At 44.2% G+C, this 218,348-nt stretch overlaps 2 protein-coding genes across 2 annotated transcripts in view; one reads left to right on the forward strand and one right to left on the reverse strand.

Moving 5' to 3' along the window:
* Nucleotides 1–619: 619 nt before the first annotated feature.
* Nucleotides 620–117,495, reverse strand: LOC147693320 (extracellular calcium-sensing receptor-like). The gene is made up of 4 exons (XM_086935927.1): nucleotides 116,791–117,495; nucleotides 60,877–61,104; nucleotides 24,014–24,137; nucleotides 620–1,527 (listed from the first exon to the last, which is right to left on the reverse strand). Exons 1-4 carry the CDS (start codon nucleotides 117,493–117,495, stop codon nucleotides 620–622), a joined length of 1,965 nt encoding a protein of 654 aa, XP_086792053.1.
* A 100,332-nt stretch (nucleotides 117,496–217,827) lies between these two features.
* Nucleotides 217,828–218,348, forward strand: part of LOC147693321 (extracellular calcium-sensing receptor-like) — an 18,451-nt gene continuing 17,930 nt past the window's right edge. Inside the window, exon 1 of the mRNA XM_086935928.1 lies at nucleotides 217,828–218,098. Coding sequence (XP_086792054.1) covers nucleotides 217,828–218,098 — 271 coding nt within the window. The remainder of the gene's footprint in view (nucleotides 218,099–218,348) is intronic.

The raw sequence follows: 218,348 nt of genomic DNA on the forward strand, positions 1-218,348 counted from the left end.
CAATATATTTTTTCCAATATTTTTGTACTTACCTTGTTGTAGCTAGGATGTCGATATTCTTGACATCGATATTTTTGTTACGATGTTTTTGTAGGTCGATTTTTTTACCTTCGATATTTAGTCAGTGATTTATGCATACTATCTATCCACTTTCCTTTCTACACTTCTCTCTTTTCATTCTTACCATTATAATTATTTAGCATCTATGACCATTATCATTTTCATCCTTTAGTGGCAGAGAGGGCCTGATTCACAAACTGGAAAATGTGGTATGTTTGTATTACTACAGAAGTATTGCAAAATGTACAACAAAGTGCTAACCACAAACTGCACTTCTGTAGCAACTTACACTTTCCAGTAAATTTACTAAATTTAGAATTCACAAACTGCACATTTGTAGTTACCTAACGTTTGTAGAAAGTACCCATCTCCATTACTTTCTGTAGGAATGCGTTGCAGTACCAGATATTGGCCTTGTGTAGTGCTGGATGTACTACAACACTCTAAGGTTACTACAAAATTGAAAGTTACTACAACAATGCAGTTTGTGTATACCAAAAAAGTTGCACACTTACTTAACAGTGTAATATTCCTCAAAAGTGTAAGTTACCTGTGTGAATCAGGCCCTGTGTGTTTTCCTAATTAGATGTTGTCTGGTATTTATGTCTGGTCTCACTAGAATGATATAGCACTTGGGTACAAATATGCAAACGAGTAGTCCAGCACTGGAGCTCAGGATGGCAAACACCTCCACCGCCACCATGTACTTCCCTCGTGTGCTCAGGTATGCCGGGATGAAGGAGATCCACACACTGACAAACACCAGCATACTGAAGGTGATCAGCTTGGCCTCGTTGAAGCTTCCAGGCAGGTTCCTTGACAGAAAGGCCACAATAAAGCTGACTGCAGCCAAGAGGCCCATGTATCCCAGCATGCAGTAGAAGAAGATGGTGTCTCCTTCATTGCATTCAAAAATTAATTTCTCATTGTATGATTTCAGGTTCAGGTCCGGAAATGGAGGAGACTTAACAACCCACACAGCACAGATTACCATTTGCACTAAGAAAGAAAAGAAAGCAATACCAAATGGAGTCTTTGAGCCTAACCTTTTCATCGCAGAGCTGTTGGGATGTGTTGCCTGAAAGGCAATGAAAACAATGATAGATTTTGCCAGAACAGAGGAAACCCTGACGGAAAACACAGTCCCAAAGGCAATCTGCCGCAGCATGCAGGTGAGCTTCTTAGGACGACCGATGAATATGAATGAGCAGAGGAAGCAGAGCATGAGAGAAATCAGGAGAAAGTAACTGAGATTACGGTTGTTGGCTTGCACGATGGGAGTGTCTCGGTACCTGATGAAGACACAGAGGACAGAAGTAGTAAGAACTGTCATGAAGGCTGATGAAAAGGTGAGTGTGAGGCCCAGTGGCTCACCATAACTCAGGAACTCAACTTCTTTTTGGATGCACTGATCATGCCTTTCATTTGGCCACTCATTATCAGGACATTTGAAGCATTTGACTGTGTCTGAAAAAAGACAGAAAGCTGTTGAGCAGGTGCAAGGTTACACACCCTCACTAGAGAAATTGGAAGGACAACATTCTAGAAAATGGTTTATAAAGCATAGCTAGCAGAAATTATTAATCATCTCTTGATTTAGGTACATGAAGACATAAAAAGAAACATCAGCAAGATTTAAAAAACTCTAGCTTTGCTGTCAGAAACAAAATTTCCAACTAATCTTCCAGGAAAATGATAAAGCGAGACGTGGTCCCAAAGGCAGGAATGGACATCCTCTCTCACTGTGGGTCACAGGCACAAGAGGTTTAAGCATTCACAAACCCTCTGGATAAGTAATCCAGAGGGTTTTCAAACAGTAAGGCCACCGTAATACAGCTTCACACAATGAATAGTTGTCACATCAATTTATTGTCACCATCACAAGTTCCAGGCAGAAGGTAAGTGACAGTTGGAACCTTCAAAGGACACTGGTATAATTACATCATTAGTTACTAGAAATCTACTAAAGGAGCAAAGGAAAGATTCAATGATGGTTGCAAAATTCTGTACAAATTTTTAATAAAACCCTGAAAGTCCTAGAAACAATGCGAGCTCCTCTTTATTAGTGTGGGCTATCTTTATAGTTTCCGTTAGGTCCCACTTAGGTTTGATACCCTCTTGGGATATAATGTGGCTGAGGTCTTCTACAGTTTGTACTTCAACGCAACATTTGACTTTTTTAATGGGTAGACCTGTCTCTCTTTTTCAAGATGGAATCATGTGTATTTTAATTGGTACTGTAAATCAAGATACTGTTTTGGAAGCACATTGTGTGATGGACACCTTTTAGCAGATGTTTCATGATTCTCTGAAAAGCAGCGGCTGCTGACTCAAGACCAAAGGACGTGCGTTTATATTTCAATGCCCCCAGTGGTGTGATGAATGATGAAAGGTGTTTTGATGGAGAATCTAACTCTAATAGATGATATGCAGGCAATAGGTCTAAAACACTAAGGACCTTGTTATGAGTTTGGGGTTCCTCCTTTTGGACCACCACTACCGCTTTGACAGGAGGACAGGGCCAAGCCTGATTTGCATATGGCCATGTCTGAACTGGGGTGGCTTGGTGAGCAAAATAACGATGGATTAAACTCAGATCTGTGACTGGGGGTGAATGTTTAGCCATTGTAAAACATTCCTTCCATCATCTTGTGTATTTTGCTGTTCACCCTTTGTGGGAAGGATATGCCCAGACGTGGGTCCCGTGCTCACTACGCTACTGGAGTCAAGCTATCCTGGCTGAAGATGGTTGATAGCCAGAAACGGTCCTAGGATACTTGATTCTGGTCCAGGGAAGACATGGCTTGGCAGTTCGGTCTGGACTGTTCCCATGAGGCATAGGGTCAAGACAGATTTGCATATGGCCATGTCTGAACTGGGGTGGCTTGGTGAGCAAAATAACGATGGATTAAACCCAGATCTGTGACTGGGGGTGAATGTTCAGCCATTGTGCAACATACCATCCATCATCTTGTGTGTTTTGCTGTTCACCCTATGTGGGAAGGGTATGCCCAGACGTGGGTCCCGTGCTCACTAGGCCACTGGAGTCAAGCTATCCTGACTAAAGACGGCTGATAGCCAGAAACCGGTCCTAGGATGCTTGATTCCGGTCCAGGGAAGACATGGCTTTGCAGTTCGGTCTGGACTGTTCCCATGAGGCACAGGGTCAAGACTGATTTGCATATGGCCATGTCTGAACTGGGGTGGCTTGGTTAGCAAAATAACGATGGATTAAACCCAGATTCGTGACTGGGGATGAATGTTTAGCCATTGTGCAACATTCCGTCCATCATCTTGTGTGTTTTGCTGTTCACCGTATGTGGGAAGGGTAAGCCCAGATGTGGGTCCCATGCTCACTACTCCACTGGAGTCAAGCTACCCTTGCTGAAGACGGCTGATAGCCAGAAACCGGTCCTAGGATGCTTGATTCCGGTCCAGGGAAGACATGGCTTGGCAGTTCAGTCTGGACTGTTCCCATGAGGCACAGGGTCAAGACTGATTTGCATATGGCCATGTCTGAACTGGAGTGGCTTGGTGAGCAAAATAACGATGGATTAAACCCAGATCTGTGACTGGGGTAAATGTTTAGCCATTGTGCAACATTCCGTCCATCTACTTGTGTGTTATGTTGTTCACCCTATGTGGGAAGGGTATGCCCAGACGTTGGTCCCATGCTCACTACCGTACTGGAGTCAAGCTATCCTGGCTGAAGACGGCTAATAGCCAGAAAATGGTCCTAGGATGCTTGATTCTGCTCCAGGGAAGACATGGCTTGGCAGTTGGGACTGGCAGTTTGGAAGAGGGAAATTATACCGGTAGTGACTATATACAGTGTGGTCACATACATAGTACTGTATACATTATTACATCACCTGAAATGTTTACATATACACTGACATTTCCCTATTCTCTTCCTTAGCTGCAGGAAACATATATGGATACTTCAGACAAGGAGTCGGGCAATTTGCTTTCTGACCAACATCTTAATGAGGCCCATAGTGTGTGTTTCATATGGTAAGAAAGAAACATGAAACCACACCTAAAAGTATTTTATAGCCTGCTTTAAAAGAAAGGCCAAAAAATACTCTGGATTTACTAACTGGAAGAGTGGCTACAATAACCTCTTGTAAAGACACAAGATTAAAAAAAATAACACAAAAAGGTTTACAGGGCTCTATGTCATCAAAACTATATCTTCCGTACTGCAACAACTAATATGTTCTCTTTTAGGTCCTTAAAGCCAGTACCTGGTAAGAAAGGGATCTCCAAATGCCAAGAGTACCAATCAGATATGTGTATATGCAATACTATTTATAATGTAAGCTTGTTCTCACTTTAATGGGTAAAGCTGATTCTTTAAAACATTTTTAGCTTTTTTTTTATATGCAGGAATCCAAGGAATGATGTCCAGGAATGCACAGCCAAGGACGCCAACACCAAAACGAAGACCTAGTGGAGCCGCCGCACAGCATCCCACCGGGATTCCCAAGCACAGTGGACCTGGAAGCAAAGAGTTAGTGTTCCGAGGGCGAAGAACATATGCGTCAGCAATTATTATTATTATTATTATTATTGGGACATTTATTGAGCGCTGCGCTTACGCACACCGGCGTGTCCACGCGCTAAAAGTGGGAGTAGGCAGATGACAGGGAGCACAAAAACAGCACGGGCCATTATTTGCTATAAAGATAGGTTTTTAGTTTTGCCCGAAATCTGGCCTCATCAGGTTCCAAACGCAGGTCCTTTGGCAGTTTGTTCCAGTTGGTTGCCACCAAGTGTCTGAAAGACCTGCCTCCCATGCGGGCCTTCTTAATTCTTGGGGTCTTCAATAGGCCACCCCCTGTTGATCTCAGCGCCCGTGTTGGTATGTACGCTTTGATCAAATTCGTCAGGGGGGCGGGTGCCCTGCCATTCAAAATACGATGACAGGTACAGAGAGCTTTGTACTCCACTCTTCTCCTTACGGGGAGCCAGTGTAGCTGCTGGAGGGCCGCCTTGGAAGGCGCCCTTTTTGGCAGCCTGAGTATCAAACGTGCTGCCGCATTCTGCAGCACTTGCAGCCGGGCCATGCTTTTTTCTGGCGCCCCCAGGTATAACAGGTTCCCATAGTCCGCCCTAGCTGTTACCAGGGCATGAACCAGGGTTTGGCGTGCTGCCAGTGGGAGTAAGTCCAGGACCTTTCTCAGCTTCTTCAGGATCCCGAAACAGACTCCCACCACCCGATTAATCTGGGGGCCGAAAGTAAGCCCTACGTCAAACCACACCCCCAAATTGCGCGCCTCTAGGCACGGAGTGGGGGTGGGGCCAAGGCAGGAGGGCCACCATGCCGGCGACCAGGCAGACTGGGCTCTCCCTACCACCAGCACCTCCGTCTTGCTGCCGTTCAGCTTCAAGCAATTATTGGCCAGCAAGAATGGGAAGCGCTCTTCCGCACGAGCAGGCCCGCTTTTTTCTGACATTGCTTTGCCCCCACCACAGACCAGGTCAGAAGCGGAGAAAGGGTGGCAGTCTCTTCCTTAGGAGGTACTTGCAATAATAAGGGTAGAGGTCTGACTTTATGTGCTAAAGGTTTGACTTTGACTAGGACGCGCAAACCACAGGTTATACCCAGACATTCTCCCCTACAAGCAGTTTATAGGCTTGTATGATCTGGCAATACATTTCTGTCCTGATGATGATCCCTTATTATTTGTAGGATCGAAACGCCATCGACAGACTATGTAGTGACACATAAATTGCTATTGTATAAACCTAAATGTGTATACTACATGAGGTTAGCTAGAGAAATTTCTACTTGTAACTAGCTCCTCCCTTTACCAATTGCCTGCAACTTCTTACCCCATGTTGTGTTGTATATCTTGTATGTACCGGATACAGGACTGTATCCCACTGTATTACTGTTCACTTAATTTTTTCTGTATACGTTTACATTGATTAAATCAGTGTCCGGCTGGACACTTTTTTCCTATAGTACAGATTGTTGTCTATAATTTGCATCGTTTTGTTTGATCTCTATACATTAAGGACCGTTGTTGTTTGTAAAAGGTTTGACTTTGGGCTTGAGATGAATGTAGCATAACACATTAATTTTTTTTCAAAATGCTGTTTAAAGTTTGTTCAAAGTAATCTGCTACACATTGAACTGTGGGCAGCATTTAAAAGGGTGTTGCACCACCCGAATGGTACTTTTTCAGATGTTCCAGTGGTGCAATGCCCTGCTCAATATTTACAAAGTGGCATTAAGACATGTTGCATGGCTTAACATTGCTTTGTAAATATTGTCCCATTTCATGCAGGTATCTGAGTCAAAGGGGCGTGCGATTAGTGCTGCTGTTGGTGCTCCCCAGTGACACCCATTGCTTTATGATGCTGCCCCAGATTTACAAGGATACATACATTTGAGGCAGCGCAAAAACTAACCCCACTGAATTTCAGGCGTCAGAATGGCACACTTAGGAGAAATACTTATGTGTCTTCTTTGAATTCCTAGATTGTTTATGTGCAAGATGTGCACATAAACAATCATTCCCTGCAATAGACTCCCTTGCACCATGGTGCAAGGGCGCCATCATTGCAGGGATGATTCCCTGCAACGCAGGCGCCATTGCACCATGGTGCAAGGGTGCCATCATTGCAGGGATGATTCCCTGCAACGCAGGCGCCATTGCACCATGGTGCAAGGGTGCCATCATTGCAGGGATGATTCCCTGCAACGCAGGCGCCTTTGCACAATGGTGTAAGGGTGCCTACATGGCAGGGCATCATCCCTGCAATGGAGGAACACTTGCACTATGGAGGAACACTTGCACTATGTTCAAGTATGTCTGTGTTGGCCCTAGGCAGCTTTTGTTAGTGCCAGCACAAGGGAAAACACGGGGGTGGACAGTTTTCTTGTAAATATGGACCATCCCTGCATTTTTTAAGTGACACAGCACTGCTAAAGTGCATGCAGCGCCGTGTTGCGCCCTTCTCTAGTAATTATCCCCCTGTGATTCTGGTCAGCATCATAAATTCTAGTCAGAGAAAAATGACAGTCGGAAGCTTCATGGGACACTAATACAATTACATCACTAGTTACTAGAACGTTACCAAGGGAGGAAGTGAATGGAGGTTAAGAGAGGAAGACAAGTCCAAGGAAGAGATTATTTACAAAAGCATTTTATCAATACACTAAATACATTTTTCCTATGAAAAGGTGTTTCCCAATCACTACATGTGTTTAGAAATGGATTCAGATTTGGTAGTTTTAAGGGGCACCTTATATCTCTATTTTGCAACCGGAATCTGGTTGCAAAACTTTGATATTTACTCCTACCTCACAGGAGGAAAACTCTCTATTCTTAAACAAACAAAAAACAATGACACTTTTCTTTCAAAATGAAGTCCTTTTTGCTTCAAGGAAAATGGGCTGCATTAAAGCAAGTTTTTTTTCTCAAAAAGCAATCACAGACATAGCCGTTTGCTGACCCCAGCAGTCAACCAACCATGTGATGGAAGTTAATCATAGGGGGGTGAGCAATATTCAACCTCCCTAATTCATAATCCTGTGGTAGATTAAATTGCAACCCACTACTATTTTATAAATGTCCTATTAGTATATACGTTGATTCGCAAAATACCACTCTGGCCACAAAGATTGTGGCTAGTATTCAAGCACTGGTGTTCAGTGCATCTGACCCCTCTTAATCCTCATTTACATGATGGGACCAATAGCAGGGAATGATCCGCTGAGTGAAGTGTACAGCCCAGCATGCCCCGTGGCGCTCACCACAGGATACCTGAGAATATTGTGCAAGTGAGATGTAATCCAATTTACGAAATCCAAAAAGTTTGGTAGCGGGCTTTTGGGTTTATAGGGAAATAGGGAGAGATGCTACTTAACTTATAATTGATTTAAATGTTATGGTAATTATTTTTAGTGTAAATCATTATATTGCTCAATAAATATGTAAATTGTTTAATTGTTCTATTCTCTTCTGTTGCTTAGACTGGAGTGAGAATAGTTAATCTTACCCTTCAAATGTCCACCACTTTCCCTTACTGTTGCCTATACAGGAGTGGGACTAGTTAATCTAAGCCTTCCAAAGTATAAACCTTTACCTACGGTTGTGTAGACTGGAATAGGAATAATAAAACTAACCCCTCCAAAGTCCAGCGCTTTCCCTACTGTTTCTTAGACTGGAATGGGAATAGTAAATGTAACCCCTAAGATATCCAACTGTTGGACCTGTCAGCCTCAGGGTGGTCTTCCCCCAAACATTTTGCCTACTTAAATTCATATATATATATATGCCATGTTTGGTACCTATGGAATTATAATGATAACCTCCACTTTAATGGCAAAGTTGTATTTTATCAACAATTTTGAAAAGGCCTCTTTTACCTTATACTATAATAGAAAGTCGGCATCACTCTTCCCTTATCTCTTTGGGCCTGCATCCTAACTTGGATCACATGACTGGGTGTAGCTGACAGTTAGACTTTATGAATTCCTCCAAGACAGACACACAATAGAAAGATTAGGTGTGTCTCAATGGGCCATCACTGGCAGGATGGGTGTTTTGGAGCTGAGTACTGCCCCACTTACAACTGAATAGGCTGAGTACTTTCTCTACACAAAAGGCATAATGACCATGAATTATCACTGCAGCCAGCTTTGAGATAGGACAGGGAAGTCAGGAAGTTCCCTGCTATTCAAAGAACCTTTTCAGAAGTGTCTTCTACCTGGTATGGGAAGGGCACAAGGGTATAAAAATAGAACCATCAGACCCACTCTTCAGTTTACTACTGGACCTTAAGAAGGACTCTCAGAGGACTGCCTACTGCTGAGACATGTTGTGCACTCTGCTAGACTGCTGCTGTACATGAAAGGACTGCTTTACTGCCTGGAGCCGTCAAACCATCAGAGGCTAGCCCTGCATTTTTACCTGCACCCAGAAGTGACTCCAGGGGCTTGGTGGCTGGCCTCCTGTTAAGAGTCACAGAGACATAAAAGGTTCCCACCATCTTGAACCCACACCTGGATCAAGCCTGAGAGTGCCACTGCGAACTGAACCTGCACTATATATCAGATTTTATTGCCTCTAGACAGGCAATGTTTTGGCTCGCTATCTGGAAGAATAACTTGGCTAGCCTAACCCATGACATTATAAGAGACTGCCTTAACTGCGAAAAAGGGATGTTAATCCCCTGGCTTTCTGGAGTTTTAAAAAAATTGAGTAGCGTAGGCAAAGGACACCTCTTCCTTGACCCTAGAAAAATTGAGCTTAAAGACAAAAATAATCTAAAATCTGCACCGTACGCACTTTATAGCGAAGAAAGATTTGCAAGGGAATGAACTAAACCAACAATCCAGGCCTATGTGAATAAAGATCTGTACACACAACCAATCGCATTGTACCTTACGCTGCCAATGGCAAATTGGGAAAGACCTTTACTCTTTCGCCTCAGGGCAGGCACCGTCAGATTTTTATTATGTTTCCCATTAGGCTACTCTTTCTTAAAATCTGGAAATAATTTGTGCCCATGTGATGATATGAGCTTGCAAACTGACTTACACTTCTTCTTCTTTGCAAATGTTATCAAAAATATTTTAAATGGTTTTTAGCACCGTATTTTAAAAAGCACAGACCACTTTCTCTGGAGGAATCAAATTTGATGTTGTTAACTTTGAACAATGAAGAGCTGATATTCCACACTAGCACTTTTCTAAGAGTTATTACTCATGTCCGGAAAACAATGGAGCATCCTTAGCAAATTTCGGAACCTTATTGATAATTGATTTGTATCTAATATTGTGCTGCTTTTAAACATATTTGTAATTATGGTCATTTAATTTGGGATTGTATTTTGTATTGCTTTTATGAATTTGCAAAATTCGAATAAAGATTTTGAATCGAATCGAATCGAGTGAGTCCTGAACACCAAAGACGTGTCCCACCAGTCCTGGACCCTTGGTTGTAGTGCTAAAGGTGCCCAAATAGTACATTTCCAAAACTGAGGACTTAGACCAAATCGGGACAAAAGTGCTCTGAGACCCAGGAAGAGACCGGGGCTAACTTGCTCGCCCATCCACCCTAGGTGCATCCCCGGTCGGATTGACTTTGCGAATTCTCCAGCCATGCTCTTCTCCACAGCAGCAAATCTGTTTCATCAGTCCTTCGTCAAAGGGAGATGAGACCTCACGGAAATGTCTTCATCTACAGCCCTCTGCCTTGTCCCACTGAAGACTTTCCACTTCCATTTTGCAACTAAGGGGTCTATTAGGATGGGGGTCGGAAATTCACCCCGACCGCCATGGTAGCGGGTAAAGACCGCCCGCAAGGACTGCAGCATAACCGCCAGTCCAATTAGTATGCTCCGCAGTCGAAATCTGAACACAGCGGTACGATCGCGGGTATGAACATTGAGGTGGTTGCTGCTGCCTGCAGCACCACCGCGATGTCAAAAGGAGCCTGTCCTGCATTTCCCTGCACTGTGTGGCAGGCATTGCACAGTGCCTACCACCTGGTACAGGGACATGGGGGGTAGTGCACCCACACTCCCCCAACATATTGGGGGCCCACTATGCACCCCGGAACCTGTCTCTGCCAGCCGTTCCATGGCACTTCCAACGCAGCAGAAAGGCTGGCTTTTGCCAGCATCATTATCATGTTGGCGGAGCCTGGCCGTGCACCGGTCCTATTTTAGCAGTCCAGCTCCACCGGCTAGGCAAGCGTGAGGACTGCTACCGGCTGAAAAGTGGTGGACTGGATTTCTCACTGCTGCGGTCATCACCGCCATGCTAATGTGACCGGCAGTTTTCAGGGTTTCGATCGCGGATGGATTGCAGCCACCGGCCCGGCGGTTGCCACCGGCCCGGGGCCAGCCATCCATCTGCCATCCTAACAGACCCCTAAGTCTAAAGGTAAAAATCTTCATTGTGACTTCGCTCTATGGCCATTCAACAATAACACTCCTGAGACAATGATACTCCTGAGACACTATTACAGCCTGGCCCCACTGAACTACCTTATCAGACATTTTTCCTTCAAGAATTTTTCTTAATCCCATGCAGTGCTGCATCGTTATCGGCCTTAATTTTCAACTTTGATCTGGTTTTGCACGTTTTGATAGGTAGATTTAATTTATTAAAATATACTCTACTTATCTAAACGTGTTTAGAAATGTTCTTGTGTTGTGTTTTTACTTTATTACTGTTTGTGTCCTGCACAAATACTTCACGGGGAACATCGTTTACAACGAAACTTTTACCATTACAACGCAGGATTTACAACGAAAATCGTTACAACGACTTTCGCTGGAGGGCGCTGTTGGATAGGGAATAGTTTAATTTCTATCCAACACCTTCCCTACTATCCCTACTATCCACAGGGACTGGAGTTGGAATAGAAAATTAAACTATTCCACTATTCAGCACCCTCCAACGCAAGTCGTTGTAACGACTTGCGTTGTAATACCTGCGTTGTAAAGGCATGAGTGTTAAAAGCATGCGTTGAAACGTCATACATCCATACTTCACACATTGCCTCTAAGTTAAGTCTGACTATTTTTGTGCCATCTACCTAGGGTTAAGTACAGGTTCATTTAGTAACTTTTTGTGGTTCACCCTGTAACGAATTGAGGCTGTTGCTTGACCCGGGCTCACACCCCAGTCAACCAACAACCTAATTTTGCACACCAGTGCTTTCCCTATTGTTGCTAAAACTCAAGTGTGAATAATACATTTTACCATTCTAAAATGCAAAACCGTTCCTACTAGTGTTTCCTACTGCATGGGATATGGATACATGTAACTTCTCCAAAATCCAGCTCTTTGCCTGCTGTTGCTTAGGCTGGAGTGGGAACACTAAATATAACTCTTCTGAAGGCTAATACTTGACTGGAGTGGGAATAGTAAATTGAACCAATCCGAGGTACAAGACTCTCGTACTTTTGCTTAGACTGGAGTGAGAACAGTATATCTAAACCATCTGACGTCTAAGACTTTCCCTACTTTTGCATTAGACTGCAGTGGGAATAGTAAATATAAAACCTCTGAAATTCAAACCTTTTGCTATTTATGCTCAGTCTGGAATAGGAATAGTACATCTTACCACTTTGAAGTTGAATATTTTTCTTACTGCTGCTTACCAGAAGTGGGAATAGTAAATGTAACCCCCCCTCCCTAAAATCCAACACTTTCCTTAGTTCTGTTCTAGAAGTGTAATAATAACTTTAACCGCTCCGTATTTCAACGTTTTACTTATAGTTGATTAGAGCGGTTTTTATCATTTTGTTGTATATTGCTAATAATTCTTATACATATTTTGTGTTTAAAAATGTTTACATTATTTGTAGAGAAATGTTTTTGTTACAATATCTTTACTTCATTAATGTTTTATTTACATTTGAATTGTATTATTACAAATATTATTTTGAACATTTGTAAAATATAAACATATTCTTCATTTATGGTTCATACATTGATTGATTTCTAAATCTAGTATACATTACAAACAGAAGATATATGTTAATATTTGTATTTGAATATTTTAACATGATTGTTCATTTTTATGAGTATTTTTAAAATAAAATAAACTATTATAAATAATGGTTTTTTTATTGCCAATTTGTTGGTTGTTTTTATTCATGTGTGGGTGTAATAGTATATGCAGACAAGATCAATTCGGAGAAGAGACCAGGGAACACAGCGGGAAAAATCAAGGTGCCCCTTTATTCACAGTTGCAAGGCATAATGCATTTAGGCGTGGGCCTTCCTCAGATGCTTTCGCACTGGGTTACACTTGCTTCCTCCTTTCAATCTTCCAAGGCCCTCCGGTTGGCTGGAGTATTGCTGTTTCCGCTCACTATTGATTGTAGCTGCAGCCTGATGATAGTGACTGCATATCCCAGCATACATCTCATCGGTGAGTAATGATATATATTCATAAATATATATAACACATAAATGTGATAAAAAATACTTACAATTATTAAATAAACAAAATATTATTTTTAAATAATAATCTGTTTTAAATACACTAAAGTAACATTGAAATGTATTCAGTAACACATTTTTTTATTTTGCTAGTTAATATTCTTATGAATGCCATTTTTAACACAATATTTTTGTAGTTTAGTATAGGGACACAATATTTTTGCTATGAATAGTTTTGACTCAATGTCAGTGGTACTTGATATTTATAATCATGATATTCAGTCAGTGATCCTGTCATATACCTAAACTGGTATTTTAGCTTTTGTAAGCTGGTCTAAGGGCATCAAAGCAGATTCATAGAGAAAACTACTGAATTGCCACAGATAATGATACTGAGCCTAATTTAGGGTGGAGCATGCAGCCATCATTTTTGGTGATATGGAAACTTTTGTACTAATGAGCCTAAGAGAATTATGAATCACTTTTCTTAATTTCAAAACATGTGCAGCAAGCCTGAGTTAAGGTAAACATTTTGATAATCAAGACTGGTGAACGTGGTTGGGTAACATGATTCCTGAGAAAGACTAATACAATTTGTTTCAAATTAAAACATCCTATTTTTCAGTGGATAACTGTGGGACTGTTCTGTGAAGTGATAATTCAAAAAACCTTGCCACAAGTTGTGCACCAACATTTTGTGGCCTGTCCCTCATTTTGCAATGTGAAATGTGTACCAATAGGTCACGTAGCAACATCTCCAGTCACAGGGGACAGCAGAAAGACCTGCTGTCGTTGTTTGCAACCTTCTCCCATTGGCTGGTAACATAGAGATCGTGACCTGCAAGAACAGTAGACCATCATCCTTGTGCTTGCGTTTCTAAATGGGAAGCCTTTTTTGCTAAGCTGTCCATGTTATTTAATGGAACTGGTGCACCTTAAAAAAACATATTTCCCATTTGGTGGTATATCACAGGAGTGGCTGTGGTACCCTGTACACCTGCCTGCGATCACCCAATATGATTCTCAAAGTGGAAAGGGTCGCTAACAGACCTGTTTCAATTTGCAAGTCACTTCTCACCTAAATTAAGGTGTCAGAAACTGATCAATGGTTTGTGGCCGGAAATGTGGCATCTGCCCAATAGTACATGCCATAGCGAGTAGCAGTTAGGAAGGACGCCCCTTTTATAATCCTTTCACAGTGAGGTCTGTTGTGGGTCATGAAACACATTTTGCAAGAAATTAAAGCTTTTTTGACTCTAAAATGGATTTTGTAATCAGGATATAGCCATTGCAAAAGTGCCTCATGAATTTGGCCCTTGGCATTTTATTAAAGCCCGGTCTGAATTTCCTCATTTACTATAAAGCATAGGCCTCCAGGGATCAATTCTCTGCACCCGCTCCTTCCTTATGGCAAGAACCCAAAGGATCAGATTGCCAACCTTTACATCAGAGACCTAGAAACTGATCTGCTGAGTCACCCAGGGATCATCCTTTAGCCCCACTGTCTAATTGACAACGCTTGCCAATATCATCAGATTCAAGATATCCCCATCTTCTCCTATGCCAATAGCACCCAACTCATCTTCTCCTTGATGGACAACACACCCACCATCAGAACCAAGTTGTCCAACTGCTTGACAATGGTATCAGAGTAGATGAGAACCAACAACGTGAAGCTAAATTCTGACAAGATGGAAATATGGTTCTTTAGAAGTAAGACCTCCCAATGGAACTCCACCTGGTTGTCATCAGAGTTAGGACCAACACCCACTGTCCACTCAAGAAATCTGGGGTTCATCTTAGTCAACAAGTTCAACATGATGGCACAAGTCTACGCAGTGAGTATTTGATACTTCTACATCCTTCACTTGCTGTGAAATACCTTTAAGTGGCTGTCAGAGAACATCAGACAGATAGTAATCACAATGTCCAAAAGGCACAGTATTTTGAGTAGTTGAGATTTAGAATGGGTCATAAACTCATTTTGCAAGGCAATTAGTACATCCGGTCTCTTGTACCCATTGCTGTATGAAAGTCCACCACCTAGTTCATGGTGGTCTATTACACAATAAACTCTGCCAAAGATCAGCGAGCACCAAAATCTGCATTTGGTAGAAGGTCACAAAATGCCAGACTTGATGGTGAAGATATAACGTCTTTGCTGGCAGGACATCATCTTGGCAGAGGCAACCACAAATACAATGATTCAATCATGGTTGGTGCGAAAGGAGAGTCTGTATCTTTTCGGCATAACTCTGCTTCAAAATCTGTTGGCCTGTTTTGAAGCAAAGTTATCAATGTTAGGGGCAATGTGTCAAGAAAATGTGAATTGTGCCCTAAGATTCATGGAGGGCGAATAATATGTTGGATGAGAAGTATTCATGGGTGGGATACTGCTCCACTCAATTATAACTGGGCTGATATTTCTTGGGTGTGGGGATAAAAACCATTTCGGCCAGAAAACTGCTCCACTAACATTGCTTAGTTAATGTTAGTGTCTGGTGGAGCTCACTGGACCAAGGACAGCTGACCACCTTGTGTAGTATTTCCCTTGCTGCGGTGGGAGTTTGTGGTCCTGGCAGCATTGTTTCGGAAGGGTAATAGCAACCAGCACCGAGATTTCAAGCAGGTATGCTTCCTTCAGCAATAGTGTCCTCGGGGTAAGGTGTGTACCAACTCCAGGGGAAGTGAATATTCATGGGAAGTTATGTCTGTAGGAGTGGCATAGAGGGGTCTCTTCCACCAAGACTGGTCATTCCATGAAACCATACAGAAGGTATGCACTCCCATATGAAAGACACACAAGATACCCGCTCAACGTATTGTCCACACAGTACCAAAAGTCACAACTTAAATGTTAGCAGTGATTTGCATGTGCCCATGGGACACATATAACTTAATGGATCCAGCAATTCCTAAGATTACATGATCGTATGAATGGGTAAGAATTTCTTTTATTTTACATAACCAAGTAATTGGGGTTCACAGAAGTTTGCACACATGTGGAAAAAAATATGAACATCCCTAATCAAATGTAGGAAGCATATTCATCATCATCAAATTAACTTTATTTCGGTTGTTTAAGAACCATAAAAGTACATCAAGTAGTGAAAAATACATTTACAATAATAAAATAATACACATTTAAATCTCATTTTGAATAAAAGCAGTTAGCATGTGGTTTTTAGGGTGATGAAAAAAAGCACTGAAGCAAGAAAATGCATTGATTGACTATTCATAACACAGTAGAAGCATAGTCTTACTGAATTAGAGTAACTTAGTACTACCGAATCAATCTCCGTCTGATTAACCACATTGAAAACAAGAATTTAGCAGTAGCAATAACTATTAGTGTATTAGTATCAGATTTTAAAATTCTAAAAAACTCTACATGGTTCCTGACTCCTAGGTTCACACATAGCTGTATAATCCATTTTTTCCTGCTAACAGAATGAGCAGGACAAAACAATGTCACATGGATTAGGGATTCATTTGGATCATTGCAGCCTGGGCAAGGGCGAACTGGACCCGCTTTCCATTTATCAGTGTAAGAGTGGAGGGGTAGTGTGCCATATCTAAACTGTAGATACAGTTTTTTTGCTAAGACAGGTTCTATAGTGTCTAATTCCTTCTCAAAGCTGTAGACATTTTTAAAATCCAGAAAGCTGTCAGTGAGACTAGAAGACCTGGCTGATCGAAGGACCTCTTCTAAGTTGTAATATTTTATAGACTCAGCCAGGGTTTTCTTTGAGATAGATTTGCATGTGTCCTCCTGGTTGGACCAGAGGTTCTCCATGCCAATCCTAGACGCCTGCTCCCTTATAAAGGATAACCACTTTATCCTCCCTACACTCGGGCGTGCCATCACGATCTTCAATTCTTCTCTATAGCACTCAAGCTCCGGGACGCTCCACAGTCTGCGCCAATAAAGAAGCGGGCGTGAGGCAATAACTTCTGCAATGGGCCTCAAATTTAAATCCAACCTTAAAGGAACTAGAGGAGTGTTTTTTGGTAAGGAGAGCAGATGTCTAATAAAGTTATTCTCTGTTATACTAATCTCACTCGCTGAACAGTGGCCCCAGAGTTCAGCTCCGTAAAGAGTGGCTGATCTAGTTTGGACTTTGTATATTTCCAGTGGAACACTGACTACTTTATGGACACAGGACTTCTGCACCTTGAGAATCCCACCTGTGGACTGAGAAAGGGTTAAATTAGCCTTAGTCATTTGGGTTACCCAACTCATTTTATCATTTAAGGTCAGACCTAAGTAAGTGAAATTATTTACCCTTTCCAGGGGTCGTCCATCCATTAACGGGCGTGGACAATTTATTGTATTGGCATTGAACACCATATGCTTTGTTTTGTCTATATTAATCACCAAATTCCTGTTCCTACAGAATTTGGTGAATTGGTCTAACACCCGCTGCATCCCCATAGGTGTTTTTGAGAGCAGCAGGGTGTCATCCGCAAACATAAGTGCAGGGAATTTGCCACCAGCTAGATTAGGGGCGTCAATGTTATGAACACTATTTAGGTCGTCGACAAGGCCATTTAAAAAAAGGGAAAATAAAGGAGGGGCAAGTACGCATCCCTGCCTAACTCCCTTCTCAATAGGGAAAGCTCTCGTCAGCTGGCCATATTTGCCATAACGTACCTTTGCATAGGTTCCTTCGTGGAGTCTTTTAAATTGGTGACATAAGTAGGGTGGGATGCCCATTGTTGTTAATATACTCCTGCCGCGGCCCTCACCACCTCGAACCATCTGCGTAGCCTGCTGGCGCTGCCGCAGCCCATCTTTGCGAACCCTCAAGCTCAAGGATTGTGAGCTCCATCTATTGCTGTTCCAGTACCGGCCCGGTACTAAGACTGTCCCGCTACCCCTTTTCCCCAAAGAGACTAGAATTGGCAGAATCCTCGTATCCTGGTCCCACTGTATTGTATCACCTTGCCTCAAGATTCGTATATAAAGTCTGTTGAACTCATCCTTGTGTGGTGTCCATCTGTGGGGGGGAAGTTACTTGTCTGTACGATCACCGGAGACGGCCCTCACCGGAGGCCTCTCCCCCTGTACTCGGCCGACCCTCCAGGTCTCCGTCTAACATTGGTGGCAGCGGCGGGATCCGAGCCGACGCATAATCGTACAGAGAGTAACTCACCCCACGACACACAGCCACCATGACGACAAAGGAGAGTGGAACAACGGAAAAATTCCTGATGGAAAAACTAGAAGAATATAGCCACAAAGAACTAAAACAATTCTGCATCGAACTGGGCATTGCTACCACAGGACTGAGCACGAAAGATGACCTCAAACGTGCCTTGGAATCTTGGGCGGAGACGGGTACGGCCGTACCTCAAGACCAAAGCCTCGAGACCACCGAAACAAGCACCGCTCCTACAGAAGAAAGAAGACCGGGCCTCTCACCGGAGGAGGCCCAAGAACGGCAGAAGAGCTGGCTCCACGAATTAGAACTGGCTCGACTTCGCTTAGATGGAGAACTCAAATTGGCAGAACAAAAAATAACTTTAGAACACTTACGGCTCCGAGAGGAGCGAGAGAAGAAACAGAGGCAGAGAGAGCTGGAAGAGAAAAAACTAACCTACGAGCATGAGTGCAACTTGAAGGAACTAGAGATTCTAAGGCAGAACAAAGACCTCGGAGTCCCCGGGCACCAGAGCCCCCCTGTCACTACGGACCCCAAGGTCCACATCCCCAAGGATGTCGTCAGAGAATATTACCGGAACGATGATATCCAACAATGGTTCAAAGCCTACGAAGTAGCAATGACCTCCCACCGGATCCCACGGAGCGACTGGGGAGCCGGGCTATGGGGAAGGTTTATCAACAAAGGGCGAGAAGCCCTGCTGCAACTCCCGGACCATCAGATGACGTCCTACGACCACATGAAAGCCGCCCTCCTCACTCGATACGGACTCACGCCCGAGATGTACCGCCAGAGGTTCCGCGACTGCAAACGGATCCCGGGTACAACTTGGGTGGAGTGCGTGAACTTCTTTAGCCGAGCCTTCGAGTGGTGGATCAAGGGCAGCAAGGTGATCACTTACGAGCAGCTCTTTGACCTCATTGTATGGGAGCACCTCTCTAATAACTGCTTCGTCGGGCTCAGGCAGCACCTCCTTGACAGTAAACTGACTGAACCTCGGCAACTCGCCATCGAGGCAGACCGATGGGAGAGCACCCGAGTTTCCTGAAACTGGCCCAGCGAACAAAACCGAGCCTCCCAAGGGCCCCATCGCCCCCGAGGGGGAGGAGGAGGCCAGGGTCGGGGCAGAGACACCGTCCCGGTGCCCACCACCAGCAACACCCCGCCCCTGGCCGGAAGAGGAAGCCCGCCGACGCGACCAGGATTCCGCGCCAACGTTACCTGCCACCGATGCCAACAACCCGGCCACTACGCCAATGATCCCAACTGCCCGAAAAACCAGAGTCCCATGCCCCGCCAGGTCGCTGCCGCCGCCCTGGGGGAAGAACAAGCCCAAGAAAACACCGAAGAGTATGAGCCAGAGCCATCCGAGTGGGAACCAGCCGCCATGTCCCTGGTCTGCCTAGGGGAAAGAGACCTGATTCCGCGGGCACCCCTTCCCGCCAACACGCAGAAGTACAGCCAGTGGGTCAACATTAATGGGCACCGGGCTGAAGCCCTCCGCGACACAGGGGCCAGTGTGACCGCAGTCCGCTGCCACCTGGTGACCCCGGACCAGATCCTACCGAACATCCTCTGCCCAGTACGGTCGGCCGATAACTCCGAGAGCCTGTGTCGGATGGCATGCGTCCCCTTCGAGTGGGGAGGGGTATCCGGCATGCTAAAAGTGACTGTCCGCGACGATGCCCCCGTGGACTGCCTCCTGGGGAACGACCTTGAAAGTTCTCCCTGGTCAGCCGTTGAGCGAAGAGAACACCTGGGGATGCTGGGCCTCCCGGAATAGGTCTGCGTGATGACCCGGTCAATGGCCGCCCGCGCCATCCCCAGTCCCGAAGAACCAGAATGGCCGGAACCCCCTCCACTGATCGTCCAAGAAGGAGCGACCCTGGAATCCAGTTCCCCGGAGTCCAGCGAAGAGGGACTTGATCGGCTCCAGGACCTTCCCGAACTGGCCCAGTGGCGTCAAGAGGGTGGCCCCACTCAGGAACAATTTCGACAGGAACAGAGAACATGTCCCTCCCTCGAGGGACTCCGACAGCAAGCCCTCGCCCAGAGCGCAGGAGACACCTCGGGGGCCCACTGGATTTATTGGGACAATGACCTGCTCTACAGTGAGCAAAAGATTGCTGAGCTGGGGGCCAGCCGGGTGCTGGTGGTCCCCCTCCGCTTCAGAGACTTCCTCTTGAACCTAGCACACGATGTGCCTCTTGCCGGGCACCTGGGGCAAGACAAAACGTACAGCCGCCTGGTGACCCACTTCTACTGGCCCAAGATGTGGAATGATGTAACAAACCACTGCCGGGCCTGCCCAACCTGCCAGGCCAGTGGGAAGAGTGGCCGAAAACTCAAAGCACCCTTGCAGCCTTTTCCCATCGTCACCACCCCATTTGAACGGGTGGGAATAGACATTGTGGGTCCCCTGGAGCCCAGAACGGTACAAGGACACCGGTTTATCCTGGTCCTGGTGGACCATGCCACCCGCTATCCCGAGGCCATTCCTCTTCGGACCGTGACGGCGCCCGTGGTAGGCCGAGCCCTGATGGGGATTTTCTCACGGGTGGGCTTCCCCCGGGAAGTCGTCAGCGATAGGGGCACGAACTTTATCTCTAGATACATGAAGTCCCTCTGGCAACAGTGCGGGGTCACCTACAAATTCACGACCCCCTATCACCCAGAAGGAAATGGACTGGTCGAGCGGTTTAATCGCACCCTCAAGGGGATGATCATGGGTCTGGAAGAACCCCTACGTCGCCAATGGGATGTGCTGCTCCCGTGCCTCCTGTTCGCATACCGAGAAGTCCCCCAGAAATCCCTGGGCTTCAGCCCATTTGAGCTACTGTATGGACACCCCGTCCGAGGTCCCCTCAGCCTAGTCAAAGAGGGATGGGAGGTGGCCCCTCAGAAGACTCCACCGGATGTATACAAGTATCTCCTGACCCTCTGTAACCAGACCCGGCGATTCAGGGAACTCGCCAAGGCCAACCTTGAAGCCAGTCAGGAGGACATGAAGCAATGGTATGATCAGCATGCCTCCTCCATCGAGTTCGAGCCGGGACAGCAGGTCTGGGTGATGTCCCCGGTTGAACCCTGCGCCCTACAGGACAAATGGACGGGGCCCTTCAAGGTGGTAGAGCGCAAGGGTCCAGTCACCTACCTGATCGACATGGAGTCACCCCGGAACCCCCTGCGGGTCCTCCACGCCAACAGACTCAAACCCCACTTCGTGCGCTCGGAACTCAGCCTCATGATGGCTACCGATAGTGGGACGGAAGAAGACTCCGAGCCCCTTCCCGACCTGCTGAGAACGCTCGAAAAGGACGGCTCCGTGGAAGGGGTCAGACTCTCCGATGCCTTATCCTCAGAGCAACGCCAAGACTGTCGAGACCTTCTGCTCCAATTCGCCGACCTGTTCTCCCTCATCCCCGGGGTCACCCCCTGGTGCCTTCACGACGTGGATACCGGGGATAGCCCCTCTATTCGACACAGGGCCTACCGAGTGCCGGATCGAGTGCGCGCCTGCATCCAGACAGAAGTCTTCAAAATGCTGGCTCTGGGAGTGATCGAGCCATCTGACAGCCCCTGGGCCAGCCCAGTCGTGCTGGTCCCCAAGGCTGCCGCCCCGGGCGTCGCCCCCGAGCTTAGATTCTGTGTGGACTATCGGGTCTGAACGCCGTTACCAGAACCGACGCTCACCCCATCCCTCGGACGGATGAGCTGGTTAACCGCATGGGGGCCGCCCGCTACCTGAGCATCTTCGATCTAACAGCGGGCTACTGGCAGATCGGCCTCACCCCCGGGGCCCAAGAGCGATCCGCCTTCTCTACCCCGGATGGCCACTACCACTTCAAGGTGATGCCATTTGGCATGAAAAACGCCCCAGCTACCTTCCAGAGACTCGTGAACCAGGTACTGGCGGGCCTCGAGGAATTCAGCGCCGCCTATCTGGACAATATTGCTGTGTACAGTCGCCACTGGGCAGAACACCTCCAACACCTCCGGGAGGTCCTGAACGCCCTCCGGCAGGCCGGGCTCACCATCAAAGCCAGCAAATGTCAGGTCGGCCAAGGGTCCGTGACCTACCTGGGACACCAAGTGGGGAGCGGTCTGGTGGCCCCCTTCCAGCTCAAGATCGCTGCCATCCAGGCCTGGGAACCTCCGGTCACCCAAACAGAGGTCCGAGCCTTCCTGGGGCTCACCGGGTACTACCGGCGGTTTGTAAAAGACTATGGCAGCATTGTGGGGCCCCTCACGGAACTCACATCCAAGAAAAACCCCAAAACAGTCAAATGAACTCCGGAATGTCAGGCGGCCTTTGAGAAATTGAAGTCCGCCATGTGCACCACCCCCGTGCTCCAGGCCCCCGACTACAGCCGGGAGTTCATAGTACAGACGGACGCCTCAGATCATGGCGTTGGGGCCGTCCTCTCCCAACTCAACTCCGAGGGAGTCGATCAGCCAGTGGCCTTCATCAGCCAACGCCTGCTGGCCCGAGAACAGCGCTGGAGCACCATCGAGCGGGAGGCCTTCGCCGTAGTGTGGGCCCTCAAGAAGTTCCGGCCCTATCTCTTCGGTACCCACTTCCGGGTGCAAACAGATCACTGACCCCTGCAATGGCTGATGCTCCCTATTTTTCATGTGAACCTTCATGGCAAATTAGTTTACTCTGAACTGCTTTATAATATGATGTAATAAAACCCTGTAAATTGCCCCTGATCTAGAACTTAGTTATTGAGTGGGTCCCATTACTTATTTGTCCCTCAGCTAAACTGATGTTGGGTTTGATGTTGAGGATGGTGCCTTTTAGCACAAATTCCACTATGAAGCAGCAGCGCCTAAGGTAAATATTGGGTGATCTGAATATGGGGTGTTCTAAATTTTGGGGGTAGGGGTTCTGGTTCCACACTAGTAAGGTTAAATCTTCTACTCCAAACATAAACCCTGCTTTGAATCTATGCACATGTTTGGATAAGACAGAAAACTTGAATGAATGACTTCCTCAACAAAGACACATCCCAAATAAAAGCTTTTGCAGGCTGCGAGTCCTCTTTAATCAGGAACCTACACCATTGGTGTGTCTGTTGAAAACAATATTGGCCACTTTGTAAAGGTTTCTGATGTCTTAATCCTGTTGATTCACTTTTTTAAGTCATCCGAGATGGCATCTTCTGGGAGATTCCTCACAAGTCTAACAGTAAACAGGAGTGGCTTTAATCGTTATACCAATGTCTTCATCACACATCCAGGCTACGTACTGGCAACAGTAGAAAAACCGGCTAAGGAAAGCCTCAGATCCAGATCCTCAGATCCAGATTTACATTGAAGTCATGCAACACAGGGTAGCAATTAAAACTACTGTAATACATTGCTTGAATTGGAGAGAGCAGACCTGCACCATATCTACTACGATGTGGTGCTGTTCTGCTCACATTCTGCACTGACACACTTTTGGCAGCTTTTGTGATTGGTGCTAACACTTTGTTATAATTTATTTTCCCTCCTAGTATGTGTGTTGCACAATGCAGCACACATGCAGAGAGGGATAAGAAAAGAGAAAGGAAACATTAAAACATTGCTCCTTATTATGAGAAGACGCAGGATATTTGCACACATCCCTGTCTACAGAGCTGGTCAACTATCACTCTTAGGTTTTCTTGATTTCTAGAATAAATCATGTTGAATTGATTCAAATCATGAGATATCACTATTTGTTGGCAGTGAGAGTCCAATTCAAATTCACACACATTGAGTCAAGATAAAAACACACTCAATGTTTGTGTTCATTCAACTATTAAGTCAGGGGTGACTTGTCAATGCAGAACTTTTCTTTTCTTTCTTTAGAACATAAAAAGTTTATTTAAAGCAAACCCACCTGTGACATTGCTAATTTCTCCCAAAGAACAAGGGACACAGTTGAAGCAGCATGTGGGCTCCCCCTCGCGATATGCCTTCCTGTACCCAGGGGGGCAGCTCTCACTGCAGACAGAGCCAGGGACCTGCATGGGGGGCAGAGATATTACAGTCAGCCAACATCACAGTGTGGAGGACTGTACATGACACACAGTGGGGGTGCAGCAAAGGTATGTGACGTAAGCATTGAATGACCGGGAGTGCATTAAGGAAAGAAATCACAGCCCAACAGTGAGTGAAAAAAGATGAAAGGAAAGACAAACTCAAAGCACAATAAACCACAGAGAGGTCCTAGCAGGCAAAGCAGGTGTCTTTCTTACCTCAACGCCTACAGAGTATTTTTTTAAAATTCATAGAGCGATATGACTTAAAATACATGGGGTTTCCCCAATAAGAAGGGCCACTTTATATTATTTTTATAAACATTTTTACTATCCTCAAACAACAAGAATCAGAAGTGATAATTTCCTAAAAAAAAGCAATGCAGAATGCAAAATTTACATTTCATAGGGTAACCCAATTCTGAATGTTGAAGTGAAAAAACTGCTTCACCAATATTATTGATCTGGGTTGACACAGTTCAAACTGGACTGTTCTCTCTGTCTAAAGCAAAGTGGACAAAAATTATGTATTCAAACGCGATTCCCCTGAGATTGCCAGTACCTACGAATGTGTGTTTTCCTCTGTGCGATGCCTAGAGTGCAATGGGTATGTCCTCAGGGAGGTATGTGTTTGCTGTGACACAGGACACAAACTACACCTCAGTGAGGCCTACATAGGCCGAATCTGGTCTTGGGTTCCTTAGTTCCCAACTGGACTCTTCCAACTGGAGCAGGTCTAATGCTGATTTGTATTTGGCTGGCCTCTTTCTAGAATGAAATATACTTTTTCAAGCATTCCACCCTTCATCTTTGTATTTCCCTCTGTGTTAGGTGGAAGAATGAATTTGGAGCAGGTTCGCTCGTGTCAACCATGTGCACATCATGCATTTGCAATCTAGGGCCTGATTCACAAAGGGTCTCCACATGTCACGGAGGCCCCGCAGACGTGGGGAAGTCTCTGCAATCAGGGCAAAATTTCTCCACTGGGAATTCTCATTGCTTAGATTCAGCCCTGAGTGTGAAGACTCCTCCACGACTCCGGAGCCTACAGTTTTGCCCGGAGTGCAGAGACCCCCACATACCTGTGAGTCCTCCGCGACAAGTGTGGAGACCCTTTGTGAATCAGGCCCTACAATGGAGACAACTAAACCACTGGGAAACGCTCAGAAGCCACTGAGGTGTCTTTTAAGGGAATTATTATGGATAGCCAGAGGTCACATCTACTAGTACTTTCTAACCTCTGGTCCTCTTGGCAGTGCTTTAATGTTCTCTGATTTATAAGTGATGGGACAATGCTAAAAGAAAGGTATAAGCAGGGATTTCTAAGAGTGATGCTTTTGGTCTGTACTTCCAGACACTAATCATATCTTAAATCACAAGAAGCATCCATTTAGCAGTTGGTGTTTCTGGGGATGCTCATTTTAAGCACTGGTCTTAGAAGCATAAGCAAGTGGCAGGGAGAGAGGAGCTGCATTGCTTTGCATCCTTTCCCCACTGCTGCTACCGCCGCTATGGGGTGGAGAGGGTCCACCCATTTGTTTCCACAGTCCCATGAATCCTGCACCATAGTGAAGGCACAAGACTGCGGTGCAAGTGATTCACAATAGCCAGTGACAATAAGCCACTGAAGTTGGTCCAACCCCATAGTAGTGCCCTAAGGTAACAAGACACTGTGGTGAGTAAGTGTGGAATGGAGGGGTGTGGGGCTTTACTGAGCACATAGGTGTGGGCATGTAACTCTATATTGGCATATGAATCTGTGCCTGGGTTGGTGAATGTGTACTGCGTCCCTGACACTGTTTTGTGGCATGAGGCTATAATTTTACTTTCCCTGTTCATGGCATGGTTGGCTCTACTGGCATATTAAAGCTTTCTTCAAGGTGTATTGTTGTAGCTGCAAAAAAGGAAGTGCGCTTTCAGAAACAGTGGTTCCTATAGAATGATACTATCTATCTTGATATTAATAATTTGCGTAATAGCAATGTGAAAGACAGTTTAAGGTGTTGTCAGAAGACAAAGAAATCACAAATACCAATGATTAAGTATATCACAGTTCATCTTTTAATATACAAAAAGAAGGAAGGCGTATATACAATGAGAAACAATTGTGCGTAGCGTCCCCAGTGAAAACAGTAACCTCAAATATTGTTCAAGCTGACTCACGCAGCTTTGCAGTCCGTGCGGTGGACTGTCCCGCGTATAGGATGTAAATGTCTTTTTTAGGATTGCGTTTCTTTCTAAGATGTATTGTAAATGGTTTTAAGTAACTGTGCAATATAAATAAAAACACTCCTGAGATATAGGATGAACTCTGATTTTTAAACGACCCGTTTTCTGAAAATATTAGCAACACTGATAGGGGTACCCTGAATGAAAAATACGATTAGGGTACTCAAATGAAGAAATAAAATACTCTTCTCCACAACTGATGACACAGGAGCCTTATAGGCCCATTCACATCGCAATTCAGAGTTCTCCTTCACACTATTAGCCCACTCACGCTATAGTGTACCATCTCTTTCATCGTAATGCTGTGCTATCCTTGACGAGCAACCCCATATCTTCTCTGACACATTGGCTACCTGGCTGGGTCCCATTGTGAGTATCTCTTTTCTTTTCTTTCACTCATGTGTGGCACACACTCCTCACGCGGCTGTGTGGCCTTATCAGCAGATGTCCTTACATCTCTAGGTCCTGCTGAGACCCCACACTGCACATAGGGTCAAAACGTTGTTGATACAAAGCAAAAGCAAACCATTAACAAGGGCATATCATTGTATATAGCTGCTGTTCACTCTGTACATATTTAATGATCGACTTTAAAAGAATTGTGGAAACCTTGTAAAAATACTGTCACAAAATTAGCACCAATATTTGAGGTTCCTGTTTTCACTGGGGACACTACTCACAATTGTTTCTCATTGTGTTTCATCTTTTGACATTGTATATACTCCTTCCTTCTTTTTGTATATTAAAAAACTCTATTGTGATATACTTAATCATTGGTATCGGTGGTTTCTTTGCCTTCTGACAACACCTTAACCCTTCAGATTGCTATTACGCTAATTATTAATATCAAGATAGATAGATCATTACACAGGAACCACTGTTTCTGAAAGCACTTTATCTACCCTTCCTTAGTTAGTAGGGCATGCATATTTGAAGTCCTGAAGATGATCCCTGTATTGGTCTCTAGGATCGAAACGTCGTTGACACCCAAAACTGCTCATACATATGCTTTTGATGTCACTATTTGTTTATGTACAGTCGCTCCTTGCGATTTGTTTGTTTAATTACCTACTTGTTTAGAAAACAAACCATGAGCATTGCCAGAAATCCCCCCTCTCGTCTCTCTTTTATGCTTCCCAAACTGTATGTCCTAAATGTCTCTGTAGTAGGACACAGTCTTGTGTCCCACTTTTAGTATCCGTGTGTGCTGAATCCTTAAAACTGTCTCCTAATTAAACATTGAACCTCTGTCCAGCTGGACAAGTTTTTACCAATACAGCACTGATCGGGTCTGAATTCATTTCTTCCTTGTTTATTATCTATTCTTCAGTAGGGACCACGGACTCCCAAGGTCCCTAGCCGACTTTAATTGGGTTACCCTTGTTGTTAAAACAGAAGTATAGCACAACCGCTGGGTTGCAAGGGACTTGAAATTGAATTTCCCCTCTCTGAAGTGGGCCATTTTACTTACTTTTTGCCTCTCTTACCCCGCCCTCACTTATTTTTCACCTCTTTATTTTTTTCAACTGTGCCTCCAATTGCTATGTCTGACAACGAACCCTTGTATTCAGATGACTACATCAAAAAAATCTTAGAAGGGCCTTCACTATTCACTAGCTCTGATGAAACCCTGTCCAGCTCCAATACCACTCTCACCGAAGAACTAGAGAAACACAAAAGGAAATTTATACGCCTTGAGTTAATGATACGCATGCTAACGGAGTATCTAAAAGCAAATATAATTCCCGTAGGCCTACAAGTTAAAAATATCCCTGGGGTATTCACTGACAACCACAAATATATCACCAACTTCAGTTACGTTAATACCACGTGCTCGAGGCACTGGATGTTGCTAGGCATCAATATCGCCAGTAAGGAACTTAAGAAACTTACTGAAGTCATTAGTGACCTTGAAAAACAAATAAAAGATAATAACATACCTGATGGCAAGAAACTACTAGAACAGATCCAAAAAACTGTCGACGAGTTCCATAGGATAGAACAAAATAAAAAAAACAATAAAGTCAAGAAAGACATTAAATCTTTTTCTCAAGAACGAGCCTATCCATACCTGAACAAAGACTTTTATACCAATAGGGCATTCAACAACCCCCAGAACTCAAGACCTTGGGGATGCTTTAACCGCAGAAACAACTTAGTCGGATTCTCCGACAGCTCAGATGAATCCTCAGACAATTCTGACACTGCGAGGGCCAGAGAACTAACACTAGAAACCCTAGCACCCATTTTTTAGGCCGGGGCCAATCAGAACCACAGAAAAGAGGCAGTGTCAAACAACAGCCTCACTGGAACAACCCACCAGGGGAACGCCAGAGACAGCAGAAATGTTACCAATGGTAACTCACAATATGGAACCCTCCAATTCAAACAATAATCTCACAATCCCCATTTTCAACCTCTCGACACTCCATCTTTCGGATAAAGAAATGTCTATACTAAGTAAAGGACTATCATTTGTCCCCACCACCTATCCTAACTTCCTTGACTTGTAGACAGAGCTACTACGTTTCTTCCGTAAGATACGCTTACATAGCTACTTCTTACAAAATCCTAGCCCTACAAGCACAGCAAATCAACCCTTACGTCCACCTTCCACATTTTCAACCTTCTCTAACATGATTCCAAGTGAGATCCTCACTTTTTGAAAAACTGGTCTTGAATGATATTGCCAAACTTGAAACCACTCACCAATACATTCCCTACAACATTACCAAAGCGGAGAAAACTGCCATCTCCACCCTATTTCGCAACGAAAATCTCTTGATCAAATCAGACGATAAGGGCGGAGGCATAGTACTCCAAGAGGTTAACACATATAAGGATGAAATCAACCGTCAACTCTCCAATACAGATCATTATTGTAGATTACCTACTAACCCTACAAATGAACTCCAAACACTGATTCTACAGATTATCAACGAGGGCCTTGGGCAGGGTTTCCCTAGCAAACACGAACATCGCTATCTCAACATCAAACTACCAAGGACCCCGGTTATATACACTTTACCTAAAGTGCATAAAAACATGGACAAACCTCCGGGCCGCCCTATTGTCTCAGGGTGCAGCTCGATCCTGGAGTCCCTGGGACAATATGTTGACTTTTTCATTAGGGACTTCCTGACACACACCGACTGCTATATATGTGATAGTATGTCAATGATTAAAATGGTTGAAAACTATCCCTTCGACCCCACCACTGAAACTCTCGGCACATTGGACGTTGAATTCTTATACACGAATATTCCCCAGACTGACTCACTACTTGTGATGGAAAACGCCCTCAACAAACGCCCTCACCCTCACTCTGTCCCCACTAAATGTATACTACAAATCCTTGAGATATGTTTAACTAGGAATTTCTTCGTATTCATAAGGACAATTCAACCAGCAAGTCAAGGGTACTTCAATGGGGGCAGTTTTTGCCCCCAATCTAGCCATTCTGTGCATGGATTACCTAAAAACTAACTACATTCTATCTATAACAAATTCCTTCCACAATGGCATCAAACAATGGAAGAAATATATAGATGACATTTTCATGATCTGGAAGGACAACAAGCTTAATCTAGCATCTTTTTTCCATTGGCTCAACAATAATTGTGGTGGCCTCCAATTCACATTGTCAAAGGACAAAGCAGCAATTTCATTTCTTGACCTCAACATTTTACATAGGGAGGGCATTCTCATCACTAGCTTGTTCCGTAAACCAACTGAGCGGAACACCTTACTGCGTTATGATAGCCACCAGCCGTGGGCACTCAGCGACTCTTTACCGTATTACCCGTTCCTTCATATCAGGAGGAACTGGTCCTTGCAGGAAGACTACTTTCACGAGCCGAAACTACTACATATCAAACTAACAAGCAGACTGTACCCTCGAAGACTTGTATGAAATGCCATGAAAAGAGCTTGGTTCTGCGCACGTGAAGCCCTTTTGGAGGTCAAATCGAAACTGTCACAAAACCGGCTGGTTTGTGTGACAACCTTCTCCCCAATCTCCAACACTGTACGTAAATCTATATTAAAAAAATTGAATGTCCTTAATGTTGGCAGTCTGCATCTTGAGCGCTCCATGTTTGCTTTTAAACAGAACAAAAACATCAAAGACCACCTTGTGAGTGCAGCCCTACCCACAAAATCCCAACCCATCACTTTAATTAACCAGTGGGGGATTCCTCCTCTTACTGGCCATGAAAAATGTGGCAACTGCAGCATCTGTGATTTGACAATTGAGGGCAAAGAGTTCTGCTTTGAAAATATACGAGTAGAATGCAAAACATTCACCGACTGTAACACTTGCAATGTTGTGTACGCTATTTTATGTCCCTGCATTAGGATATTTATTAGCCAAACTACCCAGAAAATACAACTACGCATCTGCCAGCACCAGAGTGGAGTGAGATGCAAGACACAGAATGCTCCACTGGTTGACAACTACACTGCAACTGGACACTGCAAGGACTACATGCGTTGGACAGTCATGAGTGTGGTCAAATTCCCACCCAAGAGGGGGCGACCTATCCAAAATTTTGAACCAGGAGGAATTAAAATAGATTTTGAAAACCAGTAGCCTTCACTCTGGACTCAATTGCATTGAAGGTTGGGCAACCTTTATCTAACATTACAATTGAACTATAACCTGGACTTCTGCACACCTTGCTAAATTTCTGCCCTTCTGAGTTTCACTTACGGAATATGTTTGTTTGTATGGATATTATTGTTCATTTCTTTCGTCGTCCTCCAAATCATTCTTTACATATTTCACCAGTTTTATTCACTAACCACCTTCTCCCCAGTTGCAGTCCCCTCCCCCTATAAATCTTGTACAACACAAGTACCACCTTCCCTTCCAATATGGCCCCGCTCATACAATTTAGTCCTGCAACTCTTTCCCTTGAGCCACGCGTTCACGTGACTCTATGCCGTCCAATCACTGTGTGGCACCTTCCACTTGAATCCCCGGGTGGCTGACTTCCTTCTCCCACATCGAGGAAGCAGACCCCCGCAGAAACACACCGCATTTTCAGCGGAAGGTAAGCCAGACACTCTCTTCCGAGAGCCTCTGTTCCACCCTCCCCTTGTGGCCCACAATTGACCACTTGTCCTTTCCCTTAGGCGACCCCGCCGCAAGGAGCACACGGCTGTGGCTCCCTTCGCTTTGGACGACTATCTCTCGCCCAAGCAAACCAGGATCTGTCAGTTCCCCTCTGCGCTGCACCACGAGAACCTGCACCTTCCCCTCCCCCATACCTCACAATGTTGCCTTGTTTTAGGTTACCAGCCTGGACACAAGCTGGCCTCGTGGCTAACACCCCGCTAACTTTGGCAGAGATCTCCACCACCCCACCAATCGCAGCACCTCCCGGCTTTGACACGGCACACAACCAATTTACTGGTAAGATTCCAATGCCTTCACGTCCTACCCGCCTCCTGCCCCTCTGTACAGCTTTTACTCATACTGGATCCCTCTTCTCCACCAGGCAGTTCTCGCACTGTCCCCTGCCTCCTGCGGCTCCACCCTGTTGCACCGGCTACCTTCCCATATCAGTTAGCAACGCTACCTGCTCTACACGCTGCAGACTGCACGCGCCCAGAAATTGCCTGTGGCGGCTCAACCCTGTAGCATCGGCTACCTCCCTATTTCAGTAAGCAATGTTTCCTGCCTGGACAGTGCTCTCAGTCCAACTCTGCACCCTGCTGATCACCATTTTAAACACTTAGGGCCAGATGTAGGTAGCCTAATACCGGTTGGTAAGGCCAGAAATAACGAATTTCGTCCGTTACCAACCGATATTTGGCTACTGAGATGTAGGAGCCCAAAAAAGACCGATTCAGTAAATACAAGTCGGTAGTTTACCGATTCGGAATTTACCGATTCGGAATTTACCAAATCTGTATTTTCCGAATCGGTATTTACCGAAACGGTATGTTCCGAATCAGTTTTTACCAAATTGGTATATTCAAAATCGGTAAATAAGAAATGCCAAACAATGACTATCTAAAATACTGAATTTTGGGCTAGATGTAGGTAAAAAGTTTTACCGATTCTAAAATACCGAATTTGACTGATTCGGTATTTTAGAATCGGTAAAACCTATGTAGGTAATTATTCGGCATTTTTTACCGAATCGTTAAAATTCGGTAATTATCGAATCGGTATTTACCAATTTGGTAATTGCAATTCATTCCTATGGGCCTGGAGGCCCATAGGAATGAATGTCAATTACCGAATCGGTAAATAACGATTCAGTAAAATTATGAAATAGTCAAGGGTGGCAGGGTGTCACTTTGACACCCTGTTGCACCCCTGATTAGTGCTTGTGTGCCATGTGGCACACATACATGCCCTAAGGGCCCTATGGGCATGTGTGTGTGCCACATACATGCCCTAAGGGAATGTATGTGTGCCACATGGCACAGGTGTAAATGCACATAATTGCATTTACATAGGAATTTGTTATTTACCACCAACTAACAGTTGGTGGCAAATAACGAATCCTTAAAGCCCTGTAGCACTGTTAACAGTGCTACCTACATTTCAAAGTACAGATTCAGTAATTTTACCGAATCAGTCATTTTACCGAATCGGTAAATTTACCGAATCGGTAAAATTACCGAATTTGTATTTTTTAATGCTCTACATCTCAGTATCCAAATACCGGTCTGTAACGGTTGAAAATCGGTATTTTCGGCCATTACAGACTGATATTTGGATACCTACATCTGGCCCTCCATGAAATTCTGTATTTAAGAGCCAGATATTACCATGGATTGAAAGCAGGTGGTAACCAGGTGCAGGCTATAAAAAAGGACCCAAAATGCAACAGTGTGGCCAGAATGGCGGCATTCTACGTCATTGCAAGGCGGCTACGGCTACAGGAAGCAGGAGAGAGGGTCTGGAGAAGGGAGGAGCAAGTCTACAGGCAGAGGATAACGCTCTTCCAACTCACTGAGCCAGAGATCTTGCAAAGGTACAGGCTAGACCCCCAAACCCTCCTGGACTTGATCAGGGACCTGCACCCACTCCTGGAGCACCCACCACCAAGGGCGCACGCCATCCCACCCCATGTGCAGGTGCTTTGCAGCCTACACCTGCTTGCATCTGGAAGTTACCAGGGGTGATTGCTGCGGTAGGTGGGGTGTCCCAGAGCTGCCTGTCCTGTTTCTTCTGCAAGTTCCTAGAAGCCATGATGCAGAGAATGCATCATTATATCAGCTTCCCTGACACACATGCGGAACTGCTAAAGACAAAGACTGACTTTTATCAAATGGCACACTTCCCACACGTCATCGGCTGTATTGATGGCACCCACATCCCAATCTGTGCACCTGCTGCCACAGAGTACATTTACTGCAACAGGAAGTCAACACATCTTTCAGAACAATGGAATGTACACACGCCTGACAGCGGAGGAATTCAGAGAAGGATACCTGCTAGGTAAAATACTGTGACCCACCATGATAGATATTGTAGATGTATGTGTTGTTGTGCATGTGAATATTATGTTCCAATAGGTGACAGTGCATTTGCCGTCTGCTCGTTTATCCTGACACCCTACCTGAACCTATATACGCCAAGCCAGAGACGATACAACGTGGAACACAAATCCACTAGGAATGTTGTTGAGTGCACCTTTGGGCTCCTAAAAAGCAGGTTCCGCTGCCTTCACAAATGAGGAGGCGCACAGCTGTTTTCACCACTCATCTGCTGGAAGATCATTCCTACTTGTGCAATGTTGCACAACCTTGCTACAAAGAAGGGCACAGAGGTGGAATTGTGCCAAAACCAGGACCATGATGATGAACATGCACTGCCAGACCCCAACACAGCAGGAATCGCAACAGCTACAGATGGCAGACAGAGATGGGCAGAGATCACACGCAACTATTTTTGAGTAAGTAAGGAGACAAAGACAGGTGGAGTATGTACCAAACGTAGTTTAATTGGTGGCACTACGCAGGTACTCAAAGGCACAAATGTGCAACACAAATGGTATCCATGTATATTGGTAGTCCTGGCTCACTTCCCCATTAAAAGTCATGGAGTGTGGGCAGCATAAGTCATTTTCAGCCACGCCTACCGGTGCCAGGTGTAATTGGCTGGCTGTCCTCACTAGGTGTGTGGGAAGTTTTAGCACCATGGAGCCTGCTGCTCCTCCGTGTCTCAGTAACAGGGAGGTTTGTCATGCTGCTCCTACTAGTGCTTTCCTCACTTTCAGGAACATCCAGTGCAGCAGTATGTGCTGACTGTGCAGTACAAAAGGGGGTGGTGATGGACGGAGCATCTGAACCAATCAAACACTCATACCCAGTCAACAGATCTGGGTTTAATCCATCACCGTTCTTTAGCCTACTCTACCACCCCAGTTCAGACATGGCCATATGCAAATCAGTCTGACCCTGTGCCTCATGGGGTCTAACATGGTCTCAGTGACATTGAAGTAACTAAAAGTGTGTAGCTTACTGTTTTAACATCTCACATGCATGAAGCACTCACTGAACTGAATCCAGCTACAGCAAGCCATATAGGATTTAGTTTGACTTTTGTATGCTCATGACCTAGGCCCACCAAAACACAGCACAGTTCCTGCCAGCATGCACCATAATTAATGTGCTGTCTGAGCCTGGCAGTGGCAGCATTACAGGGAGTAACTGGGGAGCACTTGGCAGGCCAAGCTGAGCTTCAGATGCCCCCCTGACTTGTTTGAAGTGCAGAGAAGATTAGAGCACGACAGTGACCTGCTATGATTAGCCACATCACAACACATTGTGTATGCTGCGCAGTGTGGGCCGCTGCTTGGTCTTCAGGGTGGGGCAGGGTGGATGTGTGACTGTATTCAGTCAGCTTCAGGTCATTGGTGAGACGAGTGGTAGTACTACTACTATTGACTGTCAGTGTAATATATCAATCACTTCTTGTTCTCTCCTGTGGGGCTGCGCTGCTGTATTCAGGGACGAGGGACCTGGGGTTGTGGAAAACTTGAGCCACCATCCTCTGACTCATAGATTTTGATGGGTCACCTTAGCACTGCCACTTTTCAGCTGACAAGAGGTAATCGTTAGTTTTGAAGTAAATGTGTGTAATTCATCATCTAAGACTGCTAGAAAGACAGCTCATTGTGTTACTGGCTTCCACCAATAATTGTGTCCAACTTGAGGATCAAAGTTTCATATTTTTCTTGAGAGGGCATCAAGCCTTTCATGTTCCAGACACTGATAAAGTGAGAGTGACTGAGTGAAGTAATTGGAACATAGTTTACCAGCACAGAGTTTCTTCCATTTATTTATTAACCATGATATTTCAAATCTGAAAGTTCACATAAAAACTCTAGGGATTAAATTTTAGATACTCCGTTAGTTTCATCTAGTCAAGCACTGGTGGCGCAAGTACCGTGACTCAGCAGTCCACCAGCCTCAGGTACAAGAGACACCTATTAAGCAAAAGACTGTGGCAGCAATCTTTGACAAAAGGCGAACCGTGAAGACAAAAGAGCCCATAGTGGCTACAACAGTGCCATTAAGTGAAGCCAATGGTCTTTCACAGTCAGGAACGAGGCTGGAACTGGCTATCTTGTGTATTGACAAAGCTGTCGAACTGGAATCTGATGGGAAATTTTACTCTATGTCTGACTTAACGACCTTGTCTGACAAGGAGCATGAGTTGGATAGCTCCAGCAACTTGGGGGACTGGGGGGATCTACCTGATGACTTAGTAGGAGAAGAGTTTGACCAGTCTGCTTCACTGTCTACAGTGAGGAAAACAACGGATCCCACGGAGGGAGTGCAGCAGGATCAAATCCAGCAGGTTACGCAGCTAAACCTGGATGAGGAGCTGGAAGAGGGCTCAATCACTCTTGGCTTAATCTACAAGACTATCATGGCTCATCGAACCGAGACGAAAGTGGAGGGCTAACGCACGCAAGGAGCAGTAAGGAAACTCTGGAATACTGTGAGACGGCTGGTCAAAACCTGCGCTGAAGTAACCACGAGGGTGGTCGAAGTCGAGGAGAGAGTTTCATCGGTTGAAGATACCTTAGTGAAGCAACAGAGGGCTGTGGAGTCCTTACAAAGATCAGAGTCTGATGTAGAATGGAAGCTTACGGACTAAGAGAATCGGGCACGCCGCAATAATCTACGCGTGCTAGGAATAGCAGAATCAAAGGAGGGGGCAGACCCTCGCAAATTCGTTATACAGCTGTTCAAGCAAGCCTTCCCAGAATTAAGTGCTTGGAATTGGGAAGTTGAAGTAATTCGTGCCCATAGATTTCCTTTTGTGCTGAGACATCATGGTAAAGAAGGACAAAGTGGTCAGAATCTCTACCCAAGGGCGATATTGATTTGCTGGAATAATTTCTTGCTGCGCGAAGCCCTGAATGATTTAGCAAGGCCGGAGAAGAAAAGATCTGCTATGGGATGTGAGTTCTTCGTTCACCCAGACTTTTGCCCAACGACTGTTAAAGAACGCTGGCAAATGTGGGAGCCCAGGTGTTCCTGCTTAACCCTTCAAAGTTAAAAGTCATTATGAATGGGAAAGCGTGGTTCTTTACATCCTGCAGTGCAGCACAGGACTACTTAAAGGAGTTGGTTGAGCATACCAAAAGATAGACACTGTCATATACAGCGCTTGTTCCGTTTAGAGGGAATCTTCTTTGCTGACTAGGTTGGGTTTGCCTGTATATTGCTAGTTGGATTTGGTTGGGGTGATCATCGCTTAGAATTTGTTGTTGTTGTTGTATATTAATAAGTGCCTATCTTTTTTCCCGAGAACTTTGTTCTCAAAATTTGTATACTCAAATGTTTAGTTCTGATATAACCGAGTACCCCAGAATTACTATCTTCACGACTAAGGCCTTAGTCGGGGCAATGAGGTTTATTGCAATGATTAGTCTATGAAGCTTAATAGTGTGTAATTGTGTGTTTTTTTTTTCTTCAGGTCTGTCTGTGGTACCTATAACTTAGTTAGATGTCCTAGGAAAGGAAACATGGTGTAAGGAGTAGAGGGGAAAAGGAATGGCACAAGTGTTGGTAGGGGAGCTGATGGGGGGGGCACGGTTATAGCATCGCAACATCACTGCAGACATGGTCCTTAAGCCTCACTGTGGGTGGCGGGGTGTGGGGGGGAAGGGAAGGGAGGTGGGGGGGAGGGTAAAAGGGGGGGACGGGGTAAAAAAAACAAAAAGAGTGTTGGATTGCATTGCAGAAATGGTATTACAGTTTGAGTATATGCACATTATGTACTTACGTTTGAATCTTTTTTTTATTCTGATGGGGCAGGATAAATTGGCTGTATGTACATGGAACGTATGCAGCCTTAATGATGGTAAAAAGCAGGCTCTCTTTGCTAAAATTGTTCATTTGCTGCGGGTAGACATCCTTTGTATACAGGAGACTCATGTACCGTGGGGGAAGCGGGATTCTCGTAGGCTGGCTGGCTATGAGCTCCTTATTTGTTCCAAACAGACCTCTATGATTAGAGGGGTCACTATATTTATGAAGCGGCGTTTAGGTTCTTGCAAAAGGGCATTGGGGGATAGAATGGGCAGGTGGGCCATAGTCGAAGCTTGTATAGGTGGTAAACATCTAACGATTTGCAATGTTTACGGGTCGAATTGAGACAATCCGGAGGTGGTGCAACAGCTGGATGTGGAATTGGAAGGCTGGCCTACTCCACTTCTGGTGTGTGGCGATATGAACATTAATACTCGAAGTAATTTCGATTTAGCTAGAGATCCAAATTATGTGGGCAGAAAGCCAAAAGTATTTAAAGCGCTCCAGGCTCTTCTACAGGAGCATGGTTTGGTAGATCTATGGTTCCTACATAATAAAATGGAAGATGGGTTCACGCATCACTCTATTCCCCATAACAAAAATGTTAGGTTAGACTATGTTTTCCTTACAGAGCAGGTGGCAATTGCTTCTTCTATTTCTTGTTTTCCACGACTTATATCGGACCATAATCCATTGATAGCAGAGTGTGATTGGCCTCAAATCAGGAAACCCCCTAGGGAGTGGACGTTCGAAAGGAAGCTGTTATGTGAAGATGAGTATCGGGCCCATATTAAAAAGTGGATAGCACAGTTTCTAAATATAAACATTGGGTCGGCATCTGATCAAGTGGTATGGGACACGCTGAAAGCCGGACTACGGGGGGAGACCAAAAGTTTTACTTCATATAGGTGGAAGTCTGAACAAGAGCAGATGCGAAGTCGGGTTAAGGAGCTAAGGGAGGCAGAGATGGAACTTACTTTGAATATTAAGAATGGCTTCGAAACTCTGTTGAGACAACAAAAAGTAGCAATTTTGAAAGCCCAATTATCGGAATCATTAGGAAAAGATCTCGCATCGAAGTACTTGCAATATTGTACAGAGATGTTTGAGTTCGGGACAAATTCTGGTAGGGTTCTATCCAAGAGACTTCGCCAGCGCAGTATACAGAACCAGGTTGTAAAAATCCAAGATCAATATGGAACAATACATGATACTCAGGAGGCAAATAATAGAGTTTTCTTGAATTTTTACTCCTCTTTGTATTGGCAAGATATTCCTAGGCTGGATATCGAGAGGGCCATGGAGGAGTTTTTAATTGATATGGAGAAAATTAAAATTTCTCAAGAACAGGCTGAATTTTTGGGGTCACCTATTCAAATGGAGGAATTGGAGCTGGCTGTTAAATCTTTAGCCAATGGCAAGGCCTGTGGCCCAGATGCTGTTCCACTGGAATTCTATAAAATCTTTTTAGATGATATTAAATTGTTTTTTCTTGAGGCCCTTAGAGCAGCGCAGAAGGGCATAGTGCCAGAATCATGGCAAAATGCAACTATAGTTTTGTTTAGGAAAAAAGGGAAACCCGAGCTGCTCCCATCATCATTTAGGCCGATATCACTAATTAATGGCGATTCGAAAGTTTATTAAAAAATATTGGCTTGTCGACTTGCGCAAGTGATTACTCCGTTGGTCTCCATATATCAGCATGGATTTATTCCAGGCAGGGACACAGCGGATCATGTCAGGCGCTCCATAGCATTGCTAGACTGGGCCCATGTCACGAAATCTCCCCTTGGGCTGATCCTGTTGGATGCAGAGAAGGCTTTCAACAGGGTCTCCTGGGGGTTCTTGTGGATGGTACTCAGATGGAAGGGGTCTCCAGATGAATTTGTACATGCAGTCTCAGCTATGTATCTTTCCCCAAGAGCTCAATTGCGCATCTCAGGGCAGCAGACCAGCTTTTTCCTATTACTAGGGGCGCACAGCAGGGGTGTCCCTGTTCACCCCTGTTGTTCGCCCTACACATAGATCCGCTTCTCTCTAAGAACGTGGCTAATCAGGCTATAGTTCCAATAAGGGCTGGTGATATCTCCCACAATCTGCTAGCCTACCCAGATGATATAGTTGTTATAACATCTGATGTTCCATCTGCATTCCCTGCACTGAAGGAACTAGCAAAACAGTTCGGAGCAGTGTCGGGTTATAAGCTCAATGTTTCAAAAGCGCAGGTGGTTCAGACTCCTGATATGCCTATATCCGACGCTCCTGTTGTCCCGGAAGCTATGTATTTAAGGGTGCGGATAAGTCCCACAGTGGATAGGATCCCGGACTTAAATATCCTCCCAATGATAGAAGCAGTCAACACTAAATTGGAGAGTCTCGATAATTTACACCTATCCTTGTATGGTTGCTGTAGCGTCCTTAAAATGATAGTCCTCCCGAAATTTTTATATTTGTTTAGAACCATTCGTTTGTTATTCTCTCAAAATAGCTTGATCAAGGCAGAGAGGGTTTGTGGTAGGTTTTTGTGGGGCTATAGGCGCCCGCAACGAGCAGCTAAGTGGATGTACCTTCCTCGAGATCGGGGGGGCTGGGCGGTCCCCAGCCTTGTTATGTACTATTGGGCAGCAAAGATACAAGTTATGGGAGTGCTGATATGTGGAGATAGGGCGAATGTACCGAGGTCCAACCAACCTACTATCTATGAGATAGGGATGGGTGAAGCTGCCAAGGGTATATTGTTGGAGGTTTTGGAGCCTAGTTATTATAAAAGGACACGCTTCAAAGTTTTGATCGCTGCATGTACTATCTGGCGGAAAATTAGGAAGAAATTAGCCATTCCAAATTTGAATCTCTATACGCCATTTAAAAGCAGCAGAGTGTTTCCGAGTGTCTTTCAAGATTATGTAATGCTTGGCTGGCAAAGGCAGGGTGCCTATATGTTGGGTGACCTAGTAGAGGATGGGTAAATTCTAGTATACAGTGATATTAGGAATAAATATAAATTACCCCCGAGTGATTTTTTTTAAATATTTGCAAATACAAAGCTTTGTGTATAAACAATTGAAGACTTCACCAGGTATACTGGATAAGATACCAATCATTGAGATGATTAGGAAAAGAAGTAGAATAGGGTACTCTATCAATATTAAGGGCCATATGTATCAACACATTTCCCCATAGACACAGAATGGGCAAAACCCTTTGATACATCTGGCCCATAGTATCAACCTTCCCGGATGATTTGTCAGCTCAAAGTGCTAAGTGGGAATCTAAATTAGGAAGGACAGGTATTGACCTAGCCCCGGTAATGGACTTTGCCAGCAATGAGGTTCCGTGACAATTGTAAGTGGTGTTTTCGACTCGCACGAATATGGTCGAGTCTGGTATCTATGAACCGCAAATGACGAGTTTAGTAAGTGTGCGCAGTTTCGCTGTGCTAACTTAAACCGTTCGTTTGCTACGTGGGTTTTTCATCTGTACCCACGGGTTCCATCTTAGATACGGCATCCATTTTGTCTCTTGCCCTCAAGTAGCCAGCGAACGGACGTTGTCCGCTTCGCGACCCTGGGACTCCCAAGATATTTGCGGAAGACACATGTTCTTTGTAAGTGTCTTTATGACAAGGGGGATGATACTGTAAGGCAGATGGCCCCGCTCGAGGCTCATCTTGCCGTGCCGGTTTATTGTCTTAGCCGTGCATCTCATTAGGCACGTCCCTTTGATGCCTGTATCTCGTGTTTCCCGATACCTCCCCTTTTACACCCTTTCCGATCTCCCCACTGTCTCCATCTTCCTCTGCACCTGTCTTTGTTCCTATTTCGATCTGTTTTACTGCCGATTGGAATGCACTAATGGTGGGAAGATGGGTTTTTACAGTTGGGAACCGCCAAATGTTTCCGCACTTATGTTCCGGACCTTGTGTGTATCAAAGTGACCAAAGCGACCCCTCTGGGGGATAATTGTGGGAACCGGGTTGTAAACCTTTGTGTATCATGTTGTCCTATGGGTAAATTCTGTATAAAAGGAGCGATCCACAGAACCAATTTGAAGCAGTCTCCCCAAGTTGCACGTGTTGTACTTGTCGTGACTTCTGTGTTCCCTGCAGTAAATAAACCTTGAATCTTTGACGCCGAAGGAAGTGTCCAGTGTCTCTGTCATTCGTACGCCGGAGCAGGTTACCCACGAAGGTTTCAGGTGTTGTGCCCTGGCACCGCTGGGTCTTAAAGAGCCCAGTCCTTCAGTTGGCGCCCAACGTGGGGCTGCATCAGTGGTACCGGTCCAAGCCCGACGATCGTGAGGAACTTCGTGTGAAATCTCCGAGGGAAGGTGCACTCCGCTTCATCGATCCTGTTGTCGAAATAAGTGGCCCGAAGACTTTTCCCGCGAAGATTCCCGCCTCCTGACGGCTGCGACGGACTGCTGCCCTGACTGTAGACCTGTTTTGGCGCCTGGCGTAGACCTTGGTATGGATCTATGACAGAATTTCGACAGACAGAATTTCGACCTACACAAATATCGGCGTAATTATATCAATAGCAAAAATATCGACGCCCTATGTACAACATGGTAAGTACCAAAATATCGAAAAATTAATATCGATGTAAAAAATATCGTTGTTAAATATATCGATTTTTTTTAAATTTAAAATAACATAAAAAAACTGTAAATAATACATAATAATTACTTAAACATATTTAAATATATGTAATAATTGTTAAAAAAAATAATAATACATATTTAATTAAAAAAAATATATATATATAATATATCATTACTTAACAATAATTACTATTCCCACTCCAGTGGGTGCAACAGTAGGGAAAACTGACCCTGAACACTAAAAATACCCCTTTACCCAAAAACCTAAAACTGACCCTGAACCCTAAAAATACCCCTTTACCCATAAACTGAAAACTGACCCTGAACCCTAAAAACACCCCTTTACCAAAGAACTGAAAACTGACCCTGAACCCAAAAAATACCCATTTACCCAAAAATTGAAAACTGACCCTGAACCCTAAAAATACCCCTTTACCCAAAAACTGAAAACTGACCCTGAACCCTAAAAATACCCCTTTACCAAAGAACTGAAAACTGACCCTGAACCCAAAAAATACCCATTTACCCAAAAACTGAAAACTGACCCTGAACCCTAAAAATACCCCTTTACCCAAAAACCTAAAACTGACCCTGAACCCTAAAAATACCCCTTTACCCATAAACTGAAAACTGACCCTGAACCCTAAAAACACCCCTTTACCAAAGAACTGAAAACTGACCCTGAACCCAAAAAATACCCATTTACCCAAAAATTGAAAACTGACCCTGAACCCTAAAAATACCCCTTTACCCAAAAACTGAAAACTGACCCTGAACCCTAAAAATACCCCTTTACCAAAGAACTGAAAACTGACCCTGAACCCAAAAAATACCCATTTACCCAAAATCTGAAAACTGACCCTGAACCCTAAAAATACCCCTTTACCCAAAAACTGAAAACTGACCCTGAACCCTAAAAATACCCCTTTACCAAAGAACTGAAAACTGACCCTGAACTCAAAAAATACCCCTTTACCCAAAAACAGAAAACGGACCCTGAACCCTAAAAATACCCCTTTACCCATAAACTGAAAACTGACCCTGAACCCTAAAAATACCCCTTTACCAAAGAACTGAAAACTGACCCTGAACCCTAAAAATACCCCTTTACCCAAAAACTGAAAACTGACCCTGAACCCTAAAAATACCCCTTTACCAAAGAACTGAAAACTGACCCTGAACTCAAAAAATACCCCTTTACCCAAAAACTGAAAACTGACCCTGAACCCTAAAAATACCCCTTTACCCAAAAACTGAAAACTGACCCTAATCCCTAAAAATACCCCTTTACCCATAAACTGAAAACTGACCCTGAACCCTAAAAATACCCCTTTAGCAAAGAACTGAAAACTGACCCTGAACCCTAAAAATACCCCTTTACCAAAGAACTGAAAACTGACCCTGAACCCTAAAAATACCCCTTTACCAAAGAACTGAAAACTGACCCTGAACCCAAAAAATACCCCTTTACCCAAAAACTGAAAACTGACCCTGAACCCTAAAAAAAACCCTTTACCCAAAAACTGAAAACTGACCCTGAACCCTAAAAATACCCCTTTACCCAAAATTAATTAATATTACAAATAAATTACTTCCCACCCTATTCCCCTATAAACCCACAACCCGCTCCAGTAGTAAAACATATAATTTAGTTAAAAATACACATAAATTATCAATTAATTAATCAATTAATCAATTAAAATAAATAATTGCCAATTAATATTTAATTGCAAAATAAATTAATCATTGAAAAATAATTATTTAATTACAAATAAATTACTTCCCACCCTATTCCCCTATAAACCCACAACCCGCTGTGGTAGTAAAACATAATTTAGTTAAAAATATACATAAATTATCAATTAATTAATCAATTAATCAATTAAAATAAATAATTGCCAATTAATATTTAATTGCAAAATAAATTAATCATTGGAAAATAATTATTTAATTACAAATAAATTACTTCCCACCCTATTCCCCTATAAACCCACAACCCGCTGTGGTAGTAAAACATAATTTAGTTAAAAATATACATAAATTATCAATTAATTAATCAATTAATCAATTAAAATAAATAATTGCCAATTAATATTTAATTGCAAAATAAATTAATCATTGAAAAATAATTATTTAATTACAAATAAATTACTTCCCACCCTATTCCCCTATAAACCCACAACCCGCTGTGGTAGTAAAACATATTATTTACTCTTATATATTTTTAAATTATAAAAACATATTAAACACATATTATAACAATTAATTTAAATACTTAACTTATATTTCTAACACATATTAGTAAATCGAAATTACTTACATCGATATATATGCTATCGATATTAGTAATTTCGATATTTATGCTATCGATATTAGTAATTTCGATATTACTTACCTTAGGGTCGATATTCTGGCCATCGATATTCTGGACATCGATATTCTGTCCCATCGATATTAGCAACTCGATATTAGTGTAGGTCGAAATTAAGAACTCGATATTTTGACTGTTTACCCCTTGGTATAGCGAGACGATTGACGGGCCTTCCTGGTGACGCCATCGATCTTTGAGTTAAGTATTTGTGGGTCGCTCCCAGAGTCCTTAGTTGTTGACACTTTAGCGAGTGTTTTTGTTGTTGACGCTGTGTGAGTGTTTTTGTCGGTGACACTTTGCTAGCGTACTTTGTTGTGTTATTTGACGACTGCAGCCGCCAAAAACCGAGGGTTTTTGCTCTTTGCTGGGACTTGGTAAATCCCGTAACCCTTGAAGTTTGTGAAACTCGGCTAGTGTGCAAGATGCCTGGTCGTAGTACTTTGTTTAGTTGTTTCAGACCTTGTGGTGCGGATTCCCGACTGGAGTACTCGTGTCCGATACCTCCGGTTGGAACTCCGACTTATGAACTGTACAGTAAACATGGGCTAGGCCCGATTACCTTTAACGATTACTGGATTCGCTATACAAAGAAGGATGGTGTCCTTAGTTGGCCACCTCATGGTAGCTTTGAGACCCCGATTTTAGATAACCTAGAGGCTAAATTGTTCGAGAAAAAGTCAAGGCCGGCCATGTTTGATGCCTTTCGGTTGTGGCGTAAAGAAGCCCGACAGAAAGAAATCAGACAGACTAAACGAAATCAGAGAGATAGTGTTGCTGCCATTGTGAAGAAAGCGGAGCAATTCCAGCATGATAAGGAGGTTAAGGAAAAGGAAGTGTTTGATAGATTACAGCGTATGACCATAGATAAATGCTATCCTACTTTGCCTACGGAGTCGGAAAGGAAGGAAGAAGCAGTTGAGGATCCTTTAATGTCCTATCTTATGAAATCGCCACCTCGTATGTACAGGGTGTCGCAGCTCCTGTGATTCCCCCTGTACCTGTTCCTGTACCTATTCTCCCTTTGCCTGTTCCTCAACCTGCACCCGTTCTTCCGACTGTTCCTGCTCCTTTGCCTGTTGCTATCCCTACTGCTCCTCCGCTTCCACATACTCCTGCTCCCGCTGCTGCTCCTGCTCTGTTAACTCCTGCTGTTGCTTCTGTTTCTACTCCTTCACTTGTTAGTCCTGTGTCCTATACTTCTCCCTCTACTCGTAGTCGTAATTCTCCTCTTGCGGCTAGTTTCTTTCATTCGCTCGGACCTGTTCTTGGGTCCGCTGGTTCAGATGGTCCTCAGAGACGTAGTCAGCTTCCTGGTAACAGGGAACGCGCTTCGCTATACAATATGGCGATGGGTTGGATGACGCATCCCCTTAGAAATCCACCACGTATTGTACTCGACACGTTTTGTCAATTCAATATACCAACCCAGAGATTTGTGTTCGAGGAAATGTGTAAGGTCCTTCGTGATCAGATATCGGCCGACGCACCTGACGAGGTGCTGACCGCTTTGTCTGATCTACAGCTTCAGTTCTCGACTGGACTGATAGTGGATACCAATGTTCGACGTGCTGTTGAACGGTTGCTATCTTTTCGTCCCACTCCTATACCTCAAGCCTTGTTTGTTGAGGATATTGAAAGACAACCAGATGAGTCTGGTCAGTTTCCTATGCGAGAAGTTCCACCAGTGTGGATGCCAGGTAATCCTAACGCTGCTCCGCCGATCTTGCCGTTCTTTCAGAGAGTATGGATACATCTCCCATGGAAAAGATCAGAAGTGTTGCAGGTGAAACAATCCTTGCCTGACCCTCGCAAAAATCCTGCAGGGTATTATAAAGAATTGTCGCAGCTCGTAGACGCTACGGTAATGAATCTAGCCGATATTGACATGCTGTTTGGCAATGTCGTACCGCAACCGGTATGGGCTAAGATTCGTCAGGAAAATCATCCGAATGAATTAGGTGGTGCTTGGGCTGCCATAGTAGCGGCGGATGCCCGACAAACTGGTGGTGCTAAACCCGACCAGCTGATTGCCGATCTTCCTCAAAGAATAATAACGTTAATGAAAACTCTTATGCCAGCTATGAGGGTAAATTGGGACAAATTGTCAGCTTGTAAACAGAAGAAGGACGAGAGTGTCTCCGACTTCTTTACGAGGTTCGAAGAGGCATTCATTGATCATAGTGGACAGGATATGAGCACTGAGGGTGGTCAAAGGTTGTTCGTGGATAAATTTGTTTCGAACTTATTGCCCGATTTGAGCAATAAATTGAAGAATTCAGAAAGTGCGTGGGCCGTTTCTACTTCAGCTCAGATATTGGCCACGGCACAATATTATGAGAATAGAGAGAAAGAAGAGAACGACCGCGCTGATAAAAAAACGAAGGAGCTTAAAACTAAAGTGTTGCTTCAGCAAGCGTATCCTCCACGTTCGAATCAGAATGCTTCGCAACAAAATAGATCGCAGCCGCAATCGAACCGATCACAATCTCGTAATGACTCCTCTTCCCAAAGATCCTCGTTAGGGTACAATCAATGTGCCTATTGTAGACAGGAGGGTCATATCAAATTCAATTGTCCTGTTCTAAACGAACGTAATAGTGGTAACTCATCTAGAGGAGGTCGTGGTGGTTCGCAGCAGGCACCACGTGGTAGAGGTCGTGGTGCTCAGAATGATCGCTCAGATAACTCATCAAATTCCGATAATTGTTTTGATCAACGTGGATCGTCGCAAGGACGATCTGCGCAGTACAATGTAGACGATTATTACGTCGATCAGGGACCTGACGACAGTAATTACTAGGACAGCCGAAGACAAGGAGAGGGAGTGGTATCAGTTCCGGTTGATCAGAGAGGGCCTTACGTCGCAGTTGCTACATCGGGCGTCGTTGAGCCTTTTCTGTTGGACACTGGTGCAGCGAAAAGTTCCATTAAGCATTCGAAACTCCCTGGCGCACCTTTGTCTGGCTTAACAAATGTTTCCGTTGGATTCTCTGGCGCCCCCGTTAGCAATCCAGTTTCGCGCCCTTTGCCCCTTACAATTGGGCCTCGTGAGCTAGAAGCTCCGTTGATTTTAACCACGGGTTGTGGTGAAAATCTTTTGGGTCTGGATTTGCTTAAACGTATGTATGCAACTTTGTATTGTTCTCCTGCGGGTGTAAAGCTTACGTTGGGAGAGAGGGTTGTCTCTCCCATGTACTTGTCTCTCGATAAGCTTCCACCGGAATTAAGTTCTCTTCCTGCATCTTTGTGGGCAACAGGTCCCAATGATGTGGACCTGCTTGACATCTCCCCTTATGTTGTCCAGTTGAAATCTAATGTGCGATTGCCACGTATTCCCCAGTATCGTGTCTCTCTTGATGGTGAACGAGCATTGTTAGCGATCATCTATGATTTGATCGAGAAAGACGTTATTGAGGAAACACGGGGAAACGTGTGCAACAGCCCTGTACTGCCCATTCTTAAACGTACTGATCCTTCGAAACCACCTGTTTATCGTTTTGTTATCGATTTACGGGAGGTGAATAAAATTGTGATTCCTCAGTTCCCTGTTGTGCCTGACATCACGGCACTATTGACTCTGATTCCAGCTTCTGCATCGTGGTTTTCGGTGATTGACTTGAAGAATGCGTTCTTCAGCATTCCCATTGCAGAGGAGAGTAGAGACCTCTTCGGTTTCTCTCTTGGTGGACGCAGCTTCTGGTTTAAACGCGCTCCTCAGGGCTACTGTGAAAGTCCATCGATTTACAGTCAAGCCTTGAAGGGTCAACTGGATGCGTTTAGGTTGCCGGCTGGTGCGGCCTTAATCCAATACGTCGATGACCTATTGGTGGCTGCTGATACTCAGGACATTTGCAAAATTGCTACGGTGTCGTTGCTGCAACATCTCTGCGAGTTAAATCACAAGGTGTCACCTTCTAAACTCCAATATTGTTGTCAAGAAGTAACCTATTTAGGTCACTTATTGTCAAAGGAGGGAAGACGGTTGACCCCAGAGAGAATTGCAGCGATTGCGCGAATGGCTGTGCCAACCACCCAAAGAGATGTGCGTGCCTTTTTAGGTATTACGTCGTACTGCAGGCAATGGATTCCTAATTTTTCATTGCTAGCGAAACCATTAGTGGCTCTTACGTGCAAGGATGTTTCGACTTCTTTAACCATGGACAGAAGAATGTCAGAATAGTTTTTCTGAATTGCGTTATTCATTGTGTTCGGCTCCTGTGTAAGGTACTCCTGACTATAGCAAGCCGTTTACATTATATGTTCACGAGAGGGAAGGTTGTGCGTTGAGTGTCTTAACGCAACCTTCTGGTGGTAAGCAACGTCCATGTGCATATTTTTCCTCGACCTTGGACCCGGTAGCTAGAGCATTGCCGAGTTGTTTACGAGCAACGGCGGCAGCCGCGGTCTCCATCCGACAATCAGCAGGATTGGTCATGGATAATATGCTTACGGTGATGGTTCCGCATGCAGTCGACACTCTTTTGAATCGTACGAAAACTCAGCACTTGACGAGTGCGAGGTTGTCTGGGTACGAGTTGACGCTGTTGGCAAGCCACATTCAAATAAAACGTTGTAATGTTCTGAACCCGGCAACCTTGTTACCAATTAGCTCAGAGTCAGATGAAATAACAGAACACAATTGTTATTTGAGGACAGAGGAGGAAACAAAAGGTCGAGTGGACCTTAAAAACACCCCATTGGAAGACCCAGATGGAACACTGTATGTGGATGGTTCATGTTTCAAGTTGCCGAATGGCGATGTGACTACTGCTTATGCTGTTGTAACATTGAATACTGTTGTTGAGACTGCGAGATTAAATCAGAATTCTGCCCAAGCCGCAGAGCTGATCGCTCTCACTAGAGCGTGTGTGTTAGCGAAAGGGAAACGTGTGAATGTGTTTACCGACAGCCAATATGCCTTTGGCGTCGCACATAATTTTGGACGGTTGTGGAGAGAGAGAGGTTTTCTAACATCGCATGTTACGAAGATTCAGCATGGCCAGCTTGTGAATGATCTTTTGGATGCACTTACGTTGCCTAAGCAAGTGGCGATTGTCAAATGTAGTGCGCATCGTAAGGTGACGGATGATGTTGGTCGTGGTAATGCTTTTGCGGATGAGACTGCTAAGGAGACTGCACGAAACCTTAGCACTCGAATGTATGTGACGAGTTCGGTTAGGTGGCCTACAGAATCGAGTATGTGTGAGGACACTATCGAGAGTGTGAAAGCAATTCAGAATGAGGCCACCGAGACTGAAAAGACGAAGTGGAAAGAAAGTACGGGAAAGTTGGATGCGAATGATTGTTGGATTGACTTATCGGATCAGAAAAGATGGATGTTGCCTGATGCGTATGTGCTAGCTGTTGTGACTATGGCGCATGGGTTAGCACATATTAGCACGAAAGGTATTTGTAAGTTGCTGTCTCCTGTGTGGAAGAATGATGGTATTACGAAATGTGCTGAACGATTGGTCAAGAATTGTATGGTGTGTATGTTGTACAATCCTGGTAAGGGAACCCCAACTCCTCCTGGCAGTTTTGCTCCCCCTTCATGTCCCTTTGAGGTGATCCAATTAGACTTCATCCATATGGAGCGATGCAATAACCTGAAATACGTTTTAGTTGTGGTTTGCGCATTCTCCCGATGGATCGAGGCCTATCCTCTCAAAGACAATACTGCTTTGTCCACTGCGAAAATCCTACTGAAGGAATATTTTCCTTGGTACGGAATGCCTAGAGTTGTGTGGTCAGATAACGGAAGTGAGTTTGTGGGGAGTGTGATGAAGAGTGTGTGTAAGGGCCTTGGAATTAATCAGAAATTCCATAGCGCCAACCATCCCCAGTCAGCTGGTTTGGTTGAAGGGTATAACGGCACCCTTAAACTAAAGCTAGCAAAGATTCAGGCTACGACTGGTCTCTCGTGGCCTGACGCTTTACCCTTAGCACTACTGTCAACTAGGGCGACTGTACACTCCCGAGTGGGGCTTAGCCCCTACGAAATAGTGTTCGGTCGTCCTGCGAATGTTTGGGGGGTTCCTAGGCCAGGTGCGTTCTGTGATCTTGAGTATCCAATGTTGATCGATTATCTTCATGACTTGACTGCTAAACTGAGGTTAATTCACCAACAGGTTCACGAAGCATTGCCGACGCAGACGGAGGGTCCAGGCCACCAGCTCCAGCCCGGAGATTGGGTGGTAACGCGAAACTTTTCGCGCAAGAACAATTTGGATCCCAGGTTCACTGGACCCTACCAGGTCCTCCTTGCCACGAGAACTGCAGTTCGTCTTGAGGGACGGAAGAATTGGGTGCACGCCACCCACACCAAAAAGGTCCCTATTCCGTTGCCGGCAGACTCGTGGGTGAGGAGAGGCATTGCATCAACTGAAACTGAAGGATTGCCGGCGTTTGTACCTTTCAGTGACGCACAACCTGTCGGAGAATCCTCAGTGCAGCAGAAAGACACTGTTGAACATTTGTCATCAAAAGACTCAAGACCAGAACATTCAGCTGATCAACAGGACGCTGTCCCTTCGACGAATCCTTTGTTTGACGAACAGACACGTCCTGGGAAAACCCGATACTTTTTGCGATCTAGCACCAGAGACTAATAAAAGATCCTGTTCTGTCCCTTGACAATTGCATTATCCCGTTTTCCACGATCAGTTTGAACACTCATATCACTGTAATTATTTTTGTATATATTCATTGAGTTCCATTCCTTACACTTTTTGCTTCCACAGCTGAGAAACATTGTTTTCGCATATATATATTTGTGAAATAAAGACCGTAGGGCCGCGCGCGTACTTCCTTCTGGTTAGTAGGTCTTGACACTAGGTTAAAGACCGTCGGTTCCTGGGAACTCCTAGGGATTGACTAGTGCTACACAGAACGAAGTGCGTCAAGAAACGTTGCGGACGGTCGTAGGGGATGGCATTTTCGAAGCTGATGGACTTGGAAGGAGCTCAAGCGCAAAGATTCAAGCTGCAGCAACTCAGTCGTACCAAATGTTTTATGTTCCAAATATTCGTATTGTTTTTGACTGTTTCTGCATTATTGGCGGGTGGGGTGTATTACACGATGTCTTACTTCCTACCTTCTGCCATACCTACCCCTGACCCTAAACTCACCTCCACTGTTTCTCCTCATTCTTTTCATATCTTACCTGAACACGAGCAGGCTAGACGTGCAGAATTCCGCAATAATTCCTTTATTCAGCTCCTTCACCAGCATCAGTTAGTGGTTAACACTACTAATTGTTGGGTGTGTGGGTTGATGCCACATACTACGGATAAGGGAATTCCATATCTGGTGTTACCGTATAGTTCCCAAGGGTCTGCTCGAGCATTTCAAACAATGTTTCGAAGCGCACTGGGTTTCCACCCCATTCGAGAACCACGTTCCCCCTACTCTGGTCCTACCTCGTACCAGAAACCTTTGTCTATAGCAATTGAAGACTTAGATAGCGATATCTATGATCCCTCGCTTATTCCTGAAGAAGAGGTACAAGCCTATCGGGTCCTAAGTAGAGGCGAATATAGTGTGTTCACTAGTGAAAAACAGCTTAAAAGCTCGCCTCCGATATGGGTCGTACCCCACATTGGTAATTTTTGTCTAATAGGTCGTGGCCGAAGATCGAAAGCCCGACTTGGAGAGAGTGCTTGCACTGAAAATTACATTCTGCCGATGGTCTCGTCCCCTGTGTTTTTGGCTGCCAAGGGTACATACTTTATCTGTCATGATCGTGCGTATGCATGGTTGCCCTCTGACTTCATGGGCTCATGTTTTATCGCAAACTTGTTGCCTCCGACGTTTACTGTAGATGCAGATAATCACAAGACTAGAGTTGTGAGAGGCGTAATTAGCGAAGAGGATACTGCCGGTCAAGAGGCAGGAGACTTTTTCAAGGGTTTCCTCCCGTTTTGGGGACCTATGGTTAATAGTAGGAACCTGAGACAGTTGACTCGAGTGGTAGAATCAACAGCTAATATTACTGCCGGTGCCCTTGGTAATATCACCACTGAACTTCAGGCGGATAGACTTATGACGTTACAAAACCGTATGGTTTTAGACGTGATCTTAGCAGATCGAGGTGGGGTATGTAAGGTGATCCATTCGAGCTGCTGTATTTTCATTCCTGATAATGCTCCGACTGTCTATCAAGCCATCTCGAAGTTGCATAAAATCTCCGAATCCATACACGTGGATGTAGGGGATTGGACGCTACTTGGATGGTTTTGGGGCCTGATGTCGACTTGGGGTTGGAAGATTCTGATGATCATCGGAGTCGTTGTGGCGTTCCTGTTCACGTGTTGCCTTTGTGTGCAGTGCGGTCCTGCCTTATGTGGCCTCTGTGCTACAACGTGTATGAGACAGCCACCTGTTACCAAGGGGACTCGGTTGGACAGAGCTATGCTACAGCAACATCTAGATGGTCTGATGAATATCGAGTATGATTCCGACTAGTGCTTGCCTACATGAGGGCAAAAGGAGCGTCTGAGGTTCCGTGACAATTGTAAGTGGTGTTTTCGACTCGCACGAATATGGTCGAGTCTGGTATCTATGAACCGCAAATGACGAGTTTAGTAAGTGTGCGCAGTTTCGCTGTGCTAACTTAAACCGTTCGTTTGCTACGTGGGTTTTTCATCTGTACCCACGGGTTCCATCTTAGATACGGCATCCATTTTGTCTCTTGCCCTCAAGTAGCCAGCGAACGGACGTTGTCCGCTTCGCGACCCTGGGACTCCCAAGATATTTGTGGAAGACACATGTTCTTTGTAAGTGTCTTTATGACGAGGGGGATGATACTGTAAGGCAGATGGCCCCGCTCGAGGCTCATCTTGCCGTGCCGGTTTATTGTCTTAGCCGTGCATCTCATTAGGCACGTCCCTTTGATGCCTGTATCTCGTGTTTCCCGATACCTCCCCTTTTACACCCTTTCCGATCTCCCCACTGTCTCCATCTTCCTCTGCACCTGTCTTTGTTCCTATTTCGATCTGTTTTACTGCCGATTGGAATGCACTAATGGTGGGAAGATGGGTTTTTACAGTTGGGAACCGCCAAATGTTTCCGCACTTATGTTCCGGACCTTGTGTGTATCAAAGTGACCAAAGCGACCCCTCTGGGGGATAATTGTGGGAACCGGGTTGTAAACCTTTGTGTATCATGTTGTCCTATGGGTAAATTCTGTATAAAAGGAGCGATCCACAGAACCAATTTGAAGCAGTCTCCCCAAGTTGCACGTGTTGTACTTGTCGTGACTTCTGTGTTCCCTGCAGTAAATAAACCTTGAATCTTTGACGCCGAAGGAAGTGTCCCGTGTCTCTGTCATTCGTACGCCGGAGCAGGTTACCCACGAAGGTTTCAGGTGTTGTGCCCTGGCACCGCTGGGTCTTAAAGAGCCCAGTCCTTCAGCAAGGTCATTGTTTCAGGTTTGTTGAAGACTCAAAGCTATATGGCAATGTTAGATCTTTATTACTCGCCAATGAAAATCACAAAATGGGGTGCTAGGAAGGGTAATACTTGTGCTCGCTGTGATTCACTGACGGGGGATATAATACATATGCTTTACGCTTGTCCAGTACTAGTAGGGTTTTTCGATGACATCGAGCACTTTATCAATTCCGCACTCAAGATAAGCTGTTTATTGACTCCAGCACTAGTGATATTTGGGGTTGACGTGGGTAATAGTTTAGCTGGTACTCACTCCTTTTACAAATCAGCTTTTCTATTTATCGCTATGTCCCAGGCACGTCTGTGCATTACATCTCAATGGTTATCTGCGGAAGCCCCAACTTTCGCACAATGGCGAGCAAGACTGTTAGCTCTCCATAGGTTAGAATTCTCTGTTTTTTCTCGTAAAGGGGGGAGGAGTCGACAATTGGCAACTAGGATCTTGGCGCCGGTGTCGGAATGGGTTGACTAAAGACTTACTGTGTTACGGGGTACTGATTGATCTGTTTTTTTTGCTTTGATTGTTGCCTATTCTGTCTTTGCCGCTATTGATTTCTATTTTGTTAACTGCTCCACAAGTGCCTATCATTAGATTATTTACATTGATGTGCAATGTTATCTTGTTGCAATCTTTTCTGGGTCTAAAAACCAATTCTGCAGTGTGTATCGTAATGTATTTTCACAAATTAAAAATATATATATTTTTTTTAAATGTACATTTTAGATGAACCACAGGGAAAGTTAGGCATCACCTTTATTGCTTTATTGCTTACCTGTCTGGTGATCACTGTCACTTTAAATCCCATTATCATTAAACCAGAGCCATTCATTTCTGGATGTCTGCCTTATAAAGACCTCCCAAATTGACAAAAGCACAGGAGCCACTAAGGTAACCTGTCTGACATGGTCACTAATAGTAGTAGGTGGGGAGGATTTTTATTGGAGAAAAGTAGCTCTTATTACAGAAAACATTGGAGATCCAAGGTTTAGTGGCTTAACAGGTTTAGGGGCATACACATGTGAGGCGTGGACAATAAAATGGCATATGGTTTATCTGTTTAACCATGGCAGACACACTGCAGGCTGGTGCCTGGAGCTTAAGCTGTGAAGACAAGGCTGCCACTGCTCTGAGTGTTGGGGAAAGAAGGCGTGAAGACAAAGCCGTCGCTCCTCTGGGTGTCAGAGAGCTCTAAAGTTTGTCAGTTAGTGCACTTAGTATATTAGAGAGGTGAACAGAGCTTAATTTGAGCCAGTGGTTGTAGGTGAGGAGCAATGGCTCTCATTCAAAACAGAAAAGAGTGAAAGAAACAGGAAGATGAAAATGGAAGAACAGTGACAGGGAGAAAGCAGGACAGGATGTCTGGTGGTAGAATTCAGACTACAAAACTTTGGTATTCAATACCTCCGATAATTGCAGCATAGGCTGCGGGCCACTCAACAAATCTATGGATCCAACATTTAGGGCCCCATTAACAAAGATAAACTTAGACCTGCAGAGAGAGCGACATGTGGAGTGCTTAGATTCTGCCACAAGTCCAGAAATTAAATGGCTCCACATGTACCCAAGGGTTTCTAGGCGCTGCTTCAGACTAGAAGATTAAAAATATTACGTTGAACTCACCCTTTACAAAAGCCAAGTTTTCAGTCCTTTCCTGAATTCAAACTGTTGGGTTTCTCTTTTCAATGTAATGGGTAAGGTATTCCAGAGTTTAGTAGTGGTATGGGTGAAGCTTTTGCCTCTCCATTTTATTTTCCATACTCTGGGAACCTTAGTGGTCTGGCTGGGATGTACGGTTTGAAATGTTGAGACATTTTGATGGAGCAAGACCATGTAGAGCTTTAAAGGTTATTCACAAGGCCTTAAACTGAATAAGCGGTAAACAGTCATAATATCGATTCCAAAATATAGAATGGACATAATATCGAAGTAAAAATATAGAATGGACAAAATATCGAATGGACACAATATAGTGGTTAAAAATATCGAATTTAAGGTAAGTAATATCGATTTTCAAAATATAGAAGTCAAAATATCGAAGTATACAATATAGGCAATAAATATATGGATTTTTTAATAATATAAATTTTTTTAAAGTGTTTTGTATGTTAGTATATGTGTGAAAAGTGTATATTAATTTTTGTAATGTATGTTTAATGTATTTTAAGTAATGAATTTTATGTTATTTAATTTTTGCGTAATTTAATTCTGTAGCGGGTTGTGGGTTTATAGGGGAATAGGGTGGGAAGTAATTTAATTATATTAAATTAAATATTATTTTTTAGCAATTATTATTAATTTTTAAATAAATGTTGCTTTTTAGTTCTGTAGCGGCTTGTGAGTTTATAGGGGAATAGGGTGGGAAGTAATTTAATTGTAATTAATTAAATATTTTTATTTATTTATTGGTATTCATTTTGAATTTATTGTTATTTTTTAATTGGTAATTAATTTTTATTAATTGCCAATTCATTTGTATTAATTGATTAATTGTTAATTATGTTAATTTTCTAAATTTATTTTCTGTAGCGGGTTGTGGGTTTATAGGGGAATAGGGTGGGAAGTAATTTAATTGTAATTAAGTAAATATTTTTTTTCATTCATTGGTATTGATTTTAAATTTATTGTTAATTAATTTTTAATTGGTAATTAATTTCTATTAATTGGCAATTAATTTTTATTAATTGGTAATTATTTTGTATTAATTAAATATTTGATAATTATGATAATTGTATTAATGTATTTTCTGTAGTGGGATGTGGGTTTATAGGGGAATAGGGTGGGAAGTAATGTAATTGTAATTAATTACATGTTAAAAATACTTTTTGATAATTAATTTACTGTTAATTTTTAATTGGTATTAATTTGTATTATTAATTAGTTTTTGTTATTGAAAAATAATTAGTTGTTAAATATTTATGAATAGGTTATTAATTTTTAATAACGAATATGTAGTTGTATTTCTAATTAATTATTATATAATATTAAATTGGTTATTAATTTCAATTAATGTTTTATTGGGATTGATATTTAATTTATTTTTAAATATATATTAAATCATTACTTTCCCTACTGTTAAACTCACTGGAGTGGAAATAGTAATTTTCACCCTCCCGCTATCCAACGCTTTCCCTACTGGTGCACTCTCTGGAGTGGGAATAGTATTTTTTACCCCTACGCTATCCAACCCTTTCCCTACTGTTGCACTCTCTGGAGTGGGAATAGTAATTTTTACCCCTACGCTATCCAAAGCTTTCCCTACTGTTGCACTTTCTGGAGTGGGAATAGTAATTTTCACCCTCCCGCTATCCAACGCTTTCCCAACTGGTGCACTCTCTGGAGTGGGAATAGTATTTTTTACCCCTACGCTATCCAACCCTTTCCCTACTGTTGCACTCTCTGGAGTGGGAATAGTAATTTTTACCCCTACGCTATCCAAAGCTTTCCCTACTGTTGCACTTTCTGGAGTGGGAATAGTAATTTTTACCCTTATGCTATCCAACGCTTTCCTTACTGTTGCACTCACTGGAGTGGGAATAGTATTTTTTACCCCCACGCTATTCAACGCTTTCCCTACTGTTGCACTCTCTGGAGTGGGAATAGTAATTTTTACCCTTACGCTATCCAACGCTTTCCCTACTGGTGCACTCTCTGGAGTGGGAATAGTATTTTTTACCCCTACGCTATCCAACCCTTTCCCTACTGTTGCACTCTCTGGAGTGGGAATAGTAATTTTTACCCCTACGCTATCCAATGCTTTCCCTACTGTTGCACTTTCTGGAGTGGGAATAGTAATTTTTACCCTTATGCTATCCAACGCTTTCCTTACTGTTGCACTCACTGGAGTGGGAATAGTATTTTTTACCCCCACGCTATCCAACGCTTTCCCTACTGTTGCACTCTCTGGAGTGGGAATATTAATTTTTACCCCTACGCTATTCAACGCTTTCTCTACTGTTGCACTCACTGGAATGGGAATAGTATTTTTTACCCTCCCGCTATCCAACGCTTTCCCTACTGTTGCACTCTCTGGAGTGGGAATAGTAATTTTTACCCTTACGCTATCCAACGCTTTCCCTACTGTTGCACTCACTGGAGTGGGAATAGTATTTTTTACCCCTACGCTATCCAACGCTTTCCCTACTGTTGCACTCTCTTGAGTGGGAATAGTAATTTTTACCCCTACGCTATCCAACGCTTTCCCTACTGTTGCACTCTCTGGAGTGGGAATAGTATTTTTTACCCCTACGCTATCCAACGCTTTCCCTACTGTTGCACTCACTGGAGTGGGAATAGTATTTTTTACCCCTACGCTATCCAACACTTTCCCTACTGTTCCACTCACTGGAGTGGTAATATTAAATGTTACCCTCCTGCTATCCTACGGTAAAATATTGTACATTTTTTATTAATAACTTAAATTAATTATATCTTAATTTTAAGGTTATTTGAGTATTTTTAAGTATGTTTTACTTAATTATATTTATTATTTCATTAATTTTAAATTATTTTTAAGACATTTAAAAAAAATCGATATTTTGACTGACTATATTTTTTACAGACTATATTTTGGATTCGATATTTTTGTACTTACCTGTTTGTAGATAGGAATTCGATATTTTGGCATTCTATATTTTGGTGACTATATTTTGGTAAGTCTATATTTTGTCATTCTATATTATGTCAGTGATCCTGAATAAGCTTCTCGATTGGCAGCCAGTGCAAATGTATTTGAGCCTTAGAAACCGAATCATAACGTGTGAGCCCTAACAGGACTTTTGCTGCTGCATTCTGTGCTGTCTGGAGTTTACAAATGCTGTGCTTGCTCACACTGGTGAATAGTGCATTGCAGTAGTCAGGCCTAGATGCAATAAGTGCAGCGACCACTGTTTTCCTCAGCTCAAAAGGGATGAAAAGAAGCACCTTTTTAGTACTTTTAGAATGAAAAAGCATGTGGATGTGATGTGCTTAATCTGGGTTTCACATGATAGATTAGTATCAAAGAAAACACCAAGATTTTTAACTGTGTTTGAGGGGACTGGTAAAGGACCCATTAGATTGTGTCACCAACTGTCTGTCCATACTGTCTTACAGCCAGTTTCCTATATGGCACATACAGTCTTCAAATCGCACTGCAGTTTCAGCAGGTGAACTGCTGATTGACACAATAATCTGCGTGTCATGCACATACGAAACCAGGGTAAAGCCATAACTGTGGATTAATTTGGCCAAGGGAATGACATACAGATTAAATAGGGTAGGAGCCAATGGGGACTCCGCAGAGGAGAGAGAAGGGGAGAGAAAAAATCTCCAGATGCCACAACATGAGAGTGATCTGACAGAAAAGAGCTTAGCAGGGAGAGCACTTTGTCCCAGATCCCCGATAGATGGTCAACCAGCACTTTGTGTTTGACCATGTCAAAAGCCACTGACAGAAGTAGTAGGATCCGGGCTGTGTTACCCCCGCTGTCAGTGGCCGTAATCATGGCCAGTTCGGTGCTATGATGGGATTGAACTCCATATTTTGAAGGATCAAGAATGCTATTTTCAGTGATGAAGGTGGATAGTTCTTGATTGATAATCCTTTCAACTATTTTTGCTGGAAAAGCTAATGGTGAGATTGTCCTTTAGTTCAGGGGGTTCTTAGCATCTGAAGGAAATGCCCTGAAGTAATCATAAGATTAAAAATTGCAAGCAATATGCTGCAAAGATCTCTGGGGCTAAGTGAGGATTGTCGGCGGACACGGGTCCATGGGGGATCCTGACTTGACTATTGAGATTGTTTTAATAATCTGATCCAATGATACAATGGAAAATGATGAAAGGGTCTGCATTGTTGGACTTCCTGGTGTGAATTGTACAAGAGATCTGTGGGTGGGATGAAGAGAAGATTGGACTGGATGATTATCCCAGGGCAAAAAGGCATTGAAGACCAATTTAACATACTGCTGATAAGGGACAGCTAGAGCATCACAGACATGTTGGCTTGCTTCGTGATCTAGAGGATCCGGAAGCTTTGAATGCTTTTGGATTGTGGAAAATAATACTTTTGAGCAGCCATTGGCTGCTTCAATTTTTTCTTTGAAGTAAGATGCTTTTTCCTTCCATTAGATTTTTATAGACTTGAATGGCTAATCTGTAATCTCATTTTGCCTAAGAGTTGTCATCTAATCTTCATTTTCTTTCCAGCCGATGACAGATTTGTTTTTTAGCTCTCATGAGTCCAGGGTTCCGATGGTGATTGCCTGGAGTGGCAGTGGTCAGTGGGGCCTGCTGGGGCCAGCTGCTGGGCTGCAAAATCAATCCAGGAGTGTTAGTTCTTCACATCAAGACCTAAATAAAAAGGAGTTTTCTGTAAAGATTGAGTTACGGGCACGATCCAGGCGCAGATGGGCTTGCCTTTGGCGGAAGCGCTAGAGGACCGACTTTGTAGACCGGCATCTGTGGTTAGGATTGGGTGTTTGAGGGGGCATGGAAGCAGGTGCTGAAAGCATGAGGGCAGAGACTCAGCCACAAGAGCAGAGACGTGGTACTTTACTTCACCTAAGTCCCTTTGTGGATTGGGACCTAAAACTTCAGGTCTAAAGATAGACTTCAGGTCTAAGTTTCAACTTGTGAATCGGGCTCTTATTATTTTACACATGAAACTCCTGAGGTGGGGATTATGTCAGACTTTAAGATTCGTACCAAGGGATTGTACGCACAGGCATAATCTGTTCAAACAGCTTTTTCAATTGGCACCACCTCCCCAATGACTGCATGTAAAAGCATCCAGGACATGTTTGCACCTGAGAGGTTCCGGTACTCCACAATATGGCCCTGGTGTTGATGGTAATGTCTTTGCCCCCTTGTGCTGTCGGGTCTAGTTTTCCCACTTTAACCAGCTGGAAATCTTCTGCCTCGGATATCTGCACATTCAGGATCTCATAGGCCACCGGGCCATCTCCGTTTTCATCAAAGAATATTTCATCGCCGGTGTGAGTCTTAAAGCGCACATTTTTTAGATAGTGAAGAATCTGAAGATTGAGAAAAGATTACAACACACAATTAGGTCTAAAGGTATGTACTGCTGTGCACACTGTGATAAATTTTATCAGGATTTTCCTGAAGCTGTATACACCCTCTTACAAATTTCAGACTCTGTCTTATTTGTCCATTCTACTTCAACAGTGTTATTCCACATTTTTGCTTAAAATACTTTACCCATAGTCTTTGGCCAATGAGATACTTGGAACATATTTCTTGTCCACCATATTAGGATGCCTTTGAATTTAATACACTTGTAATAAGGTGGATGGGATATCCGTTACATTTGTGACAGAGCATCCTATCCACCTAACTGAAAATTAGGCCTGAAGATCCCGAATGGGCATTGTCTTTTCACATTTAAAAAAAACTTGCATTGGTGCACTGTTCCCAGTGGCAGCTCCTCCACTAAGGCAGAGGAGTGCCACTCCACTCAATAAAATGATAACACTACATTATTATCCTTTTATTTTCCCTTTGTCATGCAGCTTTATGGGGCGGGGCTTAGCTCTTGTCACAGCAGCAAGCAAGGGGAGGAATGGTGGGCACTTAATTGAGCATGAGGGTTTGGCTGGCCCTCTTGGTCTGGCCAAAGAGTTCTGTGCACTTTGCATTTTACCCACCAGGCAGCATTACATAGCCTGGTGGGGAACATGCACAGGATCCCTGTCCCCGTCTGAGTGCCGATCCATGGCGCTAAGACTAATCACAATGCTGCATTGCCATGTTTTGATTGACTAAGGAGAGCCTGTGCTTCCTGCTTCAGAGGACAAGGTGGCAGTCTGACAGCAATGTAAGTCGCATTTTAATTAATTTTTCAATCCACCCTTGCCCCTACCCCAGGGGGCAGCCACCACCGGCTGTTCCACTCCACTAGGCAATGCGTCCTTGTTGGTGTTTCTTAGAGGTTGAACACAAGAAAACCAATAACCGGATATTACAAGCACACGAAAAATACTAATAATAATGGTCTTTTTCTCATTAATATTCTGACTCACCTAACCACCTCAATCACGGGCAGCTGTGAATTAATCAAAATTATTAACATGGTCCTTTTTTAACTGAAAATATTCTCTTTTCACTGAAATATTATTTTTTCACTAGAATCTTCTGTTTTCACTGGAATTTTCATTTCACCATCTAAACATAACTTTCCCACTTGGAAATCCTGATGATAATAATTATTTCTGAATTTTGATTGAGGATTCCCTATAATATCACTCCTTTAGGATTTTTTCACCCGTGACAAACCCTGAACATCCCAACTAGATACTATACCAGTAATCGCTATAATATTGTTTACTGATATGACTCACTTAACCTTATTCTCCACGTTATAAATTTGAAATACCCTAATTAAAAGGATGGTCTTTTTTCATTTATCTCTGCGCTAGCCTTACTTCACATAAATAATGGTTATTGGAAAAACCATCCGTAGTTAGAGGCTCCCCGACCACGTTCTGGGCCGTAGTAATAGTAACTCTTCCTTTTTTTGCCATCGATCTCTACCTGAGCAGTCTAGCTTTTCACGCGACTGGCGCATTTAAAAGGGGCGGGAACAACTACTTTTGTTGTTCCCGCACTTGGAGACCGAAGCTATACAAGCTGATTCACGGGCTGAACACGGGTAAGAGTTCTGATGATCTCCGCGGAGATAACTTTTCATTGTGAACATATTCACAATGTAAGACCCCCACCCTTGCTACCCTTATCTCCCATTTTCCTTTGATTCCAGCCTGAATACAGTTAGAGACATTTACTCGCTGTGAAACTTCAAATCCGAAAGTTTGCTGACGGCACCCGGAAATACCGATTGGTGCCATGACCTATTACACAACAAAACCACCCGATAAGGACCGGGTTGGAACTATCACCGGCTCCCCGGTGAGTTCATTTAATTAGAGTACCATGAACTTTGTTGGTGCCCATTTGGGTGTCGAATTAAGACACCAACAATCCCTTTATTTTCCCTTTTACAGACCACGTGCCTCGATCAATAAGATCAGGTAATTACCCAAATTTCGTCAATTGTAGTCTGTCTTTCGCAGTTGCCTCCACAATTATGATTCATTATGAAGTGTCGAACTGAATGGAATGGTCCGGTTGGAATTTCAGTTACCATTAATGATTGTAGTTATTGACACGGCGTTATGTTTCGTTTTCACCATATGACTAAGCTGAGCGGTACCCCTTTGGCGTACATGTGAAGGGAGATGTTGAAAATGTTGGCTTAAGTTGAGGCTGGGAACTGATAATCACTTGGTTAGATGTACACGGTGCACGTTATTTTTCAAGGACTACCTGAGTATTTACGCAAACAAGGTGTGTGTGACAACGAAGAATTTTGTGACTCAGCTCATTTTAAACCCTCTATAAATCAATGATAGTTATATGTATTCTCAAAAAACAGTTTCCATATTGATAGTTTCGGTGTTGATAAAAAGCATTGATAGTCCCAATGTAAGTAGAAGTGGCTCAAACAACCCTTGGATTACCTTTAGATTACGTTGAACCATGTTTTGTAAACTTCTTAAAAAAATGTGCTTTGGCTATTTTGAGCGTTATTAGAAACCACTTTACAATATTCTACACATAATTTTGGTACTAAATTATTTATACTCTGAGTAGCATTCAAGAAGAAATTGTGTTTTTTCTAGTAAAGACATTCTATAGTATGACAATCAATTTTGGTAATTCACCTCACAGCATACTGTTTATTTAAGATAGGAGCATATGCGCCGTATGTCACGACACATTACTCTATTGCACAGATTTAGATTAATTAACAAACATGCGAAAATGTTCTTTTTAATTACAGTGCAAAAGTCACCATTATTATTTTTTTATTCCCGCCCCTCCTGTGTTGGTTTCCACTTCACTGGTGTCCTTCTGGTCACACGTATTTTCGTGTGCTTGTAATATCCGTTTATGTGTTTCATTATATTTCATTATATCCTTTATATAGCCCTGAAGAGTCACAGCCACATGCTGTGATGAAACACGTGTAGGCTTAAGTGACAGGTACAGTGATTCCCGAGAAGTGGACACTGTTGATGAATAAAATCTTTTGAAAATTTCCATTTGGTGTGATCTATCCCGAATGAATGAACACTTGATGATGAGAATATCATTTGAATACGTATAGTGTGCTCTGGTTCCCTGCCAAATCGAAATAAGAGGGGGGTTGCTGTACCTCTTCTCTTCACAGAGGTTAAGGTTTTCCTCTGACCAAGAAGCACCTACCTTGATACCACAACAAGCTAATACTTTACGTAAGAAGTTGAGCGCCTAATTTCTGAACACTTAAAAAACCTACCCACAGACTTAAACAAGAAAACCAACATTGTGCAGACCCCCCAGGATATAGCGGCATGGATTAGCAAATTTAGCGGCACAAAAATGGAAATTTAGCGGCACAAATATGGAAATTTAGCGGCAATTTTGCGGCATTTTATGTGGCCATTTTTCCTACAACAAACACAGATATCTAAGTTTTTTTAGTTATTTAACAACATGAAGCTATGTATATTTGGTTTCTTTACAATGTAGACACTTTGGGGCAGATTTACAAGCCCCTTGCGCTGCTTTTACACCGCCGTTGCGTCACTTTTGTATGGTATTTATAGCGTGACGCATCTCCCAGATGCGTCACGTTGCAAAGCCCTGCGCCAGAAGAGGCGTACCATTGCAGGTCAGTTTGTGTCTTGCAATAGCCTTAGAGCTTGGTGCCACTGTACCTGCTGCACTAATGATGGCTATACCTATCGCCCCTTTACAGTGTATTTTGAACACGACCTGATATCCCACCGGATGCCCGTTCGACAGATCTAAACACTAGAGAAAGAGCAGTCAAAACCGCCAAGTGGTCACTTGTTAAACAGTAGCGAACTGCATGTTGGTACTTGTAGTTTCGTTGCAAAATGTCAGCCTGCAAATCGTCTCCGATTTAAAAGCGGGGACTGGTTGAAGTTGACACCCATGACATGGGGCCACTTGACGCCCGTGTTAAATTTCTCGCCTCTAGGATTTTTCCCATGGCTCACTCCCAGGGGGAAATGGTCTGCAATAGGTGAGCTCAACCCTCTGACTTCATCCCTTGTCCAGCGCGCCTCTGCAGATACCCCGTCCCGTGTGCACCTCAGCTCTCTCGGCTGAGTGGTTCTGTCTGTTTATCTTGAGGGACAGACATCTCTGCAAGGCGCTCCGTCTCCAAGCCCGCGAATAGGGTGACCAACTGGCATTGGTGCAAATTCAGGACGGTGAGTGTACAAATTCAGGACAAAGGGTCAAAATTCAGGACACAAATTCAGAACAGGAGGTCAAAATTCAGGACAAAACTTCAGGACAATAGGTACGTTTTAACACATCAGAGGTCGCGCAATAGTATGTAAGTAAGCCCAGCCATTTCCAAACATATTCAACCGTTTGCAAACCTATCCATCATGTATCCTTCCATCTATCATTTCACTCATCCATCCCTTCATCCATCCCCTCATCCATCCTTTCACTCATCTCCATTATCCATCCACCCTTTTACCCTATCCATCTGTACACTTATCCATCCACTCCTCATCCCATCCATCCATTCACTCATCCATTCAGCCATTTACCCTTTCACCAATCCAGCCATCCTTTCACTTACTAATCCTTCCACCCATCCACTATTTTAGTCATCCATCCATCCTCCCCTTCTCTCTCCATCGACCCTTTCACTTAGCCATCCTTCCTTCCATCCATCCTTTCACCCACCCATCATCCATCCATCCATCTGTCCTTCCCCTCATCATCCATCCTTCCCCTTATCACCCATCCATCCTTTTCCCTCATCATCCATCCATCCTTTTCCCTCATCATCCATCCATCCTTCTACCCACCCACCCACTCTTCATGCATCCATCCTTCCCCTCATCATCCATCCATCCTTCCCCTCATCATTCATCGATCCATCCATCCTTTCACCCACCCCCTCATCATCCATCCATTCCCTCATCATCCATCCATCCATCCATCCATCCTTTCACCCACACCCTCATCATCCATCCATCCATCCATCCACCCTTCCCCTCTTCATCCATCCATCCACCCTTCCCCTCATCATCCATCCTTCCCCTCATCCATCCATCCTTCCCCTCCATCCATCCATCCTTCCCCTCATCCATCATCCTTCCCCTCATCCATCCATCCTTCCCCTCATCCATCCATCCTTCCCCTCCATCCATCCATCCATCCTTCTCCTCATCCATCATGCATTCCCCTCATCCATCTTTCCCCTCATCCATCATCCAGCTACCCTTCCACCCATACATCCAGCTATTTACATTTTCTCTCCATCCGTCCCCTCTCATCAATCCATCCACCCTCTCTCATTATCCATTTATTCAATCTTTCATTCATCCATTCACCCTTTCACTAATTCATCCAGCCATTCACCCATCCCTTCACTTACTTACTCACCGACCTTTCCATATTAATCTTGAGCTGAGCCCTTTTGAGAAGAGGCCCATCAAGAACTTCACCCTCGCTGCAGGGGCCGTTCCAGGACTGGGACGGAAGCCACCCAGGGCGGAGACAGGATCCACCACAGGGGGGGACAAGAGCCACCACAGGTATAGGTGGACTGGAGCCACAACATGGGGGGACAGGAGCCATCACAGGCGGGGGGTGGACTGGAGCCACCACATGGGGGGACAGGAGCCATCACTGAGGGGAGGGCAGGAGCCATCACAGGAGAGGGAACAGGATCCACCAGGGTGGGCACAGGGGTGGGCATGCAGTATTCTAGTATCATCTTGGGCTCCTCTGCCCCTCCTGCACAAGACAACGAGAAGACAGGCTCTCTGTCCAAAATGCCACCCCCCACTGTGATGTACAGTACTTACAGGAGATACTCTAAGAGAACTGATTGAACTGATTGTCCTCCATACTTTGTTAATCAGTGTGGGTGCGATTGTGCCATTTCTTTATTTTCTTACATTATAGACTGCATGTTGAAGAACCGAGGTTTGCTTACAATTTAGTGACAGTAATTACGCTCTGTGAAGAGAACCACGTGCTGCCTCGGTGTAATCAGGGGTGTAATCTGGCCGAGTCTCGGATGTTTGGGGCCCTGGGTAGAAATGGAATGTGCGAGCCCCCTCCAAATAGCAGAGACATGATGCATTCAGGGCTGTTTGCATGTGAATAGATGTCGCTGCTCCTGAGCCTGCAGCCCCTCCCTCTCAGTCACCTTCGCAGCGCCTCTTAACAGGTCAGCAAGGGCTGGAGGTGTCAGGGCTGCCCCCCCCCTCCTCTCAGTCACCTTCGAAGCACCTCTTAACAGGTCATCAAGGGCTGGAGGTGTGAGGGTTGCCACCCCGCTGTGCCTCTTCAATGCTGCTGAGTATCTTGGCTGCTAGCCCAATTCACAGGCAATAGCCACAGAAAGCAGACCCCCCAGCATATAGCGAAAAATGCCGCGATTTTTACAAAAAGTGCCGATTTTGCGGGCATTTTTGTAAAAATCGCGGCATTTTTTAAAAAGTGCCGATTTCGCGGCAAATCGCGAAATCGCGATATCCTGGAGGGTCTGATTGTGGTAAAACTCTAAGAAACACCAACAAAGACCCATTGGGTAAGATTTACCTAATTCGCAAGCAAAAGAGTGCAGCAGCCAAACATACTGTGCTAATTAACAACGGAAAGAGAGCACCATATTTGCAGATATATCTGATACTCTCCTCCCCTCTCCCTAGCGCGGGCACAAAATGTTGCTGCTGAGGGTCACGTACAAACCTTTGCGCCATAATGCAATTGTGTGTGTGTGAGTCTAGCATAGGTTTTGTCCTGAAAGGCTTCCCTTCCTGAACAAAATATTATGCCTAGACAACTTAAACTTCTCCTACTTGGTATGTTTATTGCGCAGTGCAGCACACATGCATAGTCAGAGAATAAAAAAGAAATGAAAACATCTCTCCTTTTAATGACTGTTGTCAAGTGCAGTTAATTTTTGATGCAAAATTGGGGTTCACATTTTTCTAAGCAGGGATTTGCGTCAAAAAGCATGGAAGGTTGCATGGAAATGCCCATGTATCAACAATGTAATGCCCTATTGATGCTCAGTAATGCAAAGCAACTAGTAAATAACAAAGAATTCTTTTGTCACTTTTGTGATGCAAACACAGCCCATAATGCATGTAAATCTGGTCCATTGTTTATTGAGAAGGAATAGTGTATACCTGGGACATTGAGTCAGACTGCGTACTGAAGTTGCAGCTTGCGAACAATGAATAAACTAACAAACCTTATTAAAGTCATAAATATATTTTCGCTGCTTAAAAAATGCAGTGGCATAGAAAGGGCTTATGGAGTACTAATAGGTTTTGTAGTTATAAGTGGGATTTCCTTAGAATGAATTGTTTGGTTTATTTGTCAGTAAGTGAAGTTTTCACAGTACTTTTCTCCCTCTGCCTGATCTGGATGGATGTAGATGATAAAGCACTTTACAAATACACATAACATAACATACCATAACAAGGTACTGTGAGAGGGACGACAGAGGTTAAGGCCGATTTTAGCGGGGATAGAAGTTAAATCAATTCTTTATTGGAAACGCATATTGGCCACACCTGAGATTCGCTCCTACTGAGCGGGACTGAAGGAAGTACTAGGGGCCTCATTTATTAGGCTGTGCGTCACTTTTACGTTGTCGATGCGTCACTTTTTGTGACGCACCAGTGGCGTAAAAAATGCCCCTCGTTGCACCATATTTACAAAGTGACACATCTAGGTAGATGCGTCACTTTGTAAACCTCTGCGCCACATTATACCTGCGCCTGGTATAATGTATGCAAGGGGGGCGAATTGACGCAAGGAAGGGTCGTAGTAGTGAGGCAGTGAAATCAAGAGATTTCACTGCATCACTTTTTGGACGCCGTTGCGTCAAAATCTTGCGCCTGCCTCACAGCAGGCGTAAGACTGACGCAGGCCCTTTCACATGGGGCTTGCCCCATGTGAAAGGACGCATTGCTGGAGTTGCGTCACTTTTGTGACACACTCCAGCAATGCGTCACTTTTGCGCTTACAGATACGTCAGAAATAATGACGTTACATATCTGTAACTCCTTGCGACATGATGCGTCATATATTAAATATGACGCATCAGGACTGTCGCAAGGAGTGCGCACTGAGAAGTGACGCATCGCTGCTTTCACGCAGCGATGCGTCATTTCTCATAAGTGAGGCCCATGGAATTCCCGGTGCAGGAAGGATATCCGGGATTACGTATAAGAAAGATACATTCAGAAAAATAGGTTGTGGAGACCTATAGAAGAATCTGAAAAGGGTACTTTAAAGGGGAACTTCACTCAGTATAAGACAAGCCTTTTGCATGCACAATCCTCCTTTGGTATCTTGGCCGCTACTTTTCTTTTGACAAAAGATTGAGTTTAAATTTTAGCACTTTCTAGAGTTTGACCGAGCCTCCACTAGCACGGAAGCTATACCTACAGTTCAGGTACAGCACATTACCGCTCTGCACGTTTACCGCCAATTGGGCTAGCGTGATTAGGCCAGCCAGGACAGCCTGCCCCTTTCTGGGTCAACTGGGGTACATGGACCTCCATGACTTGTACTCACTCACTGTAACCTACTCTGAATGGTCAAAGAGAAATGTGTGCACTCATCCCATAGACATGACATCATTTTGTATTATTCAGGTAGAGATTAATTTTAACCACTTGTGTTATATACTCTATGTATACACTGACCTATGAATTCGTATTAATAATTTAGATACAGATTTTAGATTGACTGTTTTAATGTATCATGTATTCTTTCGATGCCCTTGTTTTAATATTTTAATTGGATTTTAATTTGTTGTGCTTTTATGGCAGACAGCTGAAATAAAGATTTATGAGAAAGATAGTGATGACAGGCAGTGATTTTCTTAAAATACCTAAAAGTTGAATCTGATGCCCAAAGGCACTCTGCTAGGAGTGTAGAAGGGGAAAGGAGGATGTGGAGGGGTGCAGCAACAGGATGGGCCCCTCTCACACTCATGAACAGGCCCTCTGTGGCCAATCATCAACACTGCTGTGTTTAGCAGGACATTCTGCCCTGAGGTTAGAAGACAGCTCTTCTCCTCATCTTCTTTTTTTGGGAACAGAGAACGAGGGGGTGCCATCCATTCCAGGGAGAAATACAAACATGCAGGAAAACATAATATTTGTAGGATTAGATGATATACCCATCTATAATCAATTCAGGAAAGGACTAAAAACCTGGTTGTACCAGAACTGTTCTCAGTGCCAAGACACCTCCGGGTATTCGTGCGCTTTATAAATCCTGTTAACATTAACATTAACAATAGACACTCTGAGAGTCAGAATTATTCCTAATGACTAAAGGATTGACCCTGTCTCATTGAAGGTAGAAATTGTACAATGTTTTTAGACAAATCCGATTGTATATCTATTTTTTTAAATGATCTAATTTTACCCCCTCACCCCTGCAGGTGACGACCTTCGAAAAACCATCTTACAAGATGTAAATTCATTGCATCAGAGACACCACTTCTCTCTTTTTCGCCCTGTATAGTCACGCACACAATGAGTTTCTGTTTGTGTAAATATATATGTGCAGTTTTATTTAATGCCCTGCCTGACATAGGGTTATTTTTATGTTTTGTAAGTTAACCACATGGCTGCTAGGCGTTTTCCCGTCCTGCGCTGAAATATGCAGGATGCCACTATTCATGACGTGATCGTACCAGGGGAAACCCAATAAACCCTTGTAGGCTTGGGCAATGATTATTTCAGGTCAAAGGAATGCTACAAGGGATTTGTTTATATAATATTTAGGATCAGTTGGGAGCCGTATCAATAGTATCAAACTCCAGTGTAACAAGTATCACATATTTACTGAAATAGAAACCAATCTATGGAAGGCAAAGGAAACACGGAGAGGTTATGAAATCTGTTCTTCAAAAAGTTTTATATAGATTCAATAAAGTGAATTTCAACTCAAAGTATGGGGAGACATACATAAAAAGCAAAAAAGAAGTGAAAAGGGGTATATATCACTTCACCGCATCAATTCACAACTTAAACATCAACTCCAATCAATTTATAACAACAACCAAAAGAAATCAATTAGTGATGGTTGTATGCCTGTGCACAAGCAACAGAGAAGGAGATGATGTAGCTGTCGACGTTTAGGTCTTATATTGCTGCCGTCGTCAAGACCATCATCAGGACCATGAAGTTCATTGCAGGTAAAATAAACCCCCTGAAAATTCCAGTTATATTATTCTCATATGGAATTCTGTGTATTAAAAACGATTCTCATACGAAGCGTATGTGGTCTCAGCGATGATGTAAATTCTACCACTGAGGTGCAAGGCCAGTGCATGAAATTTTTGATTCGAAAAGGATGGCAGGATGTCTCTGGGTCACGTCGCGAACGGTCTGTGACCCAGAGACATCCTGCCATCCTTTTCGAATCAAAAATTTCATGCACTGGCCTTGCACCTCAGTGGTAGAATTTACATCATCGCTGAGACCACATACGCTTCGTATGAGAATCGTTTTTAATACACAGAATTCCATATGAGAATAATATAACTGGAATTTTCAGAGGGTTTATTTTACCTGCAATGAACTTCATGGTCCTGATGATGGTCTTGACGACGGCAGCAATATAAGACCTAAACGTCGACAGCTACATCATCTCCTTCTCTGTTGCTTGTGCACAGGCATACAACCATCACTAATTGATTTCTTTTGGTTGTTGTTATAAATTGATTGGAGTTGATGTTTAAGTTGTGAATTGATGCGGTGAAGTGATATATACCCCTTTTCACTTCTTTTTTGCTTTTTATGTATGTCTCCCCATACTTTGAGTTGAAATTCACTTTATTGAATCTATATAAAACTTTTTGAAGAACAGATTTCATAACCTCTCCGTGTTTCCTTTGCCTTCCATAGATTGGTTTCTATTTCAGTAAATATGTGATACTTGTTACACTGGAGTTTGATACTATTGATACGGCTCCCAACTATTCATGACGAGCTGGCCTTGTCATCCGCCCACGGCAGGTAAGCGCCATGACGAGCCCAGCTCGTCATTAGCTTCGAAGGGGTTAAAGATTCACAGTTCTTATATGAAGTTACCTGACTGAAACGCGTTTACTTTCTTTAGAAAAACAAGCCAACCACAATCTGAAAAGTTCACTGATACAAGGATCAAATTCATTGTGGGACATTTGAAAATTAAGCAATTGGTTTAATGGACCACCTTGGAGACGGACCCAAAGCAAAAAGTGTAACATCGAGCCATATGTGTTTGAGAAATGTCTATATAAGGACATGGTGTATTGCATGACATTTGTATTAAGTATGGAATTTATGTAAAGGAATGAATATAATCAATAAAATTAACGGAGACCAAGCCACATCCTAGCAGTGTTTAAAACTGCTAATATGATGAAACGCAAATGTTGGAAAATGTTATGATAATCTAATATTAATTGAGGTATTATTGTTGGTACAAGAAAACGTGTAATTTACCCCTCATAAGTCAGATTGTTGTATGTCACTGGAGGCTAGAAGGAAACAAGACTTTTTATTGGGTAATATTTGCACTAGCATAGTCACAAAAAATATTGTTCCCCTTCACTAACCATATAAAATGAGCCTTTGTCAGAAATATTGATAATCAACAGTAATTATTTATGCAGAGATAGTCAACTCCAACTATTTTAGGGTGTCTCAGGAGATCCCACTCAATGCCTCTGTAGCAGTTATCATTGTTTGCACTTGGAAGATGTGAAAGGCTGCTTTGGCTTTGCCAGCAGTTGTACTTTGTAGATCACAACAAATGTCAGCATTGAGAGTGGGTAACCTGCTGTGTTATTTTGCTGATTGGAAGACAGTGTCAAGGCAAAGGCCCTTTGCACTTTTAAGAACCCCCTAAACCTGCACCCTTTCAGGTCTGGACAATATGGCGAACTTCACTAGGGCAATTCTATTTTCTCTAAAGGAACTCACCGGCAGAAGAAATTCTGATATTTGCAGAGCATTTGCCTCTGCAAGAAACTTAAAGATGGTTTTGCCATGCCAGCCCTCTTGGTTCACCCACCATCATCAGCACACTCACATCTGCTGGGTTTTCATTTGCTAACCCTCATGCTGGTGCACCTAGGATAGGACGGAGCTGTGTACCTGCCGTCTGTTATACACAACGTAACTGTTGTCTGATATGTGGGTGCTATTTATGTTGTTTTCCTGTGTCTGCATTGTAAATGGTGTTATGTTATGTAATATGTACCACTCTCTGCCGTGTTGTGTAGCCACTATTCCTGTATATATATGCTGAACATGGTATGCAAATTTACACACAGCACTTTCCATACTGCTTATTAGTTGCAGCTGCTACTGGATTCGGGTGGTGGGACGTAGGAAGGGAGGGCAGAGACAGGGGACGAGGATGAAAAAAATATATAAAATAAACCACTTACCTGAAACACCCAGCAGCCACCTCTCCTCCGTTCTCTTCCTGTCCCGGCCAGCAGCAGTAAGCACCCGGCTCCCAAGTTCCCCTGAGCCAATCACAACACTGCAATGCAACGTTGTGATTCTTCTGAGCACCATGGATCGGCGCTCAGATGGGGAATGCGAGGCTTTGCATGGGAAAGATGCAAAGTGCGCATGACTTGCCCACTTACGGAGTGCAACTCACTCCTCTCCCCTGCTGTGCCCAGCCATGCCTAGCCCCGCACTGAGAGCACTGATTGCAACGGAAAACTAAAATGATAATAACGATAGTTAGGTCCTCCTTATTGTCCACGGGTCTCGGGACTATATTAGATAGTTAGATTTTCTCAATTGTTGCCCCTACACTCTACCCCTCCATGCATGCAAAAACCCTCCAGCTGCCATTTACTGTACCTTAAAGCCCTGGCAAACGCGGCATTGCCTGGCATTATGCAGATTCTCACTGAGCTTCCCAGTGTCTGAAGCGGAAACAGTAAAATCTGAAAGTCGTGGCACACCAGAAACAGGAGCTGGGCCGGCTCAGTGCCACAAAGGGATCCCACGGCCTCAAACTAAAGCGAGCTAAATAGGTACAATACATGGTGGCTGTACGCAGCAACGGGTGGAAAGAAAAGTGGCTCCAACCACAGCCAGGCCGCGATTGGACCGGCTCAGTACTGCAAAGGGATCTTGCGGCCTTGCTCCACAGCAAGATAATTAGATAGCCGCGCATAACAAAATAAATGTGTGGCCTCCATATTAGATGATGCAGGTCAGCATGCAGGGCTGCAGCAATTGTGAAAAGAGTTCTCCTCAACAACACATGAAACCACCAAAGTGGATGAAAACTGTAGTTGTGCGCTGCTGCTTCCTGAAAAAACAGAAGTGACATTCTGCTGCATCAACGATTTAGAAAGCAGCTAAGAAGTGTGACACAGCATTAAACCAATGAGAGAGCAGCATGCAGGAGCAGTCCTTTTACCGACTACTACAGGTCTTGCAGAAAGCACATGCGCTGCCTAGGCTCGACCTAAAAAGGCTTGGAGCCTGCCTGTTGCTTACAATTTGTCTGCTTCAGCGTAAACCTTTTACAGCCCTGTTAATTGGGCAGTGCGGCCGAAACATTACTTACTGTGGAACAGGGACCAAGCACAGATTGATTCAACTTAATCAGTGCCTGTATGTTGCTCCTAATGTGGTTCAAGTACTATTGCTTACCCCCCATCCCTCTCCATAGCCTTCGTTATTTCTGTTTTAATTTGGTGTTTGCAGCATACCTCCCCCATGGCATCCTCCGTTGCTCCCCGAAGCTTCCCCGTCAATAAAGAAAATGCTTTCATTTCAGTTAGTGGGCCAGTCAGCTCCCCCCGGCTTTGTTGATCCCTCAACTCCTCCCCCCCCCCCCCCCCCTGTTGCTTCAGTCTCCAAAGCCACTGCTTTCCCACATTTGCTATTGGGCTCATCCGCATTGCATACACTCTTTCGGGTAATAAGAACAACCTCGTCCAAAATGGCGTAAAAGGCCGCTTTATTAAACAGGTAAGCAGTTTCATCAAAATATTTCCAAGAATAAAATACAGACCTCACTAATACATAATCCAAACTATCACTCCCGACCCGTAAGAGTTTCCCACATCACAACTTCCCCAATGTTGATCTGCCTAATCCTCCTCCCAAAACCCCTATCTACATCTCCTGCCTACCGCTTGCCTCCAACTTCCCTCCCCTGTTTCCCTTTGTCCGCAGCTATTCCTAATGCCCCCCAACCCTTCCTGCCTGTCTTGATCTCATCCAACTCTTCCACCTGTCCAAACGACAACTACCCAATTTGTGAGTGTCTATTGACAAAAAATACCTGACTAACTAAAAACTATTTGAAAAAGGGAGTGGGTGGGTGAACGGGCCCAAATTTTGTTCCCTACCTCACGCACCTCCTTTGAAATTATGTGCGACGGGTAATTTTCGCCCTCTGCCCCTCGCTCTGACTGACAGGCAATCAGGACTGCCCCCTGTCCTGGGTTGTACTAACTGCGGGAAGCTACCGGGGGGGGGGGGTGGACAATCTGTGATTGCCACCCCCAGGAGCCCTCATTGCACCTATGAAAATAGTTCTTTTATCTGCTGTTTGCCACCTCCGATCGGTCCATAAAGAAAAGGATTGGTGCCTCCGTCATTTCTTCAGTGGCGGCTGGTTATAACGGGTGAAAGGGGCGTTGCCCTACCTAGCATCCGAGAGGAAAGAGAGAATTAATGTACAACAGGAAGGCGCTTTAAATAGAGTGCTCTCTGCTTCGTATTAACTGTAACACAGATTCTGTTGCTTTATTAATGAAAGTACTGAGGAGCGAGGCATGTCCTCATGCGCATGTGCTGGCTGGGGGGATGGCTATCGGGCGCAGGAAGATTCCACATTAGGCCTTAATTTAGTGCTTTACCATGGGCTGCTGACCACATGAGTCAAATGTGAGCAAGGGTACAGTCAGTAGAAGCCGAGGCCTGGCCATACACCAGCACCAAATGTTTTAGTTTTGCATGCACGCACCTCGTCAGAGCAGAGGCCGCAGGGGCCTGCTTTACACCCTTGAAGACCCTAACTATCACACAAGAGAGAAAAGGAAATTTGTCGTCATTATGAGTTAAATAATGCTTGACATCATAGCAAAGACGCCCTCTATCTTTCACATGAATGCCAAACAATTAAAAAATTTATGGAGAACGAAGGACTTTGTAATGTGTGTATGATAAATTTAAATGAGGCAGATTAAAAATCTATAGCCATAGTTTGCGGCTAGAAATGCTTACGGTATATCACATCAGTCAAGGCTGCTTTAGAATTCCACGCACCGAGCCTGTCTCAAAGCCTCTGGAATTGGTCCGTGCTTGAATAAATACACAATACTGCGCGGTGTTAGTTGGAGGGTTAGCAGATTAACTCTGCATGCATAATCCGAGTGGGAGGTATTCACAATTAATCTTGCGACGTGGCTAACTGGGGGATGAGGTAAAATTGAAATAAACAATATTTACACAATTATTTACGCAGAAAACGTACTTGACATTAGATTACATTTCATGTAGACAGATATCAAATGGCTAACCTTAACATACTTCTAATGCAAAGAATTTCCTATCCAAAACTAATATATGAATCATAATCACACATTAATAACTTTTCTGCATATCCTATTTGGGCCTACAGGAAGGTTGCTAACTGGTGTCAGATCCTTATCAATTAGCCGCGCCCTCCCGTGGTAGTGCGCATGCGCAGAGGGCCCGTTTATCAAGAGGGTACTTCCCCCCCCCCGGTTACCCCCGTACACTCCATGAACCCCATTTACAAGGGGGCTTGCACTTGGTGCCGTTTAGTGACATCCTTATGCCCGTGCTGGGTGACCAACCAGCTTAAAGAAAGCGTGACTCCCCTCTTCCCCGCACCCATCCAGCAAACCAGATGTACTGCCCCTGAGTTCTAGGAGAGACCACTTGTCCCTCCCCCTGGGCGACCACATTCAAGAATGGAGCCACCCCTAAGGACCTTAAATTGACTGCTCACCAATCATGACCTTACCGCCACAGGCCAGCGTAGTTGCCCGACTATCTGGCCTCCCCCCTATCTTCCTACACTGAAAGATCATGCCCTGCCCTGCCACCCCCTAGCCAAGCCATAATGTTTTCCAATAAGATTTCATGACCTAATCTTGTCAGTTTAACCCCGTCTTTTAAGAAGCATGGTTCCCCCCTGACACACTCATGGACTATGTTTTGCAGCTGAGGTGACCTGAACAATTTTATTGTTGATCCTCTTTACCGAGTGATTCAAAGCTTTTACCGAATCGCCTCCCCTCCATTTGAATCTGGGTATCATCTAGGACCAAACTGTGGTGCAGCCCTGGCATGTATTAGCTAACCAGCCTACTTCAGAGATTATCTCCTCCATCATGACCCTTCTCCCCAGATTTACCAGATTGTTCCCGCTCAACTGCAAGATGACGACTGTGGGTGGCGGACTGTGTCTATTCAACAGATCTGTAACAAACCCCCTAAACTGACTGAGGCAGAGACCCCCTTTACCATGGAAAGAAACCTTGAAACCATCCTGCTCTGCTCTCTGTCTGTAGTTACCTGCAAGAAAAACAGATTTAACACGCCGTACATAAGAATAACCAATGACCCATACAACATGTGCACCCTTGTCCTGAGAATGTGCCCGCCGTTGTGAAGAATCTTGCTGGTGATGTGCTGACAGCAGTTTCCCCCCTGCGTGACAGGTTCGAGAAACTGAAATATAAGCAAACAAACAGGACAGGCATCAGTCTACAATTGTCTTGCCACCTTCACAACATGTGCAGCCGCACATAACGCTTGTAACAATTAGAAGACCATCTTACAATTATTTTCACACTGTTGCTGTGCAACCCTCTAGCTGTTGCCTCTGTGGCTGCCCCTATTCGGAATGAATGTGTCCCAAATTCCTTCGAATCCAAACCAGTCCTGTCAATCGCCATGGCCAATACCCTTTTAAATTAGAACCTGGTAAGAGGGGTACCGTCAGCATGCATTAATAGTGTCCGCCCACTGCACCAACCCTTTGGCAGAGGTAGGCCTCTAGGTGCATCACTGGGCAGCATGGGTTTTCTTGCGCCCAATGAAGTACCAACTCTTCACCACAGGCTTCTTGATCAGTTTTCGATTTTTTTATTGTAATTAACAGTGATTCGCCCTGTATCCTTGGGTGCTCGAGCTGGAGCCCACCTAGCACATCCTGTTTATTGCTTGCCACCAGGTCCCCCACCCTAAATGTCCCATAGGAAGCTAGTGCAAAGGCAGCTCCAAACAGTAATGCCTCTCCTGGTGTACTGCAAATGCCACCCAGGGCAGTTAATAGTGATGCCAGCTGCTCTAAACCTATTGGTTGTCTTGTGTCTGGGGCGGTCCCCTGGAGGCGCCGCCACCCCTTTAGAGCCTTCCTCACAATGAAAATATTTGTGGGGTCCCTGGTGTCCCGGATCTGCGCAAAGAAAGAAACTGCTGCCACATGTCGCCTGGCTTTCGCCGCAGAACGCCCCTCTTTATTCAAAGTGTCTAAGTACTTTCCCTGACTTATTCCAGTTCTCTGCCCAATCTGGCCCCAAAAAAGCACAGTAAGACCAAAACGCCCCTTCATAAGCCCTCCTGGTCCAGGGCGTTAGGCTTGGTGCCACGAGGTTCTGTATCTGGGGTCACCAATCTGCCAGAGTGCTTCCGGGAAGTGTGTTGGCGTCACCTCTGCAGATGGTAGATGTTCCCTGAAAACCTGCATCTTGAAGCGAGAGAGTGCGTCAGCTGCATTATTTAGCACCCCCGGGACATGTTTAGCCTTCAACTGTATGTTCAGCTTCATACACAACAGCACTATCTCTTTCAACAGGAGGAGTATAATTTTACACCAGGCTGCCTGTTGATTGATATATTCTACTACTGTCATGTTGTCTGACCAGAAAATCACTGATTGATTACGCAACTGATAAGGCCAAACAGACAGTGCAATCCAGATTGAAAATAGTTCCAGGAAACCTATATTGGCTGTCAGACCACTCTCACCCCACCAAGCCGGCCAATGCTGAGCCACCCATTCGTTCCTGAGTATGGCATCAAATCCCACACTGCCCGCAGCGCCAGTCCATAAACCTAACTCCGCAGAAGTAGTGGGGGGACCGGGCCACTTTACACTGCCGTTGAAACTCTCCAGAAATGCCATCCAAATCTGCATGTCCTGGCGAACCTCAGATAACAATCTTGTGTGATGGTGCTTCTCCTGCAGACCTGTCATGGCCTGTGAGATGGAGCGGGAGAATGGTCATGCCATGAGTATTACCCTTAGTGCGAAGTTCAACTGGCCCACTGTCTGTTGTAGCTGATGTAGAGTTACTTTGTCTTTTGCCAAACATTGCTGGAGTGCTGCTCTAAATTTCAATATTTTTTCTTTAGGTAACCTAAAACAACCCTCTACTGAGTCCAACTCAATGCCTACGAATTCTATTGTTGTTGCTGGACCCACCGTCTTTCCTGGCGCCAGAGCGACCCCAAAAGCCCGCATGAGCGCACAAAATTCCTGCAATGCCCATGCGCACTCCCGGGAGTCCGCCGACCACAGAAAGAGAAAGTCATCCAGATAGTGCATGACATATTGGTGCCCCGTTGCCTGTCTCAAAACCCATTCCAAAAATGAACTGAATTTCTTAAGTAAGCGCAGGAAACAGAACTACCCATGGGCATGCACATATCCATGTAGAATTTGACCTGGAATGAAAAATCTAGAAGGTGGTGATCTAGAGGATGTACAGGCAGTAGCCGGAAGGCAGATTCAATATCTGATTTGGCCAGCAAGGCCCCTGCTCCCAGAACCCTTAGCATATCCACTGCCTGGTCAAAAGAGGCTTATTTCACCCTACAGATTTCTTCGTTGATGGCGTCATTTAGTGAAGCACCTCTAGGTGCTGACAGATTATGAATCAGCCTGAACTCCCCTTCCTCTTTCTTCGGGACCACCCCCATGGGTGAGCAAACAAAGTTGTGCACCGGAATGTGATCAAAAGGACCCGCTATTCTGCCCAGGCGCAGTTCTTTTGCAATTTTGGCTTCTGCTACCCCCGGATTGGTCCTAACAGACAGTTGATTTCTACACTCTGGCGTCCCTGTGTAGACAACAGCTGGAATCCAAAAACCATACAAAAAACCTTCTTGTAACATCGTAGCAGTGGCATGGTCTGGGTACTTGTTTAGCCAAGGAGTCATAGCCAGATGGTCAATGGGTGAATGTGACACCATGTGTATTTTCTCCTTATTCCTGTTTCTTCCTCCCCCTATTTCCTGAGAACGTGTTACCTTTTGTGAAGCATTTTGTTTCTGGATGGGAAGGTTGATTACATATGGAGCATGTGTGTCTGAATTTACACGCTCCTTGTGTCCTGGTGCATGACCGTTTATTAAAATCCCTGCAGACCCCTTTCCATCCCCCACTGCTCCCTGGACTAGGAGCCGTGCCCCCGACATGTGCCGGCCGAAAGGGCTAAGGTGCTTTGGAAGTGTTCCAGCTTTGCATTGGATTACCAGGCTGTCCTGGGTTAAACTGATCAAACCACGATATTGAGTCAACCTGGTCCCAGGTAAGTGATGGGTCAAATTCTTTAGCTTTCCTGAAATTTATGTCATAATCCTTCCATCCTACGCCTCTATATTTATCATGCATCATTGTGACCCTGCTCTGGTAACACGCCATTTCTGCTTGCAGGTTAGGCGTACACTTGGCTACAATAGCCATAAATACAGAGAAGGCCCTAATCCAGTTGTTTAAAGTCTCTTCTACCCTAAATCTCGCCATTTCAACACACCCTTCACTAGTAAGCATCCAATCCTTCTGCTTCCTGGCATACTCCATTTCCCTGTTATCCACAAGCAAAGAAAACATATTGACATAAGCACCCAACCAAATCAATTCCTTTACTTCCCGTGTTACATGCCTTGCCAAATGCTACCTCCTAGAGGGTAGTGAACCCGTGCCTAGCAATGGCAATGTCACCGCCTTACCGATTTCCCCAGCTCCCGCTGGCTCCGCATCTAGTCTTTTCCAGTGTTGCTCTCTTGTTGCGCTGCTTGGGGTAGACTGGGAGCACTTGGCTCTGGGCCTGGCACCCCGCTTGGGGCAGCCATAATCTTTGCCACCATTCTATATGCCTCTGCTAAAGGGTCCTCCCCTACTTTTTTTGCGACCACTGAAGATGGTAACATTTCCCCCTTTCCTAGCCAAGGGAGAACTGCCGCTATCTGAGATGCTAACTCTAGCGGGACCTGACTAACCTCTGTTGGTGCCAAGACCAGGGTGGGGGTGCCACTGAGTCTGGCACAGGAATCCCCAGGAATGGCGTGGGACTAGGTGGGGGCACCACAGGGATTACCATCGGGACCACCGGGATTGATGTTGAAGGCACCGGACTTGGTGTAGGCACAGGCGTGGGAGGCGCCGGGATCAATGGTACACTTGCCCGTGTCTGAGGTAAAGGTACAGGGCCCACTGTGTAGAAAAAGGTAGGGCTAGGACCTTTCTCAAGATTTGCCCGGCGCTAACCGCCCTTGTACCATTCTAGTTTATCAAGCAATGAGGCAGGCGCCGGAGACCAGAAGGCAGGAAACAGAAGTTTATTCCGACGGAGCAGAACACATCAGATCAGACAACAAGGTATCATGTCGAGGTGCTCTAACAGCCTCTCGGAGGCCTGGCCTCTTATACACTGGTTTATGACATGTGACCTTCTTTTGATACAATCAGATCCTTGTGAGGCAAGAAAAGGACATCCCCGTAATCCTAGTGTCAATCCCACCCCCATATACCTTCACAATAGAGTTTCTCAACCTGCTGATAAGAGGAGGGGATCATCACGCGGCTGAGTGTTCCGTCGAGTCTTAGGATGTGTGCGCCTGATCATATCACAGGGGGTGGGGAGCCTGGACCAATAGAGGGTCCTTTGAAGGAGAGCGACCTCATACAATAAAGGGCAGTAAATGATATCTCCCGGCTTAGGCAATGGCCTCGGACCTGTGTGGACAGTCGGACACGGGGTGAGGGGCTATCAATGGAGTGGTATTCATGCAGCGTGGACAATCCAGCGCAGGAGGGAGGTTTGTCAACAGAGGGGCATTCATGGGAGGAGAGGAGGTGTTGGTCAGGCGCTAGCGTGACTCCCAGGGACAGGGTCATGCAGAAGGGTCCTGCTCGTAAGGAGGAGGAGGGAGGGGGGAGCCAGGGTGCGCGGAGGATGCTTGCTGGGTCAGAGGGACGTGCTGGCGATCGATCGTGGACAGGGAGACCATGGTACCTAAAATGGCTGCCATGCACGTAATACATAGGTGACCTAGAATAGCTGCCGTGCATGTAGTACATAGGTGACAAGCTGGCGCAGATGATGTTTAGATCGCAAGTCAAAATTCCACAGTCCTCCCTTTTAACATATCTCGCCAACTTGTCAGTTTGAATTTATCCCCATAAGGCCACGTATTTCTACTTCATAGAGGGGGCTCATGTGCTCATTTCGGAAGTCCAAAGTCTTTGGGCACATACAGTTAGAGACAAGGCCGCACAAAGGTGGCAGACATTGGATACCTAAACAACACCCACATAAGATCACAACAGGTATCAACACAAAGGAAAACAACTTCCAACCCCAATTCTTCAAAGTGTCCCAAAACCAGTTCCCAAGCGACCATCCTTCTTGTTCTTGGTGAACCTCTGAGGAAAGTCTGTGGAGGTGTTCAATGGCTTTGTAGACTGAAGGCGAGTTGTCAGGCACGTATGTGCAGCAGCTGGATCCGATGATGCGGCATGCTCCTCCTCGGTCGGCTAGGACCACGTCTAGGACAAGTCTATTTTGGAGGGTCACGAGGCGGACCGCCTGAAGTTCCGCAGTGTTGTTGGCGAGGATACCGGCAGTGATGTTGATCGTTGTTTCTACTGCCTGGGTCAGGTGCCGGATAGCACGGCTGTTTGCCATTGGGCCCCACAGAGGAACAAGTCCCTTTGCTGCATCTAGGAACTGTGCTCCGGTGGAGTCGGCTTGCCCAAGGTCGTCTGCACGCCTCTGCCTGTGATGGTTGGCAGGGGCTACATATGTGGGTGGGAGAACGAAGGCAATGTAACAGGTACCCTTCCAACCCTTCGGGAGCCAGGTGTAGGCCTTGGTGCCACACACAAAGTACATGTTTGGAGAAGCAACAAAGGAAGGAGGGTCAGCTGAGTCCAATGTTCTGGTGGTCTGGCAGGCGCTGTGACCCACCAGCTGCGTTCCATGGCCTTCGAGACACACAAGACCTGTGACATTGATGACAGACAGAGCCACAGTCAGTGTCGCGGTAGTTTGTTTTTGTAGATGAGAAAAGGTGGTCCTGGCTGGATTGTGGAGCACCTGTACTTCGACTCGTTCTTTGGCTGGAATGTTTTTGATGAAGGTGGCGCCTGTGAGTGCAGGACACAGGGCAGCAGGAGTCTTTCCGGTTCTGTTCAGCCAGAACTCAGAGTAGAAATGTGACACTGTCCGGCCAGAGGTGGCGTTATCCTTGTGGCTCTCTTGCATGAGGATCAGCCAGGCGAGGCAAGAGCCGTGAACTGAGAAGGGTGAAGGGATGAAGGGGATAGAGTGTCCGGTGGCATGCGGGAGCAACCCGCAGATCCAACAGTTCGTAGCATTGGCAGCAATGTTGTGTTGGTGCAACAGTTGCACAAAGGAATTGTTCCAGAATTCCCTGCGCCTTTCTCGGAGCTGAGGCGACAGAGAGATTAGGTGATGCTCCTTCAGGGGGGTTGGCTGCACAGTAGGTAGCAATGCCTCATGAGCCGGTGTGCTTTCTTCCAGAATCCAGAAGGAGGTCATGAGGAGGAGGCAGAAGAGGAAGACAATGAAGAGTGCGATTGTCTTTGATTTGTGCAAGTTGTCAGTCTTTGGATTTCTATACTGGGTATTTCCTGTTGCTTCCATCATCTTCTTATCTGGCGCTTCCATCATCTTCTTATCTGGCGCTTCCATCACCTTTAAGGGAGCTTGGTAGCGGGCAGAACCACAGACTTCGTTTAGCTTCTCTCCCGGCAACCTTTGATTGTGTTTAGGTCACCGTTCTGAGATTTAACTTAGTCCGTGGCCTACTTAGCCGAAACTCCCCCCTTTCGACGCAGGAAATACCCTTCTCTGGACGGCACAGTGGGATCGGAGAATTTTGCAAGTTCGAGTGCCCCAGTATCGGGATAACAGTCCAATATCGGTCGGTCTTTGCTCAGGAGCTCTTCTTGGGTGCTGACGTTTTCTGTCGTGGCCAGGTTTGCAGAGACTTTTCGGCAATGGTGCGCATGCAGCCAATGCCTCTTCCCCTCCACTCGGAGCGCCGTTCGGGTGGTGATCAGCACTTGCCAGGGGCCCGTCCACCGAGGTTCCAGACTCTTGGTTCGCTGGAAATTTCGTATCAGCACGAAATCTCCCGGTTGGATGTCATGGCCGGGGCCCCTGGAAGCATCGGGGATAGCCTGCTGCACCTGTTGATGGATGACAGACAACGTTTTAGTTAACTTGCACAAATAATCAGATAGTAGGACGTCCGGGACGTCATGAATGGAGGTCGGTTTGGGAGCAGTCCAGAGATTCATCGGACGCCCAAACACGACCTCGTAGGGGGTCAAATGGTGCTTGGTGGGAGTGGAGCGCATTGATAACAAGGCCAGTGGGAGGGCATCCGGCCAGTTAAGTCCAGTGGTGGCCACTATTTTTGCCAGTTTCAGCTTCAGGGTGGCATTATGGCGTTCCACTAGACCAGCGGATTGGGGGTGGAAGACCGCATGAAATCGTTGCTTCACCCCCAACCCTTTCAGGATTAATTGGATAACCTCAGCTATGAAATGGGGGCCATTGTCGCTCCATAAAATCCGACAAAGGCCATAGCGAGGGAAGAATTCCTTCAGTAGTACTTTGGCAGTAGTCATGGCAGTGTTGTCACGGGTTGGATAGGCTTCCACCCATTTGCTGAAGGCACACACAATGACTAGTACATACTTCAGGTTTTGGCATCTCTCTAGTTGGATGTAATCCATCTGAAGGACCTCAAAGGGGTGATTGGGGGTCCCGAACCCTCCCCGGGGTACTACAGTCCCTTTCCCGGGGTTGTGTTGCAGACAGATGAGGCACTGCTGAACTAGGCGTCTGGCTGAGTCGGGGATTTTGTCGTTATGCCAGACCTTGGAAATGAGTTCGATCATGGGTGCAGATCCTATGTGTGCGGGGGAGTGAGCCATTGTCAGTATGGGAATCAGATATGAGTCGGGCAGCAACCATTTGTTTGCATCTTTTGTTCGCCAGCAACCCTCTTCATCCTTCAAACCCACCCTTGCCCATTTAGTCAATTCGTGAGGGGTGCTGGCCGACTGTATGTCTCTGATCATTTCCCTTGTGTCACTCCATTTTTCTGCTTGTGACCTAGTCACATATATGCGTGTCACTGTCCTATTCTCAGCTGTGGTTCGTGCAGTGATGTCGGCTAATGCATTCCCTTGTCCGACTAAGTCTGTCACTCTTTTGTGTGCCTGACATTTGATCACCGCTAATCGTTTGGGGAGGAGAACTGCCTCAATCAGAGCGGACACTAAATCTCCGTGGAGGATTGGGGTGCCGTGGGACGTCAGGAATCCCCTCTCCCTCCACAGGAGCCCAAAATGGTGGACCACCCCGAAGGCATACTGGCTGTCCGTATATACGTTCGCGGTGGTCCCTGCGGCTATGATGCATGCTCGGGTGAGGGCTATCAGCTCCGCTGCCTGGGCAGATCGTTGTGTGATGCAGGCTGTCTCAACTACTGTTTGGGCTGTCGTTACTGCATAGGCAGCTGAAGTGGTGCCATCTGGGAGTTTGATGCATGAGCCGTCTACCCATAGCTCTCCATCGGGGTCAGGAAAAGCAGTGTCTCGGAGGTCAACCCTACTCCTAGTCTGTTCGTCTGTGAGGGTCACACAGTCGTGTATGGGAGGAACGTCGGGGTCGTTTTCAGGCAGGGGTAACAATGTGGCAGGATTCAAAGTCGTGCATCTCTTAAGTGTGATGTGGGGTGCAAGCAGAGTCAACTCGCACCCTGTCAGTCGTGCGCTAGTCAGGTGTTGGGTCTTTGTCTGGTTCAAAAGGGTGTCAACTGCATGGGGCACTAATACAGTGAGGGAGTTGGAAAGTACGATTCCCTCGCTCTGACGGATGGAGACAGCAGCAGCAGCTACTGCTCGAAGGCAGGCAGGTAAGGCTCTGGCTACAGGATCAAGAGTGGCGGAGAAGTAGGCACAAGGGCGCTGCTTAGGGCCAATCGATTGAGTCAGGACAGACAATGCGCATCCCTCCCTTTCGTGGGTGAAGAGGGAGAAGGGTTTGGAGTAATCCGGTGTTCCAAGGACGGGTGCTGAGCAGAGTGCATCCCGTAATTCCTTAAAGGAGGCTTGACACTCAGTGGTCCAAGGAAGCGGGGAGGGGACATCTTTGGTCAGCAGGGCAAGTAATGATTTCACAATGAGGCTGTAATTAGGCAACCACTGTCTGCAAAAAGAGGTTAGGCCAACCAAGGAGCGGACCTGCTTTTGCGTTTTTGGGATGGGGGTGTCTAGGATAGTTTGGATTCGGTCAGGGGTAAGTTTCCTCCCTTCCTTGGACAGAAGATGGCCTAGGTAAGTTACTTGTGGCTGGCAGAACTGTAGTTTCTTTTTGGAGACTTTATGGCCATTTTCTGCAAGGAAGTGTAGGAGTTGGACGGTGGCTGTCGTTGCAAGCGGGGTGGTGTCGGCCGCCAAAAGGATATCATCGACATATTGGATCAACACCACTCCCTCTGGTAGCTGGAAAGCATCCAGCTGTCTTTTGAGGGCCTGGCTGTAAATGCTGGGGCTTTCAGTGTACCCCTGGGGAGCTCTACAGAATCGGTACGAGCGAGATTTTAGAGCGAAGCCGAAAAGATAACGGCTGTCTGGATGGATGGGGATAGAGAAAAATGCGTTTTTAAGGTCGATAACAGAGAAGGTGGTGGCAGTGGACGGGATGAGGGTCAGAATGGTGGTGATATCAGAGACCACAGGATATTGGGGTACAACCACTTTGTTAATCTCTCGTAAGTCGATGATGAAGCGGTACGCTTTCTCATCTCCTTCACCTTGCTTCTTAACAATAGGTAGGATTGGGCTGTTGCAGACGTTGCTAACCACTTCTTCAACCACTCCTGCATCTACCAGAGACTGAATGATCGCTACCAGTGCCTTCTCACCCTCTGGGGATATCCGATATTGCGGGAGTTTCGGGAGCATAGCGTCCTGTCTTACAGTTATATGAACAGGGTCAATCATCATTCGTCCCACATCAGAGTCATTTTTGGCCCACAGGTACGGAGGCAGGGTGTCAAGCAAGGACATGTCAGCGTCAGTTATGCAGCACATGTGTCGTGGGGGACGGGATCTGGCCATGTCTGGGTTGTCGTACAGGATGACTCGTATTCCATCTGGGGAACACCTAATGGTAGCTCGAAAATGCTTCAGTAAGTCAATGCCCATAATGGCGTCAGGGGAGTTGGAGGAGAGTAGAAATGTCGCATCAGTAGTGTTGCTTTCCAGGTCAAAGGTAATAGGTACGGACAGGGGGTTAGTGGAGGGCGTCTCATCGAAACCTATCGACGTTATGTGTGAGCCAGACAAGGGTGCCCTTGGAATCAGTCGTTTTGATAACACACTACGTGTCGCCCCAGTGTCTACCAAGAATGGAGACTCTGTACCCAAGACCTTAGCGGTGACATAAGGACCTTGCTGGTCAACACAGAGCTCGACTGGATCCCTCCCTTGCCCCTGGCAGTCCTAATCAAAATCGGGGGCATTTTCACCTTCGGATAGCTGATATTGATTCTGTCGGGGACGGTCAAATGTATTCAGTCTTCCTGATCTGTCATTGTTAGTGTCGTTGGAGTTCCCTCGTCCCTGTACTCTATTCCTCGGACCACCTGCCACATCCCTGGAATCCCTATTTCTATTCATCTCTAGCAAAACCGGACACTGGAATTTCCAATGGCCGAGCCCTTTGCAGAAAGCGCATTGGTCATTGCTAACGTCTCTCCGTCCAGGGTGGGATGTCGGGGTGTGATCCTTAGGAGGTAGATCTCTGGGGCGTTTGATTGGTAGTTCCCCCTTTGATGTTCCCGTCCCAGAGCTATACCCTGTATCTGGGCTATCATTACCCTTTCCTTCAAATCTTTCTTCTTTTTCTCGGACGCCCTATCATTCTCATTCTTTTGGTGCTCGTAATACTGAGCCATCTGAAGGATAGCTGCGGGTTTGGAGGCCCCCCAACTACTCTCACTTGTCTGTAGTTTTTGGGAGACTTCTTGAGTTAGTCCTTTTACATAATTTTGCACAAATAGGTGCTGTCCGGTTGCGGTGGTCATGTCCTGGCCACTGTAGTCGGAGAACACTGTCTCAAATCGGGAGAAGTATTCTGACACATCTTCCTGGGGTTTCTGCCGACAGGCCGTGACTATCGACCAGTCTACTTTTCTTTCCGGGACCAGTGTTTTTAGTTTCTGAACTATTTTATCTGGGAGTTCCAGTATGTCCTTCACTGGTTTACTCCCTGGCTCTCGCTGTCTGTCTAGTTTACCGAGTTGGTCCCAGGTATGTCCAAACAGATCCGTGTGGTCAGCCTTCCGAATTTGCTTCCACACGTCGGCTGGCAGACATAGCCCAAAGAACAAGTCAATATCTGCTAAAGTCATTATTGTCGAACCCAAGGCTGTGCCTAATTCGGTATAAAATGCTGTCGGGTTCTTTCTTAAGTCGGGCAGGGTTTGCTTAAAGGTTAGGATATCTTGTCGGTCCCATGGTTGATATACCCAATTGTACACAACCCTTCCCTTTGCATTTTCATTATTAATATCATCGCTCGTTCCCTGGCCCCGTGGCGGGATCCAGTAAGGAGCCGCTTCTCTGATAGGCATCATAGTATTGGCTACTTCTGCCGAGGTTGTTTCAGGGACCGTAACCTTGGCTTCTGGTTTCTGTTCTGTGAGGTGGCGGAAGACCTCAAGCATTTGCATGAAGAGCTCCGTCACCTCACGTTCAGTCCCATCTCCAACATCAATCTTCCTATACAGCGTTGTTAATTTAGCGGGACCCTTGCTCTGATACCTATCTTCATACGCGTTCAGGGTGTGGTAGCTGAATCGCAAGATGAAATGCCGTCTGTGGCTGTCGGCATGTGAATTATATATGTTCATTGTGTACTCTTTGCTCTCCCTTCGTTCTACTAAGGTCTTTGCTATTTTGTCGATCCCATCCCGCTCATCTTTGCTTAATCTATTTAATCTGGCCGATGATTGTTTGCTAGACTCGGGGTCGTCTGATGAGGTTGTTAATGTGGCTGGTGCAAAGGCCGTGAGGGCTGGTGCACTAGCGCTGAGATCGCTTTCGCTCACACTCGGAGCGTGGAAGCTTTGTCGGCAGGGGGCATATGGAGGGGGCATGTAGATGGTTGGGGGACCTAGTAGTAGCTCATCGTTCGCCCGTTGTTTGGAGGGCAATTCAGGGTAGAGCGCAGAGGGGGTCCTAACAGGACATTGGCCTGTCGACCCTGATTCTTGGTTTTGCATAGTTTCCTTTCTTTCTTTTATTTCTTCTTCTAGTTGCTTTGCGGCTAGGTGGGCTGCCTTTCGTAATTCTTTCCCTATTTTTGCTTCTTCTCTTTTCTTTCGTTGTTCCGTTTCTTTACGCCACATGCCGATACTGTCGAGCATAGTGGGCGTGGTCTTATTCTTCTGGAGCGCTATTTCTAATGTTTTTATTTTATTTTCGTCAAAGGAACCTATCAGTGGCCACTGACTTTCAAGGTTCTTTTTCGTATATTTATGCCATAGTTTAGTGTAAGCTATAGCGACTAGTCCATACTTAGTGAACATGTCCTTATTAGGGGTGCCCTCCAGTGGAGCTGGATGGTTCATCTCTAATAAGCGGTCCGGGCTAAACAGGCTACCAACCAGTGGGGAGAAGGCAGGCATGACGGATTACAACGGGGACAAAGGTCTGCACTACCTATCTTATCACGGCGGACAAAGACTAGACAGAATATTTCTATTCTACGTTGTTTGGAGGGCGTGAATACCTCAAAAGAACCAATACCGAATAATCGGCCAATCAAACAATCCAGTGGGGAGAATAAGTGGGCACGAAAAATTATCGTTACCCACTCTTTCTCTACCTGCAAAGAGAGGCCTTGTTCTCCCCTGTTTGCAGACAAAGAATCTCCAGACAATAATCCACGAACGATAGTTCGGGAAACAGTGGGGGAGGAAGATAGGCACGACGGATTACAATGGGGACAAAAGTCTGCGTTACCTATCCTTCACTGCTTGCAAAGAGAGAGCCTGTTTGCTTTTCCCCGTTTGCAGACAGTGAATCTCCAGAGGGTTTCAACAAAGCGTAATACTAGTATTATCCAAAAACAATTTCCTCAATTCGTCGTGTTTACACGACCTTACCCGGACCACATGGATGGTTTCCTGTCCTCTGGATCCAGCGCCCGATCGTCCTCTCTCCTTCGTGTTGTTCGCGGCACTCCTGATGGTTCCCAGTCAGGACCGTAGATCACTCGAGAGAGGTCTGTTCAGAACTAGTGAAGGTCGGATGATCGGCTGTCAGACGAGGGTCTATCGGACACGAGCTCTTCCCGATCGTTGCAGTCGTTCACTCTGTCATCGGGACCTCTCCCACTGGATCCACGTGTCGCTGATGGGCCCCACGTTGGGCGCCAATTTGTAGAAAAAGGTAGGGCTAGGACCTTTCTCAAGATTTGCCCGGCGCTAACCGCCCTTGTACCATTCTAGTTTATCAAGCAATGAGGCAGGCGCCGGAGACCAGAAGGCAGGAAACAGAAGTTTATTCCGACGGAGCAGAACACATCAGATCAGACAACAAGGTATCATGTCGAGGTGCTCTAACAGCCTCTCGGAGGCCTGGCCTCTTATACACTGGTTTATGACATGTGACCTTCTTTTGATACAATCAGATCCTTGTGAGGCAAGAAAAGGACATCCCCGTAATCCTAGTGTCAATCCCACCCCCATATACCTTCACAATAGAGTTTCTCAACCTGCTGATAAGAGGAGGGGATCATCACGCGGCTGAGTGTTCCGTCGAGTCTTAGGATGTGTGCGCCTGATCATATCACAGGGGGTGGGGAGCCTGGACCAATAGAGGGTCCTTTGAAGGAGAGCGACCTCATACAATAAAGGGCAGTAAATGATATCTCCCGGCTTAGGCAATGGCCTCGGACCTGTGTGGACAGTCGGACACGGGGTGAGGGGCTATCAATGGAGTGGTATTCATGCAGCGTGGACAATCCAGCGCAGGAGGGAGGTTTGTCAACAGAGGGGCATTCATGGGAGGAGAGGAGGTGTTGGTCAGGCGCTAGCGTGACTCCCAGGGACAGGGTCATGCAGAAGGGTCCTGCTCGTAAGGAGGAGGAGGGAGGGGGGAGCCAGGGTGCGCGGAGGATGCTTGCTGGGTCAGAGGGACGTGCTGGCGATCGATCGTGGACAGGGAGACCATGGTACCTAAAATGGCTGCCATGCACGTAATACATAGGTGACCTAGAATAGCTGCCGTGCATGTAGTACATAGGTGACAAGCTGGCGCAGATGATGTTTAGATCGCAAGTCAAAATTCCACAGTTGGTGTCACTGGGATCCCTGAGGGACCCACCCCTGAAGGACTCTCCGCCAAAGACTGCCTTGGTGTGGGATCTTGAATCTTCCCCTTCCTGGCTCTAGGCCGCTTGGGGAGTGGGTCCAATTCCCCTCTGGGTTGTGGGGGCACTATTGTTCACTTGGGCCTGACTGCTGGGCTGTTCTGCTCATCCAACCTTTGCCTGAGCTCCGCAACGCTCTGCCCTATTTGTTCTACTTTTCCTCATCTCCTATCCATTGTCGCCATCCTACGCATCATTGTTTCCCACATATGTTCCATGCGGGAACGCCTTGCACCACGTTTACTAGCCATATTCTTTAAGCCAGCAATTGCAAGGTAACACACACCCTGATCTGTAATAACACCGTGAGCAGAATGTTATTTGCTACCTAGAAGGGGACCTATCCAGGTCTTTACCTGAGCATGTTGGGGGGTACACAAACTGGCCGTAAGCACCATGCAACTAGGACAGCGCCACACCAGCTAGCCTGGGTGTTGGGCGGCCCTCAGAAACAGTGAAGTGCAGGCCTGCCTGTGTCCCCCTTGAGCGATGTCCACTGCCTCACCCCTTGTTGGTCCAGTATGCAGAGCAGCCTCAGTGTATTCCTATGATGAAAGCAAGATTAGCGTTTGTTGTGGACACAAAACAGTAGAACCTGTTCAAATCCTGCAGTTCCGGTATTACCAAATCAACTCCTAGGTGCCACCCACATTTACCTTGCCAAATGATCTTACCCTAATGACCACTTAAATGCCCCCTGGCAGTGAGGAAGATGCAATGATTTGCTCAGAATCACAGTATGCTAGCGTTGTTGCCACCAAATGAAACTTGCTCTACCTAGTTCTTTCTTCTTCCTGCACACACAGATTATTATAGTCCTGGACTGTTGTATCGATTTGCCCAAAAACCCAACAAATCTTGAATCTTGCCTGTTTCCAACAACTGTTTTTGTTTTATAAATCTTTTAGCCTGCAACCCGGGACAAGAACTCTGGTCTCCCTTTTACTAAAACAACCGCTTGTATGTCATAAATCTTTGTCCCGCAAACCGAGGAACAGAACCGTGGCCTGCGGATGTCAGATGTCGAGTTCCGCCGATGTGAACCACTGAACACAATAAATGCACACTAAAACGGCATTGCACTCTGTTCCAACACAATTTGCACACAAATAAACTCTATAAATCACCAGCGCTTCACGCTGTTCCCTGAGATTGTTTCACAAAAGTCTGGACTGAGCGCTAAGCCATCCGTGCTACTACGAGGAGCTTAATAAATACCAGCACAGGAGGGTCCTGAACACCAAGCTTGAGTACACACAGCACCGGGGGCAGAGACTCTATGGCGGAGCTGTGCGAGGTGAGTGAAAAACGCCCGTTGCACCGCGCGTCTACGTAGCTTCCGCGGAGGGCTCCTGCCCCCCACCTGCCACAACCCGCTCGCGCTCCCAATACCTTAGAAAGGAGCATGTGCGCGCCTTACTGCAATCGTAGCAGCACCGCTGGCAGCCGACTCTCGACCCGCACGATAACGCAAGCTCGACCCGAAGATACCGACACCAGCTCCCGTTCTCGCATTCTCGGCCACCTGAACCGGACCTGCAGAGGGGTACAACAAAGAAATCCACCCGAATGTCAAAATCCAGCGACACCGTTGCACTGCCAGTCGCGTGGCCTCTTGAGCCGTCGAATCCTGCAGTAACAAAAAAAAAGTAAAAAAGATTACAGCCTCCGAAAAGACTGGGGTACGGCAGGCCTGGGAGCACGGGAACAAGGGAACGTCTCTCGCGCTCCCCGACCTTTCAAACCCCCTGTACTGAAGCCTGATCTCTGCTCCCCCTTGACCCGGAAGCGATCCAATCGCTTCCGGGTCACTTGGGAGCCCTTTGAACCAATTGATGGTGAGGCCCGCTCACCGTGTTACATGGGATGGCTGGCAAGGGGGAAGGGGGGCCGGTGCCCCGCCATACCCGCGGCAGGGCCAATGACGGCCCCCGCCTTTCTCTTAACCTTCTTGCTTTCTCAAATGGACATAAAAGTGCACCATTTGCCCACTCTTCCTACAAATGTTTGTACGTGGAGAACTCCCCCCCACAACCTCGCCATATACCCAGTGGTCGAAGTGGGAAATAAAAAGTAGGGGAACTGTGGGTGGAGAATCAGGGGGCAGGAATAACCAAAGATTGAAACAGTGGGCGGAGTCAGGGGTGTGGCTAGAAATAGCAAAACATACCAATTTTTAGTACCTTTAGCATTTCACTGACCAGTTACAGCTTATAACGTTATTTAATTAAAACAATGGATAAACATGTTTATTTCAGGTTTAATTCAGGAAAAGGAAACACTTATAGGGAATACAGGTTTATGTAAAGCGTGTGAAATATAAGCAGGAACAACATGTTACTTTAACCCTTTTGTTGCTGCAGTCGGCACACAAGGTGCCCCATGCATAGCCCGGTTCAAACCAGTTACTGGGGCACTCCAGCCCCAGCTGTGGTGCGAAACTGGACAAAGGGAAAGGGGTGTAACCAGGGCCGGTTCTAGGATTTACGAGACCCTGGGCTAAAATGGAATGTGCGAGGCCCCTCTAATGTAGATAAGTGGCCCCTTTAAGGAGACCAATCACAGACACTGTGAGAGGTCCATTGTCCAGCATTTTGCCCCCCCCCCCCCCACAGTCATTTCTAACACCTTCAGTCTGACAGGTGTGAGTATTGCTTGTGGGCTAAAAGTTAAAACTAAGGGGGTGCCAAAATGCTGGACAATGGGCCTCCCACGGTGTCTTTGAATGGGTCTCTTTGCAATTGAAGGGGGCGTCTCCCTCCCCTATGCCTCAATACACCATCCCTGGGGGGCCCCTCTGAAGGACCTTAAATGCAAGGCGACACCTTTCTCTGAAATGGATCGCCAGGGAAACAACAGGACACACCACCAGTGCATGGCCCCATGCTGGTGGGCTGAGTGCGAGGCCCTGGGCAGCTGCCCACACTGCCCTTGCCTAGCGCCGGCCCTGAGTGTAACCACCCCCTTCCCAGGTTCCACTCATAGGAGGGACCTAGCAGGTAATCCAGCCCCTTAGTTTTGTATAAAGTTAGGAGCTGTGTATAGAGACTTTAGATTTATCCTGGAAAGAAACTCTGAAACTAAACTCTTGGACCTTCGACGTTCCATATCGACTGGAAGACTGAAGATATCTCCCTTGTGGTCAAGGAGTGACCACCCTGTGCAAACAGGCACCAACAGTAACTTGCCAGATTGCTTTGTCGACGCTCCCGCTGGAACCCGAAGACTTAGCAATGCAGGAACTGGACTTCCAGACTTCTGACTCCGACTCACATCCACAGCAAAGCTGAGACCCGTGGCGGACACGAGAGACGTGGGACCGGACATCCTGGACTACCTGATTTTTGCTACCTGTGCAGCTTCTGAGGTACCCTTGAAGTTGTGCATTGGGGTTTGAGAGGCCCCAGACCTGAGCAGCATTTGCACCGAAGCTCAGCCCTCCACACTCTACGAGTGCTGCGTGGGGCCTGCGCCTGCATTTCCACTCAATACGTCTTTGCGGTTGCTAGCCCGTTGGCTTATAGGCCCTCTGAAGACATCTTTGTAAAACTACACCGCTTTCCTGGTTGCTCTGGGCTTGCTCCAGCTTCTCTGTGAAGGAGAAGCTCCCCAGACTTGCTGGTCTGAACTAAAGCCAATCTTCCCATCCTGCGTGGATTGCATTTGCCAAGGGTTGTTGGGCCCAATCCGGATACCGACACCGCCAACAACTAGATCCGTCATGGGACAGCTCGACTCCTGCACCTGGTCACTGGCTAGTGACCCAGACTCCGTCCCCACTGCTTTCAGGTTTTTCTCGACTGTGATCCCGCCTTGGATCCACCCGGACACTTTTCTCCTGGTCGCCTGCAGCACTTTCTTGCAGCTCTCCATAGGAGACAGCGACGAAACCCGACACGAAAGAACACCTATGCACCCGGCTTCCCTGGGTGAGGTAACTTGAGTAATCCGGTTCTCCAGTGGGTATTAACTATCCAAGTGTCCTAGTTTAACATGGTTTTCCCGTAGTCCTTCCGGAAGGTCCCACATCTACTACTTCATAACTTTTACGTTCCCATTGAAACTCTATGGTAACCTGCATATGTGTTTAGACACTGCACACGCGTCCTGTGGGCCTCCTACTTCCAATCCCTTGGTTGCTCAGTGTAGCCCCAGCAAATTCCTAGGCCCTAGGCCTACTCACCTTTCCTGAAGTGCTTCTTATACCACTTATTCAGTATATGGTTGGTGAGGCCCCTAGAGCAGAATTGTATTTGTGCAACTTATAGTATGGTTATTGAGCAACTTGTGCTGTATCTCGAACTGTGACCTCATAAAGAGTGCAGAGGGGTTGTGTTAGTGATAAATACATATATATTTGATATATACCTTGTGTGGTGTCCTTTCATTTGGTATTATATATGGTAAAACAGCTGGCTTCATATGCTCTCTGAAGTTTAAGCCTAAGACTGCCTTGTCCATGCTACCACTAGGATAGCTGGGCCCACCGATCCCCCTCCACTTCTACCACTGCATATACCCCATTATGACACACGGGACGCTCACTGAGTTCGATCGCAACATGATGCTCATCCCAAACTTTTACGCCTCACCACTTTCAAACGGCACCAGTCGCCCCTGCATTTCCCAGGTGCTCACGTGCGTGGTGATTGTCCACCAGCTGCGGTTCCTTTTTATCGCCAAAAAATAAAATCATTGACAAAGCCAGCAAATCAACAAGGCGAGATCTTATTGGCTTTGCCAATGATTATTTTCAGTGGTGGTAACTTGCTGCCAGCCACCTGTGACCCCAGCAGTCATCATGCTCGAAGCAGTAAGTCAGGGCTATGGGACATTTTCCAGCCAGGTTACATAATACCCAAATAATAAGAAAAGTGCAGGTACATTTAAATATCACTGGGGCGATTGCACCATCTAGTGGCCTTGTTGAGATTTGCTTTCATTGCTCTTAAATGTATGATACGTGTTGCAAAAAGCCCTTAAAATAAATTGGAGACAGGTGTGTAATGATCTGGAATCGCCTTATCGATCAGCAGCAGTGCAGGCAACAGGAGGTTCTCATTGGGAACTTTGATCATTCCTTTGCGCACAAACGACCCTCTAAGTTGGGATGCCAACTTTTACAAAGTCTCAGGTAATCATTCCAAAGTATTTGATTGTGCATACATCACGTCTTACTTCATAGGCCCTTCAGGGGAATATGCAGCAACTTAATAATGCTATTTTGCCCTGGTCTTTCTGCCTTCATTGATTGATGGCCATGCGCCAAGTAAAGCCCCTAACCTGCGCGCGCATCTCTGCTCCCAGCATGGTGCCCGGATACACGTCACCACGCTGGGAGGGAGCAGGGTCAGACTGGACACCCAAAGCAGTCCTGGCAATCTTTGTGAGACCAGCCCCTGTACGGTACACAGCGAGTGAACCTGAGGGAAGAAGGGGGGAGGGGTTCTCCCAAAACTATTTGGGAAAATATGGTGTATTGTACAACACATTTGGTGTTATATATTCAATTGTATTAGTTTTTAAAGCATAGAAAATGATGATTCTAAAGTGCACCAGGATTCACCAATCTTTGCTGGGGCCCTTCAGTGATTCCCTCACTATCACCCTCCCCCCAACAGTCCCTCTCATCTCTCCATAGCCCCTCTCTCAGATGTATTTCATTTGTTTTATAGCTCCTCTCATACCAGTGTCGGGTGTCAGAGCACTTTACATCACACACTCATACAGAGACAATGAACCATACCTGTATAAATTGGTGTATATTAAATGTTGACAGAGGGGACTATAAGGTAGGATTCACATGTCATCCAGACTGGCACTTTTTAGGAGTCCTTGGTCGGGGGAAGCACAAACTCAGGATTCAGAACATAACACAGTAGTTAGGGTTGACTTAATAATAAAGAATTTATTTCTACCCAACAAATCTAGCAACATCAGGATAATGAAAGACCGGGAAAAAACATAACTTTCTAATCTGTACCATGCAGCTCTTTGATGGCAGTTCATAAATCACTGTACTAGATTACGATTGTAATTTATGAATTGCACTACTAACAAACGCATCTCTGTGACAAATGCAGTAACCCACTGAGCTATGCACATAAAATATTGCTCTTTGATATGCATGGTAGATGTTCTTGGCAGCAGACATAATAATAACCCTCTGCGCTACTTTAGATGAGTCAAAACAGGTACATTAATCACCAGAGTTATATTGACACTTTGATTGTTGCCCAAAAATTGCTGAATATACATGGAACTCTGCATTATTTTTTAAACTGCTGCACTGCTACAGAACCGGTCCCACTAACAAAACCCACCCTTCCAGGTGAAATGCCTGGTGCCTGGTACGCCAGTCTGGCTGTGGGGGAGAGGACACCCGAGGCTGAGAAAGAGGATACCAGGCAGAGATAGAGCGCACACAAAATGACAAGTTTGCACACTTATACATCATTAAGGTGTCTGAACAGTTGGTTCAGTTCTGCCCACTAGGCCCTCCTGCTGCTTGGCAAGGCACACTTTTTTTGGCCTGTACCCGCCCTGACTTGCCTCAACTAGTGAGCATGAGTAGTTTGAGAAAGCACATGGAGGGCAGCCTGTTTCTGCTGGAAGCCGCTATAAGCTCCTTTGAAAGGAGGATGCATTTGCACTTGTATATAGCGCAAACTAGACCCACAGATATTGGGTATCAGAGCGCTTTATATGAGCACCGGTTTGGTTACACAAGGACACCATTTTTTTTGTTAGGCACGGGGAGATTAAGTGATTTGCCAAGAATCACAGGAGGTTGATTGTCGTTGCCGAGACTTGAATCCGGTTCCCCAGCTTCAACGTCGACCGCTCTAGCCATATGGCTACATCCTCTACCCTGCATTCTGCAAGGAGTGGTCTTGTATGCTTGATCAGCTGATGCTGCCACTCATTGTGCATGCTTGAGGCTGACAACACCAGTTATGTTATGTTACATGTATTTGTAAAGAGTATTATTACTCAAGGGGGGTATCCTGGCGGTTCTGGTGGCGTTCTAGCATGACCTGGGGCTGGCAGGTGGCGTATTTGGAGAGCCAGGTCTTTAGAATTAAAAAAATGAAGACTTGGCTTTGATGAGTGATAACAAGTCATTCAGGCTGTAAGAGTGTTATATTCTTAGTATTAAAGTGTAGTCATGTGTTGTCTCTTACATGACATTCCAGTTCTATTAGAATGCTACATCAGATTCCAATCTTCCAGGCAGTCAGTTGTTCTCTGACAGGTAAGCCTGAGGCCGGTGTTGCTGTGCTGCAATATTGTATAATAAAATTCTTTAATTTAATCCTGACTATGGAGATCTTTTAATGGCAACGAGGTTGGATTAATCCTGACTATGGAGATCTTTTAATGGCGAGAAGGGGAGGAAGAAGACTCTCAACACTCAAGAGGCAGCACAGAAGAGTATTTTTTTTCCTGAACCCAAGACACAAGTTGAAGGACTATATTTCGGAGGTATTTAAGGAGAAAAGGGATTGGAAACAGTTGTTGAGGGAAAGATTGTGGATGTATAGGATTACACCACACTATACCACGGAGGTTAGTCCTTTTCGTCTTTTGAAAGGTAGGGATCCCGCTTCAAGAATTTGTCCCTGGTAGCTCAACGATAGGTGTAAGGGTAATATTGAGAATGATTATAACAAAATGGATACCACCTTAAGAATAAAGGAGAAACAGAGTAAGTAAAAAGAATGGTTTGACAAAACAACATAATTTTAAGGTTGGAGAATGGGTGAGGGTAAAAAAAACAGGTATACAAAGTAAGTGTTCCAGCAAGTTTTATAGACCTATTAAGATCACCAAAGTTTTCAAAAATTCGATTATAACTCAAGATGGCAAGTTGTGGAATATCAGACGGGTACTAAATGCCCTAAAAATTATAGAACTAGGTTTACATCTTACCATCTTGGTCAGGGTAACTCGGACCCTGATTTATGTGTTCCGGGTACTTCTCACAACATTCAACCTCAGGTATATCTCATGAGTCTATTGCTAATAGGGTCAAGGGCTCTACACGCTTGAGATCTTTTCCTACAAAATTGCTAGACTATGTTAGATAAAATGTTCACATTTATTTCACTTGTATATGTTTTCAGTTCTTCATATAAGGGAGCTATGTTATATTCTTAGTATGAAAGTGTAGTCATGTGTTGTCTCTTACATGACATTCCAGTTCTATTAGAATGCTACATCAGATTCCAATCTTCCAGGCATTCAGTTGTTCTCTGACTCTGTAAGCCTGAGGTCGGTGTTGCTGTGCTGCAATATTGAATAATAAACTTCTTTAATTTAATCCTGACTATGGAGATCTTTTAAAGAGCTATGTAGGAGAAGGCCCAGTAGCCGGTTCTGATTCTGTAAACACGTGGGATGGGCGCAAGAAGGAGTCCGGTCGAGCAAAGGCGTCTGGTTGGTTTGTAAAAATTAATTTGTCTGGTGGGAGGGCTGGGCGCATACACTGGAGAGGTCTAAATGTGTGTGTGTGGAGTTTGAACTGGGCTTGATTTTATATTGTTAGCCAGTGGAGCTCCCTGTGGTGTGGTAAGATGTGCGTTCGACATGGAAGGTTGAGTGTGATCCAAGAAGCCATGTTGTCTGATGAGTTGTTTGCTGATCCCGGTATAAAGGGTGCTTGTAGTATGACATTTCTAACTGCTATATTACCAAACTACTCCTTACCTCTACACTCAAGTGCTTTCTCAAATGGACATAAAAGTGCACCATTTGCCCACTCTTCCTACAAATGTTTGTACGTGGAGAACTCCCCCCCACAACCTCGCCATATACCCCATTATGACACACGGGACGCTCGCTGCGTTCGATCGCAACATGATGCTCATCCCAAACTTTTACGCCTCACCACTTTCAAACGGCACCAGTCGCCCCTGCATTTCCCAGGTGCTCACGTGCGTGGTGATTGTCCACCAGCTGCGGTTCCTTTTTATCGCCAAAAAATAAAATCATTGACAAAGCCAGCAAATCAACAAGGCGAGATCTTATTGGCTTTGCCAATGATTATTTTCAGTGGTGGTAACTTGCTGCCAGCCACCTGTGACCCCAGCAGTCATCATGCTCGAAGCAGTAAGTCAGGGCTATGGGACATTTTCCAGCCAGGTTACATAATACCCAAATAATAAGAAAAGTGCAGGTACATTTAAATATCACTGGGGCGATTGCACCATCTAGTGGCCTTGTTGAGATTTGCTTTCATTGCTCTTAAATGTATGATACGTGTTGCAAAAAGCCCTTAAAATAAATTGGAGACAGGTGTGTAATGATCTGGAATCGCCTTATCGATCAGCAGCAGTGCAGGCAACAGGAGGTTCTCATTGGGAACTTTGATCATTCCTTTGCGCACAAACGACCCTCTAAGTTGGGATGCCAACTTTTACAAAGTCTCAGGTAATCATTCCAAAGTATTTGATTGTGCATACATCACGTCTTACTTCATAGGCCCTTCAGGGGAATATGCAGCAACTTAATAATGCTATTTTGCCCTGGTCTTTCTGCCTTCATTGATTGATGGCCATGCGCCAAGTAAAGCCCCTAACCTGCGCGCGCATCTCTGCTCCCAGCATGGTGCCCGGATACACGTCACCACGCTGGGAGGGAGCAGGGTCAGACTGGACACCCAAAGCAGTCCTGGCAATCTTTGTGAGACCAGCCCCTGTACGGTACACAGCGAGTGAACCTGAGGGAAGAAGGGGGGAGGGGTTCTCCCAAAACTATTTGGGAAAATATGGTGTATTGTACAACACATTTGGTGTTATATATTCAATTGTATTAGTTTTTAAAGCATAGAAAATTATGATTCTAAAGTGCACCAGGATTCACCAATCTTTGCTGGGGCCCTTCAGTGATTCCCTCACTATCACCCTCCCCCCAACAGTCCCTCTCATCTCTCCATAGCCCCTCTCTCAGATGTATTTCATTTGTTTTATAGCTCCTCTCATACCAGTGTCGGGTGTCAGAGCACTTTACATCACACACTCATACAGAGACAATGAACCATACCTGTATAAATTGGTGTATATTAAATGTTGACAGAGGGGACTATAAGGTAGGATTCACATGTCATCCAGACTGGCACTTTTTAGGAGTCCTTGGTCGGGGGAAGCACAAACTCAGGATTCAGAACATAACACAGTAGTTAGGGTTGACTTAATAATAAAGAATTTATTTCTACCCAACAAATCTAGCAACATCAGGATAATGAAAGACCTGGAAAAAACATAACTTTCTAATCTGTACCATGCAGCTCTTTGATGGCAGTTCATAAATCACTGTACTAGATTACGATTGTAATTTATGAATTGCACTACTAACAAACGCATCTCTGTGACAAATGCAGTAACCCACTGAGCTATGCACATAAAATATTGCTCTTTGATATGCATGGTAGATGTTCTTGGCAGCAGACATAATAATAACCCTCTGCGCTACTTTAGATGAGTCAAAACAGGTACATTAATCACCAGAGTTATATTGACACTTTGATTGTTGCCCAAAAATTGCTGAATATACATGGAACTCTGCATTATTTTTTAAACTGCTGCACTGCTACAGAACCGGTCCCACTAACAAAACCCACCCTTCCAGGTGAAATGCCTGGTGCCTGGTACGCCAGTCTGGCTGTGGGGGAGAGGACACCCGAGGCTGAGAAAGAGGATACCAGGCAGAGATAGAGCGCACACAAAATGACAAGTTTGCACACTTATACATCATTAAGGTGTCTGAACAGTTGGTTCAGTTCTGCCCACTAGGCCCTCCTGCTGCTTGGCAAGGCACACTTTTTTGGCCTGTACCCGCCCTGACTTGCCTCAACTAGTGAGCATGAGTAGTTTGAGAAAGCACATGGAGGGCAGCCTGTTTCTGCTGGAAGCCGCTATAAGCTCCTTTGAAAGGAGGATGCATTTGCACTTGTATATAGCGCAAACTAGACCCACAGATATTGGGTATCAGAGCGCTTTATATGAGCACCGGTTTGGTTACACAAGGACACCATTTTTTTTGTTAGGCACGGGGAGATTAAGTGATTTGCCAAGAATCACAGGAGGTTGATTGTCGTTGCCGAGACTTGAATCCGGTTCCCCAGCTTCAACGTCGACCGCTCTAGCCATATGGCTACATCCTCTACCCTGCATTCTGCAAGGAGTGGTCTTGTATGCTTGATCAGCTGATGCTGCCACTCATTGTGCATGCTTGAGGCTGACAACACCAGTTATGTTATGTTACATGTATTTGTAAAGAGTATTATTACTCAAGGGGGGTATCCTGGCGGTTCTGGTGGCGTTCTAGCATGACCTGGGGCTGGCAGGTGGCGTATTTGGAGAGCCAGGTCTTTAGAATTAAAAAAATGAAGACTTGGCTTTGATGAGTGATAACAAGTCATTCAGGCTGTAAGAGTGTTATATTCTTAGTATTAAAGTGTAGTCATGTGTTGTCTCTTACATGACATTCCAGTTCTATTAGAATGCTACATCAGATTCCAATCTTCCAGGCAGTCAGTTGTTCTCTGACAGGTAAGCCTGAGGCCGGTGTTGCTGTGCTGCAATATTGTATAATAAAATTCTTTAATTTAATCCTGACTATGGAGATCTTTTAATGGCAACGAGGTTGGATTAATCCTGACTATGGAGATCTTTTAATGGCGACAAGGGGAGGAAGAAGACTCTCAACACTCAAGAGGCAGCACAGAAGAGTATTTTTTTTCCTGAACCCAAGACACAAGTTGAAGGACTATATTTCGGAGGTATTTAAGGAGAAAAGGGATTGGAAACAGTTGTTGAGGGAAAGATTGTGGATGTATAGGATTACACCACACTATACCACGGAGGTTAGTCCTTTTCGTCTTTTGAAAGGTAGGGATCCCGCTTCAAGAATTTGTCCCTGGTAGCTCAACGATAGGTGTAAGGGTAATATTGAGAATGATTATAACAAAATGGATACCACCTTAAGAATAAAGGAGAAACAGAGTAAGTAAAAAGAATGGTTTGACAAAACAACATAATTTTAAGGTTGGAGAATGGGTGAGGGTAAAAAAAACAGGTATACAAAGTAAGTGTTCCAGCAAGTTTTATAGACCTATTAAGATCACCAAAGTTTTCAAAAATTCGATTATAACTCAAGATGGCAAGTTGTGGAATATCAGACGGGTACTAAATGCCCTAAAAATTATAGAACTAGGTTTACATCTTACCATCTTGGTCAGGGTAACTCGGACCCTGATTTATGTGTTCCGGGTACTTCTCACAACATTCAACCTCAGGTATATCTCATGAGTCTATTGCTAATAGGGTCAAGGGCTCTACACGCTTGAGATCTTTTCCTACAAAATTGCTAGACTATGTTAGATAAAATGTTCACATTTATTTCACTTGTATATGTTTTCAGTTCTTCATATAAGGGAGCTATGTTATATTCTTAGTATGAAAGTGTAGTCATGTGTTGTCTCTTACATGACATTCCAGTTCTATTAGAATGCTACATCAGATTCCAATCTTCCAGGCATTCAGTTGTTCTCTGACTCTGTAAGCCTGAGGTCGGTGTTGCTGTGCTGCAATATTGAATAATAAACTTCTTTAATTTAATCCTGACTATGGAGATCTTTTAAAGAGCTATGTAGGAGAAGGCCCAGTAGCCGGTTCTGATTCTGTAAACACGTGGGATGGGCGCAAGAAGGAGTCCGGTCGAGCAAAGGCGTCTGGTTGGTTTGTAAAAATTAATTTGTCTGGTGGGAGGGCTGGGCGCATACACTGGAGAGGTCTAAATGTGTGTGTGTGGAGTTTGAACTGGGCTTGATTTTATATTGTTAGCCAGTGGAGCTCCCTGTGGTGTGGTAAGATGTGCGTTCGACATGGAAGGTTGAGTGTGATCCAAGAAGCCATGTTGTCTGATGAGTTGTTTGCTGATCCCGGTATAAAGGGTGCTTGTAGTATGACATTTCTAACTGCTATATTACCAAACTACTCCTTACCTCTACACTCAAGTGCTTTCTCAAATGGACATAAAAGTGCACCATTTGCCCACTCTTCCTACAAATGTTTGTACGTGGAGAACTCCCCCCCACAACCTCGCCATATACCCCATTATGACACACGGGACGCTCGCTGCGTTCGATCGCAACATGATGCTCATCCCAAACTTTTACGCCTCACCACTTTCAAACGGCACCAGTCGCCCCTGCATTTCCCAGGTGCTCACGTGCGTGGTGATTGTCCACCAGCTGCGGTTCCTTTTTATCGCCAAAAAATAAAATCATTGACAAAGCCAGCAAATCAACAAGGCGAGATCTTATTGGCTTTGCCAATGATTATTTTCAGTGGTGGTAACTTGCTGCCAGCCACCTGTGACCCCAGCAGTCATCATGCTCGAAGCAGTAAGTCAGGGCTATGGGACATTTTCCAGCCAGGTTACATAATACCCAAATAATAAGAAAAGTGCAGGTACATTTAAATATCACTGGGGCGATTGCACCATCTAGTGGCCTTGTTGAGATTTGCTTTCATTGCTCTTAAATGTATGATACGTGTTGCAAAAAGCCCTTAAAATAAATTGGAGACAGGTGTGTAATGATCTGGAATCGCCTTATCGATCAGCAGCAGTGCAGGCAACAGGAGGTTCTCATTGGGAACTTTGATCATTCCTTTGCGCACAAACGACCCTCTAAGTTGGGATGCCAACTTTTACAAAGTCTCAGGTAATCATTCCAAAGTATTTGATTGTGCATACATCACGTCTTACTTCATAGGCCCTTCAGGGGAATATGCAGCAACTTAATAATGCTATTTTGCCCTGGTCTTTCTGCCTTCATTGATTGATGGCCATGCGCCAAGTAAAGCCCCTAACCTGCGCGCGCATCTCTGCTCCCAGCATGGTGCCCGGATACACGTCACCACGCTGGGAGGGAGCAGGGTCAGACTGGACACCCAAAGCAGTCCTGGCAATCTTTGTGAGACCAGCCCCTGTACGGTACACAGCGAGTGAACCTGAGGGAAGAAGGGGGGAGGGGTTCTCCCAAAACTATTTGGGAAAATATGGTGTATTGTACAACACATTTGGTGTTATATATTCAATTGTATTAGTTTTTAAAGCATAGAAAATGATGATTCTAAAGTGCACCAGGATTCACCAATCTTTGCTGGGGCCCTTCAGTGATTCCCTCACTATCACCCTCCCCCCAACAGTCCCTCTCATCTCTCCATAGCCCCTCTCTCAGATGTATTTCATTTGTTTTATAGCTCCTCTCATACCAGTGTCGGGTGTCAGAGCACTTTACATCACACACTCATACAGAGACAATGAACCATACCTGTATAAATTGGTGTATATTAAATGTTGACAGAGGGGACTATAAGGTAGGATTCACATGTCATCGAGACTGGCACTTTTTAGGAGTCCTTGGTCGGGGGAAGCACAAACTCAGGATTCAGAACATAACACAGTAGTTAGGGTTGACTTAATAATAAAGAATTTATTTCTACCCAACAAATCTAGCAACATCAGGATAATGAAAGACCGGGAAAAAACATAACTTTCTAATCTGTACCATGCAGCTCTTTGATGGCAGTTCATAAATCACTGTACTAGATTACGATTGTAATTTATGAATTGCACTACTAACAAAAGCATCTCTGTGACAAATGCAGTAACCCACTGAGCTATGCACATAAAATATTGCTCTTTGATATGCATGGTAGATGTTCTTGGCAGCAGACATAATAATAACCCTCTGCGCTACTTTAGATGAGTCAAAACAGGTACATTAATCACCAGAGTTATATTGACACTTTGATTGTTGCCCAAAAATTGCTGAATATACATGGAACTCTGCATTATTTTTTAAACTGCTGCACTGCCACAGAACCGGTCCCACTAACAAAACCCACCCTTCCTGGTGAAATGCCTGGTGCCTGGTACGCCAGTCTGGCTGTGGGGGAGAGGACACCCGAGGCTGAGAAAGAGGATACCAGGCAGAGATAGAGCGCACACAAAATGACAAGTTTGCACACTTATACATCATTAAGGTGTCTGAACAGTTGGTTCAGTTCTGCCCACTAGGCCCTCCTGCTGCTTGGCAAGGCACACTTTTTTGGCCTGTACCCGCCCTGACTTGCCTCAACTAGTGAGCATGAGTAGTTTGAGAAAGCACATGGAGGGCAGCCTGTTTCTGCTGGAAGCCGCTATAAGCTCCTTTGAAAGGAGGATGCATTTGCACTTGTATACAGCGCAAACTAGACCCACAGATATTGGGTATCAGAGCGCTTTATATGAGCACCGGTTTGGTTACACAAGGACACCATTTTTTTTGTTAGGCACGGGGAGATTAAGTGATTTGCCAAGAATCACAGGAGGTTGATCGTCGTTGCCGAGACTTGAACCCGGTTCCCCAGCTTCAACGTCGACCGCTCTAGCCATATGGCTACATCCTCTACCCTGCATTCTGCAAGGAGTGGTCTTGTATGCTTGATCAGCTGATGCTGCCACTCATTGTGCATGCTTGAGGCTGACAACACCAGTTATGTTATGTTACATGTATTTGTAAAGAGTATTATTACTCAAGGGGGTATCCTGGCGGTGCTGGTGGCGTTCTAGCATGACCTGGGGCTGGCAGGTGGCGTATTTGGAGAGCCAGGTCTTTAGAATTAAAAAAATGAAGACTTGGCTTTGATGAGTGATAACAAGTCATTCAGGCTGTAAGAGTGTTATATTCTTAGTATTAAAGTGTAGTCATGTGTTGTCTCTTACATGACATTCCAGTTCTATTAGAATGCTACATCAGATTCCAATCTTCCAGGCAGTCAGTTGTTCTCTGACAGGTAAGCCTGAGGCCGGTGTTGCTGTGCTGCAATATTGTATAATAAAATTCTTTAATTTAATCCTGACTATGGAGATCTTTTAATGGCAATGAGGTTGGATTAATCCTGACTATGGAGATCTTTTAATGGCGACAAGGGGAGGAAGAAGACTCTCAACACTCAAGAGGCAGCACAGAAGAGTATTTTTTTTCCTGAACCCAAGACACAATTTGAAGGACTATATTTCGGAGGTATTTAAGGAGAAAAGGGATTGGAAACAGTTGTTGAGGGAAAGATTGTGGATGTATAGGATTACACCACACTATACCACGGAGGTTAGTCCTTTTCGTCTTTTGAAAGGTAGGGATCCCGCTTCAAGAATTTGTCCCTGGTAGCTCAACGATAGGTGTAAGGGTAATATTGAGAATGATTATAACAAAATGGATACCACCTTAAGAATAAAGGAGAAACAGAGTAAGTAAAAAGAATGGTTTGACAAAACAACATAATTTTAAGGTTGGAGAATGGGTGAGGGTAAAAAAAACAGGTATACAAAGTAAGTGTTCCAGCAAGTTTTATAGACCTATTAAGATCACCAAAGTTTTCAAAAATTCGATTATAACTCAAGATGGCAAGTTGTGGAATATCAGACGGGTACTAAATGCCCTAAAAATTATAGAACTAGGTTTACATCTTACCATCTTGGTCAGGGTAACTCGGACCCTGATTTATGTGTTCCGGGTACTTCTCACAACATTCAACCTCAGGTATATCTCATGAGTCTATTGCTAATAGGGTCAAGGGCTCTACACGCTTGAGATCTTTTCCTACAAAATTGCTAGACTATGTTAGATAAAATGTTCACATTTATTTCACTTGTATATGTTTTCAGTTCTTCATATAAGGGAGCTATGTTATATTCTTAGTATGAAAGTGTAGTCATGTGTTGTCTCTTACATGACATTCCAGTTCTATTAGAATGCTACATCAGATTCCAATCTTCCAGGCATTCAGTTGTTCTCTGACTCTGTAAGCCTGAGGTCGGTGTTGCTGTGCTGCAATATTGAATAATAAACTTCTTTAATTTAATCCTGACTATGGAGATCTTTTAAAGAGCTATGTAGGAGAAGGCCCAGTAGCCGGTTCTGATTCTGTAAACACGTGGGATGGGCGCAAGAAGGAGTCCGGTCTAGCAAAGGCGTCTGGTTGGTTTGTAAAAATTAATTTGTCTGGTGGGAGGGCTGGGCGCATACACTGGAGAGGTCTAAATGTGTGTGTGTGGAGTTTGAACTGGGCTTGATTTTATATTGTTAGCCAGTGGAGCTCCCTGTGGTGTGGTAAGATGTGCGTTCGACATGGAAGGTTGAGTGTGATCCAAGAAGCCATGTTGTCTGATGAGTTGTTTGCTGATCCCGGTATAAAGGGTGCTTGTAGTATGACATTTCTAACTGCTATATTACCAAACTACTCCTTACCTCTACACTCAAGTGAGACCAAATGGCATGGCCAATGCTTTTTAAAAAAAGAAGAGAAACCATCAATTAAAATGACTATTTTATGTAAGCGGTTTCCTGCATTTAAATGCACATTGCATAAATGTACTACCGTAAAGCAAGTTCTCAATGGCTGTAAATTAAACAAAGTTTGCTTATGAAGTCTTGTTTTAGTTTCTTTAAAAAGCGGTAATAATGTTTTTTTTCCCTAAATCAGGATAAAATGTGCAAATCATTATAAAGTGCAGGGTGGAGTGAGTAGATAGGCCATCACAAGGACAAACATCCAAACAAGATGCACACCTGCTTCAGAAAAAGCAACCATATAGTTCAAAGGTGTTTGCCACAGGCTAATCAACAAGAGCCGCAGGAAATTGTCATTTATCCATATGAGGAAATGTTCTATAACTAGCCGAAAGGCTATATCACTGTACTCAGAGACAAAAAATTGAGTAGATTATATACTATATTCATTGTTTCTTGTCCATCTCCAAAAGCTATCTTTTAATTTTTGCGTATTAGCCAATGGAAGCAACTCAGAGCTGGTATAGAATTCTGGTGTACCCAAGGACTTCCAGGTTTTCTTAATATACATAAACCATGTGATTCTAGAGAATTACTCTAACTTCATACAAGCGGCTGGAGTCTGATAATGAGGCAAACAAGGTCAAGTCCAAGTTCAGAATTGCAAATGTAAGTGGATGTGCTATGGGGAGCTCCAATAACCTCTTTAAGCACCCATTTCAACCTTCTTGGTGTGAAGATAATCATTCACCCTCCAAGTCCCAGACCATAAGATGGGATTGCTATACAATTAACTTAATAAACTTCCACACATTCTCTGAGAGGCTTGGACCCTTAATACGTTGTAAACCTGAAATGTGCCTCCACACTAAATGCAAATGTATCCATCTGAGCACCTAATGGGTTCCGTGAGAAGATGGTATCAAATCGTACCCCTACTTAGGGGACAGTAGAGACAGGCAACATTCTAGTGTAGTTAACAAACAATACTTATTTCTTCTACCTCTAGGTCCACAAATCATAATGTGGGATTTAGAATGCTTACCAGTGAGCTCCAGATCATTCATAAAGCTAAAAAAGTTATCAAGGAGTTTCTGGAGCCCAATTTTCATTCTGGCGGCAAAAAAGTTGTTGCCCGGATATGATAACAATGGGACTGGACGGGGACCAACATATGGAACATCTGCCTTAATACTAACAAGGTGCTGTTCCAGGCCAAGTATTTGAAAGGTAAAACGAAAAGGCACCAAGACACAACTTTGTCATACTCCACAGGAAAGCTTGAATGAGTCAGTGATTCCACCCAAGGGGCCATATCTCACACGAGCTGTGACCCCACAGTGCAGATGCCGGAAGAATTGAAAGATATTTGTCTCCAGACCCATGTCCTCCATTATGGCCAAGATTAGTGCCATTTACGTGGTCGAAGGCAGATTTTAAATCCATAAATGATAAATAGATGTTACTTGATTTACCTAGAGTGTACTTGTTAATTATTAAATTCAAATGTAAACACTGTTCAGTGGTGCTCAACCCGTCCTCAACCCACAATCATGGGCCCAAATCTCAAGACAATCTAGAATTATTAATCTCATTATAGTAGTAATGGAATTCATTACAGAACTAGGACAATAATGAACTCTATCCCCTTGCTCAAAATGGGCACAATTTCATAATCTGACCAATAATAAGGGGACCCAGTCTTACTTACTGAATTCAGCACATTAGTCAGTGGAGTGCACACAAACTAATTGTTAGAAATGGGGGTCTCTAATTGGCAGAGGTAGGTACCTTTGTCCAAATAGGGACCCTTCTTCCTAGTCAGGATAAAGGAGTTACACTTCTAAAATAACCCCTGCTCACCCCCTTGGTAGCTTGACACGAACAGTCAGGCTTATCTTAGAGGCAGTGTGTAAAGCATTTGCACTTACCAGCAGTAATACAGTGTAAGCACTACAAAAGGACACCACACCAGTTTAGAAAAATATCAATATTTGTATATACTCAAGACAATATCAACAAGCATTTACAATGCAATAGGTCTCGCAGCATTAAAGTTTGAGTTACTGGCATTGTAAATGACAATGCTTTGCATTATTTATTTGTTTATTTATTTATTTGCAATTGGTATATAAACATTGTTTGCGAATGGTTAGCTGTTGCTTATGCTAAGCAAAGTTGGCAGTAATATAGAGTGCTAGTCTTGCTTGTTATAAGCATGCTGATTTAAGGCGCTCTGATACCTGCGGGTAAAGTTTGCGCTATATAAAAGTGAAAACTAATAAATAAATTAAAAAAAGCCTACCTGTACCACGTCCGTTCTCATTCTCCGATGCCACATATCTTTGGGTCACTGTACTTATTAACTGCACCCAGCTGTGGGAAACCTCCATGGCAGGAACAACGTGTTTCGGGGCAGACACAGGCAATGTAGCCACTGTCCTGTGGCTGCACCGCGGGGTAACAGTGTAGGGGCAGGAAGGCAGGCAGTTGGTAGTGCTGTGCCATAGCAGTGTAGTTCTCTGTGTATGCTGGGCATGGGGGTTGCTATTGGCTGACAAGAAGTGGTGAGGAGGTGCCGGTTCGGTGTGCCTGCTGCCTGATCTCGGGCAGGCGACAGGTAAAAAAAAAGGAGGCGGAGGATATGACACCCAGTGGAATTAAGGTACAGCATGCACACTAACCTCATTTTGAAGACTCTCTGGAAAGGCACTACATTGGAAACACCGACTGAGCATATTCATTTCCCAAGTCATTTAAGTGGTCTGAAAAAGGCTCAGGAGCTATAGGTGCTTTACAAAAAGCATCACTTAAATAAATGCATAAAACACTATAGGCACAATGCTATGAATGACGAACAGCACTTAATGTGAACCCTTTTCCTGCCGTTCCATCCAGTACTAATCCCATAACATAAGGGAATCCAACGTAGGTCTAGGAGGGCCTGGTGTATTTCAGGATATGCACATAAATTATATTTGCATGCGTTGAATATCAATAGAAAACAATACAAAGTCTGTTGTTGTCCTCAAAACTTGGCATGCAACTGGCCCTTTGATATCTATATTATCACTCAAAGTACCTCAATGACTTAATAACATAGGATGTGTTGAACAATTAAGGGTTTTCATTTAGATGTAGAAACACGCATTCAAACTGCTGTCTCAGACTGTATATGCATACAGGCATGTATGCAAGACATCCATCGCTTTGTTCTAGTTTCCTCACTCTTCTGGACGAAATGTCCTGATATTTTGTGAAACGGGCACATGCCAAATGCGTGATGTGTGGCGCTGCTCAGTGAGACACAACACCACAACTTAAAACAGTGTTCACAACAAATTCTCACTTCCACTCAATTGACAAACAACAGGCATGTCTAATTCGATATCAGCACTTTGCTATTGTTCACGTGCTCCTGAAAAGTAAAGTTCTTTTCACATGCTGTGTTTGCTTTTCCTGTAGCGCGGTACTTGTTAAAGCATATAGCACACCTTTGTTAGCGGAACTTGAATTTCAACACACAGCATTTGCTGTTCGTAATACATGCATTTATGATTATGTAAACATCTTTAAAATGCTGTATTGCACCTTACAGTTATCCGAAAAAAATCACATCAATAAATCATTTAAATACAAAGTACCCTAAATGTTTTTCGAGTGAGTCATTTACATGTTTTGATTTGAATTCACCTGCGCCTTGCGCCGCGATGCCATCCAAACGGCTACATCAATTAGAGAAACTATTTCACTTTACAGACATTTCGTCGGTGCGAAAGTTTGTTTGAGAACAACAAGAAGTAACAGCTGCCTGCGACTACAGCATGTTTAAACCGTACCAAACATGAAAAGACTATGGGGCTATACAAATAAAAACGAATTAAAATAAACAACACGCAATTCCTTTCCCGAATTAAAACACCGCCTAGCCGCTAAGAAAGTCAAAAGCACCCAACTCCAACGATATTCTAACTTCACAGGAGCCAACAGAAACACAGGAAACGAATGAAAACTGCTGCAGAGAAGCTCTTCAAACTGCACAAAAGCCAGACACCTACCTAGGAATGCGGAAACGCTGCATCCACCGGCGTCAAGGCGAAGGAAAAGTTAATCACTGCCAAGTTCAAGTTCACAGCTGCTCTGCATGCACTGCCTCAGCGCAGCTCCTCGCGGCAACTTTTACAGAACACAAGTAACACACGTTCCACAGACAGCCAGGAACTGGGGCACGGCTGCCTCACCGTCCATTGAAAAGATAACTCACATTCCCGGATGATGGAGGAAAAAAGGAAAAACACCCACCACTAGTGAATAAAAAACCAAGGGGCTTCCAGCAGACTGCAGGTAGAAGCTTCCCCACTCTCTTCCGTTTGCAGAAGCTTGGGGTGGGGAGGTGGGGGAATGTCGCCCTGGCAGGGATGACAAATGCAGCACGATAGGCTAGCAGGCCTGGGGGATCGCTTTTACTTGCACACACATCCTTTAATGCACATACTCCCACTCAGCCTCTCTCGCAAGGATTTTGTTACACATTTTTTCCACCCGTTGTAAATGCCCGGCTGCAGTGTGAATCAGAAATCAAAAGAGCTGCTCTAATGGCGGCTCCCCTCAGCGTGCAGCCGCAGTCTGCGTCGTCCGGCGTCAGAGGAGGGGGCGAGGGAGGGCTGCTGTGACGTCAGCCTCGTTCTCCGAGTCCATTGGCCCCGGCCTTGGATGTTCCGCGTGCTGGAGGGCGGACATAATTCACGGTGACGCGGGGCTCCCATGCCCGAGAGAGAGCCCCGGGGAGGCTACAGAACATCGGATTGGCGGTAACTGGGACTTAGTTGGGGGCGTCGGCGGCGTCGGGGGGCAGTGCGCTTGTGTGTGTGTGCGTGCGACGGCGGGGGGGGTGTCTCTGTATGTGTATGTGCGCTCCTGTGTGTGTGTCTCTGTGTGTGCGCATGCGTGCAGGGGGAGGTGTGGCTGTGTGGTACAGCTACCAGGAGAGGAGACAGGAGCTGGCCACAGCGAGCGCGTTCGCGTGCGCGTGGCCCGCTCAATTCCGAGTGTGCAGCCAGCTCCTGTCTCCTCTCCTGGAAAGAAGACTCGCTGACTATAGGTCTCTGGCGAGACCGCGCTTCGCGCGGATAACGCCTCCGAGACCTAAAAACGATAAAAATCAACCATATGGTACTTAGAAATCTTCAGTTATCACAATAACCTTGAAATACAGTTCCCTGAAGTCGATAGCTCCGTCTGAGGCTATCACGGCGTTGTGAGCAATCAAATCCAAACAGTTCTGGCTGACCGCTGCATTGCAGGCCAGCTACGGTGTCAGTAAGACCCACAAAAAAGTACATTTAGAAATGCAGGGTGTCAGCGACTTCTCGTTGACCTTCGGAAAGCACGGCTTCCACAGGTGTCGGTTCCGGAGGTCGGTGCAGGAGTTGTCGTGCACTTGAAGTCACACGGATTGCTGAGCGTACTCCTAGTGGTTGAAGTCAGGAGCACTGGCGTTGGTGGGCATCGGGTGCTGCGGTACGAAGCGTAGTGGTGCGGCGTGCAATGCCCTCATGCCGCGGTGCGAGCATCGGTTCGATGGCGGCATCAGATGGCGTTGTCAGTGGGACCAGGGTCGCAGTGCGAAGTGATGCGGTGCTGGTTGCAGTGCTGGCAGGTCATGTACAAGCAGTAGCATCGCCTTTGCTGAATCAGTGTCTTCGGCTGATGAACTGGAGTCGATGGCGCTAGTGTCGGGAGGGCAAGGCTGCGGTGCAGGATGAGGGCGGTGTATCGTGTAACTTTACAAGCAGTGCATTCGAACCACGGTGCAAGCAGCGGTGTCGATTTTGGCGTGGAGCGGCATCCTCGGGGATACCAAAGCACTGTTGTGAAGTGAGGCAATGCGGAATGCAGTGCCAACTGGACATGGTGCAAGCAGCGGCATCAGCAGGCGTCATCAGTGAGACCAGGGTTGTGGTGTGGCGGTGCCCTCTACAGTGAATTCAGGACACGCAATCTGCAGCAGCATCGTAGAAGCCAACGGGTTGCTTTTCGTTCTTTTGCAGCACAAAAAACACAGTCCCCAGTGCTGAGGGCAGATGAACTTGAAGTCTTTGCTGATCCTGAGACTTCTTGAACAGGGGGCAAGCTCTACCTCGAGCCCTTGGAGAAACTCTCAAAAGTAGATTGCAGAAAGTTCAGTCCAGACCCTTCACTGCCCAAGACAGAAGCAGCCACTGCAGGCTAACACGGCAAATTACTCAGTAAAGTGGTAGTTCCTCCTTACAGTTTCTCCAGCTCTTCTTCTTGGCAGTCTTCTTGGTCCTAAAGAGTTCTAAAGTTCAGGTGTTTTGGCCCCACTTTTTCATCCCAGTGCCCAGTGCCCAGACAGAACCAGTTCTGCCCTCTCTGTTGTGGCTTCCTGGCAGGAGGTGGAGACGGCATTGTCAGAGGCAGACCAGGCCAATTCAGGTGTACGGATATCTCCCCCCCCTACTCTAAATGCAGCCCAGGTCTTTTTAGCCCTTTACTGACCCACCAAGACTATCTGGAGCCACTTCCCCTCCCCAGCCCCTGTCGTCCAGAACCCAGACTGTCAATCCACACATCCAGAAGAGGCCTACTGGATGGCTGAGCAAGAGAATGCCTACTTTCTAATAGTGGTATTTTCAAACACAAAATGTAAAAATCACTTTACTAAAAGACACATCTTTAGATTCTGAGTTCAGGCATACTAGATTTGATTTATCTACCTAGTTCCCAGGGCCAGTTATGTTTATAAGATGTTATAAACAAACTCCCCATTCTGTCCTATGAGAACAAGTAGTCTAGTCTTGCAATAAACGAAATTGGCAGTAATTCACTATCAGGACATGCCACACAAATCAGGGCATGTCCTACCTTTCACATACACTGCACCCTGCCCACAGAGGTACCTTGGGCCTTAGGGGTGACTAACATCTTTGAAAAGAGAAGGCTAGGGCCTTGCAAGTGGATTCACTTGCCAGGTCGACATGGCAGTTACAAACTGCGCACAGACTCTGCAGTGGCAGGTCTGAGATACCTTTTTATCGGCTACTTCTGTGGGTGGCACAACCTGTGCTGCGAGCCCACTAGTAGCATTGGATTTACAGGCCCTGGCACTCTCAGTGCACTTTACTAGGGACTTGCACTTTAACACTGATCAGCAGTGAGAAAGTGCGCAGAGACACTAAACCAGCAAAAACAGAGTCAAAACAAGGAGGTCAGAAAGTAAAAAGACAGGGAAAATACGCCAAAGGATGTCTAGTCTAACACTAATGTTATCTTTAAAAACATCAACTAGGAACCCCATTGGGTCCATCTAAAATGATACCAAGTTATGTCTAAGTAGCTGAACCAAGACATAAATGGTGACTATCTAAACCTGAAACTAGCAATATGTAGGGAGTTGCTTGGTAGTTACCTGGTCATGTTTCTATGTGAAATAGTGCCTTAATAATACATTACAAAGTTACATATATTAGTATTTCCTCTTACCTGCCATGGATGGATGTCTTTGGAGTCACCGCATGAGCCGCTGGAGAAAGGTCCTTCTCCTGGTGTGCAGGATATCAGATTATGTAAAGCATGAGCCATTGCATATACTGCTGTGTAGCTCTGGTAAGTGTAGCTTAGATCATTCAGTTCAAACAATGAGCTGGCAAGTTTACCTAAAGACTCTTCCCTGGAGCAAGGTTTCAGTAGGCTTTGAGGTCCTTCTTGTTCTTCTCTTTCAGTCCCATTAACTATTGCAAATTTACAGTGGAACACTTCTTCCCAGAATTGTTTTATAAATATGTCATGAGGGTATCTAGAAGGGTGAAGCTGATACAAAAACCTCTCAAATTCCAGCAAGTGATCTGTGTATGGAGCGATTCCTAGGGATCCGTTGAGTATTTTCCAGGCATGATTCGGGAGCAGTCCAGGGGTTATGATAAATGCTACAGTGAATATCCAGACTTTGCTGGTGCTGTTTTGTTCATAAAGGGTTTGCAGTAATGCAGTGACATGGACCTCAGTACTGTGAACAATGATCACCTTCACTGAGTGTTCCTGGATCATTTGAGCTATTTGTAAGATCTTATCCTTGGAGAATCTGAGGTTAATTTGTTCCATGAAAGCCACACAACCACCATTGTCCTCAATGTGTTCCTTAATGCCTTGGCCACCCTGCAAACCCAGCTCATCATTAGAAATGATCATTCCCACCCATGTCCATCGAAAGTGGCCAATCAGACTCACAAGGGCCTTGTTCTGGAATGTGAAGCTCCGCACAGTGCGCAGGAACGAAGGGAACTGAAGCTTGTCACTGAGGGAAGGGAGCTGAGCTGCATGACTGATCTAACAAGGGAGACAAGGCAATGCACAATATGCATGAAAATGGAAACCAAGTTGTAACAATTCTTCATGTTTCAGCACAGGCATCTTAAGAATGACCAAAATGGGTTACTGGTGAGCATGTTAAATTGTCAGTGGTTGGCTTCTACACTAAATGAACATCACTTATTTACCCTGGTGAGAAGGGTTGCACTAAAAGCCTGGCACATATCCAGTCCTATAGGTTCCACACTGACTGTGGTTCTATGGGCCAGATTCAGAAACCTTTTGCACTGGGTTTGCATCAAACAAGTGACGCAAATGTGGGCAAAAGGATTTTGGTCGTACTTACTTTCCAGACCAAACATTGTTTTTGCCTGAAAATAACACATAGCAGTGCATTATTCTGCTTCAAGGGTGCATTCCATGGGTGGTACATTGGCTTTCCAATGCAACTACCCATGGTTGTTGGTGCAAAAAGCCTATCTTCTAATAATAGGCGATAGAGTGCTCAAGCCAGCCTCCCCTTGATGCTGTGGCCATCTTGATGGCCCCATGCCATCTAAATATTTTGTTTTGGCTTGGTACCACTCCATTTAATTTTTTTCACATATTACTGTTAAGCATTAAATCTACTGTTTTCCCCGTTGCATAGTACTTATTCTCTGTGCCCTCATAACCTTATTGTTGTATTTTTTGCTCAACTGTATTTGTTACCATTGTATTATATTTACTATGGTATTTGTTTGTATTTGATTAGGCCGCTCATAGTCCGCTGTAGCCTTGCTAGCAATGTTTCAATTGTTTTGTGTTTCCTTAGTGCATTTCTGTAAATGGTTCCTCCTGTTATTATCCCGCCTCTCACCAGCCCCACCCATCACCTCCCAGTGCCCGTCCCTCCTCCCTGGACCTGCTTAATGGAGGCTGCAGTGTGGCTGCACCGCCGGTGTGCCAAAGGCGTTCTAAAGACAAGTATGTCTGCGCCCGTCTGTGCCTGGACTACACCCAGTAAAAAAAGAACACTGACTCTCCTGCCACAGCACTACCTTGCTCCAAGCCTTGGACCTGCTGTTGCACCTCACCTTGAGCTACAGTAGGATTGTTCACCTGCTGGCATTGTCTCTTCTCCTGCATCACCGGAGCACCTGCATGCATAGCAACCACCACCACCCAGACCACAACTTCCTCAGAACAACTCCACTGCCTCATGCTCAATGCATGATCTCTCTGGAAGCATGTCACCAAAATTTGGGACACCATCACCACCCTCACCCCGATGTCATCTTCCTCACCGAGATCTGATTCAACCCTGCATCTGCACCTGATATCGCCTCAGAAATGCCTGACAGCTGCAAGATAGCACACCGAGACCGCATTAACAAACACAGAGGGGGAATTGCCATCATCCACAAGGAAACCATCCATTGCACCACCACCGCAGACTACGCCACTGCAGTCATGGAACACCTCAACTTCCAACTCCAAACTGATGGAAAAACCACTATCAGAAGCACCCTCCCCTACAGACCACCAGGACCTCGCCTCGGCTTCTACGCCGTTATCCCTGAATTCATCCACCACTTGCCATTGTATCCAAACACTACATCTTCCTCAGAGACCTCAACTTTCACGTTGATGACTCCGACGATACCAACACTGCAAACCTCCTTGAAAGCATGAACAACATCATCCTCACTTAATTGGTCACCAACCCACACACATCGCAGGACACACACTTGATTCCATCTTCAGGGCCAGCAACAGAGTCAAGTACAACCATGTCACAAGCTCACCCTGGCCGGACCATTCAATTCAATTCAATTCAAATGATTTATATAGCGCGCTACATACCCAGAGGGTCTCAAGGCGCTTGGAGACGGGTGGGGAATTACTTGTCGAATATCCAGGTTTTAAGTTGCTTTCTGAATGCTAGGTGGTTCTGAGTGAGGCGAAGGTGAGTGGGAAGTGAGTTCCAGGTTTTGGCTGCCAGGTAGGAGAAGGATCTCCCTCCCATGGTGGTTTTGTTGATGCGAGGTACAGCAGCAAGGGCTTGGTGGGAGGAGCGTAGCTGGCGGGAGGGGGTGTAGAAGGAAAGTCGTGTGTTGAGGCATTCGGGTCCAAGTTCGTAAAGTGCTTTGTGTGCGTGGGTTAGGAGGCGGAATGTTATCCTCTTATTGACGGGGAGCCAGTGGAGGTTTTTCAGGTGACCAGAAATGTGGTCTTTATGCGGAATTTCTAGTATGAGTCTGGCTGATGCGTTCTGGATGCGTTGGAGTTTTTTCTGAAGTTTTGCGGTGGTACCGGCGTATAGGGTGTTTCCGTAGTCCAAGCGGCTTGTAACCAGTGCGTGGGTGACCGTTTTTCTAGTTTCGGTGGGGATCCAGCGAAATGTTTTTTTGAGCATGCGAAGGATGTTGAAGCAAGATGAAGAAACGGCGTTGACCTGTCTGGTCATCGAGAGTGAGGAGTCCAGAATGACGCCCAGGTTCCGTGCGTGGTCCGTCGGGATGGGTGCTTTTCCAAGGGACTCTGGCCACCACGAGTCGTCCCAGGCGGAGGGGGAGGTACCTAGGATAAGGACTTCTGTTTTGTCGGAATTCAGTTTCAGACGGCTGAGTTTCATCCACTCGGCTACTTCTCTCATTCCTTTATGTAAGTTTGCTTTGGCGGTGTTAGGGTCTTTGGTGAGTGAGAGGATCAGTTGAGTGTCATCAGCGTAGGAGATGATGTTGAGGTTGTGTTGGCGTGCAATGGCCGCGAGGGGGCTCATGTATACGTTGAAGAGGGTGGGGCTGAGTGAAGAACCTTGTGGCACGCCGCAGATGACTTCAGTGGCCTCTGACTTGAATGGTGGGAGGCGGACTCTCTGGGTTCTTCCGGCAAGGAACGAGGTGATCCATTCCAGTGCTTTTCCTTGGATTCCTATGTTACTGAGGCGTTGTAACAGGGTGCTATGACAGACTGTGTCGAAGGCTGCGGAGAGGTCGAGGAGGATGAGGGCGACTGTGTCTCCGTTGTCCAGTAGAGTTCGGATGTCGTCTGTTGCTGCGATGAGGGCGGTCTCAGTGCTGTGTTTGGCTCGGAAGCCAGACTGTGAGGAGTCTAGGGATTTGTTGGTTTCGAGGAAGGCGGCGAGCTGGTTGTTGACAGCTTTCTCGATGACTTTGGCCGGGAATGGAAGGAGCGAGATGGGGCAGTAGTTTTTGAGTTCGGTGGGGTCAGCTGTGGGTTTTTTCAGAAGGGCGCTGAGTTCGGCGTGTTTCCAGCTTTCCGGGAAGGTGGCGGAGTTAAGGGAGCAGTTGATGACATCTCGAAGGTGGGGTGCGATGACGGAGTCAGTTTTGTTGAAGATGTGGTGAGGGCATGGGTCTGTGGGGGATCCTGAGTGGATGGAGTTCATCAGGCGGATGGTGTCCTCAGTGGAAATTGGGTTCCAGTCATTAAGGATGTTCAAAGGGGGGTGGGGGTACGGCAGAAGGTAGGGTGGGTTGGTCTCTAGGATGGTTGTCAAAGCTGTTGTGGATGTCTGCTATTTTGTCGTGGAAGAACGAAGCTAGGGAGTCGCAAAGGGCTTGAGAGGGAGTGATGTTGTTGGAGTTGGCAGTGGGGTTGGTAAACTCTTTGACAATGTTGAATAATTCCTTGCTGTTGTGGGCGTTGTTATCAAGTCGGTCTTTGAAAGCGGCTTTCTTGGCGGTTCGGATCAGTTGGTGGTGTATGTGGATGGCGTTTTTGAACGCGTCCCTGGTGCTGGTGTTTGGGTCTTTTTTCCATGTCTTCTCAAGGGAGCGACAGAGTTTCTTGGATTTCTTAAGATCATCGTTGAACCAGGGGGCGTTTTTGCTGCCTAGTTGGATTTGACGTTTTTTCAGGGGTGCTAGGCCGTCGGCGCTGTTGGTTAGCCATTGAGCGAAGTTAATGGCTGCTTGGTTGGGGTTCGAAGAGTGGGTAGGGGGGTTTTGAAGAAGCGATGAGGAGATCTGGTCGATGGTGATTTTGTTCCAGTTTCTTCGCAGAGTAGGTTGAGGATGGTTGTGGGTTGTGGTCTTTTTGTAGATAAAGTGAACGCAGCTGTGGTCCGTCTAATGGAGAGCTGTGGTGTGACTGAAGGAGATATGTTTGCTGGAGGTGAAGATAGGGTCGAGAGTGTGACCTGCGTGCTGAGTGGGGGTATTAACAAGTTGTTTGAGTCCGAGGTTGGCGAGATTGTCCAGCAGGGTAGTGGTGTTGCTGTCGTTGCTTTTTTCCAGGTGAAAATTGAGGTCTCCCAATAGAATGTAATCCTCGGAGGGGAGGGCGTGTGGGGTGATAAAGTCAGTGATGTCTTCACTGAATTGTGCACGGGGTCCTGGTGGCCTATAGAGGAGGGTGCCTCTGAGTGTGGTCTTGGGGTCGGTGTGGATCTGGAAGTGAAGGTGCTCGGCGCTAGCGAGGTTGACGTCTGAGATGGTTGAGATGCGGATGGAGTTCTTATGGACGATAGCGATGCCTCCTCCTGTTTGGTAGGTGCAGTCTTTTCGGATGATCTTGTAGCCTTCCGGGATGGCAATGGTGATGTCTGGAGCTGAGGAGGCGTTCATCCATGTTTCTGTTAGGAAGGCGACGTCCGGAGAGATGGTGTCTAGCAGATTCCAGAGGTCGATGGCGTGTCTGTGGACCGAGCGGGTGTTGAGCAGGATGCATTTAAGGTGGTTGGTGTCAGGTCTCTGTTTGGTGTTAGTGGATGAGGAGTTGGTCTTGGTGCCGTCAAACTTGCAGGAGTTGCATGAGAAGGGTCCATGGGTGTGTCCGGGGGTGGCTTGGGCGCAGTTGGGGAGTCGGCCGGGGTTTAGGGCTAAGAGGGTGGAGGCGGCGTATGTAATGTGGGTGGGGTGGGTGGGACGGGGGCCAGGGGGTCTGGCGCTGGGCGCGGTCTTGGCGCGGACGGGCGTAGACGGGCTTACCTTTGGTGCACCTTCGGCGCGGCCGCTGCGCGTGGACGCTGCGCGTTGGGTCATCAGCCTTAAGTGGATAGTGGAGGGGGCGGAGCGTGGGAGGGGCAGCAGCTGGGAGGCGGTAGCGGGGAGGAGGGGCGGGCCAGGGAACACCTAAACAAAATGGAGGGTCAAAGGGAGAGCAAGGCAGGGGCAGCAGATGCACCACGGCACCGGGGGCACAGACGAAGTCCCAGGAAGTAAATAAAGCCTCAGCAAGTGTCGCACTGCAAAGTACAGCAGAGCGAGCTTGCAATTTCAGGTGAGGTAGTATGTTCTAAAATCGCGCTACGATGCAGCTCAGTTATAATGTCAATACAGAATGAGCACAAATGCACAGCCAAATGCACACTACAGAAGCGCGATGCCAGTTAAATATAATGCGGGTAAAAATAAGCAATCCAGTTAACGATACCACCAGCAAGCCAAAGCACGAGCAGGAGCTGTAATCAGGGAGCTTGGGGGGAGCGACCGTGCTGGAGCAGGTCCAGGCGATCACCATGATTGGTATATACCTGATTGGCTTATTTAGTTTGCTTATACGTCCCTCGTAAAGTGGTATACCATATACCCAAGGCATGTAATCTAAATGCTACTAGTGAGCTTGCAGCACTAATTGTTCCACCCACACAAGTAGCCTTTCAAAACTGTCACGGGCCTGTCATTGCATGTACTATATGTGCAGTTTACTCCTACTTCAATTTGGCATTTGAAACCACTTGCCAAGCCTTAAACTCCACTTTTATTACAAATGTCACCCGTAAGGTAGGCCCTAGATAGCCCTATGGGCAGGGCTGTGTGTAATATAAAGGTAGGACATGTACTTCTAAATAGTGACAAACTGCTTACTTCAATGTTCACTACTGAGAGGCCTACTCCTCTCATAGTGTAGCATTGGGAATTCCTTAAAACACCTTTATGCTATAATTCCTGATTGGAATAGAGTAGCTAAATCGTTTATCATATCTCTAGAATGGTAAAGATAAATCGTCTTTAGTGGTAAAGTTGGATTTGACCATATTATTTTAGAAATGCCACTTCCTGAAAGTGAACATTTCTCTACTCTTAACTTAGCTCTGTGTGCCTGCAGCCTGTATCCAATACATGTCTGGACTGGATGACAGCTAATCATTGTGCATTCCCTCTAGACAGCCACAAACACTGGGTGTGACAATGGACTAATCTGCATTCATGTGTATTTTGATAGCCTTCCGGGGCAGGAAGTGAAAGAGGGAGCTGACATTTCCATCTGAATAGGCTGCGTCATGTTCCCACACAAAGGACTGATGAGCGCCCACAGGTAGCCTGGCAGACAGGGCTGGAATGAAAGGGGAATTTGTACACTTCAAGGAGCTGCTTTGAAGTCACCCCCACTTCAAAGTCACATTTGGGTATAAGTACTGGGGTCCTGACCCTGCCAAATCAGTACACTACTAGACCTGTGAAGAAATGGATCACTGAAATAATAATGAGGGACATAATATCGACTAGCAAAAATATCAGCAAAAAAATATCGACAGACAGAATATCGACTTTGTATCTGCAAACAGGTAAGTACAAAAATATCGAGTAAAAAATATTGTTTACAAAAATATAGTTTGTAAAAATATCGACTTTATTAAAAACAATGTTAAATTAAATTAATATTAAAAATTAATTACTAAAATATACTTAAAAATACTTGAATTACCTTATAATAATTAAATAATTAATTAAAGTGATAAAACATTTTTTACAATCATATTTGTTAAAACATATATCTATAGTAACATAATATAATTAAAAAATATCCAACATTATTACCGTAGGATAGCGGAAGTGTAAAAATTACTATTCCCACTCCGGAGAGTGTGACAGTAGATAAGGCATTGGATAGCGCAGAGGTAAAAATTACTATTCCCACTCAAGAGAGTGCACAGTAGGGAAAGCATTGGATAGCGTAGGGGTACAAATTATTATTCCCACTCCAGAGAGTGCAACAGTAGAGAAAGGGTTGGATAGCGTAGGGGTAAAAATTACTATTTCCACTCCAAAGAGTGCTACAGAAGGGAAAGCATTGGATAGCGTAGGGGTAAAAATTACTATTCCCACTCCAGAGAGTGCAACAGTAGGGAAAGCGTTGGATAGCGTAGGGGTAAAAATTACTATTCCCACTCCAGAGAGTGCAACAGTAGGGAAAGCGTTGGATAGTTCAGGGGTACAAATTACTATTCCCACTCCAGAGAGTGCAACAGTAGGGAAAGCGTTGGATAGCATAGGGGTAAAAATTACTATTCCCACTCCAGAGAGTGAAACAGTAGGGAAAGCGTTGGATAGCGTAGGGGTAAAAATTACTATTCCAACTCCAAAGAGTGCAACAGTAGGGAAAGCAATGGATAGCGTAGGGGTAAAAATTACTATACCCACTCCAGAGAGTGCAACAGTAGGGAAAGCGTTGGATAGCATAGGGGTAAAAATTACTATTCCCACTCCAGAAAGTGTAACAGTAGGTAAGGCGTTGGATAGCGTAGAGGTAAAAATTACTATTCCCACTCCAGAGAGTGCAACAGTAGGGAAAGAGTTGGATAGCGTAGGGGTAAAAATTACTATTCCCACTCCAGAGAGTGCAATAGTAGGGAAAGCATTGGATAGCGTACGGGTAAAAATTACTATTCCCACTCCAGTAAGTGCAACAGTAGGGAAAGTAGATACATCATATATTATTTAAAAAATATATATGTATAATATCTATAAAAAAAAAAAGTAATTACCAATTTAATATAATATAATAATTAATTAATTACAAATACTAATTTAATGTAGTCATTACAATTAGTTATCTATTAATACTAATTAATTACAAATTAACAATTAATTAATTAGTAATTAAAAAAAATGACTTAACAATTAAAATCTAAGAAATACCAAATAAAAATTAACATATGTAATTAGTTATCATTAAATTACTTCCCACCCTATTCCCCTATAAACCCACAACCCACTACAGAAAATAAATTAGTACAATTAACATAATTATCAATTAATCAATTTAATAAAATTAATTCTCAATTAAAATGAAATTAATTACCAAATAACAATTATTTAACCATTAATTATAAATAAATAACACTACATAAATTAACATATTTAATTAAATATAAGTAATTTACGTCCCACCCTATTCCCCTATAAACCCACAACCCGCTACAGAATCTAAATTAGTTAAATTAACATAATTGTCAATTAATCAATTAAATAAAAATAATTGGCAATTAAAATGTAATTAATTACCAAATAACAATTATTTTACAATAATTATAAATAAATAACACTACACATCTTAACATATTTAATTAATTATAACTAAATTACTTCCCACCCTACTACCCTATAAACCCACAACCCGCTACAGAAATTAAATTAGTTAAATTAACATAATTATCAATTAAATAAAATTAATTGGCAATTAAAATAGAATGAATTACAAAATTAAAATTAATTAACAATTAATTATAAACAAATACTAATGAATAAATTTACATATTTAATTAATTATAATTAAATTACTTCCCACCCTATTCCCTTATAAACCCACAACCCGCTACAGAATTAAATTACGCTAAATTTAAATAACACTACATTCATTAATTAAATTACATTATAACATAAATAAACACTTTTAACACATAAAATACACTATAAAAAATTTGATATTATTAAATGTTCGATATTTTTATTAACCTATATTATCTACTTCGATATTTTGACTATCTATTTTTTAAAATTCGATATTACATTACTTACCTTCAAAACGATATTTTTGATGTCTATATTCTGTCCATTCGATATTCTGTCCAGCCTATATTTTGTACTGGATATTATGGTGTAAACAACAAGGACCCCCTGTTAAAAAACTGAATTCGTAATACAGGGAAATAAACAGTGTGAGAAAAATAGACAATTGATAATACAACCGGGGAGGAAAGTATGGAAAGCACAACAACCAATTAAAAAACACAAGATTGCATTTATTTCTAAGTGTACATATTCATATTAAAAACATATAATGCAAAAACATAAAAACCAAATTATTATATAGACAATCAATCATGTACAAATAATGTATTTATAACACAGTTACATAAAAAAATAGTAAAAACAGTGGCAAGTAATATTAGTCATCGACGCGCGTTTCGGCGTTATCACGAGAACGCCTTCATCAGGAGCCACAATAAACTCAAAGAGAGCACGAGATGAGTGTTCACTGTTTGTTCCTTATTTGTGTGTCAGAACCTATCGCCTGGGTGGAATCGCACCTCTCGCGACGGAATTTGTTATAACGTATGTTAAAAGACGGAAAATTACGTCGAGGTAAACGAAGAAGCTGACCGTCAGTCTTCAATACGAATATGATCAAAGATGAAAGTAACATAAACAAAGGGGAGCCACGCTTGGAGTATCTGTTGGCGTCCCGCAACAGTATCTTCGATACGAATATGTTAAAAGATGAATGGTAACATAAACGAGACGGAGCCGCGCTCAGGATCTCTGCTGGCGTACCGCAACTGTGTCTTCGGTGCGAATCTAATGAGAGACGAATAGTAACATCAACCTGAGGGAGCCACGTTCAAGGTATTTGTTGGCGACCCGCAGCCGTTGGAAATATATCTTCGGTACAAATGTGATAAGAGAAGAACAGTAACATCAACCTGCGGGAGCCACATTCAGGATATCTGTTGGCGTCCCGCAGGTTGATGTTACTGTTCTTCTCTTATCACATTTGTACGGAAGATATATTACTCACCATTTCCAACGGCTGCGGGACGCCAACAGACATCCTGAACGTGGCTCCCGCAGGTTGATGTTACTGCTCGTCCGGTATCATATTCGTATCGAAGTTATATTTCCAACGGCTGCGGGTCGCCAACAAATACCTTGAACGTGGCTCCCTCAGGTTGATGTTACTATTCGTCTCTCATTAGATTCGCACCGAAGACACAGTTGCGGTACGCCAGCAGAGATCCTGAGCGCGGCTCCGTCTCGTTTATGTTACCATTCATCTTTTAACATATTCGTATCGAAGATACTGTTGCGGGACGCCAACAGATACTCCAAGCGTGGCTCCCCTTTGTTTATGTTACTTTCATCTTTGATCATATTCGTATTGAAGACTGACGGTCAGCTTCTTCGTTTACCTCGACGTAATTTTCCGTCTTTTAACATACGTGATAACAAATTCCGTCGCGAGAGGTGCGATTCCACCCAGGCGATAGGTTCTGACACACAAATAAGGAACAAATAGTGAACACTCATCTCGTGCTCTCTTTGAGTTTATTGTGGCTCCTGATGAAGGCGTTCTCGTGATAACGCCGAAACGTGCGTCGATGACTAATATTACTTGCCACTGTTTTTACTATTTTTTTATGTAACTGTGTTATAAATACATTATTTGTACATGATTGATTGTCTATATAATAATTTGGTTTTTATGTTTTTGCATTAAATGTTTTTAATATGAATATGTACACTTAGAAATAAATGCAATCTTGTGTTTTTTAATTGGTTGTTGTGCTTTCCATACTTTCCTCCCCGGTTGTATTATCAATTGTCTATTTTTCTCGTACTGGATATTATGTCCATTCGATATTTTTTAGTCGATATTTTGTCTGTTTACCGAAGAAATCTGCCAGGAGCCTGCCTCATAAAGTAGTTTGAGCTGAAGGTTTCATCGACTCCTTGGATCAGCAATGACTCTGCGCCTCAATCCATGAGACAGATGAAGATGGTTCACCTCCTTGACTCCTCATCTTGAGTCTTCATTTTGCTTCATTCAAGGTACCTTGTCAGTGGGACCTCTCTGAGTCCTGTAGCAGGCCTGCCATCCCTCATGGTCAGCCTGAACTTTGGATTTACCCCTGTCTAGCACTACCTCAAGTAATGTTCTAGCGCTATTGACTTTTAAGCACAATTTTTTCGCGTATTCTTTAAAAATTCATAACTCTGGCTCTACTCATTGAATCTTTTCCATTTTGATCTTGATTTTCGCATAAAAGTATTCTCTATTTTTCTAAGCTTATATTGAGTCTTTTTGTGGTTTTCATTGTGTTACTGTGTGTTTATGTGGTTGCACAAACACTTTACACATTGCCTCTTTAGATAAGCCTGCCTGCTCTATTCCAAGCTAGCAGCGGGTCAGCACAGGTTATCCTTCAGTGCGTATCTAGCTAACCCTGACTTGGGTTGTGGTCCCTACTTGGGCAGGGTACATACCTCTGCCTACTAGAAACCCAATTTCTAAAGCTCAGGCGTAGTTAAATATTTGGGAACCCAGGTTAACCAAGATGTCTCAGATTTGGTTAGGTGTAATTTCGGGGTCACATTGACCTCGTTGAGCAGTTGGGAAGAGTTACTCACAATAACTGTTATTAAGACTGATTTGTGGCAATGAATAACACTGCATATGATGGTCCATCCTTGTTAAACAGAGGACAGAAAGTGGGCTGTCCCTACTGGATGCCTATGTATACTATCTGGAGCACAGTCTCACTATCTTAAATATTGGTTGGCCACCTATGCATGCACAAATAGAATGTACCCTGGCACGTACCATCCCTTATTGTTACCTAATACTGTATCTCTCTTCTCTGTACAAAGATGAAGATGCCTGACCTGTGTACAGCTTATAAAATTAAGAAGGACTGGGCAAAGAAGCTTGGGTTCCCAAATGCAGATAATGCATGGCAATATTGCTGCCCACAAGTTAAGCATATGGCTACGATAAATCGCTTTTACTTACAGATACAAACTATTGTATTTTAAATTTCCCTTTCGATTTTATTATGCCCTTGAGAGGATTGCTAAATTCACCCTGAATAGTTAAATATCCTGGAAGAAACATGGCATGCTTAAGGTGGGCTTATTATTCATGGAGATTTGGGCAGTTATCTTTCCCCTCCTGGAAACATGGTGACTACATCTCTACTTAGAGATCCAAGCCTGGCACTGCTCGGGACAAAAATGGATATCCCTAAAGCTGAACACCACGTTGTCCCCTGGCCCTGTTACTTGCTAGGCTCTTTGTAGCGATCTCCTGGTAGAGAGAGGTCAAGATGATGCTATGGCATGTACTAAATGGGATATTGATATGATGAATTTGCTTGTATCAGTGGATGCTAACTGCAGGATGCTCTGCTGTCAATGTAATGCTTGTAATGCTGTATTTTACTCTAGCAATAAAATAAAACAGTATCCTGTGTCAAATTACGTTTTTATTGATTCACAATGAGGTGTCTAGACATACCTTACATAACTTGTAATAGAATGATTAGTTTGAACATATTAATCATGTATGTATGTGTTATTTGTACAGTACCAACCGAGCCAAAAGACATAGGAGCAGTGTGTAGCATCAAAGACACGCATACAGTCAACAAGTGATAGGCGAGATAGCTTGTGGACTATTAATGCATGTTGATATAGTGATCTTCAAAGAGATGAATCTTCAACTCTTCCACCCTTTCCTAAATTAGAGCAGGGTTGGGGTGGATTAGATGGATACAGGGGTCCTGCTCCAGGCCCTGGGTGCAATAGCAAGATGTGAAGGTAAAACAGACAATGCTATCTGCACTGAAGGCTTTTCAATTTTATGTTACTTAAATTCACAGTCCATGAAAATGTGAAACCCCTATATACTTCACATACATTTAACACATGATTCCAAGTAGATTGCAGTATACCATCTGCACACAACTATACTGTGAATGCAGAGATAATCAATGTTAATGTGAGATGTTCAAGACAAAGCATCATATGTCAAAAGAAATGCTGGGCTGCTACTTATTCCACAGCTGTTGGAAGACAGAACTTTTTGTATACACATCGACACACGTTCTTTCTCTTCAATCACAATATTTCTAATAAAATAGTCCAGAAACAACACAAAAGTATTGTGCATGATAAAATGTATCATGCAACAAAGTGATTCCATTAAAAGCTCCTTTTAAATGATAAGTCAATAAATGCAGCATTCTGTTCAGCAATCAAGAGAGGAAAAAGGGCAGGTGTGGTATGATCTGTTCAGGCACACCATGCACAAAATACACATCATTAAGAAATATAGAATTATAAACAACACCTTATTGGCCAATATTGACAGATGCAACACGTGGAAAGAAGATATTTGACTCACAAGAAACATCTGACCACTTACTGGGTTTATGTATATGTTGCTCTCTTATGGACACAGTTCACGACAACAAACTGTTGGAGATACCAGTTTAGCCTATACACATGCAGGAAGTCCCTTACTTCTAAGTGGATTGTGGAGGGAAGAATAACACTGGCATTCCAACCTGGCTGAGGGTTGGCATACAGCATTCTTTAAATCACTGGGCAGGCGCATTGCAATGGGAGATTCCTATACTCAAGAATCACGCCACCCACGCCTATTTGGGAATATGACAGTTATGCAGACAATTATATCAAGTGGATACAATATCACCCACCAGACTTAAATTTAATCAACTACACTAATCCAAATTATTTTTCTGTGTCTCAAACCAGGCTATGCGAATGATATTTCATCATCATTTAGTATACATATACAAGTGTCCTGATAATGTGTACCAGGAACTTCTAACGTGGTACACAACTAACAAATATTTACTTTATAAAAGTGGTATTTCCCTTCTTATTCTTTTCCTCGCATTATTGTTTTACTGAAATTCTCATTACACTCTTGTTGTTCAAAAGAGACTGATGGTTAGAGACAGAAGATATGTGCTTCCTGTTAACTTTGGCTGGAGTTTCTTTATCTGCTATCAAACTATCTTAGGGGAAATATTATCAAGGACGGCATTAAAATTATTGCTGGTTTAGCGGCAGAAAACTGCCGCTAAAGCGGCAATAATGGGCTTGATAATATGCCCTGGAGAATTCCAATAGAAGCCCAGGTTCATACCAGAACATGGACTTCTATGGGCATTCTCAAGGGGGTATTATCAAGCCCATTATCGCCGCTTTAGCAGCAGTTTTCTGCCGCTAAACCTGCGATAATTCTTAACGCCGTCCTTGATAATATGCCCCTCAATTTGTCCTGAGACTTCCGCTTCCAGTCATGAGTTGGTACCAGTGCAGCATGAGTACTATCAATGTAACCGACCACACGTGGTATTTCTCCCAAAGCACAGAACTCTGCCTTGATGTTGTTAGCGGTACTCACCTTCTACGTTGCAGAGGGGGATGCTATGTGTCTGAAAAATAATAAAATAATACCTGCAATTTCAGATGATTACGTCACAAAGATCAAAAACTTCTGTCTTTTTAGTGAGAATAGCATGGTAACAGGAAATGGTCATCTGGAAGTGCTAATGGACATTTAAGTTCAGAATGTTTTTGATATTGTTAAATAGTACATGTGTTAATATCTAGCACATGAATGATCAGAACATATATAAAAATACATGTTTTATATTTGTTGACAATGTTTTTTACATTTTGCAGCAGTTTTAAGGCATTGATGTTGTTATACGGTTGATACAAATCTAGTAGGACTGTGTATTTAGAACAACAAAATATCAGAATACAGAGACTCAGGCTTCTTATTCATACTAATATAATAAAGAGAGAGCCCAAATCTTTGAGGCCGGTAATCTCAGGAACCACAGCACCAATCACAACACCCAATACCGCGTTGGAAAGGGCAGTTGCGGCAGAAGGAAATAGGCTATGCAGACGCCCACCATCTACATTTAAAAGGTAAAAGAACCGTGCCAGCAAAGTAGCCCCTTGTAGGCGTGTCTGCGTTTTTCTGTGGGCGTGTGCTGGGGCGTGACAAACGCTGGGGGCGTGTGGTACGTTCCGCGCTTCATACCATGTCTCATATCATGTGCTAATCCCACCCTGCTCCCTTTAAATACCCCTGGACACCATAATCATAACCCACCCTTACTCCTTAAAATACCCCAACACCCTTAAACACTAACCCATCTTAACCCTATTAATATACCCTGTACCCCAAAACCCAAACCTATCCCTAAACCCTAAAAATACCCCTGTACCCCAAAACCAAAACCTAGCCCTGAACCCTATAAATACCCCTGTACCTCAAAACCCAAACCTAGCCCTGAACCCTAAAAATACCCCTGTACCCCAAAACCCAAACCTAGGCCTGACCCCTAAAAATACCACTGTACCCCAAAACCCAAACCTAACCCTGAACCCTAAAATACCCCTGTACCCAAAAACCCAAACCTAGCCCGGAACCCTTAAAATAGCCCTGTAACCCAAAACCCAAACCTACCCCTGAACCCTAAAAATACTCCTGTACCCCAAAACCCAAACCTAGCCCTGAACCCTAAAAATAACCCTGTATCCGCAAAACCCAAACCTACCCCTGAACCCTAAAATACCCCTGTACCCCAAAACCCAAACCTAGCCCTGAACTCTAAAAATACCCCTGTACCCCAAAGCCCAAAGCTAGCCCTGAACTCTAAAAATACCCCTGTACCCCAAAGCCCAAAGCTAGCCCTGAACCCTTAAAATACCCCTGTATCCCAAAACTCAAACCTACCCCTGAACCCTAAAAATACCCCTATACCCAAAAACCCAAACCCAGCCCTGAACTCTAAAAATACTCCTGTACCCCAAAACCCATACCTATCCCTAAAACTACCCCTGTACCCCATAACCCAAAAGTGTATTCGAACCCTTGAAATACCCAAACACCCCAAAACATATACCCCTATACCATACTTACCTTATCCAAACATTAAAAAAACATGCTTTTACCATTCATGCATTTACAACGAATTTCGTTGTAAATGTATGCGTGGTAAAAGCATATAAAATGTAATGCCATGCGTTATAATGGCATTGCGGAGTCATGGTACTTTCGTAATGAAAGTATGCGGAGTGATGGTATGCGGAAAGAAAGTTGCGGAATAATGGGGGCCCGATTCACAGAACTAACTTAAGATAAAATCCTAAACTAACTACTTTTGGTATTCACAGAAGTTAGGATTTTGTCTTAAGTTTGTCTTAAGTCTGTCTTAAGTCTGTCTTAAGACAAATTTAAGACAAAATCCTAACTTCTGTGAATACCAAAAGTAGTAAGTTTAGGATTTTGTCTTAAGTTAGTTCTGTGAATTGGCCTCTGGGTGTTTACCCTCCCCCGGTAAGTACATTGGTGACACTGCGGCCCACATCTCCAGCAACATACTCATATTTTTTTGCCACCCATTTGAAAAATCCACAGGTCTCTCTCATTGATGGCCAGCACCGACATACACTTTTAGACACACCTCCCGCCACAAGTTCTAGAATTGCGAACTTTAGAGCTGGGGAGCTACGTTCGAATCTTGGCATCAGCTCAACATCTGTGAATCCAGACAAATCGCTTTGTCTCCCCATGCCTACCACAAATGAATGTGTTCTTCTGTAATGTACATTGTGCTCATGCCATGTTGTCGAGTTTGCGCTATATAATATTGCAAGGAAAAATAAAGTAGGGAAGCTCGAGTTCACACACTACTGAACGCGCACTCTTAAGTGCATCAGCAGTGCACTGTGAATCGGAGCGTTTCACAGGCCTGTCACAGATAAGAAATGCTATCAAAACGAAATCCTACAAAACAATATACTACTGGCCGGCAGCAATTCATACCCGGACAACGTCGGGACGGGCTGCTAGTATAATCAGTAAATGTTGATCTGTTTGGCTAGCTCACAGTCCTGCATCTAAAGTTACAGAGTTATAGATGTTGTCAGTTTCCTCAAACATGACACTAAAATCCCAAGGAACTCATGGTAACAGATCTACCCTTTCATTTTTCAATTTTGGGTGCCCAAAGTGTCACAAAGAAAGATACAAATATGCATTTTCAAAAGTCTATTGAAAAGTTTTAATCTTTGTAAATATAACGTGAACTGTGATTACTAAAAAGATGAGACATATTATTGTTAAGAGTATTATTAAAACGCTGAAAAACACAAACTTAACCATGTTATTTGCATGAGAGCCGGTCTATTGGAATGCCCGAACTCCTTACCTTGGTACTGTTTGTCAGGAAGCTGGCATTAGTGCATTAACAAATGCACCCTGTCTCAATTGTGCAAGCCTGTGAACTTCTTTTTGCATGGTTCTCTTCCTTCTCAGGATAAAGGTTAGAGACAGCGGAACTGCATCTCAGACACAGCTCACCTTAAGCACTCCATGAGGCTTCTGACGGGAAGTGAACCTCTCACCGACTTCAGCATGGACGCTGTTCTTTCAATAAAACAGCAAGCTGATCACAGTGTGCCAGAGGTGCAGAACAACATTTTAATTAGACAGAACCAGAAAAGTTGTCTTCTACCAGCACACAAAATAAAACAATGCATTGTGGGGCATATTACCAAGGGCCTTATCGCCGCTTTAGCGGGAATTTTTCTTGCTAAAGCGGCGATAATTTAATCGCCCTATTACCTAGCTGTCGTTAACACCAGTTAGCGACAGCTAATAGGCGATAGCGGGCATTTAGGGGCCCACTTTGCATGTCATCGATAATTATCACTAATGACATGCAAAGTGGGTGTGCCAAGATGTTAGCGACTGGAAACAGTCGCTAACATCGCTATCCCCTATTACCAACTTTTGTAAATAATCGTGCTAAGCGTGATTATCTCCAAGAGCTAACGCCTGCCCAGAGCAGTTCTTAGCCATGTTATCCAATGGTAGGTGGATAACATGGCTAAGAGCATTAGCTCGGTAATGCATGAATATCGCTGACTTTTCAGCGATATTCATGCATTTTGGCCGATTTTAATCGCTTAGGAAATAAACCTTGATAATATCAAGGCTCCTAAGCAATAAAAATAGGCGAAGTTCGGCGATATAATTTTGGCCGCTAACCAAGCTTAGCGATATTTTTCGCTTAAGCTTGGTAATATGCCCCTATGTTCCGAGTTGGGCCACCCTGGACCTAAGTGTGCATACTACAAGGAGGCACTATCTATAAAAATTAAGTGCTCGCGTAGAACATTCTCGCAATAGGTAAAACATGTGCAAACCATCGTTGGAAAACAATGCTTAGTTAAAAGGAAAAAGTAAAAAGGAGACTAAATGTAAGCTACATACCAATGCCATGATGATAACATAATACAAATAAATTGATTGTACTAGGTATTATTTTCGCCAATCATTATTTTTTAAATGAATGTGCAACATGTTGTTTTAAAATTAAATAAAAAAGAATTATTTCGAAGTAGAATACAAACCCCATAATGCACCATTTCGAAAATTGTGACACTAACTCTTAACCATTGTACTTGTGATTGAATTTATATGATGCTTACTACCCCTGGCAAGGCATTGAAGTGCTTTACAGCAAGTAGCACACCACTGCGGAACCCAAGGTTAGCAGTCAATCCAGTGAATAAATGTTGAATATTAAAATTAGTCATGTGCTCTCAAGAAAACCATTGCATGCATTTACTAAGTACTTGGTGATAGATGATATTAAGGCCAGTTTGGAGTGATCATTTCAGGTGGATGGATGTGATCCCCATGAGGTGAAGGTGCTCGGTCATTGGTGAAATAGTGATTAAGTGACAGAAGCACACTGATTGCCATGTATCATCCAATAGGGGAAATTCTATCACATTGAAGGACTAGAGAATGCTTTTTGAAAAGTACACTTGCACTGCCACCACCAAACAAACCAGACACTCTTTGTTGCTGCTACCTTTTTGATTACAAAATGGCTGAGGGGAGCAGTAAAGGGGCTCCAGGTTTACCCAAGAAGAGCTGAACTTTCTGACTGAGGAGACCCTGGCCAAATGCCCTCAGTTATATGGCCACTAAACAAACAGGTGAGTATTAATTCTCCACGTCCCATCATGTTTAAAGACTCTGTGAGTTAGCTTCATGATGGTTGAACCTGTTCTTAGGTGTTCCCTTACCTTAATGTCATTTTAAACATTTGCATATGCTTGTGTTTTTTTACTTTGACTTGCTATTGCCATGTAACTAAAACTGAGTTTTTTTCAAATTTTTGGCTGACACATTATGACATTTGACACAGGTGCACAAAACTACTGACATGGCTCAGAGGTATGTTTTGCTTTGTTAGAGAAGGAAGTGTATGTATTTATTTATGCATGCAAGGACAGCTTTTAACCACTCATGCCTCAGTTGGCACTCGCATTGCATATGCTTATTTATGGGTTTGTCATACTGTTCTTACAAATTACATAGAATTGTGTGTCTTGGACAACATAAATGTTACCATATGGGGACTGAGTCAATCCATACCATCAGTGTATGTTAGATGCAATTCCTAGCTTGCTCACAGTGTCCCCTATAAACTTCGAATCATAACAGGGTACAAGATGGTATCTGCAACCTCAGAACATGACCAGTCTAAATCCCAAGGAAATCGTGGAATTAGATCTACCCTTTCGTTGTTATTTAGGCATGCCCAGAGGGAGACAGAAGAAATGTACGAATTGGCTATTCAAACATGTATTGAAGCAATTATATTCTAGTGTGAAAACATGAGCTGCCATTATTAGCAGGAGAAGACAAAGCATTGTTACCAGCATTACAAGACTTGTGAAAAAGATAATCAGTTCAACAATTATGACTATATTGTGTGAGTATATGATAATGCATATATGCAAAAACTCCTATCCTTATCCTACCTATACTTGAGAGGATAGTGGAAGTACCCTCTGCCATGTCTGTTGAAACAACCAAACCCTCCATACCTGTGCATGAACTATCAGGCAGCCAATGTGGTGTAGAGTAGGCTGCTGTAAGTAGGACAGAGATTGGAATTAGCAGAGCTGCATTTTTTCTTTTCTGTACTGTTTTGGGAGACTGTGCATTCAGCAGCCAGTTTTTGTGAAAATGAAGGGGGATCAAACTTAGTGTCTGAATAAGACTTTGGAAGACACATTATGTACCGTTGCCATGGCAGAGTTTTTTACTCTTGCCATGGTGAAGATACTCCACCTGCCAAATTTAGAGATGTCTGCTGGCCCAGTGGACATCTCTTGCAGTTCCAGGTACCGTTGTCATTGAGAATCCTCTAAATACATTGAAAGTTTGACAGAACAGCTCTGTTAACATTACAGAGTCGTACCTCAAACGTTAAATATTTTTTTATTTCCAAATACAAAATCCCTAAACAGGATTTGTTTTTGAAAATGTAAAAATATAACTCCCTTGTCATAACAATTTTCACCCATATAGTGTGGGGATCCTTTTGCAGTTGTCACTGCCAAAGTGGACCTGTCCACCCTTCCCCCTAACACTTTTGGATAAAAGGATTACAACCCTGTACCTTATTTCCTTTGTACCAAGTGTAATTAACCTGCATGCATCCATTGGGAAGAAATATGTTTAGGAAAATGACACAAAGAAGAATTTAATTGGAAAAATGGACTACTGTGTGGAGAGTAACAATCATAGGGTTTGATAAACACAAAATTATATTTAGCAATTCCTAACTTACAACAAATAATGAATGGCAAATTAGGAATTTTGGTAAATACAATTCACATATCTTTCCAGATGGCATACAGTAATTCCTAACTATTGGCAGTATTCAAATACTGAAGTGGAAATTGCAAATTGATACGAGTAACAAATAGCGACTGTTGCAGCAGCCACAAGTGATGACCTAACATATTGCAGAACGTACATTTATAATCAGCTGCAAAGTGGAAAACTTCTTTCCAATCACAGGAGGAAATCTAGCCACCATGTGCAGCCAGGAGCCACAAGAAGAGGTTGGCAGGAAGATGAAGAACAAACTTATCTACCACAAGCTGAAAATAATTGTATCTCAGAACATGAAATCTCCCTTGGGAAATCATTCATGTCTGTTCCTGATGCAGCAAAATAAATTGGACAAGGACACAACAAAGGCTTAGTGCTAGGCATGCTACTAAAAGGTCAGTGAAAGAAATCAGGAAGCAGAGATACAACTGTGTTCCCACACCAAAGAGAAGGTAGCATCAAGAAGGCTTTAATCTGTAGCTACAGCTGTCTACCTTTGGAGGTTTTAATACCAATCTGAATCAATTTCTGGAGTATCTAATACTGACACATGAGGCCCTGTACATGATGCTCAAAGTCAGTTAATTACAATGATATTATTTAAATATATATACAAATTAACAATAAGTCTAAATAATTTTTTTTAAAGGTGTTGTTATAATACGTTCTATATTTAGCAAACTGTCAAAATAGTTGTACCAGAAAAGTCTAAATTAAAAGTTGTTCAATAATCCATTTTAGGTGTTCATACTGCTCAAAACAATTATTATGGATAATGTATTCCTTGTGCATAACACCAAGGCTTACATTAAAATCCTTAGATTTAGAATATTGGCTTGATGGCCTACTTAGTATGTATTTGTATGTCTACATATAATATTTACACTCAGCTCTTCTTTTATTATGTGTAAGTTGACTTACTAAAGCAAAATCCCAAAACATTATAAACACACATATTAATACAATATTTCCACTTTGTTTTGACCCACAACAGCTCAACCTCCTGATACATCAACACAGAAGCTCTTGGTGATTCATCACATGACACACTGACAGGTATTAATTCACTACCTACACACACATAGTGTAAGGGGGACATAACAGAGACATGTAAACATTCCACTGGCACATGGGCTCACATTCTATCTTTTTTCTTTCTTACTTTGTCCTGAAAGAAAATTGAGTTCGGATCACCCACATTAGCTTATTTCCACCTATTTTAGATGACAGGAATGAATTGATAATATTCTAAATGACTACTATGCTGCTACCAGAAAGTAAAGATATTGGTTTTGGCATTATTAGATTATCCTTTAAGAATTTCAAAATGCCCGACACGGTCTCACATTTTAGGGCAGCTTAGTTACAACAGCGGTCCAGTCTATCATCTGACTTTGCAGGTCCGGTGACAATGTTAAGATGGCCACCACATCGCTGCTCATTAGGGTGGGCTAGCAAATACAGCGGTCTAGCCTCAACATACATCTTCTTGTGTACGTGCATACCCATGGCTTTCTATTCTGCATTTTATGAGTCCGTATTAGTGATTCCATCTCTGGGTCAAGATTGGAAGGAGCAGACAATGAGTTTTATCTATTAGTAACAATTAATGCTGCACCTAGACATAGGAATAGGGATAGAAACATGAGTATATTTAGCAGTTAAACCTATTATGAGATATTTGCCATTATCCACACCTTCCAGCTGAAAGCCATTTTTTGTCAAAAGACTCCAGTTGTAACTGATCATCAAAGCACATATTGCATTATTTAAGGTCTAGCTTGAGCTACCTCTCCATCACAATCAGAAGATGCGGTCCATAGAGCTAGATTGGAAAGTCCCAGCTGAGCACTGGTGCAGTAAGTAATACCCCTGAGCCATAGGTCATTTCTTTGTATATTTGCTCTTTTTTGCTAATAATGTAGGGGTTATCTATCCCATGTCTTCGCAGTGTGTGACCAATGATCCAAGCAAGCCCAGCATTTGCTTCCACAAGACCTGGATGAAATCTGTTCCCAAGTATGTCCCCCTCCCAAAGCACGAGGTGCCTAATGCCATACATTCACATATATACTCTCCTATTTGTGTGTGTGTATGTGATGTACTTTGTGAACACACTTGGATAATGCTTTGACTGCATGATAGTTTGAACGCTAGATGTTGCAAGTATTTTAAGTTACAGCAGGTCACTTACCCTAGCTTATACATGCTTATGGTTAATAGTATCTCCAAGGTAAGAGTAACAAATACTTTAATATCTGATATCTGTGTTCATTCTCTTTCTTTTTTAGAATTTCAGAAGTGAATAATATCCAGTTTTCAATCAACTCTGTATAGAAGGGTGACATTGCCAGAGAGCCGCTTACCTACGCTGGAGTCCTGTCTGCAAACTAAAGCCCCTTTTCAGCTGCTTGTTCTCGCGCTGTGAGCGCCGTGCTGTTCCCCCCCGCTGCCGCCTACAGTTCCACCAAGCGGCCGCCGAGCGGGGGGACTACAACCCCCAGAATACTTGGAGACTCTTCCCCGCCCACCCACGCCCACTTCCGCGCCCGAAGGCGCTAAAAACATCGCTGCTTCCTCCGCGTCGCAGGACGCACGTGGGACTAGCCGGGCAAAGGGTGGGCCATCTGAGGCTGACCGGGGATGATCGAGGCCGGGCTGGGCCACCTATCTAACTATTGGAATCTCAAAGTCAAATTATTATTTGTATCCTGTGATATTGCATTGAGTTTATTTACTTCCTTTTGTAGATACTCTGTGCACATCGCCTTTGTGTTAACTAGTGATTCCACCGCATTTACACAAATGGAGCTCCGCTCGGGAAAAGGGAGAAAGGTTACACTGTCGACCGCTGGGGGGTCCGTTACTGGTACACTTGATCAGTTCATCACGAGGGCCACAGTAGTACTAGAAAAAGAGATCGTGTTAACAGAAAAACGACTCTCCCTAGACCTCCTTTCCGGTAAACGCTCATCATTGGGAGCAATAGGGTCAGCGGTTAGTCCTGCACAATTGCGGTTAGATGAAGACCACGTAGACTTTAGCTTGGGGACTAGTTCACAAAGGTTAGGATCAGATGGGTGTGTGGTACGTTCTTCTATTGATTCTATTAACATCAGCTCACCTATTAGTGGAACCACAAGGATAGATTTAGAATCCCCACCCTTACCGAATTCTCCCAGCATAGACCTGATTCCTGAACCTCCTGTCAATAAAGATACCAAGGAAAAATCCTTACCAGGCAAGAGGAAAAGAGTAGGTGTCCTCCAAAAAGATAGATTAGCAAAAGTTTCTAAAAACTCGAAAAATATTAGAACACATCCAACTCCTCCTCCCATTGAACATCTACCTATTCCATTAACCAACACTCCCCACACAAATCATACACCCAAGCAATGTGCTGAGAAATGTTTTGATGAGGGGTTGTTGGGACAATGAGAAAAATTTGTGAAATCCTTGATGTTATCTCTCCTAGAAAGAACCAAGGGCATATTACCAAGGGCCTTATCGCCGCTTTAGCAGGAATTTTTCCCGCTAAAGCGACGATAACTTAATCGCCCTATTACCTAGCTGTCGCTAACACCAGTTAGCGACAGCTAGTAGGAGATAGCGATCATCTTGGGGCCCACTTTGCATGTCAGTGATAATTATCGCTAATGACATGCAAAGTGGGTGTGCCAAGTTGTTAGCGACTGGAAACAGTCGCTAACATCGCTATCTCCTATTACCAACTTTTGGAAATATTCGCGCTAAGCGCGAATATCTCCAAAAGCTAACACCTGCCCCTCAGCAGTTCTTAGCCATGTTATCAAATGGTAGGTGGATAACATGGCTAAGTGCATTAGCTCGGTAATCCATGAATATTGCTGACTTTTCAGCGATATTCATGCATTTCGGCCGATTTTTATCGCTTAAGAGATAAACCTTGATAATAGCAAGGCTCCTAAGCGATAAAAATAGGTGATGCACGGCGTTAAAATAATAGCCGCTAACCAAGCATAGCGATATTTTTCGCTTATGCTTGGTAATATGCCCCCAAATCTATAAATGTTAAACTTGAGAAATTGGAGAAAATAGTAATAGCAAATTCTGGCACACTTGTTAAGGCAGCGACAGGCATTGAGGGGTTTAGGCAGGCAGGAGCAGACTGTCAGGCCTCTTGGTGCTGCAGAATTAACAACAAATCTCAGCAAGAAGTAACTCGTGGTGCTGAGAATTGGAATGCTGCACCCCTTTCTGAGCCAGGCAATGCACAAAGTACACTTACATGTAGTGAGAGGGCACCATCAGAGGATAAAAACAAAAGCTCTTTGGATGAAAACAATTTAACCAAGGGGAATGACGTTCAAAAAGTTGTAGGGAATGGTGGTCCAAATGAAGGGAGTGGAGCTATTGAAGTCAATCATATGGGGGAAAAGTTCCATCCCTCCCAACTATTTACTTACCTCCAGAATCCGTTCCCTACATAGTAATACTGACAGGAGTCCCAGAGCTGGGCAAGGATAGTCATGAATCATTTACGGAACTAAAAATAAAACCACGCATTGGCTCAATGCCCATAGACCATTACCGCACTATATTCAAAGTAAAATATTTCTCGTACGAAGAGTAAAATGGATTGGTAAATTAGGAAAGATTATCAAGGGAGACTGTGTGATTGTAAATTTTCAAGACAAACGAATGGTAGGCCATATATGTGCTGATTGGCCTGTCTCCTCTGACACTATTATAGATCCTTTAAGACTAACGTACTTTTACTCCCCGGTATTGCCCAAGATTAATTCCGGTCAACACAGAAATTTATGGGCAGAGAATGTCCAGCCAAGTGGGATAGGGAGAGAGTTTGGTTACGAGGGGTGTGGGCTGGATTATGGTGTTCCAACCAGTAACAGATTTAGCGCCCTTGAAATGGTTGATTGACGCATCACCATATTTGCGAAAGCGTCGCTATTAGATATAGAAGGGAGAAAAGTAATAGCGGGACAGCAAGTGGTTGATAGACCCACCATCGTGCCCAGGACGGACCAAAATGTAAATTTTTTGGCAGGAGCCATGAACCCAGAGAATAATGTTAGCTGTGCTAGGGCTAATATAATTACTCCTTGTAATTTGCTAGTACCACAAAGGGATGATGACATGGAAAAAAAATGGTGGGTAATCAATTTAATAGTGTGTGTCGCGAGCCCCCCGCTCCTAGCCATCCTGAAGCAGTAGGTAACATTGATACGGCTACAAACAGAACTACAAATAAGGGAGAAGCTATTGCCTTCTTATCGTGGAATGTCGCGGGACTATCTAACAAGTTTGAGGACCCCGGCTTTCTACCTTTTATAGAATTGTTTGACATTATTTGTCTTCAGGAATGCTGGGAATGAGAGGGTATTCACATAAATGGCTTCTGCACTTTCCATATACCTGCCGTATTGTCAGTAAGGGGCCGAAACAAAGGCGCCCTTTGTATTTACATCTCTAACACTCTAAAAATTACGGATGTTGAATCTAGAGCTGCCTCTGACTTTTATCAGCATCTGGAACTGAAAGTGGGTAAAAATCATTCCATTAGTGTGATTAATTTTTATAATAACATTCCAAAGGCAGAGCTGGGTAAAGTCCTCAAGGAAATCCTGCAAAGCATAACAAACTTGAATAATAATGGACTTGCCGAGAGATTTGTACTATGGATGGGTGATTTTAATTGTCTTCTGTGTCCTAAAGGTAACACTGGTGCTTGTGGTCTGGTTGATTTAAGGGGTGATCCTTGCACCCATTTCCTGCATACGGCCTCTGGGAATCATTTTAATAATGCATTATGTCAGGACCTGGGCTTTGCAAATGAACTTTGTACTCCATAATTTCCATTTGCACCAACTTTTAATGGGAGAGGTTGTAATTCCGTGATAGACTTTGTTTTAACTTCTAATAGTCATTCTTGTTATATTCTGAATTTTACCACAACTGATCTGTCAATGAGCGACCATTTTCCTATTAATTTCTCATTTATCGCTGCAGGAGGTAGAGGGATGAACTCAGACTTAATTGATACCCTACAAAGCTACAGAATAAGTTTGGCTAGGAAAAATGGTTATTTCAATAAACGGAATAAAGTTGAGCCAGCAACCTTTTTTGAAACCTTATCAAAGTCTAAGTACAACAAATGTAATATATGTCTCACAGAGAATGTTGATACTGCAGCAGTATCCATGGCCTTTTTAATATGGCCTGGATACCCGTCACCCCCTCCCAACACAATCCCCAAGAATGGGAAGACGGATACAGTTCTTGAGCTTTTGGAAGGCGGGAGGGAGTTACCCTCCCGGCCGTATTTATTAAAATATGAAACAAAATTAAAACATTAAAATAACAGTTTCATATCATGTACAATTTCATTTATACATTACGATGTTTATTGGCTAACCTTAACATATCTCTAATACAAAGGTTCTCCTAGCCGATTCTAAAACATCCTGTAAATGCATTTCTCAAAATTCAAATTGTACATCCTAACATTACGGGCCAACGGCAAGGTCGTAACCGGTGTCAGATCCCTAATACCAGAACTCCCCCCCTTACTTGTGAGGGGCGGGCGCACAGAGGACTGTACCACAGTGCCAACTTCCAATTTCCCTTGTCTTAACGGGGGCCCATATTTACTCAACGCCATCTTGGTGGTCGTCCGAGGACTCGTGTGAGGTGTCTAGAAGGTAGCGTAGACCCCCCTCCCACCCCACACTGCTTACCACATTCGCCGTCGCGGATGTCCTGGCCCCGGGAAATTCCAAGGAGGGGACCCGTAGCCCCTCCTCCCCAGGGAGGGGTCTTGACCGCCTTCCCTTTCGGCGGTCCCATCCTTAGAAGGGTACCGCCTCCCCGTGTGAGGGGCAATGGCCGCCTCCCCCCGGGCGCTCCCATCCATAATGGGTGGCGCCCCACCTCTAGGGATCTTCCAATTACTGCTCACCGATCATGACCTTACCGCCACAGGCCGGATAGTTGACCGGCTATCCGGACCCCCCACAAAGCTCCTACTAAAGGTCATGGTTACGTAAACTCTTTAACCACGCTAAGAAGTCTCCTATGAGTAAGACATTTCCCTCCCGGGACAAATGAACCCCATCCGCCAAATACATATGATCCCCCCGGATACACCCGTGTGGAATATACTGCAATGTACCTGTACGGAACAACCTACTCAATTTGTTATTAACCTTCTTTACTGACTGGTTCAAAGCTGGCACAGAGAGGGCCCCCCGCCACACCTTCCGAGGAATCATGTGTGACCATGCGATTGTGCACCCCGAAACCCTTCTTGCCAACCAACTTACTGTGGACAAAATTAACTCGAGAAGCACTCGTCGACCAATGGTCACCAAATCATTGCCCCCAAGATGCACTATGATCACAGATGGCGGTGACCTCGTCCGCCCTAACAGTCCCTCAATGAAACTTTGAAACTGGTCAATACAGAGCCCGCCCCTTCCGTGGAAGGTCACCCTGTACCCGTATTCCCCAGCCACGTGAATCATGTCACCTGCTTTGAATACGTCTGCGGCGCGCCTCACGTATGAGTGGCCAACGACCCACACCATCTTTCCTCAGCCGGTGATCTTTGACCGCTGGTCCCCAGGTGTCGGGTCAACTGCACAGTCCGCCCCGCAAAGCCTGCTCGCGAAACTGTAAACCAAACAGAAAACAAGAAGCGTGAGTGCATGACATTAGCTTCACAACATGTGCAAACGCACATACCTTTTATAACAGTTTGAGGACCAACGCCCCACCGCTTCACTTTTTCAACACTCAGACCCCTGGCTGTAGCCTCTGTAGCAGCCCCTATCCGGAAGGAATGGGTCCCAAAATCGCTCGGGTTCAAGCCCGCCGTCGCGATTGCCTTTGTTAACACCCGCTGAAACTGAAACCTAGTCAGTGGGGTGGCATCGGTGTGCCTCAGCAAGCTTCCCCCCCATGCTGCCGCCCTCAGCGCTAAGTACTCTTCAACACATTTAACCGGGCACATGGGAGATCCCGGAATCCGCTGGACTACCACACTGTCCCCGATTGCTCCCTGATCGGCCTTGGACCTGGCTATCGAGATCACCATTGCCTCGCCCTTAATTTGAATGTGTTCTCGACACAGTCCTCCCCCCGTGTCCTGCTTGTTCCTCGCTACCAGTTCGCTTACCCGCATAGCCCCATGGAATGCTAATGCAAAAGCGGCCCGGAACAGCACCGTCTCGGATTGAGATGAACATGTCGCAGGAAGTACGGACATTAAAAGGGACAATCTTTCCAAACCTATCGGGTGCCTCGCATCCACTCTACGACCCTCAAGGCGTTGCCACCCACGCAGCGCCTTCTGTACCAGAAAGGACGATGTGGGGTCCTGGATGCCATGAGCCCGCGCCATGAAGGAAATGGCGGCCCGGTGCCTATTGGCCGTAGCCACTGATCTGCCTGCCTGATGTAGTGATACCAGAAATTTCAGGACATACTCCTCCTGCCCCAGTGCTCCCCCCTAGCTGAACCCAAAAAGGACCAATAGGAATGGAACGCCCCTTCATATGCCTTCCTTGTCCTGGGTGCTAGACTCTCTCCCACGAGGTTTTGTAATCCGGGGCACCGAGAGACCAGAGAGCTTCGGGAAATGGTGCCGCCACCGAGTCCGCTGAGGGCAGAAAACCCCGGAAGGCCTGCATATGGGAACGAGAGAGTGCATCAGCTGCCTGGTTTAGTACCCCTGGCACGTGTCTTGCCCTAAAGTGGACGTTTAGTCTCATACATAGCAGGACAATTTCCTTCAGCAATCTCAAAATCCATTTGCAGCGTGCTGCCTGATTATTGATACACTCGACCACGGTCATATTATCAGACCAGAACACCCCAGAGCGATCACGAAACCCCTCTGGCCAAGTTTTCAAGGCCACCAGAATGGGGAACAGCTCCAGAAACCCAATGTTACCAGTGAGTCCATTATCGTGCCACCACACAGGCCAGGTTCGTGCCGACCATTGATTGCCAAATATGGCGCCAAAACCTACACTCCCTGCCGAGTCGGTCCACAACCCCAATTCTTCCGAGGAAACTGGTGGATCGGTCCACACGACACGACCGTTGAAATCCGCCAGAAATGCAAGCCATATGTGCATATCCTGGCGAACCTCTGCTGACAGTCTTGTGCGGTGGTGCCCTTCCTTGAGGCCCACCATGGCTTGTGCAATAGAACGGGAAAAGGGGCGAGCCATCGGTATTACTCTCAGGGCAAAGTTAAGCTGACCCACAGCCTGTTGTAACTGATGGAGAGTTACTTTTCTCTCGCCGAGACACATTTCGAGCGCGGCCCTGAATTTCATTACCTTCTCTTTGGGCAAGCGGAAGCACCCCTCTACAGAATCGAGCTCAATTCCCAGAAACTCGAGTGTAGTAGATGGCCCTACCGTCTTACCTGGTGCCAGTGGCACGCCAAATTCCTTCATAAGATTACAGAATTCCCTCAAAGCCTGTGCACATTCCGTGTCCCCGGCTGCCCCCAGAAACAGAAAATCATCAAGGTAATGCATAACCTGTGTAAAGCCCGTGGCTCCTGTGAACGCCCATTGCAAAAAACTACTGAATTTCTCAAAATACGCACAAGAGATGGAGCAACCCATTGGCATACATTTATCCATGTAATAGCGTCCTTGAAACATAAAACCTAGGAGACGCTGATCATCTGGGTGTACCGGGAGCAACCAGAACGCTGACTCGATGTCTGATTTAGCCATCAGCGCTCCGGGCCCCAGGCGATTCAAAATGGCGACGGGCTCATCAAAGGAAGCGTACCGCACCGAACAAACTCCCGGGTCAATCGCATCGTTCACCGAAAGACCCCTAGGAGCTGACAAATTGTGTATTAACCTGAACTCACCTGGGTCCTTCTTGGGGACCACTCACAACGGTGAACAAACAAAATCGCCAAGTGGTGGCATGCCATATGGTCCAGCAACCCGACCTCGTGCCACTTCCTTCCCAATCTTTGCCTGCACCACCGCCGTATTTTGTTGAACCGATAGTTGGTTCTTACATTGTGCCTCCCCCCGAAAATCCCCCGCCGGGATGCGGAAACCATATGAGAAACCGTCTCGCAACACCCCGGCGGAGATATGATCAGGGTATTCGTTCAGCCAAGGGATCAGTGCCATGATATCAACAGGAGTAGGTAATGGTGCCCCTCGGTCGATTTTAGACCTGTTTGGCGCCTCCTCTACCTCCCGTATCACCATTCTTGGCTCTGTACGAACTTTCGGGGTGTGAGGACTGTCCGCACCCTGCACACTCATGCCTGAACTTGCATGTCCCCTGTGGCCTAGTGCACTTGCCTCTGTTAAAGTTCCAACAGACCCCTTTCCTACCCGAGTTCCCATTATTCTTCGCGTTCTGATCACTGCTTGTGCCCGCTCGAAAGGGCGCCCCCAAAGAATGGCGGGAAGGCTCAACCCCGTTCCCGCCCAAAGAAGGCGACTTCGCCGTGTTCGACCTCTCAAGTTTCTGCCAGGAAATGGAGTCGAAACAATCCCACGTCAGGGATGAGTCGTGCTCCTTGGACTTACGACATGTGCTATCATAACAACACCATTTATTGCCCCCGTACGATTCATAGAATTCCATGATACGTGTCTGATAAACGGCTAGTTCCAACAATAATTCGGGCCTACGTTCCCCCATAATTGCAGTGAACATTCCAAACGCCCTGGCCCAATTGGCGATCGTTTCATCTACTCTGAAACCCGCCATCTTTGCACGCCATACACTAGGATGCAACAACTCTTTCTGATTTTTCACATGCTCAATCTCATAGTGATCGGTCAACAAGGAAAACATGTTCACATATTTATCTGCCCAAATCCTTTCTTTCACATCCATCGGGATATGTTGCACAACTTTTTCCCTCCTTGAGGGTAACGACCCCTCTCCCGCCATCGGCAATGGCTGCTTACCCGAACCAGTAGCTGTGACCGTTGTCGCTGCCGAACCAACGCCCGATACTGGTTGCTCCACGGGAACCTGCGGGGAAACAAGAGGACAAGGTGCCTTCGCAGCATCTTTCGATTGCCGCAACTGCTTCATTATCGACCTGGCTTCATCAGCCGTGGCCCCCTCGTTCTCTCTGCCCAACCATGCCGCCAACTGGGCAGCCAGCTCAGGAGGCATATCCCCCTCGTTCACAGGAGTGACCACCACAGGGATCGGTTGTCCGGCGTTCGGGACCGGAACTGGGGCCTCGATCGGAGTGACCGGGCTCGCTGGAGGTGATTCGGGAACCGGAGCCTCCCCACCTGATGCCCCCTTCCTGGCCCTTCTACCTCTCCCGTTAGGGATTACTCCCGGCAATGCTGGTCCGATGACTCTCTTTGGTCCACTGCACCATTCATTGCCGCCATCTGCTTCTTCATGTCCGCCATGTCCTTCACCAGCATACGAAGCATCTGGTCGGTTCCAACCTTCTTTCCGACCTTCTTGCCAGGCATCGTTCACGGATATTCCTCGAGGTCCTAGGTCAAGAAGCTTCGAAATCGCTGAAAGAAGAAACACAAAATTAAAAGTTCTCAAAATTGGCTCTTGTTCCGTCAAGGGCTCACGTGCAACGAAGAGGTGCAGCTTCCAAGCACAGGAACAAGAGGATGCTTCCTTGGATTGCTGCTCCTTTTATTCTTCTCCGGGAGGGCGTGGACCCTCCTCCGACCGCCTACAGGGTGTGGCCAACGGTGTAGGTGTCTAGGACAACCCCTCTTGGGCGGGAAAAGGCGCGCCCCGGCTACGCCGCTTCGGGCATACCAGCCGTGACACGCCTCCCGCCCAAAATGGTTTCCCGGGGGGATCGGGGCACCCGACCATACGTTCGGGGGGACCGAGTGGTCGCCCCTTCCAGTATCACTGGGGAAATTCGTAATGCCCTTACAGGGAGGAAGAAAAATAAAATATTGAAGGAACATGGCTGGTTTAATGTGGAGTGTAGTAAAACTCAGTCGCACTTAAAGAGAATACTTAAATGTAAACCCAAGAATATTCAGCATATAAAAGAGGCCAGATCTATGTACTATAGAGCGATAAAAAAACGCAAGAAGGAATTAAAGAAGGAGACTTGGGAGGCCTTACATCAAGCATGCCAGTTAAAAGACAGAACAGGATTTTGGAAAGCGGTTAATGCCCCATTTTTTATAGATAGGAAAACGGACAGCATCGAAGAGGCCAAAGATGAGGGAACATGGGTAAACTATTTTACAGAATTGTACAAAGAAGATGCATCATTAGAGAGTTCAAACTATGAAACCCCGGGGTCGATGGGGAAAAGTGCTCATGGATTATTTCCAATAGCGATTGCCTTTTAACTCTCTGAAGTAGAACTTGCAATAGCAGAGAGCCCTGCTGGAAAAGCGGCTGGGCTGGATGGGGTTCCAGTAGAAATATATAAACATGATGTTAAGAAGTGGGTGCCCTTCTTGACAAATGTTCCAAATGCCTATAATGAAACTGGGTTCCCCACGACATGGCAAGAGGCCATCGTGGTTCCAATATTTAAGAAGGGAGAACGAAATGATCCAAAATGCTATAGACCAATCTCATTGCTGGACTCCCTGGTGAAGGTGGCGGGTAGGATTATTTTAAATAGATTACACATATGGACAGAAGATGCAGGCATACTTTCAACATTTCAATATGGTTTTAAAAAAGGACTGGGCACGCTTGAACAAGGGCTGAATTTAGCAATGCTTATAGGCAAATATGTGAGGGCAAAAAGGGATAACTTCTATTTGACATTTGTTGATTTAAGCTCGACGTTCGACTGTCTAGACCATAACATTTTATGGGTCACTTTATTGGAACTTCATTTAGATATAACTGTGGTAAATTTTATAAAAGAACTATATCGGGGGCTGGTGCAAAGGTACGATATGGGAAAAATGGTGAATGTACCACCAAATTCCCCATCAACAAAGGAGTACGGCAGGGATGCATCTTTGCGCCATTAAAGAACACTTACGACTTTTAAAAATTATATGACTGCTAGAGGTTTAAACATTAATATTAGTAAAACCTTTAGTATGTGTTGCATGACCAAGAAAAAATCCCAATGTAAAATGTTTCTATCAAATACAAAAATAGAGACAACGAACATGTTCTCTTACTTGGGAATGGTTTTTAACAAAAATGGTACATGGTGCTCCGCAGTTCAGTCACAGGAGTTAGCGTTCTCTCGCGCGATCGGTGCAGTAAAAAATGTTGCTAACAGGTTGGGGGGTCGACCTGTGCAGGTTCTGCTGGATGTATACAAATCAAAATGTGTGTCCACAGCAATATATGGTGCCGGAATCTGGGGGGTTGCGGACATTCATGACATCCAACTTTGCGAGAACGCATACCTTAGGTACCTCCTGGCAGTTCCTAGATCCATATCTACATACGTATGCCATAAGGAACTGGGCATTGTTTACATTTCTGACCTTATCAAGGTTAGCCCGATTCTGTTGTGGCACAAGGTATGGGTGTCGGAGGAGACTGGATTAAATAGGGATATAATCCTGGACTGCTTAAAATTACAGGGGGCACTTGGAATAACGTGGCTGAAATATATAAAGGACTTTTTAACAGACATTGGTCACCCTGAATTTTCTGATTGCCCGACTAGCTTAGCAACTATAGTGAGGAAACAATTGAAAGAATCCTGCCTCCATATGTTAGAAAATAAACGTTGGCAGCAGGAGGGAATAAAATCATCAGTATTGCAGAATCAACTGATTCTGCAAGGACAGGACCTGCAGCAATATCTTGTTCTAATGCTAAGTAGTTATGCACGTATGCTATTAACACGCTTCAGGGGGGGGGGAGTTTCTTTAGATTGCTTACCTTCCCAGAGGTTAATTTATGGACGACAAACTTGACTGCGTGCCCATGTGATGCCATTTCTGAACAATCCATGTTACACTTTACCTTCTACTGTAAATTTTACACCCTCCCTAAGGAAAAATATTTAATACTTCTTCTTAGAAAATGGGGATTGAATCAGTGCAGACCGGCTCTTCTAAGATTGCAAATGCTAGAAGATGAAATGACCGTGCATTTGGTGTATATGTTTTTAAAAAACACTATTAGAAATAGAATATCAATGAGTTGATTTAATATAGTGTAATTATTTATAACCATTTCGCCTTGGATTTTAGTGTTTACATGATTTTAAATGGTTTTAGTTGTTTGTGCTTCTGCCCTTTTTTCTTCTTATATATTGAACATTAGAACATCAAATAATGAACTAATTCTGCTCGAAAATTGCACTTTAATACACTGCTTTTCTGCATTCTTGCTTTCTAATGATCCCTCGCTTTTTAATAGTTTTAAATGTATGTTTACTTGTGCTTTTGTGATTTTCTTTTAATCGAAATCGAATAAAGCTATTTTGGATTGGATTGGATTGAGTTGAGTAACTATCACGTGATCTTGCACAGAATGCGTGTGGGTGTATAACTCCTGTTCAGTATAGGTTAGGAGAACTAGGGTCTTGGAGAACCTGATGGAACCTGCACATCTTGGGAAGAAGATGAAACATGCCAACCTAGAATAGACACACTGACTCAGTATATGCCTTTATCTGTCACATGATGTTTTTAACCATATAACGGACCCCTATTATTAAATTATTGGAGATATTTGTAACGTTTTTTTTCATAAGATAACATTTAGAACATAGAGAATATCAAAGTGCTCCCTCCCACTGCAGGGTTCAGCCCACCTGGAGCCGTATTATAAAATCTGCACATTTTACTTGTTTGCGACAGACGCACCTTTCAAAAGGTGCGCCCTGCATAAACAAAGAGAATGCGCCTTATTAGACTGAATGCACTGCACCCAGGGAAGCTACGAACTTGCACTACCATGGGGCCATTTGGATAACACGGACCATGGTGGTCAGTACCAGATGATGAAGCATACCGCATTATTAGCATGAGGGTGAGGGTTCTATACGATCAAATGTACTGTGCCTGAATAGCACTAAGGAGCAGGGCATAGTGACTGGGTTGTTTTGGGAGACATCCTCCCCTTTTGGTTAATGGATTCCTCAAATCATACAGAAGCAGAACCTGCTAATACAGCAGGTATCATTGCTTCAGACAGATAATCCACCAATAAACAAAAAAACACCCCTGCTTTGAGAGACCTGATTACAAAGACTACTCCCTCTGCAGTTTTCTCAACATCATCCCTTCCATCTCTTCCTTTTTTAAGAAAGAGAAACAAGGGCTTTAAGGACTAGAGTAAGGTCTGGAGTTAGAGAAGTCGGGGAAACCTCCCCTGCAACAGAACAATTCCACTCATTGGAACAGGTAATTGCATGTTTAAAGACTGCAACACCTGAAGACTTCCCAACTCAATAGACAGGTATCAACACTGGATAAAACCATTTCAGAAGGTAATGGAGCCACTAGATCTGGCTTTGCAACATTCATCATCATCATAAATGTTTATTTTGATTGATTGTATCGCTAAAAACACGCAAGCAAATTACATTTGTTTATAAAAAATTAAATACATATTAAAATAAATCTCAAAATCCTCATAGTTTCTTCACACAGTCTAACCCCTAAAGGCTGACCTACAGGCAAAATCCATTTCATACGAGGGGTGACATAGGCGTTGGAAAAAGAACATGCATAAAACAGTTTCAATATCAAATCTGATTATATTTCTTGTCCCACTATATGTAAAAACTATGAGGCATATCAGCAAGGAATGGCGATAAATAACACAAAGCGTGCTTAGCGCTTTGTTATTAACCCCATCCGTGCTCCCGTCAGCCTTTGGCCGACGGGAGCACTACCTCTCTAGTGCTGCTGTCAGCCAACAGCCGACGGAGCCCCACCCACCTTTTAGAACGCCCGCACCACGGCGGAAAAAAACCAGATAGTGGTGGAAATCGCCTTTATGCAGGGAACATCGCTGGTTTTCCAGTGATGTTCCCTGCAAAAGGGCGATAACCTTGCTGATACGACCCTGTGGTCGTATCAGCAGAATCCACCGCCTATGTTAGGGGTGGCTAAGTCAAGAATTTAGCAGACGTTAGTTTATGGAGTTTTCTACAAAAACTAACATCTGTTAAAATGCTAGGGCATCCTTGCTGATAGCGTGAAGCAGCGCTATTGATGTCCTGACATGTAGTGTATGTCAGGAACGCCCACTTTGAATCTCATTAGAGATGCAAAGGTAGGCATAGTGCAAAAGGGTGCTAACATGCGAATATGCATGTTAGCACCATCTTGCTGATAGGGCGATGGTTTTATCTCCTCTATTCTGGCTTTTAATGAGATAAAGCCCTTGCTGATGTGCCCCTATTGGTCAGTAATATGATGTGTCTAAATTTAATGTTCAGCTGCTCAGCTAGCTGGATCCGGGGTGTTTTCCGACCGATCCGGACTCCTGCAGTCCGACTGAGCGAGTACGATGCGGCTGTATGCTGCCGGACTTGTTTCAATTGAAGTCAATGGGAGACGGTCGTACAACGCGTACGTGAGCTCACATTGGCTGAATGGGTACGTCCCGGACAAGTGCGCGCCCTACAGTGGGTATGCGTCAGTGCCATCCGCACCGTAAATGCCTGTGTTGGGGAGACCCATGGGTCTTCCCTGTTTCCGAGCCATAAGGCTGCGGGTAACAGGGGGGTCCGATGTGGCTCCCAAAGTCCAGCTCTGAGAGGTATTATGAGCCGGAAGCTCTGACTCGATCCGTCTGTCCGAATCGAGCATCGTACTGGCTCAGTCGGAATACTCCCCCATTGCGCACCACGGTTAGCTTACAGCCGAGACGTACGGAGCGGTTTGGACCCGGTAATGATTCGGACAGAGATTTTGTGCATGTTCGCCCCGTACTTCGATGTCCGGACCCGTGTACGGACCGGACGGAAATTCAGTCTCCGAATCCGGCCCGCTAATCCCAAACCCGATTCAGAGCTCTTCCGACTGAGATCAGATTCGGCCCCTAAGAGTGCATCTGTGGGGCACTCCCAAAGTTTGAATAGGCTCTATAACATGTCTTTTAACTAAGGAATTTGTGTTAAATTTGAGAAGAGTGCTTCCTCAAGAGCTAACCTGTATGGACATAGCTCCTTATTTAGCCAAAGTCTGTGCCAAAATAAAAGCGATCTGGACTTTTTATTGTATGACATCTGATATACAAACTTGGGTCAATTAATAGTGGTAAACATAATGCACTCTGCAGAAGATTTAACTGGGACCGTAATTTTTTTATTTTTAACCACCACTAACCTTGTGATATTTATTCATTGTCTGCTTTTATGTGGACCTTTAGAGATTTGTCGGATTTAAGGGCATGAATTTAGTTGCATAAGTGTTGAGTTCTGTACAATTGTCAGAAAATGACCAATTACAGCTTGGAGCTCAGGAGAAGTCTAGGGAATTATAAGTGTGTCATCCACATGCAATGCTTACACTTTTAAGGCTCCTATTCGTGGTGCATCTTTACATGGACAATCCAGATGCTTGACTACAACATTTATGTATAGTGAGGAAAAGCCAGTGTGATCCCTGCTGAACTCCCCTATCGATTCTAACGCACCGGTCACCTGACCCTTTGCACCCTGTCTTACCAAGCTTGTTTGGTCTTCGATAGGCTTAATAATACTGAAAGAATATTGTCAGAAACACCCATAGCACCCCAGATGCCCCACAATTTGAGACAAGGGATTGAATCAAACGCTGATCAAAGATCAATAAATGCCACATAAATGTGGCCCTTCCCCAGTAACACCCTCTATCACTGCAATGCGCATGTTCAAAAAATGTTATCAGTTGTGCTCATTTTCAAGCAAACCCAGCCTGGAAATCTAAGAAAGACCTACCTACATTGGCCCATTCTAAGAGGTTTCCCAGAATGTAAGGACATCAAAGCTTCAGGAGTACATCTAACCACATAATAGGCCTATAGTTGCGAGGATCATCACCATTGCCTTTCTTATAGCTAGGTACAATCTGGTAGGATTTCATTACTTGGCACCATCCAAAATACAGCTTGTAAGCTTTTTGAGATACAGGGCCAAGCCAAGGGGTCAGGAGGCATACAGATCACCTGGAATGCAATCCGGCCCGGTGCCATCCCTCCAACTATCCAATTCATGGTATCATAAGACTCTTCTAATGTGATCGTCAGTGAACTTGATGTTCTTTTGGTTCCTTGTAGGTCTATAACTCCTGTCCCCTCACCAGACACCCTCTCAGGCTCCAGGTATAAGCCTTCAAAGTGCTCGAACACTGGCATGTGGTTGGAGATGGCAATCTGTTAGGATAACAAATGATGACTACTATGGGCTAATAAATGCTGGAATGTTTTGTTGTTTCTCGCTTTGGCTCTGATGACTGGGTCATGCAATACAAGATTCTCTCATTTAGTCTTCACTTCCTTTAGTAACTGTTTACTTTTCTTTCTGGCAACTTCTATCTGTTCCAACTCTTTTCCTTTCATAGTGATTACAAAAGCCAACTTAGCTGCACTATACTGGCTGTTATACCATGGATGTTTTGTGCCCTGTTTAGGTTAATACTTGTAAACACAACTTTTAAAAGTCTAAAAAAGGCAATCCTGGTTGAGACCTGGGTGTCTAGTAACATGACATACAACAATGTCTCAATAGGTAATAATCATTGACAAATGTTACTAATCATATACATTTATAGCAAAAGGAGGGAGACTGGGGGATGTCAACGAATATTTGATTAGGTAGAGTGCAAAAATATATTTAAGAAGAAAAAGGGTGTACAAAAGGCAATATAAACACTATATACATTGAATGAGAGTGTAACCTTAAGGATCGTGTGCACAACATTGCTCGTACATTCAAGAGAATTGTGAGAACGGCACAAGTGACATGTGAAATAAGAAATCAAAGCTGAAAAACAGCACAGGTGGAAAAAATAATTGTGAAGTACATTAATCTGATGTGTTTTATCTAGGAACCCGATCAATATTGTGACCTTATGCCCCTATACGGCTATAATCAATGAATACCCCTATAATGGCATAATAATCAGAGCCATATTTCAGTAACTCGCCTCTGCAGTTCATGACACAGCAGAAGCCACTTCCTTGGATTCCTAGAGAGCATACCGAGTTCTTTCGACATACCAAACCCCCAGCAACCTGGGAAAGCCCCGCTTGCTTTGTTTTGATTAGTAATAGAACTCCTGCGAGCACTGTAAGAACGACCAGTTCTTAGTGACATCTTTATTGACGTCTTATGTCCAAAAACTTACGTCAAACTCGGCACCTTTCAGGTATAAATATACCAACGTTGCCTTAAGCAAACACACAGTGGTGGTGAATACTGGAGCAGAACAGCTGTCCCCTTGCAGAGAGCCCAGCAGATGCGAGAAGCCCACGGATGCTGCCCCTCCTCTTTTGACTCGCTGAGAAAGACGCTGTCTTTTCTCCTGCCGAGAAAATCCAGCTCCGGCGTTTCCAGCCTACCCTTGCGGGTGACTGGGATATCGGGTCCTGAGAGGGAGATACCAGACCTCCTACATTCTATTCCAGAGGTACGGTGCTGACTAAACCCTTAGAGAGAATTCTTGAATCAAGCTCTTGGCAAAACCAACTTAACTTAAACTGCTACTTACTTACTCCCTCCCACGTATTAGGCTTAGGTCAGGTACACCGGGGTAGGCATAGTTAGAAGCACCAGTTGAGCACGTTAGCCTATGTATATATGTATATATATTTTATCCATTTTAAAGTGTCTTATGGCTAAGAAACCATATCAATGCTTTTACAATATTATTTCATAATCCTCCTTTTACTGTACGTACTTTACTTTATATTAAGTATTGCAATTGTGGCAATCCATTTCTCTTGCATGAGAAGGAAGACTGTTCAATAAATCATACCTTTTATTGAAAACGCCCGTCTCTCTCTTCTCTGCACTATGGTGAAACTAAGAATGCACGTCTGACTGAGTGAAATAGCTGTCTATTGTTTCACATGACTCTAGAGATTAACTCTTATTCTGAGGAGCAAAGTTGTCATGTTTATGCGGTTGTCAGAAGCTGAATCCCTTCTTCTCTGAGCAAGGGAAGCTGATCACTTCCTATTCAGTCAAGAAAGTTTCCAGTGACCTCTGAGCTAGCTGGCGCAAACCTAAATTAAGTCTAACATAGTCAGTAGAGACCTAGAAGACCTCAGTCCTATGTCTACACTGCTGTTTATGTTATTCCAATGCGCACGGCCTATAGTGAAAATAGGAACTACACTACAAATCATGCACAATGAATTCAAGGATCAGAGATGCGCCAAACGTTGTACTGGTCGACAATGTTTTGATCTGTGATCAATTCAGGTCATCTTAAGGACTGGGTTACAACAGTGATGTCACGGAGTGGGAAAAGGGGCCAACCAAGGTGGTATCAAGTAGGCAACCACAGTATCACAAAGAGTTGGTACCGGACGACAACGACCAAGGCGAAAGTCAGCAGAGTCTGGAGTGATTTCAGAGGGGGTGGCTTGGGGGACATGCTCTGAGTTGCCAATGCCGGCTCAGTAACACAGTGTCATACATAAAGCATCTTCACCTGGTATTTTCATAGTTTTCATTTACTCTAGCATGTCAGCCACATTGCTGTAAACCTGGGACAGGAGCAGTGGATCAATCAATCAGCGGGTTTATACCCGTGAGGCTCTCAAGGCCCTAGGGGGGATGACATTTTACACTGGGCCTGCTTGTTCATCTGCTGCCTCATCTCACCAAAATGGCTTAGAATAGGTTTGATAGTCATAGTAATAAAGTGCTGTTTCATTGTTAGCTGGAGAGCATTATGGTCACTATCATTCCTCTCAAGGACTATCATGTCTACCAAATGTGACCACAGTTGAAGACCTAGCAAATTATAATTCTGCTTGAATGATTGCACATCCTAAAGGTATGTGCACCAACTGCATGTGAGTAGGTGCGGCCATTGCGTGCTCTGAGCCCAAGGTTTATTGTCATTCCTAACAATTGGTTTGACAGGTACAACCGTATTTTTGCCAGTGGAATGTCAAATTGTGGGATTCTCCATTTACCATCTTCTTCCACCGTGATAGTCAATTTTGAGTTGTCAAAAGGTTTAAAAGCAGCATTAAAATTTCCCACAACAACGACTGGCCTCATTTCTGCATCAGATTCTATGTATGATTCAATATCAGCCAATGTTCATGACTCCATATTGCGGCTATTATTTCTCTTATAGATATTAAATATGTAAAGATTGTTTCCCTCAGAGGAAGTTAACTTGAGCACTAAGATATCGAGTGAATCTATAAGAAGTGCAGTTTTTACCCAAATCATAAGGCCACCACAAATGTTCTCCCTCTTGCCTGCATAACTGCTTCAGTGTAGAAATTAATAAAGCCAAATCTAAAGGCTGGGACAAAAAAGTTAGTCTCCTAAAAAAGACATACGTTGAATTGATCGATAAAGTCCCCGCAGTTAGGATCTGTCAATTTGTATTTTATGGATGCAATTTTCCTTGATAGTTTATTCCATTTATGTCATGTTTTACCCTGAAGTGTTGGAGAGTGACACTATCTCTCTCTGACTGAGCTGACTTAAACTGTGGACTTTTGATGATGTATGGTTTTTACTGTTTGGATCTCATTTCCTTGTTAGGGAGGGTTGTACTTCAAACAAATTTGTTACAATGCCAGAGATGACCAAATCTCCACGGCTATCAAACAAACAGCCCGGTCTTGTGAAATTGAAGACATTTCAAGATAATCAGTAATATATCCTAACACTGGATGTGAGTAGCCCTTATGATATCTGAAATAATGGCTGATTTGCAGTAGGGCAGGTCATGGATTGGGTGTATCACTTTGTCAATGAATCACCATCTTCTCTTACACCACAAAGGTGCTTGGCCAACTTGGCCAACTTGGGCATGTGTATGACCCCCTTTGAGCTGTTTGCCTGGCCCTGGATCAACCTTAATAAATCATTAGAACCATGGGATTGAGGGATAATGGACCCACCATTCAAGGCCACATACAGGGGAGTCTGCTGTATAGTCAATATTGGTGCACAAGGGTGGTTTAGCCAGGCTTCTTTCCCTAGTTGCTTCATGTTCCCTAGTTTGTACATGAAATCTGTTTTCATTACCAGGTCTTATCCTATGGTAATCTCTAACTTGCAGTCCAGTACTTTGGTGAAGAGTTGGTTGCTCCACAGATCCCTTCTTCCCAGGAAGCTGCGAGCAACGATTGACAGGAGAGCTCCTTTTAGTGATCAACTCATCTTACTTGACTATGTCAAATTGATGGCTTATGCCTATCAATTCTGGGGAAGAAGAGGCAATTACTGCAAACTTTGCAATGAGCATCTTGACAAATGTCTTATGGTCAGCTATATTGGCTTTTAAGTTGTTCATTACATGCAGTAGGTCTGGGCTGGGTAAAGCTCATGATACATTTGTACTGTGAGGGAGCCAATTCACTGCTGTGCTATTGCTCAACTGTTTTTGTATACCACTGTTGATTCAATAGGCACCGGGGGAGCAGTTGGTTCACACTCAATCTCTAAATGCAAGGCCTCAGTGTTAGCAGACCAACTCGTGACCACAGGTTGGATACTATTTTGCTTAGATACCTTGCTTGGCATTTTGGCAAATAGTTTTGCTATTGGTTTGTTTGTAGAGGGGAGGAAAGAGTTAGTGGTCGCATTTAAAATAGACTCTACTTCTTCAATTAGATCATTAATTGCTCTCTATGTGCTTATCTTAGAAGACAATTTTTCAATATATCTATCAATTGAAAATACTTTAGACAGTTGAAGTAGATCAACACTATGGGAAGAAAGATTAGCACTAAGCATGCAACCCAATATAGGTCGCGATGTAGGTCTTGCTTGCAGTAAACACAGATAATAAAATTCTCCCCTGAAGTTGAATCAGTACCTATACCTTAAAAGTCCTACCAACAAGACTGGAGGGGTGGCCCAGCCTTGCCTCTTCCGGCAGCTGACAGGTGCAGATGGGCCCGGCCTTGGCCCGGTCTTCTCGTTGAAGAATAAATAATTCCTATTAAGGATATGTCCCCTTGCACGACACAACTTCACATAAGTTTCCAAAAAAGAAATTTCAACCACCTAAGTTCCTTCCTGAAAAGATTTGGGGTGAACCATCTAGTAGGGGCTGAGTTAAAGGAGGGATCCAGAAGCATTGTTTTCCCATTCTAATTCCCATAGCAAATTTTGAAAGCAACAAAATAGCCTAACAGAATTACATCATATTTGGCAATATGTTAGAACTATACTCAAAAAGAGTGCTTTTCATTATTTGGTGTAAATCCTTTTTTGAGAAATTTACTGGTAAATTATAGTGATATTTGGATTAGTCCAGAAGCCTATTTTCCTGTCAATCATTGCAGTCCCACAAGACTGGTACCTTTCCCATGGGCCATGCTATCCAATTGGCTGTCCGCAACTTGAAGAATATTTTTTTGCTACTGCCATTACAGTCCACAAGGATTTCATACCCATGCCTTGAAAATGTTTACAAAAATAATATATAAGGGGGCAGAGTAGGGACACCCTCTCTCCCTGGTACTAATTGGGGGTGGGGAGAGGTACCCCAAGGGGCCAAAAAATAGACCTCCTGTGAAGTACTATGGGACTCCCACAGGAGCCAAGGTATTGAAAGACTGCACACCTTTCAATAAGTGAAGTTTGAGCTGTGTTGTGGTACCTCAGGTGATGCTCTGTAGTACAGCAAAAAGGTTTTTTAAAAATAAACGAGACATGTGGGATAGTAGGCGGTTTGGCTCAGGGTAAATTTGAATGCAATTTAGAATTGAATCTTAAATTAATTTAAATATATTAAATTAAGTACAAATGATTTTTCTGAAGTTCAAATAAAAAAAATCTAGTCCCTCAGAAAGTATGATTGTGCAGTAGTAATTATTAAACGTGTGCATCTTTATTTAATTATATTAAAAAACATTTTTTACATTCATGTATACATTAGAAATGCTTGTTACAATGTTTTATAATTAAACAATAAACATGTTTAGATTTTAGACTTTTTTTACATTAAATTCTATGTATTTATATTTGAACTATTCTACGTAATTTACTTTAATTTAACATCATTATAGTGGGGCTTTATTTTAGGTTCCTAGGGCCATTTTTTTTGCAGGATGTAGCAGTACCAGTGTTTTGTCATTTGTGGTGCTGCAATAACTTTACTATCTTTAAAAGTGCAGTATGTGAATAGCAACAGGCCTACCTATTTGCTTCTGGATGCATGTTCCTTCCTAAACCCTCCCCAACCATACCTAAACCCTCCCATTTATGAATAAGCATGCATGTTTTCCTGTCATTCTACTGGTCCCTCCCACATTTACTACTGAATAGCAAACGTACATGTGTGAGGATCTCACCGCAGACCATGAGGGAAAATTAAATAAATAATAAAATTTCCCTTGTCATCGTCTGTCGAAACCCCGCCCTCCACCCTCCACACACGGCCCCACCGCTCTTACCTGCATGGGCCTTGACTGATTGGATCAAACAATCTTTTGCCTGCACATTCTGAGATATCAATGTCTGAGCATGTGGGTGTGCTGAGGACAGATGCTTTTATTAATTTCTGTTGAAGGGCTGGGGTTTTTAAAGATATATATTTGTATTTAGTTTATTTGGTACAAAAGTTGGGGTCTTTCTGGAATTACACATACATACTTTTTCTGGAAATGTATGCAGAAGAAATCACGACTGAGTAATACATTTTATGGGGGAGTTATAGTAACGTTTTATGGTACATTTTAAAGCTAAGGAGATTATCACAATTTGCAAGTTAAAATGAAAGTGAGTTTTGATAAGTGGATGTTATTTACTACCCATCTGTTTCCATATGTTAGTAAAGGTGCACAAATATTTTTACTAGAATATGTGGACCTTACCTGTGAGTAGTGAAGTGGACCCATAACCCTTGCCATTGGGACAGTTAAGAATGACATGGTCCCCCCAATGACTCCAAGCAGGGGTGGGAGGGATGGACACCTGTATCCTGGAATGAGACCCATATTTCCCGAGAGGAGCTCCAGTACACCTCCAATAGCTCGGCTCTCCAAAGTACAGGAATCAAAAATCTGAAACCCAAGGGTAATGTTTGGCAAAAGCTCAGGAGTTTCATTTATTTCTTTAATACCAAAAACCATGGCCAGCACATCCCTGTAGTATCGGATGTTGAATCTGTAGGTTAACATAAATCGTGATAGATATATAATCAATGGCACAATTCAGCAGAGATTGCACTGTGAATACAGGCTCATATAACAAAGGCATTTGTTTTATTGATTAAGAAATAATAATACCATTAGTGGTTAGGATCTATTCTTTAAGAATAAGGAACATTTTACATTTCTTTCAAAAATCCTGAAATGTTTAATGGAGGAATATCATTTCTGTGACAGCTCAAAGCTGACTGCATTAGTTTGACTTGTAGTAGAACTTCTGTAGTTCCTGTAGTGATCATTCCCCTGAAGCCAAAAATGCATCAACTCATTTGAGTGAAAAAGTCCTTGCTAATCACTGAATTAGATGGAATATATCCCACATTTCTGCCTATTCATGTATTAGTGGTTAGCCATTCTAACTGTCCACACACATGGGGCTGCCAGTTGTCCTTCCTTCAATGTGTTCTAGGCCCAAGAGCTCTCCTATCTGAAACCGGGAACACTAGTGGTAACACAACTACCCCCACCCTCTCCTGCAGCTGCAAAATGTACCTTCTGCACATTCCAATGATGCACAACTTAATTTGAGCCATCCTGGTAAAATGTTTGTCTGAAGAAATGTGATTATGTAAGATTGCACCAAGGTTTCTCTTAATCCTCTTTTAAAAAAATCCATGGTCTTAGCCTGTAAGCAACAAGTGGTACTCCAGGCATGAGCCTCATGGAATGACCAGCAGCAATGGTGTTTCCAGGTGTACATGAAAGGGACACTAACAACTCTATTGTATGAAGTTTAGGCTGCAGTGGGAGAACCAGGCATTGTAAATTAGAGCCAAAAGTATTGTGTTGACATAATATTGTGTCGAAAATATCGAGGACCAAACTGTCGAGAAGGTAAGTGCAAATAGGTAAGTACAGATTTCCTATTCTTAACTCCACATCAACATACCTTGATGATATATATATATATATATTGTCATGGTACATTTATGTGGAGTTATGTATAGTGCAAAATTGCTTTTCTATAGAAACTTACCTTCACAATATTTTTGTCCTTCTTATTCTTGACCCAATACTGTGCCCCCCGATATTCTTGTTTCCGTTATTCTGTCTAAACGCCTCTGAGAATTCACTGAATGTGTATATTGATCTTTTTTTAAAGTAATAAAACAAGGTTCCGGATAACGTATCTGCCCACATTGGAAATGCCCTTAATATTAAGACACTGTTTAAAAATAACTCAATACGGAAACCTCAAAATAAACTAAGCTGATTGTTGATATTTAAAAAAAGTATTCCCTTTTGTACAAAATTTAGTTATTGCTTTTTCTCACTCGTTACTTTCAAGGTCACCTCATGATCAGCATTATACTGGGAGCATAGTGCTGATACTCAGAGGCTAATTATGAGTGTGGTGGTCTTGGAACAGCATAACGTACTTTTAAAGGGGTTAAAAATAGTTAAAAAGAGAAAAGTCTGATTGAGTACAGAATACCCTTTCAACATCTGTTTACTGATACTATCCATCTTCTTAGGCACTTAACAGCTCCCTAATTTAATTTAGTAGTATTTTGGCAAACAGATATACATATATCCACAGTGAAAAAAACACAGTTTAAAGTAACATTATGGTTAGGACCATAACTTAGGTTTAAAAAACAGAACTGAAAAAAACAACATAATATGACCGTATATTTAGGTATATTTAGGTGTTGGTGCTGAAATATGCCAGGTGAATTTTAAATTTAAAAGGGTCTTCCTGCCTAAGGAAAATAATGTTTTATTTAGCACTAATAATTAATATACATGATGTATGGAATTAACTAAAACGTATTTAGTTATAATTTAATAAACATATTTTTATAATAATTTTTAGGTTAATAAACACTTATTGAAATGATGTATTTTAATATATTTTTTATCAATTCATTCTTTTCTAAGAGTGTTTTAAAGTCCCTACATCCATTGTTTTCTCTGGGAGTATGTGACAAAAAAACAACCTAGGCAACCCACACTGAACAATGTAATGTATCCCGCTAAACTGAAACGCCGTTCGCCGCCGCTGTTAAACCGCCATCCTTCACGGCAATCCCGCCGCCGGACTCCTTTGAGCCCTGCTGCTATCTACAGACAGGGAGATTCCGTCTATTATCCACAAAGAGCTCTGCCGAGCCACTCGGGCAGGGAGATCTTTTAATCGAAACCACCTTTTATCCTTGGTGCATCTAAAACAAGCCTCCTCCCATGAGCATCTCCTGTTAAACTTTAAGGGAGTGCTTTTTAAACCATCAACTTAATAGAGCCCTGCTGAAAACTTCGGGCAGGGAGATCTTTTAAATACCTGAGATTTCTGTGATCAACAAAATTGATCAAAATCAAAGTTATCCTTACTCTTAAGACTTATCCGGCAGGCGGGATATACCAAGTCAGACCACAATACATGAGCATCTAAAATACATCAATTAATCAGAAAATATCTAGAAATCAACTGAACGTTCCATCGATCTGTGACGCAAACCTTGTATATTACCTAGCTTGTGTGGCTACTCCAGAAGAAGGCGCTGGTTCGCCGAAACGCGCGTAGAGACTCAATTTGCCACTTTTTGTTTTTTAACTTATTTCATATATGCTGTCATTAATTGTCACCACTATATGAATTTTTTAATTTTCCATTGTGTGATATATGATTTTACTGATGTTGAATGTTTCTCTCTTTATTTGTGCTATATGTCGTATTTTACAAGCTTCAAAATAAATAAAAAAACATATATTTTTCCTTACTTTTTGTAGCCACTTGTCCTTAAATATATTACATTGTTCAGTGTGGGTTGCCTAGGTTGTTTTTTTGTCACATACCTCATTTTCCCTGGCCTAGGAACTTTTGTATCCGAATCCTCAGGGGGTCCTTGTTAAATACACGCGATTCTCTGGGAGTATGTGCAGTACCACTGGTTGGCCATGCGTTGTGATGGAATTACTGCTTTTTTTGTAGTAACTAAGGATTTTGAGAATATGCAAAAAATCGCACACTTACTCAGAGAAGCCATTAGTGTCTATTTTAGAGCACTGCGCAGGGAGAGGCAGAAGATGGAGAATCATACAAAGGCGGTAACTGCCTCTCCACTGCCACTTCTCTGCTCTGCAGGTGCTCCGTGGCCATGCAGGAAGGGATGGCACACTGCAGCCATGATGTGTCAAGGGGGCTTGTTAAAGTTACAACTGCACTTGAAGTGCTCCTAACTACTCAGGCTGCCAATTCTGGTGATGTGGGGGACAGTGAGGAGACGACAAGTCGCAGCAGTATAACGCCCACTGCAACTGAGATAAGGAGGAGCAGCAGACGTCATGGGGCTGGCACTGGATCAATTGCCAGTGACGACAGTCTGCAAAGGGAATCCAGCAGTGTTGTGCATGGCCACAGGAGTTAATGCAAGCCACACTTTGTCTACCTAACTGGGTGACTTAACCCATGACATCCTCGTAGGGTGGTTACAAATAGGTCTGGCAAGTTGAGCCCTTCCTGTACTGGCACAGTGCCAATTTATTAAAATACGTCATTCAAATACAGCAACTGGCTGTGTCTCCTTACTTACTCAAAACTTGTTGCGTGTGATCTCAGCCAGTCTTTGTCTCCCATCTGGTGATGGAGCCACTCCTGCTGCGTTGGGCTCTGGCTGTGAAAATTCACTGTCATCGTCCTCAGAGTCAGTTAATTCAACTTCAGTACCTTTCTTAGTGGCAAGGTTATGCAACATAGCACAAGCTGTGATGATCTTGCAGCAGATGATGGGTGTGTACTGACGTGCACCTCCACTTTTGTGGAGGCAGCAGGACCTGCTTTTCAATAGTCCAAATGTGCGCTCCACAACGTTGCGTGTTGATTTGTGCACCACATTGTATCGTCTCTCACTTCGGGTTGATGGGTTTAGGTAAGGAGTGAGGATGAATGACCGCACAGCATAAGCGCTAATACCTAGGTGGGTAAGTGCCATTAATAACAGTCACCAACATATTCATCTGCAGTATACATCAGGGTGTATCACAGTGATTTACCTAGCAGCTATCCTTCTCCAAATTCTCCCGCAGCCAGGCGTGTGTAGATCCCACTGTTCTGGAAAAGGTATGAGTCGTGGGTGCTCCCAGGAAATTTGGCCACAATGTCAGTGATTAAGTTGGCTGCATCGCTACTTTCGGTAGATGTACTCAGTGGCTGCAGGTGTGCAGATTGGAATGGGTGTCCGATCAATGCACCCTATAATATGCGGGAACTGTACCTTTTGGTAAAAGTCTGTCTTGGTTTTCATCAGTTCCTCCTAGCTGGTTGGGAAGCTTATGTAGTGATGCATTCTCTGCCTCATGGCATCCAGGAACTTGTTAAAGAAACAGGACAGGCAACTCTGTGACACCCCACCTACCGCATCAATCACCCCTTGGTAATTGCCAGATGCAAGTAGGTGTAGGCTACAGAGCACCTGCACATGTGGTGGTATGGCGTGCGGCGTGCGCCCTTGGTGTTGAATGCCCCAGGAGTGGGTGCAGATCCCTTCTCAGGTCCGGGATGGTTTGGGGGTGTAAACTGTACCTTTCATGGATCTCTGCCTCAGTCAGTTGGAAGAGTGTGATGCGCTGTCTGTAAACGCGCTCCTCCCGTCTCCAGATCCTCACTCCTGCTGCCTGTAGCCATAGCCGCCTTGAAATAACATAGAGGGTCGCCATAGTGATCACGCTATTGCATTTTGGGAATGTTTAAATACACTGCACCTGATTACCACCTGCTTTCAGTCAGTGGTAACTACCAACTCTCAAATACCGAATTTTAGGAAATTCGGTATTACCAAATTTTTCTACACCTCTTTTCTCGTTTTTCTTGTTTCTTATTTACCGATTCGGTATTTGGGTGTTCGGTAAATCCAAATTGGTAAATTAGAAATCAGTAAAAAGGAATCGGTATTTACTGATTCCTTATTACTGATTCCTTTCCTACATTGGAGATTGCTATATACCGGTCGGTAACGCAGAAATCTACCGATTTTCGGTATTACCGACCGGTATTTGGGCCACCTACATAGGGCCCTAAATCCTGTTGGTATTTCTTCATTAAAAGGCCAGCAGTAACATATGTGGCATCAGCATGGACAATCGAAATGTGTTTCATGTTAGACTCATTGAGGGAACAGATTGACATCGAAAAAGATGTAAAAGATTATTACATCCAGGTGTGGAATGAGGGGAACAGTTTGAAAATAAAGAAGCAGAGAGAAAAGGATAGGATTTAGGATATGATGTAGGTATTTAAATACAGCCCAGCAATAGCATTTTAGTAAAATTATCTGGACCTCACGTTAATGTAGGGACTGGCCAGCGGTTTACCCAAATCCTTGCTATTGTAGGAAGAGCCTACCATTATCACAGGTGAAATTGCAGATGTTTCATATTTATCAGATTTTGAATAGCTCCTAAAACACTGTTTTTGACCATAACTCAAAAGAAATTTTTTAATAAACACAGATTGCAGGGAAATTAAAAACCCATGTGGCAGGTGCAACCCACATCAAGTGTATGGCTAAAAACCTTGAGGACATGACAACAATGACATCAGAGAAGCATGGAAATGTAGAAAGGCGTGGGGATAGTGGGTGCGAGTAATAGTGATAGGTTGAATCCTCACCTCAATAAATGGCAGGAACACTAAGGCCAGATTTATCAAAGTGTCACCCAAAGCAGTGCAGCATTTCAGGACAGGCAAAGAGCAGGAGAGCGCCCTTGCCTACAGAGGTATGGCGCTCTCCTTCCCTCTCCCTAGCATGCGTGGTGTGCACGAGTGTAGCACAGGTTTTGTATTGGAAGAGCTTCTTTCAGTATAAAATGCTATGCTTAGGCAACTATTATAATGTTTCCTACTCTGTATGTTTGCTGCACAGTGCAGAACACATGTAAAGTCAGAAAAAAAAAGAAAATTGAAAACATTTCTCATTGTCATGCTTGGTTTCAAGTGGTGTTAATTGTTGACACAAAACGCGCAACCCTGTCTACTATTGTTAGTGAATGGTGTTTTGAATCATAAAACATGGGTGGTTGCATGGGAATGCAAGTAGTACTTTGAGTTGGTTTGAGTTACTTTCCAACTACTTCTAGCACAAAGCAAGTTTTGCACTGGAAAAAAAAATAATAAAATAACCTTTTTTGATGGTTTGCATCACATTATTGATGCACACCCAGCACATAATGTTAGTAAAACTGGTCCTATGTTTACTAAACAGTCACACAATGCAGAGTAGGTACCTACGTTGCTATGCCGCTGTGCATAAGAGGAAGAGAGGAGGACAGCACCACATCCAATAAGATATGGCAAAATCATGCTCTCTCCCTAGTGCTGGAACACATTCAGGCTTCCAAACACCATTCTTACGGTTCACAGGATATCAATTGCAACACTTCTATACACAGTACAAATTTCTCTTATACTTACAGGATATCAGTTGTGGAACTCCTATAGATACTATAATAATCTGTTCTTAACCCTCACATGATGTTATCAAGACACTTTTATCTACACTGTATTAAACTGTTTTCTTCCTCACATGGTATCAGCTGTGACACTTCTATACACACTAATACATTGTTCCTACTAACAGGATATCCGATGTGTCACTTCTATACATACTGCAATAAGCTGTTCACAGGATAACAAATGTGACATTAATTCAATGTACTGTAATAAACAGTTTTTTATCCAGAGCAGGATCCAAGATTTGACACGATTGTACACACTAATAAATTGTTCATAACTTCAGAGAGTATCACATGTGACAATTCTATACATACTGTAATAAAACTGTTCACAGGATATTTTCTGTAACCCTTCAATATACTGTAACAAGCTATTCTTGCCCTTTGCAGGATCTCCGCTGTGACACTTCTACAAATACTGCAGTGATCTGCTTACCCCAACATGATATCAGCTGTAACACTTCCATGTGTAATATATTAAACTGTTCTTACTCATCACTTTATATCAGCAGTGACTAATAAACTTTATATGACTTCATCGAAACATAGTGTAAATCAAATTTCTCACCCTCTCTTATGATATCTGCTTTGACACTTCTCTTCACACTGCAATAAAGTGACCTTACCCTTCACGTGATACCAGCTGTGACAGTTCGATACATACATACTGTAATAATCTGGCCTTAACTTCACTTGAGATTGGCTGTGGCTCTTCTGTACATACTGTAATAAACTTCTCTCTCTCACAGTCAGTTGAGACACTTCTACATATGTTGTATTGAACTGTTCTTACCCCTTAGCGGATGTCTGCTTTGGCTCCTCCTGTAGAGTAAGGTCATGTAAGGTGACTCCAGAATGTACAGCAAATGCTCCACCAATGAGAATGTCTCCTTCTGAGGAATAGAATGGCTGCTTCCAACCCTGGAGTCTACACCCAGGTTGCATGGACCACACACCATCAAAGAAGCTAAGGATTAACACTGTAAAGACACACAGCCCCATGTCAGCTAAGCAAGCTCCATTGAGGTTCAGCTAAGGTCCTTACTATAATGGAAAATGTATTTGTAAACCCATGATAGAGATACGTTTTTATGTTAGTTGTCTACCCTATGACATATCAGTTGCATACTCCAGCTCAGTCACCCACCAGAGCCAAAGAAGCCTTTATTAGTGGTGATATGTGGCTCTATAGGCTTCAGAAGAATGCCTCATTGAATGAAGCCAGCTTGTCTAGATTCTGTTATATACTGGGACTACATTTTTTTAATGTTTGTATCAGTGGGTACAGTACTGTGGATCTTTTATAGTGTCAGCAAATCCCTGGGGTGCAAGACATATAAAGGAAAAGAAGCTACCTCTTCAGTTGTTGGATAATAACTGTGTTTTAGATAATAAGTCATTCTAATAGGTAGGTACTGCAGTTCTATGTTATTACTTTAAGCAGCATGTGTTAGTCTTAGATTAATTGAATATGTTCAGCAAGGCCGTTCTGTTATTACTTTATGCAGCATGTGCTAGTTTTAAATAAATTCAAAATGTTAATTGACGTATGCAAATAACAAGCTATTGATTGTGCACCTGTACCAACATGCACTGAACGTTACACCAAATGCATGTTAGCTGCTTGATAGGTATCCAGCAGTGCAAGTGCTTTAATGCTACTATATGTATATCTAATAGAATTACTTCTATTCAGGAAGCAGGAATATTGCTGGCATGATGCTCTCTAGCCATCTGTGCCAAAGGTCCTTCCTGAACAGTCGCTAATATTTGGTCATTGGGAAAAGTTATAGTCAATGGTCTCTCCTTTCATGAGATTCATCTGCTGGGAAACCATCTCTTGTTCCTTCCTGTGGCACCTCACTTAACATTGTAGACTCTTCTATCTGCCTTTCATGCACTTCATCTGCTGGGAAAGCATCTCTTGTTCCTTCCTGTGGCACTTCACTTAACATTGTAGACTCTTCTATCTGCCTTTCATGCACTTCATCTGCTGGGAAGGCATGTATTGTTTCTTCTTGTGGTACTTCACTTCAATGTGTTCTGTCTGTAATTCCCTACAACCAAAAAGAGCAATTGATGGAAAGAATGCTGAACAATGCAAACATTCACCCGCTGTCACAAAGATCTGGGTTTAGTCCTTCATTATTTTGCTCATCATGCCACCCCAATTTGGTCCCAACAATATTCAAATCATTTTCATGGGAACAGTCCAACCTGAGCTGCTAAGCCAGGTCCACTCTGGACCCCCAAACAAGCATCCTGGGACCATTTTCATACCAGCCAGACTAGCTTAATTCCAGTGGTCCAGAACTTTTCTTCTTCTGATGTTCTTCATCTGCTGAGAAGGCACCCCTTTTTCCTTCTTGTGGCATTTCACTTTACACTGTCCTAGCCATGTTTCCCTGTTACAAACTTCTTCTGGTGGGAAGGAGTCTCCTTTCTGTGCTGTACACTTCAAGTTGTCTCCTGTCTCTCTCCTTTATGAGCTTTACCTGCTGGGAAAGAGCCAAATTATTTCCTGTGGCACTTCACTCCAACTGACCATATGTGGGCATTCTCACACTGACTTTAAATAGTCTTTAATTTGGCATTCCAGATCCTGAATTTGCAAAGCAGCAGTGGGTCCAAAATTTAATGGTCAAAAATTTTATATATCCGAGAAAGCTGAAGCCTGTGTCAACAGCTCAAAGAGCAGTGCACCAGCTTCTTGCTAAGCTGAAGTCCTGTTATAAGCATCCTCTGATGAATGCATAAGTGAATTATGGAGATAAACACTTACGTGTTAGTGAGCTGTGTTGATTCTACAATACTCCACAACCCATGCATTCTGGTGTACTTTCTTTATTACAAACCTCTCGAGTGAAACGTTTATGTACTGTGGTCCTTCCTTAGAGGATGTGGATCATGCCCTATATTATAAGAACCCTCCTTAAATATTGTACTGAGAAGATAGTTTTATCTGCCTCCTGCTTGGGTCTCGCTGTTCCTTGTTCTCAGTTTAGTTTTATGTCATACTCATCAATCAATCAATCAATCAATCAATAACATTTATAGAGCACGCTACTCACACGGAGCTGGCGGGTGGGGGCGTAGAACGAGAGGCGGCTGTTGAGGTATTCTGGGCCCATGTCGTGGAGCGCTTTGTGTGCGTGGGTGAGGAGCCTGAATGTGATCCTCTTGTTGACGGGGACCCAGTGCAGGTTTCTCAGGTGTCCGGATATATGGCTGTGGCAAGGGATGTCAAGGATGAGTCGTGCGGAGGCGTTATGTATGCGTTGTAGTCGTTTCTGGAGTTTGGCGGTGGTTCCTTCATATAGGGCGTTTCAGTAGTTCAGTCGGCTGCTGACGAGGGCCTGGGTGACTGTTTTCCTGGTTTCAGTGGGATCCACCGGAAAATATTTCGGAGCATGCGCAGGGTGTTGAAACAAGATGATGAGACGGAGTTGACTTGTTTGGTCATCATGAGGGAGGAGTCCAGGATGAATCCCAGGTTGCGTGCGTGGTCCGTGGGTGTCGGCGCGGAACCCAGTGCTGAGGGCCACCAGGAGTCGTCCCAGGCGGATGGGGATTGTCCGAGGATGAGGACCTCCATCTTGTCTGAGTTCAGCTTCAGGCGGCTGAGTCACGTCCTTCATCCCTTCCTGTAGGTTGGTTTTGGCGGTGGCTTGGTCTTTGGTGAGGGAGAGTATCAGCTGGGTGTCTCGGCGTAGGAGATGATGTTGATGTTGTGTTTGCGTGCGATGGCTGCGAGGGGGGACATGTAGATATTGAAGAGGGATGGGCTGAGCGAGGAGCCTTGAGGTACGCCGCAGATGATTTTGGTGGCTTCTGAGCGGAAGGGAGGGAGGCGGACTCTCTGGGTTCTGTCGGCGAGGAACGAGGTGATCCAGTCCAGGGCCTTTCCTTAGATCCCAGTGTTGAAGAGGCAGGTTATTAGGGTGCGATGGCAGATGGTGTCGAAGGCTGCGAAAGGTCTAGGAAGAGGAGGGTGGTTGTTTCTCCCTTATCCATCAGGGTCCTGATGTCATCGGTGGCTGGGATGAGGGCCGTCTCGGTGCTGTGGTTGGCTCAAAATCCGGACTGGGATGGGTCAAGCGACTTGTTTGCTTCGAGGAAAGTAGTCAGTTGTTTATTGACGGTCTTCTTGATTACTTTGGCCGGGAAGGGAAGAAGAGAGATGGGGCGGAAGTTCTTGAGGTCCTGGGAGTCTGCTGTGGGTTTCTTCAGGAGGGCGTTGATTTCTGCGTGCTTCCAGCTCTCGGGGAACGTGGCAGACGCGAGCAAGATGTTTATGTCGTTCCCGAGATGGGATGCGATGATGGTGTTGGAGGGGGAGCCGGAGTGGATGGTGTTCATGACGTTGGTGGTGTCTTCAGTGGTGATGGGGGTCCAGGCGCTGAGGGTCGCCAAGAATCCTCTAGAAATGAAATCAATCAAATTGAAAAAATGCATTCACCTCTTTGCTTATTTGTTGTTATCTTCATCCAATGATTTATATTCTAATTGAAAGATTCTTATCATCAGATTGGAAACATTAACATCTACATCTAATAAATTCAAATGACTTCAATATAGGCAGTACCTGTCATCTATAACACAAAAAAATGCTGAGATTTAGCAAGTGACATGTCCTTATCCTGCACATCTATACCACATACCTTACACTCAGTAAACTGGCAATGAATTACGGGATCATAGTGTGTTGAAAGTTATATACTATACTACAAGAATGTGTCATCCTTCCTATGACAAAAAGCACTGGCAAAGCCAATAGGTTGTGCCTTTAATGTGCAGATGCAGGCCTATTGACTTTGTAAATTGTTTTTGCTTTGACCTGCAGTATGACTTAAACCATTCCAAGATGCCAGACCTTGTGTGCACATGCATGCGGACGGTGGCCATCTTGGAATGTTATTGTCAAAGTATACCAAAAAGTACTTCCGAGATGGTCGCTTTGCATAAGCATGCATGCACGGACCTTGGCAACCATCTTGCAATAGTTTTGTAATAGTTTAGTAAAAAGCATTCAATGATGGTTCTCAATAGTCAACACACAATTCAACATACACTCAGGTAACCATCTTTGCTTGTTGTTTGTCAAATTATACCAAATTATCCCAGGATAGCCACTAATGCATACACATGTATGTGCATGCATGCTTATACAATGTGGCCATTTTGGAATAATTTTGTTGTAATTTTTAGGTTTTTCCTGCACAGCGCTTGCCAGTGCTCGTGGAATCTATAGAAATCAATATAAATCTTAAAAAGGGCTTACTTCCAGCCCTTTATTTTCATTTGTTTGTGTGCTTGTCACTTACTTTTCTTCCATTTCTATTGGTTGTAACATACTATTTCCTGTTGTTCTTCGTTTGTATTTCTTATCAGTGGAGCTTGGCCCAAGTACTGCTTGTCATTCACTTTTGTTGAACGTGTTTGTTATTTGTGATGCTTAACCCCTCCTTCCCGGATCTCTTAAACAAGCGCAGAGCCTTCACCTCCCCTGCCACTTCTCCCATAGATTCTTATCATCTCAGATGCTTGTTTTAATTATTTGTTATCAAGCACCTAATGCTAATGCATGTGTAGGCCATCTTTTCTTCACCCCTGCGCTTTTCCCACATTGGTTCTTCCAGACCACAAATAAAATAAAAATATGGCATGACTGAGTTGCTGATGCAGTGACTTAACTGCTTGCCAAGCTAGGAAGAGTCGGGTGGTCATAAAGTGCATCGAGTTGCTCCTGCAAATTGTGTTATTTAGCCAAATGAGATTGTAGTGACAGGGTGCGCTACAGTGCTGCCTGTGAGCATGGGCACATCTCAAATTGCTGCTCAGATCACTCTGTTTTCAGTAAGACGTAAAATGCAAACTAGTTCTGGTACTCATTTTGTATATGGGCTGCCGGCTCTGAGCAGTTAGTGGGTGATGTGTGAATTATTGGGTCCACTGGTGCCTTGAGGATACGTGCCACACAGAGTAGGTGGAACCATTGCTTATCAGTGTTTTATGCTCTTCTGCGAATAAGGCACTTCCACCTGGCAGTATATTTGTTCACCCTTCCCGGATGTTTTTCGCAATTCTTCATTATGTATAGATATTCGCTATTCTTTTTTGATTCCACAACAACTTGTTGTTCTTTCTTGGTCATGCATGAACAGCTTTGACAGCAAATGATATGATAAAAAGCACAACTGCTGTATACAAAACACCACAGATTAGTAAATATTGAACTTGAAATGTTGGTGAACTGCACACGCTGTCTTTATTTCTACCATAATCTCCACGGGCCATGAGACGATGTGCGCTTCTGATGTGTAATATAGGAGGAGGGCTGCTGGTAATCAGATGAGATGTTTAATTATTCCTATGATGTATTGTCACTTTAAATTATAAAATTGCACAGTAAACCTCACCTTCTGAGGAGCACAGTGAAGTCCACCTTAAATAATATTCAATAACTTCTTTCTTGCGTAATGCTCGAAGACCGATCAGATAAATGACACGGCGCAGGTTGCAGCCCACTGTCACGATGAGCTGCAACTAAATTAAACAAGTCCAAACTAAAATACTGCTATTAATTTCTGAAAAATACAGTAGTTAACAAATAACATTATTGTTCCAACAAACAATGATGTCATCAGTGATGCCATTTGAGATGTCATCAGTGCACTCATGAGCCATGTCACTGATCATATCATGAGTGATGTAAAGTGTGAGGTCAGTGCATTGCACAGGTGTAAGTTATAGTTAGCTCAGCTAACTATAACTACTAATTTTTCACTAGTTTTGTTTGAGTGAGAGTCTAAGTTTAACGTTCCTGTAACCTTTCATTTTCTCAGTGAATATATATTTTTTAACAGACAAAGGGAAAAAATTAATATTTCTTCTATATCCATGTTTTTGACATGGTTACCATGACAGTATCAAGTAACTATGCAATGGCGTCTACGCTATGTGAGCAAGGTGGTTTTATCATCAAAATGCGTCAGAGCCTCTGGTGAATAAAAATTGATGAAATTCTCCCCCAACGTGTCAGTTCCTGGTTTGTAAAAGGACTAAAACATGAGTGGAGCTGATATATATATACATATATATACAGACAGATACACACACAGACATATATCTCCAACAATTGTAATTCGGTACACGACTCCTTCATTTCCTGAGGCTGAGGGTGATCTGATACATAACAGTATCCTCATCTCTGTAACAGATATTTCCAGTTATTTAATGGCATTGTCAATCAATCAATCAATCAATCAATCAAATCATACTCACCCGGAGGGCCTCAAGGCGCTTGGGGTGGGGGGGTCCGCTACTATTCGAACAGCCAAGTCTTGAGTTGCTTCCTGAAGGCGAGGTGGTCTTGGGTCAGGAGGAGGTGGGTGGGGGGGGAGTTCCACGTCTTGGCGGCCAGGTAGGAGAAGGATCTTCCTCCCGTTGTGGCTCTTCGGATGCGGGGGACGGCGGCGAGGGTGTGGCTGGTCGATCGAAGCTGGCGGGTGGGAGTGTAGAAGTTCATGGGGTCATTAAGGTATCTTGGGCCTTGGTTGGGGAGAGCTTTGTGTGCGTGGGTGAGGAGTCAGAACGTGATTCTCTTGCTGACGGGGAGCCAGTGAAGGTTTCTCAGGTGAGCGGAGATGTGGCTGTGTCGGGGGATGTCCAGGATGAATCGTGCCGAGGCATTCTGAATGCGCTGGAGTCTTTTCTGGAGTTTTGCAGTGGTTCCGGCGTAGAGGGAGTTGCCGTAGTCCAGTCGGCTGGTGATGAGGGCCTGGGTGACCGTCATCCTGTTTTCGGTGGGGATCCACCAGAAGATCTTACGTAGCATGCGTAGGATGTTGAAGCATGACGAGCAGACGACGTTGACTTGTCTGGTCATGGAGAGGGAGGAGTCCAGGATGAAGCCCAGGTTGCGTGCGTCTGTTGGTTTGGGTGCGCTGCCCAGGGCAGGGGGCCACCAGGAGTCATCCCAGGTGGAGGGTGATGATCCCAGGATGAGGACTTCCGTCTTATCTGAGTTCAGTTTCAGTCGGCTGTTCATCATCCACTTGGCTACGTCTTTCATCCATTCGTGTAGGTTGGTTCTGGCGGTGGCGGGGTCGCTGGTGAGGGAGAGGATCAGCTGGGTGTCGTCGGCATAGGAGATAATGTTGAGGTTGTGTTGGCGTGCGATGGTCTCGAGGGGCTCATGTAGATGTTGAAGAGGGTGGGGCTGAGTGATGATCCTTGTGGTACGCCGCAGATGACTTCGGTGGCTTCTGATCTGAACGGGGGAAGGCGGACTCTCTGTGTCCTTCTGGCAAGGAAGGAGATGATCCATTCCAGTGCCTTCTCCTGGATTCTGATGTTGCTGAGGCCCTGCACTAGGGTGCGGTGGCAGACCACGTCGAACGCCGCGGAGAGGTCCAGGAGGATGAGGGCCGCTCTTTCCCCGTTGTCGAGCAGGGTTCGGATGTCGTCGGTGGCTGCGATGAGGGCGGTCTCGGTGCTGTGGTTGGCCCGGAAGCCGGACTGCGAGTGGTCGAGGGATCCGTTCGTCTCGAGGAAGGCGGACAGCTGTCTGTTGACGGTCTTCTCAATGACTTTGGCCGGAAACGGGAGGAGCGAGATGGGGCGGTAGTTTTTGAGGTCGGTGGGGTCTGCTGATGGTTTCTTCAATAGGGCGCTGAGTTCGGCGTGCTTCCAGCTCTCTGGGAAGGTTGCGGTATCGAAGGAGGCGTTGATGATGTCCCGTAGATGGGGTGCGATGACGGAGTCGGCCTTGTTGAAGACGTGGTGAGGGCAGGGGTCGGTTGGTGATCCGGAGTGGATGGAGTTCATCGTGCGGATGGTGTCTTCGGTGTTGATTGGGGTCCAGGCGCGGAGGGTGGAGGTGGGGGGCGTTAGTGCGGTCGTTGGGTGCGACGGATGTGTGCTGAAGGTGTTGTGTATGTCTGCGATCTTGCTGTGGAAAAACGAGGCGAGCGAGTTGCAGAGGTCTTGCAATGGGGTGATGTCGTTGTTTCCAGCGCTGGGGTTGGAGAGCTCTTTGATGATGTTGAAGAGTTTCTTGCTGTTTTGGGCGTTGTTGTCTAGTCGTTTCTTGAATGCGGTTTTCTTGGTAGCGTGGATCAGTTGGTGGTGTTTTCGAGTGGCGAGCTTGAGGGTGGTCATGTTGTCTGGTGTCGGGTCTCTGCGCCAGGCTTTCTCGAGGGCTCGGCAGTTCTTCTTGGAGCTCTTGAGTTCGTCGGTGAACCAGGATGCCTTCTTTCTGCCGGGTCTGCTGGGAGGGGTCTTCAGTGGAGCGGGGTTGTCTGCGCAGTTGCTGATCCACCTCGTGAGGTTGTTGGCGGCTTGGTCGGGCTGGACTGTTCCCATGAGGCACAGGGTCAGACTGATTTGCATATAGCCATGTCTGAACTGGGGTGGTGGAGTGGGCTAAAGAACGGTGATGGTTTAAACCCAGATCTTTTGACTGGGTGTGAGTGTTTGATTGATTCAGATGCTCCGTCCATCACCCCCCCTTTTGAACAGCTTCAACCTGATGCCAGTGCAAGGATCCACTCCGACAGCGGTGTAGCACTAAACATTAACTTTATTCTGTTCAAGACGGGTAAAGGTACCTCCAGATTGCTCTCCCAGCTTCTGAGCTCCAACCTCCCTTTACATTCAGAGAGCAACATTCCACCCATCCAGATAGGTCCAAGTTCCACTCTAACAACTTTACAGAAAGGCAAACACTTTGACTGCAAAGGCAAAGATATGGAAACTATGGGGCATATTATCTAGATGTGCATTATATAACGCACATCGCACATTCCCATATCGCCGGCTATCGCCCGATTTATTCGCCGTGTTAGCACATAATTATCAATGCGCAACACGAAGGCGAAATTAAATTCGGCGATAGTCGGCGATATGGAACATTAGTGCATGAAAACAAACACTGTTTTCACACGCTAATGTGTGCCTTGATAATATGGGGGGTGGAATCAGCTTTATGATCCACATCCCCATGTTATCAATGCCTTAACACCTGGTCAGAGCAGGCTTTGGGAGACCAGCGATAAACTCGTTTCTCCCAACGCCTGCCTTGGTAATAGGGTGCTCCCACCTACAACCACATTTTACATGTGGTTGGACGTGGGAACGCCCACATTGCATGTCATTAGTGATGTTTCTCGCTGACATGCAAAGTGGGCTTGAGGCAGGCGTTAGCATGCTCTTCTGTGAATACCAAAAGTAGTAAGTTTAGGATTTTGTCTTAAGTTAGTTCTGTTAATCGGGCCCAGACATATTGGATCTGTAAGTAACAATATGCCAGCTACGGTTGGTACTCTGTAATAAACTTTGGATGAGACTAGGCACGTGTTTGTCTATGTTGGTGTGAAATATTTGTGATAATCATATGCACAAAGTAGACACTTCACATGTTGATGCTTGCACACATTGATCATAGTTACATTTAGATGTTCATATGGTGGGTACACAATACCTTGCTAGATGTTAATGATGCTAGAGGAGCCTGAGAAATAGTGAGCACTGACATCATTGCCGTGCACATAGTGATATTAAAAAAATAGGGTGTAACATTACAATAGAGAAGGTAAGAGTGTAGTCGTCAGTGTTGGTGGACAACACCATTATAGTAGTATCCACATTGCCTCTAGTCCATATTTAATCAAACTCTGCCAATCAGAAATGAAAATGTTTACTCAGAGAGGCATCAACATGCTGTGTTACACAAAGTAGGACATCGGGTGCAATGCCTCTTCCTGGCAGTGGTTGTTGCTCTGCCGCCCGAACCTCCAGGAGTTTTCCTAGGACGTCCCAGCCCACGATGGGTGGGGGATCCACTGGTAATGGGTCGGTGGACATCTTCTGTCTGGTTCTCCCATTGTGTGACAGCCACAGATGTTGATGGGCGAGATTTTGTACTACTAGATGAAGGGCTAGTTGTTGGGGGAAAAGCCCTGCAGAGCGTGGTACTTTTCTCCCTCAGCACCCAATCAGCTTGATACTGTTCTCATTGTGTGCTTCATGATTTTTGGACCTCTGTAGCAGCATCATCTCCCTGAGGTCCCCTACTATCTTGCCCTTCACTCCTTGGTTGTCCTCATAAACGCCAAGGAATCTCTCACGGTTGGCCTGAAAGTCATTGACAGTAGTGGCCTCACTTAGCCCATCCACTGTTAGCCTCCGTCCACAGCCTGTACTCTCCCACTGCCTCCTATATCCTCACTGGAAGGGTTGTTATCTCTCACCTTCTGAGGTTAAACTGGGAGGCAGGAGATGTCAGCTGTGCTAGAAGCACTGGTTGTTGGGGCTGAGGTCAGCACCGATGTTGCAGCTGGGGTGGGAGATGTGGTTGTGGGCATGCTGAGAGTCACTGTTGCTGTCTGCCCAGGCCCACCACATGGTCCAGGTCAGTCCTCCAAGTCCACTTCTCCAAGAAAGCCAGCATCACTGAGGGCTTTATCATGAGTTGGAGATGGGGTCTGGGGTGTGTCTTGACTCTGGGCAGATGTGCCAGATCCACCTGTTCAAAGAAAAAGTACACTGGGCCCGATTCACAGAACTAATTGAAGACAAAATCCTAAACTTACTACTTTTGGTATTCACAGAAGTTAGGATTTTGTCTTAAAACAGACTTAAGACAGACTTAAGACAGACTTAAGTTAGGATTCTGTCTTAAGTCTGTCTTAAGTCTGTCTTAAGACAAAATCCTAACTTCTGTGAGTACCAAAAGTAGGACGTTTAGGAATTTGTCTTAAGTTAGTTCTGTGAATCGGGCCCATTGTCATTGTTCTAAGTGTATTCTGTACAGCCACCTCATAATTGACACAGTTGGTTTTGACCCTATGAAGAAAATTAGGGGTGTGGGATAACATTGTAAGCTATCACCTGAGGAAGTATTCAGACACAGCTGACAAATGGTTATAGACAAATAGCAGTAGTACATCCTGTATGGCATTAAAACAACAGGGCCTCATGGTATATGTAATCACTTTAGTCTCCAATCCCCCTAGACTTTAGCAATGAGTATCTGCATGTGAGCTGAAGTTCAGCTGCAAGATGGCTGACAAATGGGTATGGAGGGAAGACACTGGGGCATCTTGTTTGGTATTAAAACAACAGGGCCTCATGGTAGATGTAATCACCTCAGTCTCTCATTCCCCCAAACTTGAACAATGACTACCTGCATGTAAGCTGAAATTCAGCTGCAAGGTGGGTGACGAATGGGTATGGACAAACAGTAGTAGTACATCGTATTTGGTGTTAAAACAACAGAACCACATGGTAGATGCAATCACTTCAGTCTCCTATCCCTCCAGCATGTTACCTGAAGTTCACATCATGCATGTTTGTACAGCAGATGAACATTAATGTGTCAAGAGCTGTTATTTGAGCATTTAAAAGTTGTGATAGATGTTGAGGTGTTACTTACCAGTCTCCAATTCCGATCACTCCCTCTCAATGCAGGATGGTGTGCACAATCTCCTCCCATGATGTGAGTTGTAATGTGGTCCAAGAGGACCACAGCCAGTCTTTAGTGCCAGGATGCCAATCTCTTCACCCTCATCTTCAGGTCATGCCACCTCTACCTAATGTCCTCTGTTGTATGAATGGTGGTACCAACAGCAATACAGCATTCACTTTATTGACTATCAGTCCCACATTTTATTTCTTTAATTTTAAGAAGCTTGTTGGACTTTGGATCCAAAGATTTGTGACTCTACTCTAATAATTTCATCAACCAACACTGTCAACTCGGTGTCTGAAAAACGTGGATTTTTTACTGATACTAAAAAAAAAACAATGAGTTCTGTGACATTGAAGAAAACATAATATGTGATCAAACCAAGGAATGACAATGTGATTTGTGCAGAAAATGTGTGTGGATTGTGACCCAGCCTTGGTCCCTGATACCCTTTTTCCCAGACACTGAAGAGGGAATCGCTAGACTTCCCTAATTGGCTGAGGGTGTTTAAGCATCCCAAGAAAGGTAATCTTAAGAATTGCCATGAGTCTCAGGGCTCAGGACTGTCGAGAGTTGCCTCCCTAAACTCAAGGCTCAGTGAAACCCCAGGTATTCTTGAGGCCCATGTAAGAGAAGATGGAGGCTACCATCAGCTCTTTTGAAATTGTCTTGTTTTTTATGCTTTTTGTCTGTTACACATTTGCCCTTTAAGAAATTTAAATATTACATCAATTCTTCACATTGTTCAGATTTGTTTTTTTAATGTTTTTCCTACTATGTGCTGGATTACAAGTTGAGCGTGAGTTTGGTTTTATTTAGCACATCCAATATTTCTCGGATGCATCAAATAACCCAACTTTTTAAAATTCAACAGGTCAAACCTGCTGATGTTTAACAGGAGAAAACATATGGGATGTAAAGTAGCATTCAGATTTTGGTGCATTAAACACCAAAATCTGCATGCTATTCCATATAAACTTGTAATAACGTACCCTGTGGTGTCATTATTTATCAGGGGCAATAAATAACGCCTCAAAGTATGTAATTTCTAGAGTTCCTCTATGTTCACCTAATAATGATTCAATATTTAGGGAGGAATATACACCCAAGAAGCCCAGCATTGGAACACAGGATGATAAACATATCTAAGGCTACCATGACTTTACCTGGTGTATTCAGGTGGTCCAGTGGTCCACCAACAACATATACTCCACTACCATATACTCACCTGGGCCCATAAACTCACAGTGGGTAAGACCGCTGGGGGGTCAAATTCTGTAATTTTCACAATGTTAAGGATTAGTTATTTCATACTCCTAACTACCTGTCACTGATCAAAAAGTTCTTTCTCCTGGTCGATGGACCATTAGTTGAACTAGTTGATGGTGATAATTAACCCTAACTATAACATATTCATTTAAAGTAAATAACCACAGACTCTGGAAGTTTTCTTAAATCTTTATCTAAATGAAATGCGTATGAACCATTCCAAAATACAGCGCAGTCACCATCATATACTTCGGACTCATACAATAATCAATGCTGAGAAAGAGAGAGGACAGGGAGAAAAGAACATCTGCAAATGACAAGAAAAATATAATTACCAAGGATAGTGTGGAAAACCAAAACCCCTGGCCAAAGGGCTGGTGAGTGTATCCGGTATAGATCAGGAGACAAAGACTTCAGGACAGGACCCAGGAAAGGATAGATGACCTCTCTAGAATACAGACGATTGCACTGCAACTCTATCTCACACTCTCTTTCTCTTCCAGATTCTTTCGCGATCTTTGCTCTACCCCAATTAATTCGGATAGAAAGTTCTGCTTCAGGTTCTGCATTTGGCTCTTCATCTGCATCTCACAGCATCTCTCCCAGCATCTCCTGCTCTAAGCTCTCAGCGTTCAGTTCTGACTAACTAACTAATCGTCCAAAATCCTTGTTGGACTCCCTGGGGAAAGTGGCAGGACGCATTATTCTTGAGTGACTCCAACATTGGGCGGACGACAACAAGATATTATCAGATCTTCAATTCGGGTTTCGAGAAGGACTTGGCACCGTAGAGCAAGCTCTCAACTTGACCCTCTTGATGGGTAAATACGCAAATGCTAAGGGTGGAGCTTTATATATGGCGTATGTTGACTTATCAGCAGCTTTCGATTGCGTAAGTCATTCTAAACTATGGTCCACTTTATTGGATATGGGGGTAAAGCCAGCTCCTGTACATTTTTTGAATGAACTATATTTTGATGCTACAGCAAGTGTGAGGTACGGAGTAGGGGGGGACTAACTGTTTCAATCAGGGTAGAGAGGGGGGTTAGGCAGGGCTGTGTCCTGGCGCCCTTTCCTTTTACACTTTATACCAATGGCTTAGAATGTGACATGGTAAAAGGGGGTGCCAGGACCTGCCACTTATCAACAAAAGCCCAATACCAGCCTTTACTCTACGCTGATGACGCCGTGATCTTAGCCCGTACCCCCTTAGAACCACCCCTTAGAACCACAACTTTTCAGAGACAGTTTACCTGCAATCTGGAGCCCATTAGTATTCCTGACAGTGAAGCTGCCTTCTTCAAGATCTCACTGAATCCTAATTTCACATTCTCCAGTGTCTTGATATATAGGCCCCCCTCCGGCCACCTAAAAAATTGGGCTGCCAATTTGGCCAGTTTTATAACCCCCCTTTTCTTAACTTCGAAAAATCTCACCCTGCTTGGTGATTTTAATATGCACTTCGACGACCCTAACAACGTCACCTGCTCCAACTTATTGGAGGACCTTGCAGTATTACAACTTAAACTATAAACTCTGGCCCCACTCACAAGGCGGGACACTTACTTGATCCCATTATTACAAACATCCCTGAACTTAGTAGGACGTCCACGTCCCCTGTCTGTTGGTCTGATCACCACCTCTTACTCTTCGGCCTAAAATTACCTACATCTACTCTAAATAATGCTGTATGGCCGGTCTCGTCCATGAGAAACTGGAAACAGCTTGACACCAGTAAACTCAGTGAATCTCTAGCAAATAGTCCACCAGCTCAGGCCTCAGACATGGAAGGTATTGCCAATGCGATGCACACTTGGCTGGAAAAAGCTGTTGACAGCTGTCTCCCTCTCTCTCAAACTAAAAGAAACATACATCGACCCCCAACCCCATGGTTTACTGAATGCTTAAAATTGGAAAAATCACACTGCAAATACCTTGAGAGGCAATGGAGAAAAGACTATTCCATTGAAAAAAAGAGGGTTTATCAAAACGCCAGAAACAAGTACCACTCCGCTTGTATCAAAGCACGTGCCCTTTTTGTTGCAAATAACATCAATTTTGCTTCTAACAAAGCTAAAACTCTTTTCAACACAGTTAAGGAACTTGCAGGTGTTAACACGGTTGCAAATGCCCCCCCTCTGAGCACCACACAATGTCAAAACCTAGCATCTTTCTTTACTGATAAAATTGAGAATATCATCCATGCTATAAACATTCAACCTCTAACTAATAATCTTTCAGTCGCTCCACCACTAAACCTTCCTGCTTCTAAGCTCCTTACCCACTGGCCTGAAATTACCCTGGACTCACTTAAATCTTCTCTGAAATCCATCAAATCGGGCTCTCCCCGAGACCCCCTCCCCGTCAGTGTTCTAAAAACCCTCGACAACCCAGTTCTGACTTTTGTCGCTAACACCCTCAACGCCTCTCTCATCCTTTCCACGGTGCCTTCCTTGTGGAAGCATGCGATGGTTAGTCCCCTGCTGAAGAAGCCCTCTGCCAACCCTGAAGTTCTGGCTAATTATCGGCCTATATCACTTCTACCTGCTTGCTCTAAACTTCTGGAGAGACATATTCATTCTGCTCTTACTCTCTTCACCGAGAATAACGCTCTCCTTCATCCGTCCCAATCAGGTTTTCGTGCCGGTTTCTCTACTGAAACCGCCTTGCTGGGTGTCACGGAAGCCATTAGGAAACACCTGGATGAGGGTCAAACTGTCGCACTCATATTGTTAGATTTGAGTGCGGCGTTTGATACCATCTCGCATTCCAAACTACTGACCACATTAGATAACAACGGCATTAGAGGTGCAGCTCTTAACTGGATCAGATCTTTTCTGTTGCACAGGACTTTTCAAATTACCTCGTCCATTGCTTGCTCGGATACCTTCAGTGCCCCACACGGTGTCCCACAGGGCTCCATTCTAAGCCCCCTGTTCTTTAATATTTACCTTCGACCTTTGGCCGATCTAGCAGAAAGTTCGGGTCTCACCCTAATGACCTATGCTGACGATTCCCAAATCATCTTTTCCCTGACAAAGCCAAAATCCTCTGATCCCTCTCTTCTTAGGCAGGGACTTTTGAACATCTTCAGTTGGATGTCCATCAACCAACTGAAATTGAATGGCGACAAAACGGAGGTCATACTCCTAGGTAAAGATAAACATCTGTGGAATCCTTCCCATTGGCCATCTGAACTAGGGACCATTCCAACTCCTGTTGACCATGCAAGAAATCTGGGTGTCTGCCTCGACGGCACTCTATCTATGAGGCAACAGGCTAACAAAGTAGTCGGTCTTTGTTTCATCATAATGAAATGGCTGAGAAAGATCCTCTGGATGCTGCCCCTTGCAACTCAAAAGACCGTAGTCAATGCATTGATAACATCACGTCTTGACTACGGGAATATCCTGTATTTAGGATCAAATCAGGCTGTGATCAAAAGGTTGCAGCTCGCCCAGAACTCTGCAGCAAGACTACTCTGTAACATCCACAATTTCTCCAGTGTATCGAAACATCTGAGGGACTTACACTGGCTCAGGATCGATCAACGTATCAAATTTAAAACCCTCACCTACATGTTCAGAATTAAAAATTCAACAGCCCCCAAATACCTGCAATCATTGGTTACCCCTTACATTCCTGGACGGATGCTGCGCTCCCATTCAGGAGCATTCTTTGTGATCCCCAGATACAAATTGTCAAGAATTGGTGGCAGATCCTTCTCTGTCCTGGGACCCACTCTTTGGAACTCCCTCCCAGTTAACATCAGGACTGAGGTCATTTATCCTAGTTTCAGAAAGAGCATCAAGACCTGGCTCTTTAACAAATAACTCTCCGTAACCCCTAAGCGAAACTTTGTGATCAGCAAACCTGTTGTCAGCGCCGGGAAACCCTTTTTGGGTAGCTGTGTGCCATACAAATGGAATAAATAAATAAATAAATAAAACGTGCTCTAGCAAGATATCACACTTTTATGGCGAATTTGGACCTAAAAATTTACATCAAAAAAACTTTTGTTATGTCTGCAGGTTCCAGAGTTAAGAAAACCAGGGCTATTTTAATTGATAATATAAAACTTGATAGCACAAACACGTATCCCTACCTAGGACTCTTCATAGATGCTTGCTCCTGGAGGCAGGCAATTGAGACTCGAAAATTGCTCTTTATGAGGGCAACAGTCACGCTAGTCAATTTTACACGCAGATTAGGAAAAAAAGGCCCCCCACTGAACTTATCCAGATATATCAGGCAAAATGCATAAGCATTGCAACCTATGGGGCAGGAGTGTGGGGCTAAGGAAAGGTGGACATCTTACAAAAGGTCGAAAATTGTTTTTTAAGATTTCTCCTAGCTGTACCACAAGGTACCTCGACCTATTCATGCCGTATTGAACTGGGTTTGCATATTTGATGGACACAATTAAAATCAAACCACTTCTATTATGGCATCGCATCTGGTCATCTACCAAAACTACTTTCTGCCAAGGTTTTATACAGGACTTTCTTTTTCTTTTTTTTTTTGTCCTCATTTGCCACCTAGCTTCTTATGGTGAAGACAGTAAGATTAACAAGCAAGATGCTGCCTCAGTTTTATTATTTTAACAGGTAGAGACCGAATTGAGGTATAGGCCACGTCTCTCAGCACTAGTGCTTGAATCAACAATGCTCACCAAGATAAAAACCTTAAGGAGGGTGTAACTTGCAGCCAGAATACCACTGGTTTAACCCCCAGGGCACAGCTAAGCCCAGAAATGGGTTTGATGGCATAATCATTGGACCCGGGGAAAAAAAAAACCCCGGTCACTCAATGGAGCCATTTCAACATATGCCAGAAAGCTCTTTTATCAGGGTTTCCAGATCTAGCCAAGTCCAACCTGGAGACTTGCAGAATTGAAGCGTACCAGTCATTAATGGAAGGAGGGAGAGGATCTTTCCATTTTCTGCAGATCTCCCTTCTAGCAAGCAAAATGGAGTAGAAGCACAGGTTCCTCGCCGGGGATAGAGAGCCCTTCTAGCAGTCCAAATATTACCAGAGATAGATCAAAAACGATTTTAGAGCCAAGAGATAACGAAAGAGTCTTACTTATGTCTTCCCAAAATAAGGACAAATGGGCGCATTTGAAAAACATATGAGCATCCGAGGCAGCCTCCAGCCCACATTTCGGACATTGCACCATATTCCCCGGTGTGAATTTTGAAAGTCGGAGAGGAGAATAGTACGCTGTATGGATAGTAAAGATGTGGTTCCTACGTAACCACGCCGGTTTAACCACATCCCACAGTGTCCTACACAATGTTCTCCAGAGATCTTGTAAATTACTGTTACTCACATGTAGCGACCAAAGCTCAGCTTGTAGTGAAAACGCTCCATCCATTTCCTCCAAAATCAGATTATACCAAGAAGAAATCTCCTTCTTGGCGGGAGGTTTGTCAACTAGAAGAGTTATTAAGTAGCTGTATCCTCCTAAAGGGAATTTGCTTTGTCTGGGTGCTATATGAAAGGGACCAACTGGATATTTGCAGATATTTGAGCCTAGCCAAATTTGGGCAGATTGTATTACTCAAACAATCCCAAGAGATCAGTACCCCATCAATAAATAAGTCACCCCAGACCACAACTCCAGCATCCCTAATCGGGACTGCGAGACTGTCCTCCAGCCAATCCGGGCTATCAGGAAGATCCCATAGAGGTGTCTTGCTACTATAGTACCCTATTCTAATAGACTTAGTTAGCTGAGCCCATACTTTTGACATTCCCTGTAAGATCTTTAGTTACATTTTTTTTTTTAACTTGGGGTCGCCAAATTTAAAAGGAAAGCCTGACTGGCTGACACCCTCACCCTTGAGCGGAGTAGAGTACTGGATCCCTACCCCATATTCAGATGGATCTTTTAATAGATCGAATAAGAGTGGGGAGAGTGGGCAGCCCTGCAGAGTTCCCCTTGAGATGTTAAAGGGATCAGAAGGAGCTCCATTGACCAGAACGCAGGCATTAGGCCTCTGATATAAAAGGCCAATTGCCCGACGAAACCCCCCTCCAAAGTTGAACTTTTCCAAGGCCTCCAACAGGTACAACCAGTTGACCCTGTCGAAGGCCTTGGTGGCATCCAACGTAAGAACCGCTAAGGGAAGGGACTCCAGGGCAGCCAGATCGATAGCCCCTATAAAATCAAAGGTTAACTCATATAACTGCCGACCCTTCACAAACCCCTTTTGGTCCGGGTGCAAAATCTTGGGGGCTACTAGAGCCAATATGTTGGCAAGAATTGCGGCAAAAATCTTGTAATCTACATTCAAGATTGAAATAGATCTGTACGAACCGCATGCTGTGGGAGGATTACCCGGTTTTAAAATTAAAGTAATCAACGCACTATCCCAAGAAACTGGGGGACGCACGCCATCCAGTAAAATCTGGTTGAATAACACTACCAGAAAAGAGACAAGTTCTTGCTCCAGTACTCTGTAAATTTCAGCGGGTAGGCCATCAGGCCCGACGCCTTCCCCTTCTTGGAATTGCGAATTGCTTTCCTAACTTCCTCTTCAGAGATTTCACTGTCATGCATCTCACTCTGTTCAGCAGAAAGAGATGGGAGAGAGACTCTACTTAGCCAGACCATAATAGCCTCCGGATCAGCAATCTTGGGGCATATTACCAACGTTTAGCAATATTTACCGCTAACAAATTTTTTAACGCTAAGCATTGCAGGAAATTATCGCAGAGATAACTTGCTATTAGCAAGGTTTATCTCAGTAGTGATAAAAATCCTCGCTCTAACTGCCAATTGAGAGATTATCGATGGAAAACCAATGATAATCTCTCAAAGTTTGGTGTTAGCTTGATAATAGGGGCTCACAAACTTAGCCATGATATCCACCTTCCATAGGATATCATGGCTAAGTCAGGAAAATACCAGGTGTAAAAAGAGCAGTGCTAACCGCGGTTAGCACTGCTTTTTTTATCACTAACAGGGTTAGCGAAATCCTTGATAATAGGAGAAATGTCGCTTAACAACATTTCTCCTATTATTTTTCTCTGGAACGCCCCCTTTGCATCTCATTAGAGATGCAAGGGGAAGCGTAGAGAAAAAGGGTGCTAACATGCGAATTTGCGTGTTAGCACCCTGTTGCTAATAGGGAGATAATTTTATCTCCACTTTCTTGGCTTTTAAAGCCAAAAAAGAGGAGATAAATCCCTTGATAATATGCCCTCTTGTCCTCATGATAGATAGATTGAAAATAGTCTCTAAATGCCAATCTAATATCAGAGTCTAGGGAAAGTGTAGCATTATTTACCTTAATCAACTCGATGTTATTACGGACCTGGTCCGTTTTGGCTTTCCAGGCCAATAGATTCCCTGCTCCCTCACCATACTGGCAGTGTGCGATCTTACTAGCCTCCCACCTTTCTTGTATGCGGTGGTTTAGAATTGAAGCTAAATGGGCCTTTAAGGAGAGTAACCTATCATACAGAGGTGATAGAACAACACCCGTGGAGGCTAAATTAGTATCAATGTCAAGCTGGTTCTTAGCTATGTCCGCCTCCACTGAAGTTACAGCCTCCCTGTACTCCTTTTGTTCTGTAAGACACTTTATTTGTAATGAGACCTCTCATAAAGGCTTTAAGAGAGTCCCACACCACTCCATTACAAGCTGACCCCTCATTTACCCTAAAAAAATGCCGAACTTCGGTCTTAAGGAACAGGACATCATCAGGATGAAAGAGTAGCGAGCGGTCAAAAGACCAGCTCCTAACAGCAGTAGTGAAAGGAGTTATACGCTCCAAAACTACGGCAGAGTGATCGGATAGATGTAATGGGAGATACTCAATGTGCTTAACAGAATCAGCTAGCTTCTGATTAATTAGTACAAAATCTAATCTTGATTGATGGTTATATTTGTAGTTCCTAAAGGAGACGCCTTGCTGATTACCTGCCCTCAATCTCCAAATGTCTACATATCCATACTGTTTCATTGCATTTACCAGAAAGGACCTTGATTTCGAGGGGATCAGGGACCGATTATTGTGGGACTTATCGAGGACTGGGTCCCAGACAATATTAAAATCTCCCGCAAATTTCACCGGCTCAGGAAAAGATAGAAGGTGGGAGAAGATAACCTCTAAGGATGATGGATCATCCTGATTAGGACCGTAGTACCCAACAATTGTCAGTTGAGCACCCAATATAGAGAGAGATGCGATAACCCATCTGCCACCTGGGTCCACCTTTGAATCTAATACCCTGGCTTTAAGCTGTTTCTTAAAGATGATAGATACCCTCAAAGTAGTTATAGACTGTGAGGTGTCAAGTCAAGTCAAAATATATGTTTATTGTGACCGTAGACTTTAAACAATGCAATGAGAATAGCACAGAATGGAGTATGACTTATTGTTTTTAAAACTTTGTCCATTAAAAAAGTTCGTACACACCATTATCAAAAGTACAAAAAATCAGTAAAATTTACAGTTATCTTAAAACTTATTTTGTCTAATAAAACCTATTCACATTCTTATTACTCCGAACAATTTCATTCTGCTAAAAACCATACAGTACTACATGTTATACTTGGCTCTCAGCGCACTCAAGGACACCTTTAAGAATTTCCCGAGGGCAATTGCAATATCGATGTAGGGGATTTCTGTTAAGAGACTGGCTGCCTGTGATCTTGTTTTTACGTCATATTTTATAAATACTGGACGCAGCAAAAGTTTCCTATGTTCTAGGAGTGTCAAACAGTCTAACAAGATATGCAACAGGTCTCCCTTAGTTCTCAAATAACACCTGCAGTGACCTTCCTGGTCTAACATTTTTAAATTAAGGTCTCTGTTTATTAGCCATGGATTGATCCCAATTCGAATTCTCAGGATCTCTTGCCTGTATCCACGATTGGGTAATCTGTCAAGATAGGGGAACCAATTATCAAGGGACCACGCATTTAGCATATGAGCCACTGATTTTTTCTTTATTAAATAGCCTCTATCAAGCAATTTCGAGACTTCTTTCCCTCTTTGCTTCAAATCACCTTTAGTACTAGTGATTTGATATGAGCTCAGGTCCAAGTCGAACTCAAGTGTATTACAGATTCCCTTCAATTTATCCCTACTGGACTTCGCCCATTTTAGCTCGCTTTTCTGAATTTCTTTGCGACACCAGTATGCCACTTTTTTTGTTTCAGGGTCTTCTAATCTCTTCCAGAATCTGATCACAGCCATCTGGGTTAATATCGCCCAGGACTTTGTGCCTATTTCTGTTCTGATGGCTTGTATCATAGCAGATTGAGGAAGTGATAAGAGCCTTTTTATGCAATTTCCCTCTATCACGTCCCAGGATCCCTTACCGCTCAAATAAAGGATCTCTGCGCCATATAAAACTTGGGGGGGGGATCATTGCCTCAAAGGCTCTAAGCATTGGACGATGTGACATCTCACCATATTCCCCCTTGAACCTTTTAAGTCCGCATATGGAGGAGAGTGCCTTTGCTTTTTGCGTTTCCAAATGGGTGTTCCAATTTAGTGTTCTATTGAACCAAATACCCAAGTATCGGTACTCATTTACTGTCTCTAATTTAAGGTCACCTATGTAACAACTGAATCTGCTTAACTTTTTCCCGAAACATAGGGTTTTAGTTTTATCCAAGTTGATAGTCAAGAATTTATCAGCACAGTAAGTATTAAAGGCATTAAGCTTCCTTTGGAGGCCTCTCTCGGTCTGATCTACTATCACCAGATCATCCGCATACAATAGGCACGGGATCTTGTTTCCATCCATTTTTGGACTGGCACTGCCCTCCACCTCCAAATAGGCCGGGAGATCTGACAAGAAGATAGAGAAAAGCTGGGGGGCCAGCACGCAGCCTTGTCTTAACCCATTAGATATGGGTATTTTAGGAGTTAGGGGGCCCCCCGTATCTTTAATTACTTGCCCCCAGTTTTCCCTGTGTAGTTCTTTTATTATAGTCAGGAGATCTTTCGGGATATTTAGCCTCTTTAATGTCTCCCATAGGCAGGCCCGATCTACAGAATTAAAGGCTGCTTTGAAGTCGACGAAACAGCAGCATAGCTTGCCATTCTGTTCCGTCGACTTCCTCGCCATCGCCCATAGAGCAAACCCGTGGTCTATTGTCGAGTGGCCTGCTCTAAATCCACCCTGTTCTGTGGGGATTATTTGGCACTCATCTACCCATGTATTCAGTTGTTTCAATACAATTTTAGAAAACACTTTCTCTCCAATATCTAGGAGGTTAATCAGCCGGTAATTTCTTGGCTCCTCTTTGCTCCCTTTCTTGTGTATCGGCCTAATTATGGCCCCCTTCCAGGTTGGAGGCATTACTCCATCTTTTAGCACTACCTGGAACATATTGGCAAGGAATCTTGCCCACCATGTAACCTCAGTCTTCAGGATTATTGCAGGCAGATTGTCTGGGCCTGCTGCCCGGGTTAGCTTAAGTTCTTTTATTGTGAGCTCAACTTGTTCTTCATTAAATTTGACAAGGAGATCTTCAGAAATATCTTGCCATGTTTTAATCTCCATCTCCTGTCTGGGAGTCCTTGCCCCGTACAATTCCCTTATGTACGTATCCCATGCTGCCTCACTCACCACACAGTTTAATTCACCCTCTGGTGTTCCGGCTGCTACCTTTACTAGTTGCCAGAATTGCCTTAGATTTTTATTCTCTATGGCTTCCAATAGTTCTAACCAGCATTTTTCTTTATGTAACCTTTTTGTAGAGAGTACCATTTGCTTGAATTCTTTTTTCAATTTTACCAGGTGATCGTGTCTCTCTTGTGTAAAGTTCTTTTTTTGTTTCCTCTGTGCTGCTCTTATTTCCCTTTTCTTGTTTTGGCATACTACAGAGAATCCTTTACCATAATTTATTTGTTTTACCCTTTTGGGATCTTCCCTTTTTAATTTTATCTTTAGGCATTGAACCAGTTCTTCTAGTTTTACAATAAACCATTCCAGTTTTTTATTCTCAAAGTTGTCAGGTGCCATTTTTATTTGCGTGGCCTTCAATTTTTCCAAATATTCCTCAGTTAGACGTGTCGTCACTCGTTTGGGGTACTCAACCTCCTGGTTAATCACTGTTTCTCTCTGTAATTTCCTACCCCCCGTTATTACTATATGGAGGAGTTTGTGATCACTCATCTCTTTTTGAACTACCTTGAAGGTTCTTATCTGGTGAAAATTCCAGGCCTGCAGGAATATATAGTCAATTGGGCAATTCTGTTGCCCTTGCATGAACGTTTTTCCTGCCGGTGTATCTGACTCTGTTCTTCCGTTAATGCAGTGAAAACCCCTGCCTCCTAAGGTGTGTATTAATTCCCGGTCTTGTTTCGAAATTTCCCCAGCTGGGAACCTTGCCGGGTTTATTCCATATACCTCTAACTGTTCCATATTATAAATGTCAGCCTTTCTTGGGTTTAGTTTATGGTTGAAGTCCCCCAATATCATTATTGTGTCTGCGGGATACTTTTCTAAAGCACTGTCTACATCCTCTTTAAAAAACCTCATTTCCCTTTCATACTCCTCCCCATTTTCCCACTGCATGTATACATTCAATAAAATCATCATTTTATATTTTGGATCCACCGTCATGAGTTCAATTCTGCTTGATTGTACCCATTTACATTTTGTATTCAACAGTTTTATTTCCCTCATTACTCTTGTTGATACCAATGTCAACAGACCCCCAGAGGGCCTCCCACGATTTTTCTTTATGGCAGGCTGATGTATCTGGGCATAACCGTCGAAGGTTGGGGTATCGTCGCATAACCAGGTCTCTTGCAGGCAGGCAATGTCTACTTTATTTATGGATTCCTTTATGTATTCCCATTTTTGTTCGTTGCCTAGCCCATTTACGTTCCAAGATAAGAGACCTAGTTCTTGCGAACCCCCTCTATCCTATTCGACGCCACTCAGCACTCCTTCCTCATCTGTAGCCACTGTATTCCTTTCAATACTTTCCTCCGCGGGGGTGCTATGTGACGACCAGTTCCCCCATGAGGAGTCATTGCCTGTATTTTCAATTACAATGTTCAGAGAGCTTCGATCACCTTTTGTTTCTTTGTATAGGATCACTTGTCTCTTCTGAAGCCCGGCATGTTGTTTTAAGAAATTGTTATCTTTCACGGTTTTTATATCTCTCTCTGGGATAATCCTTAGTCCCTGTTGCGTTATCTCCTTTGTGGCATTCAGGATTGCCCTTTTTACCAGGTCTGAGTATAGTGTGATTTTTGTTATTTCCTTACCCTGCCTGTTTTCTACAAAGCCAACGTGCTGAAGGTCTTTTGTACCGATCCCCCTCAGACTGACGCATTTTGCAAATGCCGACAAAACCTGTGCCCTATTCGGGGGGTTAGTATTTCTTATCAGCTTTACTTTCCTCCCTGCTGGTATCAGGTCCAGGAATAACCATTTGTTGTCAGCTCTCTCGTATAAGTTCATGTTTATTTCGTTCATCTGATGGCTGGTGATTGTTCTTCCTTCTTTCCGGCTTTTGTTTCTTATATTGAGTTCTTCATGTATCTGTGGTCTTATACTCCTTTGTTCAGTGGCCCGATCATCCATTAGCCTTACGCTTTGTCTCGTCATACGGGTGGAGGGGGGATTCTCAGTTGCCTCCTTATGAGATTGTTTTTTCTTTGGTGCTCTCGCAGTTTTAGGGGGCATAGGGGTTTTTGCCACCACCTGTACAGGTCTTTGTGTTATAAATGTTGGGGCTAAGGCATTTAATCCTGGGGCCACCCTCCCCTTCCTTGTTTCCTTCTCTTTTCTCATTCCGGCATGGTTCATTTTCCTGGTTTTTTCCTTCCTGTTCCTAGTCCCGAGTGTAACATACCCTCCTCGCCTTTTTATCAGCATGGGTCTTCTTGATATATACACGTTGTTCACAGGTTCTGCTACCTCCTTTACTGCTTGTTCTGCAGGTTTGGGCATCCTTTCGAGTAATACCAAGCTTTCTTCTTCCGATACTATCCTGTCACTTTCCTCATTTGGTAGGACTGTGTCTGTTGGCATTACCCTGCTTGGCAATTTGCACTTTATTTCTCCGAGTTCTTCTTCTATTTTCTTTAAATGTTGTTTCTGTGCCTTCATCACTCCGTTGTTTGAGAGGGTTACTTCCAGGATTCCCTGGAGAGCTCTCTGCATTAACAGGATTAACTCCATCAGTGAAGATGTAGGAGTTTCAGAGAGCACCGAGTCCTGTGTGGTATTTCTGATTGGGATCGCTGGGTAGCTTGTCCTTAAGCACTCTTGCTGTGTTGGGGATTTTTGCCGTAGTTGATGTTGTTGGAGTTGGTCAGGCGCTCCTCCCCAGATGATACTCAGGTTCTGGTCATCGTTTCCCCTGTGGTCTTCGGTCCCTAGTGACATCAGAGAGAACATCTTTGGTGATGATGATAGGCGAGGCGCCGAGATTTGGTGATTTTGGCTCTGTAGTGTCTGGTTTAAGGATCTACGGTTCACCCCGACTTCCTCGTTATCAGGATTGGCTTCTTCCTGGAGATCTCCTTTGTTTGACCGTCTCTGGTTTTCATCTGGCAAGCCTAATTTTTCACCAATTTCTCCGCCAATTTCCACTATTTCTTCATCTATAACAGACGATATTGCTGGATTTAATGTTCTATAGTGTTTGCCTACAAATTCCTTTATAGACTTTAACGCTGCTGTGTTCTCTTTCTGTTTGTTGGTTGTTTGATTACCTCCTTTTTTTTACCTTCTGTGCAGTCTTCGTTGCTCTTTTGACTTTCCTTTTCTTTTGTGACCCTTTATTATTTTCCGTAGATGATGCAAGGCTTTCCTGGCTTTCATCCAGGGATTTTGAGCCTTCCAATGATTTACTCCTTCCATGTTCATCCGGTAATTTTTGGCCTCTTTTGGGTGCCATTCCTTAGGCAGAAACTGCTATACTAAGGTGGTTCACTTAATTATTACTTTTAGTAAAAAAATGCTCACTTACCTCTGTTCTGCCTCAGTTGCCTTCCGCCTGCTGCCTTGCTGCCTTGCCCCGCTTATATTTCTGTCGGGATTAAATCTCCGTCTTCTCTAAAGGTATTTTCTGAAGTTGTTTATACTTTCTTTTTGTGGGCTGGGGCGTAAATTCCACTCCCTTTGTTGCCTGCTTCCGGCTCCGAGGCTTCACAATGGGCTGTCTTACAGACTCGGCTGGTCCAGCTTATTATCCGAGTCTGCCAGGGTGGGGCTGCTTGGGAGCTCGCGGTCCGCTGCGTTCTCTGCAGCGGCTGCCTTCTCAATGGCACCACGCACTCGGCGAGTCTCCCTGCTCGCACGGCTCCCGCACCCGCTCCCCTCGTCTCTCTCTGCCCCTCCCCGCCAACCCCGCCACTATCCGCGGCTGGTGAGGAGGTCTGTGTCGGCTATCCCGCTTGTCCGCCTGCAGCAAGGGTCCGTCAAACACGGGCTTACTCCGTGTCTCCCGCGCCGATTCCCCGCGCTCCTTGCTCCACACCACACTGTGCTTCGGCGATCGGTGACCTCGGTGATCTCTGCACTTGGGGCCCGATGTAGGTGTCCATTTACCGACCGGTAACGGCCGATTTCGGCCGTTACCGACCGGTAAATGGACATTCCTGATGTAGGTGAGCCATTTTACCGATTCGGTAAATTTACCGAATCTGTAAATTTACCGAATCGGTAAAATACCGAATCGGTATTTTTACCGATTCGGTAATTTCCTAATGTAGGTGGGACTCTTCTGAGTCCCACAGGCCAGTCAGATTCGGTATTTTACCATCCAATCCTATTGGATGGTAAAATACCGAATACAGGTGTGCATGCACATGTGTGCATGCACACCAGTGCCATGTGACACACAGACATGCCCTTAGGGCATGTCTGTGTGCCACATGGCACACGTGCCTGAATTCAGGGTGCTAGAGGGTGTCAAAGTGACACCCCCTGCACCCTTGCAATATTCGGTATTTACCGATTCGGTAAATACCGAATCAGTAATGCCCATTGATTCCTATGGGCTTCAATGCCCATAGGAATCAATGGGCATTACCGATTCGGTATTTACCGAATCGGTAAATACCGATTCCTTCCGATTCGGTAATTTTTTAAATTAAATTACCTACACCTGCCCTTCTCTTTTTTACCACTTCATAGATACCGATTCGGTATGATTCGGTATTTATGAAGTGGTAAAAAAAATTTACCTACATCGGGCCCTTGGTCTGGTGGGGCGTGGTTAGGCACGGCACGGCACGGCTAGGCGCAGCTGGGCGAACAGAGAGCAAGAATGGAGTCACCTGTGAGGTGGAAATTGCAAAATCAATCCACTTGTTCCCCTTTACCAAACGTCCATTTCAGCCTGGATCAAATGCGCCTCCTGGAGAATGATGACCTGAGCATCTGAGTCTTGAAGATATTGCAACAACTTTCTGGCCCTTGGTTGGGCCATTAACGTTCCAGGATATAATTTTCAAATTATCCATTATCAATAATCCAGGCCCCAAACAACCTAAACTGAGAACAAATAGTGCATTTATCAAGTCCTGAACATATAAAACAAGGCAGCACAACATAAAAGATCAGATGATCAACATGGAGCAATAAACCACAGAAATGGCAAGTGAGGAATTTTTTGTATGGATTTAACCCCCCCTAACCTCCCCACTAACCCAGTGCTCCCCCCTACCCCCCTTCCCTCTCATGGAGAACCATTGGTGTATGTAACCGGATCAAGTCCAGTAGATGGCACCCCACCTCAAGCTCCCGCTAATCCACCCGGCCCCTGGAGGAAATTTCCTGCCCGAGAGTCCTATCAGTGCCGAAAGAGAGAAAAGAAAAAGGACCCAATATGTGTATTCCTATTTTAAAATGATTATGTTTGTTTGCTATTATTTAGGAAAAAGAAAAAACACCACTTCATCTCTTCATCTATTCACTTATAATAGCGATTTTTACCGACTCGCTATTAAGAATTCGCAAAATGTGATGTATGTTGAAAATCGCAATTTTTTGCGATTCCTTATTATTCCTTATTTGCGAAATCGCATTTTGCGAATTCGCAAATAAGGAATAATTTCGCATTCATTCCTACGGGCCAGCAGGCCCATAGGAATGATTGCGAATTAAATCTCAAATTGCGATTCGCAATTTGATAATCGCAATTTGAGAATTATTTCAAGGGTGCAGGGGTGTCTCATGGACACCCTGCTGCATCCCTGAAACTTACATGTGTTTGCATATGGCGCACATACATGCCCTATGGGCATGTATGCGTGTAACATGCCACCCTCAAAATGGCCAAATTTTGGTTTTTTAAAGGATTTCGCAAATTAAAACGTACCTCGAGTTGGTGTTAATTTGCGATTCCTTAAACTGAATTTCGCAATTTAAAAAAACTTCTTACATGGCATTTAAGGAATCGCAAAAATTGAGATTCCTTAAATGCTTAAGCAAAATAAGGAATCGCAATTTTTTGCGATTCCTTATTGTGCTAATTTCAGATGCAAAATGTCCGTTTGTGATTCGTTAAGACCGAAATTCTGCGAATTTCGGCCTTAACGAATCGCAAAAGGCTTGATACATCTAGGCCCTAGTGTGTTATAAATGACAGAAAAAAAGGGTACAAAGAAAAAAAAAAAGGACTGTCTTTTTCTTTAAAACGCTTATAAGATTGGGTGGATTGCCTATATCAAAAACTTTTTGTACGATCTAGGCATGGCAAAATATTTTCATTCACCCATATTAATCTCAGTCAGAATTTTCTAGAAAAGCGTTTAAAAAACTATGTTTGATGCACTTAGAACAGCTGCAGTTGACCAACGAGGCCAGCAAAATATCAGTCCAACACATGTTAACATTCCAAACGACCCTGGCTATACAACCCTATTTAACTTTCAATCTGAGCAGTTACAAAAGATTCCCAATAACACGGTTCAGGTTGGATTTTTTCCACCGTCTAGTTTCTTTTCCAAAAATAAATGACTGGGCAAAGATTTTACCACAAAACACACTATCTAATGGAGGGTCTAAGGGCAGGTTTAACGACTCAAGACTGAACACATGCCCCTATACAACTTATAACAACAAAGAGTGTCCAGGAGTCGCCGCTCAATGTTTATACTCTAGACCCTTCAACCAGTGACTATATGGAGTAGACTGTGTGTACTCAGATGTGAAAAACATTTAACTACTCATATATACGGCATGCAACATGGGTAGGAATTTTTCCCATCAGTTGCCGTTCTGTACCACCATTTTTACATCATGTGGGTTCTCCTTACCCAGGAGTTAGTATACAAGTTCAATCACACTTTAACAGGTGTGAATAGTGGGGAGACCGATGTAAAACAAGTTTGTGTGGTGGTATCAAAATATGGTGTTTTTTTTAAGTGAAAGGTTAAACACCTGAGGGAAAGCAGTGCAGTGAGTGTATAGTGATGAGTGAATAAAATTGGGTGAAACTGAGTAGAAAAGTGATTTATTAGTATCTCTCAGACCCCAAGATTAAAAGCAAGTGAAAGGTAGATTTGACAGAATATCTACCAGCAGGAGGTCAACATGTTTCTGCATACCATCGGAAAGTTTTCCTTATGCATTCGTCAGGACCTAGATGGTGTTACTGCTTACAAAATAGTAAGTGAAGTTTAAAAGGGAAAAATTTCACCTGAAAAGCAGGTGTAGAATCTCCACCACAGTCCAAAACTTGTGGGGATGGCGCCTCACCTCACCTGGCAGCAGCTCAGGTAGAATAGGAGCACCGCTCTCTCCGTCGGTGTCTCCAAGCGTCCCTCTGGGCTGTTCTGGGGAGGCCATTGAGCGGCGACTCCTGGACACTCTTTGTTGATACAAAGATTTTACCAACCTGCCCTTGAGATGATGTCTCCCTCCAAACCTTCATTCATACGGTCTTATTCTGTAAGTTCTATGATGAACCAAGAAAGCGCTGGCTAATTGCGATTTTAAAAATTAGGGGTTTTCGAAGATTTCATCCTGCATTTCTCTCTCTCCAATTTTTAGATGAAGATTGTATTGCAAAAGCCATAGTAAAATTCTTGAAGTTTGTCATCAGACATAGGCCAAATTTAGACCTGGCTGTGAAAATCACACCTTGTCCAAAACCATAGCTATTTTATCTTTTGCATAGAATATTATGTTTTTAGACTGTTTTTAATTTAAGGAGTGCATTTCTGCACTTTACATTTGTCAAAACTGTTGATGAACTTTTATTCTCATGACATTGAAAGAGCAAATTTTAAACTATTATTCTTGTGTAACATTTTTAAATGTACTTTTATGGTTTTTCTAATTCTTGAAAACCGAGTAAAGGATTATTTGATTTGATTTGACTAACTAACTAAAACTATCCTAATTATACCTTTTGTTCTTCATTTACCACCTACTAAAGTTTCAATATCGTAAAAATACGAGATATCATTGGTCAGGCAAGGGAGGAAGCGCCATCACACCATGCTTACATGTCATTAATATCAGTTCAACTTTTGTTTGCGAACCCATCCGTTTAAATTTTATTCATAAGTTTAGTTCCCATACATCTTTTATTTCACTTTGCAACAAATTATTATCATTAGGAATAGGAGTCCTCTTCATTGAACTCTTCACCATCCATTCCCATGCTTGTAACATTCAATTTTGGCTGTCTTTCAATTGTTTGGTCATGGCCTTCATGGCTTCACTCAGGGGACATGCACAGATTTTGCATCACTCAGCTTAATACATTTATACTTTTATACGCAAGAGGTCCAAATACGCACTGGTGATGAAGTCAGAAAGACAAGAATTATTTTCGCAAAAAAAATGGTTGCACTGTTTACCACCCACCTCTACTCTGTTTCCCTTTTAAGTATTAATACTTTTCCAGTATTGGCATTAGTAAAATAGCTTGTTTTCATTTCAAGCAAGCAGATGCCATTCAAGCAAGTCTTCAAGACTCTATTTTAGTGTCTTCTGCTCATGCTCCAGAAATTCCCACGAAGCTTTAATACATCATACTACATAGATACTGTTGACGCATGCGCACAAAGGTTCCAGTTTAAGGCGGTTTTAGTCCGTTTTCATTGTTATCCGTATTAGTACACACATACGCAAGCTTCATTAACACGCGTGTTCATGTGGTGCATATTAGTTATTCACAAAACACGATTAGTAACTTTGTTAGTAAGTTAAATGAGTAGATCGTATCTGAGCAAGTTCATTTATCACGAAACATTGCTCCATCACTGGGATGAAAGAGATCCACATTGACACCATATTGAACGTGATCAACTGGACCTCATTGAAGATTCCATGCAGATTCATTTAGAGAAAGGTCTCTATAAAGCTGAATGAAACCAGAAGTTCCATGTATCCCAATACGCAGTAGATGAAGACATTATCTTTGTCCTTGCACACACTAACTGACATATTTATAATTGGATTGCATTGCCCTTGCATCACACATGGTGTCCCAAGGGCAATACAACCCTTAAGTCAGATTTACCATGGAATGCAAGGACACCTTGCATGGCCCTACATTGCTTGGAAATCTTTGTAACTCAAGCCCGTGCAAATTGCTGCCTGGTGTTACTCTGCCCTGAGTAGGTGCTCCATGGGTAGAGTGCGGAATATAAATGTCACAACACGTTTTTTACCACGCATACTGTTACCACGCATACCATTACAACGCAGGACCCTTTACAACGCATACCTTTACAACGCATGACATTACATCGCAGATACTATTACAACGCATGCCATTACAACGTAAGTATAGGTAAGTATATCATTTTATTTTACCTTTTTTTAGATACCAAAATATTAAAAATAAATTAAATTAATTAATTAAAGTAATTTTATATATAGTTTGGGTTTTGGGGTACAGGGGTATTTTTAGGGTTCAGGGCTGGGTTTGGGTTATGGGGTACAGGGGTATTTTTAGTGTTCAGGGCTGGGTTTGGGTTATGGGGTACAGGGGTAATTTTAGGGTTCAGGGCTGGCATTAGATACTGTTCTACCTCTTAAAGCCACTTCAAACATAAGGAGTTGCCCCAAGTCCTCTTGGTACACCCCTGAATTGGGATGTATGAGAAAGAAATGTAAAAAACTGGAGCGGGAATGGCGGAAGAACTGGGCGGCTAACAACAAAGATAACTATCGTGAAGCGATGAGAGCATACAAGGCGGCCCGCAATTTGACCAAAGCCGCCCATTTTGAGGAAAGAATAAGAATGGCAGGTAACTCTTCTAGAGAAACATATCAGATCCTTAAAGAGCTTCTCACTGTCCCCACTCCCCCGGTAACCCAAGAGGTTAACTCTGACAAATGCAATCTACTGGCTCAGTATTTTGACATCAAAATACAGAACATCTTAGCCAGTCTTCCTCCGAGTACCGGGAGGATTGACAAAGCAGTCCTGGAGGCCGCTTCGGATGAGAAGGTGTTTGGCAGCTTTTCCCCCATTTCAAGGGAGGCCTTCTGTGTGGAGCTCTCAGCTCTGAAGAGTGGTTCCCCTTCGGACCCCATGCCCATTCGGATCCTCAAACAATTCACGAATATCATTGCAGGCCCAGCAATCGATCTTTTGAATGCCTAATTCACCTATGGCATAGTACCACCCAGCTGGAAGCAAGCCATTGTCAAGGCCCTTCTGAAAAAGCCAGGCCTTGACCCGGCTGATCTGGCTAACTACCGCCCTATCTCGCTCCTGCCTGGGCTGAATAAGATTGCCGAGAAGTTTGCTAATCGCCAGCTTTCGCACTTCTTGGAATCCAACGATCTACTAGGTCGGACGCAGACGAGCTTTCGTCCTGGCCAGGGAACCGACTTGGCCCTGATCTCGATGGTGGAGGAAGGCAGATGCATCTTGGATTCGGGAGGATCCGCTGCGGTGGTCCTCCTGGATCTAAGCGCTGCATTTGACACGGTGGATCATAATATTCTGATCCACCGTTTGGGGAAGATTGGAGTGAGAGGATCTGCCCTTAAATGGCTCTCGTCGTACTTGAGTGACCGGACATATCAGGTTTGCGAAGGCAACTTCAGATCTTTGCCTACCCCCCTTCAGTGCGGAGTACCGCAGGGCTCTTCATTGAGCCCTACGCTCTTTAACGTCTATATGGCCCCACTGGAGGCGGTGGTTTCACCCTTCGGGGTGAAAATCGCAACCTATGCAGACGACACCCAACTGATCGTCTCGCTGTCCCTTTTGGAAAGCCAGGGGGAAAAGTTTGCATCTTGTTTAATTAGCATCATGTCATGGATGTCGGATTCCCGGCTTAAACTAAATGGGACTAAAACGGAGTTGATGCTCCTTGGCAACCTGTGTACGACACTTCCTAAATCCATGTGGCCGGCCAGTCTAGGTGCCCCCCCAGCTCCCAAAGAAGCAATAAAAAGCCTTGGGGTTTGGCTGGAACCTGAGCTGTCAATGAGTACTCAAGCTAAACGAGTGGCAGGGACCTGCTACAGACTGCTCCGGTCGGTGCGGAAGATCCTCCCGCTACTCCCTGAAAATTCCCGGAAACTACTGGTGCAAGGATTAGTTTTATCAAGGCAGGATTATAGCAATGCCCTATTCCTTGCTTCACCAGAATCCACTTTGAATGTACTCCAAAGAGCTCAGAATGCGGCAGCACGAATGCTCACTGGTACTGCCAAAAGATCCTCAGCCAAGCCTGCACTTAAGGCCTTGCATTGGCTTCCAATCCGAGCTCCCATAAAATTCAAATCCCTCTGCATTGAGTTTAAAGCTTTGCAAGGATCGGGCCCTCCAATTCTTAGGGACCTGGTTCGCCCTTATAAACCAACGCGAGCCCTTCGCTCGGATGATGGTAACTTTGAGGTGATACCCAGAGCAAAAAAGGTGAGGTCCGGCGGCCGCCGGTTCTCCATTAATGCTGGCCAATTATGGAATGCTCTACCGCTGGCCCTGCGGAAAGAACCTAACCTAGCGAGATTCCGCAAAGCATTGAAGACTCACCTTTTCCCCCTGTAGGCTTTCTCTTCAGTTACATTTGGTGGTGGTCCTGTGTTTCGTTTTAGCGCTGGGACACTCGAGGGCAGCCATGCGCTTTATAAATTCCTTTTCATTTCATTTCGTTTCATTTCATTGGGTTATGGGTTTGGGTTATGGGGTAAAGGGGTAATTTTAGGGTTCAGGGCTGAGTTTGGGTTTTGGGGTACAGGGGTATTTTTAGGGTTCAGGGCTGGGTTTGGGTTATGGGGTAAAGGGGTATTTTTAGGGTTCAGGGCTGGGTATGGGTTATGGGGTACAGGGGTATTTTTAGGGATCAGGGCTGGGTTTGGGTTATGGGGTACAGGGGCAATTTTAGGGATCAGGGCTGGGTTTGGGTTATGGGGTACAATGGTATTTTAATGGTAAAAATACTTAAATTTAATTAAATACATTTATTCTAGAAATGTTAATATTTATTTTAAAAAGTATATATATATATATATATATATATATATATAATTTTAAAATTACAATGACATTAATTAAAAATGTATTTAATAAATAAAAATAATTAAATATTTATTACTTACCTATACTTACGTTGTAATGGCATGCGTTGTAATAGTATCTGCAATGTAATGTCATGCGTTGTAAGGGTATGCGTTGTAAAGGGTCCTGTGTTGTAAATATTCCATTTTAATGGTATGCGTGGTAAAAGTATGCGTTTTAACGTCATACATCCGTAGAGTGCATGTGTTCCCACACAACCACCCATGGATTTTGGCACAATCCCAGATTTACCCAGACTGGTAAACCTGGGAATGCATTCTGCAGCGTACTTAGAAAAAGGAACAGAACTCTAAGGTTTTTTTTTTGCAGGAAGGTGTTCTGTCCCTGCACAGAAACTGTCTTGCCTGCACTCAGGCACCCTTTCATGTAAATGTGGATGTGTTTGTGTGAGGATACGCTGAGTGTACAAGCGCAAGGAGAGAACAGGAATGCGCCATATCTTGAGAGGCTTGGTACCTTCCTGCCCTCTCCATTTGATGCAATATTGCGAGTTGTGTTGCCCTGCATCAATGTTTGCTAAATCTCACCCTAAGTCTTCATAGGTTGTTTTGGTAAAGGGGGTCACCATCATTGTCCACTGGTTCAAACAGCCATTTAAACTTACAAACATGAAAAAACTAGTTAGGTTGGAATATTTGGTCCTAAGCGCTTCCTTGCACTGCTGCTAGGATTTGTTGCCATAAAGACAAGAACAACACCTATACTTTTAGCTTGAACAGAGAAGGCAAAGATGGAGAAATTAATCTCCAAAACAGTCCGTTGGAGTATGCAAGTCAGCATCCGGGGACAGCTGATGAATGTGAAGGAGCAGAGGAAATACCTCTTAGTGATGGCAGGAACATATAACAGAGTCCACAAGTTGTTGGAATTGATGCTGATGGTATTCAATCTCTTGATGGAGATGAACGGCACAGATGCAGTGAGGAATGTTTGAACCACTGATGGGATGGCTAGTGTGACACCCAGTGGCTCATCATACCTTAGGCACTCAATCTCTTTTTGGACGCATTGATCATGGTACTCAGTTGGCCACCGGTTCTCTGGGCATTTTAAACATCTGATGATGTCTGAATAAAGAAAAGAGATTTTTGAGCGGGTTCAATGTTGTGTTTGGCTCATGATGCAACAGAACATTGTGTGGTTCCTGACAAAGTTGCTTCTTCAACTTACCACTATGCAAAGTTGCAATTTAAACTATATATTAAGCTCAGGTTAGGGAATTTCATATTGATTCAAACTTTTGAGTCTTTGTCTAAAGAGGCATAATGTTGAACACACAGTGTGCGGGGCTGTGGCTTGAGTAACTGAGTTCAATCTACGAGCTCTTAGGATTTTAGGAGGGGGGTAAATTGGTCTATTTTAATGTTTTTGTAGCTGCCCCAGCATAAATACAACTGTACCGTATCCCTCTTACCATACACCAAAAGCCACACATTGTCCCATGTCATTGTGTGGTGTCTCCAATTCTGAGACTCAGACACATGCTCCAATTCTTTTAACTTCTTATCTAATTTATCAATCTTGTCCTCCAAAGTATATTCTCTTTTGTTGTTCATGTTTCCCCCTTGCATTTGAATGTATTGCTTGAGTCCTAATTTCTACAACAGTGATGGTTAAACTTGACATTATTTTCTGAGGATCTCAAACATTGCAGGAGAAAAAATATCTTGTTTTAGTTCACCTACCTAGTCCTGGGAGATTTGCAAAGAGGTTTTTATTTTAACAAATGACTGGCACTCAGATTGTGAACAGTAACAGCTGAGTTATCACGGCTACACCCAATATGACTCAATCAATTAAATAACATTGGTTAAACTAATTCAGATTTTGGTACATAGTAGTTACTTCACTACCAAAGTCTAAATCAATAGGCCCATTGCTGATATATTTTCTACTTTATTGCTTTCCATGTGCCCAATTTGGATTTGTTATATTGTGTCCTTTGCATTAGTATGTCCAAAGTATTACCTGATGTAATTTTTTGTCACATAATCCCAGTACTCTTGAGAGCTAAGGTTTGCCACAGGTTTCCAGGAGTAAATTCCAAAATCGGAACTCTGCACCCAAAAAAAGGGTTGAAATGTGCAGGTGCAGATTTATGCTATTTGTGAATCAGTCATGTTTTTAAATCTGTTGAGTGATAGGTTCTGAGTAACACGAGGACTGTGTCCAGCAAAATCAGCATAATGTGTACCAGGCTGTAAATGAATTCACTTTGTTATTGATGTTAATAACTCTGAGGTTGTGATCACACCTATATGTTGTGCACTATATGGAGGATTGATGTTATATTGTGGCCGTCCTTGTATGGAGAAGTTATGTATCAATCAATCCAGCTGCTTGTTAGCTTTCTATGTTCCTTGTTTGCATATGATAGGAACTGATAGTTATCATGGTTGAATTTGATGATTTATTGTCAAGCCTCACCACTGTTGTGTAAACAAAGCATAGCTACCTATTGATCTCACTTCCTAATCATATCAATGTGTTTGTCACCACAAGCACCTTGTTTAATATGAGCCAGGCCCCCACCTTTTCCTCAGCTCCTGCCTACCAAAATGCCATGATGTAATGTTCTAGGCCTACATCAAAATGGAGCAGGAACCCTATTAACCACAACTCTTTCTCGAAATGTGTCACGTTTTGAGTGGTCCAAGGGAACTGTGGGCCACTCCATAGTGAACGGTTACATCTCCACCACCATTATGAGTAACCTGTAAAAGTCACAAATACACCCTAACCGCTGATACACCTAAGCACATCTTTGTGTGCTTGCTTTATTAAAGCATGAGGTTTCAGAAATACCACTTCCCACATCTGACCAGAAACATCTTCCTTCTTGAAACCTGGCATATTTAGTCTCCAAAGGCAATGGTATTGCACTGTTACCACTTGTCCTTGACCTTGCGCAGCACTTTTGTACTCATCTTTGGTTGTGTTGCAGTGCCCTGATATTTACCCTTGAGATTGAAGGAATATTTGTACAGATTTTGTGTTTGTTTACTTTGCTGTAAGGAGTCCCGTGTTCTTCTATTGATGTTGATAGTATTGCTCTTCTGCTCCTTTTGTCCTATTCATCATTGGCCATGTTCTCAAGTGTTTCTGAATTTCTGCTGGAAAAATGTCCGGTTGCTCAGGTTTTCTTTAGATAGGCAGACCTCTGTCTCATTGTTCTGTGCTCATTACTCTGGGTAACACTGCCTTTCATCGCCAGTCCAGTATGGTTTGCTTTATTCCTAGGGGTTGAGTACGATGTCGTCAGGAAAGGCTCCCACCCACATCCGATTCAGTAGAATCCTATTTGGAACCCGCCTTTCCGCCTGACTCAGACACATTTCCCAATGAGTGATTACAATGGCGGGGAATCCTTTGAACTGTCCAACTCAGTTCCGAAAGTCATTGAGAGTCCCCGGGTCTTTCGGAGCCGAATCGTAGCGCTCTACGGAGCGTGTTTTCCATCCAAGCAATTAGGATGTCCGATTCGGACAGCCTTTCTAAATCGGTTGTACCGAAATGAATTGGCTGTCAGAATCTGACTTTGGGGGCCTGTAGCAGGCCTCCCTTCACCCTGGGCCCTCTGAATCATGTCTGTGGGGGTACTCAAGGGACCCTCCTTTCGAACCATGCACAGTATGGCAGACCCTATTGGGTGCCCACCACAGAGTGCATGATTTTCCCCAACAACCCCTTTTTTCAATAGGAGCAGGTGTATTCGGTCCGAACACAGGCTCCCATTGAAGTCAATGGAGTACAACCAAATTGTATCCGGAATCATCCAGATGCATCCAAATAGCTTGGTCGGACTCACTTGATCCGAATCATTTGGAAAGCATTCCAGAACCAATTTGATTGGAATGCTTTACTAACAACATCGTAATCGACCCATTAGTGTGTATCCAGCCTAGTAGTTGTTGCTGGTCCCCATTTAGGTCCCTTTTGAAAAATGTACGAAACAGCACTGAGTCCCACTGTGGTTGGTACCTTCAAAGTGAGGGGGAGAAGACATTGTGACCATGCAGGTGGTCACATTTTCAGAGTTGCGGCTGATCCGCCATAGCTTGGGTGATACCTGGGTTTCCTTTCACCGACATTGAGGTGGTGAGGGTACTACGGCTGTTTGGCGGTTGATACGTCGAAGTTTTGGGCAACATGACCGCAATACTTGATTTACAGATCATATTTGACTGCATGGTCACCATGTCTTCTCCCCCTCACTTTGAAGGTACCAACCACAGTGGTGCCTACGCTCGGGAGAAGTCCGGTGACGCCATTTTACTACATCAGTAGGGTGAGATTCAAAACCCCCCTTTTTAACCAGTACCTACATCTAGTGATCTCTGACAAAGTCGGTCTTTTAAAATTGTTTTAATTTGTTAGGGTTGTTTTTAATATTCAAAATGCATGCACTTGGCAGCGTACCTATTGGAGTCAGAACCAAGCACATTGTAATCTAGGTTATGGGTCATAGCACAATAGTTTTGAACCCCTTCTGTTTTTGTCACCCTTTCCTAGGTTCCACTGATTTGTGGCAGGACCAATTGGCCTGCTATCAGTTGCGTGAGGAAGGTAATACTTGCCCTTTCCACACACGTGTAGGACAGTTTTGTCTAGGTCCTGATGAATTGCTAGTTTTAGCATGATACATGTTGACCGTGAGGTAGAGCACACCCCACCGGATCTTAGTACCTGTGTGTGTGCCCTCCTGTTCTGTTTTTAATAAGGTAGCTAACCACACTAATAAAAATTCCCTGTGGACTATCTAACCTTTTTCAAATCCGCACCACTACCCTATCTTTTCACGCCTACACTTCACCTAAAACCCTCATACCCACATGCACCAACTGGCAGGAACAAAAGATCTCAGATAAAGAGCCCCTTCGCGGGTGCCCGTCAGACATTGCAGCACCAGTCTGATGAGGAGCAAAACCCAGATGATGAAGCATGACACCTAGCTTGCTGGGTGTGTGAGGGTTTTAGTTCCAAAAGGGGTCTTCCCCCTTCCCCCCCCCCCTTTCACCGTTCTTGGGTCTTCCGTCCCTCCAACCTAGGGGGAACAGTGTATCCTTTTTGTCTGACTACTTCAGGGGCTTATACACTGGACCCCGGTAAACATTAGCCCCTCCAGTTCCCCTATTTGTTGTACATGCAAGGGCAAGTGAAAGAATGAATGCAAGTTGGCTCATTGAGTGCATAAGCCCAACAATAACTGAATAAGCACTAACATTTAAATCCCAGTCCTATTGACATTGACAATGTCAAAATCATGCCTCCAAGAGCTCGCCGGATGGATGGCGAAGAACTGCCTCCGTCTGAACGGAGACAAGACTGAGGTGCTAATCGTAGGAAAACCCCCCTCAGTCTGGTCGTCTGCCTGGTGGCCACAGACCCTGGGGCCTCTCCCTACCCCCAGTGATCAGGTCAAGAACCTTGGAGTATGGGTGGACTCAAAACTTAACTACGACTACCACACCAGACGGGTAGCTGGTACGTGCTTTTCTATTTTACGGAAACTCCGTAAGACCCTGGACCTGCTCCCAGAATCCTCTAGGAAGACCCTGGTCCACGCTCTTGTCACTTCGAGACTGGACTATGGCAATGCCTTGTATCTAGGCGCCAACGCCACTAGTCGGCGTCGACTGCAGACAATCCAGAATGCTGCCGCCCGCCTAGTCCTCCGGCTGCCCAGACGAGCCGCCTCAAAAAAATCTCTACAAATACTCCATTGGCTTCCGATCAATGAAAGGATCGACTTCAAGGTCCTATGTATTGGTCACAGGATCGTACATGGCAAGGGCCCTGCCTTCCTTCGGAACCTCCTCTGCCCCTACACGCCAACCAGACAACTCCGCTCATTAGGAGCAGGCCTCCTAGCTGTCCCCAGACACAAGAGAGCCAGAATGGGGGGGAGATCCTTTCGATCTTTGGCGGCACATAAATGGAACTCTCTTCCCCTGAGCCTAAGATTGGAAACATCGGAGCTCATCTTCCGCAGGAAACTTAAAACATTCCTCTTTCCTAAAGAATAGCCCCGCCTTTGTCTTACTGACTGAGCAACTAGTTCTTCTGACAGCGCGGGGACACACTGACAGTGTAACCAGGCGCTATACAAACTCAGAAATAATAATAATGCTTTTTTGCAGATGGAATTGATCCAATTATGAATGAGTCTTTGTCCAAATTATTTGTTGCTATTTTAGAAAAGGGTGACTATGCAGATTAATAGACACTAGAAGGACTCCTGGTGCGGAGACAGCGAGAGGAGGAAGGCAAGATGGCGACTGAGGGAGTCGGTCGTTTGGCTTCCCCCTAACAATGACTCGACTTTGGAACCGAAAAAATGGCAGTAATTGGCAGTAGGTAAGGTGCACAAGAAGCTGAGACCACCTCCGGGTCGCCCCATTATTTCAGGCATTGGGTCGGTTCTCGAACCCTTATCTACATTTGTGGACCATTTCTTGCGTCCTGTGGTCCGTGAAATGCCGACCTATTTGAAGGACACTACGGACGTACTACGTCTGCTGCCTGAAATTGACTTTGACATGAATACTGACCTTCTGATATCCTTCGATGTAGAGGCATTATATACATCAATACCTCAGGATGAAACCTTGGAAGTAATCCAACATCTTCTACAATCAAGGGTTTTGGATAGTATCACTCCTGTTAGTTTTATCATGGCCTGTGCCACCTTGGCTATGAAAAAGAACTTCTTTCAATTTGAGGACTCGATGTATCTTCAAGTGTCGGGTAGCAGTATGGGGAGCGTTTACGCTCCCAGCTTGGCAAATTTATATGTTCATTCCTTCGAACAGGAGCACGTACTGGCTACCACGAACGCATTCATTGGATGTATTAGAACTTGGAAAAGGTACATCGATGATGTCCTAGTGGTGTGGCGGGGTACTGAGGAAAGATGCATTGAATTTCTATCTTGGTTGAATTACCAAAATGCCTTCCTCCGGTTTACAATTGAGATTGAAAGGAACAGATTAGCATTCCTGGATTTGTTGATCACTGCAACTCCAGGAGGTTTGCAGTCTGAATTATTCAGGAAACCGCTAGCAAAAAACTCTCTGCTGTGTTTTCGACAGTAATCACCCCAAATCCCGAAGGGACAACCTGCCATATGGGCAATTTTTAAGGGTTCACAGGAATTGTTCAAATGTAGAGGCTTTTAAGACACATTCGCTGGCCCTTAAAGAGCAGCTGATCTCAAGGAAATATTCACCCAGATTGGTCCAACGCTCTCTCAAACGCGCCCGGAACAATAATCGCTTGGCCCTTCTGGAACCTCCTGTACAGAAACCTCCATTGGAAAGGATTACTTTTGTGACCACCTTTGGGACATTGTCTAATAACATCAAGAAAATGGTAATGAGACATTGGTCTATTCTTAACTCGGACGATGTCTCAATCCAGAGTCCTCTTTTCTCTTTTAAGAGGGGACCAAATCTTAGGGACCGTCTGGTCCATACACGACCACGTGAGAACAGACCTAGGGCTGCTAGGTATGTTATGGGACCTTCCTCCTGTTGTAGGTCACCATCCTTGTGGGATGTGTAGTTCGTGTCCACAAACAAAGAAGTCAACTGAAATAGACATCGGCACTTCCAGACCGTGGATTCAGTCCAAGTTCACGAACTGTAACAGTGAGAATCTTCTTTACCTTATCACCTGTCCCTGTGGGTTGAAATACATAGGGTGACAACCAGAAAGATCAGAATAAGAATCTCTGAACACAAGAGCACCTTTAGGTGTAAGATACAAGCGACTAAACTCACTAATCATTTTTTAGAAGCACGTCATCCTTCAACTGCGTTTCAGTGGACTGTGATAGAACAGCCTCACATCCCTGCGCATGTTACAGATGTATCCAAATACCTTTTACTTAGAGAACAAAAATGGGTGTTTAAGATGGGCACTAACCGGGTCGGTCCGAATGATGACATACCCTGGTCAACGCTCTGATCTCAATAGTTTCTCTTTTGCTACCATATGATCTGTAGCGGTCAGTGTAGTCCAATACTGAACATGGGTTTAGTTCCCCTGAGTGGGTAGTGAACCATCTTTCCTTACATATACCCCTGCTGTTTGCGTATATCACAGTGTATGGTGACATATTATTGCTGATGTATTTGGCTGGTGACGAGCATTCACACTTTTAACCAGTTCTCATACACTAATCAATCATAATCCTCCCTGAGGTATGATCACTATTCTTTTTTCCTTATTCATATATGTTTCAGCTTTTTAGCTGAATTAGTAAGTGAACCCTTGGAGCTGGTCACAATCAATTATCGACCGGAAGAGTCCTACATCATTAACATCGACATCGCTATGGTTTCTTTACAATCAGTTTTACTCACAGGCATGTGTAATAGGTATAGATGTCCCAGACTTATACAATTTGGTGTTATGAATCATCTATTGGATGTATTACTTCGGTAACACCCATATCGCCATCCTTTAATATTCGGTTAGTATTCTGGTACATGATGGATATTTAATCTTTACTCTATGTTTGCCCGTGTTTTTTATATATCTTTTATAGCTTTACAGCGTTATTTAGGAATGAGTGTATGAGATGTGGTCCAATTAATCTTCGATCGAGGTGCTCCTCATCTGTCTTAAACATCGCAATCTGTAACATCCCTATTGGTACATACTAATAGACATACTTCTCGTGTCTTTGTATTTGGAAATCCTTTTCAATAAAGCTACTTACAGTCTCAATACACGTCAAAGCTTACGTACACCAGAATGATCTTGGATGAACATAACATTCTGATTGGCCACCAGATTGTTCGGTTGAACCTATCAGCAGCTAGGTTACAACTTAGTGACGCAACTACCCCATGTGAGCGATCTTTGAGCCAATTAGGGGACACGCTATAGTGTTCAGCTTGGCCTTCCGACGGTACCTCCCCGATCGGCTTGGATGCCGACGCTGAAGTACCGACAGATAGGTAAGGATTAGCTGCTGGATCGCCTGACGGTTTTTTGCTGTATACATGAATGACACGCGGTATGTATGTGGTAATGGGTGTGCCTTTTGATAGACGACCCGCCTTTCGCATGAGCTTCACGCTACTTGAATGGCTTTTATTCTGCTAGAATTATGGTCATTGCAGGTAGTCAAGCCTTATGAGAGGGTGCATTCTGCCTGTGTTTACAGGTGTTTAGACTTCGGTTGGGCTTCGTTTCGATAGAGACAGAAGAAGCAATAATAACAATATGAAGGCTCTTTTGCTTCATCGTCTAGCCTAACAAACATACGCCTTCAGTCGACTATAAGTATGCGGTCTGAGAGTGAGTGAGTCCTTGGCTCGATGTGCGCTACCTCGATTTTTTCGAGCAAAACGATAGTTTGAGTATAATAATGCTGCGTACATTCTTATCTCTTTCTATCACAGAGCGATGCTTCTCCTCTTTCCTGAGCCGTGGCCAGGTGGGGTGATGTCTATACCTCTTACAGAGATGGTAAGATGGGTTTAAAACACTTTATTGGCAGTCAACAAATTAGGCCCAATGATAATATGTATGCACTTCATGGTTAGAGGCATTCAGTATACTTTATTGATACTAATTATTAGTCATAATTATGATTGTAATGTTACCCCGGTTTTTCACTAGGGGAGCCTTGGCTGCAACCTTTAAACGTTTCTCTTTCCTCTTTTTCAGAAAAACTTGTAAAGAGGAAGCAGAACACCTAGTGACATCAGGTGATCTCTGTATCTTATTTTGATTTTGAGCACTTATTTGTATTCACTATCACTTAATTGCAGTAGCTATTAGTAAATATGGTCCTGAAGAAAGCAACAACGAACCTGTCATTAGTTTGCTGAAACATGTCGACCACATAGAACATCCAGACAGTCTGTATATTTTTGACTGTCACTGACAACTACTTTTTAACCTTGGAAGGCTGGGTAACACCTGAATAAAGTTACAAGTACCCCCCTATCCTATTTTATATTCACTTATTTTCCTATATATCTAATTTTTCAAATTTTTTGAGCCCTGCAACATCAGTCCCCTAGTTTTGACATTCAAATCCTCAGAACTTGAGTAGCAAGACCTAAGTTAGACCTTACTTATCGGCAGTGGAGCTCCTTCTTACATCTGGACCCCCGACCGTGATAGTTGTTTGGCTATCCCAGTAGTGGTCTTGGTGGAATCCCAAATGATGAAGGGCGGTTCCGTGTGGTGACTGATGGGCATCCCTCCTTTACCCCCTTGGGGATGATCCGTTTTTAGATACACATAGTTTGAGGTTGTTATAGGGTACCCTTTTAGGACTCCTTGAGCGTGTTTTGTGTGTTAGACCCTCCGATATATATGTTGTTGTATGAGTAATTGGCAGTAACCAGCAGTAAAAGGATCACAAAAGATTCACAAATCAATGGTGAATGCATATTGGATGAGAATGCCAGTTATTTAAAGAGCAATACCCAATAAAGCAATATACAATTTTTAGGAGTGGAATAAGCATGGACGGAAAATCCGTTCCGCTCGCGGATTTTGTGGATTTTCGGTAAATTCGCAATCTGCGAGATTCGTGAATTTCCCACAAAATCCGCGAGCGGATCGGATTGGGTCAAAAGTTCAAGCTGAAATTTTGTAACTCTTTTAGAATGGCGCCGGCAAGCTGCCAGAGCCATTCTAAAATAGTTGCAAAAGTCAGCTTCAACAGGGAGCTCTAATAGATAAAGTAAAGCAGGTGCTGCTCAAATTCAGTTACACAATCACTAATCACCCCAAACTTGGGGTGATTAATGATTGTGTAACTTAATTTGACCTTCAACTCTAGCACCTGCTTTACTTTATCTATTAGTGCTTCCTGTTGAAGCTATTTGCAGCTATTTTAGAATGGCGCTGGCAGCTTGCTGGCGCCATTCTAAGTGGGGCTGAGGGCAGAAGGGCACAAAAGTGGGACAGAGGGCAGAAGGGGACAAAAAATGAGTGGGGCAGAGACCAGAAGAGCACAGAAACGAGTGGTACAGAGGGCAGATGGGCATAAAAAATGAGAGGGTGGCAGTGATTAACCAGCAAAAAAAAAAACCTGCGAAAACGCAAAGCGCCTCGCGAACACCCGCGAACACGCAAAGTGCCCGCGAACACCCGCGTACTCGCAAAACTAAAATAATCCTCAAATTCCCGCAAATTCGTGAATTTTGCGGATTGAGAATTCGCAAATCCGCAAATTCGCGGATTGCGAATTCGCAAATTCGCCCATGCTTAGAGTGGAGAAACCAGAGAGAAAGGGAATAAACGGACCGGAATGCGGGAACTGGATGGAACGGGACCGCTTCTCACTCACCTAAGTCTCTACGATGGTTCCAATCAGTGGGAAGCCATGCTGTGTTGTGCGGAGCTGGCAAGGGCGCAAGGGCCGGACTGGGAACCACAACCGGCCCTGGCAAAGTGCTCGGCTGGCCCCCCCCTCCCCACTCGGGGGGCTGGAGGTGCCGCCGAGCTCTTAGCCGGGGCCGCTTTTCTGCCAATTTTGGTACAGGGCCGATATTGCAGCTATTCTGCAAAATCGGCCCTGTAACAAAATCGGCCCCCAGGGGCCCAAAGCCGGCCCCCACCCGTGCGGCGCACCGGGGGATTGCCCGGTGCCCGCTATGGCCAGTACGGCCCTGAAGGGCGCTCCTTGTTTCTCTGCAAGTCTTGATGGCCGGCGGAGAACAGGGGAAGTGTTGTCAGTTTTGCTCCGGCTGGACCCCGGTGGGCCGTAGTGAAACCATGGCCCCAAAAATCCCCATGGCTACTGCAAACAAAGGAAAAACGAGGTCTGGCGTGACTGCAATTGCCGGTTTGTCTCCCAAAGCAACTAACCCAGAGCCCCTACCCCGACAAGGTGGCGTGAAAAAACTAACTGTGGGGACTCTGGTATCCAGGAATGATAAGACAGAGGAGAAGAAAAATCGCACCGCAGTGCCACCTACCAATGAGCCTTCTGTTTTGGATCTCTTGCGTGCAGCATCCGGCTCAAAGAATCTGCCAGTGCAAGAAGGTGAGCAGTTACAGGGGGGGAGAGGCAAAGAACCACCGCCAAGCTCCAGAAGAGACTCCAGCGGATCCAGAACGCCTCAGCCAGACTCATCCTCGACATCCCACGGAACAGCCACATCTCCGCACACCTGAGAGACCTGCACTGGCTCCCCGTCAACAAAAGAATCACCTTCCGGCTCCTCACCCACGCACACAAAGCCCTACACGATCAAGGCCCGAGCTACCTCAACAACCGAATCAACTTCTACGCT

The sequence above is a fragment of the Lissotriton vulgaris genome, chromosome 8, assembly GCF_964263255.1.
Source record: "Lissotriton vulgaris chromosome 8, aLisVul1.2, whole genome shotgun sequence".
In the NCBI taxonomy this organism is placed as follows: domain Eukaryota; kingdom Metazoa; phylum Chordata; class Amphibia; order Caudata; family Salamandridae; genus Lissotriton; species Lissotriton vulgaris.

Coding starts and splice junctions, on each gene's coding strand:
- LOC147693320 (XM_086935927.1), bottom strand. CDS start 117,495: ATGATCATTTCTAATGATGAGCTGGGTTTGCAGGGTGGCCAAGGCATT. Junction 24,138..60,876: donor GGAGTACCGGAACCTCTCAG/GTGCAAACATGT, acceptor CCCCCCATGCAG/GTCCCTGGCTCTGTCTGCAG. Junction 1,528..24,013: donor AGAAATTAGCAATGTCACAG/GTGGGTTTGCTT, acceptor GTCTTTTTTCAG/ACACAGTCAAATGCTTCAAA.